Source organism: Colias philodice, chromosome 6, assembly GCF_061535455.1.
Source record: "Colias philodice isolate Cphi_HAF_F1 chromosome 6, ilColPhil1 Martin Lab GWU primary, whole genome shotgun sequence".
NCBI classification, from domain to species: Eukaryota; Metazoa; Arthropoda; class Insecta; order Lepidoptera; family Pieridae; genus Colias; species Colias philodice.
Genome location: NC_143091.1, coordinates 3109935 through 3366848, shown reverse-complemented (window position 1 = coordinate 3366848; position 256914 = coordinate 3109935). Strand labels below are relative to the sequence as shown.

Genomic DNA, 256914 nt, shown 5'->3' with positions numbered 1-256914 from the left:
CATTGATAAAAAAACCAGATTCCACCATGGAGGCGTTTAGGAGGTATTGAATTTTATTAGGGTAGTTACGATACTTGAACTTTTTAACTAACTGTCCTAATAAAATTCAATTCCCCGTAAACGCCTCCATGGTGGAATCTGGTATTTTTATCAATGATAGACCTAATTATGAGCAATCTATCGGTACCGGTCACAAGTTGCACTTTTGAGTTTTTTGGAAGAAAAAAAATAAAAAGTTCAAGTATCATAACTACCCTAATAAAATTCAATTCCCCGTAAACGCCTCCGTGGTGGAATCTAGTATTTATATCAATGATAGACCTAATTATGAGCAATCTATTTGTACCGGTCACAAGTTGCACTTTTGAGTTTTTTGGAAGAAAAAAAATAAAAAGTTGAAGTTCAGTAACTCAAACTACCCTAATATAATATTTGACAATCGATTCCTCCTAAAGGCTTCCATGGAGCAATGTGTTTATTTTACCAATTATAGACCTAATTAAGAGCAATCTATCAGTACCGGTCACAAGTTGCACTTTTGAGTTTTTTGGAAGAAAAAAATAAAAAGATCAAGTTCAGTAACTCAAACTACCCTTATATAATATTTTGACAATCGATTCCTCCTAAAGGCTTCCATGGAGGAATGTGTTTATTTTACCAATTATAGACCTAATTAAGAGCAATCTAATAGTACCGGACACAAGTTGCACTTTTGAGTTTTTCGGAAGAAAAAAAATAAAAAGTTCAAGTATCGTAACTACCCTAATAAAATTCAATTACCCGTAAACGCCTCCGCGGTGGAATCTGGTATTTTTATCAATGATAGACCTAATTATGAGCAATCTATCTGTACCGATCACAAGTTGCACTTTTGAGTTTTTTTGGAAGAAAAAAATAAAAAGATCAAGTTCAGTAACTCAAACTGCCCTAATATAACATTTTGACAATCGATTCCTCCTAAAGGCTTCCATGGAGGAATGTGTTTATTTTACCAATTATAGACCTAATTAACAGCAATCTATCAGTACCGGTCACAATTTGCACATTTGAGTTTTTTGGAAGAAATAAATATTTTTTGATCGATTGATGTGTAGTATGGGGAAATTGTTTGAGCCAAAATCATTTTTTACTGCGTATAACTCAGAAACAGTAGGATATAGGAAAAAATGATTTAGGTACAACTTGTAGATAATTTTATGGCCTTTCAACTTTTCCTTGAAAATTTTTCTCTAACATGTACCGTTTTTGAGATTTAAGCGAAAAATGAAAAAATGGACCCATTTCCCCCCTCCCCCCACTCCGGAGCTCCTCCTAGTGTCCCGGGGTTTTAGTATGTTTATTACCTAGGGACTCTTGACATGTTTCTGAAGAAACATCTTACGTTACTAACTCACGCACTCTAGAACTTTTTATTCAATGGACTAATGGTCCTATAATAATTAATAACGTGGCCTGGGTCAACCATGGGTCAAACTTTTTAATCTTTTTATGCATATTTCTTTGTGCAATTTTAATCTATCTAGATTCTAGACACCTTTTACAGTCGAGAATAGAAAAGCAGAAAGCAGTGTAAAATTAAAAGGCAATGTTCATAGATCGTGGTTACGACGTTTTTAAAAATATTTTTTCTTTGTCATACTCTTAATATGTAATTAATTTAAGCAATAGGCATGACGACAGTATCCATAAATGATCGTATTAGTGTTTTTAAGGGAAAATGTATAATAAGTAAATTAAATATAGTGACTTAGAAATCTTAAAAACATTAAGATTAATGAGATAATCAATAAAATAAAACATTGAAATTCTGCAGTTGGCCATTTTGACTAAAACACGCGTGACGTCACGCTTAAGTAAACAACTCACGTCAGATGTGTTTTGTTGTTATGAATATGTTGAGAATACGCATTTTATTTATGGACAAAGCTAGTCGTCCGCTAAACGGATGACTAAAATAAATTAGTCGTCCGATTACCGGATGAATAAAATAATTTAATCGTCCGATAACATCTATTTATCTATAACTATAGTTAGGTTATCGGGGTTTCTTTAGAGAACTGCCGCACGTATTATAGGTTTTTTGTGGGGGGAGGAGGGCACACGTTGGTATTTGATTTTTTTTTTGCGCGTCGACGGAGCCCCGCTTCGCGGGGCTCCTATTTCTGTGTGATTTTTTTTTAAGAAACCTAACCTAACCTAACCTAACGGCTAACCTAACCTAAACTTGATTTTTTTTTGCGCGTCGACGGAGCCCCGCTTCGCGGGGCTCCTATTTCTGTATAGTTTTTTTTTAAGAAACCTAACCTAACCTAACCTAAACTTGATTTTTTTTTGCGCGTCGACGGAGCCACGCTTCGCGGGGCTCCTATTTCTGTTTAGTTTTTTTTTTAAGAAACCTAACCTAACGTAACCTAACGGCTAACCTAACCTAAACTTGATTATTTTTTTGCGCGTCGACGGAGCCACGCTTCGCGGGTCTCCTATTTCTGTGTAGTTTTTTTTTTAAGAAACCTAACCTAACGGCTAACCTAACCTAAACTTGATTTTTTTTGCGCGTCGACGGATTTCTGTATAGTTTTTTTTTAAGAAACCTAACCTAACCTAACCTAAAGGCTAACCTAACCTAAACCTAACCTAACGAATTAAGGGCGAATGTCTCGGCCATTTTTGATTTTAGAGAAAAGTTGTTCCTATAAAACATGCTTATATTAGCGTAATCTTTACGATAAAACAATAATAAATAGGTGTTATAATGACACCAACTCCATCAAAAATTTTCTAAGTCCTGCGCCCCCTTTGCTTTAGACCAACCCAACTAGCTTTAGTGTTAAAAGGTTATCTATTAATCCGAATAATCGGACGATTAAATTATTTTATTTATCCGGTAATCGGACGATTAAATTATTTTATTCATCCGGTAATCGGACGACTAATTTATTTTATTCATCCGTTTAGCGGACGACTAGACACTTCGTTTATTTATTTTCTATTGTTTCACGTATGCTTTATCGACTCAGAACAGAAATATAATTGCGAATTCACGAATACATGGTTCGGGGTTCTCCGCGCCAACTTTATACAATCATTTCTTATTATTTTCTCGCATGAAATAATTACTAACACATTTTTGGGCATTATTTTGCACAGTTAATAAATATTTTTTGAAAAATGGCTTTTATCTTCGTTAAATTTAAGTATACCTATTACCGAAATATAGTGTTTTTCTTGTACCTATAGTAAACGTATACACACATTATGGAAGAGGATTTCAAAATCTTTCGTCATGCCTATTGTAGCTGCTCAGCATGGTCGTCGATGTCTCATACGTTACATAATAATATGATAAAAAAAATCCGTCCATCCAGTCGAAAGTTCTAAGGTAACAAATTCCCAAATAATAATTAAGCTTTCTTATGACCTATTATTATTTTATCGCGTATCGCTTCCCGCTGCAACTGTGAACGTAGCCTTACAAACATTCGACAAAGCTCAACAGTTTCAGAGGGTTTGTTGACAAGGGCATATTGCACACATGAACCGGGTCTCAAAGAGTCAAAGCGTCTCCTTTGGGACAACGCTCAAATGCTAGTTTTAAAGTTCTTTGCAAATACGAAACGATCTTATACGCTTAAGTTATTTGATGTGAGAAACTAGAGAGAAATACTTAGTTTATGGTTTATAGTAAAGTTTATAAAATAAATAAAATAAAATTTTTTGATTATTTGATAATGATTTGGAGTATTTTAACAATACCTACACGTTTTTAAATAATTTTCCCTAGTATGTTTTATTTTAATTTATTAATTTAACACATAAAGTTCGGCATAGATAGGTACCGAAAACAGCTAATATAAACCTCTCACAACATAATAAATATTTACTTTCTAAGTAAAACCACTTTTACGAAAATCTAATATATGGTACCTAATCTCAATTCGTAATATGCATCAAGATGTATTTTATTCTATCAAAGTGGCTAATCACTTTGCTGCAACAAAACTTTACCTTAGCAATAGAAAAAAGCCATCTGCCATAATACCTATTATAATACCTAAATCGGGTAATTTAGTTCGCTCATTATCTTCATTGTTCTAGTACACCGCACGAACATCACTTTTTACAAAGATTGTATGGTGCCTTCTGAAGCCATATTGCTCAGGTAAGGACAGTCGAGCAGATATTATATTTGTTCGAATTTTCGTAAGATATAAGTAAAATTTTATTGAAAAATGATAATAGTCCGGGATACATCGCCCATTTTTGCAAGTGATTACTATCAAGCTAATTTTTCGTGAGTAGCTTTATTTTGATGAGATGCCCAATAATTTCATGTACGAAACTCTCGATTGTGGTAGCTTACAGAGGTAACAAGGATAAAAATTTTTGATTTGACGGTTCTCAAATATTTATTACGCAATTTGTAGGACAATATGTCTGTTGAATTATATACGTATTAAATAAGTGAAAATAAAAAAATCAGCTGGTTAGTAATCATTTATGATGACTTCGTTATCGATACACATTGGAAAGGGGGACTCTTTGATCAAACCATAGATTTTGTAGGACAAATATTTTTTCGAATAATTTAGATAATTATCTTGAGATTGAATAAAAAAAAACATTCAGTTAGTAATTAATATTTGAGAACCATCAAATCAAAATATTTTATCCTTGTTTCCTCTGGTAGCTACCACAATCGAGAGTTTTGTACATGAAATTATTGGGCATCTCATCAAAATAAAGCTACTCACGAAAAATTAGCTTGATAGTAATCACTTGCAAAAATGGGCGATGTATCCCGGACTATAATGCTTTAAGCTGGTGAGTCCTGTGATCTTCAAGTTTGAATTGGATCTGGGTCAGATACCTAATGTAGGCACATTTTATTTTATGTGATTCAGATTACTTCAACTATCTATGGAAGAAATTAAACTGAAGTAAAAAATAAACCGGCATAAGCTTATATTGTTATAGCATAAGAACATTGCTAGATTCACCTACAAAAATTATATTAACATTTTTAAATAGCAACCAAATAAATAACCTAAGTCATTTTTTATTAAGAAAAGTGTCAGCGGTTTTCATCGTAACCTAAAGTTTTCTCTACGCGAGTGTACAAGTGATAGTAAATGCAAATGGCACACGGCGCAATCAGCGAAGTGCGCCCTACTGGAAAACGGACGGAGAGAACAGTACACTCGCATAGAGAATCATGAGTATATTTTTCTTGTACCATACAATGCCGCAATCATTTACTAAAGGAAGATGTAGTTATTGCAGACCAATTTCATGGAATTGATCAGAATTTTATTTAAGTATGAAAATTAATTTCTATGGTCTGTTATTTCAAAGAAAGCTTATTTGAAACATGTCCACATTTTATTTTATGTTCAGACACCATTGAATTTAATTTAATAACGTGAGCAAATGTCAACCATTTCCTATTTCTTGGTGAGTGAGCGCGTCGTATCGCCAACTTTCACATCAATTGCTTTGAAAGAAATAAATAAACTTTTCTTTACCAAAATAATATAAGAAAATGTTTAGTGGAACCGAAATTTATAGAAAAATAAACCTACTAAAAATTAAGGACTTTCGTCGCGGTCGGTAGTACGAATTTAACAACGAAATGAAATTACATAGCTATACATAACATTTGTCAGATTCTAATACTCATACCATCCTAATGCACATTCGATATTTTAATGATTTTATTTACTTCGAAAATATAAAAAAAATTATTCTATGTCTTTACCAAAACTATTTTTGTAAGGGCTCTGATGGAAAGTTGTTTGAACTCCAATTTATTAGAACTAGAATAAGAGTTCGCTATCCGTTTGGAGTCAAACTTAAGGCTTCTTATCATTTCAAAACTTTTTTGTGGACCAGTATGATCTACTAAATAAAATATGATGAAAAGGGAAGTTAACGTGACGCTATTTTTTATAACGGAAGAATTACAGTAAGATAAATAATTTGGTATATTTAAAAATATGGTTATATAATATATATACATATAACTAAAATGAACTAAATAAATTAAAATGAACAGCCAAAAGTTTAGTTCAGAACCATGAGAGTAATCGGTGACCTTGTTTATAAAAATGTCTAAAAATTTATTTTATACATAGTACATAGTACATACCATCTACTATTTTGATTTTGACAGAAAGTCAGTATTTAAAACATAATACGTTTACAACAGAAAAGCCTGTAATAATATACTTCAATCTTGTTATGGCGAAGCTTATTGCTATAATTAAATATTTCATTGCTCTATAATTTAAATCTAATAAACTGTTTTTCGCAATTAATGCTATGAATTGTGAGTTCCCTCATAGTAAATAAACATTGATTAAAAATAAGTGCTTTGGCGTCCGTCAACCGTCATTTTGAATGATGTAAGTTGAATCGTATAAGTGGTTGGCGAGCTTTTGATTGAAATGACCATCATTTTAAAATTTGAAGTCATTTTTTCTACGAAAATCTTTTGATTTAAAATTGACTTTAAACTATATTTCTCACCAGCAATTTCTGTTACTAGTACTAAAATTATTAGAAATTTTTCAGTGCTGCTATACTGCTATTTGTTAAATAGCATTCCTCGATATAGATAGACTATCCAACGAGTAACAAGAAAGCAAACAAACAAACAAAAATTAATCTGCTTTTTATTATAACCATAATTAGGTACTTATATATTAATTAAAACTAGATTAACATCGTATAGATCTTATAAATATTGAGTTCACTGGAAAAATGTAGCATAGAAATTTAATAGCATTAAGTACATGATCTAAAAACCTAGATTTTAACGAATACCAGACTGTCAATTGGATTAAGTACCTATTGTGATATTATAGTTCCGCCACTTTTCTGTGTTGATTTGTGCAGCTTGTTTTATTTACCTTTATTAACATTAAAATTATTCATAAAGGTTTTCGAATGACAAATAATATATTAAACAATTTTTGACAATTATTTTTCTTCAATGTTCAAACATTCGCATTTAATTCCATAAAAACAATCCCACATAGGAAATTGGATTCATTTTTAAAAGCATAGTATATAGAAGTGATGAGTTTCAATATTATATACTTAGATTTACATAATATACTTCGCTGTAATCCATACTAATATTATAAATGCGAAAGTAACTCTGTCTGTCTGTCTGTTACTCAATCACGCCTTAACTACTGAACCAATTTGCATGAAATTTGGTATAGAGATATTTTGATATCCGAGAAAGGACATAGGATAGGTTTTATCCCGGAAATCCTACGGGAACGGGTTTTTCTTTGAAAACGCGGGCGAAGCCGCGGGCGGAAAGCTAGTAGAAAATAAGTCCCAACAAGATAATATTCTTGGTCACAACATTCATTATTCATCTGACATGAGGTGATTACGTACGTTGTTTATTTTGTTATTATTATATTTTATCTAAACACAATCGTGATTATCGTTTCGGACGAGATGTCGGCGTCTTGTGAACGATGTGGGTTTTTTGTTTTGTTTTTATAGCACCGAATGATAGACAATTTCGATATTGATTTTGTAAGCGCTAAATTAATTATTGTTGTGATTTATTTATTTATTAAATAATTCTAGACAGGTTGTCTGTGAGGTGTGGATATGTAGGAAAGATTGTTTGAATTGTTTTTCAAAAGCTCGACAATATTATTATGTATTATAAAGATTTTAACTGAATTAATTTTTAAACCACATAAAACATAATAATTTAAATTTTAAACGTTTGCAGATAATACAAACAATACTTATATCAATTTTGTATCATAATCATTTTAATCTACACATAAAAGCTCATTGCATATAAGATTCCTACGGTTTCTATTGAAGTTGATAAAAATTAACTAATGTTATGCTAAATTGAACGTTTTCCTTTTTGTTTTGTAAGTATACAGTGTGCAATGAATGAAAAATGCCACTCATCTAAGTAAAACTGTAAATAATTAACTTGCCTCGAGTGAACTTTCTATTTAAGGGTGAAACCATCTGCGACAAATACACTCCAAACAAATGATCGAGTACCCTCGGTTTCTATTTATAAAAGCAGCATGAACCTTATTTCAAGGGTATAAAGTCAAAAGTTGGAAGTTAAGGATGTGTTAAGGTGAACTTTTAAAATTGCCGGCTTAAAATATGATACAGTTTGTGCTAGGGATGTAACGATACATGATTTTGCCGATACGATACCGATACCGATATTTGTAGTAATGTATCGGCGATACCGATACCGATACCGATATCGATGGCTTGGTAGAAAAATAAATAGTGAATTATGCATAAAAAGTTACCAACATTTAACAGAGACAACTGTTAATCGTATTCTTTTAAATAAAAATGCCAAATCAAAAAACAACAAAACCATTTATTTTAGTAGGTATTATTATTTTACGAAGTCAGTTAAACTTTAAGTAATACACATACAATTAGTACCTAATAAAAGTTTACTATAATTGGTAGAGTTTTTTCAGAAAACAAAGTGCGCACGCGCGGGCAGCCTCCCGCATCGTTCATTGGGCGCGGATTTTTGAATTATTTGATATCAAAAAAATTGGTTGTTTGTAAAGTAGGTTTACGATCGAGATGTTAACGTGATAACATAATGCAGTGGCAGCGCTAGAGATGAAACGGAAGATCGGTCCGTCTCTCTCTCGTTATACCTGCGATCGCGCTCGTGAGGTTTTGGTGTGACACAAGTTTATGAACATGTCACCCGACTAAAACGATTTTTTAAAAACGTTATCACGTTATAAATTAAAAAAATTCAAAATTATTTATTTCTTTCCTTTACATAAACAAATTTGTGATTGGAACACTCCTAGTAAGCAAATAAAATGCTTGTGTCAGGAGGTTCCGCTCTTCCTTAACACTATTACAGAAACAGAAATAAAACAATATGAATGAATACAATGCAAAAACATAAAAGAAAAGAAAGAATTTAATAAAAAAAATATCGGTATCGGTTGATTTATTATCGGCGATACCGATATATCGGCTTGCCGATATATCGGCCGATATATCGGTATCGGTATCGGTATCGTTACATCCCTAGTTTGTGCAAGTCGAAGTGTCATGCTTTAGTTTTGACATTAATCCTCGGGTCTATTAAGGCACCTGATGCAGGAGGTGTTTTTGTTTTACATTTCCATTGTTACATACTAGTTCCACAGCTTTTACGAGTTTGTGATGTAGTTTTAAAGCTATTGCATTTTCGAATATCTTTAATACAAATAAGTACCTATTTGTTTTATTGTACCATTCATTTGATAAATGCGACGTAAGTTTAGCAAAAATACGGTCGTATAAAATGTTTATAAAAGTACGAAAGTATTTATAGGTAACTCCTTACTTCATAAAAATGAAATCTGAGATGATAATATCCGCTTTTTATTAGAATATCAAATCATGGCTAAATAATATGCATATTATGCGTAGATATTAATATACTTCTTATACTTACATATAAAAGGTGTGGCAAAAAGTAACGCAGCATAACGAGCGGCATCTTATCTATTTTTATATGAATGAATTATTCATACAATAGTCAAGAGTAGTGTCAATCATACTATCGCGAATGGACATGCTGAGAGTTGCAAAAAATAACCGCTTTGAGGATCTAATTATTATACAATAGCTTTATTGAATAATTAATGTGTTTGCTGAAAAAATATATTGAAGTTGTTTCTCGTTGTGGTGACGATTGACAGGTTTATAATCTTAATTGTTAAATATCTATTTCTATCGATAAACTATACTCTTATAACTTATACGAACCCAGAATCATAAATTCAGGTTTAGAAATAAAAATAAATAAATGATAACACGTAATGGTTAAAGAGTGATATTGATTAATTACTTGTTTAATGTTTTATGCCTCGGCTCTTATATGAATGGACTTCTCTTACTGTGACTGCATCCGATCCTCGTGAATCTATTTCACCTGTAAGTTGTGTTTTTACGACAATAGATTAGTGGGGTATGTCCTTTTCCATCTATATTGTATATTTAAAAAGTTACTATCGTATTTATAAAGTAGAATAAGGCATCAACATTCATGCATGAAAATGATATGCTCACAAATACTTCTATAACATCGGGACTTTTTGGAACTATATTGCTCTAATGATACTGTATATTTATTATAATATGATACCACCAAGCTATTAAAAAGAGTCTTCAAAAGCCCTAATTTCCATTATGCGATCCATAACAGTAAAGTTAATGTTATTAACACGAGTTTTCCTTTAAACCAGAATCTTCCCCATCAAAGCATCTCAGCCTACTTTACAGTAATCGTAAATTTTAATCACGCTTACGAAGGGAAGGAAAAAGTATGACATAATAAGAATATATTAGGCGTGCAGGCGGTGAAGAAAACATGTTTTTGATTTACTTAGACGAAGTTCAAATTAGTTTTTGGTTGCTTTTGTATCATTTTAATGTAAATTCTGCCTTACACTTTATATAAATCTTTTAAGGAATATGTTAATATTTTTATTACTTACCTAGTTATCATAAGATTTTTTTTATTTTCAACTCTTTCAAAAACATGATTGAAGTTTATAGTTCAAACAAAACATCACAAAATCGAGGTTTTATGAATATTGGTACGTACGCGCCGTACGGTATTGCTGCAAATTGCAATGCGTTTCACATAACAGCTAATAAGAGCCACATTTTCCGATAATTTCGAGCAGACGTTAATTTCGACTTCAATTGTGTTTGTTTTATACGTACCCATACATGTGTTTAAGGTATTAACATTTCTACCCAGCTTATTGATTACGCGAGCAATTCTGTTCCGAGTACTGTACAATTATGTTAACAAACCAATTTTCCTGTATTGTAAATTATACGCTTCAGCAATTACAAGATACTGGTACGATAATTTAAACTGGATATTTTGGTAATCATTATTGGAAACTCGATCGAACAAAAATTGGCGGTAATATCTAAAAATTAAAAATTAAAAAAAAAATGTGACAGTGTTACCCTTAAACATAATTTCAAATTAAAAAAAAATACGTATTTTTTTACCTTTATTTTAAATAAACTTCACATCTATTATTTTTATTTAAATAAATACACACCGGGAAATACATTTTTTTTCTCTAGACTCGACCGTGTCAAAAAGTTTGTGACAGATAATATAATATAACAACAATCATTCACCACATTTTTCGTCTATACAGAAAAAAAATAGAATTCCATATTTAAAATAAAACGTAACAATATGGGAGGCGCCACACTGAGACAGCATGACAGTTAGGGACGTGTTTGTTTGTATAATATTTTTTGTTTGTGATTGTTGCATTTGAGACGCTGGCTGCCCTTCAATCTATCCCTTACATTCGTTGGAATAAAATGGGAATAAACAATGGACAGAACAATTGCAGGAATGTCAAAGGGTTTAAAAATAATAATTTGTTGGTACTTTATCAGTAGATAAAGATGTTTGTTTGCATACAAATATAATTTTGTTTCTCTATAGTTTGTTATAAATACCGACCAACTTTCACTTTGGTGAAAATTTAAATTTTCATAAACGCTTAAAACAAATTCCCAAAAATGGTTTTTCGAATTCCTGGAAATGGAATTAAGAAATCAGACCGATAATAAATTAAAGTCGAATTTTTATTCTCCCTTAAATACATAGTACATATTTGTCTAAATATTTCTTTTAAATTAATCATTTAATTAAATAAATACATTATTTTAATCTTCTTTGTATGTTATAAAACCGTTACTTATGATTTTCATTAGATAGTCTGTTCCAATACAGACTTATTTACTCTGTGGTGTGAATACCTACATACGCTATGTTATGTCAGACGTTTGATAATTTAAGGGTTTTGTGTCGGAACATTGTTAATTACAGGCTTGTATCGCTAAATCTATTAATTTATAATTACAGTGCTATTGCGACAGCCTATTCATCATCATGTTGTTATATCAGCCCAATTAAATATCACGTAGGTAAGTTTTCAAAATACTATTGAAATAAAATAAAAATAATTTGGAAAATCCAAAAGTGCACGCCTCATAATTTTTTTTTAATAAATATTTATTAATTATTATTTTTGTTTATTTAATAACAATTAAACCACATCGAATCAGACCCTGAAAAATGAAAGGGTTCTATTCCTGAGCATACTCAAGCGTAAGAGAAAAAAAAAGACTCGATTAGTAAAGTATTTCGGTCGCTATCGTGTTAACAAGAAAAAGGATCCGCACATACAGACACACGGACGTCCAAGACAGAACTTTTTTAAACTGTTTTTTAACTAGTTTAAATAACAAAAATGACATCAAAAATATCATGAACGTTAAAAATAGTGTTTTTTCTTAATATGTGTGTGTATGTATTATCTTACAAGTGCAATGTATGATACATAAAGACATTTTAAGTTTGAAAAATCAGATGTTTTGCGCGAAGTGACAGTAGTACCCACGTCAACGCTTCGCTTATGAGGCGTGCAATACGTGCAATAGTATTCTGTGGTTATGCTTAATTACGTAGTTCTTAGTAAATTTTATGTAAAATAAAAAAAAATGTGTGTTTTTATGTTAAACCATTAAACTGAAAAAAACAAAATTTAATGTCAAGTTTGTTGCTTGGCGGTACATTAGGTCACGTATTCTAAAAATACATAAAGCAAGACATTTATTATAATAAAACAAAAGCTACAGCAATAAAAGGTGTTGTTTAGTCTTCAAATGTCTTTAATAAGGTTCGTCAATTACAATAAGTGAGTATAATCACCATTTCACTCATTAACACAACACTTGTAACAACCAAACAAGAATTATGATACACGCTCCGACAATTGATTCTATCTTACAAACACATTTTATTCATTCCCAACGCATCCGAGAAATGTTAAGTTTTCAAGAAAAACAACTGATCGATTGATACCTCTATCTAGCGAGCAATAAAATTGAATGACCGTCGGTTTCCAAGATTTATTGGCTTCCTTAGCGCCAAGCTTTTTGTACAGCATCGCAGTCTTTAAATATTTTTATTATTATTTAAGCTGTTATTTATTTGCACTAAACAGCATGAAACCGCAGACGGACATATTTTAAACACGCAATGTATGGATAATCGTTTACACTTTTAGATTTACTGCGTCCAAATGCGGTCGGTTTGACTTAAAAGTTATTGAACGTTTAAAATAAATGACGCGAAAAAGTGTACAAACTGAAATGTATTGAAATATGATTCCTTGATATGTATTAGGGAAAATTGTTTTGTTCTTGGTTGCTTTTGAATTGTTGAAGATATAGTCATAAGATATAATGTTACTTAATTCAATTGGTCACTTTATTTAGGTTGGTAGGTAATAGAAATAGGTACATATATTTTATTATGAAGATTTTTACCGTAACAGTTGACGAAGCTTTTGCTATGCGAAATACAATTCTAGAGGGCGTTTGCCGTTATGCCTAGCTCTGATAAATATAATATGTAATTCGATACTTAGGGGACGCTAATCCAAACATCTAGGAAGTGTTGTAAACCGCAAGCTTGTGTGTAACTTATATTAAAATGAACAGCAATTTGTGTCGCGTCGATAGCGGAACGATCAATCTTCCGAATTGAAACACGCGGTATTTATACAGGAATATAGGAAACTTGGGAATCGCGTTTTGGAAAATTAAAAAAAAAAATCTGATATATTTTTTTGTCAAATGAATTACGCATTGAATTAGGCTCCCAAAATAATAGAATGACATGAATACGAAGTTTTATTAATTTAATTAATAATATTCAAAAAAATATTTTTAAGATAAAAGTAACATAAAGGTAGGTAAGCAGTTTCGTAAGTTCGTTCTTGTAAGTAATTGTACTTTTCGTAAATCATTTTATTATGTTACCGAATCTCACTATTTTTAATAGAGTTTATTTCTTAATCCAATTTTCGAAGTGGTCTGAAAAATTAATAAACGTTTACGTTGAAAATTCAATTCAAGAAGTCTCCACAGATTTAAATAGGGTCTTATTCAAATAAGACTAGGGCTCCGTATCGGCGACGTCGACGATCGCTTGATTGATCACCTCAGACAATTTTTAATCATCCAGACACCACGTGAATAAAAACAAAAATCTGAACTGAACTGTAAAGCTGTTTTAATAGGGTTGTTATTTCGTGAATACATTACATCTGCTGTGTTGACAAATGGTGTCCGCAGCCGATATAATATTGTACAATCTATTATTTGCTTTTGATAAACATAACGGAAGAAGGCTTCCATTTGTCCGGTTGAATAATGATAATCATTAATTACGTCTTTGCAACATGGTCGATTATCGTTTGATACTGTCAAGTACATGCCACGTGCTTTGTTGCGAATTCTATAAGTGGAAAGATAACGTATAAGAGGTTCAACCTAACCCGCCATTACGCGCATTGTCCCGGCACTCAATGCATGATTAATGGCTGCAGACTGCCAAACGTACCAAAACATATTCATTCGTGGGAACCGCTACGTCTCGACAATGCTTACCCTATCGATATTTCAATAATGGCGAAAAACGCTATGTTTACCCGCGCTCGATTAACCATGGAGGATGGGTTTTTAAAAAATCTACCAGCGTCTGGCGCGTGCTTAAAATAAACGCATCAAAGCATTTTGAACTTTAATCCAGAGAGATAGAACTGACAATTCAATAGTAATGTCTATATCAACGTTTTGTTCTCCCTAAAGTGAAGAGAATGCTGTTTTATTGGAAACAGATAATTTATTTCGTGTATTTATTTGTTGCGGCTCGTCGGATTCAATATCGTGGGAGTTAGTCGATTTTCTCCCAATAATGTCCGCCTATATTAACGTATTTATCTTGCCAACGTATATTGATGTTTTATCCTTAGGGCGAAACAATAGGCAATCTATCTAGTGCTAAGTACCTACCGCTGTCAGTATTGTGAATCTGGGAGATGGGTTAGCACAGACATGTATATTTAGCCTATAATCGTCGGATTTCTTAATAATGAAGGATTATAGTTTACTAGCGGTCCGCCCCGGCTTCGCCCGTGGTACATATTTACGTTTTCTCTCCATAAGAACCATCCTCGTAATTCAAGGAATATAATAAAGAAAGAATTATCGAAATCGGAAAGGAAAACGGGTTTCATTTTTAAGCTATTGCATAGCTTCTATCGCGGGCCTTGAGCGCGGGGACCGAATCGAGAAATTCCGTAACGAAAAAACCTCACGCTCCCCACTCCGACGGGCTCGGAGGTGTGGCTTGAAGGCATGCTATGCAATAGCTTTACCGCGGCAGTCCCCGAGTGCCACACGTCTTTTTTTATATAATATATATATAGATTATTAAACTATATGGGGGGGCAAGTATCTCGCCTCGCGGCGGTGTTGCGAAGAACTCCGGCTGAGTGGCCAGACGGCCGGAGTCTAGGGCGACTGAGTGAGGAACCTACGGACTATCCGAGCGTTGTCCAGCAGGACTGCCCGCTGTATCCCCACTGTCATGGGCTTCACCGGTAAATCCAACCTCCTTAAATATTGTTTTAAGGAGGTAGGAACCAGCCCATTGGTGGACACAACTATGGGGATTATCTCGGCAGAGACACCGCCCCACATCTCGACAACCTCATGCGCCAGATCCAGATATTTGAGCCGTTTATCTGAATCGGCCTTAACAAGATTGTCGTCATGTGGGATAGTGATGTCTACCAAGAAAATCCTGGAAGTTGCTAGGTCCATCACCACAATATCAGGTCTATTCGCTAGAATAGTCCTGTCTGTGATGATGGGCCGATCCCAGTACAATTTGGCACGGTTATTTTCCAGGACCGGCTCCGGCGCGTACTTATAATAAGGCACTTTTCCGTCAAGAAGGCCATACTTCAGAGCGAGCTCTTGGTGGATAATCCTAGCTGCTAGGTTGTGCCTGTGCAAGTACTCAGTGTTGGCAAGCATGGAACAACCGGAAGTAACATGTCGGAGAGTTTCTCCAGGACGGTGACACATACGACATAAGTCCTGGGTCCCGTCCTTTATGATGTACTTCCGATAATTGTTCGTCTTAACCACCTGATCCTGTATCGCACAGACAAAACCCTCGGTTTCCCCAAAGAGGTCACCGAAACGCAGCCAGTGCACGGAGGACAAGAAATCTACATGAGGTTCATGCAGAATCTTGTGAAACCTACCGTGTAGCTCTTTCTCTTTCCATATGGCCTCCCTGTCGGAAATGTTGAGCACCGCCGGCTTTTGCCAGTCCTGTTTGGCCAGGGATAGGGGAGTGAGTCCTTTGTCACATTCTATGACTTCAGCATGGATTGCATGACCAACCATAAAACTATATTATTATTAACATTATCCAACTTTACTTTAGTTTATTTACTAGTTTCTGAATTAACATTGCATAAATTAAGTTGAGTTGTAAAGTTCTTCTAATTTAGACAACCCAATTTCAAGGAAAATTCTCAACAAAATTTTCTACGAAGCCACTTCGAAATTAAGATACGATTATTTGGAAGTTGTGTATTTATGGATGAAATTTGTAAACTCCATTAGCAATGGGAGCGAAGTGACTGAAATTAACTTAGACCCGTGTCAACCGCGAACATTCTTAGACGAAGTTTGTTTATATCGAGTTATATCTTATCCGAGCTTTATGACTTAAGATTTTGAGAGAAAGCATTTTATACACTTTTATCTATTATATGTAGAGTATCTTAAGCGGCATCAAAGCTAGTTTATAGTAACATCTTGTTCGTATATAAAAATAGTATTTTTATATACGAACAAGATGTTATTAAAATGCGCTAATTGGTTCCTCTACAAACAACATAATATAGCAGAGTAGATTATACGTTAACATTGTGAAAGTTTTAAGTATGTATAACAATGGATATCTACGCAAGATTTCAAATATCCTAATTCCTATTTCGCTTTATATATTGTACATATTTGACCAAAAATAAATATAGAACTAATATAATCCTGTAATCATGTTTTCAGTGCAGCCTTTTATGATCATCTAGTTGAGGCCTTTATGAATAAACATTCAGAACACTCTTCAGAAAACTAATAACGTAGATTGATTTTCCCGCCTTTCGCACTTTCGATTGGTGACAATGTTTAAGTTAAATTAATTAAACCTTTATTTAAGTGCTCAGAAAATAATCCTAGTATAAAACTTTCCTCGTTAAACCTAATTCAACCGAATTGCTTTGCTCAGATTTAATATAACTAGTTTTTAAGGCGACGCTTAGATTAAGTGGGTTGGATTAGGATGGTCGGCAAACAAGATTAGGTGGGTAATAAGAAAATAAAATAAAAGTTTATTTATTAATTACACTAACGAGTGTTGAATGTTTATATAATATGGTTAATCAATTGTTAAATTTAATTCGTTTATAAATACTTTCACTTAGACAATACTTGCTACTAATAGTTTAGTTTCTATGACATAGGTTACGAATATGCTTTCTTTAGTAGGGTCAGCGCCAATACTTATTGCAGTAACAAATTTCCATGGTCTCTTGTTATTATCTAAAACACTACAACCATATCATAAACTTCAAAACCATAATCCTCAGCATACAAAACCATTCGATTAACCAAATCCGTAGCAGTGAAACCTACAAGTTTCGAACTGAAACACAATCTATTCACAAATCCAGCACAACTTGGCAGACCGGCTAATCTCGGATCGCTTATACAAATGCTATTCGATCCCTTCACGCCTCAATCGCTCCGTCCTAAATAACGACAAAGGGTGAATGGGGTAAGTAGTCGGTCACCTCGGTGATAGTGATTGGGGCCACAATGCTCATGCTTTCAATCTCCACCCGTTTGATGAGTTCGCGCTCCCAATTGTGTTTTTCTGTTCACGAATGAAAGTAGCACAATCACTATTCTTTGCCACAGATGAAGCCAAGTCAAAGGACTGCTATGAATCCTTTTTAGTTGTCGCCAACTGTTTTTGGGTCACTGAAATATGCACTATCCTACAAATTACATTTTAGAATGTCACCAGATAACATGAAATATTTGAAACAGGCATACATATGTTAGCGCGTTTAATTTAAAGATAAAATTATATTTTAAAAGTAAATCAATTGATGAACTTAATTAATTATTTTAAGAATAATCAAATAGATAAAAGTATTAATAATCATTTAATTATCAAATAATAATAATATTACATGTCATATTCAAAATAACGATCAAAACAACACAAATAACACCTGCGCTGACTCACACAGTCACGCCACTCGAATAATCGTTCTATAAATAACGGTCGTCTGCAGTTGCGAGTCATTCTTGTACCGACTTTGGTCGAGTCAAGATGTCTAAAAAGTATTATATCAGTATTTCATTACGTAATACAACCACGCGTTAACATCAGAAGTAGAAGATGAACCAGCCCTTACTCGGAATCCTGGCAGGCTGGCACAAATTCTTCCATCATACTACGTGACAGTGTGCAACTGTCACTGTCACTATCATGACAGTATACGACTGTGGACTTAAACCTTCGAAAAAATTGAATTGAATTGACTTCAAGTAAACAATCCCTGATGAACGAACTCGCACAATGTGTTTTCTTGTGCGTTGTGTGAAGTAAATGTTTGTGGTGTGGAATATTGTGACGGTAATGTAGTTCATCAATATTATAATGTGATGTGCAATCCGGGCGGTAGTCCAGGATATTTGAGCCTTTAATTGTGGTAAGCGAACGACGTGCTTATGTCACAAATAAGTTTTTGATCCCAGGGCATTTGAATCCAATGTGGTGCCTTCGATGGCGCCCAGTGTAAGCTATTGTGGTGGTAAATTATTATTTTTCTGTATTTTGACGATTGAAAAGCGCTTCTAAGCGAAGTCCAGTTGAATAAATCAATATTTGAGTTTGAGTTCATCATGTGGATGTGATGGTGTTCTATAAGGTCAGTTTGGCCGAGCGGTTATATTGTGTTATAATACATTGTGTTTTGACATCACGAGATAAATTACCGTACTCATTTCAAATGAACGTACGAGCACGTTATTGTGTTATTGTTTTACTATGGCCAAGCCAGATATAATTTGTGTTTTAACTTTTAATTATGTTCCAGGACTTATGGTTTTCACTTGAGAGTTGAGATACAGAAGCCACTGTTCGCAGGCTCTGGAAAAACTCTTGAGCTATCGAATCCTATGTAAATCACAATAATACTCGACAATGATTGCTATGAAGCGAAAAGTACAAGCAATTGCTAGACTACTATTGTGTCCTATGTACGTGTAAGAATAGTACCAAAGCCAAATTTAGATGACCGTGTTAGCGGTAATGGAAACTAATTATGATAATCGACTGCCACTTGTCTGTACGGGTCTTCTGTGACTTAGTCTGACAACTGGGCAGATAATAATACAATCGAATGCCACTTGTCTGTACGGGTCTTCTGTGACTTAGTCTTACAACTGGGCAAATAATATAATCGGATGCCACTTGTCTGTTCGGGTCTTCTGTGACTTAGGCTGGCAACTGGGCAGATAATAATAGAATTGAATGCCACTTGTCTGTACGGGTTTTCTGTAACTTAGTCTTACAACTGGGCGGAAAATAATAATAACCTGATTGTCACTTGTCAGTATGGATCCAGACAGTGGTTTAGCCTGACAACTGGACAAAGAAACAAATAATTTGAATATAATGTAGTACTTAAAACAAGTCGGAATGTCACCAGCTGAAGTGAATTTTATCGTTGATATTTTGAGTTTTGAATTACCGCTCAGAGCACGAGCTTTATTCAGAATGGCCGTGTTAGCGCGTTTAATTTAAAGATAAAATTATATTTTAAAAGTAAATCAATTGATGAACTTAATTAATTATTTTAAGAATAATCAAATAGATAAAAGTATTAATAATCATTTAATTATCAAATAATAATAATATTACATGTCATATTCAAAATAACGATCAAAACAACACAAATAACACCTGCGCTGACTCACACAGTCACGCCACTCGAATAATCGTTCTATAAATAACGGTCGTCTGCAGTTGCGAGTCATTCTTGTACCGACTTTGGTCGAGTCAAGATGTCTAAAAAGTATTATATCAGTATTTCATTACGTAATACAACCACGCGTTAACACATATTTGAATCGTGTTTCAGTAGTCGAGCGTAATGTATTAAAAATTAAAATATGAGGAAGTGGTACTGAATATGTTACTACTATGACCTACATACAAGTAGGATAGTACGCTAGAGCATGATATTCAATTTTTCAGGATGAAACGCACTCAACGAATTCTATCTATCTTATAGATATGTATTTTATGTACTTACTTTCAACTTACAGTACCTATAAAATTCAAAATTTCACTATATTGAGTATTGACCCAGATCTAGCTAAAATACCCACTGTATTACACAAAAGTAACTGTTAACGGCCCACATTCGTATTCTTAATTTGTACCCAAACAGAGTAGTAATTTATATGGAACCACCATTATCCCAATTGCCCAGTGCACTATGAACTCATAATTCAGAAAGTTCAACATTCGCCCGTATCCTTTCGATATAAGATTTATTTTCCTACTGAAAATTCGAAGCGGTATTTCCTTAACTATTCCAAGCAACTGTCCCCTTACGGTCTGCTGAACATTGGGAGTAGGTCCTTAATTACGTGATAGTAGTGGACCGCTTTTGTAGCAGCCCTCTTTGTGTGGACGGCGTGAAGCGTCCGCTTTAATCACAGAATATCAAATTTTCCTACGTTCACTGTGAGTACATTGCTAATTTTGGACGGATGCTGAAGGTAGCGAACTTACTCTGTGCGATTTCGGACAGCAATTAGATTTCACAACTACTAACTATAATGCGACTTGGAAATTCTATTTATCTAACGACCATGTGTCGGGTTGACAATACAATTTGGGGTAGCGAGGGATTATCTTAGAGTCGGTGGGGCCATGCGTACTTATGGTAGTCCTAATTATTAGTGGAATTTGTAATTTAGTAACGGCGAAGGATATACTTGTAAACTAATGGCTTTGTAACTACCCTAATGATCTATCAAGATAAGCTGTGCTTAAATTTAGTGAGTTGAATGGTTATAATACTGTAATTATATCATACTCAGACATTAATGTCTTATTTATGTCGATTAACCACACCAAAAATTTGACTGAAAAAATAGTATTTATGATAATTGCAATTTGTTATCGAACCAACACTTGCAAATCAGAATATTCTGCATACTTGCTTTAAGCAATATTTTCAATGATAAATTCATACTACATTTTTAATCAAACCAAAAGCATTTTAGACGAAAAGTTATTATAATTCTCGTCATGCATTTGTACAAGTTTCATAGGTCTGTACGTGCAACCGATAGAAGAAGCTATTGTTTTTGTGGACATCCATTAAGCATTTAGTACCTTCAATACGTTGTTAATCTTGTTTTATGGCCGCAATAAAATAATAATGTCCCCTACCTGGAAGGCAAAAGTTTATGATATAAGTTGGACAATAAGTCTATTTTTTAGCTCGATATTTATGACTGCTACGTTCATCTCAAGGTTGGTTTGGAATATTAATATATTCTTATTATAGGCTTCAGTAAGAATACTTTTTATACTAATATAAAAGCCATCTCCATAACTGTTTTTATTATTTGCTATGTTTGCATTACTTTAATATATACTAATGAATTATTTATCGATATCGACTTCTGTTTGATTTAAACTCAACGGTATGTAAAAAAGGAAATGAAGTATGCAAGCACTTTGGGTTACGGAATTTTCTTTCGTATTCAGGTATTCATTTTTACTGTAAATGTTTATCATATGCTTAAAAGTTATATTTATTATAGTTAAGCCTCTGCCTTCATCAAACTGTCTCCAAACTGCATTATCTTTTATGCATTCATGTTCTTCCCAAAGTAGGTACTATTACTTCCAACAATTCATGATCTTGTTAGTCTGATTCTCCAGGTATATCAGATATAAGCGTTCACAATGGCTTATTTGACTAACAAACAGTATCGAACCCGATTATCTCATGCCCCTTGCATAATGCATGAGGCACATCCGTCCCACGATGACAAACATATGGAATACGTCAAAATAAAGAAATATTTTCAAATGTACTTTTTGTAGTGCATAGCAAATGCAACGTCATGGTGATGTAAAAAAGCCATGTGGGTTGTAAGGTTTGGTTAAGGGTGCTTGAATACTTTTTTAAGATTATGGTATTTTAGTTATTCATAAATATAACATACATGAATAATTTGTTTTATACCGAGTCTGAGCTGAGATATTTTATTGTTATATAAGAAATCAAGTGAAGAACATAAAAATATTTAAACAGGGACTCAAGTTCACTCACTTTTAATCGTAATCGTAAATAGACAACTTTTAGAAACTCTTTTGAATTCCCATATTTAATAGTAAATATGGTTGACTCAAAACAGTAAAACTCCGGGGAACGTAATCATATATTAAAAATTCAAAAAGGATGATTCCATTCAGATTGCGAAGTCGCGATCACAAAAGAGCTTTTAGGGCGCAATGATAAGAGCTCGGCCTAGATTTAAAATGAATTACTACTTATATTAAGTTATTAAAAAATAACCGATATTTATATCATAAGAGAATTTATAGAAATAAGTTTGTTAGTAACTAGTAGCAACATATTTTATTTTTTTGAACTGTACGTTACATATTGTTAGGTATATTATTTGCTACTTAGGTATCCCATACTACTAGAAACAGGTGTACTTATTTTACATATATAAGAACCAAATAATAGTAAAACAACTCACATTAAATTCCATTATTACTAAATGTATTATTCAAGAGCTATCAACGTTTACTATAAAAATACGTCTGACGTTAAGGCCGTGTACGCGGTCCGTGCGCTGTTTGGCTCAAATATGTGATTTTTCAAACCAGATTGTCCATCAACCACTTATCTTACAAACATATGAATTACTAATAATTTTAGGAAATTTTATTGTCTATGTAGTTAGTTAAGAGTTTTTTTCAATTAATACAGTATTTCTGAATACCATCAAGATAACTGAGCCGATGATTACTTGATTTCACTTTTAGTGTCAATTTCGAAGCTAAAAATATCTGAAATTGCTGACAGATCTAACACACAATTATTTTTAACTAACTGCAAAAATCCTTATTAAAATAGTTAGTTAAAAGATTTTTTTATTTTGGACTCCTAACTTACGAAATTAAAATCCGAACAATGTGAATTTTTTTAGAAATTATAGTCGACAAAATGATTATTTTCACCAAGATATTTGACTTTATTGAATATAATTTATACATATTGCAATAAAAGAATGTCTTACTTATAAGATAAAATTTAAAAAATCAACTAAGGTACCTCTATTATTTTTCTACAATTTTTTTTAAAGTACTATAAAACACTGCGCGCGACCCGATTAAAATCAGACGGCAGCGAGCCTTTCCAGAGAGAGGACATGTTGCTCGGCGCTCTCCTGTGGAGTGTGGACCTATGCTGTTCATAGTAAAAGGATAGCGCAAGCCGCGATCTATCGTAATAGATCGCGGAGTTTTTGACTTGCGTTAAATAGAATATGCGCCATAATTGATAATGCTACAAACTTCAGATGCATAACAATATGTTTGCGTTGCGTAGTATTTGCGAAGGCCCACTATAAAAATATCAACACGATGCAAAACTCAATAACCTACTTTCGTCTTTCAGTAGTTGCATTCAATATGTTATCCTTACGGTGCATTTAGACCAAACGAGCGAATGCTCATTCTAAACCCACTACATATATCAAATTATTTTAGTGTAAACAGGCGTAGAATATTATTTCGTTGTTGTGCGTTCAAAAATATTGTATGCAAGGTTCTAATATTGGACAATACTGAATACGAGTTTTCTTTTTCACTAAAAGATCACGAAATAATGCTCTTGCTCCAGCTCTAGAGCTGGAAACCAAACCAAACGAACATAGAGCTAGCTCTATGTTCGTTTGGTACAAATGCACCGTTACATGTATGTATATTGTATAATAATAATATTATATTATCTGTGCCTTACAGCCAGGCGGTAATCCACTTAACTATTGATAAGTTTTAACGAGCTGGCTTCAATGCTATTTCGTTTTATTTCCAATCTTTTTCGTGTGTGGTCACATGCGTCATTAAAATGTGGTGATTGAGATTACGATTTAATTAAATTACTGATCTAATTAGATGAGTTCTTTAATGTTTTATTAAATAGCACACATTAAATAACATACACACGCAATATTTTATTTAATAAATGTGTTATCATTCTGATTATTGAGTTGTTTGAAAAGGTTTCAAAATTAGAAATTAGTCGGCACTTTTAAAGGTCAATTGTACATTTTTTTACACTTCAATAAAAATAAAAATATTGACTGATCAAATTACAAATATAACTAATCAAATAGTCTACTCGTACACGGAAAGGTACACAGAAAACATATGAACATTCCTCGCTAGTCGCTGTGCAGTGTAGTGTGTTCAGTTTTCCACTCGATTATTATAATTGACAGAGGGACCAATGTTTATTTACTGTCAACGTTTTATTTGAATGTCTTGTTCACGCATAATGGCGTCCCGCCCACGCTCCGACACCCTTGAGGCGCGTTTACGGAATAAAGCAAAACGACTCTTAATTTTACAACTATCACGAACTAAAATGATGTTAATATTGAATAGTAATTTTTATGAACACCCACATCTAGGTATATTGCACGCCTCATAAGCGAAGCGTTGAGGTGGGTACTACTGTCACTTCGCGCAAAACATCTGATTTTTCAAACTTAAAATGTCTTTATGTATCATACATTGCACTTGTAAGATAATACATACACACACATATTAAGAAAAAACACTATTTTTAACGTTCATGATATTTTTGATGTCATTTTCGTTATTTAAACTAGTTAAAAAACAGTTTAAAAAAGTTCTGTCTTGGACGTCCGTGTGTCTGTATGTGCGGATCCTTTTTCTTGTTAACACGATAGCAACCGAAATACTTTACTAATCGAGTCTTTTTTTTCTCTTACGCTTGAGTATGCTCAGGAATAGAACCCTTTCATTTTTCAGGGTCTGATTCGATGTGGTTTAATTGTTATTAAATAAACAAAAATAATAATTAATAAATATTTATTAAAAAAAAATTATGAGGCGTGCACTTTTGGATTTTCCAAATTATTTAAATTATATTGGGAGTACTTAATCATAATGTTAGCTTTATACTCACACTGCTAAAATTTCACTCAATATCTGTTTAATACTGTTCTTAAAGATGTTAACTTAAGATTTTAATGAATTAATGAAAAACTTCTCTTTCTCAAAATATTCGTAAAAGTGCAGAAAAATGTGCTCAATATATTTTATACCTACTCCACACTACTTCTATACTAAGTAGGATATTTATTCAAAATCAATATTATACAACACAAAAAACTGTTTTTAATTTATGAATATATGTTAATACAAATTGAAAATAAATATAAGCGAGTCACTATCGATCAAACTCAAGTTACGATTCCAGTGTCCGATAAAATATAGTTTATGATAGGGTCGTTTGTTCAGTGGTATACGAGCTTTATTTATGCTTATCGATACATCGAGCGGGAGTGATGATGAACGAGCCTTCACCGGTGGTTATGGTGATGAGAGTCGCGGTTTATATTGCGACTTGTGTATTCACAATGTGTCCATACATCATATTTACCTGTAATTTGTATAGAAGCATTATGAACTTCAATACTACAAAATGTAAAATATTATGTTAATTAAGAATTTTTATATTGTTATTTTTTATTTACTATTATCGCAAAATTATGCTTTTTATCGTAGGATAAGATAGTTCAAAAATATGATTAATTAATCAAAAATAATTAAAGCATTATTTTTGATCTCGTCATTGAAAAATTGAAATAATTAAAAATAAAGCTTTTTCAATAATAACTGCACATCGTCATACAAATAAATCGCATCTCGCTACCGCTCCTAATTTATCGCTATACGCGATTTGAAACCCGATACAGAAAAATGCACTTAGAAATGTGTTGTTGGTTAACTCATCTTACGAATAACATTGACGACTTACAGACGGAGCTTTCGAGTTATGAAGCTCAGGTAACTTGATACAATCATTAAGTTCAACAAATTGTTAACGGAGTATTTTTAAAACGTACTTCTTCGATGGTTAAAATTATCTTAGATACAGGGTGGCCCGTTTATAGTGGTCCAAAAATTTTTTTCAGCTTGAGAGCATCATGAGTAATCATTTAAAACAAACTTTAGTTAAGCGAAAACTTATGGTTTAGAAATTATGATTTTTTTTATAAATAATCCGGAGTTTCAATATTTTTGTCACAAAACCACTCTGTTATGAAAACTACTGGACCGAATTGAATGAAATTTGGTATAGGTATAGCGCAATAACCTACCTATCGCACTATAGGCTCATCTTGTGTAAATAATTAGACTGCATTTTTTTATTTTAACTTTTTCCGTAGTTTTTTGAATTTCTCAGCAAAATATGGATTTTTCGAAAAAATCCTGTGAAAAAAAAATGTACCACCAAGATTTTGCTGGTACTGCTAAAAACTACCTTAACATAGGGTTATTCTTGACACAAAAAATCATAGTTGTCCTTCGATTGTAACATCTTCAAAAACAACATCATGTACATTAGCACATGGAAATCGAAAAATTACGAAATTTACCATAATTTAATTTTAATCATTTGGAACGGCCAATTTATGTTTAAAGAACCATATATTGCCGTAAAAGTCATTACAAATCAGTATTCACATGGCTATAAAACTTAAAATGAATGAAATAAAATTTTAACCTGCCAGGCAAGATAACTTAACTTTATTCTAATGTCAATTTATTGAGTTTTTTTTTGTTGTTTAGTTTTTATGATTAAATCTTAATAAAAGGTTTGGAGAATTAATAAAACAACATAAATATTAATTAACATATTGTTTATTTTTTACAAAAGGTTTTTGAAATGCCGTCCGCCTTAACTAAACATAATCTGCATTTGCGTAAGAAATTTCTTCGCAGCCTTTTAAATGCCGGCTTTCATTAATGACTGTTATAGCCACTTGAATTTATGCCTATAAATAACCATACATTCATTATACATAAGTACATTTGTATACCAATTTATGGTATTATACCATTTATTACCATAGGTTCATACCTAAAAATTCAAGTGGATATAACAGTCATTAATGAAAGCCGGCAGCCATTTAATAGGCTGCGAAGAAATTTCTTACGCAAATGCAGATTATGTTTAGTTAAGGCGGACGGCATTTCAAAAACCTTTTGTAAAAAATAAACAATATGTTAATTAATATTTATGTTGTTTTATTAATTCTCCAAACCTTTTATTAAGATTTAATCATAAAAACTAAACAACAAAAAAAAACTCAATAAATTGACATTAGAATAAAGTTAAGTTATCTTGCCTGGCAGGTTAAAATTTTATTTCATTCATTTTAAGTTTTATAGCCATGTGAATACTGATTTGTAATGACTTTTACGGCAATATATGGTTCTTTAAACATAAATTGGCCGTTCCAAATGATTAAAATTAAATTATGGTAAATTTCGTAATTTTTCGATTTCCATGTGTTAATGTACATGATGTTGTTTTTGAAGATGTTACAATCGAAGGACAACTATGATTTTTTGTGTCAAGAATAACCCTATGTTAAGGTAGTTTTTAGCAGTACCAGCAAAATCTTGGTGGTACATTTTTTTTTCACAGGATTTTTTCGAAAAATCCATATTTTGCTGAGAAATTCAAAAAACTACGGAAAAAGTTAAAATAAAAAAATGCAGTCTAATTATTTACACAAGATGAGCCTATAGTGCGATAGGTAGGTTATTGCGCTATACCTATACCAAATTTCATTCAATTCGGTCCAGTAGTTTTCATAACAGAGTGGTTTTGTGACAAAAATATTGAAACTCCGGATTATTTATAAAAAAAATCATAATTTCTAAACCATAAGTTTTCGCTTAACTAAAGTTTGTTTTAAATGATTACTCATGATGCTCTCAAGCTGAAAAAAATTTTTGGACCACTATAAACGGGGCACCCTGTATATTAAACAGATTTTATAGCTGATATTGTATAAAATATCAAATTATCTATGCTGTAATGTAAATCGACCTACACAAACAGTTGAGCATTAGAAATATTAACATTAATTTTCAACGTTAAGTTTGTGAGTTTCAGTGCATATTGCTTGTTACATTTACAACTAAAATATTAGGGTTTAAAAAAGACTAACAGAAAATAGCATACAAGAAAATTCAACAACATGAGGTAGAAAATTTACTATCTACCTACATGTACCAATATTTCTGTCACTTTGATAACTGTGAAATATCTTAAGACCATAGTTATACAAAAACTATTATAAGGTATAATTATATTTCACAATATATGTATCCCTCTGGTCTCTTGTTGGGCCGTACATGTCTTCTAATCTATAATTAAATCAGTGTGAAAGCGTGGTGTCAAGTTTGAGTTGTGATCTCAGACAGAACTCGGACATATTATTTTTAATTATTAGATAATATATATCTTATATATAAAAATGAATCGCAAAATGTGTTGGTAAGCGCATAACTCGAGAACGGCTGAACCGATTTCGATAACTCTTTTTTTATTATATTCCTTGAAGTACGAGGATGGTTTTTATGTAGAGATAACGTAAATATGTACCACGGGCGAAGCCGGGGCGGACCGCTAGTCTTATATATAAAAATGAATCGCAAAATGTGTTGGTAAGCGCATAACTCGAGAACGGCTGAACCGATTTTGATAATTCTTTTTTTATTATATTCCTTGAAGTACGAGGGTGGTTTTTATGTAGAGAAAACGTAAATATGTACCACGGGCGAAGCCGGGGCGGACCGCTAGTAAGAGATATTATCAACATACAAATTACAGTATACAAACAAACACAGAGCCTCATTAAAATCAGTTCATTGTTTTAGTAGTGAAAACTTAACAGACATGCGGATGTAAAATACAGCTTTTCATTTGTTTTATAATTAAACTAGCGGCCCGCCCCGGCTTCGCCCGTGGTACATATGAAAAATAGATGTTGGCCGATTCTCAGACTTACCCGATATGCACAGAAAATTTCATGAGAATCGGTCCACCCGTTTCGGAGGAGTATGCAGACTAACATTGTGACACGAGAATCACTATCACTACATAGTATAAAACAAAGTCGCATTCCCTGTCCCTATGTCCCTATGTCCCTTTGTACGCTTAAATCTTTGAAACTACGCAACGGATTTTGATGCGGTTTTTTTTAATAGATAGAGTGTTTCAAGAGGAAGGTTTATATGTATAATAACATCCATTAAATAGTGGAGAAGTACTGTTATTTTTGAGGTTTCTAATGTGATGTCGTAAAAAATTACATTTTTTCCGCTTACATTGCAAACGCAGGCTGAACCCTACGAGTTTTATCAAAATAATGTACTAAGTATTATACACATTGAAAAGGTCTATAGAAAAGTCCGCGATGGTATATGTCTATCTCTTATGGATAACCCACAATAACTTTTTTTTGTCATTTACTTTTTACGACAAATAATGGCTAATTTTCGATGCGATTTTAACCAATACAGCATTAATCCTTAACCAATTAAATACCTTCAATACATTGTTCATTTAATATAGATCTATATGGGCCTTTACACCGTATGATTTAAGTGAATATATTCGAAGATATTACAGATTTAAAAATTGCGGGACGTAGCATTTGCGGCGGTACCGGCCGGCCGCCCAGCTATATACCTATTTTATACCCGTGTGCGAAGACGGAGCGGGCCGCTATTTTTTTATATACAACGTTCACAGTTTTCCTGTAGTTTATTTAGTATCAGCATTGCACCCGTGCGAAGCCGGGGCGGGTCGCTAGTTTTATATATAAGATGTATCATTATCATAATCAACCTCATCCCATTATATCCCATTGCAGGGACACGGACATCCTAAGAAGATGTGGACCATGATTCTCCTGCGCTGGCCAAGGGCGGGTTGGCGTCATATGTCATCAAACTTCGAACATGCTGGTTTCCTCACGATATTATCCTTCACCGTTTCGAGCAGTGGTGGTGTTATCAACATGCGCAGATAAATTGAAAAATCTTATTTAATCAAATGTACCAATCATTGAAGTAAGTTAAAATAATAAGTGATTACTTAAATTCAAAGAAACATAATATGTATAAAGTCTTTATCTGCAAAACATACATGCTACCTCAGAATAAGTACCGAGCACAAATCAATTCACACCACGCCGATTTCCAAGAATACTCATAAGTAATAAGATCATTAATTTATCACGCCATAAAACAGTGTGTGCCTGCTCGTTTCCAACGTCAAGTTCATTTTGATATATGTGGACTTCATTTAAATGTTGGTAAACGAGTCGCAATTAAAATGTTCAGCGGGCCAGATTGTAAATTGCCTTCTAACTGTCGCCTGCCTCTGGAATACATACGAGTACAATTTTGTAGTCCTTGAGGAACTTTAATGGTCATAATTAGATGGATGTACGTATTCTGGAAATCTTACAAAATTATGAAAAGATGATTAATGGTTAGGGAGCCAGCAGCAGATTTTATGACCAAGTTCCTCTCAAGCGGTAATTTGTAAAATGCATCAAAGTATAGTATTATGAAGCCTCGTGAACGTCAGCTGGAGCTCGGTTGGGGGGATGAGCGGCTGTAGCCTCCCACGCACGTAGGAAAAAAAAATACATTCATTCATTTCCTCTCAGCTAAAAATTTGTCAAATTGTAGCTAACCCAATATCTCAACGAAAAAAAATAATCAGCTGGTTACAACGTGGTGTATTGTACGTCAGCTGGTGTCTCGAACATGAAAAAAGAACAATTATTTTCCGTGATTTCCTCTCAAACAAAAATTTACCTGATGATAGCTTATATGTAACTGTGGATAAATATATAAGTCAGCTGGCTGTATCTTGGTGGAAAAACCGTCAGCTGATACTTTGAAAGTTATTACATAGGAGTTAGACAGAAGCATCTATTGCCAATTTATATGCATCAGCTGACTAGGTTTTCCTCAACTTATTGCTAGCTGATTTTTTTTATTTATCGCATCAGTATATTAACAATCAGCTCACAAATTTTCATCTGAGAGGAAATGACGTATCTTTAATTATTCGACATTGCGCTTCAATATAAGAGTTAAGTTGAAATAAACATTCAGTATCAATATTTTTGAAACGAATAAGTATGTAATCAAATAATTTTATATATTTAAATAATTAAATAATCAATTAGCAATAAATGAACTAGTTACTCGATAAATAATATTTATTATATAAACTTGATAAAAAATGATAATGAGAACAATATGATTTATTCGTTTTCGCTCTGGCTTGAGTCACTTTCCTCTCTTTCCGATTCATTATCAGAGTCGTTATATACCAACGATGTAAGTTTTGCAGGACGTCAACATAAAGTCAGATTGAAATAATTTCTCGTAAATGTTAATAAATGTTAAATGAAGAGTTTGTTTGCCATATGTACGGATTTAATCGTCTAAAAAAGATCAATGATTAACGTAGTTATTTTTATTTAATACTTTTTAGTGTATTTTTCAACACGAGTCCAACGAGCCCAAACTCGATACCTAAAGTTGAGTCAATATATTACCGAGTTCCTATGGCCACCTTCCGATTCCATCATCAAATCAGCTCTATAATATCATGATAATGTTTCATCGCTATCCAATTTACATACGTATACAAAATTTCTGCTCAATCGGTTACCAGGAAGTGAATCAACTTTACTTGCTTCATTTCAATTAAGTCATCGAGATTAGACAAAAATGCTCATAAAATAAAAACTACTGGGCCTATCCGAATAAATCCGAATCCGAATTTTTATGGGACCAATTCGACACCATTCCGCATCAAACAAAAAAAAAAGAATCACGTCAATCGTTTCAGAAACCTCGGAGTAATCGGTGAACATACATAAAAAAAAACATACCGGCCGAAATGATAACCTCCTCCTTTTTTTTGAAGTCGGTTAAAAAATCAGCTAGCAATAAGTTGAGGAAAACCTAGTCAGCTGATGCATATAAATTGGCAATAGATGCTTCTGTCTAACTCCTATGTAATAACTTTCACAGTACCTATCAGCTGACGGTTTTTCCACCAAGATACAGCCAGCTGATTTATATATTTATCCACAGTTACATATAAGCTATCATCAGGTAAATTTTTGTTTGAGAGGAAATCACGGAAAATAATTGTTCTTTTTTCATGTTCGAGACACCAGCTGACGTATAATACACCACGTTGTAACCAGCTGATTATTTTTTTTCGTTGAGATATTGGGTTAGCTACAATTTGACAAATTTTTAGCTGAGAGGAAATGAATGAATGTATTTTTTTTTCCTACGTGCGTGGGAGGCTACAACCGCTCACCCCCCCAGCCGAGCGCCAGCTGACGTTCACGAGGCTTTATAATACTATACTCTGATGCTTCTGACGAATTATCTCTTGAGAGGAAATAATGAACCCAATTTGCACCTGGCTCCCTAACTATAACTAAAATAGTATATTCAACAGACAACAGTTGTTGCAGTCTATATTAACCTAAGTTATAAAATAAACATCTACATAATTGGTAGAATAGATAAATATTCATGTAAATGAAATAATAGATTTTTTTTCATCTGAAAGATCTATTATATTATTTTCTCAGTGGAGAGGAAAATATAGTTTTCTAGCTTATAGATGCACTGACCTTTAAGTTCTTACAGTTCAGAGACGGGGGAGCTGAAATAAAAATATGATAGCTTTCTAAGCTTAGTGAACTAAATAAAAAAATACTAAAAAGTAATATTTATACGTTAGTTCATGAGTTCATCGTTTATAGTTCACTAGTGGTCCGCCCCGGCTTCGCCCGTGGTACATATTTCGCAATAAAAGATAGCCTATGTCCTTTCTCGGGTATCAAAATATCTCCATACCAAATTTCATGCAAATTGGTTCAGTAGTTTAGGCGTGATTGAGTAACAGACAGACAGAGTTACTTTCGCATTTATAATATTAGTAGGTATGGATGTACATATTTACTAGTATACATATTTTAGTGGTTTCTTGCATCATACAAATTAAATCCATTGCTTTTCTCTCTCCCATTTATTATTGTTGGTTGATTTCAGTAGCGAAAATGTAACTGACCTCCTTTTTCTACCGACTTCAAAGGAGTTCTCAATTCGACGGTATTTTCATTTTATTTTATTAAAACCCTTAAATGCCTATGGATACGTTTTATTCGATAGGCACGTGACACCAGTTCAAAAGCTTCTATAAAAAAGCAAATGAAACGCAAATACTGTAGCTAGAAACGTGTACATAATATATTCAATCGCAATCAATAAGCACTTAATGGGCTGCTCACTGTTTCAAGTGTCGATAATTCTTTAAGTTGCGAATATAAATAAGGAATACATTTGTCTGAGCCGGCGCCTGTCGCTAACGAGATGAGACTCACGCGCAGTACTGCACGAAACGTTATACAGAGTGCGCCTTTATTATACAATTAAAAAAAAAATATTTGGTTTGAAGCTGGCTTATTTATTTTTACAGCTTTGAACTAAAAAATGGTGTGTGTATTTTGTATTTCAGGATCGTGCTACAGATAATGTAAGTAGGTACTTAATTAATGCATTTTCTGTATAATACATATTATCATATAAAGGGCGACGTTTTCTTCAATCTAATTATTATTAGAGACAAATAATAAGGTTTGTTTTTATTGAAATAAAAATTATTTCAAATTATTCAAGTGTACTCTTTATGTACATGAAGCATCAAACACATAAAAGCGCACGCTGTATAACAAGCCCTTACCCTGCGCAGACGCAGTATGCAAATAGTTGATTTACAAGCAACAACGTCTTAACTGCGCAAGAGTTTTACACCCGTCATTGTCGCTCGGATAAATAATAATGTCTTACAAGAGACACATGGGTCTGCGAATGTACTGTGAAGTGCTATCAAATGAATTATTACGAAGTGAATAATGTACAGAATACGGCTCCTGAAGGATATCAGTTTTAAACGTTCTGAAATCGGCTTTAACTTTTAATTAATCTGGCCTAGATTGCCAGTGAACGGTGGTAAATATATGAGCAAACTAGAAATTCATTCAGGATAAAGTTTGCGTACACTGAGTTTTATTTGGGTCGATGTTTTTACTAGAGTAGGTACAGGATGTCAAACTATTTTGTTTGTAATAGACTACAAGCCCGCATAGGACAAAAATATGGGTCAAATGAACCACCATGGGACATATCTAGAACGATAGCAGAGCAAAAAATAATAAGATTCATCACTATGCCGTCACTTGTAAGCTGTCCAACTGAGTGCAGATGAGAATTGAAAAGTACAGGTAGACTCGGTAAATTTTGGTCATATATTTTTGTACGGCATTCTTAACCATCGATAGATCCATTAAAAATAATAAGAAACCGGTCAGTGCCGTACAAAAATGGTGGTCCACCAAGTCGGAATTTTTATTTAATTTCCGAGAGTTACCGGGGGTAAATTTGGTCATTTGACCATGTACGGCATCTGTGTCATACTATTGCTATACTGCTCTTAATCCATTATTCCGCAACGCCGTACAAAAATCATGGGGACAAGGGGAAAAAATCGAGAGTTGCAATCCCCTCTCTTTCCCCACTCCAGGGGGTCATTTGACTAAGTACGGCTTCGGTTCCAAAACATTATCTAGCACTCAAAAGTACTATTAAAAGCAATGCCGTCAAAAAATAATTGTTCTTTTAAATGTATACCAATAATCATCTTAATTTCATCGAATTCTTGATATAAAGAGCTGTAAGGTCATTTGACCCTGTACGGGAACTTTTTTTTTAACATGATATTGTAAAATTCAATTGTTGTATAGTATTGCCGTTCAAAAGAAACCGTTCTAAAAAAAGTTATAGAGAAATGCAAAACCAGAAATTTTGTTAAAGTTTAAACATCGTAGATTAATGAAATATAATAGTTTTCTACACTTTATCCGTTGTTTTAAATAGTATTAACATAGATAAATTAGGAAAAAACGATGCCGTACATTTTTGTGCGGACCACATCTTTTAGGCTGATGAAAGCGCCGAAAGCTACAATTTTAAGGGTGCTTTATGGCCATTTGATACAGTACGGCATTAACATATTCTTACCCAACTACGGCAAAGCAAAAGGAGGGTTATGGTTGTTTACAGGTCATGTATGTATGTTCATCTATTCCCTCGTAACTTCTAAACTACTTATCAGAATTCGACAAATGACATATCATTAGAAGCGTCTGAATTGTTCACTGGATAACCAGCGACCAGCTAGCTAAAGGCTATATGGGGTTTCACAAAATCTAATGTGGCGCCCTCTAGCGGACAAAACATACAGAGTAAAAAAATAAAGTTAAGATAAATATGCAGTGTTTGGTATCATTTGAAAGCGCTTTACTTGTACATTTTGAATATGTATATATTACTAGCATTTGCTTGTGACTTTACCTGTATTCATGGACTGATTGCATATAATTCACATCTTTTCGTTCATAGCTTTTTTATTAGTTCATCAATTTAACGGAGTCCATTCCACCTGACTCCGACTTTCCAAGGTGATAATTAACCACCTCGAGCTTCTTAATATTAATGTATATTTATATTTTATTATAAAAATATAAAGCAAACATTTCGTTATATGGATTTTTTTCTTTTTCAGATTTTTCCCCTTTGAACCAACGAAAATGTACGGCACATGAAAAAATATTATCTATGCATAAAATACTTTAAAAATAAATTTATTTCGTGTTGTGTCAAATGACCCCCTGGAGTGGGGAAAGAGAGGGGATTACAACTCTCGATTTTTTCCCCTTGTCCCCATGATTTTTGTACGGCGTTGCGGAATAATGGATTAAAAGCAGTATAGCAATAGTATGACACAGATGCCGTACATGGTCAAATGACCAAATTTACCCCCGGTAACTCTCGGAAATTAAATAAAAATTCCGACTTGGTGGACCACCATTTTTGTACGGCACTGAGCGGTTTCTTATTATTTTTAATGGATCTATCGATGGTTAAGAATGCCGTACAAAAATATATGACCAAAATTTACCGAGTCTACCTGTACTTTTCAATTCTCATCTGCACTCAGTTGGACAGCTTACAAGTGACGGCATAGTGATGAATCTTATTGTTTTTTGCTCTGCTATCGTTCTAGATATGTCCCCTGGTGGTTCATTTGACCCATATTTTTGTCCTATGCGGGCTTGTAGTCTATAACAGAAGTACAATGACGATTGTTTCCATTTAGAAAATTTTTAAAGCTAATGTTTGGATTTTTTAATATTATAAAACAATTGCATTTTTTAAGGACTATTGGATTAAAATAACATTTAACCAACCATTGTACATGATTATTATATGGCATCCTCAATCCAATTAATAAATTGTTCTAGATTAGAGAAGAGCATTAAAAACACATTCACATAAATGATTTACATACAAAATTAATAACATAAATGGAGCATAACATTAAAGCACCAATTAATATTATAAAAGAGAGTTTCCTTTGAGCACCTCGTTTAAACAGATCACTATTAGTAACGCCATTTTTGTGGTTGAAGCGACTCATTAAGTAAATAAGTAACTGCGACAGAGAAAAGCTTTTATAACTTCTGAACTTATCAAAACTGTTTTATAACGGTACATTTAATTTAGAATTTCTTTCGAGATTTGAAACGCATTTTAATAACTTTATAAGTACATTGAGAAGCTGCGAAGTGGTTGTGGAAGTTATTGTGTACCTAACTTTTGGAAAAGCGAGCGAGACCGAAATTTTGAAGAGCAGATACATATTGCTTTTTAATTTGTTTATTACTGCAAATTCTTATTTTTATAATAGGAAGAAATTATATAAAATGTAATTAATATAGAAAACGTCGCAAACTTTAAAACAATATCAGTTCTAAAAAATCTAACAGTACAACTTATTTCTCTATTTTTCAAAATCTACTCTAATAATAATTCGTTACAAATAGGTAACTACATGCCGTGTGGTTTCGATTCATACATTCTACCAAAAAATCTTAATCTCACACACGTGTCCTTAGCAAAATATGCATAACCGAATTCGATTTCCACTTTATATAACTACACATTATGACAATAGGAACGTTATGACAAGGGCAAGGGACAACTTTATCGCTCCTTCGGAAACCAATCAGGCATGCGGCGTCACGTGCGACTAATGTACCATTATTGAGGGTCCACATTGTCTCACATTACTAGGGTCAGTAGCAATACTGTACAGATTGCCTTTATGAAGGTACAAATGTAATCTACCTGTAATAAATTTGTGTGAATTAGGATTGGTTTGGTTTGATTTGTAGATGTAATCGAATTTATTAACGTTTCATATCTTACAACTTTATACCATCAATTATTATTGTTGATAGAATACATACTGGCTTTCCGCCGGCGCGGCGTCTAAAACTTACCAAAAACCTTCCTTGTAGTTACTCTTCTACTTCCTATCTTAAAAAAAACCGCGTCAAAATCTGTTGCTTAGTTTTAAAGACAGCATACATAGGGACAGATATAGCTAAGCTTTTTTGTTTTAGGTATACGTACTATGCAATGACTCCTTTTTTTTAATTTCTATGTTTAAGAAACATGTAATAAATGGCAAGTAACGAATTGAGAAATATAATATGTATTTATAAAATAATTCTGTATATACCAACGTATTTTTACGTCATAAAATTTTCCCCATAACACACAAACTCGTATCGGCAATAAACGTGCTATAAATTGGGATTGTTAGGTGCTCGATGGCAACCCCAAGGAATAATTAAAAATGACAGTTATCGTCTATGGGCCAGGCACGAGGTGTCTGATTGAGACGCAGTGAGTCACCGGGTCACGGAACCCCTTTGTTAGTGTTCCGTAAATTGAGGTTTGTTTTTTTTTATGTACAAGTTATAAGGTTTTATGTACAAGTTAAGAATAAGTTTATATAATTGGATGTGAAATAAAATAACTGTTGAAGAGATTTGTTTAGATGTGAAATTGACAAAATAACTAGACACACGTGATTTGTAGAAATTTATTGAAAACTTAGAATTTAATTTAAATACTAATTAACTGTTAACGTAGTAATTACCCCACTAATTTTATTAATTCACTTTCTGCAAAGTTAGAATGTCACATAAGACAAACGCCACAAACGATCGTTTCGCTTAAATTTCGCCAATTGAAAGCTTTCAATTGGCAGTCGGATGACCAATCAAAATGAAGTGAAATGATCGTTCGTGCCGTATTCTAGTCTACACACTTAGTCTACACATTTGTTATGCATAAAACTATTATTTCCTAATGCAATTATTACTTTTGTATAAAACATGCTTGTCATATAAATCCATATAGATTTCCTATGGGATATTTACAGCCTTAAAAAAACAATAGACGCTACCGTCCCTGGTACGTGACCCTGCATCCCTTGTGCATCGAAGGGTGTATAACAAGGTTACACTTTGGCCCCTCATAATCCTGCAATCGTGAATATTGACATGGGATCACATGATACAGTAACTATGGTAATTTGCTTCTTATATAAGCTCTTGTGCGCAATTATTATTGCTTTTCGATTTGCTGGGGATCGTCTCGTTGGAGAATATTATGTAAGTATGTAAGATAAATTATATGTAAGTACATGCCGGACGAACTGTGGGCCAAGATAACCACTTTGTGGAGCCCAGGAACAGATAGAAGACGTCGGGGCAGGCCGAAGAAGAGATGGCGAGATGAACTTCACCAATTTAAAAATGATTGGTTTTCATTAGGACAAGACCGCGATTCGTGGAAGCTACTTGGAGAGGCCTTTGCTCAGCATTGGGACACGACAGGCTGATACAATACAATACATTCCTTTCATTTTTTTTAAGAATAGCGTCGCAAAAAACATTGCACGAATAGTTTACTTTATAACTATTTAGTTATCTGTAAAATCGTTAAAACATTCGTAAACTTGTTTTTGGTTCTATAGTATAACAATTCAATTCATTATTAAACTTTGAGAAACAATGACAATATTTTCCGCTTAAGTTTAAAAAAAAAGTCAAGTTGTAATGAATAATGAATATATACTTACTATTTAGGTATCTAATATTAAATTCATTACCACTCATTTTTTTATTCATAAAGAATTTATACAAACAATTTGTTGTACTACTAACAATAAAAGGATTTATCCGTGTTCTACCTTGTACCTAGTAACTTCTCGTAATTTCAGTTTAGAAAATATAGCGTTCTCGTTTGTAAATGTCAGGGAATGTAATTCAAGTTGAGGCTTGCTATCATTTCCCACGACGACATTCATTTTATTTTATGGACTTTTATAAGTGAATCGGCCAACTTTTAGCTTTAGAATTGGTTTTAGCTAAAAGTATAAGAATTTTTATTAGGTTTTTTGGTAAATCTAATGTGAATTTTTGTAATTATATTTATAGAAGGTTGATGTACATACACTCTACAGGGCACGGAAGTAGCAGCCACATTAATTATATATTTTTTTTATACTAATAATGATGTCTCTGTTATTGTATTTCTACAGCTTTACCTACCGAAAAGTTAATTGTAATATCTAAATTTATTATGGAGCTCTATTTAGTGCAGTGAAAAAAAAAACAATTTTTAAAACTTCGTGCCAAAATGGAGTTGTGAGTTTGCAGTACAACCGATGTACGGATCTACGACGTGAAGCTCGGTCGTGCTACAAACTAAAAAATTCAACTTTCTAGAATTGGAGCAAAAGCAAAATATTTCCAAACGGTTATTTCCCTAACAATCACAAGAAACAAAACCGTAGCACTCGAAAGAAAACACTGTGTTCTTTTGTTTTAAAAACTTTAGCGAATCCGAACTGGTACAACGGTTGTGTTGAAGTTGTTCCACTTGGAAGCAAATAACAAAAGAATGAACAAACTATGAGTCCCGTTCCCTTGAATAAACTGGTCAAGAACAGCAATATCGCATCACACAAGGAAATCGTGCATTTTCATATAAAAGATAATATTTTTATATTTCTATCAAGCAGTATCTATCAGACTGTCTCGAAGTCTGCCACAATCCAATAAAGACTTGCAATCCGGATTGTATGTGCATATGGGTTAAGTAAAAAGCGTAGATCCAAAAATCATCCTAATCTTAAGTTAAAAAAACAATTAGTATGTACTTATAATAATTCATATTATAAGGTAAAAAGGATGTGAAACGCGGCTTGGTAATAGATTTGTTAAATTTCAGTATATTTTCGGTGCAATATCTATTTGTGTGTAAATATACTCTGTGTAAAGGAAATCTACCTAAGCATCAAAGGCATAAATTATAGTTAAAATAGAAAGTGGAAGGACTACCGATATTTAGACATAAATAATTCAACGTGCTGTAATTTCCTACAGGTTTCTATTTCTACAGATATACTTTCACATATTTTGTATACAGTTTCTTTCGCTTTTATCTTGCGTCCATTTTCCGAAGAACATCAGCCAGCTCAATTATTCCCTTTGTGTGAAAAGCTATTGGTTCAGAACTTCATTGATTAAAACCGAGTGTAAATGGCCGGGCGCAACGATTCTTTGTCGATCTTTTACTTGTTTGCTAAGTGCATGCTGGATTTCATAGTTATTCACGGGATTTATATGGAGGTTACATGAGATATAAATTATAATGAGGCAAGTTTGATGTTAATTATAACATGGAACTGCACATTACTAGAGTGTATATAGTATAGTAATATATAATGTGTATAGTATGTAAACTATGAACTTTTGCAGATAAATTCTTCAAATTCAGCAGTTTTAGTCGTGGGTTATCAGTTACCCAACTCTTTATAATTTATAATAAATACTACTTTTTAGAAAGGTAGCTAAGTATCTAAACAAATTATTTTGCCTATTATATTAATGTCAACTATAAGCAAATAGCAATATTTTATAGGATATTTGACAAAATATTGCTAAAAAGAAAGACATTGTGAAGAAAAAAGCCTTTCTAAAATCTAAATCATAATACCCAATCCATTTACAATGAATCAAGCAAACACTGAAGTGACTCCAAAGCGAGACAATAAAACCCTTAACTGCTACCGACGAGCATTCATCAACGATTGCTCAATAGAGGGTTTAAACTTTTAACACTATGAATAAGACAGTTATTTATTATTCACTATTCGCATAGGCTGAGAGCGCGTTGCAAATATTCTAATAATATTGATAGCGTACCATCAAAAAATAATATCCTGAAATGTAATGCAGGGAAAAAGATACAAAGCTATACTCAAATATATAATAATGTAAGAACTTTTTGTTTTAATTGCGTTCAGCAAGAAAGTTATGTTATAAAGAGACTAACTTAATCAACATTATGTATCGACTAATGAACAAAATAATTTTGGCAAAAGAATTTTGTAGGTACATACAGCTGCATCATTAAAACACATGTATAAGCACAATCATACATACTCTATATTCCTCGTTCACATATCCTAAAAGCACCGTTACTCTCACGTATCATACTCCGCCCGTAATCTAACAAATTTCCCATCCAGATCCCAGACTACGAGCTCCCCTAACAAACGCAGAGCAATTGTGTGACGTGTTAGCTTTTTTGTGCCCCCTGCTGCGAATAGTGCCCCTAAATTTCTTGATAACTTCATTGCGAACTGCGAGGATGGTTTTGCACGGAACGTGACTTGCAGATCTGAATTTGTAGAGTCTGCTAATGGAATGTACGCGCGTATGTATTTTAATTTATGGAAGAACAATCTCTATGTATTACATAAGTATATTGAAGCAAAAATATAACATAACAACATGGGAAGTCGGTTTAAATACATCAGCTGTTTAAATTGTCCTATCATTACGAGAAATTTATATCAATTTTTCCTTGATAAAATTTCTTATAATTGAGATAAAATAATACTACTGTAATATTAGAATAGTAATTTACTTACTGTACCTACCAATAACATACTATGACATTGAATCTGAGATATCTAATGTTAACTTACATTTTAAAAGAAAAGAGTGAATAGGCTATACTTACCTCTCTGATCAGGCATGCTAACCAAGTGGACCGCATCTGCGCTTAACATCAGGCGAGATCGCGGTCAAATGCCTGAACAATTTTTGAATAAAAAAAAATATATACCGTTTATAAAAGCATCTACGTTTCATGATTCATCATGTTGCATAAAGCCATCCACGGCTATGCACATATGCAGGTCGGATGCACTCAACTCTCGGGGGTCTAATTTTCGTGACCCGGCCCTCCGAGAGGTTAAATTGACCCTTCACTTTTCCTCCAGTTGTTATGAGCGTGACAAGAATTGCATTAGAAAAACTGTTTTGAAACTCATGAAAATTTAAAATATATAAATTACGTTTTTTAGGGTTCCGTAGCCAAAATGGCAAAAACGGAACCCTTATAGTTTCGTCATGTCCGTCTGTCCGTCTGTCCGTCTGTCCGTCTGTCACAGCCGATTTACTCGGAAACTATAAGTACTACAGTGATGAAATTTGATGGGAATATGTGTTGTATGAACCGCTACAAAAATATGACACTAAATAGTAAAAAAAAGAATTGGGGGTGGGGCCCCCCATACATGTAACTGAGGGATGAAATTTTTTTTTTCGATGTACATACCCGTGTGGGGTATCAATGGAAAGGTCTTTTAAAATGATATAAAGTTTTCTAAAAAACATTTTTCTTAAAGTGAACGGTTTTTGAGATATCAGCTCTCAAAGTCGTAAAAAGTATGTCCCCCCCCCTCTATTTTTATAACTACGGGGTATAAAATTCTAAAAAAAATAGAGGTGATGCATGCTAATTAACTCTTTCAACGATTTTTGGTTTGATCAAAGTATCTCTTATAGTTTTTGAGATAGGTTGATTTAACTGTAATTTATTATATTTGCTGCTACGGAACCCTTTGTGCGCGAGCCCGACTCGCACTTGGCCGGTTTTATTTTTTAAAATATTTTTAAAGCTGTTTAAACTGGTTATAAGTTAAATTAGTACAACAATGAAATATAGTGTTGGAAATAATGAGATAAAAAATAGTTTTGAATATTGTATTCACTCTTTAGACTTTAGAGCTTATAATTTTAAAAATTTCTTGCAATTTTAGTTATTGCCTGAGTCAGATAAGTTTTATTATTTCTTAAAAATAGCAACAACTAAATTTACAACTTAACGAAAAAAAAAACTCGCAGATCGTTATAATCCTAAATACGTGAACATTGCATACAGCCGCAGCTTGGACCCTTCGATCCCTAACGATAAAAATTAAGACGCCCTAGGGCACCAAACATATTTCAAGTGCAGGATTAGTTTGTACGACAAAGTGCGAATGCGTAGCGTTTAATTGCTTCTGACAGCTGATTTTAATCTATAGCTTTAAATTTAGAGCAGTCTTTATGGCCACTGAAATCCTTTTTAATGTGCACCTACCTATTCGAACCCCACATTTGTTGCACATGTTTCGCAATAATGGACCACCAGTTTCTTTTTGTTGAATTTAATACAAAGAAAGTTTACGACCTTTGCAAAGTCCTAAGATTTGTTGTAGTTGATATACTTAATCTAACATAATATTATCTAATAATATTTCATTTATACGTTTTCATTAATTATTATCCTGCTTAGAACTATATCGTGTTAAAACTATTTTACTCTAAACTAAACTATTTAACCAGTGTTCCGCATTTGATGGATAATACATACGACAAAACTGTAAGAAAGTTATTAATTACTAGTGGTCCGCCCCGGCTTCGCCCGTGGTACATATTTCGCAATAAAAGGTAGCCTATGTCCTTTCTCGTTTATCAAAATATCTCCATACCAAATTTCATGCAAATTGGTTCATTAGTTTAGGCGTGATTGAGTAACAGACAGACAGACAGACAGAGTTACTTTCGCATTTATAATATTAGTATGGATTATTTACGTTGCTTTTCTTTGCTACATTTTAAGTTTTCCTAAAACTATAGACTGAAATTTGATATATCAATACAAGCTTTTTAAGCAATTAATAAGGGGGTCTACAAGCGTAGAGTGAACAGGTACCTTCTAGGGAAGCGCGTACCATCTCAGATTAAGGCGAAATGAGACCCAAAACAGACGTTTCGAGCGCACGGAGAATTAATTTTTTTCTTCAAAAACTTTGAATTTGATTTTTTTTATTTATCGATTTATTTAATTGAAGAGTTTGTTTAGTGGCGTTTGGGAACCGAAACACGATTGACAAAATTTGCCTCGATAGAAAAACGTTGTGAAGTTGCCCAAAAATTAAACGGAGAATCAATTTCATTTGGACAATAGTAAAGTAATATCAATGAAACTTTATCCACATCCACTTCCATTCAATTCTTGAGGGACGTGCGGGATTAGATTTTTCAATTAATACATCAGCAATTTAAAAAAAATATATTTATAAACTATGAGCAAAAAATTGCGCGCAGGCCGGTCACTTCCGCCGTTCCGCCTCCTGTTAGTCGACGCCAACGCGTCTTAGAGAGCAGTCCTGTACAACTTTTTCGCGCGGTGCCGTTGTCTACTCGCATACGTGATTTAGTGTTAGTGTTACTAAAGTTTTTCATAAACATGGTGAATTTTGGTGGCCAAAACATTGATGGTGAGAACATTAGGAAGAAAATGTTGCGAAGGCAGATGAAGAAACTACAGTTATTGAACCTAAATAGGTAAGTTTAATGTTTATCATGCTTATTTATATATATAATGTCTTTCGGTCGCTACAAGTCCAAAGATTTCAACTTCCAATATTTTGATTACTAGGTATATGTTTACAAGTCTAAATTGAGAAACGCATAAATGAAAATTTGATAGTTATCTTATTTGTAATAACAATAAGTAATATTATTTTAGTCATATTTTGAGATTTCATCTTCCTATAATTTGATTACTAGGTACCTATTTATGATTTTTGTACTAGTACATATATGTTTACAAAGTTTGAATTTAGCAACGCACAAATCAAGATTTTATAATTTTATGCACTCTGTCTTTATTTTTATTTATAATTTTATTATTGGTATAAATAAATAGGTAATGTTTGAGTTGTTTTTTGAGATTTCATTTTCCAATAAATATACTACTGATTTGTGTATGTATGTTTATTTCTAATAGCGAAGCGCGACCACGAAAAATCCGATGTACAGCTTGCAAGCCAGGACGCACACGTTGGTCTTTTAGACCAACCATGATTACCAGAAACTGATGTGGATCTTCAGACAGTTTCACATAGTACTTTTTTTGTGTAAGTTTATTCTTATGTCATTTATTCATAAGTCATAAGATTGAAGATAGTGGAATATTTCAGACTAGTGACGGGTAGGTAATTACCAGTGAGATCAAAAACAATTTTTATTTCAACCCTATTGCGTATAACTTTTTTGTTTTTTTTTTATTGTATTATAACTATTGTCTGAGGTCTTTCACTGCACCGGTAATTGTAATTTTTTTACTTATTAGATATCATGCTATTTTAGGCTTATTGCTGATCTACTAACAATTCTATACACATGTGAGCAATCCCAAGACAAGGATTAGATCTAGACAGGACTAGATAAAGGATATTTATTTATACATATATCAATTCGAATGAATGTATGTATGAGTAGTTTTTTAATTTGTTTTTATGAATACTATTTGCATATTATGCATAAGCATAATCTTATATATAAAAATGAATCGCAAAATGTGTTGGTAAGCGCATAACTCGAGAACGGCTGAACCGATTTCGATAATTCTTTTTTTATTATATTCCTTGAAGTACGAGGATGGTTCTTATGTAGAGAAAACGTAAATACGTACCACGGGCGAAGCCGGGGCGGACCGCTAGTTACTTATAAATTTTATATAAAAAATATTTGAAAAATTTGTAGTTATGTAACTATGATGCCGACAATCGACTTTTTTACGAGCTAGGACAATAGAGCGATAAACGAACGGACACAGCTGCGAAATTTTTTACTAATTTTTATGAAAGCACTTGTTATAATAATTATAAAATTTTGCAAACAAAAGAACGATTTTCTCAGAAAGTTTGCTATGTATGACGCCGACAATCGAGTTTATTGCGGGCTAGGATAATAAAGCGACAAAGGAACGTACACAGCTGTGCAATTTTTTCTAGTTTTGATGACAGTATCTTTTTAATAAGAGGTATTATCAATTAATTTTTCTCCTATTATAACTTATTATGGTTGTTTCAGCACCTCAATGTACAAGGATAGCTCAAAGTAACGGGCAAGAGACATATTTATTTACGGAACAAGGAGAAGAAGTCGTATCAAGAAGATAAACATTAAAACAATAAAATGGTAACAAAACCAGCATTCGAAAATATCTGACGTATATCAAAATGTCGGATATATTTATTCAAAAATAATCAAAATTGTACTTAAATAATATTTTTTTGTCTACTATTGTTTTTTTTTTCAATAAATATGATATAAAAACAAAAACCCGTTTTTTTTAAATCTTTTAAAACCGATAATAATGTAAAAAAACAAACGTAAATAGCATTATTCTATTATGTATTTTTATTATCATACTAGCTTCCGCCCGCGACTCCGTCCGCGCGGATGTCGGTCTTCGCGTGGATGGTTTATTTCTCCATTTTGAGTAACTCTGACAATGACATCTTATAAATATCTATTGGACCCAAATACGGCTAGGCCTATAATAATACGCAACGTGTGTTCGCGGTTCTACAGAACAACGTCTATGGATAAAACTGAAAAATTAAGATTAATTTTTTTACGTATTTTTCCAGGATAAAAAGTATCCTATTTTACGCCCAGGATAATAAGGTATAATTATACCAAGTTTCATCGAAATCGAACCGTTAGTTTTTACGTGATGCCTGAACATACAGACAGACAGACAGACAGACAGACAGACAGACAGACAGACAGACAAAAATTTTTTTAATCACATATTTGGGTTTGGTATCGATCCAGTAACACCCCCTGCTATTTACTTTTTCAATATTTTCAATGTACAGAATTGACCCTTCTACAGATTTATTATATGTATAGATTGTACGTAAAGTCCCCATGTCGAAAAACTATAAAATTTGTTTACAAAGATTGGCAAATAAGCTAGTAACGTAGGTAGCGACAATTCTAACAATAAAAAATAATTACATCATAAAATAATTTAGTCACAAGCTCACTTTTTGTAACCAGATTTGTACCAATTAAAAATCGACCTTCGTGCAAAGGAACAAAGGTCGATTTTTCTAGTTCGATGGGCCCGGCAACGAAAAGACGTTGCCGGATCGCTTTACTCAGCTTTAACCGCGCGAATATAAGAATATAAGTAAAGTTCATTGAACCTCCGTTAGTTCCGTATGTTTCCGTCATCTATTCAGTTGTGTGGCGTGGCGAGGGGATTTTTGTGAAGCGTCCCGCGCGCTCTTATGCTCCACCCAGGGGGCGTAGCCCAAAAGGTGCACAAGCATGATTGTATTTCGCCTTAACATCAGGCGAGATTGTGGTCAAGTGCTTGCCTATCGACAATAAAAAAAAAGAATTGATCATTATCATACATATTAACATTTGATATATTAGCATTTGTCCAAGTATACAGGAATATAGGTACACAGAGTTTGACTAGCTTTTATCTCACATTATTCTTTCAATTTGTAGAGTTCAATATTTTTTCCAATTTACTAAGAGCACTACAGGGAAATCGGCAGATATCAAACAGACTTCCAGGTACACAATAAATCAAAACTAGGGCGCGTCAATTTCCGACAATTAATTACAGAATAAGGTACTTATGTATGTATTTTTAATCTGTGCTATTGTCAAGCTTTTCGTCACATAATTTTAAACGCATATTTCTCAATCCATCCCCACAGGTTCCATTCAATTACAACTCGTTATTGGCTTAATAGCGTGTAATTGGTGTGAAGTATTTATTGATACGTCATAACACTACGACCGTTTATTTGTTTAATTGCTGTCAATAATCTATTTAGCTTTGACAGCCATGGAATTGGTAGGAGTTTGTTTTTATAACAATTTATTCGCTTGATGTGGTATTGATTGTTGTTAATTATAAAAATATAGAGCACATAAAACCAATCATTTTCCTTATCGTATAGTATTTAGTGAAAAAGAACCAGTATGTCTATGAAAGAGTGAGAGTGAGAGATGTCTCTAACTATTTCTTTTTCTTATTCTTAAATTAAAACTTAGCAAAAATATGAAAGCAAACTAAACTATGCAGTATGTTTATCCATACCTTATATATACATTATCACAATCAAATGGAAATTGGCAAAAAAAAACTCTAATAACAATGTATGCAACGACATGTTATTTGTGTAACATGTCATTGCATACAGCATATATTTGAAATTCATCAGTTACATGAGACAAACCAATATATAAAAAAATATAATATCCAGCCCAACGGAATATATAAAAAAAACTGAACTTTCATTCAGTTCAAACTTCTTTTATCGTCTCACATACATATCTTAGTAGTTTGTAATAAACATGTCCATAAAACAACGCGTGACCATCAATAACAAGATTATCAACGGTCTATTGTGCATCCATTATAATAGCTCAGAGCTACTCAAAAGCGTTAATTTATTGTTCATCATTTTATTTTACAAGGATCAGAAGCGTGGATGTGGCATCTGTTTTTTTTGTACTAGTAGTACCTTATTGGAAGTATAGCACTTGATATAGACGTAGTACAGACGTAGCGGTCACATCCTTGTCTTTATTATGTGCAGAATCATTACACAACAATTTATATAAAGTGTGATTCATAAAAAAAGTAAAAGTCAATCAAAACTAAAATATTTAGGTCATTGGTAGAGAGTAATTAACTTTGCATGAGATATCCTTGGATATTGACAATCATAATTCTTATTTGACAAAATATTTCATAATTCTTGTATCAATAAATAAAACATGAATAAAAAATAATAGTTACAAAATAAAATGCACCTCATCCATTTATCCTCCTCCTCGTCGATTAATCGTATTGCTACTCGTTTCTATAAAACTTTACAAACTGTGTTTAAAACCAATTCGTGCGTCCCTTTTCTACACACTTAGTTTTCCACTAGCACGAAAGAGACACACGACGAATGTATCATACAAATTTAGAACTATAAAATATAGATGTCTCACGACAATTACAATAGTGTGAAAGCGGATATGGACGCTGTTCCTGTGGGGAAAGGGAAATGAAGCTCCCATTATTATGACAATTTATGTGTTTGTAAACAATGGTGAACCATATCATGGTACAATATTATTTATAGAAATTAAAGGGTGGCGTTTATAAATAACTTAAATATTCCTGGGTATTTCACAAAACTGTATAACACAAAACAATATGGAAATTAGAATACTGAAACTAATAAGCTCACATAGTTACTCATATTAATTTCTGTTGTATATAACTAAGACAGTTTTAAATAGTCTTTAAATTAGTTTCAATTTGTGTCTATAAAAAAGAAATATACGTAAATGAGACAGTTCCTTATTCTTAACAGGGTATCCAAGTATTCAATATAAATTAAATTAAAGCAAGGAAAGGTTCAGCTCTATACAACAGGGGGATTAGCATAATCTGTCGATTTGTCGAATCTCAAGCGAGTCAGACATCCCGTGTGGGGTTCAGTTTTATCACTGTACTTGGCGAGATAACACTTATCTGCAATCACGTTGTTCAAATAGAGGGGGTTTTAATTGAAAAAAAAATTGATGAACTTACTCCCTTATCGACCACTATTACCACAAAAAAGATAAAGTGATATTGCGATTAACATGATAATTTTCTAGAAGTACCTGGGTATCTATAAAAGTTCCCTTTATTTATTTATTTAACACTTTACTATGCTAGTTAATAATACAACTAAAACTTATACCTAGACTAGCACAAAGGACGACCTTATCACTAAAGAGTGATCTCTTCCAGGCCATTTTTCTTTTTTTTTTTCAATTCCCTTTATATTGAATGAATGGATAGAAGGAATGGGATAGTAAGTTGAAAATATACTTCAAAGACATGTACATCATCACACACATTCTTGTTTTTTCAATTAAATAAACTTCAAATTATTTTAAACTTTTCGTTAAATCTTCATAAAAATGAAAACAATGCAAAAAGACGTAGTTAAACCTCGACCACAAATCAAGATAAAGCAAAGGTCGTTAATAAAAATTAATTTGTCCATAAATTTTGACGTTAGCATGAAATTTCCCAAAAAAAGCCTTTATTGTAAATCTCGTCGCACAATGGACGGATTTAGTCGCGATAAGACGAAGAAAATAATTATGTTTATGTTGGCTTTAAACGTGATGACATAAAAGAGCAAGCGAGGTGCGTACATTCTTGTATTTTTTGTACATTTTTATGACGCTATTATATTGCAGTCGTAACTTGCACCTTCTGAATTGTCAAATAATCATGTGTTGTAGAATGGAGATTTACATCATCGCCAATAACCAGAAACAAACCATTCAATTGCGTGTAAAATGAGTTGTTGAATGTTTTTCAGGCAAATAGAAATACTGGAGGAAACGGTAACGTCGGTGCAGACACATTTACTATGCTGCTTCGGGCAACCAGCATTGCTTCGCTGACAGACACATTGCCTGACGACAACCGCCTGCCCGTGCTATATATTGGATATTAGTAATGTATTTATGGGCTATTTACATCGATAAACTATATGTACAGCCACTTTCTTGCGTCGATACTTCATTTACTCTGAGTTTTCTTTGTAGCGAATGTTTGGAATTTATTGGCTTGTAAATTTCTGCTATTATATTTAATAATTTACCAACTGCTAATGTCCTAAAGTATTAAATAAATTATAAATTCTACCTATATAATATGTACGAATAAAAAATTCAGCACACAAAATACCGGAAATCATCATAATGTTTTCAATCCTACTGACATATGAATAACATCTGTGCTATAACAAAACAGAAACACAGATAAAAAATAACCATATCTTTCACCTGTCATAACCTCAGGCGACAGAACTAAGCCACTAATTTGCTCATTTGAACCCGCATCCCTCGTCGCCCGGCTCAACCACAAATGACATGAAAAACATCTTTAGACAGACCTACCACATACCTCTTGATGATCGACTGCAGACCTTGAAAGACGAAAATCATACAATGGGAGTTTAGAAAATATACTTTATGAATGGACATAAATATCCTTATTTTGTTGTATCTACTGTAATTTGTAAATAACCGTAGAGACCAGTATAATTTTTAGTTTCTACTTGAATTCAGTGCAATTTTCTTAAAAAATTAGCATTTTTAATAATAATTTTTTTATAAATAAAGTTACATAAAGTAAACATTCACTTAAATTCAACAGAGGCCTTGTCTCCAGAATAGTTTAGGTACCTATACATATATTATATATATTATTATTCTATGTATTTTACCTGAATGTTTAATATTAAAATATACGCTAAAGACAACCAGTCTTTCTTCCTTGACAAAGCTTTTTCTTGAATAGCATACTCCAGAACGTTTCAAATATAATGAGGTCACATTTGTTTCACGTATTTTATTACTCTTGTTTTCCATGAGCAACGCATTATTTTGAAAAATAAAAACATGACATACTTTGCGTTTTCCATACAAATATATAATGAAACGTTAGTTCTTTTATTTTTATTCTTTTTCATTTAACGTGCAGGCTTTATGCAGACACTAGGTTGTCCTGAGGCGGGTCTTGTCCCAGATTACTGCAAACACAGAAAATAAGATTAAATAATGCGAAATGGAAACTATTATTTCTGCTTTTGAAGTGGAAAGAAAAGGATACCTATAAAAAAATATTTTAACAGTTTTTCGAGTAAGAAATAAGAAGATAACAGTAATCATTATATAGTAGCGATCTTTAATTAAAACATGCGATCAAACTAAATCCATGACATGTATTTTATAAACATTAATATCTGAGATCAAATAACATTCAATGTTTAAATTACTTTTAAAAACTTCATGTTTATTCATTGTGTTAATATGTAATGTAAATTAAAGTGGGATCCCATGTTTTAAAAGGGGTGTGGGTCGGAAACATTTTTACATCTGTTTCAGTATTAAAAATTAAAACATAGGACTACGTATTTAACTCTGAAATATTATACGCTATAAATATTTATTATTTTACTTCAAACGTAATTTACGAAAATTATTTGGTGTATTTAATCAAGCCTAGTTGTTTATAAGGACAGTCGGACAGAGAAACATGATTATAATTATTGTCTATTGCATTTTAATAAATTTGCCTAAATGTAAGTGGAGCTCGGTCGGTTCTGTTAGTTAATTGTTTATTAACAACAGGTAACTATCGATTAAATAAATCAATTACTGAATTTTTACCAATCCTTGATAAGTGTACAAAGTTTGAATTAAATCTGTCCGTTAAAAGGGTCAAAATCGAGTCTAAAGGAGTCGGTTACATACAAACATAGAGGAGAAGCTAATATACCTAAGCGTGTTAAAAACTGCAAAACCAGCTTATTCCATCAAAATATAGTTATTAGTTACATTACAAAATGTTCTTTAGAGATGATAAATTAATAACGTCGAGACGGTATTATAGAAAGGATGGGACGTGACAAACATGAAAATTAAGATAATATAAAAGGAACGAAGATGGATAGATGAAACGCAAGAAATTTAGATCAGTAAACTGAAAACTTTTTTTTTTTATATCCATTCACTATGTAAAATTATTTCTTATATATGAAAATAAGCTGTTGCTAAACTACCGCCCTTGCAGAATCGCCCTCTGTTTAGAAACTTTTTCACAAGAGATTTCCTTCTAGAGACATCTAAACTTCAAAGCTCATTAGCTTTTAAACTTAGAGATAAACAGTACCTACACACACACGTACACACACACTACAGTACTAATAATCTCCTACTGCGTTAGAACCCAGTCAGACTCTTTAGGTACTTATTCTAATAACTCAGATCTATGTCTATAAAAAATGAAAATAAAGGCGCCCTATTATAAAAACAAAAGAACATAAATAATTACGCGTCATCACTTATTAATAAAGAAAAATTGACTAGCGTTTCTCTTCATTAAATTCATTAAAAATTCCCTTCACAAATGAATTTTCAGTCGTTAAAGAGGCACTGGCGAAAAATATTATTTTTTACAATTAAAGAAATCCCACGGATAATTTACCGCCGTCTTTGCCCCGGACATTTTTGTCGCTTCACAAGCAATAAATAATGAAATTAGGGGAAGGAAGACTGATGTAGGTATTCTGGGACGTTTTATGGCAATAAGTTTAAAATAAATATAAAATTCATAGGCAGTAACTGTCTATTTTATTTAATAATACTGTTATCGTGAATTTTTGTCTTTAAAAAATGTGTATCTTTAAAAAAAACCTTTCTTTATTTGCAATTGCGGACTTTTTAATAGGTACTATAAGCTTTCAAAATATTTGAAATGAACATTGACTATTTCGAATTTTGACTCATCTACTACAAGACAAGTAAGTAGGTCGTGCAAATGAACATAAACATAGATATCGCATAAAAACAGTCTAATTTGATTCATTTGACACAAAAACGCACATTAGCTTTTAAAAATATATAAAGCAATTTCGGACAGAACTTTTTTTAGTTTTAATCCAACATTAAAGTCATAATATTTTATCTCTGCTCTATTTAAAGCCAAGAAATATCGTGTCGCGGCTCACGAATGTCCACTAAATCATAAAAAGTAATGGACCGAGTTTATACGAATTGTGGAATGAATGAGGAAAATATATCTACGACGCCTTTTTTCTGTAGCGCTAATTTTTGGATTATCCTACTTGTGTTATTTATTAGGAGAAAGTTATAAGGATTATGAGTTCAGAGTTGATATTTTAAACAAAAACTTCTGATCCATTTTTAAATGTAAAAACGAAGCATTTATTCGGGAACGACAATTCCCCAAACCTCATACCTATACCAAGGAGACCCATAAACCGCTACGATTCTATTTTCAACAGTTATTCTCTATTTTAACAGTTATTTTAAAACTTATTATTAATTTATTAGTCCCTAATTACGATTAAAATGGTTCGTCGTCAATCAACACATTTGTTCTACAATGGTTCTACACTATGAAATATTACTATCGCATGTATTAAAACAGTTTATAGGTTCTTTTTTAAGTCCAATACCCAAAAACTGCTCATTCAGTAATGGTATCATATAGATAGGAGCGACACGGGTGCGACATAGAGTAATGTAATACGTATGCTAAGCAGATCGCAAGGGTCCGATGAGATGGATGGATAATGTTCGAAATTGCCGCACCCGAACCCGCGGATCACACTTATATCCTATTATTAGTTTGTTCCACTTGGAACTCATAAAAGCTTGATATAATTTTTATAATTACGTGGCATTTAAAGACGCAAAGCTTAATAAGCTTAATCTATTTTAATAATACTGAAAGCCAAATAATTGAAATACGTAACAAGCTGGTTGATGGTGCGCGATGGTTTATTTATGAATTTAAGAGCATACACGTTTTTCAAGCTGGTAAAATGGCTCATATTGTGTTTTCTCGTAGTCATTTTTGTTATTCATTATAAATAATACGTCACAACTCGTTTTCAGTTTTATACATTTCTAAAAAAACTATCATCTTTATAATAGCTACTCTTACAATTAAGCCATTGCAACTTGTTGTGTTATAAAAATCTATAAGCTGATTATGACAACGATTTATATGTCTTGCAGCCACAAAACATAGGGCCTGAAGGAAATCTGGAGATACAGTGTAAGGGTCTACCAAAGTGTGCAAAATGGAGTGTACCATTTATAGGCGGTTATGGGCTTCGCAGGAAAATTGCTGACATATCACCAGCAATATACAAGACATAGTGCGCCGTCACTCATATTCACTCCTCTAATTTGAAGCAAACGAGAGCTTTCTAGTTTTATTGAATACACAGCTTTTTTCCATTTATTTGCTCGCTGAATGGTATTCAAATGTTCTCCGATGAATCGAATCTCCATTTCAGCATAAACGAAAATATTTTGATCGTAGATTTTATTATAAGCTTGGGTATATGTTAAATTGGCTGTAAAACAATTGGATAAAGTTTATATTTATTTAGCTGCAAGCTGTTAATTATATAATATTATCTATGGGAATATATATATCCGAACAACTCATTAATATTTATAAATTGAGCTAACTAATATATTTTCTTTACAGGAACCACGCGAGCATAACCAAAAGCAGTATCTACGAGAAAAAGGCGTAAATGTAGTTATAGGTACATACCTATTTGTACCTTGCCTTTGAGTAATTTTTTATAATACTGATTTTACCTCATCATGCCAAAAGATAATCTCCTAAATAACTTTAGATATATTTTCATGTAAAACCACTCGTTTTGCTATCATCCCTAGATAGATTAGACCTTAATATAATTTATAAGGTTCAAGGGTCTCCCATCCTGGCTCAGATAAATTTCAAATTAGGAAAGGGGGTCTGGAAGTGAAAGATAGGTTTCCCTTCGGAAAATTAATTTGAATCTGAACTTTATAGATGTGTGGGTTACTGAAAATAATGTTAAGGATTTACTTTTAAATGTAGAAATTTCAGAAATAATGGAAAGGTAACGTATGTTTGACTCTACGTTTTTCAGTAGGATATTTTTGTGGAATTCTTTTGTTCTTCTCTTGGGGTTTGGATTATTGATGGAAGACAAATTTATAATGTAGGTTGAAGTAAGTATAATAAGAAAAGAACAGGTAAAATTTATTGTTTACACACTACACTACATCAATTAAATATTTTACATTATATCTACCTATGTGTATTGTTCTACATTAATATTACGAATGACAAGACAATAGTTTTATTTTTACTTTACCTAAAATCACTTTTCATTTCTACACAAACCCTCAATAGAAGCAGATGACATTCAAAATCAGTTTCCGATTTCACAGCACACAAGGTGTTATGTTATTTAACGACGGCTAAAGCTCAGCACTATTAATATAAACGTTTATTTTTTTACGATTTCACACCATTTATACCGTCTCTATTCAATGTCCCCTGTGAAATCAAATACGTCATCACAAAACTAACTGGTATTGTGTACTAATCTTTGACGAATGAATTCGTCGGTACGCTTTAAGACGCCATATGGCAACAAAGCCTAGCTTAGGGGATTAACGACCAATCGAATTCGACACGAATCTCAAAGCAATTCGAATACAATTAAAAGTTTAGCTATTATTATGAGAATTTATTATTTTGATGTATTTAACAGTAACATACATGGAAAAAGGGTGGGCATTTATAGTTATAAATTATCTACATTCTACATACAATAAATTGTTAAAAATAGCACTGAATGTTAGAATTCCAAAAATCATTAAAGTATCTGTCTGTGTCAATCACTTGCTTCTGGTTTAACTTCAAAACGACCAATTGATCACAAAAATATTCATCAAACACCAACGCAGCTATGTTGTAGCCACATGTAATATAATACTGTTCTAAGCAAAAATATTGGAATAAATTATTTAATAACTAAAAAATTAACGAAAGCAGTGGCACATTTATTTTAATGCATTGTTGAAATAATAATAGCATTCACAGTCCACTTCCCTGGTATGCCTAAACATAGAACCACTGACGTTATCGAGAAGTCGATAAGAGAAATGCAACAACAGTGAACAGTTATTATTACATTTGCACCGGTTCAACACTGTGACACATTTACAAGCGACATTTGGATTTCAAATCTCCTGCCGAGTGCCAATAAATTCGTTTCAAATTACCAACAAAGGCCATACAATATAGAGTAAGCCCCCTCCCCACGCATTACTTGTACATTAAAATTATTACAAATTGCAATCCAATGGGTGCTACAACGGACAAAGCTGCCACATTATTTACGGCAAATCGAGTTAGCGACTTTATCGAGTTAAAAGCGAATTATGAATCTCTTGTCTGCTTAAATAAATTTTAGGTTTACGCAGCGTGGGCTTGAGAATTCAATTTTCGAACATCCCAAAGAGTAATTAAGTTTAACTATTATGTAGGCCGACTTGATTTAACCGGAGAAATAAAATTGCACGCGGTATAAATTGTATTTAAGCGGTAAATAAATTTTGTTGTACGTTTTGAGTTTTGTATAAAAGCTTTTTACGGTTGCATAAAAACGAAATGTTATTTTAAGAGCCATTCGGTTGTTTTTATTTTGGTAACATTGCGAAAATTTTAATAAGTGTGGTTTTTGTTTATAAAATATTGGCAAAAGTATCTTATTATTATTATAGTATTAGTAGGGCAAGAAAGTTTTCATATCTATCACTTAATTATAAACTTGCTCAATGATACAATCAATGCTTTCTCACGCAATTTATGTGAGATAACTTCACACTAGAGCGACAAAACAGTTCACAGATTATATAATTTATTAGCAAAGCTATTTACCAATAAAACGAAACAAGAGTTGGCAAGTTGTAATAACATTGGTGCGTGAAATATAGCCGCCGTATGGACGTGGGACGAACGACGATATCAATAAAGGGATACGCGTTTCTCTTATCCTTTACTGAGACGCGCACGCGAAGTTTAGCACGTTTTCACTGCTCTATTGCTTAATAATACCTTTCATATCTTATTAGTTTTATAGTATCGAAAAGATTGGAAATTACGTTGGATCTTAATTTTCCTCTCACAACATTAAGGCCATTCTCCCATTGCGATACGCACAGGCGATGCAAGTCTCGGAGACTAGTCGCCGCGGAATATCTCACATACATTGTACCGGTAGCGTAGTGCGTAGCGTAGCCTACATACAAATGTATGTGAGATAAGATCTCCGAGACTTGCATCGCCTGTGCGTATCGCAATGGGAGGATGGCCTAACCCTTCCGCCATCTACTTCAAAAAGGCATTTTAAACCGTTCCGTATAAAGCTGTGGGCACACAAGCAACATCTCACAATAGGGGTTCGTCACACCTCACTAGATTTATGGTGACCATATCGCAACAGAACAATGCGAGTTTTTTCGCAATATATACTTCAAAACTGGAAAAATCATAGGTAAATAAATGAGCATACAAATATACAAAATTCTTTTTTCAAACACGAAATAGCAATTTACTATTGTAACCCTTCCGTCAAACGTCATTCTAAAGCTAAACCGTTCCGTATAAAGCCGTGGGCACACAAGAGACCTCACAATAGGGGTTCGTTACACCTCACTAGATTTACGGTGACCAAATCGCCAGAACAATACGAGTTGTTATCGCAATATGTGTGTTTATTATTTTGCTCACTGCACGTAAATCGCGCCAGGTGTGGGTGGACAAGCTTGTATTAAATATAATTTTTTACAGTCGACACGTCTGATTGTTTGGTATTACGTTATCTGCTAACTTTGATACAGATGTTGCTTTTGTTATTTGGTTGAGGTATTTAATGTTATTGTAGAAGAGACATAATCCGCGAATGTAGTTTCGTCGATTATAATAATTGTGATTTTAATTAAAAGGGCTTATTATGTAGGTAAGAGCGTATTAGCTAATTGTTAATTGTTGACACGTTATCAGTTATCACTCATGTTAGAAATGGTTTAAAATAAATATGTACATATTGTATAACATACAACAAGACTTTCTATACTTGTAGCAAGTTACACTTTTTCGTAGCACATATTATTCATTAAGGTATTTTGTAAATTGAGAATGATATAAATTATAAAGAATACGTTTATCATATAAAAAGTGATCATCTGAAACTTTCATAATAGTTACGATTGTGTGAAACTAATATTTTATTCGATTTATCGATTATTCAATTTTTTTTTTATTTCATCATTGTCTATTACGTACTGTCGTATTTTCTTTGTAGTCCTCTTACCTGCCCACATATTCGAATTCCATTGCCTACTCTGTACTAATTACAATTAAAGCAAACTTACAGAATGCAGTATTGTATATTAAATCAAATTGCGTTCGATCGCTCTTCAATTTGAATATAGATGAGAAGTCGATCGCTGCATATATTAATTAAGATCCGACGCAAATGCTGTAGACATACCCTTACCGATAGTTAATGTAGTTAGACGGAATTGTGTTAATATTAATAAGATATTCCATAATTACGGTCTGCACCTGCATTTTCTTCTACGTTAAATAAAACTAGTAAATGGATTAGAAAATTTATAACCTCTTAGCTAGACCACAGTCAGAACCAAGTTTTACGCAAAGATTTATTATGCGTAGTGAAGAGTTCAAAATCAGGAAAATGAATCAAGCATCAAGCACTTGTTATAATTAGGCAAACGGAAAGACAAACTATTTCTGAAATTTATGAGCTGAAGACTTGGATGATATTATCTCGTTTAGCAACTGAATACTTCTATAGCAATTTTTTTTTTAATTTTATATCAAAGTACCTAGTTTGATCTATTTTATTAATTTTAATATTATAGCAATTCCCATTTCTCTCCAAACTCAACTTGAATATGACGCGTCCAAAAAGTTTATCTTTATTTATTTTAACGTAGCAATTTCTTTCCAAATACAACTTGAAAATAAGCGTCCATAAAGTTCATCTTCTTTTATTAAACAAAACATAAAGCTCACACGATCTTCTCTTAAATGAGTTTTATATTTAAATTAATTCCACCACCACATTAACAAATACGGGCGTTGTAAAGGATTATGGATGCGGTAATTATTTAACCGGCCACAAACATAAAACTCACTATGTAATAAATAGATGTCAAAAACTCAAGTGAGTTAACCTCCTCAGTGGCTTAGAAAAGAGGCAATTAGTGTAATCACCGCCTGGTGTTATCCAGATAGGAGACAACGACTTATTCTGAATTGTAATGGTCACACACGCTTGTTTAGATAAGGATATTAACATTTAAAGTTGTTGGGAACAATCTATTCTATAATTATTATTGCATTAACTTGCATTTATAGTTAGTAACTGTAATGAGCTTGCATGGGTGCAAAATGTTTGCAGATAAGCAGTTTATTTATACGTATATATGTATATTGTGTAGGTATAATGTGATATTTAAATGCAAAATTCATTTCATGTTGAAGCTGAATATATGAAAAAGAAAATATTAATTTAGGTACATATTGAAAATCTGCACCAAATATATACACTATACAGCCAAGTACAGCGTATTAAAACCCAAATTACCAGTCCAATTTGTGGTTTTATCAAAAAAATCATTAACTATTCAATTCAAAACGTGACGGCTTTTTAACATGTAAGTATTTTTAAAATAAACATTGATGTAATTTTTAAACAATTTTTAATTAATAGTCAAGCTCCAGAATAGTTCTCCCGTGATCTTATTGTTGGATTAAAGACCTCATTTGTCCTGCACTAAGTCTTTTATAAATCTAAACTGAACCGCGTCTAAGATTCTTTAGAATATCTTGATGGAATGGGACAATTTGTTTTTGACATAGCGTAGGCTGTAAGCTATTATTTCGCCTATTCATATCATATTCAAATGCTCTTTATACGTACAATTAAAGAAAAATAATAAAAGTTTATCCCTACTAATATTATAAATGCGAAAGTAACTCTGTCTGTCTGTTACGCTTTCCCGCCGAACCTCTCAACCGATTTTGATGAAATTTGGCACAGACAATCTTTAGACCCTGAGAAAGAACATAGGCTACCTTTTATCAAAACACCACGCGGGCGAAGCCTCGGGCGGAAGCTAGTAGTTCATAAAAGCAAAAAATAATTATCAATTTAATGTATAAGCATGCACTGTAATTTATTGCGATTTGCTTTGCCAGCATCGAAAATTTTATTCTATTACTTAAGAGCGACTATATTTATTAGTTACTGTAATGTGAGCGAAAAAACCATAAATTGAATTACAATTTTCATTCAATAAGAATATAGGGCAGCAAAAACAAAGGCAATATTATATCTCATAATATTCCTATCACGTATCCAGTATCGAGCGGCCTACAGACGAAATAAACCGCTAAACTTGCCAGCCCTGCCTTTCGTATCTGGTTAATATTAGATCTTTACAATTATTACATACTTATCACTTATCAGCTTATTGTTTTGGATTCAGTTATACGTAACCGTGAGTAATATTATAAACATCAAAACATTTTAATTAAACTAGTAAAAGAAAAAAGTTAAAGGCGGTTTTAAAGCTACGACAGCGATAGAACGATAATTATTAAAAAATGTTTTACTCCGTAATACTACTCATAAATACTACCTAAATACTATATATGAAACCCTACCTATTTTACTTCAATAAGGGATTGAGGAAGCAAAGTAAGACAAAAGATGAATTATCAGCAAACACTTTTAAAATTGGATCAAATCCTACATTCCACGCCCTTAAACAAAACAAAGAACTAACATTAACAAATTCTATGAAATTAAACCACTGAAATTCGGTCAAACATTCAGTGACTGAATATTTGCTTTATAACTTCCCTGCGTACACACTTTTCACTTTCCCCGATCAACAATTCCCGCAACAATTAAAACTCGGCAAATTATAATAACATTATTCGTAACAATTTCTAAGCAAAGGGCGGAGTCGAGACCGCAAATTACATTTAATTCTCATCGCCGATAAGAGCCCCTCGTGTTGAATTTTCGCTTAATTTTAAACCTACGCTTTCAGATTACTGGGACTACGTACATTTCGACGTACGAACAGAAATTAAAACAGTAAGTATAATAAATTATATAAAATAATATATTTTGTCATTGAATGTAAGTATAAATAAATTAAATATGTATAAACATTTATCTCATTTCACAATCAAACTACATTACATAACAATCTGTTTTCTACATGTTGAATGTTGATACCAGCTTATGTAGAATTATTATTCTATACCTACTTACATCTTAATCTTTAAATCTATCGAAAACTCAACCCACATAACATGCATCTATAGGAAAATTATGTTTCGGTAAGGCACCGCTAAGTGTATATCGACCCCTCGTAATCCGTATCTACCCCAAAACTGTTTACCTTAAAAAATCTAATTGAGTATGATTAACGACGAAAACAATGCCGCAGTCAGCTCCTGATTAATTAATATACTCTGCTTATATTACGAGCTTATATTTTGCGGTCCATAATAAGTGTTTTAGGCATTGGTTTTAGGACTCTTCCTTGTATCATTAATTAAGCTTACGGTAAATATCTGGGAAATGTTACGTGAAAACCCTTTAGTTTCTGTGATCTGTGGTGAAAACATAAATGTGATAATATAATACTTCTAGCGTAATTGACAAAAAGCTTGTATGGGTTTTTATGTTGTATTGGTGCTTTGTAGTTTGATGTCAGCTGACCTAATTCTAATGTTTCCGAGGCTCTACAGATGCTACAGTTCCGTTAGAAATAATTTTTATTTTTATGCCTCTTATCCTTAGAGTATGTAATAAATACATACTCTAAGCTGTTATCACTTCTAATAGACAATTGAAACGCAGATATAACATACATTTCTATGAAATATTTTGTCCCCTCTCTACCTCTATCATGACTATTCTTAAATCCAATTTAAACCGAAAATGTTCATTTAAAATAATTAAACGACGAACTTAAATAACCACCCAACCTCAATTTTAAACAGAATTTAGTTTTCAAAGTGCACGAAATCAATATCTCGCAAATCGAATTTATTGCGATTGATGGTCCAATAGAAGTGATTACAAAGAAGCATTTAGGCTAACGAGGAGCTGAGCGGCCAAAACAAAATGAAGGCGCGAAGCGTCTGTTCCACTTTGCAGTATTACAAAAGTTAAGAGCAAAAAACTTCCTATAGATATTGGAGTTCTTTGTCTTATACCTATCCACTAAAGGAGAGTTTCTTTTGACTATTTTCAGCATTTCATTACTCGATGCAGCGAGAATACTTACGTTGCACATTTGTTACTTTTCATATTTTTAAAAGATTGGAAATTTTTGAATGGAAACAGACTCGGTTCAATCTTGCTGTTTCTATAGATGAACTCGATTGGAAATACATTCTTTCTAATGTTAGTAAAAAATACAATACAAATCTCTACATCAACAATACAAAATTAAATCCTAAATTTTATGTTTTAATACAACATTTTTCAGGTTTCCTTTACAACATTGTAAACATATAACCAAGCAAAATATTAACAAAATGGGCCGCCCTTATTGTGTAAAGGGTTTCCTCAGAAAGGATCGGATGAATGAAAATGAAGTGTCACTCCTTAAGTGGAATAAACACGGTGGGAAAATGGATCGCCTCTTTTTGTACTAGATGCATGCTTAGGTTGGGATTTTGTATAAAGGAATAGGAAATTTGGTTAAATTATCTACCGTCATAGAGCAGAAAAATTATGGGTTACCTAAATCTACCTATTTTGTTTTCCACTTAGAACAGATATTCTTGTCTGATTATAGGCAACATGTAAAAAAAAATATTATTGGAAAAGCACAAAGAAATTTTATCCTTTTTTTATTATTATGCAATTCCAATGCTGAGGGTGCTTTTATTAGAAATTAATCAGAAATTCATATTTGCGACCGATCATTTTCCCTTCAACCCTTGAATTGCATATTTTAGCATTATTATGGAGAGGCTTTTATCAACACAGATTTTAAGCTTAGTTATTGTCCTTTACTTTACTTAGTTGCTTCAACATAATACAATATAACGGAGATTGACCTGTATTCAAAGTCGTCACGGTAAAAGAGAACCGAAATCAAATTATATTCTATGCCAAATCGTGAATAAATTATAGATAAACCTCTGGAATTTTATCAACCCAAATGATTTCACCTGAGATTGGAATTGCTTAAGGCCTAACGTTACCAATTCAACTACTACAACTACTAACAAATCTATGCTTTTTTCTTCATTAAGAATTTTGTTTAGACATGAATGGCATTTAGATGCAAATAATGTTTGTGTTATTTTTAAATGTTGCTTTACTTATGTTCTATCTACATACTTTTATATAAGATAATGCGTACCTTCTGTCTTCAATATCTAAGAATGTGCTAAGAATATTCAAATCGAACCTCCACTTATTTTACGTTTACAAAAATAATTCCAAAAGATGATATCTTCCTTAATTGAAAATGCATCAGCACCTGCGTAGGTAAATCTGGAAAAATGGAAGCAAATTGTGTCCGTATAAATTGATTCAAGTGGGTGTGATTGATTACGCGCCGCACCTGATATACCTGCGAACTGCGATCAATCATAGCTTCGTATCATTACAAATCGGCCACATCCTGGAGGCTGAAGTAATAATGATATTTTCGCATACTAGTGCTATCGCTCGAGCTTTATCTAACTGTGATTACTGGCTTTATTATCTCGTGCTGTGGTATTTAGGGAATTGAACAGTTGTAGTTTCTGCTTGTACCGCAAATTGGGAGATGATTATGTAGCTGAAAATTCTTAATCTTAATCTTAATCTTAATACTATTATAAAGGCGAAAGTTTGTATGGATGTATGGATGTATGGATGTTTGTTACTCTTTCACGTAAAAACTACTGAACCGATTACAATGAAATTTAGCACACATATAGAGGGTAACTTGGATTAACACATAGGATAGGTTTTATCCCGGAAATCCCACGGGAACGGGAACTATGCGGGTTTTCCTTTGAAAACGCGGGCGAAGCCGCGGGCAGAAATCTAGTTATAAATATAATTGAACTTAGGTAAAAGGTACTTATTTACATATGAATTGATTACAAAAAAAAACTACTTTACATACCTAGTAAATCTAATGTAATGATTGCGTTTTTTTTTTATTATTTAATACTATAATAATTCTAAATCATAATTTAAAATGCTTCATAGCTTCGCAAATTAAGTGGCGTGCCTCAAATATATAAATGGACAAGAAACACAATTTTATCAAATACTTTGAGCAAACAGAACGTGAAAATATTTCGCTGAAAATAACAAAAAGTAAAAGCATTAGTCCGATATGAGTGAGGTTCACGTGATTCCATTTTCCTCTGTCCTTATTGTTTTTCTTCGGACTTCATAACTCATCGCTAGAAACTTCCACTGTATAAATTCTTTCGTATTCCAATTCACTTTGAGTTTATTATGTAACAATAAATTTTGGCAGAAATTTTCATGTCTATTTCGAAGTAGGAACTTGTTAAATTTATCGCTGATGTGAATATAGAATTGTTCTTACGTATTTCTCTTTAAAACTTGAATATTATTAAGAAGCCTTGATACGAAAACTTTAAATTGTACGGCCTTTTCGTGGGTTTTAACAATTTTACATAACATTTCCTAAATAAATCGTTAGCTAGTTAAGTTAATAAACATACTTATAGTTTACCAATGTCACTTAGGTGGATTTATTTATATTATATCGAATCAGAGTAAGTAGTCATATTAAATCCTGCATAAAATATATTGAAAGCTGTTTAAATCGAAATCAACCCGAACAGTTATATTAAGAATCATGTGGAGATAGATTAAAACTCCAATTGTCCTCGGTTTTACGTGGTTTTACTGAGCTCAAGGGGTATTAGGAAGGAGGTTTAATTCCAAAACATTTGTTTTATTCGGCGTCGTTGGATCAATCCCCCGGGGTTTGGACCGGGAGATCCGTATTTCAGATAAATTTTATTTCTATTTAACATTTCTTGTGTTGTGTGTACGTCGGTTGGAAAATCAGGAATAAGATATGGTTTATGTTTTAACGAAATACGTATTGCTTTAAATATGGTATTTAGTGCAAAAAAGATAGGGATGGTATACACTATACATGCCCTATTTATTAATAAGCATAGAAAGCACTAACCATTCTATGCAGAATACAGTTACCTACTTATATCTAAGGAATAGTAATTTTACATCGACAAAATGACGATCGATGTTAATATCTTATCTATTTAGCTTTTGTCAAATAACCTGCAGTAACCACATAGTCTAGCAAACTAGTAACCAGATAGCTACCGCTTCATATAGTTATTTTATAATCAACTCCAAACCACGGCCAGCTCGAATAAAACCTAACAATGCATTTTCCCCACAATATCCCATTAAATGGTGGATTACCGCATGCTCTATCTCCCCACAAAGAAACCGATCAGTAATTACTTTCCCCTGAATGGCACACATAACTAAAACTTCATTACTACGATACACATTTTCCCCATTTCTTGATTATGCTTGAAGGGCATCGATATGATGAAATGTGCAAAGTCATTTAATGGACATTCGATGGACAAATATTGAAGAGGATAAGTGCTGTAAAAGTTGGTATTTACCAGGTAGTTGGTTCTACTCAACCCTTTGATTCATTAAAAGTCTAGCTGTAATTAAAGTATTAAACGTGAATATAATCCTAAAATTATGGATAAGTATTTTTTAACAGTTTTCCACATTTATATCAATCTTCAATAATATGTGCCTTATTACTCTACAAGTTATTTCGACATACTAAAATACATCTAACTTAAAATACCCTAAGAGGTCCATGAACCAGGATCCATAAAACACGTATAACGTCCCGGTAGCGCTCGCTAATTGTAATTTACCCCGTTAATTAATCGTATACAAACAGGGGAGGGTTTTTATGTCATTAGGCCCACGTCCGACCCATATTTCTATACGAGAGGACTTTAGGAATTACTGTAAGTGCTACGGTGTTTAAAAGAGATTTAATGTTGTAATAATTGATCTTGTTTTAGTAATAATATAATTGTGTATGTCTATATACTATTCGGATGATAAAAGTCTATTTAGGAATAATCCATACTTAATATTATAAAATATGCGAAAGTAACTCTGTCTGTCTGTCTGTTACTCAATCACGCCTTAACTACTGAACCAATTTGCATGAAATTTGGTATGGAGATATTTTGATACCCGAGAAAGGACATAGGATAGGTTTTATCCCGGAAATCCTACGGGAACGGGTTTTTCTTTGAAAAAGCGGGCGAAGCCGGGGCGGACATCTAGTATAACATAAAATAACAATTCATTTTGTGTCTTCATATAAAAATATGTTTACCTACTCTAATAAAAATCCAAAAAGTCCGCAGTCGGTAGGATTCGAACCTACGCTCCCAGAGGGAATCTGATTTCTAGTCAGACGCCTTAACCGCTCGGCCACGACTGCTGTGAACAACTCTATGAAAATCTTCATTCAATTCGAAAGTTTTTTTTTAAATCAGATACTATTAAATATTAATGTTTGCTTTTTTGTTATTGAATAATTGTAATGTTATCTAATTACTATTGTCTCTACAGTCTACACAATGGCAAGTTTATTCTCAGTGCTTAGAAAGTATCTACAATGTAGGTACCTTACTTCTTCATTCTTATCATAAACACACTTGTACCAACGAAAACAGTTAAATAATATAATAGTATGTATTTATAGGTTAAGTATTAAGTATAGTACCTATCCTATTTTTGTAAATGTAATAAATTAATAATTAATTATCTTCTATCAAGATTCAAGACTGACAACGAAGTTCTGCAGAAAATTTAACCATTGAGCTACCTCAACCTCTTATATGTAAGTTGGTAAAAAATAAAAATGTGACAACAATTTGCATTTTTGTCGTTATATTATCAATTATTATCATATCGAAATAAGATAAACTTTTTTAATTGAAACTCAAAATAGACACAGGTATATAACTCCGATATCTTTTAATAGATACCTAATACATACGTCTACTCAATTTGCTTGCTTGAATTGTTATACAACGATAAATAAATAAATAAATTATAACTTTATGTTCACTTCCTTAAGACGATACACAAAAAAAAATCCACTGCTTGGCGGGCGGAGTCTAATAGCTCGCTATCGCGAACGCGGGTGTGCGCGAAGTCATTCTTGCAAACTCGCCGCGCTGCCGCTGGCCGACTCGGGACAAACATGTATGGAGTCGTCATACAGTTATAATATTGTTATACATTTATTCAATTATTGTTGATTTATTGGTTTTATTTTCTTGCTTATAAACAAATAATGTTCTTTCCAACAACTACTTAGACATTATTAATAATTATTATTATTTCGTAATGTTTACTTTATTACAAAATAATACAGGTTATAAATAATCTTTAAAATAACAAAAAATATTGTTACTCTGAAAAAATGAAATGGTACTCAATAACGCGGACTACTGAATTGATTTAGATAGAATTTGATGCTGACGTAGATATTACATCATGCCCAGAAATGAAAGGTACTATTTCTGAAAGAAGTTATAAACCCTAATTCTTCTCAGTCAAAGTCAAGAGTGGAAGATATCACTAATACAGTAAAACTGATGCGAAACTTTGGATGTTAATTTGTATATTTTTTTGTTAGTTGTTACTTAATCACGTCAAGACTACATTACCAATTTTGATAAAATATAGCTAATTGCCTGGATTTACACATAGGATACTTTTTATCCGAACTGAACACTTCTGTGGGATAAAACAGGATTCACGATATAACCTAATTCCACGCGGGCAAAGCCGCAGTCGGAATGATATTTTTTTAAATAAAAAAATTGTTTAAAAAAAAACACAAAATATATTGACGCATGTATTTATTTTTTGCACTCTATTATAATTGTAATTATTCATTACAAATAATCAAAATAAAATAGCCAGAACAAAGTTAGGCCCTGGTAGGGTAGGTAGGCAGGTACAGCAATGTGAGACGAACACTGGCTTATTTATACCAAAAATAATGTATTATAAACATTAAATTAAGTTTACAACAAAAATACATAATATAAGCTAATACATATTATTTTTCGAAATGAAAACTCACATTACTATGTAAATATGAATATAAACCTGTTTTAGTACTAAGCAATTTCCCGCACAGGTGTAGTAAGTATAAATGAAATAAATATCAACATCAAATTCTTTATACAACATACTTATCTACCACCTACTAAGAAATGTAATTCTTGAAACTTTTTCGTATTTTTTTTAAATATAATACTACTCCAATGAGCTCCTGTTCCATATTATGTCCACCATACTTCCACTAAGTTCACCATGATTTTTTATTTCTTTGCACTTTGTTGCTTTTTGCTAAAAATGGAATCATGCGATAAAACCAGTAGAACGTTGATAACATACATTTTTGACTGAATAAAGGTACTTACGAAGGAGTGGGTTCACATTGTGAACAATCAGTGGGTTTATTTTCCTTCTGGATTCCGGATTTCTGAAAAGATTATCTATGCTATAAATGAAAAAATCTTACACATTCGTTATGTACTTAAAACAGGGGTACATATCAAACATCGTCTATAATACAATTATCATCAAATTTAAAATAAAACCAACTTACTTCATTAATTTGTTCCAATTGTAAGCATTCTTTTTCCTCCAACCTTTATGTTTCTTGTTCTTATTTTCTTTATTGTCCCCATTTGTCTCATTTCGTCTTATCGTGTTGTCACCCTTTTTTACGATTGCGCGAGCGACAAGTTCCCCGTGTGACGGCCGTAGCGGGAATGTCTCGTGCAGCGATCGGGGTAGGAAGGTACAGGGCGGCTCTCGCTATATTGGCTGGTCGCGCGCTAATTTCAAGTATTTCTTGTTTATTTCAAAACCATCGCATATTTCAAAATTCTAAATCGGTAGACGTATAGGTTGTATATTTTATAGTTAATATCCAAAAAGTCGTAACTTTACGTTTGTTATTTTGAAGATGCCAGAGATTATAAAAAAATAACAATGAGAACTTTGTATTTTTTTTCTATCGAGAAAATATCATGGAATCATGTTTCTAAAACGGTAGACGTATTGTGTTACTATTGAACTTTCTTGTCAAGAATTTTCATCACGACAACTTTAATAATATAAAAATTACGAAGGTTTAAAAAGGGCCGTAAATGTTAGAAAAATTAATTCATCACCTTAAGTATCTAGTTAAATATCGTAAAATATATTTTGAATTTATATCAGTCCTTCAACTTTATTTTAAACTAGCTTTCCCATGGCTTCGCTCGCATTGTCTATGTAATTTGTACTAAATCATTTCTCTTAGACCACTCTATTTAGGTATATAAAAGAACCGCTTATTTAATCCGATGTATATAAGCGCACAGCGGGAAGCGACTTGGTTTTAAACTGTATTATTTACCTAAATATTTATTTGATACAAACAAATATTGAAATGTGATTACATTTATCTATTAATTTATTGCTGAAAATTGAAATATATAATACTCCAGTGACGTCACAACTCACGAAAGGTCCCTCACACATAACATAATCAGATCGGTAATTTCGACACACGTCGTCAAGGCACCGTGGCTTAGTTGGTTAAAGCGCCTGTCTAGTAAACAGGAGATCGTGAGTTCGAATCTCGCCGGCGCCTATAGTTTTTTATTTTTTAAAGTATCATAAATATAAAGTTAATTTTAAATACTGTACGATGACTCATTTTCAAGTATTGGCACTATTGTTCTAAAATTACTCTTATGTATATATTATGTAGTAAGTATTTTAGTAATATCTATGTATTATGTAATGTTTTTCAGAATTTTTCATAAATTATAATACAAATAAAAAATAATATGTAGGTATGTATTAATTTTATTTATTACGACTACTCGTGTCGATTTTGTAGTGAATGAAGTCTGAACATTGTGTGGCGAATAAAAATGGTGGAAAAATATTTTTCAAATATGTAAGGTTTCATTCTTATGTCAGTTATTAATCATGTATTTTAAAATAGGCAATTATAGACTTACTTAAAGGATAATCCTTTTTCACACAAGAAACTGGTCCCATTAATTATATTTTGCTTCAAATTTGTCCCCAAAACCCAATCAAGGTAAATAAAAAACAAGTTTCATTTAATGACTCATATATTGACATTCACTTCGTCATAATATTTACAAATATACATCTTATACGACATGTACATTATTATTTGTCTATTTGTCTCTTATAAAATTAAAAAATACACAATAATAAATAATTCCAGTAGCTTTAATATTATAAACGGATCCTACTTGTAATTCTAACCATCGTTTTATGAAGACAGCTTATATCAGAAAATATCAAAAATACTTAAGTATTTGTGAACTGAAACTCTTTTTTGGAAATAGATATTAGAACTGCTTCATAAAATAATAGCGTACTAAATTCGGTTAAATATTATGATAATATAGTTCTGATTTGTCAAAGATCAGTCAATAATTTTAATACTTAAATCTCTTTAAAACCGTACAACTAAAATGTCTTTTATTTTTCTACAAAACAAAAAAAAAACTCTTAATCAATGCTCTAGAATACTGAAATAAAACAAAATATTTATTGGAAAACACTATTTTTGTGAAAGTGGTAATAAAATACACAAAATTGTAAACTTTATTTATTGGCACATGATAAAATAAGAATTTGGCACTATAGTTGCCTCTAAATCAACGAAATAATCTACAATCTATTTACATATTCGTTCATACTATAATATTCATTCTATCAAGCATTTCTTTCTATACATCAATCATAATTTGTATTTAACAGAGGCACATCGATATACGTATTACAATACACTATATTTACAATAATAGTTACTCTAATATGGCAGTATGAGGTTTCATAATAGACCGATGTCGTCTCAAATTTTTGCTTTCTTCTCAAAACTAATTTTACTAAAACACTGTGGCTAGCTGCCAACATTGTAAAAATATGTTCAACGTAGTTCCATTTTATCTCTGAATTATCATTATTTTTGTTATTTTCAACTGCTATTTTGGGTCTATAGGATGTTTTAAAATAGAACATTTGCATATTCTTCAAGGGTATCAAATAAATGACACATTTCATAAATTAAGAAATAATCTTATAATCTCTAACTTTAACAAACGAAAACGACGTACTTAATTTACGAAATATGTCATTTTCTTGTTTTTATAGAAATAACAGCGGTATGTGATAAGTTAACAATTATAGACACTTAACCGTTGAGGCAGGAATACAATATTTAAATTACTTTTATATGGGATAATAGTCATTATGTAATAGAGGTCAATACTTTTAAAACTACGAGATACCTACGGAAAAATACTCAAGTAAATATAATAAGACGAGCAATATCCCTGTCAACGTTAAAGTATCTACAATCAATTTATAATTTGATACAATAACTCAAAGAAAACGAACAATTTTCAACATAATTTCCCGAAACAAGAACAAAAGCAAACATAAGAAACGACAATACTATAACTACATCAGTCTCTTAGGGCCGAAGATAGGCACATTTCACAGTTGGTAACCGTACAAAAAGTACGTGAATGTTGGTAACACAACACAACACTAAGTCCGTCAATGTTGGTAGCACAACACTTAGTCTTTGGTTTAGACGAATCTCGTCAACTGCGCGTGGAAATCTCTGAGGAAGATCTGTAGCTGCGGTAACGTGGGCCGGTCGTCGGGGGACATCGCCCAGCAGTACGCCATTACCGCGAACCTGAGGAGATATATTCATTAAATATGACTGAAAGAGAAGTAATTTTTGTGTTGAGATATTGCAATTCAAACGATTTTATGATGTCAATTTATATTTTTTTTGTGCAAGCATTTTTTTTTATTCAAGGTCCAAACTAAAAATAAAATTTGGCAAAAAGACTGTCATGTTAATGAAATGAGTGAATTTGTTTATTGCAATCCAACAGTTTACATACGAACATAATATTAAATAGTAAATATGTGGACATCAAAAATATCTCCACAACTCTATAGAAAAGTCTACTCACAGCTCATCCGGACAATTGGCAGGCTGCTGCAACCGGTAGCCTTCCCTTAAATACGCGGCAACTTCAAACGGGTCCACCTCCGCGTAGGGCTGGTGCGCTAGCGTCGTCAGTTCCCATAGCAACACGCCCAGCGCCCACACATCGGATGCTGGGCTGAACTGCTTCTTGGACAACGCCTCTAGGGCTAACCACTTGATGGGCCGGTTCTCGTTATCGCCAAGGCAGTGGTAGTCCGCGGGGAACAGGTCCCGGGATAGCGCGTTATCTGCTATCATTACTCGTAGGTTCTCGTCGACTCTGATGGTGGAAATTGGCTTTAAGCATACTTGTCGAGAAGTAAATAATGTTAGTAATAAGAATGATGGTAAGGAATTTTGCAGACGCTTTTCTCATAAAAAGATGGTAAATCCATAATACAAAATGTAATAATGAACTTTTATTTAAAAGCTTTCAAATAATGAAGGTGTAATGATTGCTCTATTCAATCTACTTAATTGAAATTAAATACACTCTACAAAACGTAACTTGATTAAAGATACAGAGCGGAATGTATCTTGAAATTTTTTGCATCTAAACGAATAAGGAAGCCCGTTTTTCCTATTACTAAATTCCATGAATAGATTGAACTAACAGGCAAAGCATGTATTTTTTACTTACACGCAATTCCTCGCAGCGATATCCTTATGCAGGACGTGTTGCGAATGAAGATAGGAGAGTCCATCCAACGCGTGGAGCGCCATTCTGACCACGTGCTGTGTGGTGAGCGCGGGGGGCGGAGCGCCACTGGCCGCGCCTCCTATCGCGACCCCGCGGCATGACAGAAGGAACTGCTTCAGGTTCTTCCAGCCGGAACCCCAGGGGTACAGTAGGAAAGGAGCCGTCTGATCTTCGATGCTCACACCAAGTACGGATAGCACCCGGTCGTGCTGAAGCCCGTACAGCATGCAGCCTTCTTGTAAGAGTAGCGACACCTAAGAGATATTCATTATTAGTACAGAAGAAAAATAATTGATTGATTAACTATATTAAATTATTCCATGCATTAAATTATTAGAAATGATACTGTTATTAATTACCTGCACTTGTGATGCATGTTCCGCTACAGTTTTGACTAATACTTCTTGTTCTCTACCATCTTCATCAGCATACGTTCCTCTGTAGACGCGGCCGAACGTGCCTTCCATGGCAACAGATCGTAACCTGACGCGACATCTCTGTATTGTTAATTCCGCAATCCTTTGCTGAAGATCTCTCGCTCTTTCTTCCGCAGCTACTGCCGGTAACGACGCAGGACGGCGGTAGCTGGTATAACTGGCGGCAGACTTGCAAGATGAGTCTGGTAAAAAGGCATGAGCGTCTTGTTCATCGCTCCTAGCTCTTCGGAGCTTCCTCGCTCGAGCTCTGCAAGCGGCCGCGGCCACTGCTGCTATCAATAGGGCCCCGCCAGCACAACCAGCTCCCGCGTAGAATATATCAGCTGACGTTGGCGCGTGGGGCGCGTTATCGACTCTTACAGCTGGTCGAGGGACATCTTTTAGGCATATTTTCCGTCTTCTGAAGTGCAGCGCGGTGGATGAAGAACCAGTGGAGATATTCATAGATATAGTGACATCAACTTCCGCGGCGACGGTGTGAGTGCAAGGCAGGTCGACCTGCCAAGTCTGAGGCTCTGTTGGTACAAAGCCTATAGTAGGAATGTTGAAAGTGGGCGGATGCAACGCCTCAGGATGTGAAACCACATCGACGCGTAGAGTGTATGGCAACTGAAACAAAGGAAATATTATTTTTATTATGTAAAATTATCGTTGACCCGTTCAAGCATTTTTTTTTTCAATAATATTAACAAACAAGAGATATTTTGAGCCTATCAAATAACCATCATTTCAAATGTAAGTACATATAGCATGGCAAGAAAAAACAAATCGTATAACGGGTAAATGCACCTCTCGATGTCACTATAACGGTGTTACCAAACGGTCTATGCCCATGTCAGGCAAATCAAACGTCAATTGCATCACGACCATACCCCATACGGCTTCAGACATTCAAATTAAAAAAAACGACCATTTATACGATCTAAAAATGAGCTTTGTAAACAGTAACCTCACCTCAATTATAGGGGACCGAAAAGTGTATTATTAAATCAAAACCCGAACAAACAGAACACGTTACTCAGCCATATAACAAGGTAGTTTGTGTTCCAAGCACTCATTATAATCTGACTAATCAGTGGTCGGTAACATGAATGGTAAAACAAACATGATTTGCCGCGGGCCCTTTGGCCGCCTCATCAGACATGCGGCCGGAGGTGCGACACCGTGGCCTCTAATTAAATATTAGTTAGTCGGTTACGGACAATACGGGGATCGCTCTACGTAACTTAACCGTTTAACAAATATTTACTTCCCATCAAAAGCGCCGCCAGCAAATACCATTCCAAAACATTAAAGTCTATCGTAATTATGGAACTCTACCGACTTCTGACGATTGAAACTACAATAATACATGTTTACATTTCGTTTTATACACCAATGAAAGCACTTTACTATTAACATGCAACGAGCATAAACTTTTATAGGGCAATATCGAATTTATCGTTAATTTATGATGAACTCTGTATGGAACATGAGAGATTTCATATACAGAAAGATCTTTAACTTGCAAATGCTGTCCTAAATAAACAGATGGTTATTGATAAGTTCAGTGAACTGTATTCGCGTTCGTCTACGGAAATTTCATTTAACTTTAACAATAGAGGCATTCATTTATTTTATATATTAAAAAAATCCTAAAAACTCTATTTTAACTAAACTTAAAAAAAAATAGCAAGGAAATTTTTAAAGAATAAATGACATTTAAAAAATAAAATCTATATAATGAAATACATTCTAAATTCTAATGTAATTTTAAATATAAAACAGGAAAATACGAAGTAACCTTTACCACCGAAACGCCCACAAAATACGAGTCTGATGTTAAATAAGAATTTGTAACTAATATCACATAATATGTATCTGTATAAAATATAACTTCGGCATATACTGTATGTAGGCTTGCCATATCTCAACGTCATATTTACTTCGGATTCTGGAGAATTCTGACTGTAATATTTACAAAGTTATTCGCATTAAAATGCACATATTTACTTAACCATTCGGACAAAATATACAACTGTCTGTTGAGATCAACTAACTCTGTATTTGCATAGGAAGCGTTCGATTTTTACATAAAAACTACATTTTGTTGTTATGCTGTACGTGTCTCCCATCAATAATAAAATCATGTGTATAGTTAGTGGTGGGTAAACAGTAAAAACTCGTGAGTCGTGGGAAGCGCCTCGTATGTAACAAATAATGCGTGTAAATGTCCTCATACTTAATCGTTACACTATAGTTATTATTAGTGCCATGTAGTGCATTACAAATCGTATGCATTTATAAAGAACTAGCTTTCCGCCCGCGGCTTCGCCCGCGTTTTCAGAGAAAAACCCGTTCCCGTAGGATTTCCGGGATAAAACCTATCCTATGTCCTTTCTCGGGTATCAACATATATCTATACCAAATTTCATGCAAATTGGTTCAGTAATTCAGGCGTGATTGAGTAACAGACAGACAGACAGAGTTACTTTCGCATTTATAATATTAGTATGGATAGTAAATTATGAAACGACTAAATAGGTTCTGAAGGAATATAATAATAGTCGTCCTTACTGATCATCAGTTGAAACATGTCTTTGTGGATATTCATGATAATAAGGGACAATAAACAAGTAGGATTATTCCTAAAATCAAATTATATAGCGAAATATCAGACTTATTTGCTTCAACTTTAAATTGTGATACTAAACTGAAATGCATTCTGTTCTTTGAACTTAGGGATTTACTTTTAGGTCGACACCTTAAGCAATCCACGTGTTGGTTACCCCAAGTTATCCAAAAGTACACAAAACTCTTACCTGCCGACAGAAAGGTTAGGTTAAGCCGAGCAAACATTTAGTGCTGATAAAACATGACAAACTAAATCCCGAAATCCCAGTAAAAGTCAGGAAAATTAATCATACAGATTATTGGCTATGCGTTCCGCCGGTAGCATCTCCGAACTTAACAAGCTATCTAAATTCAGATAAGACTTGGCATTTCCATAAGAATAGCTCGTTTGCCAGACAAATAAACATCGACCGCCCAACCAACTTGGCAGAACTTCCCACCCCACGTTAATTACATTCGAGCTTGTCTCCACTTGTAAAAAACACGATAAAAAGTTTTAGAACGGCCGGAAAAAATCTAGACGTACAGCGTTTCATTTCATTACACCCACTTTCGTACGGTAGTGCAATCAATTTTGATACTTAAGCCTGTGTAGCTAATTGTATGATTGCATACGACTGTTTTTCATACATGTAATGATTACTTTTGCACACACGTATTAAGATTACCATAACAACCTACTGTTAACCGATCTATTGTTCGATTAATCGCCAGTTATCAAACTACGTGATTGTTATATAAATACGTATCGAATTATACGCTGAATTCTTTAAGCCTTACATCATTGTCGCCTCTATAAATTCTATATAGCTTTTTAATAGCGTGTCGTATAGCGAATCAAATATCAATGAGGTAGGTGATTTATTTAATGTCTTTTAGTTTGGGTTAAGCTCTAAGTTCGTGACGGAGATGCTATTAATTTACATGGAACTTCACGTATTTATTCGTGTCTATATTTAGACGTCCACGACTAATCACTGCCTTAAAAGCGTTTAGTAACAAAACAACAAGTCAATGACACTCATTAATCCTTTTCAGTGAACTCGATAGATTTACAAAGAAACTATTTAACTGCGATCTTACGTGCTATCTGGTTGTATATATTCACGCGTCTATGTTTACCTTACTTGTCTCCTGTTTTAAATAAACACACGAACATTTGATCGAATGTACTTAGATTAGTAGTTCAAATAATAAAGTGTAAAACAGTATCAACCACAAATGGTCAATTGAGAACTATTATATGAATTCTCACATCTGTTCGTTCAAACGCTAATTAATCATATATAAATGCCATCACCTAGATATCGAGTACACAAAACATTACAGTGATTAAGTTTGTTGTGTTAAACGAAATATTTGACGTCCAGCCGTTCACACGTGGAGCCAAATATTAAACACTCTGTTGTTGCAACATGTGTATATTTATCTGTTTTGTTGTAAGTCATCTTCTTTGCTTGGCTATTTCCTATATTCAAATACAGTTACACCAAAATATATAATATTGTCTACTACTTATCTACTACGATGACGAAACGAACCATCTCCTATAGAAATAGAGGAGGTCGATTTTAGAGATATCCTAGAGAGATAAGGGTATATTACAAAAAATATTTGTATACTATCTTCTAGACTATTCTATAGTACTTTATAGTGATCAAAATGTACTCACCGGTCTTCTCGTAAGACTTTGCCATGTGAAATGCAACTCTCCAATCGTAGCGGGAACAGGCACGTTGAAATTTAGTGCGTAGGAGTTGATCTGACCTTCTCGAACGTAATACAGCTCTGCTGTTAGACCTGGGGACAATAAAAATTATATATTAGCAACTAAATATCTTCTCCTTATTTCTTTATCTATTTTATACTTTATATTATCTCAATAATTACAATACGCCATTTTTACGTACAATAAAATGCTTTATTCTACACAACTGAAGCTCTCACCATACATACAGATTCGGTAACGCATTAAACTATGACGACAAAAGGCTTGTAGTAAGACGAGACCGCGTATTGAATAACATTACAATCGGCACACAAATCAATACGCATCAATAACAAAGAATAACGGACAAAAACTAAGATCAGAGCACGCGTGGCGGCATCTACAAAGGCTGGAGACGCCGACGGTGCCGCCACCTGTCCACAAATCATGGGAACCAGTCCCAAAAAGCGACCGTTTTAATTCATTATGAAAAAAAGTTTAGCCGGCTTACTTTTGTTTATGCTGTTCCTTCCTAAGAAAACTCCCGACTTCCAAGTAACATGGTAATTTTTAGGAATTTTATCAAATTGGCTCGTGCTTACGAACTGATGGCTATAAATTGTGATAAATTCTAGTAGAGATAAGATGTCGACAAACTATTTGATACGTGGTAAATTTAGTTAGATATTTGGATTTTCTAGAACGATGTTCTGGGCCGTATGCATACATTTTAACGAAAGTAGATAATTAATCAGTTGATAATAAGGAACCCATAATCATTTGTATATGTACAAACAAAACCAACATACGAATGCATGATTCGTGTTACGAAGCCTCATTTAAAGCCAAATTCTGTGAACATATCGAGTTGAGATCAAATCACGGACGACGGACGTGTCTCGTTACCAACGTATTATTTTACATAATTAAAATATAGCTTCGTGTTGATATATATCTCGAGTTATAAAAGATAATGTAACAATGATAAGGTATAAAACTAAGAATAGTAAGTACATCATAATGGAATTTCTACCTCTTGATTTGAAAATAAAAATAGAGTGTAGTTCTTTAAAAAAACCCCATGTATTCTACTCGAATAATTTCTATTAAAAACTCATTTGAAGAGCAGACGATTAAATTAAAAAAAAACACTGAATACAAACATTTTCCAATAAGACATTATTAATATAACGACCGCTTTAAAAGCACCATATGGAACGAATACAGGATTTTATTATAATAAACACACAGCGGTAATGTGTGTTCATAATCGTAAATTATGTATCCTATCCAAACAAGTTTGTGGATTTTGTATATATATGCAAATGAAGCAACCGTATGTAGAAATGATTAAAATGATAATTTTAACGCCATTAGTGTTATGTTTGTTTATTCGTTCCGCGATAGGGCCAATTAGGTGTTAACGAGAAACATAAATTACTTGCAATAAGATCGTTTGTATGCAAAATGGTGGTCAGGCGCGGATGTCACACTGCATCGACAAATTGACCCGACGCCTGCGCTCGCGCATGCATTGAAATGTTGAACCCCGTCAACTTTTTATTTAATTTCGGAATGTATAGTTAAAATATGCGTATTTCGATCCATATGAATTCTAATAAGAAAATTCCAGAAAATTAAACGCAACAACTAATGTGATAAGATCTAGAAACTTGTTGACACAAACCAGTTGATAAATTGTTTCCTCGAATCAAAATCAGATTAAGATTTTAATGAGCGCCTAGAAAGCGTATTCTAGCTAAAACTAAGAATTCTGATTAGGCAATCAAGATGTGACAAAAATAGTTTTCAAGCATTCCCATAATCAGTGGCTGTTTCGAGTCTGCTACCGTGCGGCTCCTTTGATGCGGCGGCAACAAGAAACAACGTAGGTACTTGATTTGACAAATAACTTAAGATAAACGCTGCCGTCTCGCGGCGCCCACTTTTTGCTTAAATAAACTAATTTTTAAGTGTTCTTATCTCATTGCTACCTGTGCTCGAAAACCCTTGTCAAACACACGCTATAGCCTATAACGAATCCAATACCGGGAATAAATCTATACCCGTAACTAACGTCGATGATGATATAGATCTCGGAGTATATAACCCGCTCTTTATTCATATTCCTGCTAAAGCTTTAAGAATCGATTTTATTGTATAGGTAGCACAAAGAAATATTCAATAATCCATCTCATTGTACTTAGGATATCGCGCGAAAAATCACGCCCGCGCGAAATCTGGTCCATTCAACGTCGCACCTACGAATAAAGCATTCATTACACACAAATAAAAAAATTGTATGGAACAAATGGAAAGCGAACAATAGACGGCGATATTCAGTTAAACCTTCCCCTTCGTGGTAGCGGAGAATTTTAGGGCAAGCCGAAGGCATTATTGTAGAATTATGCGGTCGAGGCGTGCAAGAAAATAAAACAAAGTGCAGAGGTGACGGAAAATAAAGGTGTGCAGAGTTATGCACTTCACTTCGTCGAGGGTTGAGGGACAAAAAATGTCGTTTATTATTTCTACCTTAGCGCATTATGCGCGAGATATTCTGCACTAACGCTGAATTTGCAATAAGTAAACGAAGCGTCGTCGCCTTTATCCGGTATCCTCTAGTTGAATGCGAAATGGTCAGGTGCATGTTGAAACTGAAGTTGAATACTTGGTCTTAAAATACTTCTTTATGATCAAAATTCTACATAAACAGTTTATAATGCCGATCTTGGCCATTTTAGACGCTTCTGTTAAATAAATATTTATTCGCATATCTCGCATAAATTTGCTCATTATTCCGGAGAAAATGTTTATTGATGAATAATTCATGTACCTATATTTGCATGAAAACATCGCAAAGTTAATTAAGGAAACGGGAAACCGACACGTAAACAAAATGCGTTTTACAACTCCGCATCCCATAAGCACATGTGATAATCATAATCATAAACTGTACGACGCGCTAAGAATAGCGTCGAATGTCCCGTAAAAATCATTGGGAATACATAAAAATGCGTATTTAGAAGCATCATGTCGCAATGGCGACAGCTTTATTGGCCGATACCGGAAAACATCGCCTTAATGTCTTTGGGCATCTGACGGACTGTTGTCGTATTGCTCGCCGGTCAATGCCTTTCCGGATACTTTATTTTTACAAAGATCCCTTGTATTGGGGAGGAGGTCCTTAATGACTTAAGTCAGGATATACCTCATGTTGCAAAGATGTGCACCGGTTCACTGTGCAAATGTTTTACTTGATAAATCGTTATTTTGATCATTTTTCCCTTTATCTATATTTATTCCACAATTCCACACGATTTGGCTTTGACAGTGTGTATATCAAATATTTTTATAAGTCAATCATGCACCACGTCCGTGGTTAGATTCTACAATGCTAATACTTTCTAAGAATTCACCTTTATCAAGCAATATCTGTACAAACACATGTAAAAACTAAAATCCCTTTGATAACAATATCAGTACCAGTCACACTCAACGGCGCCTGGCGTTACAAAAAATTTAACCCTTATCTATTTCCCAGGAATCGACACTAGAGCTCTCGCAGAAACCTTACAAAAACTGGCCAAGTATAAGACAGATCACACACGAGGTTCCATAGGCCAACATATAGTACCATCGCAGTAAGATTTATAATAAAAATTTTGCTAACCGAAGATCGAAAAGCAATTTTTTTTATTACGAATATGAAAGGCTTGCTAATAAAGAATCGTTAAACTAACTGACCCAGACAACTTCCTCTGCTCTCATCCACCTAATTCTCTTATATATAAAAATGAATCGCAAAATGTGTTGGTAAGCGCATAACTCGAGAATAGCTGAACCGATTTCGATAATTCTTTTTTTATTATATTCCTTGAAGTACGAGGATGGTTTTTATGTTGAGAAAACGTAAATATGTACCACGGGCGAAGCCGGGGCGGACCGCTAGTATGTAATATGTAATATAAATGCGAAAGTTTGTGAGGACGGATGGATAGATGGATGTTTGTTGCTCTTTCCCGATTACAATAAAATTTGGTATGTAGATTTGGCTGTAGACCCAGAATAAGACATAGGCTAAGTCTCGATAAATGGACTACCTATCCAACACGATAAGAATTTTCAATTAGAACCAGTAGTTCCAGAGATTAGCGTGCTCATCCAAACAAACAGACTTCATGCATTATAATATTAGTATAGTCAGAACTCAGATATAATTGGTTATCGATTATAGACTCGAATCGATATCGAATAAAGGCTCGTTATAATCTGCGACAGAAGTGAATGTGCTTTTGTCGCAACATGTAAACAGTGTGAGGCCATCGCTGTCGCAACAATCAAGATGAAAGATTGTTTACAATTATTATTAGAGATTAATACCTAAAAGTTTATTACACAAAGTTTACTTGATCATCTATTATAAAACATATTTAGAAAAGGGTCATATTCATAAATCTTTCAGGCACGCAAGCGATATTAAAAAGGGAATTCGCTCCTTATTTTAAAGCATAGTTGAAATATATTCAAAATTACGTCAGGACGATACTTTCAAACAATATTTGTAACTACAAAATCATTCACTAATGTATTGCTTTAATTCTCCACTCAATAATCTCATCTCTAAGTACCGCAAAATAGTGTTTTTTAATTATACCTGCACACAATAATTATATACATAATTGATTATCCGCATATTACGGTACAAAGAAATTGGATGTACCAATGGATGTACCTAACTAATTCGCTAAAGGGATTAAGTTAAGGATTTCGCGGACTTTAAATTTACGGATTTGTATAAAAAGTGATCCTTGTATTGTTCTGTCAATTTGTGGTGATTTGTGACAATCGAACCGTCGTAAACTACTTTGAGCAGACGTTGTAAACCTGCGGTACCATAAACAGTTTTAAATAAAGCTAAAGTATGATTGGCATAATTTAGTATTTTTAATTTTAATCTCATTAATAACATACTCCCAATGATGATTGAGTTTGAGGATAATTATCATTTAAACAAGATGTTATCAAAATTACATGCATGGTAAAAATGTATATAATTTTGGTAAATATACCTAACCAAATATTAGACCTACTACAGCTTTTTTTCCGAGGAAAATGTGGGTATTTTTATTTCAAAATTCAAATTTTCACAATCAATTTTTAGGTTCACACTTCGGAAAGCAAAACTTTTTGTTAACTTTTAAATTTACTAAAAGGTTTACCACACTTGCCCCTAATACACTTTAATACGGGCAAATGCAGTCAGGTGTAAAACTTTCCGAGTTTTTACCAAAGTTACCACGCCGGAAACGAGGTAACAGGATCCCTTATTGTTATTTTGGTTTTATCCTAACAAGATTTGGTCCTCACAAAAGCTCGTAAATTAAAACTTGTAATACGAAACGCTGTAAGAAACCTTTTTAAAACATTATCGCGGCGAACCAAAATTGTTTACACATGTTGTCGTATATTTATTTTTGATAATAAAGATATTCTGAGCAATTTTATTCTTTTCTATTTAAATCTATCATCAGCATAATTATGTAATTGACTAGGACATTTATTATAGTCGTCAAACTTAACTAATAAATCAACCTAATTATCAAATTACACAGACGAAATGAGAACATTCTGGCTATTCATTCAAATATATACTTACGAATTCATTCTCTTGCACATACCAACGCATAAATACTTGTAAAAAGACAATCATTCTCAACACCTACTTTAAACGGGTTAACATTTTCTCTAATTTGTGCTCAAACGAACATCTCGAGAATCTTCAACAGGAAAATTAAGGTGCAGAAAATTTATAGAGGGTGTGAAGAGGGTTCTATCTTGTAGGTGTTGCGTGTAATCGTGCGCCATACTTCATTGCCGCGCCGCTTCACACACTTTATAACCTCCCTCCCATATATTAATTACAGTAATGAAAATACAATAGAATTACGACATGCTTGACAAATGAGGTAATCTTTTTGAGCTATGAGTTTTATTTAATTTTAAATTGTATGAATATGATACTTACCAAATACCAACTAGATAAATAATTTTTAATATGTAGGTAATATTGACTGTTAAAAATATATTTCAACGAATTGAATATTGTTAATAATAGAACAGTTTGCGTATCATGAAATTATTAACTGCTATAATCACCTCGACTCTGTAGGTACCACGCGAGCGACCCTGCGCAAATTAGTCAAAGATTTCATAAACGATAATTGACAACATACATTGCTTCATTACGTTACACGGGCAGCCCTATTAATTGGGAAGGCGTGAAAATCTTCAGCGATGTAACGTGTCGGCGTCTTAATGATCGAACTCGGAGGGCGTTTAAAAATATCTATTTGATGAATGTCCCTTTTTGCTCGCGTGCCCGAGGCCAGAAATCCCGTCGAATTAGTTTGACAGACGGAATCTTTTCCGAACTTTTTGCGCTCATCAAGAACCAGATGTTATTGAATTCCATACCTTTAATTACGTGCGGCGACACGGAAACCGTCACTTCGAGTGGCTTCTGATTTACGGCCCAATGGGTCGTGCTAGTAAATCGGATTATAGATAAGTCTTAAACAAATGACGTTAATTCATAGACAAGTCTAAACAGCCAGTCTTAAAGCTGATTATGTTTAAGAAAATCAAGTGCATTTCTTAACTAACGGTCTTAGAATATTAATTACTTGAACGATAATTTAAAAATAAATCACGCAGTTTAAAATATTTTTGAACTATCAAAACAAACGTGAGCTACTACATAGAACATACATAGAAATAAATTACCATTTAATTTTGAAAGTACAAATAGCTTATGAAAAAATAATACAATTGATAATCTAAATCTTGATACATACTTCCTAAACTCTTTTACGAACTGAGTTAAACATTTTTAAACATATTAACAGCGCAATCCAGTAACAGTAACTATGTTACTACACTGATTAAACACCGTAATGAACTTCGAACGCTAGTCTATACGCGTATTATTACAGGCACGAATTCAACCGTTTACCAAAATATTTGTCGACTCCAGTACCAGTGTATCTAGTGCTGGTAAATATTTGTTTTACCTCACAGAAATGGCCCGATTTGTTTAGTACAAATAAATATGGCGCCGGATAATCAAGATCGTTAATTGTGAGTATTGCGTAACGCGAGTGTAATATACATTAACAAAATGTTATTGTTACAATAAACATGCCCTATTTGTAGCGCTATTATATAGACGCTGGCTGCTGGTTTATGGGGAAATAAGAAATATTTCATCGGAGATTTAACACCGACAAAGCGAACATGATTGAATTATAATATATGTTACTTATTGATTTTTCTTGTTTCTATAATTTAACAATATAGTAATGTTTGTGAAACAGATATAGGACTTAATTAATTAATTATCTCGTTATGATGATCATTTAATTCACACAACTAATTTAAATTTAAATATGCTTACATGAATAAAAATGTATCAAAATAATTCCCAGAATATCCCATAAAGCTGCATTACCACGAAATTCGCATTAAGTTTCATCAGAAACGTTTATCAACACATAGTTAGCTATTAAAAATGCAATGAACACTTTCAAAAGCGCGAATAAGCGAAGTAAAATACACTAGTCGGCACTTTATAATTATCACTTTTTCGCAACTTTCAGACAACTTCGTACAAACTTACACTTTTTGTTTATTTTTAATCGTGACTGCGTCTCTATGCAAACGGAAACTACCATTTTCTCTTTATTGTTTTGTTTTGAATAAGAATCAGGTTAAAGCTCCTTGAAATAAAAAGTAGAGCGCATTTGTTACGTATTTTATGATGTCTCACTCATTTGGATCGTTTATATTAATAAACGTCTTGCACTATTGTCGTGACCACTTAATGAACCTTTTAGTCTTTAGACATAAATAATTTGATAATAGCTCGACGAAAAATACGTAAGTACATGACATCTGTAAGATCTAATACATATATTTGATCAGGTTAATTTGAATTTCTCATTTCTCAAACATGAAATAATATTTTACTTGTATGTCCATGTCGTTCAATAGGCATCTTGATAGTGCATCAATAATCAATAAAATACTAATCAAATTATGAAGTCTCAAATTCCAATAACATTACCATAGAGATAGTCGAGGAAACAATCTCTCCAACTGGTTATATTTACATAACCGTCAGGTTAAACGAATCGTGAGTCCGACAGGCGTATAAACACAAATGATTACCGACAACAAGCCGTGATTGTCTAACACCATCACAAACATTGAATGTGGTTACAGGCTAGTTAGCTTTGACTCTCTATTTACTGCCCTATGGGTATATATATACTCCGAGTAAATTGCTGTACATTGTTGAGACACAAGTTCAAAGCTAAAACACATTTTAGTTGTTTTCCGTTTCTTATCAGCGATTACGACCTTTAGTCCTTTACAGACACTTGAAAGTAGAGATACAACTTTGATTGCTTACGATGAATCCTTATTTGTAATGTTACGTGTAACCAGATAAGCAACCGAACTAAAGAAACATTTTAAAACACCCAAACAATTTCTCATCACCCCAGCGCACAGAGCTGACGAAAGTAATTTGAAACTAAACAAAAACCCCACCCATGCCTTCAACAACTCAAGCAGCCAATTAAACCCCGTCATATGTATCGCAATGTAACCGGATAAGGCTGTAACAAATTTGTCTTGTATTATAGCAATTATCAACTCGACCCACGTGCACTCAGTATGCAGGCATTTCCTTATCAAGGGATTAGCTCGTACCCGGGGTTATCGCACGGTAGCCCTCGTTGTAAAATCGATTCCTTATCACGAGCCGTGTTATTACGATATGAGATTTATTTTCAAACTTATCTTATTGATAAGAAAACGGCTTCTTATCGACTCCGCTACTGAATTTTAGTTTATGTTAGGATAGTTTTGAGAATACCAGGTGTTCAAATAGTGGTTGGGTCGATTCCTGAAAATGCTTGAGTCAAACATGTGCATAGAATAGAGGTGTCCAATAACAGAACAAACCAACACGTATGTCAAATAGCGCTCAGCAAATATTGTCAAACCATACGGCATTACAGGGAGGATTTGTACCAACAATGTATGGTACAGAAGCAACCAATATTTACTTTGGAACTTAGAAAGGTTATAAGGCTCGGTGAAAGGGAAATATTGAAAAAGACACATAATTCTTTTCTGACATTATGACACCAGCATGTTTGGTTACCTGTTCTTTGAAGATGTTTGCGTAAAGCTTTCATGGAAATATATTTGCTAAGAAATTCATATTTGCTTTAAATAACGCCTGAATCTTTGTAGTTATTGAATTCTTCTCAATTCAAATATATTCTTAAAAATTCAGTTTGTGGAACACAACACAAGCGCTTACAAGCGTTCGCCATTTAAAATGATAATTTACTGTTTCAAGAACTTATAAATAAGCCAAGGAACTCGTTCTCGCAAAGACCAATATTTAGTGTCTGTCTAAATTTTACTCGCCTCTTTTCATCTGTTACGAAATGATTTTTATCCAAGATATAAAAGCATTAAAAGGTCTATAGAAGAATTTGTACAGGATAATTACGAACAGATCTAGCTATACCCACATCAAAATAGTACTTTTTGGAATTAAAGAAAAAACCACCGTACCGGGAATTTAAATCGTTTATTTCGAGAGAGCGATCCCGGAGAGGCGTGGAGGGCCCTCGACGTCGCCGGCAACCGTGCTCAACTTACTGTTTACACCCTACCATCTAGCTTTACCTTCCTATCATGTAAGCACCGGTCTTTAGTGTCATACACTCCATGGATCTTTCCTGACGCCTTAAAATACTAAGTTATGCAAAGCCTAAAAATATGAGCAAAATTTTATTTTCCAAATACAATATAATAATCATTTATGAACATATAATAGAATAGTAATAATTTGGGATACAAAACTACCTACAATAAAAATGAAAAAGAATGAATGAATGAATATTTTGATGTTGTGAAATATTCGGCTTTGTTTAGGACTAAATGAACGCTGCTTTAAAGCATTAGTTTCAACTTTCAAGTACTGAAATAAGTCACGAATATAGCTCCACTCCAGGCGTTATGAATCTAAATTAATCATGCAATCGAACACGTACCCGTCTTGTCCCATAAATAAAACGATAATCGAGAATCGTACGCAACTGAGAATTATCGAGTTGGCAGCCGCTCAGAAAATATACCGTCAGTCAGGAATCATAAAAATTTAACACTGCCGTGTAAAGTAAACAATGGGCAAAAAGAACATGGCCTGAGGCCGGGATCCGGCGGCACCGCCCGCTGTGCCGGCCGTGCACGGTCATCAGCTATATATAGAGAAACATATAGTATGTAGGAATTTACTTCATAACTATTATTTACACACTGCTTTTTATTAACTAATGTTATTTAATGGACTATTTTTTGTATGACCTTATTTTTGCAGCAATCAATACGCTAACGTAATTAACTATACCTACTAAAAATAAGTGCATAAAAAAACTAAAAAGACATCCGATTAAATTTGTCCCAGTCCACTTGATGAGATTCAATTACACGCCTCTCTGAATTTCCGTGACGGAATGGTATCGAAGGGCATCTGTAGCTATGATACACGTAATGACGTCTACCTGTCTTCGACACCAACTGCAGGATGGACAATTCGTTCCATCTCAGTAACGAGCCGTGAAAATCCCCAAAAAAATATCCAATTATGTAGTTACATTCAGTTTTGATTTCGTAGTACGTATCTATAATTAAACTAGAATTTAGAAAGTATTTCACACACCTAAACTCAGCTACTGAATGCATTCATAAATGGCTTTTATAAAAAACACTATATCAAAATTCAGGTAGAAACCTGAATCCACCGACGTGACTGTCACGTACCACGCACCTGACACTGACAAGGACCAAAATATTATAATATGGGAATGTTTATACATGCACATAATTCAACGCGACCGTATAATAAATAAAACATATTCAATTAATTTCCCAGCAATCAACGCAGGTTAGACATCTGTTTTGAATATGAAATACAAACACGTCCCCTACTCGAAACTCCAATAAAAGACCCGAACAACTGACGTTTACAAAAAACAAAACAAACTCGCATAAAAAACTGACTACACGTTGTGGATCTTAAATTTTGATCTAACGACCCTGAAGGATCCATTATTATTAATAACCGATATCTAAATAAAACATACGGTGGGCATAAAAAAGGACGATAAGACTTTTTTCCAATACAAGACATTTATTAACACGCTCGAGCGTTGGATCGAGATAAAACAAACATGGCGGTCGGCGCGCGCGCACATAAACATGGACGTTATCGTGGGAGGCTGTCACAACAGCGGTCATTGGGCACTCTCTGACACGCCAGTGAAAGCTGGAGAAGCACCCCGCACCACGATCCTTATCACCAACATTTGAAGCCTACGCACGCCATACCTCGTTATATTCCAACCTCGAATGCCAATAGACAACATTCATAACGTTATCACGCGTCGATAAACATCAACTCAGGCGAACACGTACCTCAACTCGTAATAAATAACCTCGCTATTTTGTTTCTACGTGATTTTCTGTGAAATGAGAAGCACCCAGAGCCTCGACGTTTATTAAAGTAAAAAACAGTTAAATGGGAACGTGATTATGCGTTCTTGGAATTTAAATTTTCAACGTTGTAGTTAACTGTTAGGGACAGCACGCTTAAAATTAAAGTACGCACTAGAGACAGTACATAAATGTATAAATAAAAAAGATAGAAGATAACGTTTTCAATCATCATCACAACATCGGCCGGTAACAACCTTGTAAAAAGCTATTCAAACATAACAAGGCACTAATACAGTAAGAAGGCGTCTCAAAGCGTTTATCAATAAAGCAAAACAACAAAACGAGTCGTGAGCCCATCACAGATCCATCATGCGGTGCCGACTACTGCGAGATAGATTGCTCGTATTATCCCAACAAGCACCTTCGGATAACCGACTCGAATTGCCGTCAATCAGCCCCAGTCACATTCAATATGTTCTCAATATTTCTACAACACCGAAACATTCATTTCTCCGTTGAAATATGATGTTTATCATATATCTTACACGGTATTTTACATATCCTTATTAGACAGGTCAAAAAACGAAAAAGCTGAAACCTTCCCGAGTCTTTTATTCTATAAATCATTCATAATTATTTATTAAACTCACAAGTTTGCTTAATTGGTTATGTTAATGAAATAAAGCGAAGTATCAATTACTGTTAATTATAAGCTTCGGAGTCAGTAAGAAGTTTACTCGTATTTCATTTAATTATGTGTTATGTTTAATTCATGTTCATAAAAACGACAAACAATAAATCAAAATTAAGAACACGCTAACAAGAGAGTTCTGTTTTTCGGATGTGATTAATTTTAAATAATACTACAGGCAATAAAATTTTAACCAGTTCATATTAAAATCGGAGCTACTGTTCAAAAAATAACGCACGAGTAACACGACCTTAACTTATTCCCTTTATACTAAGTCACGACACAGCGGCAAATGAACGCAAATAAAAACCCAGATTTCCATCACACAATATAAAACTATAGGTACTAAAAAACAACGGTATAGTCACAGTGTAGGCCACCGAAAACAAACAAAAGTATCGAGCACGCTCCCAATGAATTTAAAAATCGAAAAAGTTGCTCGCCAAACAAAACACGCACTAAATACGGAGGATTTAATGAAGTAGAAAATACAGAAACTGATGATTGAAATATAATTTAGCAAAGAATAACATTGACTATAATAACCTCATAGTCACTGGATTCTGTTGAGATAGACATTTATTTCCACTTTTGCAAAACAATAAAACAGTTATGATACTCCACACCACCCACGATAGAAACAGACAGTTAAAAATAAATTAAAAAAGACTAAAGTAAACATTTCCAATCGCTGTATCCTCAGAGATTTCCGAGACGGAATTGAATTTGCATGAGCGAATGAAAAAGAACATTGCAAATCGCGCACCCACACCTCACTGGCATTCTCCGTTCCTTTATTACATGCACATTTTACGAAGAACCCGCATAACGTGACTCTTTTTTCATTTCGTGGATCTATATCGGAGAGGGACGGAATTGTCAATCCATTTTGAACTTCGGTTTATTGAACAATATTTGCATAAACTTGTTTAGGTCCTTTTGTCCAGGTAAAATCGTGACTTTTGCTCACAGCCACGCATGTCCCAAACTCACGACTTAACTGAGATGTAATCTGAGAACTGCGACACACGCTCCTTTCTATTTCTTTTTTATGGCGAGCAGCGACCATATTTAGACTCAAAAGAGATATTTTATCGTTGTAATTAATTATAATTCATCATTTAAGAATCATTTTAGTCAATGTTACATTCTTTAGGTATGTTAAAAAAAACTTTTTTAAATACACTGTCAAAGAGTGATTAGCACAGTTGAGTTATAGTCCAAATATCCAAATGCAGCCGTAACAAATCGAGTTTAGATCGGTTAAATAAACGCCGCAGCCCATTAATGCTATTGGTGCCCGGAACGCTGGTATGTTAACTGAGCCAGAAATAAAGCTTAACCCGATTGCGGGAACACAACGCAGCGACATTACATCGAGGAAATAGTTAAATATCGTATTTCAATAGTTCCAGGAAATAAAATTTCAAATGTACAAACTGACCACCGTCGGATAGTAATAATGACCTCTGTAGGGTATCCTAATATTTGTTCACGAGCACCTCAGAACGGATTCTAGCAATATTTGTTTTGTACGACTGCTTCCCAAAAGTGTATTTTCTCACTCAACAACTCCCAGTGTTCGACGCCCGTGAGGGTGATTCGGTATTTACTCGAGCAAGACTTTTGAAGCAAATATCGAAATATCGAGTGCCGTATTGGTTCACAACACACACGATAAAATAAATGCCAATTCATCGAAGTATTCGTGTTGTAATAAATGAAAATATATATTTGATGTTTATAATTCTATATTTTATTCTCTTTAAACAAGACTATTATATATGCTAACTATACACATACATAAACAAAAACGAATTCGGATTTAAAATTTAAATTTTACAACATGCGGGTCCTGAATCGGATCGCCGCAGGAGGCATAGAACCCGCGGAGCCATGAGTCGCTACAACATCCTTACTTCACGCTGAGATACATACGAATTCACTTCCAAGCTTGTTCGACTTAAAATCCTCGATCAATTCACGTCAAGATGTTTTGTCAGTTACTGGAAAAACGATTCATAAACCACTAAAGGCCAAACAGCAAACAGAAATAAATAACACACATCCTCAGCATAAAGATATCACTTCAGCATTGTTTAAACGTGCCAAATCCCCGCTGGGTTGAAACGCTCATGGTGGTCCAAACAGATAAGGTACGAACGACCTGATGGTTATCTTAAAAATATGTATGCTAAAAATATTATTGCTAAAAGAAATGTTTAAAATATTAATCGAGTTGACATTTCCAAGGGATAAACAACGTTTAACGAGTTCTTATATTCAAAAAAAAACAATACAAAACATGTCTTTCCAGAGATTTTAACGTATATTACAATCGAAGCCCAGCGCATTACATTAGCAGTAAACTTCAGGGATAGACATAAATCTTAGGACACTATATGCCGCGATCGACCATAAAGCGTAAAATAGGCATTCGTCAATCCCAGTGACGGAGGCCAATAAAATGTTATTATTTAGAAGCTCATAACAGCAAGATTTACTGATCATAAAATAAGTGAGGTCGACCACATCCTTTCTAGCGAATAATAATTCTTTGTCCGCAGCGATGGCACTGGATTTTCAAGTGGCAAGAGTAGAGTTGGATAGGCATTTAAGTCTTCATTTAAAGGCACATGATGGATACGTTCGAGTGGGAGCCATATCCGGTGCAAGCAAATTTAACTTCGAATAGGCTTGTTTATTCAGGGGTGCACTGAACCATTAAACACCAGCCGTAACAACGTCGACCGCGTTAAATTCTTCAATACTATCATAATGCTCAAGTTTAATTGCTTTCTTACGAACCTATAAAAATTAAAAGTGGCCGTGGAGTTCAATATTTTAGAGCGGCTCCTACTTTACTTAGACCGAAACGCCGATAAATAAGAATTATTACCAGTCGTAATAGTTAACGTTGTTAATAGATTACGGTTATCAACAACAAATGTTAGGACATAAGCTCGCAAAAGGTTTCTTATTATCATCAATTTTACCATTGCCTTTTCAATGAGTTTAATCAAAATTAAAGAATAAGAATGCAATGATTTACTAGAAAATATAACATAAGTTTTACTTTGTATTGTCACTAAATATTTTAAGATATTAATTTTATTGAAGATTACTTATTCATAGCCTTAACAATTACTCTTTATTTTTTGTCTATATGGCAACAAAAAATCAATTTTATTGCAACCTCATTGATTAATTTGTTCTGCCACTAAAATCCACTCTGCGGGACCAAAAAGTGTCCCAACGGAGCGTCGTATTCGATTTCGGATCCTTTATTTATGGTGTGCCATTCTTTTCGAGCTGTATGATTTACAGCCGGCGTAACAATAGCAACTGCCTTATTATGACGTGCTGGCTGCTCTAAACATTGTGCCAGAGTATTTTTATACGTTTGATTGTGTGCTGTTTGTTTGTTTTGGGTCCTTTTCCCTAAACGCTGTATTGTCGCGAAGCTGTGACACAATTGACTGGTGCCATATTTCACGCTCCTTAATTATAACAATGCTGAATGTAAAATATTTTGGACTCGTACATAGAAGTATTTTTTTTCCTAAGATACGTTAGCTTTCTAATTTCATGGTTAGACATCGTACTAATTGTATTTACCTAGATTTCCATGAAACGAGTTACGCCTTAACTTAAAACAAACAAAAAGCTTCGATCTATGCAAGTAGGTGCTTAAGGTTATCGCGCTGTTAACGAGGGAGAGAATGGTATTGATAATGGTAGATCGTGTTTAGACCTGATTAGAGCTGAAGATGTTAATAAAAAAGTACACAACTGTAGGTAGTAAGTAGGAGGGACCCGTGAGTATAGTAAACGGTTACGCCTTAGTTATTTGCGTGGGGGGAGATGGTGGGGCACGTGTGTGGTCCTACCTACGCGCTAGTATATCTTTTGCTTTTTAGTTCAAAAATATCGTGCTAAGATAAGACGTAAAATACAAATATAATTCAAATCGTGCAACGTTACTTTATGCGTCATACAACTGAGAAACTGACAGCTGAAAGAGATACGAGGCGAAAACGTATGAGGTTCATTTCTTAGTTCTCGTAAGTGCATTCAACAATTTAGATAAAGCTCAGGTAACACAGAACATTGCGAATACGAGAGCAAAACCTGCTATTACTGTGATGTCCCTCATAAATAACAGTATTCACTCTCGTAATAATGCGCGTGAAACCAACACAATAGTTTATTACACATTTTATTTACACATTCTGCTTTAGCACCGAGGGTCACGTGGCTCTTCCCAGCCGCCTATTCAATTATGGCGCATACAAAACTAAATTGTCATAGCGTTATCCCTAATGGGACATTTCTGAGCTTTGAATAAACACGGCCGGTAAATGAAATACTAGTCGTGTGGCATCACAACAGGAGTCCTAATATTTTTATGTGGCGTGTGGTGACACACCGAGACAATAGCTCTCCATGATTAAATAAAACGAACGCTAGTTTAAGCGTGGGATAATGTTATGTCGTAAATAAGCGATGTATTTACTAAAATAATGGTATAATATTCGACGTTAACGATTCTCGAATGCTATTTCTGTAGCATTCTTCCTCAGATCATCGATCATGGTTGGGGGCTGTCAGATTTTAAACTGAGCTCGAACTGACTCGTCAACGGTGGCATGTGATGGACATCGGGACGGGCCGTCGGCTTGCCTGTTAGAGAAGGGTATCCGTTAACTGACCGGTTACCCCTCCTTATCTACGGGTCAAAGTTTAGGCAATCCTTCAAGATTGACTCTCTATTTTTTATATTAAAAAAGCGATGCTAAAGGTGAAGCAAAGTTATTAAAATAAGAAATTACGTTTGGAATATAATTTTCAATGTCTGATTAATGTTTTTTACCACTTAGAACTTACTATTTATTCATAAGAAAATACTAAACTTTTAAACATAATCTGTCAATAAGCAATTATTTGGAATCCACATCCCATTTCCAAATTAAGGGAGCGAGAAGCATTCCTGTAATGTTTTCGTCCAAGTTAAAGCTACATTAACGATACCAGAGTGCTAGCGTGGGCCGTGTTCATCTTGGAGGTGTTTTATCAACCATTGTCTCACCCCACGTCTCGTGAGACTCTGAGCTCTCACAAGTGATTATTTCTGACACTATATTGAAATTGGAAAGAGTATTGTCTACCCTGGGCTCACGTAACAAATTGTAAGGCATCTATGCACTGCTGAAACATTTTTGTAATCTATGTTTTGCTCTCGTAATGTTTAGTCTCGCGAAAGATACACTTTATTATGTTAATGTCCATGGGAATTGCAAGTGACGCGACAATATTGGAGTATTTCATATCTACATTCTACTCTTCAAAGATTTGAAAATATCGCAAAGCAGAGTTATTCAAATTAGTAGGCTTGTTAAGAGACCAATAACATTGCAGTCTAGACTCTAGACTGATTCTCGGAAAGTTAGTACGTTATCGCAATTACACACCAAGCAATACTAAACACTTACTACGTGCAATACGTTGAACAATGTTAAATACTCGACACTGGCAACTATCGCAGAAAGGACACGAGCTCAACACCACATACCCGCAGAGGAGCGCGCGCGCACGCTCGTTGATCGATCGAAGCTTTTTGTCGTGTTGACGTCTCCATCCATTCTGGAGCAAATTGCCGCACAAGGGCTAACACAAAAGCCGTGCCGTGATTGAACGAAGACCTAACTATTATTCCGAATAAAACCAACTATCGATCACTCGGAAACTAATTTTAAAGTGTCTCTCTAGCATGTATTGTTAGCGCTGATGTATTGGTAACGTGACTTCTCACTTTATACGTTTTATTATAATGCAGTAAGCAGTTTCAAGAAATCTTAACTCGATGGGTACCGCTATGACCAGATTTTAAAAGCATACCCGTCAAGTCTTATGTTTTTATCTCCATTTATTATAATTTTCCGTACAACAGTTACAGTTACAAAAACGCAAATAAATAATTCAAAACGTCCAAGAAAATTCGAATTATTTATTCAAACTAATTCTCTTTAAATGACTCGCATGCTTTGCAAGCAAATTAGCCTGTACCGCGTACACGGAGCTTTCGCGTTATTTATAAAGATCTATTTATTCAGCTGTAGACTGACCTGGATACGCGTGTCGTTCTGTTTGTTTTCTAATGGCCAGGTCTAATCATGTTTGGAAATCTATAAGACGTACCCAATTAGGAACTGTGCTTTTGTTTAAGCGGTTAATCTGGTTCAGCTCCTGAAACGCTTATACGGAGAACCAGGTGGTTATCTAAAATCTTGCTCAAACACAAAGCTAATAATAATAGATGCATCTTAACCATAATTATACGCTTACGACATCGATAGACTGTTTGCTTTATGAGCTCTCCCACACGCCCTAGCCGTTGAAAGAGCAGTAACGGTATATTAATTGCCTAGTCACTTAAAAATTAAAATGGCAATCAATCATTTTACACAAGTGAAAAATAATTAATCTTTGCAAGCATTTCCTACTTTCACGAGAGTCGGTGATTGCTTCAGCACGACACGAGAGGATTACATGTTAAAAGTATAAAATGCTCCTACAAGAAATGAACTGAGAATCGTGTAGAAGTGAATTAATAAATAGGTGAACTAATATCGGCGGCTCGCAAAGACTGAGAAACAATTACATGAAAGATAGGCATATTATAATGACCTAAAGGAATGTTAAAAAGGGTCTCTGCAAAGACACCACAAATGATAAATGTATTAAATATCAATTATCGATAAAAAAAAGTTATCTTACAACTCGCGAACACAGACACTTTTAATGTAAGGGCAATTTAAAATACTCATACGATGTAATATTTCAAAGTAAACGGTTAGTAAACATGGCAAATGCAATTAGAGTTAATACTTACGTACTAGGACGATTTATATTAGTATAGAGTATAGACCACTAGTATTGAATAAAATATACGAGAGATATTGTATGTACAAAGACTATTTTCCAAATTTGTAAAAGAAAGTCCTAACATCTAACCTACCAGAAATTCCAACAGCCGTACAAATAAAAACTTGCTTATTCAAACCTTATGCAATGCATAGATATGATAAGAATAAATAAAGAATAAGGATGTCATAATTTCTTACAAATAAATTTGGAATAACGTCGATGTATCTATGCTCACGCTATGCAATAGGCGCGAAGCGGCAACGTCGCAATTCATTCACAAAATTATGAAAAACATTGAAATTGTCTACGGTTAAGCCTTGGTGCTGTCATTTTGCTGACGTTTGACTTCGTCGAATTTGTTGTGAAGTTTCATCATACGATGTTCTGTTTATTTATTTTTTAAATATTTATTGGAAATAATTTAAATATACCATTAAATATGCAAGCAAATGATAGATAACGCGATCCGCTATACGAAGATAAACCCACCTTGAGATAGAAAGTTGCCAAATAACTGGTACTCAAAACATACAACTCCAGGCTTAGAAGATTTATATTTTCAACGAAAGTGTATATATTATTGTGATAAGTTTAGAAATAAGTTTTATGTATTATATGGTTTGGCGCATGTTGTAAATAAATAAATCATTATAAATATCAAAAGGGTTTTTCATAATTTCGTATATTTTGACATTTCATACAAAATTTTTGCATTTCAATAGGTACGTAATGAAATTATTAATTTGCTCAACTTTTTCTACTTCTCGTATTACTCTCATTGATATTATCTCAAATTTAGATTGAAAATTGCTTCTAAAACTTGTAAAACACAGCACAATGTACTAAAAGATATGTTATAATTCGGTTATGTCAGACTTATACTAGGGTGGTAGCCGTAATAAGGACGGAATAGCATTAGTATGAATACTTATTACGAAGTTATACTAGGTTACATTTATTTCGTGTTTATTTGTATGATTTTTCCTTGTTCTTAGTTTATTCTTTGCATAAAATGTTATAACTCGTTTATTTGTACGGCTGTAAATCTTTTAAATTGAACATACGAGTAACTATGTTTTTCCAATTATAATAGGACTACATGTCAATTGAATTGAAAATTGAAAAATAAACCGTATTTTCTAGTGGAATAAAAACGTGGAAAGTGACATCGTTAGTTCATCCAGACCATTGCATGGAATTATCCCTATTAAGTTCATTCGAGTTCATTGCAACTTATTACGATACCATAAAAGAAATAATCTATGCTATTACTATTCAAAAAGGGAGTAGCAAACAATTTAATTATTCTGATAGAGAGCTACATAAGACTTTAAAAACAACGATATGTAGACTTATTGTATGTTGTATGATACACATTTTGCAAATCAAATTTGTACACTATAACTGTAATAAAAAGGATATACATAAAATGAATTTATTTCAATTTAAGACATAAGAAAAGATATAGAAAAACAAATAATCACATCCGGTTATTGTTAACACAATATACAATATGGAAATGACTAAATCATTTAAGAATTTAAAACTTTAAATCCCAACCAAAAAGTGAAAAGTGAATAAGAGATTAAATAATAAATATCAATAAAAAAATATTATAGATGATAAATTGTAATTAAGGTAGTTAATAAGTAAACAAACATTTAAATGAAAGAAAAACTAGAAAATGCCCAATATCCACTACATCATATCATCGTATTATCGCAGACGAGTCATATTAAGCGTGCTTCATGTCTAATTCGCACAAATCCAAAAGCGATCTATAGACACTCGTTTGATCGAATAACGAAGCATCAGGGATCGCATTAATTAATAACAAACAAACGTCAAGTCACTTACTCCCGCTACGACTGTGACGAATACACGCATGGAGTATCACAATATTCACAATGGTTTACAAAGCGAAGCCTCGGCTAAGCCGCTATACCTAATTGAAAACGAGTTGCATATTCATGTTACAGGCATAATCCCGCTATAACCCGCAGCTCCCATGCACCTAATTCTATTTCTGCCGTCTGCATGCGCCCGTAAGTGCCTTTAACTTAAGTAGATTTAGTGCTGTACGATATAACATCCTTTGCAATTTAATACTATCCGGAGATACGGTTTGATTTTGGTAATGCAATTTTCAAACATCTCTGTACCTAGACTTTATATCTATCTATATGTCGTGGTCATATCGTAGATTTGCTCATTTCATGATATGATCGATCATTTCGTGAAATGGTCGCATTTCATGAAATGCTCGAATGTCTATTGGCCACATCATGATGTGGTTTGGGCAGATCAATGATAAGAAATCGTTTCTCGATATGGCCCACTAAACGCGCGGTTTTTTCATGAAATGATCAATATTATTTGATCATATCGTAAAATAGTTACATTAATTATTGGTAGAGGCGCTGCAAGCGCTGTGTTTATGTGATAAGATGGCGGCCGCCGCGCTGGCGAAAATTTAATTATTCGCAGTTTAAAACTTCATAGTTCATTTTATTACAATATGAAGAAAGTCATAGCAAATAATTTACGACGAAGAGGTTCGAGTACTATGGAAAATGCGGATATTGAGGAAAAAATGCGTCTAAAATCGTTTACATAAATATATTTATATATCCTATGTTATTATAATTGTTCCTTTTTTAAAAAGCGATTCGCTTCTGGCACTCGCCGGCCGCTACCGCGGCACGCTCGCTTTGCTCGCTCGGCTCGTGCGTTCTTTATTAAAGTCTAACCTAACCTAACCTAAATGTTTTCTATTGCAAAAACCATTCGCTTCTGGCATTCGCCGGCCACTGCCGTGGCACTAACTTATATGACAATAAACAAGTTCTAAACATATTCAGAATTTTTTAATGTTTTATGGACTTTATATATTTTATACGATCTGGCCAAATGTGGATGACCATATCGTGAAACGTTGACGATTTAACGATCTGACCAAACCATGTTGGCCATTTCATGAAATGCGACCATTTCGTGAAATGGCCACTCATATCATGAAATGATCAAATCTACGATATGACCACGACATATACATATAATAAATCTGTAGAAGGGTCAATTCTGTACATTGAAAATATTGAAAAAATAAATAGCAGGGGGTGTTACTGGATCGATACTGGACCCAAATATGTGATTAAAAAATTTGTTGTCTGTTTGTCTGTCTGTCTGTCTGTCTGTATGTGAAGACATCACGTGAAAACTAACGGTTCGATTTCGATGAAACTTGGTATAATTATACCTTATTATCCTGGGCGTAAAATAGGATACTTTTTATCCTGGAAAAATACGTAGAAAAAAAATAATCTTAATTTTTCAGTTTTATCCATAGACGTTGTTCTGTAGAACCGCGAACACACGTTGGGTATTATTATAGGCCTAGCCGTATTTGGGTCCAATAGATATTTAAAAGATGTTATTGTCAGAGTTACTCAAAATGGAGAAATAAACCATCCACGTGAAGACCCACATCCGCGCGGACGGAGTCGCGGGCGGAAGCTAGTTGTTTAAATATATTGTGATTCAGGTAGTTGGATTTAAATAAGAGTATCTACATTACTAAGCTATCTCTAAAGGACTCTGCTTGATAATTTATATTCATAGAAAATCAAACATTAAAACTGTGGACGGAATGGGATTTTAATTAAGCCTCTTTATTCCTAACACGCGAGATCATGTCCTCTGTAAGCCGCACCCGACGGGGATGACACATAACATGCGGATGGATTAAAAACTCCCATCGCCCGTGAAATTAAATTTATTTAGGACCCACTCCACATCACCCCGGACGTCAACATTATTTACATAAAAAAATAGTTTAGGACGTACGCCCGTATTTATACAGAACCGACGCGAGATGATGTTATTGAAATATTTCATTGTTAGTGCCTTTAACAAGTTCGCTCTGAGGGGACGAGATCCGTATGGAGCGCTCCTCGTTAATAGTATTTATTAAAATAACAATACACTATTCCGGTCGCGTTTTATTATTCGTTCTCTAAAATAAACTGTTGAAGGATAAGGCACGAAGGATGCTCACAGGTAATCACACAGAGTGATATTGGCATAGGTCGGAAAAAAATCAAGATCGACCATTCAGATAACATTCCAAGATAACGCCGTGACGATTTTGTTGTTAGTGGGCTTTCTTTACATTTCAATAGCAAAAATAGAGTGATAAGTTTTTCCGTTTTAAACCCATAAAAGTGTTTTTACTTAAGTAAATCTTAAAAGGTCTAAAATGCACATTAATGGCAATTAACCTATTTTTATGTTATCACTTTTTAAGAGAAAGACAACGGATGCAAGATACCGTGTGAAGGAGGTTACCGTGTCTAGACGAAACCTTATACAAGCATGATATAGTGTTACAGCCTTCAATTTTTCATTTTTTACCCACGAAGAAACCCAAAACTGTGAAAAAATATCACCTTACCGCCAGATGCGTGAGGTAATTATTTTTCGTTAACAAATTAGGAATAAAACCAGTTCAATTACCGACTACCGTTCGATTCTGTATGAAACAATTTTGCGGTTTCATTTGATTCTGCGGTAGTAGCTATTCTATTGTTTTTTTTTTTTTAACTTATATTACAGATCTCAGTGCAGCCATACAATTATTACTCTCAGAATAATTTCAAGGAACATTACGTTGCACCTACGCGCTTGTTAGACTTGAAACTATTCTCTCTATTGTATCATTGTATGGTTCTAATAACATCTAATTTTCAATCTTTGAATTAATATATTTTTCATCCAGACCAAGTAGATATGTATTATATAACAACTAATATTATGGCATCTAACAATTCTTATCTAGTGAACAATATTTAGGAATTGTTTAATTTAGATACCGTGCATTTCGACCACTGAAATACATTTTCACGAAATAAATTAACGAACACATACTATAGAATTAAGAGTGAAATTCATAATAATATCTCTTGGAAATATTAGCGAGAACTTGTTACCCTACACTTGGCGAGACGTAGAGAATTTAGATGAGCGATAGTGCTCCGCCATAAACTATGCGGTTCTGATACCGAGTCAGCAGCCGAGCCGACTCCCGACGCCCTTATCAGCACTGCTTTATGTTCATAGCGCAAAATATCTAGGAAATAGGCTGGTATGTTCTGCTTTAGTCATTATTTGAGACAGAAAGCAATTTCGAGCAATATGAATCTGGTCAAAAATGTTATTATGATCCTTGTAGGCAATGCATGATAAAATTATGTAATTTAAGTATTAGACTTGTAATCATTTAAACCTCTAAGCATAAAGTACTCTTTTGTCTAGGCAATTTGCTACGAATAGCGGCTTTTCACCCTGTGCCTTTTTTCACATTAAAAAAATGTGCACAATATAATGTTGTATATGCCTTATTCATGTATTATTATTTATCGAATAGTCGTAAACCACACCGGTCATAAAAGCCAAAAACGAATTCTCAGTAGCATTCAATAGACATCGAATGCAATCGCAGCTTAGTCCCCTAGTAAAATAAGAATAATATCGGTAGATTTATTCGATTGGCCCGTAGAATCACCATAAACGTCATCTTGTTACAAACGACTCCCGGAGTGCGATGGAGCCCCGAGATATGGCTTCGTGGAGACCAACTTAGATTATGATTTTAAGTTCTGATATAAAATATGCCCACTTGTTATGAGAACTCCTTGTTCACTCGAGAACATGGAGCAACAATATATTAATTTATAATAGTTTACCTGCCTCTACTTTATTCATATTATGGTCAAAAGAAGAAGCTAAAATAATCTGAACTGCTTTTATATCTAGTACAACACCTATTACTCTAATAATACTTAATTCAAAAAGATTTATTGGTACAATTTCTACAGGCGCGGACGCAGAAGGTCCTTTGTTATCAACACAAGAGAAGTGAGTCGTTAAGTACCTACGTAGTTTTGTAGAATTCTAATTCAAATTTTGACCAAGAACAATAGGCAGCTGGCATGGTCGTTGTGACAAAGATGGATAACTGGGCCGGCAGGTTGTCACAAAAGAATTTAGACAAAAAATATACACTTATTGTAGCATTTTACCTGCGTTTCAGATGCGTAAGGGCATCTTTGATTTACGCAAGCTTTTGATATGTTTGGTCCCAAACTAATTAACAATTACGTAAACAGTACTTAGGTATATGGAGTGTGCTGAAGAACATTAGGAATAGTTAAACCTAAAACAAGGTAAAGTACCTATTGTTTTAGGTAGTATTAGTACGGTCTACCTAATAGATATTATATTTTGTGTCAAGTTTCATACAAAAGTTTGATAGGTGCATAAGTATTAGAATTGTTTTATATCGTAAAATTAATTTGAAAATTTTGTAACCAGTTATTTTGCAATTCAAAATAAAATGTGTTGTCCACGTCTTTAATCTTATATTGTTAAGCCATTGTAACCCTTTGCAAGCAGGTGTTAAGATCGAAAATAAGATAACAAATACCAAATAATGGCTATTGTAGTTCGCCACACGCCATATTTCAAGAAGGCCTGTTTTGTCGCCATTTTCAATAATAACGAAAATCTTAAGCCGGATTAAATTTGGATCAGGGTGCTAATATCTATTGAATTTAAAATTGGCGTGAAATAACAAAAGAGTTTAAATTCCACTTTTGCAGGTTCGCTGAAGATAACACGATAAAATAATCTATAGGTAATTTCTCGTGTACCATCCAGCTCATCATCTATACTAATAGGTATTATAAAGAGGAAAGGTTTGTAATTATGTATGTATGTATGGTTTTCACGCATAAACTACTGGACCGATTTTGATGAAATTTGGCACAGACAATCTTTAGACCCTGAGAAAGAACATAGGCTACCTTTTATTGCGAAATATGTACCACGGGCGAAGCCGGGGCGGACCGCTAGTCTTTAATATTTTTGCTATTAGTTATACCTACCTATTAGATATTACGATTACTTACTTACCTACCTACCTCATTAAATTATTGTGATTCAGTGAATTTGTGTCGGAATAAGTAGCGTACCTAGATAGGTAACTAAGTACTTACATAGGTACATTTAGTATTACTTAAATATTTTATACCTTAAGCTTCGTACCTACTAATATAAATGTGTAAATGCTTAGATCATTTAGTTAATGATCTAAGTGTAAATGTGCGATATTCTAGTACCGATTTTTTTTTTAAATTTATGATAACTATTCAAGAATACATTGGGATAAGGCACTAGTGAGCTATCTGTTGATCATAAATTCAGTACCTATAACTAAAAATAGGTAAGATACGTTGCTGTCACATGCTCCTATCACAGTGATATCGATTTATCATAATCCTGATAACGAGTGCATACAGATTATATTACATCTACAGAAATGCGTCAAAAAGTTAGCAAACTTATAATAATTTACGATTATAACCTGCGTGCATGTAAAATTTACTGGCAATTAACTTTATTTATATATTAATTAATTAGGTATGACGTCTTGTTATTTAGATTTCTATGGGTATGACTGTTCATACGTAATTTGGAGATGGAAGTTTTATGATAACGTTTTACGAAATTGTAAATTTAATAAAATAAATTATGAATTGTAGGTATTGTCACAATAATTACAATATTAATTATCTTTAAAATCAGATAGGTAAGTTTTTTATCAGTTTGGTCCATTATTTACAAATATATCGTAGGTAGTTACCTACGTTACATCTAGGTATGTATTTTTTTTTTCATATAAATACGAGATACTTATGTCCAGAACAGAGAGAGAGGTTTTTTTGTAACTTACCCAGTAATCTCCATACTTCTTCACTGCTGAGATAAACGTTCAAATGCGCGAAGCACGCTGGCAACAACAGAAGATACACAAACCACCTCATTGTCTTAATTTAATTTCTAGCTTTAGTAATATTGGTCCCCGATATATTCAAACAATCACCGGCACATTTTGTTTCACATTTTCATCCACCGTCCAACATCGAGTCCTCTCTGATAAAAGATACACTCGTTAAAACGAACAAATTCGAATGAAAACTAACACAAACGACCTTACTGCGCTATTTGAGTTCACAAGTCTTTGACTATATTCACGAAAATTCTCTTTTGTAATGTTATTACCACAAATTACGATTGTAAACAATCATAATCAAATTGTTATGCACAGAAAAAGATCGACACTACCTACACGTCAAGTGATCAAAACTAAACTGGTTCCTCTGTCCTCAAACCACCTCAAACACGACACGGGGACGGGGTTGGCTTTCGTAAATGACGCTCGCTGTCAGCAGTCAGACGTCAGCTTGCTTATTTTTGTTAGTTTGGCCGGCATGCAAGTAATACATAGTCATACTAGATGGCGCTTTTTCAGAAATTTATAGCGCCATCTTTGTATCTTTTATATAATCTCTAATAATGTAGTGATGAGCAGTTGAATGAGCAAGTTGCTACGTCATGCGTTATTCATTCTCATAGCTTCCAGTAGATGTCACATGTGAGCGTTTTCAAAAAAAAGTGTACCATGGCTGAATTTATGGATAAATTTTAAATGTTGCATTTTTAATAAAATTTTGATTTAGAAATTTTAAATATACACCATAGTAAGTGAAATTATATTTAATTGCTTGCAGATTAATTTGTTTTACGAGAAATCATCAAAATAAATTGGGACTGTGAAAAAAAGTGTCAGTTTTGCGACAGTCATCAATGCTCATATAACTATTAACTACGAAGAAAGACGCAAAATATTTTGATTGTGTTACGAAGATTATAACATACATTATTTAAAAAATAGAAAATTGAAGTCGACAAATAATTAAAATTCCTATTAAACTAGCTTTAAGTTCTGTTTTGCCACAGCTGATGCCAAAGTAGCCGTTACTTTTACGATACTTAATATATTTCGATTAAAATCGGCAAAGTGATTATTTTATTTCGGAACAGTTAAACCATTTTCAATATTGAAATCAAATTATTTGTGTCCCTTATAATAAAAAAATGTAAAAACTAAAATTTTTCTTGTCGCAAAACGGGGGACTGTCGCAAAACCGATAGACCATTTTTTATAAGGCTAGGTTTATATTGAATCCAATTAACATGGTTAAAATAAAACCGAGAATACGTTTACAAAAATTTTATTTTAGTCTCATAAAAAATATACACCAACACATAGTTTGACACAGTATCAATTTTAGGGTAAAACTCAGTTACACTACCTACACCTTTTAACTTTCCATACATGTATCACATATTATGTATTCAGGGTATACCTGCTGACCAACGCATTCATTGCAATACCATTTTTTGCAAATTATACATGTCCTTTTTGGTCCCGAGATTAGTGAAACCTAAAAATATGAAAAAATTATAAAAATTATGAAGAATATTACAATGACAATCTAGACTTGGCTTTATGCTGCAGTTTTGCGACTTTTCTTGTCAGCCTATAGGTCACGAAGCAAAATGTTGCAAAACTGACGTGACGTTTTCTTTTCAGTTTTTAGTCAAAATTATATTCTGACCAAAAAATGTGCCTACACTGATTATCAAATGTAAATAACGGTTAATGAATATATTGCTCATCTTCTGAAAGTATTTAAATGATGTTTACTTACCTGTATCAAGTAATAATATGTCTCAAACCAGACAGTAGAAATTGCAACGGCCGTTGCACTCACAAAACACGTCTGTTTTACTCGAACTGTATTTGAAAATAAGCTTTTTTAAATTGGCGGACGGTGAAAGTAAACGATAATTTTGCCATTTATAAAATTCAAATAGTAATCTAAAATTTGTAAGTGGCATTATTAGCCGTGATAAACCCGACATGTCCGATCGGTACCACTTTTTAAGATATTTTTGGAAATCAAATTGCTTTTAAACGATTATAAGGCCTTAATTATGAACTACATGCGACGATTCGCAAATAAATGTACTTTTAGACGACACTAAAACTTATGGTACCTTGGTATAAAACTTTTTAGAATCGCTTCTCTAACATCGAAGAACTTGGATGGGGACACGCCAAAAACTGACACTTTAGTTTTAAAAATGATTATTTAAAAAATAGTACGCAATGTTTCCGTGAATTAATTATTTGCATTTATCAAATTATGATGTATTTAATACTTTTCAAGCATTAAAATAATTAGCCATCATATAAATTTTACTTGTTATTCGACTTGAAACACAGGGGACAGGCCGAAAGTGAGGGGTACACTTTTTTTTGAAAACGCTCATGTCAATAAAGTAAACAATTAAACAGGATAATAAATAAATAAATTCAACGTATTTTAGACTTGTATCTATAGCATGGACTAATAATGTATAGCATTATAATATTATCTGTAGTTTTATGCACTAGAATTAATTATTACAATGCTATGTAAAAATATTTTCGAAAAATTGTGTTTCCCTAGTGTGGTGTTTCCATTGTAACTATACCGACGTTAATTATTTAAAATCGGTATGTACCACGTACCTTTATACCAGGTTAATCACAGAAAGAAAATACATTTATTAATAATTGTCAGTGCATAATAATTATCAAATTGCAAATATTATTTTTAATTAGGTATGTAAGTACCTGGGTAGTTACTTATTAAAATAGTCGAGTTAATTGAAATTTATTTTGACGTATTTATTATATACTAGCTATATGTACTAGCGCCCCATATAAATAACTAGCGTTCCGCCCCGGCTTCGCCCGTGGTACATATTTCGCAATAAAGGGTAGCCTATGTTCTTTCTCAGGGTCTAAAGATTATCTGTGCCAAATTTCATCAAAATCGGTCCAGTAGTTTATTGTAATGAATAGGTCATTACAATCAAACGAACAAAGTTTTCCTCTTTATAATATTAGTGTAGACTAGATAAATTAAACCCTATATTAGTACTCGGGGATCAATATTATCTGTAGTTGTGTAGTGTACCGTAACTACCTATCTCACCAAACGGGGATAAATTCGAACATGATTCGAACCATTGTCACCCATGTCCAATAGTTCAATCAAATAATCAAATAATTAATTCAATCATGTTCAATAGTTTCCCTTTCAGCATTTACTCACCAGACAATCTATTTATTTTGAACTATTTTTATCTGCTTATCTGTTAGATAGGTTTTTATAAGGGTTTTTAGTTATCTTTCCACGTGAATCTCATATATACACGCTGAATAGGGAGGTATGTCGCTTTCTTGCAAATTGCGATCTACCTACCTATATCTTATCTCAGAAACGAAAAGATTATTATTTGCAATTTCAATAGAATATTATAATTTTATTTCTGCCTACGTCTCCAATAATTAAACACATCGTTGACATGGACCTAAAAAAATCTTTTTTTTTGGTCCATGATCGTTGATAAACAAAGGATTTTCTATAAAAAACAAAAAATAACTCTGAAATGATACTCAGTGTAGATTATTTAATTTGTTCACACTGGTGAATTAATAGTTAACTGTAAACCTTTGAAATAAATTTAGGTTTCGATTTAAATACTGTAATATCTGAAAATAGCTTATGAAAAAATAAATAATAAGCACTCAAATTGAAAATAGATTTTAATATAAAAATTTCATATATTTTTAATTCAATAAATACGTCTCATATATTTTGATTGTTAAACACTTCATAAAAACATATCAATCACGGTTAAATCGTTTTCATATTAAAATAGAATATTACATCTTATTAAAAAACGACAAAATGGACGTGTAGTTGCGAGTGATAAAATTAATCTAACATAATATAAGTGTTACGATACACAAATTAAATACACGATAATCAGTAACATAAAGGTAAGGGTAGATACAATATGGCACAGAGGAACTTTAAGCGTGGCGCAAGCGTTCATTTATCCTTAGGCTTCTTTTCTTTCTTACGCGGAGGAGGCACGGGCGCTTCGCCACTAGACGCGGCGTCTTTCTTCACCACCTTCTTGACAACCTTTTTCTTAGGTGCTTCTGTCTCCGGTTTTTCGGACACTGAGGATTCGATTTGCGAGGCAGTGGTCGGTTTCGCTTTAGGCTTGACGCCGATTTGGGAGAGTGACACGGCGCCAACCGGTGGCGTGGGGACGTCGGGTTTGCGGACGTCGAGTCGCTCCGGCTGGGCTTGCAGCTGCGGGGAGGCGAGGGGGGTCGGCGAGGGGCACGTGACCGTGGGCGTGCGCAGCTCGCTGGCGATGATGGACTGCGCGAGCGACGCGGCGTCCTCCAGCTCGCTGTCCGGAGTGGGCAAGGGGTCGGCCACGCTGGGCGGGCTCAGCTGCAACTTCCCCGCCGGCTTACGACGCTCCTCCACTACACAACCAATTTATTCCCGCCTTTATTTCTCTCTTTCGGTTAGACTTGGCGTTAGTATGGCGGTCACATTAGAGAGCAAGCTCGGTTAGGGCCTGGAACAAGTCGAGGGAAAACATAGCCACGTGTTAATACGATTGCAAGCGGATTAGTCAGATTTGAGTTCAGCGGATAGATAGCTCACGTACAAGGAAATTATTATCTTATAATAAATAGTAAATTTACAGTAAGTTAATATGCAGTAATTAAAAAGCTTCTCATTTTTTATAAAAGTTTTGAATTCTATCAATAATCTCCTTGTACCTCATGATAAATGGGAAGCGAAAAATCAAAATCAAAACGAAGAAAAGTGTTATTAAGAAAGATAGAACATAGAAATTTGATTTAGCACAACGTCATCTCATTTTTGTTTTGATAAATTACAAATACCTTACGACTATTTTGATGTAAAAATAAGTCTTATCCCGAAATTAGAATCGTTGGATGATGACATTGACCGCACCTACATATTGCATTCACTTGGACGCTACCCAACATCTGCCAATTCAACAATTGTACGTAGATATTTAAAGTTATTTCAGGGACGCATGAATTTATATTTAATGACGTTTTAATGAAATCAGTGGTGCAAATATTTAAAGCTACAGATGTTTCAATGATTAAATGAAAATGTAATGGAATCGCAATGTTGCGTTGTGTCCAAGTGCCATTGTTATCATTACCTGTATCAAAGCCGCGTCTCTTGGGCTGCCTCCTCGAGAGCTGGGTGAAATACAACGAAATTTTGAAACGTATGCTCAGTAAAGTAACATAAAAACCAAAGAAAAAAACACAAAACGGCACAAAAGAAAACTTGACATCGTTCCACGGAACAATTCTATACAATATCCGTGAAACGAAAACAAAAAAAATATTAGTTAAGAATATGAAAACTGCAAAATTAACTCGGTGAGATTTGAATGCAAAGCCGTTCGACAAGCCGATGACGGCACGATGTAAGCGCTTTTACTCACATTTGGCAGCAGTGACACTAGGTATTTCTTCTTGAGATGGAGTGTTGGCTAAAGGAGGACTGTCGGAAGCAGGAGCATCCGTTTTGTCGGTAGTTTTATCCTGCTGTGGTTCAGAAGGCGCGGAAATAGATTCCGGCTTCGGTGTTTCGGAAGGAGTGGCTACTGGTTTTTGGATATCAGCTTCTGGAACTGAAGGTTCTTGCACCTCGAGACTCGGAGTTTCAGTTGGAACGGGTGCAATAGGATTTATGGCTTCAATTTTCGGGACATCTGCTTCTTGTGTTGGTATGGATTCATGCACAACAGTAGGAATTGATTCAGATTCTGGAGCAGGCTTTGACTCGGGAGCTTTTTCTAAACATTCCACTTTAGATGAATCGCTGGGTTCTTGCGCTGGTTTGGGTTCATGCACAACACTAGGAATTGATTCGGATTCTGGCGTAGGTTTTGCTTCGGTAGCTTCTGCTGCACATGCCACTTTAGATGCATCGCTAGGTTCTTGCGCAGGTTTGGATTCATGCACAACAGTAGGAATTGATTCGGATTCTGGTGCAGGCTTTGATTCGGGGGCGTCTACTCCACATTCCACTTTAGATGATTCGCTAGCTTCTTGTGATGGTTTGGATTCATGCACATCGCTGATTACAGTTGGAATAATATCTTCTTGGGGTACAGCAACTGGTGGTTCTAATGCCAATTCTGGAGATTTTACAGAAACGGCTTCAATTAACTGCGGCGGAGATGATTCAGTGGGATTTTCTGCTACAGGCTGAGCAGCATGCACATCGACTGGTTTTTCTGAAACTGAATCGGTTTTGGGTATGTCATTCTCATGCATTTTTTCAACTTCATGCGCGTCCTTGGTTTCAGAAGATGCGGGTTCTAGAGGTTGTGTTTCATGCAATACAGGGGACGAAACCGGAATGGCACTTGTTTGGGCTACATCTTCCTTAGGTGCTACCGATTCAAGGGTAGTTTCTCCTTTAGAAGTTTCGGACGGAACTGCATCGAGGGACTGACAAATTTCAGCGGCTACCACTGTCTCATTAGGCGCCGTAGAAGTTTCAGTCTTTATGTCGGCTTCTGCAATAGAAGCATCGGGCGCTATCTGAGGAATAGTTATTGAACTAGATGTGTCACTCATTTTACCTGCGGCGTTAATTGCTTCTCTCGCTGGAACTGGTATATCAGGGATGTCGGAAAGTGTTGCTTCAGCTACTTTTTCTGCTAATTCTTCAGCAACTTCTTTAGCGGGTTCCTCTGATACTGGAGGAGAATCCTTAGGGGGTGATGGCTGCTTAGGTGGCGAGGAGGGTCCTTCGTTTAATGTTTGGGATATTTTAGCCCAAATATTAGCGAAGGAGTCGGCGCCCATATAATCAATGTTGCCTGACTCCCAACCCTGGCGTCTGGCGAGCTCATCTATTGCTTCCCTTTGTAGAGGTGTGCCAGGTTGGACTCGTGCTAAATTTCCAGCTACGCCAGTCTGAAAGTATGGAAAAGAGAATTAATTTAAACCAATAACAGTATATAATCGTCACGCTGAAAAATAATACAAATGAAATTAATATTTTGTTAATAGAAGTAACTAACTACTTGATTCGTGAGCATGCAAATTAATATTGAAAGCAGGCAGTGGCATTATCTAGGAGCAGTTTTATGTATTTCATACATGGAAAATTAAGAAGATATCTTTATCTTTTGATGCTAGAAAACAATACTTAAAAAAAAACAAAATTACATACCATTAAAGTTTCAACAAATTTTGAAAAATCTCACTTACTTCATCCTCCTCTTCTGATAAAAACCCATTTTCCAGAGATTCCACTGCGTTGTTTTCTTCAAAGCTTTCAGGTGGGGGAGAAGGTGACCTTAAAGTTATTTGATGAGTACAAATTTTTCTTCCACGTGAATCGATGGTTGCTCTGTGTCTCAAGTAAAATCCATCGTAGGGATGCCTGGGTATGACATCATCATATATTTCGTCTACGTATATTACATCCCCATTTATTCCCTCATTGTATTTATGTTTGCCACGTTTCATACAAGGCTTTTCATAGTCCATGTGAATACAATAAGCATGTTTGGATTTATTTTGATTAATAGGATACGCTGGGGACTTTTGAATTTCAACTTTATTATAACTGTATGTATTGTATTCATTTTTAAAGTGATCATTTTGAGGCTCTTCAATACTAAAAATGTTATGGTCTTTATGATTTTCTTCATAATGATGGTCATGATGCTCATGGTGGTCATTGTGATCATGATGGTCGAATGATGTTTGGTTATCAATCCATGGTGCATGATCTGAAAAATGTTCCCGACTATCGTTGTGTTCATAATAATTATGTTCATTTGTATCTGAATTATTTTGTGTGTGTGAAATGAAATTATTGTTTGAGTGCGCAACTACCGGAATGGGTTCATAAGCAACATGTGATGATATATTATCCCAAATATGTTTGTTTTGATTATGGTTGTGTTCATAGTGATTGTATTGATTTGTATCTGGATTACTTTGTGTGTATGAAGTGAATTGATTATGTGAATATGCATCTGCTGAAATGTTTTCTTGAGGTAAATGTGATGGTATGCTATCCCAAATGTGTTTGTTCTGATAATGGTTGTGTTCATAGTGATTTGTATCCGGATTATTTTGTGCGTATGTAATGAATTGATTACGTGAATACGCATCTGCTGAAACTTGTTGTTGAGGTACATGTTGTATGTCATTCCAAATTTGTTTGTTTATTATTTCTCCCCTTTCTTGGGAGTCATCCTTACTGGGCAAAATGAATCCACTGTACAAATCCCAAGGATCATAAAATTCATTTTTGTCTAGTGGTTGTTCGCTTTGCTCTTGTTCCACGAATTGTTTATCAGGATGATGCCAAGGAAATTCGGACGTGGGATCCAGTGTAGGCTGATACGTTGATTGATCTAGTCTTTGTTCAAAATAGTCATGGGGTTGCTCACCGACAGTTTCACTATCAAAATGACCCTCTGGCGATGGTTCTTCAAAGTGGGCCTATTAATTAAAGGTACAAAACACATCGGTAGCATGCATATTCTTGAAAGAAGCTTCACGCACAAGTAGCAGTGCAAAAAGCTTAAGTCAAGCTAAGATTAGTAAATTTGCAAAAACTTACCGTTACATAAACATACAAGTAAAATTATTGATAATTAATTATTTAAAAACTACACATTCGACATATTGTAAATAGTTACAGTAGCAATGATTAAATATGTTTACTTGTATGTTTATAAAACGGTGATTTTTCGCCAAAATACCAACACCATCTAATACAAGCCAAATCTAAATCGTTAAACCGTGCAAAAGCAAACAAATATGTACGTATACAAAACGTTAGAAAATGTTAGTATTTTGGAGAAACATCTCAAATGCGCAAAGAAAAAACTCAAAGAAGTGCTTTTGGGGTATACAAGCATAAGGAGAAAGTTCAAAAAAATCTAATTGCAAAATAGGCCAGAAGTATAGGTAGATAGAAAATAATCGAATGGTATTCTATAACTATGTTTAAACCTCACCTCTTCACAAATTTCCAATTGAGTATGCTTGGGAAACATATTGACTATTCAGTTTAACGGATCAAACGTAAATGAATCATAAAGAGATGTTATGGATCACGACCGACGGATTGCGGTAAGTGATCAAGAAATTGCGGTATTGACATCGGATTATATTACACTGTGGTAACTGATACTAAATCTGTAACTCTATCTATGTATCGTTTTATTGGAAATTGTGTCATGATATCGTATACATCATCTCGTGTAGGAAAAAAGAACGAATCTATTTTTAGCCTGCATCAATCATTCTAATGTTTCTTAGAATATCTAATTGATACCTAATTCTCGAGTAGTATATCAATTTAATTTTTCTCCACACACAGTCACCATATTGTACGTTTAACTACCCGCAAAATGTCGAAATAAAAAATACCTTAATAAATTTGTTCCTAACTCCTACACATTTTGAAACCAAAAGTTATCTAGGTAAAACATAGAAAAAAAATCTCACTTACCATAGACACATCAAGTTGCGTATGAACTTGGGAAGTGAACAAGTCCCACCATAGTTGCAGGAATCCTTTCAAATGCTCTGGCGCGTCTACGCTTTGAGATTCAAAGTTATAGTTTTGCAGCCAAGGCTTGGCTGGACCGATGAAGTGGATAATTTTCAAGTTTTGCCCGTAACTGGAAATTAATTGTACCTTTTAATATTTTTGCTCAATTTACTCGATGGCGTTATATTTAAACTAGGAAAAGTTAGGATGATGTATTCACCGACTTTCGGAAAAGTATCACGGAGATGTTCGTGATACATAAGCATTTGATTTATTTCCTCTTTTCTTTCTCATCAAGAAAAATTTAAAAGGTATGGAACAAGCAATAAAAATTCATAATGCGAGCTCGAGAAAAATCAATTGCCCGTAAATTTGTTTTTATTTGTATTAATAGTTTAATGACCATATTCGAATAAATTAGAAATTATTGTCCAACAAAAACGATTCAAACTAATTTTCATTTTAAAGAATTCTAGAAAACTGTCAACCATTTCACGAAACCATTGACGATATTAAAAAACCAGTTGCTTATCTCCAATGGAAATCACATTTATGAGGTTAATGTGAAAAGGTGCAACCACCGTGATAGACGGACCGAGTTTTATGTAGTTCAAACAATATGCATGTGCATTTTTACACAATTCAAGTGATGAAAGAAGTTGACACAATATAAAGATTATCAGCTGATGCTATTTATGTGTCGGTAATGTGGAAATCGGATCAGTAGGTCTGGAGATGAAATTACCTCTGAAGTCGAAAATTGACGTATAAAGATTTTTATTTTTTTATTTTAGTATTTACCCAATAGGTACTTTTAAACATTGATAAATAGGCATCTTATTTTTAAATGTACGGCAAGAGACTTTGCAAGTATCGCAATAATATGGTAAACCTATTTTATATTAAATAGAAAAAATATAACTGTAAATGATAATCTGCAAGTACGCTAATATTCCATATGCTAGATAGAGCAAGTTATCCCACATAATATGCCCTAGAATGCACGGGTACTTACTGTTTTAAAGCGGGCAAGTACGAGTAGAAAGCGGCTGAGGTCACATTGTAGAGGAAAGGCAGGCGTTTGTTATTATCCGTAGACCAGCTAGAGAAAAACGAGTTGAGCAGTCCTTGGTCACCTCCTGGAATGGACAATTTGGGATTGCTACAATGCTAGAAACCTTTTAGAGAAATATAAGACAATTTATATTGAGACAGATGAATCAATTAATAAGTACATACTGTAATGCACTTTTGTTAAATCGAGTCAATCCATCCCAAAACTCCATAAATCATATTAAGTACTAATAAAGTATAGTAATCTCCCCAAAATCTATGTCGATAAGTGCTAAAAATATTGAACAAAACACCAATTACATTCACAAAAAAGTCAATAATATGTTCCGTACCATCAAAGCTACCGCGCTCCTGCGCGAATGTGATCAGTCTACTGAATGTGTCTGCGGAGGGCTGGAAGACAAACACTCCGGAGTTGAAGCAGTCTGGCCAGCCGACATCTGGGGCGGCAGACAGTTCCTCCCTTTCGAAGAGTTCATCACAGTTTTGGACCACCTGTCGAGTGATAGCAAGACTATGTAAAGAACGTGTCATACCCAGGAGACTATGAAAAAATATATAGGCGTTTTCCTATTCTAAAATGATCGAAATTGTACAGGCACATATACTCCTAGGTTTCCTAATCTAAAAATGGATCAATGATTGATATGATTTATTTAATTTCTGAAATTGATAGTTCAGAAATTTAAAGGCTTTCAGTGTTTAATACTGAAAACCGTTCCGAAAATAACAAAGTAAGTACCTAAATATTTTCTTTAAAATGAAAAGAAATAATTAATTTTAGCCAAAATGTGTTAATCATTAAGATCTTAAACAGGTGCATGTCTTTCACATGGGACAGTTCTTAAAATTAGGCCGACATCTTCTTTGTAGGTGACAAATATCAAATAGTGGAGGTGGAAATTAATCACATATTTTATTACGATTGATTTAGTCTCTTTGATATTTATAATAGACTAAAAGTCCGGTCATATTTACTGCTGAAGAAAGAAAACTAATTTCCTACAAGAAAAGGCGCCTCAATTTATCAATTAAAAATTTCAAGTGTTTTCGTAAATAGCGATGTTTCAAGAAAATTTTCCTTCGCTTTAGATGTTGTTTTGTTCGCTGTTATGTTTAACAAATCTAAATTAAAAACATACAAAAATAACTATAGGGTCATAGTTCTAATAAAGTTCTAATTTCCCTACCAACATCCAAAATGATGTAAAGATATCGTATCAAATCTAATAAACATGCAAAATTAATTATTTTGCACGTACAAATCATCGCAAATATTCATGGCAGAGCTCGATACACGTGATACCTCCTCAAAATATTTATCGATTATACTTTTATCGTAACTTCAGTTGACATAATAACCCGCGATAAAAACTGAGTACCTTGCTCAATGGATCACCAGACGCTATCACCAATATTTAATATTCAACAGTACATTATTCAATCATTGTTTAATCATAATATTATAGCGGTTATGAAACATCAATAAAAACGTTTAAAAAGGCGACGATGTGTAGTGTAAGGCACTTTTATTAGTAGCTAGGGAAAATAGTGGGAAAAGTATATTATGACTTTGGCACGCGTCCAAAATAGTTAGAAAAAAATATTTGGGCCGGGGCTGTTCGTCGCATCTCGTGTTACTGCTGCCATCCACATCCGTTAACATTGACTTTCTTATCGTGTAAACAATTACAATGGAAATAGATTTTACGACTTCAGTACTGCTGTCGATCCAGTATTAATTGCCACTGCTAATGCGCGTACTTATGTTCGGTAAATCAAACAAAATCAATATTTGTTAAACATATTCTTGCACTTTTGGTAAATACTACAATATTAATTAATATCATCTAAACATCGATTGACTAAGCTTACGTTATCATACAAGATAAAAAATAATTAGGCTCGCCATAAACCGCTAAATATGATCAAATTTTTACTCGATGAATAAGAATGATGACAGGTGAGACAAGGGTGAGAAACATAAAAAAAAACACTATGTTAAATAGGAATTGTTTACAGGTAATTATTTCTATATCTCTATACTTAAATAATAGATAGTCTTGTGAATCGCTAACCACGCACAAGTTAATCTTAATTGCACTTTGATACTCGTCTTTAGAAATGTTGTGCATAATACACACAAACAAACTTTAAGTATAAACAATTTCAGTTTGTTATTTTAAGAATAACTCGAAACACATAACAATATAACTTCCATCGCTCGTAATTTTTATTACAATATTCCCACTCTTTTTTCCCTAATCATGAAAATTCAAAGATTAAAGCAATTTTAGCAATAAATTAATTAGTGTGAAATCTAGTTTTAATTTAACCAAATAACAAATCCCTCTCACACTAGCCACGTAGCCCGCCACCGCTGGGTTAATCGTCCTACAATTTAAACCTTGGTTAAGACGATACACAAAAAAAAATCCACTGCTTGGCGGGCGGAGTCTAATAGCTCGCTATCGCGAACGCGGGTGTGCGCGAAGTCATTCTTGCAAACTCGCCGCGCTGCCGCTGGCCGACTCGGGACAAACATGTATGGAGTCGTCATACAGTTATAATATTGTTATACATTTATTCAATTGTTGATTTATTGGTTTTATTTTCTTGCTTATAAACAAATAATCTTCTTTCCAACAACTACTTAGACATTATTAATAATTATTATTATTTCGTAATGTTTACTTTATTACAAAATAATACAGGTTATAAATAATCTTTAAAATAACAAAAAATATTGTTACTCTGAAAAAATGAAATGGTAATCAATAACGCGGACTACTGAATTGATTTAGATAGAATTTGATGCTGACGTAGATATTACATCATGCCCAGAAATGAAAGGTACTATTTCTGAAAGAAGTTATAAACCCTAATTCTTTTCAGTCAAAGTCAAGAGTGGAAGATATCACTAATACAGTAAAACTGATGCGAAACTTTGGATGTTAATTTGTATATTTTTTTGTTAGTTGTTACTTAATCACGTCAAGACTACATTACCAATTTTGATAAAATATAGCTAATTGCCTGGATTTACACATAGGATACTTTTTATCCGAACTGAACACTTCTGTGGGATAAAACAGGATTCACGATATAACCTAATTCCAAGCGGGCAAAGCCGCGGTCGGAATGATATTTTTTTAAATAGAAAAATTGTTTTAAAAAAAACACAAAATATATTGACGCATGTATTTATTTTTTGCACTCTATTATAATTGTAATTATTCATTACAAATAATCAAAATAAAATAGCCAGAACAAAGTTAGGCCCTGGTAGGGTAGGTAGGCAGGTACAGCAATGTGAGACGAACACTGGCTTATTTATACCAATAATAATGTATTATAAACATTAAATTAAGTTTACAACAAAAATACATTATATTAGCTAATGTGAAAACGAATCAACCAATCATCCCACAACAATGAAATGTGCACACAAATATTCATCCAAATCGGTTCATGTGATTAGGAGGAGTGACTGCAGCGCCATCTTCTGGGCCCAATTGTGTTTCCAGATCACCCAGGAACTCAATTTAATATACTTACACAAAATTTTTCGAAATTAAAACTCACATTACTATGTAAATATGAATATAAACCTGTTTTAGTACTAAGCAATTTCCCGCACAGGTGTAGTAAGTATAAATGAAATAAATATCAACATCAAATTCTTTATACAACATAAGTACTTATCTACCACCTACTAAGAAATGTAATTCTTGAAATTTTTTCGTATTTTTTTTAAATATAATACTACTCCAATGAGCTCCTGTTCCATATCACGTCCGCCATACTTCCACTAAGTTCACCATGATTTTTTATTTCTTTGCACTTTGTTGCTTTTTGCTAAAAATGGAATCATGCGATAAAACCAGTAGAACGTTGATAACATACATTTTTGACTGAATAAAGGTACTTACGAAGGAGTGGGTTCACATTGTGAACAATCAGTGGGTTTATTTTCCTTCTGGATTCCGGATTTCTGAAAAGATTATCTATGCTATAAATGAAAAAAATCTTACACATTCGTTATGTACTTAAAACAGGGGTACATATCAAACATCGTCTATAATACAATTATCATCAAATTTAAAATAAAACCAACTTCTTCATTAATTTGTTCCAATTGTAAGCATTCTTTTTTCTCCAACCTTTATGTTTCTTCTTCTTATTTTCTTTATTGTCCCCATTTGTCTCATTTTGTCTTATCGTGTTGTCACCCTTTTTTACGATTGCGCGAGCGACACAAGTTCCCCGTGTGACGGCCGTAGCGGGAATGACTCGTGCAGCGATCGGGGTAGGAAGGTACAGGGCGGCTCTCGCTATATTGGCTGGTCGCGCGCTAATTTCAAGTATTTCTTGTTTATTTCAAAACCATCGCATATTTCAAAATTCTAAATCGGTAGACGTATAGGTTGTATATTTTATAGTTAATATCCAAAAAGTCGTAACTTTACGTTTGTTATTTTGAAGATGCCAGAGATTATAAAAAAATAACAATGAGAACTTTGTATTTTTTTTCTATCGAGAAAATATCATGGAATCATGTTTCTAAAACGGTAGACGTATTGTGTTACTATTGAACTTTCTTGTCAAGAATTTTCATCACGACAACTTTAATAATATAAAAATTACGAAGGTTTGAAAAGGGCCGTAAATGTTAGAAAAATTAATTCATCACCTTAATAATAAGTGGAACAAATTATGGTACACATATTGCTAAAAGTAAAAAACCTTTTTCTTCTGGATTAGTAACCTAGAATAACTTTTATAATGGGTGATATGAGAAATCGGGTCCGAGCTCTCAACATTAAACAATATTTCTACCTTACAATTTACATAACAACTTACCAAAATATCAGCGTCGAGGAACACACATCTATCGTACTGCGTTAAGTTCCAGCAATGGATCTTTGTAAAGGTTATTCCTAGTTCTGGCCGCTGCAAGAGTGCCAAATGTGTTGCATCTTGCGAGTCCAACACGTCAACTGTAATGACATCAGCAAATACTGCGCGAAGACGGTCCCTGCGGGTAGTTGTGAAAAACGTTTCCTGACATATTTGGTTGTAGAAAATTTTATTTTAAATGATCCCAGTGATTTTATAGATATGTGTCCTAGTCATTTTAGAATTGTTTGTAATGAGAATTTAAATATTACGAATTGTAAACAGCTGGTATGGGTCAAGGTCACACTCGTTGATTATAAAATGCATAACAAGTATATAATATATGTATATGTATGTATATCAAATATTTATCTAAATTCTAAAACATTACGTCTTGTTTACTATTTGGGATCAGCAACAGCTTCCCAGTGATGTAATATTACTTTATGGCACCTCGAAGACGTAATACCTACTCTTGAGATATTTTTGATATATCGTATGTATGATTGAATGGAATAATTTATGGTAAAATATATTTAATTTATTTCAAATACAAGTTCATAAAGTATATTTTATAATAATTGTCATAGATTAATTTTCGTATCTCTCGATAAAGAAGAGCCTATGTACCTATAGTAACAGATGAAGAGCCTATGTACCTATAGTAACAGATCAAACACATCTATGTCCTTTCGCATAAGTCAGTTGCATTGAGTAACAAACAATAAATTTTTGTATTAATTAATCCGGAATGTTATTTTTTTACTTGTGAGATATTCTTCCTCAATATTTTGCTTCAGATCATCTTAAAATATATTGAAAGCAAGTTGATTTTATCTAAATATTCAAAAACGCTCCGTTATATGTATCCTTAATTCCTTAACGACATCAATACATAGATAATTTAATACGGTCTAATGATCCGCTTGTATAAATAGAAAAACACACACATCGCAGGGAGTATATATCTATCTACTAATTAATTTTGTATTGCAATATGTACCTACCTCATAGCATCAGTCACGGACGGTGTGATGAGAATCACGGCCGGATAAGTGGAGCCGACGCGTCGCAAAGAATGCGCCAGAACCAAGGCTCCCAGACCATAGGAGTCGTTTGTGGCCAGTGTTACCCATGCTCGGTCTGAAACAAATCCTCAATAAGATCCCACTCTTAAAACTTAACGCTCTTATATAGGGCAATAATCCTATTTGTAGTCTCCTTCAGTGTATTATCCTTCGAATTATGCAGGAGTAATCCAATAAAGTATACAAGCTGCGTATAGGAATACGTACAAGGGAAGAATTTATTGAGTCTGCTCGACCTAAACGGGTTTAAGGATAAAAGCAATAAAATGGGAATATTGAATTACAATTTACGATATCTTCAGACCTGACTGTGGTATATGTATACCTATATTTTCACATTATTGTTTCACTAGATTTCCGCCCGCGGCTTCGCCCGCGTTTGCAAAGGAAAACCCGCATAGTTCCCGTTCCCGTGGGATTTCCGGGATAAAAACTATCCTATGTGTTAATCCAAGTTACCCTCTATATGTGTGCTAAATTTCATTGTAATCGGTTCAGTAGTTTTTACGTGAAAGAGTAACAAACATCCATACATCCATACAAACTTTCGCCTTTATAATATATATCAGATAGACGAATGGAGCGAAAACCACTCAAGTACCTATCACATGCATTCGAGATGCAAATGTTACACTAAAAGTACCAAATGCCATTAGTCACGGAAAATAAACATCATTATTATATCCGAACACGCATGTATATAAGCTAATTCTAACTGCCAACGACGTAAATATCGAAAATATAGTATCACTGCCTGGAATAAACATAAATTTGGATTTTAATGTAGCGCCTGTTGTTGGTTCCTCATTAGATGCTTAAGGAAGTGCGCAGTTTGCTCCTCCTGGTGACGTGGTCATAGATCCCACTGGTACTAAATATATTGGCACGTGTGTAACTAATTTACAATCTTGGCGCTTCTTGCGCGTGCGGCGTATTTTCTTTTAACATTTTACTGTATGAAACATTTTTTGCAACTGGGTCATGTATTAATATAGTAGTTAGGATGGTTTTAATTTTTTTGTTATTGTTATTTTTTCTAAGAACAAGGAATGATAAGTTAATTTAAAGAAAATTTACTTATTTCGCTTAGTGGTTGTAAACCGTATCTTTAAATGTTATTTTGGTTCGACATTTTTATATGGTATCCAGGATTTTAGAAATATTATTCTTATAGCAACATTATCATTATAGCAACGATGAACATTTTACTTTTTTATTGTTCTTTTATACCTAAATCATTATTTAAGTTAATATTATGCTATAGTTTTGTTATTATTGTGTCATTAAGGAAGGTGGACCCCAAAATACAGGCTGTCCTAGTTTGGGGTCCAAATGTTACATGTTTGTACCTAACCCACAAATTGATCAATAAATGATTTTTATTTTTATTTTTTTTTATTTTTTTTATTAATTTGAAAAATTTGATGGTTTTTATCTGACTTGGAAGGAGGGTACCTACATAACGTAACGAGGGTTAAAGTTGATATTAATCAAAAATCTATTCAGGCATTTAGAAGTTACTGTAGTAAACGCTTTATAGAAGCAAAACAAATTTTCTATGCAGTGGAAACAGTACATATAGTGCAAAAAGTAATTTTCTTTTGTAAGTTTCTATCACATATTTGCGAGAAATATCAACTCGAGACCAGTTACTGAAAAAGATTCTGTCAAAGACCAGCTGTTATGTGTGGGTGTGTAAAAATGATAAGCATCCAATTCACCGAAGCGTCTCTAGTGAAAAATAAAGAACTTTGCACATTGCATATCTTCTGAGTTATTCACGTGAATGTCTCGGTGCGGTGTGCGTGGGCCTTTACATGGCTGCTCCTTGTAGACAAGAGCACATTCTGTCCGCGTTCTATTCCAAAATAGCGCGACAGAAATAAAATCCAAAATAAAAATACTGGATGGCGTCAGTTATTCCGTGGCCATGTTATGCGCATTCGTGTGCATCATACAAGATACATAATAGGCAATTAACGTCATTGTACGTAATCTCGAATTTCCTTCCGCTCATGATAAAAGTTTCAGTACTTAAAAACTTTCTATGTTGTTTTTGTAGATACTTCTAAATCAACCAGTATCCATATAAATTTTAACATTTCTTTCATTAACTCGACTGCTTCTATTTAAAAAATTTATAGCTACATATATGAAATATTTTAGCTATTTTATTTGGCTTTTAGTGTTTTTTTTCTTCGCAATATTTTCTTAATGCATTAGAATTTAGATCGTCCATATTAATTAACCAGATTTATATTTAATTCAAAACAATCGGAGATAAAATCTTTGATAATATTAACATTTAAATAGTAGATATTAAAAGATTATCTACTGATAACAAAATTAAATTCGTGAGGCTTCCCAAACAAAATAGGTTCTGTGAACAGAATGCCATTTATAAAATTGTGAACTTGAACCCATAAACACGACATCGGTCAATAATTCGAAACCATTTCTCTTCTTGGAAAAGATTTCATCGCCGTACAGAATAATCAATACTATGTTATTTGAGTATGTTTGCTGGAATGGACTGCATATTTTTATCATACTGATTCAAGGATATAGCAACATTATAGCATTCATAAAATATTTATACCAGGATGTTGTTTCAATTACAGCAGCGATGTCTGGTGATCTTTAAATAGATGTAGGTATGGTATAACGAAACCCCAATAAGGCACTTAAGAGTAAAGACGAAGGATCAGATGCTCGGGACATGGGAGCAATGTCCCTGTGGTTTCTATTTAGGTGCGGCTGCCGGCCGGTCCGACAGGACTTAAACAAGCAAAACGCCGATCTCAATAAATTAATATCATCATACAGTTGCTATTATGCACTATATTGCTCCTAGATATACCTACTTATATATTTAAACTCTAACAATATAATATTCTAATTAGAAGAATTAACCGATCTCTAATAATAAGCAGTCTTATTAGACAATCATTTTTTAGGGTTCCGTAGCCAAAATGGCAAAAACGGAACCCTTATAGTTTCGTCATGTCCGTCTGTCCGTCTGTCCGTCTGTCCGTCTGTCACAGCCGATTTACTCGGAAACTATAAGTACTACAGTGATGAAATTTGATGGGAATATGTGTTGTATGAACCGCTACAAAAATATGACACTAAATAGTAAAAAAAAGAATTGGGGGTGGGGCCCCCCATACATGTAACTGAGGGATGAAATTTTTTTTTTCGATGTACATACCCGTGTGGGGTATCAATGGAAAGGTCTTTTAAAATGATATAAAGTTTTCTAAAAAACATTTTTCTTAAAGTGAACGGTTTTTGAGATATCAGCTCTCAAAGTCGTAAAAAGTATGTCCCCCCCCCTCTATTTTTATAACTACGGGGTATAAAATTCTAAAAAAAATAGAGGTGATGCATGCTAATTAACTCTTTCAACGATTTTTGGTTTGATCAAAGTATCTCTTATAGTTTTTGAGATAGGTTGATTTAACTGTAATTTATTATATTTGCTGCTACGGAACCCTTTGTGCGCGAGCCCGACTCGCACTTGGCCGGTTTTATTTACCCAATATCTTCAGTTCATTTAGATATGCATTTCAATTTTTACAAAGTAGCTAAATTGATTTTAATTTGCAAAATAACATTAAATTTGGGATCCTACAAAATACATATATATTATTATGTACAACTGACTTATATATTGATCAAAATTCAATATTGAACCCGAGTCTTAATAAATCAATCTGGGGTCAATTCATAGCATAGCAAATTCGACATTGAACATGAGTGGAACAGAGAAAATCGTGGTCAAGATCATTGCAATTGAAATGATTGATAAGAAAATTAGAGTTGTATTTATACACATTATAGGCATTTACAAGTTGATAGCAATAGTGTTTACAATCGTAAAGAATAATCTGATAACACATACGTATTTAGCTCGGGAGTGCGCGACTTGAGTAATGAGTTATTCATAATTTTTAGTACGTTTATAGATAATATGGGATTCAGATAAGCTTCTTACCTATATTATTTCTACAAAACAAGTACGTAGCTGTTGTTTATTTTGTTAAACAACACATCGCATAGAATATGTATGAAATAATAAAGTAAGTTTTTAGAAAAAAAACAAAAACCGACTTCAAGACTATACCTATATGTACAAATTTAAATAATTTCTGATAAACAGTGTATATGCCTACAAAATTTGAGGGTTTCCCTCGATTTTCCCGGGATCCCATCATCAGATCCTGACCTGGTGACAATGGGACCACCTCTGACGTATGACCTACCAAATAAAAAAAGAATTATTCAAATCGGTTTAGAATTGCCGGAGTAATCGCGTAACAAATATACAAAAAAAAAAAAAAAATACCGTCGAATTAAAAACCTTTTTTGAAGTCGGTTAATAAAATCAAGAATCATGTTAGACATAGGTCTATCATATCAGAAAATATATTATTTTAAATTTACTCTATCAAAATACTTAATCATTAGACATATTTATTACAACAGAAGCATATTCACAATACAGTGTTCTGGCAATTTAATACAAAGTGACTGTGATACGTGTTGAGTGAAGAGTCTAATAGAGATCATTTTATAAACTAAATAAAACGCAAGGTTGAGATGGTCGATGATTAATGACATACATTTTTAAAGTAAACAATTTTGGCATTTATGATTAACTAGCGGTCCGCCCCGGCTTCGCCCGTGGTACATATTTACGTTTTCTCTACATAAGAACCATCGTCGTACTTCAAGGAATATAATAAAAAAAGAATTATCGAAATCGGTTCAGCCGTTCTCAAGTTATGCGCTTACCAACACATTTTGGGATTCATTTTTATATATAAGATTAAAATTTTTGATTTCAATCTACTATTTACTTGTTATATAGCACAATTTATAGAATTTATTTGTACCTAACTACCTACATCGTAAATTTTAAGAATCCTTTTAAAAATAGCCCACTAAAAATACTTATGATTGTTAGGAACCCCAAGAGTAATTTTGCCGGGTATAACAATTGCATAACAAAGAAGATAGACTTGACCTTTAGAAGATACCCAGAATAACAAGTTAAATTCATTTATATTCATATAGATCTTTCTCTGTCTAAGGATCTAACTATCGAATTCCGTATATTTATATAAAAAACGATTCCTATTTTAAATACCTCGAATAACGTCTTGAAAAAAAAAAGTAAGCAAGCAAGTAAGTAAGCATTTCAATAAAATAAATCAGATTCTAATTTGAATAACATTTTACTGTCGAGTTAATACCTAATTACAATTAATTTTTGTCTACCCTTGTATTCATGAAATTTTTACAATCAAATATTAATTGGATGAAAGTATTTACAATTCAAATAATTCGATGCCGAATCCAGATTATAGAAGCAATACTATAATTTAATATTCGTTATTTGATTATGCATATATAAAAAAAAAAACATTTCACTGCAAACTTACTTGACATTTTGTGGCCGGGTGTAGTCTCGTATGTGACAGTTCTAGTCACCTCTGGATAATAACGAACTACACGCGCTCTTCGCGCAGCAAATGCAAGCAATGTGCTCAACTAACCAACCGCGACCTCTCCAAGTCCCTGTGATACCGCACGCATACTCGTACCACAGTACATACACATACATAATACGTATATAAGTTTTAACAGTCGTTTAATAATAAATCAATACATAAAAATATTTAATTGAAAAGCGAATCAGAAGCAATATAATTTGAGAAGCAGGAGCGAAAATAAAATATAGTTTATATTTTCATAGTATTTTTTACACAAGCAATTTTGTTTAGTGTATGGCAGCATCGTTACCAGCTGTTCATTGCGATCGATAGATGTCGGTGGGTGTCGCTTTATTTTCGATGTAGCATAACGGTATCCGTAGTAAAATAAGTCGCTGTCTTATGTGGTAGGTCTTCGTTCTTCAAGCTTAAATTAAAATACGTAATGATAAAAATATAAATTAATAGCAGTTACAATGACTGTTAATAACATGTGTTATTTACCAGAAAATACAGTTTGTCGGTATCGTCATTTTTATTTTGGTATTTCGAAAATTATCAATATTTAATCCAAAATGTCATAGTCCGAAAACAGTGTTGTGTTTGTTTGCGGTGTTTCGGTGGTAACGATGGCTAACTCCCCGACAAGTATTGAGACGCAAATAGACAGTTTCTTAGAACAATTCAAAAGAAGTGCTTCCAAAGCCATGGAAGAACGTATGGAATGGCCTGATGGTCCATCGCCTGGCGCAGTCGTCAAATCACGCAGTAGCTGTTTTGCTTTAGATTCTGCTTCTGGTGAGTTAAAATAGCCATCCTTGCATGTGTTAAACGTAGATACAATAACTTTAGCAGAAATAAAAAAAATTTAATCAAAACTGTAAGCAACACATAATGCATTAGGTGTCTAACTGACGTAATAATATTTTCTACCGGTAATCTACAAGCGATGAATTGTAAAGTACTGTAGTACTGTACTAGTACATAATTTTATTACGAACTTACTTACTTTCAAAAGTATCGTCAATAACATTTCCTGCTATTTTATAAGATGTTGCAAACAATTATACGAATAAAGAAATACGAACAACAAAATATGTACCTTAAATTTGATGTAGGCACCGTTTCTAACGTTTGCACTGTAAATTGTAATGCTTGTCTTGAAGGCTTGAACGTAAATAGTAAATACGCGCCAAAATGTAGGTAATTGAATTTGACAGATTCTCACAAGATGATATTGACATATTATTCTTTCTATAAAAAATATTTATAATTATTAACATCCGTATCCGAATTCAAAAAGATTTTATTATTTCCTTTAATATTGACTCGGATTTGAGATACATTTTTTCGAATCAATGTGGTTCCAAGGCATTTAAAAACGTACCTAGTTTTGTATATACTTAATCGGTATTACATATTAATTGCGAATATTAGTTGGTAGGTAAATCTTCTGATGGAAGTTGAATGTTCGCTTTGGTTCCACGTCGGTGCGGACCCCTCATACGGCGCAACGCTTTTTAATTAATTATACTTATTTAAAAAAAACGACATAAAAATCGTCTCCACTCTGCAAAATAAACCTACCTCGTACCTACTCGCACTTAGGTACCTAAATATTATCAACTTTATGAAATGCGGACGGGATATCCTGTCATAATTTTTGTTCATTTAGTTTAAGTTTTAAATATTTGCTACTTCATGCAAAAAAGAATTACTCGTCTTTTTTACCTATTTATAGGCGATAGGACACTGAACATTAAATACCTAGTTTCTCGGTAATTGCTCCGAGCCTAGTTTACATATTTTGTACATACAGCTAATATTCCTACCTAAAAAAATAATGTTGTTTTAAAGTTTTTTTTTTCATTAATTTTATTATGGCCCTGGCCCTTGGTCATGCCGATTTCTTTATCTGTTAAATTTATAGTAATATTTAATACACTTAAGTTAATAGGTAGGTATGTATTTTATTTTATCCGCTTTATTTTGATGTCAGTATAAAGTGCGATCCTGTAAAATATATTAATTTTTTTTTAAATAGGTATGTACACTATTATTATCATGCAACTTTATGATTGAAATCATTAAATCGGTTTTTGCATTTATAATGCATGAATATTAATTCACTATTTGTATTTTATACATCTAATTCAGTATTTAATCGAAATTATATTTCATTGCTCGCAAGCCAAATTTAAATTGCCGCACGTGCAGTTCGTAGGACGGCGCGGCGTCGATACGGAAATGCTTAGATCATTAAGTAATGGATGGAGCACGCTGGCAAATGTTCTAACTAAACTTTCTGCCGGTTTTGGTGCGGGGAGGGTAACTCACACTTTGAAACACTATCACACATTCACAAAAATAATTTGTGTCTTTACAAACTCAAACTATTACAAAATGGACAGACTAGCATATTTTTGCACACATACATAGATTACACAGAAAAAATCTCTATACATATACGTAATAATACAATCGCTCTAAAGGGATGTAACCATATCGATATTACAAAAATAATAATTTTGTTGAAATTAGAAATAACATTAATATTATATTCATAAAAAATACTACACAGGTCATTTGTAACGTTTTCATCATTATTATATGCATACGAAAAAACAATAAAACGCCATTTTATTTGTATTTGAATATGTATTTATTCAACACATCACATATTATATTCAATAAAATAAATATCGGTCCAGAAATTTTTATTATTTCTGTACCGAGGTGTCCATTCTGATTTTCTCCCACAGCATTCAATCCACCTTAGCCTTAAAGCAGGATTTTTTGTAAATCTGAAATATACGCAATATTCGTACATACATATAAATAAAGTAGCTGCTCCGCGCGGTTTCACCACCGTGGCTCCACTCCTGTTGGTCGTAGCGTGATGATATATACCTTCCTCGATAAATGGGCTATCTAACACCGAAAGAATTTTTCAAATCGGACCAGTAGTTCCCGAGAATAGCGCGTTCAAACAAACAAACAAACTCTTCAGCTTTATAATATTAGTATAGATTACATAATAGAATAATTACAAGATTAACATTACAAAAAAAACGGATAAATGCGAGTCGGACTCGCGCACGAAGGGTTCCGTACCATTAAAATGTTCTGCCAGTTAAAAGTAACCGAGCGTAAATTTTAATAAATAAACAAGACTTACAAAATAAACATTATACTCCTTTTTATGCAGTTGTGTAAAATTTTAATATAATAAAGATTAATTCTCATCTCATTTCAAATTATACTTAGAAAAATATTTTTTTATCGACGTTCAAGTTAAAAGCAGTCCGTCACTAAGAAAGTCGTAAAAATTAACGACCTTTTAAGCGACGAGTTTTTAAATTCAACTCTATCACTAAGTTCATAAAGATTAAATTTGAATTTCTCTTCAAGATAGTCTCGCTACATCAGTTTATAGTCTCGTGGGGAGTGCGGTTCAATATCGCGTTCTAAATTCAACTTTATCGCTTAGTTCATAAAGATTAAATTTGTATATTTTCTCTTCAAGATAGTCTCGCTACATCACTTTATAGTCTCGTGGGGAGTGCGGTTCAATATCGCGTTCTAAATTCAACTTTATCGCTTAGTTCATAAAGATTAAATTTGTATATTTTCTTTCCATGATAGTCTCGTGAGGCCGCATCAATGATCGAGTACACACATGACTCGATTATTTGTCTTGATCATATCGCTAAACGATACATCGACGATTATTAGAAATTGCATTTAATTAGAAATGTACGTTAAAAAAATAAAAAAATATACACAGATGAAAGGTTATTCCATCTTTTTTAATATTCGACATGTTTGAATTGCTTCTGCAAGACTTGACAGTGCAAAACGGCATTTTTAGCGGAGCACTCGCAGACGTCCTTTCGATGTTTTACGAATACGCAGAGTGTTCGTAATCGATTACGCAAGTAGTTTTTATGAAAGCATAAGATTTTTCGATTCGAATAATCTTATACCTCGGCAAAAGGGGAAACGCCTGCGTGTGTTATCCATTACTTAATGATCTAAGCGGAAATGTGATGCCTAGCTCCGCCTAGCGGCCGCGCACTGTACTAATGACGTGTTCTACGGCGTCCTCCGATTTTATTCACGGAAAGTGTATCGCCATATTGCTTCCGTGAATTCAGTGAAATATTTGTACATTTCTCTCCAATTATGACTGTAATATCAAAATGAAGTGATAAAAAACAATCCACAGTCGATTGTTAATAAGTGGGATACGGTTTTACGTTTCTCACGCGTTGATTTGAAGTGAAATAGGTAAGTTTTGTTCTTCCTTTGCTATGACTATATGGCCCAATATTCCACGGGAGTTCGATCCGCTATGCGATAATGAAACTTAAAAAACGCGATTAAGGTTAATAATTGCACGGTTTTTGTTATGTTTATTTACATGAATTTGAAAAGTTATCGCGGTTTTCTTGAAAGAATCTTGGGTTTATTAAAACATGGAGCCTCGAAGCGGTCGGGGCGGGTTAAGCCGTGTCGCTCGATGGCCATTGTGCATACACGTATGTAAGTAGATACATGTGAAATGACATGAACGTTGGTTGTAGAGTAGCGTCGGCGTTACGATGTCTTTTGAGAAGATGGAAGTTGTAAATCCGGCTGAAAAAGAAGCGAGTGAAGTCTTGCATTCTCTTTTATCTGTGGAACGTCGGAGTGTGGACAGCAAAGAGGCCATAATTGTATCTATACCGTCGGACCAAAACGGCGGAGGCGAATACGGCGAGAGCGCCCAATGGCACACACCAGTCATGGGACAGCATTCTGTGTTTGAGCTTGGTGGCTCACAGAATATGCAACAGCATAATTACAATGGTCACCAGGAACAGGTATGGCATTGTAACAAATAAATTATTAATTATTATTGACTGCTATTTATTGATACAAAATAACTTAATTTCGGCTTGATGTGAAGAACGCATTGATTTACTTTAATACATACAATATTATATTGTAAACAAATATCAGTATGTTGTTTATGTTATAGGTTTTATGGCAAGGGCATACAATACAAGTTGAGAATGGCGATGCCAATATGCAAGGGATGCAAACTCAGTACAGCTTGGAATTTGAAACAAATGTCGAAGGCCAAGAAATGGATGTCGACACAAAACCCAAAATGGAAAAGAAAGCTATTGTAAAGAGAAAGAAAAAAGTAGCAGAGTCGGACAGTGATGAAGAAGTTCTGGGCAACACATTGGAAGACAACCCAGAACAGGTATATTTTATTTATTTATGAATATGATATTTACTGATTTTTCTAACAATACTGGCGAAGACAATTTCAATTTAAGAAATATATAAATGTATCAGGCATTATAAAAAACTTCATGATATTGAATTCTTCATAAACGCTTTACAGTAATACAAGAGTACCTAGCTATAGATTTCTGCGATGAAAAACAATTCTTTCTAAGATTCTAGATATCAATCTAAATCTATCTAGTGTCTACCAAAAGGCAGTTGATATAGATTAAAATACTTTTGTCATTTGATAATGTTGTTTATTTTTATTTATGTTTATTGAATTACTTACTCTCTTACAAACACTTATTATTAAGAGTATTAACAGCATCAAGTGTGTTGTAATCTACTTTAGTGGCTTCTTAGTCAAGATCAAATGCATTTGTATAGATTTGTTGTGTAAAAGTTGTGTTGTTGTTTATGAGACGCTAGTTCAACCACAGAAATAGATTTTTGAATATAAATTTTGTAAAAATGATGTCATCTATAAAGTACTTATTTTAAATTTCAGGTAAAAGAGAGGCTAAGAAGGGGCTGTGATTGTAAGGATAATTGCTACCGAGGTTTGAATCCTGAAGCAGTCTACCGTCACCGTTTGAATATTGCTGAATTAACCAAGAGTGAACATGACATGTACTTGATGGGAATCACTATGGCCAGCTTGGCGAATCCAGCAGAAACCTCACGCCATAAAGTAAGAAGGAGATTAAGGGCATGCTATGTCTACCAGGGGAGGAAAGTTTGTTTAGAAGCTTTCTTGTACTTGGAAAATGTTACTCATTACCAATTGAAACGCATCAGACAGCATGTTATGACACATGGCGTCGCCCCTCGCATACACGGTAATGTTGGCAAGAAACCCTACAATACATTCACACTGGATATTTATAAACATGCAACTAACTTCCTAAAAGAATATCTAAAACAACATGCCAGTTCACCCAAAGATGTACAACCGTCAGGTGAGAGTGGCAAGAAAGGTAGTAAGACTGTTATAATACAAGGTGACTCGAGAAAGCATTTGTTTGAAGCATATAAGGAATATGGGGAAATATTAGAACCTGGAGTGAAGCTTATGGGTTATTCAACATTTAGAGCGTTCATGAAAGACCAGTTCCCACATGTTAAGTTTGCAACTAAAAAGCAGGAATTATCCAAGGATGCATTGGTACCTTTCCGTAGTGGTAAATGTATGTCATATGACAAAAATAAGGATCCTGTGAGAATACAACAGGAGAAAGAGAAGGCCGAGGCCAAGAAGGCAGCTATTGAACAGAAGAAGAAAGAAGAACACGAAAGGGAACAACACCAAGCTCAACAACAGGCCCAGCAACAGCAACAACAACAACAACAGCAACAGGTGCAACAACAGCAACAACAACAACAAGTGCAGCAGGTGCAAGTACAACACCAACAGATGCAGAACCAGCCGCATGTGGTTATACACCAGCAACAGCCGCAACAGCAGACGATGCAACAGCAGATGTTGGTGCCCCAAGTGAGCCAGCACCAGCAAGTGCTTACGCAGCAAGTTGGTGGGGTCCAACAAGTTGCCCAGCAACATTGTGTCCAACCTCTTGGTGTATCAGAAGACAACGGGCAGCCAGTAGAAATGGCCCAACAAGTGATACCTCTGGCTGTAGTACAACAACCTCAACAAGCATACATAGTGACTCCAGTGTCCCATTTCCAAACGCGAGTGCAAGGCGCATGGTACAGACATTGACAAAACCCTTTACTATGTTTGGAGTCAACTAACGGGGAACACAAAAGCACATACTTATAACAAACGAAAACTAACGTGCTTGCTCTGTTCCAAATACGTTTACTTACTCGTAACTTTGGCAATAAGTTAGCAAAGATATTTAGACACCTTTTCAGTATTGATTGAAAACGGATTATACAATTATATATAAGGATAATATTAATCATATTTACACTATCAAATTAGCAGTAGCTATGAATGTAGTTTATTTTATTATGATTTTGTGTGATTGTGAAGAGTGGGCAGGTGAGGTCTGTAAATTATTTTATGATACATTTTATTAATTTTTATTGTATTAGCACATATTATAATAATGCAGCTAGATGAAAGGGGTTCATGTAAAGGCTACATGAACCCCTTTCATTATAATTTAAACAGTATAATTTGCGTAAATTTTATTCTTCATGTATGTTGTCTAGACATTTAAAATACTGGTATATTTTTGTTGGTGTTGGTTTAAAAATGAAAAATGCATTTTAAAGAAATTGTATATGGACACCTTTTTATAATAATTATGGAATCACTCGTAATTAAGACTCAAGTTATAAATTATGATGAAAATACTGATTTTTTTGTTTATATTTTAAAAGTAATAATTTATAGAAAGTACAGCAATGTGCAATTTCATGATAAGAATATATTACTTGCCCATTCTTCTCAATTTTCAATATGGAGTGCTCATTGCGTTTTTAAGTCTTTTATGGACTAATATGTATCTAATCAAGTTTTAATTGAATATTGTTTTATAATTACGTCGCTCATCACAACATGTTAAGTTCAGGTACAAATGAAAGCAGTGCCTTCATAGAACTCGAAAGTAATTCATAGATATGGTTCGACTTATAGTTTAAAGTGTCTAGGATTATTACAACTAGTGATGTGGTGGTTTTGAAACTATTCTTTGCCATAACAAATATTTAAATACATATCACGTAAAAAATTACAAAGGTTTGCATCTATTCAGGAAAAATAAACCTTAAAACTTTTGTATAAGTTCTACACTTATACAACACTATTGCCAATTACATAAATACCACCAGAAATTAAAAAAATTGGTGGATATGAAATACTTAAGTACAAAATATTGCAGTTTCTTATTTCATCTCTATAAGTTAATTCACAAGGACTGATTAATTTGTAACCGCTTATTGTAACATATAAAAATTAAAAATTTCGTCGGAAAGTTTTATTTCATTTATGATGATGTATATTTTGTGTAAAAAAAAATCATAAATACAGTAGCACTGAACTTGTTATAATAAAATTAATTTTATGCTTTGATAAAATGTAGATTGATTCATCGAAAGTTTCTTACGACTGCTTTAGTATGTTATTATTAAAATGAATTCAGTAGCACTTTTCCCTTAATATTTTGTCTGAAAAGGTTTTATTATTATAGCATATATTCCTTTTTTATATTAAAACAAGTTCAGATACTGTCAATGTACCTATATTTTTTAAATAATGAATCAAATTGAAATGGAAAAACAGTTTTATTTGTAATCTCTTGTATTTCGATCTAAGGTAATTTGTAACTAAGTATAAGGATATAACCGTTCAGTAATAACTTGTAGAAAGTACAGAAATGTGCCTAGAAAATATGCTTATTCGTATATTTTTATAGTGCGGGGATTTGTAAGATTCGGAGCCGTCGTTATTGTATACGTTTTGTTTTTTAGACAATAACTAATGTGCTGCCAGATTGGAAGTATATGGGTACAGTGAAATGTTTTACCTACTAAATATACATTACTATACAAGGTGAAAGGTAAGACATTTGACAAATTTAGACAGGAGCTTCTACTCATGAAACTGAAAAAAATTTGGACTTTGTATGGAAATCTGTCAGCTGATTAGCGAAGTTTCCTTACAAAGTCCAATTTTTTACGAATTCAGCAAAGTTGTAGAACAAAAGTTGTTCAGTTTCATGAGTAGAAGCTCCTGTCTAAATTTGTCAAATGTCTTACCTTTCACCTTGTATAATATGTTTAGTAGGTAAAACATTTTACTGTATTGCAACTTTTATAATACAAAGATTGTAATCGTGGGTCATAATGTGGTCTGAACCCAAAGTCAGTTAAACAAGCAATTAACGCGACGTGCTTCGAATCGTAGTATACACCTAGAATATTCGGCGTAATGTTCCAAATTTTTTAAACGTAGGAAGACATGATGTGATAGAAAATAAACTTTTTTACGCTACTACAATATCTTTCATTTGAGCTTTTACGGTGGCGATCGGATTAAATTGACGTTTATTGAATCAATCACAACGTCGTGAAACGAAATAATTTGCAAGCGTTGGTGATTGTTGTAAATTGGGGTTCAGGACGACGAAGGTCTGAGCTGGATCGCACCCACGCCTTCCTGACGCGGTGCCGAGTTACCGGATCGTCGGGGGTGTGCGTTTGTTGCACTCGCACTTGCCTCATTGCTCGGACCGCAGTACTTCATTAAATCTCCGCGGCAATTTGTAAACAAAACTCATTGTTTCGTCCTCAATCGGACAGTGTGACGATGGCTACTTGAGTCGGCGCGCGCGTTGTCAACTTTCCGCTCGGTGACCTCTGACGAATATGAAGTTTTGGAAGTGCTGTTCTAAGCGCAAACTCCGCAAACATGGTATGTTAGTATAATCAAATAGATACCACTATATAATTTTTGTTTTCCTAAAAACGAAAACACTCTTAATAAGAGCCTGTTTCAATTCCATATGCTTATTAGTATTCGATTCAAGTAATCCAGGATGCGAAATCTATAATATAGAATAACATAAGGTATGATTATACCTGATACTAACCTACTACAAACTTTTGTTTTATACTTTCTTCCGTACTACAATAGGAATCATTTATTTTTCATTCAATATGTTATTCGGTAAGAGAGCTTATTCTTTGGTTACCGCTCCCATCTCATGTAATTCTACACTGCCTACGCTTGCAATCTCTTGCCTACGCAAAATAAAATTCCTAGACAAAATTAAATGTTTATAATAGCTAAACAGGATTATATTCTTGAAATTGATCTATAATGCTATACTATATGTGATAAAAATAATTACTGTGAGTCTATTCTCAAGTTTTTGTAGAGATTCAATTCATGCATTCATCCTCAAATGAAACAAGATGCTGACCTTGTCGATAAAAAATAAAATGACGGAATGATTCGTTACACATAAGATACGTTGTATCGATTATAGTTATAGTTTTAATGAAAAAATTTCGTTCTGTGCTACTTTCTTAGATGAATTTACCTAATATAATTATTTTGTCACTTTGTTCCACATAAATAATAACGATAGCTGCAAGCGCTAAATTACTTTGTTTTCGTGATAAACTTTCAACTGTAGTTAAGCCCATTTAAGTCACTTATGAAGCTGGGGAGAAAGAACAATGAAGCGTCAATTGGCGAAGTTTAATATTAATATATCCTTTGTTATTTAACTTTCTGGATCAGCTCGTTTTAACGTAAACACCTATAATAACAGCTGAACACTGAACAACGTTAGTTTAGGATAGAATGCTCTTCTTTCACAATTACTGATTGGCGACGTCGATTAATATCAATTATTGTCCTATTTGAAATAGCAAACTAAATTTGCTTATGATTTAGCCGAAGAGCGCCGTTTTATAATCTGAATTGAAAATCATTAATATGCTTTGATTTTATGTATAACTCAATAAACTAAATAAGAAGATATTTTTAAAATTTTAGCGGTGGTTTAATTAAATTTATTACTTAGCTATACAAGGTATTGTAATGTTGCCAATAGAATTGCTCACTGGTCAATTGTTATGCCAATAGCAGCCTGACCACCGGCTTTTGTTTGCTAAATAATTTTCCTGTATGTTCCCCATTGTCTACTTTCCATAATAATCATTGAAATCATAGATTAAGGATTGGTCTCCGCGCGCGCGCTACGACTAGATACCGCCTCACCTGAAAACAATAACTCCGTGAGTGCGGCAACTCAGTTCTGTAGTGTGTGTAAGGCAATTTGTAAGGACGCTAGTGTGTGTGAAGAATTGTACTGCCAGCTACATAAATTTTACCACATAAATGGGTAATGGGCTGAAGTTTGAAAAATATTTTTTTTTCATCTTGGCCTTGCCGGGAATCGAACCCATGAACATGCGACTCAAATCCACTTGCGATGCCACAAAGGTTGTTTAAAACTTAAACGTAAAAAGCGGTAATAAAAAAAATAACATATGAGTCAGTTAAACATGGTTAAACAGAAATGAATTATTGTTATAATTATCCTTTTTTATATATGCGTTAGTAATAGTATTGAAAAAACATTATGAATAAGTTCAAATTATTGCTAAAAGATTTCCTTAACCATGTGTATTTTTTGGGATATGCAGTACGGCAACACTGAATGGCGTCGTATTTTCGTAAACAACATTTTTAAAGTACAGGTGAAATTTCGAATAATACGATTATTCCTGATCGTACGTGATCTGTCTCACTTATTTTTTGTTATATTTTTTTTACACAGTTTTATGGCACAAACAGGCATTTTACTTCGGGTTTTGTCCAAAATCTTCAAAAACTATCGGTATGCCCTCTCCACACAATGCTTGTGACACGACTGGCTCGGGTACGCCGAATTCGGCGTACTAAAAGTTGCCGCATTTTTCAAGTACGCAAGCGGCATCTAGTCGTAGCGCGCGCGCGGAGACCAATCCATAATCTAAGCATTGAAATATTAAGTACCTACGTGAATAGCGGGCTTTCAGTGAAAATTACAAACTAGTATTATTAGTAACTACATAGGTATATCAATCGACTAATTTAAAAATGTAAAAACATGAACTTTAATATTGTTATCCATTAATGTTAAACAGCCTATTCTCAAAAAAAAATGTTAATTAATCCATAAATTGCTTAACAAATCATAATGTCATATAAATTAAGTAGATATTATCTACAGTTGACCCTTACCATTACTATGGTTACGCTAGCTCAGTATTATAACATTTTCTTTAACGACCAACTTATTTGGCCTCAAGGTAACTGCGGCTATTATCCCCAAAGGATCGGCTATCGAACGCCACTGAATTTTATAGACTATCTAACAATCGCTTTGGATTCGCACAGGAAAAGACACGACGACATTTCCAAGTATATAAAACAATAGATGAGTTATGGAAGAGGTATGGTACCTATATAGGTTTTATAATTTGTTTTATATAGATTTACAGTTTAGGTATTGTGTTAACTGTAGGTATTGTTGCCATCTTGATTATGAAAAGTCTATAAAATGTACTATAAAATTCCATAATGTAATGTAATGTATCTTTTGTGTATCAAACAACACAATCATCAATTATTTATACTACATATTTAATTAATAATATTCTCGGAATAATTAGATTGTGAATGTATTGGCTACCAAACAGCTAACATGAGATTCAAATGGATACATTTTAACAGTATTTTTTTTTACTTTTCTACCTGGGATCTGAAATTACGCCCACCCACTGAGTTCTAATTACAATTGCACATAAAATCACTACATAGTATAAAACAAAGTCGCTTTCCCTGTCCCTATGTCCCTATGTCCCTTTGTACGCTTAAATCTTTGAAACTACGCAACGGATTTTGATGCGGTTTTTTTTAATAGATAGAGTGATTCAAGAGGAAGGTTTATATGTATAATAATATCCATTAAATAGTGGAGAAGTACTGTTACTTTCGAGGTTTCTAATGTGATTTCGTAAAAAATTACATTTTTTCCGCTTACATTGCAAACGCAGGCTGAACCCTACGAGTTTTATCAAAATAATGTACTAAGTATTTTACACATTGAAAAGGTCTACAGAAAAGTCCGCGATGGTATATGTCTATCTCTTATGGATAACCCACAATAACTTTTTTTTGTCATTTACTTTTTACGACAAATAATAGCTAATTTTCGAAGCGATTTTAACTAGGGATGTAACGATACATGATTTTGCCGATACGATACCGATACCGATATTTGTAGTAATGTATCGGCGATACCGATACCGATACCGATATCGATGGCTTGGTAGAAAAAAAAATAGTGAATTATGCATAAAAAGTTACCAACATTTAACAGAGACAACTGTTAATCGTATTCTTTTAAATAAAAATGGGAACTATATTTTCTATCACCAAAATTTATATTTGTCATCAAGTTGTATCACCTAACAAATAGATCTATCACCACGAAATGTTTTCGTTCTCAGATAAACAAAAATTGTTCTCAGGTATGAATTATTATCAAATTAATGTTAATATATGTGTCAAATAAGAGATCGATAACCAATAAAATTATATTGCATTACATGAATATAAACTTCGTTTTGTAACAGTTTTGTTACTCAAATAATAGCTCTGTGCTCAGAATGGTAGATCTGTCACCAAATAAATCGATTATCGATCCCTGACTGCGACTCCTTTTTATTTGATATTTTGTCACCAATACAGTAGTAATATTTTATTTCGTTCAGATATTAAATTAATAGTATTCGTTACCAATTTAATACATCAATTTATAATTTTAATGAAAAAATGATCAAAGGGGCGGAGACAAATTGGCGCGCTTTAAAAATTGATTATTTTAACTTTAATTAAGTGTTTTATCTACAATTATGCTAGCCATAAGCCAGCTATTAAACCAGAGCTGATTATTCAGTGGTTATTATTTTTAAGAATAAATATTGATTATTTTATCTTTAATTAAGTATTTTATCTACTATTCTGCTAGCCATAAGCCAGCTATTTTAAACCAGCGCTGATTGTTCAGTGGTAATTATTTTAAACAATAAATATTGATTATTTTGACTTTAATAATTGTTTTATTTACTACTCTGCAAAAAAATTTTTTTTTATAAAATTTATACTACCAGTGGCAATTTAGAACCTTGGAGCAGAATCTTTTGGTTGAAACGATGATACAACCCTAATTTTTTATTTGAACTTAATGCAATTTTCTAGTAACATAATACGATTTATTGGTGATCTCTTTAAATTAGTTTGCTTAAATAATTATTAGGACACACCCATTATAATACATACAAAAACATTTATTTGGTACTAGACCTTATATCTCAGGATTTTAGGTGATTTATTGTGGAACTGATTTTGCATTGTTTGGTGACTACATTTTGGTGACAGATCTACTATTTTGAGGACAAACCCTATTATTTAAGAAACACAAAACTAATTAAATTGGTGATAGCTTAAATGATACCCAATAAAAATGCCAAATCAAAAAACAACAAAACCATTTATTTTAGTATTATTATTTTACGAAGTCAGTTAAACTTTAAGTAATACACATACAATCAGTACCTAATAAAAGTTTACTATTGGTAGAGTTTTTTCAGAAAACAAAGTGCGCACGCGCGGGTGGCCTTCCGCATCGTTCATTGGGCGCGGGTTTTTGAATTATTTGATATTAAAAAAATTGGTTGTTTGTAAAGTAGGTTTACGATCGAGATGTTTACGTGATAACATAATGCAGTGGCAGCGCTCGAGATGAAACGGGAGATCGGTCCGTCTCTCTCTCGTTATACCTGCGATCGCGCTCGTGAGGTTTTGGTGTGACACAAGTTTATGAACATGTCACCCGACTAAAACGATTTTAAAAACGTTATCACGTTAAAAATTAAAAAAAATCAAAATTATTTATTTCTTTCCTTTACATAAACAAATTTGTGATTGGAACACTCCTAGTAAGCAAATAAAATGCTTGTGTCAGGAGGTTCCGCTCTTCCTTAACACTATTACAGAAACAGAAATAAAACAATATGATTGAATACAATGCAAAAACATAAAAGAAAAGAAAGAATTTAATAAAAAAAATGTTGTGTGGTTTTATGAAATCACGGTAAAAGTGAAACTGTTCGAACGGTTCCGAACACTGCTTTGTGTAGCGCATGTCGCGTGACGGTCGGCTGCCGAGTAGGTTTACCTACTCGGCAGCCGCGATACACGCGACATGGGCTACACAGACCAAAAAGTTTGAGACGATGTAATAAAAGTTTCACTTTAAAAATATCGGTATCGGTTGATTTATTATCGGCGATACCGATATATCGGCTTGCCGATATATCGGCCGATATATCGGTATCGGTATCGGTATCGTTACATCCCTAATTTTAACCAATACAGCATTAATCCTTAACCAATTAAATACCTTGAATACATTGTTCATTTAATATAGATCTATATGGCCCTTTACACCGTATGATTAAGTGAATATTTTCGAAGTTATTACAGATTAAAAAATTGCGGGACGTAGCGTTTGCGGCGGTATATATTTTATACCCGTGCGAAGCCGGAGCGGGCCGCTATGTTTTTATATACAACGTTCACAGTTTTTCTGTAGTGTATTTAGTATCAGCATTCAGCATTGCACCCGTGCGAAGCCGGGGCGAGTCGCTAGTGTAATATAAAACGGAGCGGATAGAACGCATCCTAATGGAAACTAAATAGAATAGGTATTAGGTACAGAGGTGTTTGCGTTTATGGTTATAAATAGTGCAGTGAAGCCAAACAAAACATTACAAAAACTCACGAGAACTCTAACTCTAGAGAATATGGCCAGATTTTACATTGCCTTCATGAAGTAAGAAGTTGCTTTTTATTCAAGTACAAAATTTGTACATACTTTTTAGGGTACATTGTACAAGGCTACTTTCTTAAATTTTAAGATGCAAAAAAATTGAACTAGGCAAATTGTTAGACCAGTTTCCCGGATACCTCGTTCTAATTGTTGATAAAATAAACAGGTAGGTACGATGAGTACAAAATATAAATACAGTGCACCTAAATGTTAGAAATTTATTTATTTATCTTACATTATACAACCCGAAGCCCAAAACGTTACAGTGAGGCTTTTTTTATTTAAGAATAGAATTGTTGAAATATTTTATTTCTAAATGTTCCTATTAGATACATGTACCGTTCTCTTATTATTATTAATTTAACAAAAAAAAACGTACCTACTGTCTTTACGTACCTATATTCTTGATTACCGAACATTTAAGATCCAATTTTAAGCTTCAGGGATTTCAATCTTGCAGTAAAGGTTAAGAGAGATTGAATTATTAGTACTCAATCGTCTTTTTTTATCCTGACTTTTAATGTTTTCCAAATAAAAAACAAACGTAGAGTAGAGTACATATACGTTCTATCTTATTTACTACATATACCTACGTTTCACTTTGCCAGGTCTAATTTAAAGAATTTTAGTGACATGGAGTTGGTCTTTTTCTATCGCTCACAGACAAATATAATCAGGCAATACCAAATATACAGGCATTTATTTCAGAGAATTTTTTTGGTGCATACCATCATTATGCGATATAGGTACTTAGTTAATTTTTTTTTGCACTGCGAGATCTGGATATTTTTTGTTATGTGTCTTATAATAACTAAATCCACTAATATTAAAAAGAATAGGTAGGTACCTATGTGCAATAGGAGTGATTGCACTCAATCTATAAGTTAATTAAAGATCTAATTCTTTACTCGTATGTACCTAGTTGCTTTATCGTTTAAGCACAGGCTTTTCAGTCACACGATATGTCACCCCGATTACCGATCCTATTACGAGTTCAATATAACACGCGATCGCTTTGTAGACTTGTAGTCCATTGAATGAGTCCCTCCAAGGGGGGTCTAGAGTGCGTGAGTTAGTAACGTAAGATGTTTCTTCGGAAACATGTCAAGACTCAAGAGTCCCTAGGTAATAAACATACTAAAACCCCGGGACACTAGGAGGAGCCCCGGAGTGGGGGGAGGGGGGGAATGGGTCCATTTTTTTCATTTTTCGCTTAAATCTCAAAAACGGTACATGTTAGAGAAAAACTTTCAAGGAAAAGTTGAAAGGCAATAAAATTATCTACAAGTTGCACCTAAATCATTTCTTTCTATTCGCAGCCGTTTTCGAGCTACATCCCATGAAAGGTGAAAGATTCAATTATCGTAACTACCCTAATAAAATTCAATTCCTCCTAAACGCCTCCATGGTGGAATTTGGTTTTTTTTATCAATGATAGACCTAATTATGAGCAATCTATCTGTACCGGTCACAAGTTGCACTTTTGAGTTTTTTGGAAGAAAAAAAATAAAAAGTTCAAGTATCGTAACTACCCTAATAAAATTAAATTCCCCGTAAACACCTCCGTGGTGGAATCTGGTATTTTTATCAATGATAGACCTAATTATGAGCAATCTATCTGTACCGGTCACAAGTTGCACTTTTGAGTTTTTTGGAAGAAAAAAAATAAAAAGTTCAAGTATCGTAACTACCCTAATAAAATTCAATTCCCCGTAAACGCCTCCGTGGTGGAATCTGGTATTTTTATCAATGATAGACCTAATTATGAGCAATTTATCTGTACCGGTCACAAGTTGCACTTTTGAGTTTTTTGGAAGAAAAAAATAAAAAGATCAAGTTCAGTAACTCAAACTACCCTAATATAATATTTTGACAATCGATTCCTCCTAAAGGCTTCCATGGAGGAATGTGTTTATTTTACCAATTATAGACCTTATTAAGAGCAATCTATCAGTACCGGTCATAAGTTGCACATTTGAGTTTTTTGGAAGAAAAAAAATAAAAAGATCAAGTTCAGTAACTCAAACTACCCTAATATAATATTTTGACAATCGATTCCTCCTAAAGGCTTCCATGGAGGAATGTGTTTATTTTACCAATTATAGACCTAATTAAGAGCAATCTATCAATACCGGTCACAAGTTGCACATTTGAGTTTTTTGGAAGAAAGAAATATTTTTTGATCGATTGATGTGATAAACATGGGTAATGGGTATGTAGTAGTATCATTTTTTACTGCGTGTAACTCAGAAACGGTAGGATATAGGTAAAAATGATGTAGGTACAACTTGTAGATAATTTTATTGCCTTTCAACTTTTTCTTAAAAGTTTTTCTCTAACATGTACCGTTTTTGAGATTTAAGCGAAAAATGAAAAAATGGACCCATTCCCCCCCTCCCCCCACTCCGGGGCTCCTCCTAGTGTCCCGGGGTTTTAGTATGTTTATTACCTAGGGACTCTTGACATGTTTCCGAAGAAACATCTTACGTTACTAACTCACGCACTCTAGAACTTTTTATTCAATGGACTATTGATAAATACATATTTTGAAAATTTTATCAGTACCTATTGGTATATTTTTTTGGAAAATTATTTTGCACTGTAAATCAGAAATTAAGTAATGTAAAGGTACAAAAATAAAATTAACGCCCAAGAAAGAATCTGCATCGCTTCGAAGTTTTCGTTAAACATCTGCCAAAAACATTGACGCAGCTGATGTGACGTTTATCAATTGTAATCGGTGTTTTCGTCACATGCAGATTGAGATTACATCACAATAGCTGCAAAGTATAGTAGATGTAGGCCGGCGAGGCGGGACCGCGGGAGGCACGGGCATCCCATTGCGGAAGGACGTCGGCCCGCCAACGCCAGTCCGCACTCCGCGTTCTGTCATCGTAGTAACCGATGTGCGCCATTGAGTCGTTCGCGCGCGAATGTATTTGAATTTCGTTTAAATTTGGAAACGGTTGTTCGTTAACGGTTGTGAATGTACCAGCCAGTGATATGAAAATACGTTTTGAAGTGCCTAACAAATTGGAAATCATCTTCGGACGAGGTAGCACGTATTTATATTGCCTATATTGTTTGTGTACCTGCATAATGAGTGTTTACTTACCGGCTTTTCTAGTGACTAGCGATTTACCTTATTGCATGAAATATCTGTAAAGGGGGTTTTAATCATGTTTTTGAAATGCTTATTTATCATGAACACAACTTCTTATATTATGATGGCGTAAAAGATTAAAGAGTACATTCATACTTGTTAAATAATAAATACAATAATTTTAAGTTAGGTAAACGGTTACACAGAGTCAAAATTCAAGAACGTAGGTAGATGGTTGGAAAGTATTTGGTCATAAAAATGATAAGTATAAGTACTTACTTATTTAATATAATATACTTAGCTGACTATGAAGGTTAAACACGAACTCTCTACATAATATCAAGTTACATAACATATGTGTATGACATAGGTAAATTCTAATTAATATGAACATATAGGTACGTATAACTAAACATAGATACTATTTGCAGGCCTGGCTTATTATTAGGTTACTCTGTGGGAGACCAAACTCAAATGGGATGCGGTGCAAATTATAGAGCTAAATTGAAAATGAATTTGTGCGCATTTTAATAAATTTTAATTGTTTACAGACTTTTGTATTTATGTTAATACATATATTTGTTGTAAGAAGAATAGGTACGTTCTAAAGAAACTCTTTTAATTCCCAAATAAAAAATATTATAAATTGTGCATTAAAGAGGTGTTATTTCAAAGTTAACGAGAGATACCTACCTAGAAAGACTTATATAGATAATGAAAACCATGCAAATTATGTGCCATTAGCGTAAACTTAGCGTAAATATTCCAATCGTCAAGCAAATTCTATTTACTTTCCAATTGAATAATCACATTTGATGATATGATTGCCTATTAATTTATTTGTGATCGTAAAACATTTTTTATGATCATATAATTAAGTAATCATTAAAATAATTGATGCAACAGCCATTTACAATTTACATAATAATAATTTAAGAAAAAAAAATTTTGTGAAAAATATTAATAATCAAATTAATTCACCTATTTATTTTATTTATGTGTTATCTTATGATTAAAGTGGTTTATCAAAAATACAACTAAATATTCTATTGTTTTAAATCTTATTTTAATAGAAATATCAAATAATGTTTTTCCGACCAACTCATGGTGCGGAGGCCGGAGCAAAGATCATTCTCAACAGGTTTAACGGACGAAATACCTACTTTTTAATAATATGACGGCGTGTGTTTTTTAATTTTTACAAGCTTTTGCCTGTGGCTTTGCTTGCATGCAGTTTATCGTATGACATACCTACCTATGATAAAAAAATCAATAGTACCTACGTCTTTGAGGTCAAATTTTTTGGCATTGTTAAAGAACATCAAAATATGTTGAGCTGTTTTGACGTGAAAACAGGACAAACATACTGAGGCATTAAACACATTGAAAGGGCGAATAATATGATTTCCGCTTCCACAAAATAAAAAATGTAACGGCTGTTACACACCTGCCGTTTGTGGCCAAAGCTTCTGACATGCGCCAAGATGCAAACAATGCATTATCTGCTAGACACTTATCAATATATTTAGTTAATTCAAAAATCATAATCTTGTTTGGATTGCTACCTATATTTCATGCGTACAAAAATATAACCATCGCATCATTAAAATTGACTCTTGAATTAATATTTTAAGCTTTTTTCGGTCTATAGGTACCTACACAGTACATAGGATCTATAGGTTTAGACAAAATAAATTGCAGGGACCTTATAAATAATAGAAGAAGCTGTCGAGATTTTCAGCTTTATAAAAGAAAAAGAAGATTAGACACCATTAGCATCCATTAGTGCTTCATAAGTGTTTACTTGTTATAACGGACAAAATATACTAATGATATGATGCTCTCCATTGATTTTCACAAATTTATCAGGCCCTAAATTAAACAAAAAAATATTGTGGCTGATAAGGGAATACGTATCATACCTTGTTCAAGAGCTTCTATGTTTATTTAGGTGCATTATCGTTGTAATATCATATATTAAAAAAAGTATATTGGGTCATTATTTAACGCTCGCATTTTGCTGATACGTATACAAAACATGGACGATTAATATAAATTTTCATTAAACGTGTTTTATCTCGCTAAGCTCACAGTTCACACGAGGAAGCCTACGCTATTAATATATTTTATCAAACATTATGTTCTAGTAAAAGAAGCTGATAGTGCGTGTTATGAATATAGCATGATAACGTTGTTAGCTACACAACACGGTGTAAATAGAGTATGCACCTACTATACTATAAATACTAATACATAAGTTTACTCAATACTCATGTTTCAAAACTTTAAAAACACTTAAAAGTAAAAGAACAACAAGTTAGGTACCTACGCTTTTTTTCTGAATTTTGCTTCTTAATAAATAAAATAATAATAAATTATAAAATATAATAAATGTCAGTGTCAATATTAAAATTCACATTTCACGAAACTTATCTTCTCCTCAATTAAAAACCACGGTTTCAAAGTTTTTTCCATCCTGAGGATAAGCTAGTAATTTTTCATATAATTAGTCGGCTGAGCGGCACTGGACTTTGGCTAATAATTATGGGCGACAGCTATCAGATCCAGAGTGCTCTTATATGCCAGATTCATTTTTTTTTTTTTTTATGTTAGCTCCAACAAAAGAGCAGGCGACTCACTTTCTAGAGGTTCGTCGCCGCCCATGAGCGTTCGCACTGTCGGAGACTTTGCGAACGTTTTGCTGGCCTTTCAGATATGTGTAGGCTTTCTTCTTGAAGGTGCCCATGTCAAAGTTTTTAGGAAACACAGAAGCAGGTAACTTGTTCCACAACAGCGTGGTTCTCGGTAAGAAGTGTCGCGAGAATCGCACTGTAGACGAACGCCACGCATCCAGGTGGTGTGGATGGTATTTAAGCTTGTGTCGTGCAGTGCGGTTGTGGAATTGCGCAGCTGGTATCAATCCAAAAAGTTCATCAGAACACTCTCCATTGTATATCCGGTAAAATATGCACAGTGATGCGACATCACGCCGCAGTGCTAGCGGATCCAGCCGATCGGTGAGCTCGGGTCGGTCGACGATTCGAGAGGCTCGACGTTGCAGGCGGTCGAAAGGAAGCAGCTGGTATTGGGGTGCTCCAGCCCAGAGGTGAGAGCAGTATTCCATATGTGGCCTAACTTGGGCCTTATAAAGTTGTAGGCGATGAGCTGGCATGAAATACTGTCTCGCTCTTGCGAGCACCCCTAGTTTCTTTGAAGCTAGTTTAGCTTTGTCTTCCAGATGACCCCTGAACTGAACGTCGCTCGCAATGTCGACCCCGAGGATTCCGATGCAAGGCGTGGCCTTAAGGAGAGTGTTTTGAAATTGGGGCGCAACGTCAAAGGGCTTCTTTTTCGCGGTGAAAGCGCAGACTTGTGTTTTGGAGGGGTTGAACACAACTAAGTTATTCTGCCCCCATATCGAGATTTCATCTAGCGATTTCTCAATTTTCGACACAAGTTCTTTCCTGTGCTGGTCCACTTGCTCCTGAGAGATATTTGGAAAGCCGGCATAAGCGGCATCACCCGTACTATCATCCGCATAACAATGTATATCACGTATTCGCAACATATCATTGATGTGCAATAGGAATAGCGTAGGCGATAACACGCAACCCTGTGGGACACCAGCATTCACAGGCATGGATTTTGAAATATACTCGTATTATAGAGCTTAATTGCATGAATTAAACGTCGAATTATATTATCTGTGCATCACAATGACAGGTCGACATCAGCCCGTGACATCAACAGTTCGAATCGTAAACTCGTTATTGACAGGCGCCAGATTCTATTACAAAAAGCAAAATATCAAACGGTTGAAATATAGAATAGACCTTGGATAGACGTTATAGTAGTTTAATTATAAAATTATAGTCCAAGTAGAGCATTTCATACGATTCTAAAGATCTTCCAGGAATCTGTCAACAATTATAATATGTAGTTGTTGAATAGGTTCTTATCGCCAGACGTGTCAGTTGGCGCCAAATTTGTTCTGTAGTTACTAGAACTACATCGTGATATCTATATACCTTATTAAAGGAGACAACACACAGTGAACTATGTGAAAGCTAGCTATAACTAACTAACTTTGGCTCAAACTTCTTCATTGTCAGAAGTGCACAGTTCCATTATAGTGTCCCTCATGAGCAGCGCTGGCGACTACTGGGAATAATTAGGTACTGTCTATACTGTTCTTACCTTAATCCACAGATTTTAGGTTAATAACTCTTGTGACATCTTTATGTCTATGGTAGAGTACTGAGTAAAAGAACGTGTGGATCATATTTGTTTGATGAACTAAAAGATTTTATAAATCTCCCTATCCAATGAGTTTGTCTTATTTCATCAATGTTTCGATATGGATAATTTGAACTAATTCATGACAATCATCTGTTTCTAGCAAAAATATTATTATTAGGTTGAAAGTTTGTGAATTGAGCATAATAGATACCTACAGTTATAATTTTGGATTGAAATCATTATCAAAAAAAAAAAATATCCATTTGCAGATCATTTTAATGAATGCGGAAACAATAGATGTAATACACATTTCCTTCAAGCTTAACATTGCCCTTAACCTCAATGCCGTGGAGTGACAGCAAAATGTATAGCTACAGCATACCTACAAAGGAAAGTTAATCACGACTCAGTACATAAACTTTTGTCTTCTTTCTTCATATTCTCTTTATGTGGAGATGCGAGAGCGTCGTTTGTGACACGTTATTGTAAACAACTGAAGTTATAATACCGTATGTTAGTAATTTAACGATGTTTTATAACAAATTTATTTCGAGCAATATTGTCTTTTGACCGGGATAAGTTAAAACTACCAGATGTGTCTTTTTCAGAAATGTACCACACCTATAGATACTTTATCAAGTATGTACATATTAAGTACCATTTGACCTTTTTACTATTCTGATCATCTGGAATTTACTCGGGATTGAGACTCAATCATCGAATGAGGAACTGGAAAATAACGGGACTCGAGTCAGCTAATACTCGTGTATAAGTTAGTTCTTTAAAGAAACGAATCTTCAATGGCGGCGCTTATCATTCCCTCTCGCTCACACACGGCCGTACGGTATGCAAAAAAAAAATGGAAAAATAAAATCACTAAAATGTATTTGATTTTCCCTATAATAGTTTTTATCATAAATTTACAATGACAATTATGCATTTGCGAAAGTAAATAATGTTTTATTGGAATTTGACAAAATATGTTCTTTGGGAAAAGTTGTTCAGTTTTATGGGCTTATTACAAGTATTATGGGGATTTTATTACATTCTGTATACGTAAATATGATAATTCATATAAATACACAAATACAATAACAAAAAAGTTTGTCAACAAACAATTTGAAATAATTAATAAAATAATTATCAATTTACGTTATTTTTATTTTCTTTTTTGATGATCCTACCATCTGTCAAAGTCAGCTTTGGCCGCCATTGAAGATTCGTTTCTTTATTGAACTGACTAATACCTATGTAAATTCATTAATCGTCTTGTTTTTATAAATGGTGAACGTTTCTGTGGAAATAAGAGTTTAGGTAGCTAGCTACTATTCTGTGGTTAAGGTTAAACTGAAATTGCGTCAATCTCACAACTCACAAGCATTAAATTCATTAAAAAAAATATTAATGCGAAGAGTGATAAAGTCCCTTTTGGGGAAAAGTTGGAAGTTTTCCTTAATTGCGTAATTTTATGAACCATTTAGTTAAATTAATTGATAAACAAAAATAAGTAACGATATTTACCTTTCCGCGAAAATAAATAATTTACGCCGCTCTACGTAGAAGCAATAATTATGGAGATAAATCTCAAAAATATTTTTAAAAATGGTCGATAATAATATAATCTTCGCACATTTTCACTGTGACCTAATTGAATATTAAATATTGAAGTGTCTTCAAACGCTAGTTCAGAAACTAGGAATTTTGTAAACTTCTATTTTTCACTCGATTAAAAAAAATCTAAAACTGTGAAAAATTGTAACATCTTATTTTAAATACTTATCACATTACATAGTTAAGTGACTTGTCAAGGTTGAAGAACAATGGATGTTTGCGTCACGTCAACTCATTGAAAATGATTTCGCTTTCAGAAAAGGGATGAGCGTCCATGGAATTAGGATACAGTTTACATGCATAGCTAGTATAGGCTTGTACCTTGTCGGTTCCATGATTTAACTTTGATGTAATAACCATTGAATGACGATAGAGTATCTTGCCGCTCCATTAATTTTGATAAAATGTGAAATCCTTATGGACAATGCCAAGGAAACCAGATTTATTCGTTTCTTTTTCATTTGAATTTTGAAATACATTCTGCGTAGGCATTCAAGAATGTTATGCGTTATTCATGAAATTCAAGTTTTTGGCGTGCGTTTTACATAGGTACATTCGTTTCGGAGGCGAATCTTGAAATGTTCATTTATTGTAGGTACATTCATTGTTCACTTTCCCTTGAAGGTTTTAGAGTGCCTAAATAAGCGATGTATTGAATAAATATAAGGACAAGATCAAACTCACAATTATTTAGAAACATTTTTCAAGGATATATCTCAAGCAATCATAAAATAATGTAAAATCAATGACGATTACTGAAATATTTTGAGTGTCGAACGTGCGAAGGTGGAAAATATTTCCTTAAAGTGTTCTCCGAGAAAGTGAAGCACTTTCGCATGCACTAATGACACTTGTCATTAAAGAAACTGCCTTGCGATCACATATGACACTTGTGAATGTAAATGAATGTAAAGTATTTATGAACGTACCTTTATTTCCTTTTCTTTGATAAAAAATTAAACTTAGATTGATACTAATAGTAGATTGTTTCTCACAGTAGTTTTGGTGACTTTTTGTTTAAGTAAATTATACCACTTGAACTGACATGAAATCTAGAAAATGGTCTTGAATCTATACACTTAAACGTTTAGTACAAATAACTTCTTTAGAAACAGTGAAATGTTGGATAAGCAAGTCCAGAGTGGTTGATCGTAGGTAATACTTATTAATAGAGCAGGCTCCAAGGAGATGTTCGTTTGCAAAAATAGCGGACCTAAATCTGACTTCTGATATATATTGTATAGATCCCAGACATCCTATAGACAGATGTTGCCAACCAGTTTTGTGGTCCCCCTCTCCCCACCCCGGTAATTAAATATGGCATACAAAGAAGAATTAGCTATTTTAGCAAACGAAACTCCACTGAGAGTCCGGTCTATAAAGGCAATTAAAATAACAACTAGACTGTTAATCTATTAGCATGTGCTATGACGAAATGTAGCTTACTAAAAGTTAAAATACCCAGTAATCAATCACACATCAGTGACGCAAATATTTAATTTCATCGGAACACACTGAAATTTGCAGTTAATTGTATATTAAGTAGTGAAACGTGCTGAACTAAATGAACTACATATCCCTCGAGATGAATAAGTGGCTGATGCAGCTAAAACGTACTAGAAAATGGAGTTCTCATTTCACGATGAATACTTCAGTGTACAATGCTATTGCGTATATACCAGTTGAGTGCAGGAAGAAGAATCATAAAACTTTATTCGAGTAAACAAAATACAACTTTGAGCTCTCTCTGAAGGATTTTCTGTGGCGTATGTGGACAGGATTCTTTTCATGTTCAGATACGTTTTATATCGTTAGTCATATTTTCAAACTTATCTTCAACAATCTTTTTGAGATATTTTATCTCAGTGGTACTTGATAATTTATCTGCATATGTTATTTAGATAAGAATTTCAATACCTTAACAAGTGCTATACAGCACGAGACAAACATGGTTAAATATCATGTTAACACTTTTAATTAAATTGGTCAGAGAAATTGATATTGACATGAGAAGAAATTCAGGAAACATCATTAGACAGTTTACTCCCATAGTTCCTTTGTTAATTGTATAATCTTCTTATATATAAAAATGAATCGCAAAATGTGTTGGTAAGCGCATAACTCGAGAACGGCTGAACCGATTTCGATAATTCTTTTTTTATTATATTCCTTGAAGTACGAGGATGGTTTTTATGTAGAGAAAACGTAAATATGTACCACGGGCGAAGCCGGGGCGGACCGCTAGTGAAAAATAAATCCATGAGAAACCAAGAAAATGCTCAGCTTTACCATGTAGGACACCATAAGCAAAGGCCATTCACGTGTTTATAATTAATAGATTGAAATAGATACGACTTAAAGTAAAAATAGAGGGAATGTGAACTAGTAGTAGTAATTTAAACATTCTATTATGACATATTTTTGCTTCGGATTGTTATTTGTGTGTATTTACGGGAACAGCAAATACTTTATAATTTATAATTAAAGGTAATAAACTAAAATACTATGTACTTTTAAACGAGGATTTGTATCGTCTACTTAACATAATACATAATGATATCTACTGTATCTATAACAACATCCCCAAAATTTATCTCAATTCTTTTTTCGGCAAGTCGACGGTTGAACTTGGCTCCAATTTTTACATTTATGTTTTTGTTGGGATATCATTACTTTTTGTACAGAAAATTACTTTGTAAATTTGATTTAATTTATGTATTTAATGCTTTTTATAAACGATTTTTTTTTATTTTTTCTTGCGTTTTCGCTGTATGGTTTTTTTAACATTATTTTCTATATTTTCCTGTACGTTAGAAATGTCAGCGCGCATTGCCCATTCATTATGCAGCTGCCATCGGGAGGCATTTGAATTATTTGGTGTAACACTTGTGTGTCACCCACCAATAATTCGATTGTACGACTCATTTTTCAATTTTATTTTATGAATTTAGAATCACGTGTACCTGAACTGCGAAGATGTATAGAAACTAGTTGGCTGCTCCCCTGCGTTACCGGGTAGGCTACTTCCAAATAGTTATACGTAAACCACAAAATAACATAAGCCCGAAGGCATCTATCTATTATAAGTTATAAGAAAAACGGGAGTTTTAGCCATTATTGAACTGTTACCGCCTTCACCGCGTGGAGGTACTCCCAGCTTATGTTATTATTATGGTATTTTTTAAAACAGACAAATAATCGCTACAAAACGAAGCTAAGTATTGGTAATGTTGTTCTTACATGTTTCTACATACAAGATGTAATAGAGGTGAAATATGATTTTTCATTTCTCCTACTCGGAAAGTAGTGTTGTTTTGATCTGATTAATGAGTAGAAAATGCTGCTTTCAGCTGTAAAGAGTTTTATGTAATAAAACTAATTTAAGAAATGACATGATTTTCTAAACAGCCAGTGTGAATTTAACGCCTTTGATTAATATAATCAAAGTTTAACGCATACTTCTTTAAGCCGCGAGTGCCGCGAACTAGGTACGCGGCGAGCGGCGAGTTCCATATTTAAAATTTAAAATGTGTGTAAATCAAAGCGCGTCAAAATCTATCCCAGGAGTTAAGAGAAACAAAGATGTTTTTTTGTGAATTATTTATTAAAAATCCACAAACATAAGCAATCAATAAACATTTATTAATTAGTAATATATTAATAATAATACACTAATTGTTAATAATTATATTGCATTAATTAATCTTACACACGTCAAGATGAAGAATAGGTATTAATTAACAATAAAAATATATTATTTAAAAACTTTTGTATAACTGTTCAGGCTATTGCCTAAGTTTAGTATCTAGATTCTTACTTGGTTACATCTACTATCTTTCAGTGCAAGTCCTATCAAAATCGGTCCAGCCGTTCCAGATAAAAAGGGCAAAGTTTGAAAAAAGCGTGTGTGCCGAGCACACGTGTCAGAAGTAAAACTTCTTTGGCAAGATGCAAAGATCGTCGTAGAAGAATCGTCGCCTTACTCCATGACGTGACGGAAGAAATCATGCAATCGAAGTAATCTGCCCTAGCGATACTAGCGCGAGTGAGTGTGATGTCAGAGGCGCATCGAATCCACAGATGTTTCGCGCTAAAATATGTAAACTTCAATAATCTATATCTCAGTCATTTATTGATGGATTTCAATTTTTTTTTCTGCCACTGATTAGTTTTGATCTATATTTTAACACTATTATGGGGAATATAATATTTTCTATTTTTATAAACTTTTCCATTTTTCCATACAAACAAAATTAATGTCATTGAAAAAAAAATTAAATACAGATAAATTCAGTATTTTCTGATTTTTTCCTTTGTACACTCACTATAACCTAGTTGATTACAAAATTTGAACTTTCTAGGTCATCTGGAAGTGGGTTAGGTTTTGTATATGTCTATAAGTCAGTCAGTCTTAAAAATTGCGATTTTTGGACATTAATATCTACGCAACTATTTAATCTATATTTATGAAATTTAAGGTTCTTGTTTATCTCGAGGTCCTCTTGATATGTACCAAATTTGGTTTATTTAACTTAAATAGTTTTCGAGTTATAAGGGGGTGAAAAGTGGCTCGAAATGGTTCGTGTAAATATACACACGGCCGCTGCTCGCCAGTTCTCTTCGCTTGAACTTGGCTTGACACGCTGCCGCGTGTCTAGATCGATGGAACATGGAGTCGGGATGCGGGTATTTTGTGATGAGATTGATGCAATTATTGACCATGTATATCTTTATCTTCCCAAGTCCCAAGTTTTCTATAAGCTTCATGAATGGCGCCAGACAATAAATTGACTTATCTTGTTATCTGAAGCACAGCAACATTCATTACGTGCTATAAGCGGCACTCACGATTACAATAAAAATTATTATAGTCCATGATTTTTATAGGCTCATAATTAGAAGGTGGTGCATGAGCATGTTAATAAAATTAAATATATTATGTACTTTTAGAGTTGTCAAAGTTATGACTAATTATTACTTTTCAATTATCCTTCTGCGGTGCGCCACGAGGAGTGCATAAAATAATAAACGTGTGCGAAGTTTCCCACGAATTCGTTAGAAACTTCTAGATTATTCAGCGTAAAATTTGAACCGAACATTTTGCATTCTTCCCAAAGTTATTTGCAATGATTCCTGTTGCTGATCATTAAATTATTTGCTCATTAAAATTCTCCGTTGTTTTCCTATCATGGTAGTTAGTTAATCATTATTTTCCGTTAAAAGCTATGCTATAATCCAGTAAGTAATTCTTATAAGTAAATGGAAGTTCCAGTCTGTTTGTCGTCATTCCGGTGTTTGGCCCGGTTTGAGATCGACTTAAATACTTCGGACGTTCCGAATTCCGATACCTGATTTGATCGCTTTGTCCCAAACAATGTTGCAGAACCCGTCCCAAATTCCTAATTCCTTTGTTATCGTGACCTTGTTATTCACAAGTGAGACATTATTAAACATTGCTCCAGCAACGACTAATTATTTTTTTAAATAAGGACCGTTAATCATGTTAAGGTTAAATTTAAACAAACTGTAAATATTTGCCTTCTCCTTCAATTAATAATTTAAATTGAATTCAAATAATTCATTTATTTCCAATCAAACACCGAAAATGGACATTAATGAGATTAGACGATGGAGAAACAAAGTTATAAATAGAGATCGAACTGTTATTTACCCTACTTTTGTAGAGCCGTTCGGATATCGAAATCTTAAATCCACATTTATCTCGTCAATGGAAGGCTATCTGCCAATATCTGGCGATAACTCTTTACATTTTCGGCACTTACTAAAGTTTAGAGCACCAGATGCGGTCGAGCGCGACTAACGTGTTTTCAATTAGTATTATCACCTTTATGCACTAGGTAAAAAGAGTTATGCGCTACACAAGTATAATAAACGTTGTAGGTATTCTAAGGTCAAGGGTGTGTGTGTGATGTCGGATCGTGACAATGTTAGTGTTAGTGTGGCGAATGGCCCTTGCTGTCGCGTGCGCCGAAGCATGCAGTGTTTTGGATTCCACGGTAATGCCTATAATATTTTAAGCCGTTATGCATGACTGTAGTTGTAAACCTTCACGAGAAATGCGTCGTGATTTTTTTTTACAATTTTCAAATATCAACTTATTGTCTTTAAATAAATTATATTTATTGTCGTCGCGTCGTTTTGGGGACATGGCGTCGGTATTTATCTGTGTAAACGTAGGTTAATGTTTAGAGATTACCGCGTTTGAATGTTTAACTTGAATTACCTACTTGCAAACAATAGACGTAATGTAAACGTTTGACAGTGCCATAAACAAAACGCAAATTTTCGAATTCCTAAAATATATCATCATAAAATTATTTCCATTGTTAGATATATATGATCTATTATGTTCGTTTTTTTTTCTTTTTAACCCGTTATTCATATTAAATGAAAATACACATAATACAGTAAAGTACAGGACATCGATGGTATCGGCTCAAGAAATCTCTGCCAAACAATCTATGGGTTACTTCTTAATATTATATGTCGCGACAAACCCTGTCCAATTAATTAAAATTCATAAAATACAATTTACAAGGATCTTTAAAGTTTGAAGTTTAGTATGCTTTAATTAGATTTTAATTCGGTGCTCGACTTACTTTTTATGCAATGTGGTTTAAAAATCAAAAACAATTATGAGAATAATGGAATAAGTCATAATTTATAATACATTTCATAACAAAGAATAACAATAGGTACAAATTTTTTCCCACCTCTAAGTGAGAGAATGGGGCTGCATGCAAGTTTAGCATAATGCTGTTTGCTAGGGTTGTCTTTTCCAATTTCTTGAATTTTTTGAAGTGAATTTTGTTTAGGCGTGTTGATAGTAAAATTTCAAGGTCGCGTCAGAGCAATACCGTCACGTCATGGATTAAGGTGAAATACAATCAAATCGCGACGATTTTGGTATCTTTAAATCTCGCCAAAATAGTTTCACTTCTATTACGTGTGCTCGGCACACGCTCTTTTTTAATTATACATAATGCAATTAAGTATTGACTTAAATAATAAATAGTTTGGAAAATCCAAAAGTGCACGCCTCATAATTTTTTTTAATAATTATTTATTAATTATTATTTTTGTTTATTTAATAACAATTAAACCACATCGAATCAGACCCTGAAAAATGAAAGGGTTCTATTCCTGAGCATACTCAATCGTAAGAGAAAAAAAAAGACTCGATTAGTAAAGTATTTCGGTCGCTATCGTGTTAACAAGAAAATCCTCCGCACATACAGACACACGGACGTCCAAGACAGAACTTTTTTAAACTGTTTTTTAACTAGTTTAAATAACAAAAATGACATCAAAAATATCATGAATGTTAAAAATAGTGTTTTTTCTTAATATGTGTGTGTATGTATTATCTTACAAGTGCAATGTATGATACATAAAGACATTTTAAGTTTGAAAAATCAGATGTTTTGCGCGAAGTGACAGTAGTACCAACCTCAACGCTTCGCTTATGAGGCGTGCAATATACATTTAATAAAATATGAATTCGATTTTGTATTTTAGCTTATAGTAGTATATAATACAGTTCTTTTCCTCGATTGAAGTTTAATTTAGCTCTGATAAATGGATGACGTAAGCAAGTACATAATACATATCTCCATATAAGGAGGGCACTGTTAACAATTAACATAATTGTAAACCTACAAAAAACTATTGAAAAAAAAAGTCAAAATGTCATAAAAAACATTTTTAACTAGGTATTTTAATTGAAGCGAGCATTGATGAATTATGAGAAAAAGTAAGCTTTGGTATTGAAGTGTGTCTTGAAATAATACAATTATCTTGATTTTTTTCTTGTCGGCATCTAAAAGTGGCAACCCTATTAACGCAATCTGCGACACGGTAGTGTTATTAAGAATTATGATCATCTTTAGATTTATTCGCGACGACTGTTGTGACCGCCGCGTGCGCACCTGGACGCAGTTCTATATTATTATTATTTTCTTTTCATACAAACCTATGGATAATGTATTTTTGAATTAGTAGTGCGCTGTGCGTATGAGGTAGCCTTTGAGTGACGACGTGTGTAGTTACTACGTTAAACGTTTATAAATATAGTTTTTTTTATAATAAACATAAGTGTTATTAACGGTTTTATAGTTGTGCAAAAATATATGTATATCGGAAAAACACCTGGAATTTAACGATTTGTTTTAAATATCAGTGTTTAAACTATTAAATACTTTATAGTTTATTCTAGTTTTTGAAGTGATTCAATAAATCAACCAAAAAGAAAAAAAAAGGTATATCAGTGTTTGTGAGACTTGCGATAAACGAAATCTGGATGTTTCGATTCAAAAGAATTTTCGCACTCATGAGGTTTACCTTCTTCAGGATTCAAAAACTAGGCGAGTATTATAATTTATCATAATTTTTCTCAATGTCTAATAATACATTTTGTGATCGCAATTTATACTCAGTTATTCGTAGGTATAAAATGTTATTATCTTTCTCGTTCGGCATCAGTAGTTTTGCGACATCGTTGAACAAGAAGTTTGTTTTGCATTTTAAATACCGGTTGAATTTATGTATCTATGTACATATTGTATTTGATAATTTGCGCGCGAAAACATATCTGAAGAAAAACATTCTGAATAATATCAATAATAAGGAGGATGATAGAAGCAGCGATTTCTTCGTTCTATTATTACATATTATTTTTTCATACACCTTCCTATTGAAGATGTCTTCGATGTGACATATATTTTTTCACAAAATATAACAAATATTATACTTTTTCTATAAAGTGAAAGACAAGTTTTAATTCCAAACCATATTTTTGTATTCTTTCACATTTTTATGCGACTGCGTTCTTACGCATTCTTATAATTTCAAACTTTTATGGACGACAGAAACTCGTTATTCATGTTAAATTACCGCTTATTGTTAATTAAAATGTCTAGCAATGAATAGACAGACAAAAACGTTATATAAATCGACAGATGACTGCGGAAATAACAAGTGCTATCCCATTATAATTCGTCTCACATAACTGCACAATGCACATTCTGTACGTTCGTCATATTATTATAGGTTTAGATATATCTAAGACTATAGATATCTACGTTTATATCCAATGGATACATTATTTACCTAATTCAAATTCCAATTACCCAAATTGTTAGTGTAAAATAAGGTTAAGGAAATATTTCTTCAAGTAGTATTAAATAGTTTAATACAAATTATTCAGGTAATATTTACTTACAATTAAGTTGGTAAGTATATACTAATAATGTGAATATCCTAAATATAATTTATTACTCTAACGGTTAAATAATGTTGTATTTTTAGGTAATGCTTAATACATAGAGAAAATTAATAACAGGATATTTTAATCAGCTTCATCTTGTTTATTACATAATATTATGCAATTGCCTTAGAGAAAGTAAAATAATGATTAATTTTATTGAATTCATTGATTTTCTGTATTTAGAAGCTTAACGAACCAAATCGGTAATATTTTAAATTTAATTTAATCTTACGTAACTTTTGCAGCCTTATATCCTTGTTATAATTTATTTCTATGTCTTTAATTTGTCAAACTAACGGGAAAGAATCTGTTCAACTGCAATCAATCTTACAAATTACTTTGTCAAGTAAAAGCGAGGTAAATTAAGCGACTTTCTAAAAAAATGGTTTATTTCTCCGCTTCTTGTTGGAAATTGACATAACTTTATGGACGTATTATTGATGTTACCTAAGTAAGAAAAAATACATTCTGAAATATCTGTATGAATAAGATTTTGATTGGGATTTTATGATAAAAATATATACTAGGTACTAATCCTGGCTATTGATAATATTTATTATCCACATGATACACTTCAATAATTTATGTAAGCGACCTATTTAGAAAGCGATGCTCCACTTACATTAATTATTTATTTATTATCAACGCAACACCACAAATTTAAATTATCAAACAATTTATTTATAAATTATTTTCATCAAATGTTCTCTGTATCGTTCATTCGAAAAGCCTAGGTAGGTATTTTATTACACGTGTTTAATTTAATCTACATAAAAGGAAAATTGTTATGAAGCCAAATTTCCTATTCAATCCAGATTCGTTGGCAAAAAGCCAATTTGGCCTACAAGCATAAAAATAATCAGTCAAAAGATATTACTTATAAAGGAGAAAAAATGAAATCAGAAATACAATAGAAGTATTTCTTCACTATTATTTTTTTGTAATATTTCAAATATTTTAATGTGCTAAAATCCCACGGACGAATTGTTTGAAAAAGCCATAAAATGATTACAAGTCTACTAATCTTGCCAAACTAGTTGAGTGCCTATTACATTAATCTGAATTCTTGACCTTAACATGCTTAATTAGGTTCGTTGAACTCTAGTTATATTATGCATAGATAATTTGTGTACCAATTGCTCTTTGTTATTTTAGAATAAAATTATGTGAATTTTTTTAAGATTATTGCCCAATAGGAATAATATATTGAGTAGGTAGACTGAGAGCTATTAAAAGAGCTTTAAACAATTAATATTTTTTTTTATTTATTTTTTTTATTCAAAACAGAGCAGGCATTTGACCGCGATCCCGCCTGGTGGTAAGCGTGGATGCGGTCGATCGCAAATGATGCCTGTCCTGAAAAAGCCTATTCACTCTGGTTTTAAACAATTCCAAATTATAGTTCTCAGGGAACACAGAAGGCGGGAGGGAGTTCCACTCCTTCGCAGTTTGAATTAAGAAAGATCTTTCAAAGCGTTTAGTGCGTAATCGAGGTATATCTACTACGAACGGGTGAAAGCCGGCCGCTCTTCGCGAGGTTCTATATTAATTATAATTAATAATTTAATAGTACAAAGTTAATTGCGTATATGTATTTGTATGTTTTCATTTTTCATTAGAAGTTCGTTGTTATATTTTATGTATAAAAGCATAAAGCTCATTATGTTTCCATTCAGAAAACCATGCCTCAAAACTCAGGATTTTTATATTCCGTGTGTACATTTCCAATACATATACATATATTTATTTTGACACTGTGTGCGCGATAACAATTGATTGTTCTTTATATGAAGGTATATAAATGTATGGAAGGCATTGAAAATGTTCAAAGCTTACACTAGTATACTGTGGGGTCTGTGGGGCATGGCTATTGGCTATTCAATTCTGTCAATACACGTCGGAACCTAGATATCCGTTGAAATTGATCGGAAATGGAATAGGTACCTTTGTTGCCAGTCCGCCGGAGTTGCATAGTGCGGTCCATTCTCAATATAAATTACATTGGAAATAAATTGATTCCCAAGGAACTCTGTTATAATAATTGAAGGTTAATTATTACAAGATTTTAGAAGCAAGTACTAGCACGTGTCAAGAACATTTATGATATCTATATCTAATGAATTTCATCAAAATGTATCCAAGCGTAGTAATCTCATACACACGCACACAATAGAGGCGATGGAGGTACAAAAAACTTTCGCATTAATAATATTAATTTGTAATCATAACTAATCTCTAATTCATAACTGTTGGTATAACACGATATTAAATTTATTAGTAATGTAATAATATGTATTTTAATATCTTTTGTATAATGTTTAGGTAATGGATGAAGTTTTTGTTTGTTTCGTCTTATTAAAAATTTAAGAAACAAACTATTTGTCTAGTTACACTTAAATGTTTTTAATACTTATCGCAGATACCTACTCTAATCGGAAATAGACATCATCCTTCATCATCAAGGATGATGTCTATCGACATCCCGCAACAGTAAAACGTGTGTCCAAACAATTCAGTGATATGTGGTAAACCTGAATCCTATAATCCTTCGTACAATACACAGTCATAAATTCTATCCTTAATTCTATCACCTACCACTTCCAGAAGCGGAATGCGACGGTTGCAGCAGCGACAATGACGAAGGTCGCATCGTGGGGGAGCTGCTGTTGCCCCAGTACGCGCTGGCCACGGGCGGGCTGGCGCGGGACCATCGACCGCTGATCACCTTCCCTGATAATAACAACTTCCACGTCCTCACCGCTACGGAGTACAGGCGACTGCTGCTTTACCTCACTTCTGTGCCCTCGTGAGTTGTTTCATACATTATAATTAAACGAATATTTAGACAAAATAAAGTGGAATTGAATATGCAAGTTAAAAGTTATTAATTTTGCGCGTCACTCTGATTAATTATCATTACAGGTGGACAAAAGTATGATAAAAAAAATGCTTTATAGGATGTTAGATCACAGAATCAAAATAAACAGATTAAATTCCAAAAACATATTTGAGCCGTGGTGTTCGAACATACCGTTTCGGATCACTAGGTATAGTCCAGGAGGAATCGGCGCATGAGTACCGAAAACTATTCCACCTCAATTTTTTTACGTGATCCTCTTCAAATTGCCCTACTGATGATATAAATGCATGTTGCCATGGGGCAACCCGGTGCCATATTGTTTAAACCGAAATTGTTTAAACAATTGCAAGGAATTGTTATTTTTCAACCGGACAAATTTTTTTTATATTTTTTATCGAAATACCAATAAAAAAGGTCCAATTACTTTTCACGATAAAGTTAATATTTTCAAAGATATGAATTTTTTAAGGTTTGAAAAATCTCAAATTTGGGTACTTTCGACCCATGAAAAATATATTTAAAAAAAAAATAATATATAAGTAATATTTTTTTTTCAATTCTCTATACAATAGTTAATAATATTGTTAATAGAGATTTAAGAAAATTTCATTGTTTATATCTGTTTTTTAATTGTTAACTTCGCGCGCTCACAAATAATATAAGTTGCATACTTCTATGTGGTTGTGATTCAGAAGACTGTAAGAATATAATATATAAAAATAATATTGATAATAAATAAATACTTATTTTTAAATCTTGTTTTATTATTTCATACTTCTCCATCTATAACTTTCGTTTGAAGAAGTTATTCAATGTAATTAATAAGGTAAAAGACCTAGTTATTGACACTTTAAATTTTATTTTAGTTAAAAAAAAAACAAATCAATTCTAATAAATTAATAAATATAATTTTTGAATTAAAAATTTTAAGATCTTTGGTTTTTTGAGAACATTTCATTCTTTTAATTAAAATCAAATTGCGAGTGTCAAACAACTAGGCCAGTGTCAATAACTGGGTCTTTTACCTTACTTGCTGTTTCAATAACAAAAAAGTAATATAAACTGACAAAAAAGTAATTTTAATTACATGTTTCAATTTATGCTTAAATAACTTTAAAAAAATTGATTTCAGAAAAAAATATATAAGAAACAAATTGTAGACAATTTAATTATTAATAAGATTGCTCTCTTTAGAAATCTTGATAAAGTTGATAGTTTTTAAGATAAATGATAAATAATGATTCAAGACACAGAGAGGCCGATGCAGCGCATGAGTAAGAGAGAGACGGCGATACTTAAAGGTAAGCGGCGCGTACTTGTGAGCGCGCGAAGTTAACAATTAAAAAACAGATATAAACAATGAAATTTTCTTAAATCTCTATTAACAATATTATTAACTATTGTATAGAGAATTGAAAAAAAAATATTACTTATATATTATTTTTTTTTTAAATATATTTTTCATGGGTCGAAAGTACCCAAATTTGAGATTTTTCAAACCTTAAAAAATTCATATCTTTGAAAATATTAACTTTATCGTGAAAAGTAATTGGACCTTTTTTATTGGTATTTCGATAAAAAATATAAAAAAAATTTGTCCGGTTGAAAAATAACAATTCCTTGCAATTGTTTAAACAATTTCGGTTTAAACAATATGGCACCGGGTTGCCCCATGGCAACATGCATTTATATCATCAGTAGGGCAATTTGAAGAGGATCACGTAAAAAAATTGAGGTGGAATAGTTTTCGGTACTCATGCGCCGATTCCTCCTGGACTAGTACTACTTATGTGAAGTTGTGGAACACTAAAGAGATATAAATAATTATGTATAAGGAAAGCTAATTATTTTTTTTATTTTTATCATAAATATCACTACATAGTATAAAACAAAGTCGCTTTCCCTGTCCCTATGTCCTTATGTCCCTATGTCCCTATGTCCCTTTGTACGCTCAAATCTTTGAAACTACGCAACGGATTTTGATGCGGTTTTTTTTAATAGATAGAGTGATTCAAGAGGAAGGTTTATATGTATAATAACATCCATTAAATAGTGGAGAAGTACTGTTATTTTTGAGATTTCTAATGTGATGTCGTAAAAAATTTCATTTTTTCCGCTTACATTGCAAACGCAGGCTGAACCCTACGAGTTTTATCAAAATAATGTACTAAGTATTATACACATTGAAAAGGTCTACAGAAAAGTCCGCGATGGTATATGTCTATCTCTTATGGATAACCCACAATAACTATTTTTTGTCATTTACTTTTTACGACAAATAATGGCTAATTTTCGATGCGATTTTAACCAAAACAGCATTAATCCTTAACCAATTAAATACCTTGAATACATTGTTCATTTAATATAGATCTATATGGCTCTTTACACCGTATGATTTAAGTGAATATTTTCGAAGATATTACAGATTTAAAAATTGCGTAGCGTTTGCGGCGGTACCGGCCGGCCGCCCGGCTATCTATTTTATACCCTTGTCCCTTGCGAAGCCGGAGCGGGCCGCTATATTTTTATATACAACGTTCACAGTTTTTCAGTAGTGTATTTAGTATCAGCATTGCACCCGTGCGAAGCCGGGGCGGGTCGCTAGTTATCTATAATCAAAGGAAGTGGAACGTGGAAAAAAGTAATTAAATTAAACGCGGCAAGAGAACCCAATTCTACATGGAAAGGGCTCAAGGAGTCGCAGGAAGTAATTCAATAAAGAACCTAGAAAATAACTTCGCTTCGTACGTGTATCATATAAAATATATGAACAAATTTATCTCCGTCTAAGTTTATTACGAAGTCGCGTGCTATAGCGCGATTAAAGGAATAAAATGGCCAAATTTTATAAAAGTAAAGTCAGATTTGTACAAACCGTTGCGACTGATGACATAGCGTGACTAGCGTGATACGAAACGTAACAAAATAACTATAAACTGATATTGATGATCCAAAAGTATCATCATAAAACTTTTGGTACTTTCTAAGTCAAACTGAGAGTCGATTCATGCGTAGGAAAGATCTCGTATAACAACACAACAATTTTCTAAAATATTCTTTTATGTGTTTATTTATCTATCAACATGTTTATCTATTCAGTAATAAGATCTGGATCCTACAAAGATTACTTTATACCAATAAATAACATTTTTTATGATTTCAATCACACGAGCGAATACAATTGGTATCAAGGCGACTTCACCTTTTAGATTCATAACTGTAGTTATTTAATTGATAGATACTACGATGCTCCTCAGTGATGTTATAAAATGCGTTAGAACTTAGAACAATATAAAAGCATAATAAAAGTACCTTCTCAAAACGAACAAGAGAAGTTGAATAAAAATCTTAGGTAATCTTAAAACTCAATAGGTTTAGCTTGCATTGTACATATTAAAATTTCTGCTAAAAGTTAGCGAAAAACATTTTCATAAAGTACCGTATACAAATATTTCGTTGCCTCAAGGACTCGTTTATGAAAAGTTCCTTACTTAATTTCTCTTAAATATAGACGAACGCCATTAATATGCAACGCTTGCCGCAAAAGCGTTCCTTTTAATGTTGTGCGTCTTGAAATATTTCTGGTATACATTTTTATTGCAACTTTTTCATACTTTAAGTATATTATGCCATTAATGTTTTAACTTTAATTGAAGCATCACTCTTTTATGTCTACAAATCTAATTTTTATCAATAAACAAATTGGAATGTTATTGTAAAAATAACAAAAACATTATCTTAAACACGGTCAAATATCTAAGCTTTACCAGAGCGCAACCAGCAGAAATGGTCGATAATATGAGATAATCTACAGATGAAACTCCCAAGGCATCTGATAATACGCTCAGTTAAGTTTCATGAAAACAATTGTATATAAAACGTTTTCTTTTTTCATATTTATTCTGTGGAATGTTTCGATTTTGAAGACTTGAAGAAAAGAAAATTTCGTTTAAGAATTTATTTCTATTAATATTGTTAATAATTTAATGGAGAATTGAATACAATTACTATTATCCGATTTATCTATTTAGGTAATTCAAACAATAACTATGGGCGTATTCAGAAAGAAAGCTTGAAACTTATAAGCGCTTATAAGCGCTTATCGGCGCTTATAAGCGCTGGTAACCCGCGCAGGAAAATATATGAACATGCGCTTATAAGCGCTGATCGGCGCCGACAAGTTTGTTGAAACTTGTTGGAATAAATGAATGAATATGCTCGTATTGTATGAATTCTGAATTGTTTATGACACATGTACAGTATAAACAATAGACTTTATTCGAGAGATATGTTTTAGCGATTCTTTCGTAATTAAAACGATGTTTTTATCTTGTAATTTATATTAATTCTACATTTGATTCCGACAAATACTTCGAATATTATTACCAGGGTAGTGCGTTATTCGTATAAAGTAAACGCGCGTACGGCATACAGTACTGAACTATTACCACTTTATTACGGTAATATTTTAATAATAAGTATTACGGTAATTGTAGGGTTGAAAGCGTAATAGCCAATAATGCATCATAATACAGGTAATAGATACTAATAAGACGACATAATCCACGCTTTGGAGTATAATACCCTTGGGAACTTATTAGAATCTGCGCTATAGATGTTAATATTACTTGAGAGAAGCCTGTTTCTGTTTTAGTTCAATCTAGTTTTTCGTTCTCAAACTCAAAACTTTTTTAATCAAACTTATAAGTGCTTATTTTTATTTGCCTTGCCAAGTGGAGAAGAATGAAAATTATATGTGTAATTATGTGGATGTGGAGACTCATTTTAATCGCAAGCACGAATTCAAGTGGAAATTTAAAATGACTGTTTTTATTTGTTTCAGATTGTTAGAAGCGGAAATGGGTTTCCATATAATAATAGATCGACGGAAAGACAGATGGAATTCAGTTAAAGCAACACTATTAAGGATATCCGTGAGTATTTTTTTGCGTAATATAAGTTATAGCTTTAGTTATATTAAATAATTATTATATTTATATATATTATATATTATATGTATATTAAATAATTATATTAAATAATTTACCGTTCACATATTGTATATGTGAACGGTAAATTATTTCAATATTTATTCAGCCCTGATTATTCATCCCAAAAGGTTCCATATAATTTTACTATACAAACTTGTCACATCTGATTTAAACACCCTTCAAAATCAATTTGATTATATATAATAGTATATAATATACATGTATTGAATTCGCAATTAGGGTTGACTTTAGAAACGTGCGGCACGAATTTCGGCGCGATTTTAATTTTTATCGATCGATAATGATGCCCCGAAACATACATTAGCGGCTTTTCGTGCGGAAACGTGTAATTACAGAGAAATCTTTTTTTTAATTTTTGAGATTATGTTCAAAATTGTTTGAGTTACATTGACAAAACTACAAGAATTGTGTTTGAAAGAGATAACAAATGTCTTAATGTACATATTAAAAACCATAGTTCATTCAAAAGCATGTTGCTGAGGGGACAACAATTCATACGGGTTATTGGCGAGCATAGCATATGATTGTTTGGGGCAATATGGGTATGTTCATAAAAAAGTTAATCACTCAGACCCAGACAACCCATTTGTTGCCTCTGACCCATTTGAGTCCCAGTGGCATGTTGTAAAAAGATTTTTTTAAAAAGATAACTATAACCACCCAGCAAACTTCGGTGATAATATTATAGAATATGTGGAGACGATGGGTGGAAATAAATAAAATGGATCCATTCATTGCCATTGTAAATTGTATCAAACATGTATACAAGATTTGAAAAATAATTATTAAAAAAAAATGTTTTTATTGTATGTAAGTATATTGCACACAAATTGTTAATCACAGAACCGAATCTGTCCACCCCGATTCCACGTGGTACTTGTCTGTCATACACTAGAGTGTATTTAAAAAGTCGGAGGCGCGGAGGAGCGTGGCGCCCGCGTGTGCTGAGGAGCAGGCAGAGTCAAGCGAGCCGGAGTGGCTGAGGCTGGTCGCCAAAGGCGACCAAAAAGCCGAAGCTACGAAGGCGAGTGAAGACTCCTGCCTGCAACGAGGTACACGGGGGCAAGCGCCACGTTCTGCAGCGCCGGAGCAGTCAAGAAAGCCCATAATCTTCGTTATATTTATAACTACATCACTACATAGTATAAAACAAAGTCACTTTCTCTATCCCTATGTCCCTTTGTATGCTTAAATCTTTCAAACTACGCAACGGATTTTGATGCGGTTTTTTTTAATAAATAGAGTGATTCAAGAGGAAGGTTTTAGTATATAATTTATTAGGTTTAAGTCAAAGCGGGCGAAGCCGCGGGCGGTAAGCTAGTATAAATATAATCTCAAAAAAAATTAAAAAAAAATAGAAGGGGGGGTTTCCTCACCCCCCCACTTTATAGGGGGTCTCCTCTTACCTCCCCCCTCCCTTTCCCTCCCCTCCCCCCCCTTAATTCGTGCCGCAAATTTCTAAAGAAATACCCGCAATTATTTTAACCAATCCCAATTTATTTCCAGGAATTTTTCCCGGGCGTAATCCACGCGGTATACGTGCTCCGACCGGCCAGTTTCCTACAAAAGGCCCTCTCTGAAGTTAGCAGCAAGTTGTTCAAGGAAGAGTTCAGGTTCAGGGTGCTTGTGTGTTCAACTGTGGATGAGTTGTATGAACATTTTGACAAGTCACAGCTCACACCAGACTTGGGGGGCGAGTTACAGTACTCACACTCGGAATGGATACAGCAACGGATAGTGAGTATGAGTTGAATAAATATAAGTAGAGAAGGATGAATAGCTTTGCGACGTTTTTGATATAGTTAAGATTGGAATTTTAATACATATTTAAAGATTAAAGGCAATTTACTCATGAGGTGTCTATATTCTGATATAGCTATATAGTAATTTGTACAATATGATGATACCCTTGCGCTCTGAATCAATGTAGATAACTGGGAACTTTCATACTGAGCTGATCGCCGTATGGAAAACTGATTTAAGAAATTGCCAAATAAAAATAGAACTTATTTATACAGATAATAAAGTTGAATTTAATTCTTACAGGCGCTAGAGAAATTTTCGACTCTAATGAAGGAAATCTCGACGAAACTGGACGACTTCATGCACGAGATCGTTGATTGCGACATGGGCAATGATCCCACTCAAACCAAAGAATTGTTAGATTGTCAGGAATCTAGGTTAGTCTATTTTTGCTTTATGGCCGCCACTCAATTAACGAACATGATACCCTTGTTGTTAAATGCGCTGAAGTTTTCCAGCATTTGATTTGTTTTGTTAAATAACGTGTTCACAAAATTTTTACAGTATTGGATTTAACGATTATTAATTTGACATTATAGTCCGTTCGCGTTAAGAAAATAGTGAGTCATCGTTGTCCGCCGGCCTGGCCACGCCCCAAATTAGAAAGTCGAGTTCACAGTGACCAGTTGAAATCTGACCTTTGAACAAAACGGTTGTGTATTTTGCGTGACTCGTTCAACAATAAATTTTGAAAATGAATACTTCACCAATTCGAAAGAATAAAAGTGGATCAATAATCCATAGCGGAGAGAGACGCATAATTTACAATGTTTATAAGTACTTTAAATTGTGTGATTTTAATGCAACTAAAAAACGAAAAAGAACAAAATTATTTCATAATAAATGTAACTGAAGAATCTAGCGATACTGAATAGTGATTTAAGTAATTTTAAGACATTTTTTTTTCCATTAATAATAATTTAATGTTTAAAAAAATGTTTGTACTTTTTCTCCACTGTGAATAGACCCTCATCCTGTAGTTGCACTGATGACTCACTATTTTCTTAACGCGAACGGACTATAGGAATAAGTATTAAGAATATGGCTAGATGGCCAATGCTCTTTTATATTTATTTTATTTTTCAACAATTTATTATGTTCCTTTTATTTGACCTAAACAAACTTTTCATAGTAAATTTATAAGTAAAACGCTTATAATCAACAGGCTCAATGTTATTATTTCTTTTTTTCAGTTATAAAGCTTTAAAAACTGAACTGGCGTCGGCGACATCGCAAGGCGAGGAGTTGCTGACGCAAGTGCGAAAACCAAATCTTACATATAATATTATAAGTCATGTAGCTGCTGTGGAGAGGTAATAAAACTTATTTACAATAATAAATAAAATTTATTTAAACTGAGTATGAACATTTAGATATAGGCTCGTAAGTTTAGGTATCTTTATCTCACTCAAACAGATTAAAATTAAAATCATATAAAGAATGAAAAACATCACTCTACTTATGACATTCGATATATCTATTTTTTTAACACTACATAATATATAAAATCTACGGCAACATAGATTGATTATAAAATGATTTTAAACAGTTGTCTATAATTAACTGCGTAAACAAATAAACAAAAATGTATAATTCTATTCTATATTGTTTTATGGATTTAATTATTATCACAATTATTACCGTAGCACTAACGCCATATATCGAAAATCACACAAAAAAGACGTATAAATGTTTTGCTTTTTATATTGTAGTAGTTTCGTAATGACAGCATTATCCGAAAATTGATCGTAACAAATTACGCTGTTGCAGGCTACTTGTGCAACTTGAAGAGACTGAAAAACAATTTGATAATTTCTGGAAGAAACATTCAATGAAATTAAACCATTGGCTGAAATTTAGAACATTTTTATTAAATTTTAAACAAATGCAGGTAACTTTATTTTATCCTTAATTATACATTTCATATATTATTATAATTAACTACATGCACTCATCATGGCTTTAAGATCGTATCGGTCTGAATTGAAAATGAGCTGGTTGTTTATTTTTATGTCGAAAATCAAACATTGGTGTTTTTGGAGAACACATTATTCTACGCGAATCTTCTACTTCTTTCATGGGTCTAAAGACAAAAGGTTCAGATGGTACTCTGTTCACAACTAATTCCGATATATCCATGCACTTTTCTTGATTATTAACACTTATTTCTTCAAAATTATTCGTTCTAATATCTCTCCGTTTATGTGAATCCAATTCAAATGTTAGTTTTTGCAGTTTTCTCGTTTTATCTTCTAATTTTGCGGTCAATTCTTCTGCTTGTTTCTTTTTCTTGTTAAAATCTGTTTGCAGTGACGCTATTTTTCGTTTACAAGTTTCTAGCTCGGCTTTGAGTTTCTGTGTATTTATATTATTGATTTCTTCTAAGCATTGTAGCTTTTCTTTTGAATGCTTAGCTAAACTTTCTTGATACAAAGCTTCTTGTTCTACTTGATAGGACCAAAACGACATTGCTCGCATTGCAACATCCATAATAGTGTCTGGTTTTAAACCCGCCAATACAATTGACTTGAATGTTTCGCTTGGTTTAAGATCAGCTTGAATTACGTCGAACTTATCACGTAATTCGTTTCCACACGCGGGACATGTTAATGAATTCTCAGCGTTACGCTTAAATTCGCTTTTTCCGTGTTCAACGCAAAAAGCATGTGAACATGTTGTTACCCACGCTTGGCTAGATAGTGATCTTCTGCACTTACGAAAATTACATATAATGTCTAACGTCATCTTTTCACAGTTTTTTAATTTATATTTATTGTATCAATAAATAAAAATTAATACATACACAACCATTTTAAAGTTAATTTGACAAGCCACTATTTGCAGCATACTTTTGACACATTACTTTTTTTTAATAGCTGAAACTGTAGCAATGGAAATGTCAAGACAGGCACGGTGCCTCTTCAAAAAAGTTTTTATATATATTAATTACAAAAATTTGTATTTTCTCAGGCGACTTTAGATACACATTTAAAGACAGCATGCGATATGACTGAAGTGGGAGAAACTGCAAATAGGGTCGACGGTCTTCTGGAAGAGGCTAGTGAATTTGAAAAATTATGTAACTGTGATCTCGATGCCGCATCATTAGTAATTGATGAGGGTATGTATGACTTTATTAGCATTAAAGCAATACTATTTTTAAACTGTTTATGAATAACTTAACCCATAAATATATTTTCAGGTGAAAAATTAATGCAAGATCCTTTAAGTTCATTGGACCATATAGAATCGAAATGTGAAGAATTAAGACGAACTAGCGCTTTACTAATCGATAAAATACAAAAACGAAATTTACTTTTAACAAAAGCAAGAGAGCTTATGGATAGAATAGATAAGGTACAATAAATTAATATATAACTTAAAAATTATGATTAATTCATGTTTGTTAGATTCAGTGATAAAATAAAAACAGATTGATTATCCTTTTATTTTTGAAAAATCTAATTGGATTTGAAATTTATTATCTGCAAGATACCCAAAAAAGTAAGCTAAAATCTAGACAATGTTTCACTGGCAACTAGAAAGAAAAAAAAAGTCGCAATGTTCTAATTTCAAAATTTTTCATTTCGAACATTCTAATTCGTTCTCATTTTAGGCAAACGAGTGGTGCACAACAGGAGTAGAAATATTAGCAGGAGAAGGAGGTCTTATAGCTGTAGATAAGTTATTAGAAGACGCAAAAAGCTTTGGCCTTACGTCACCCGATGAATTCAGGGACATGCTTATGCAGACTGCAACGCAAGAAACTAGAGCGCTTGTTACACAGGTAAAATATTAATCAATGAATTAGAGTCATTTCTGATCGTAGCTCAATTTCATTTTCACAACTCTCAAAGATAATGAGGTAATGAAGTAGCGATAACCAACACCACCTAATAAATTAGTATTAATATTAATTTATTTAGTATTAAAATTAAGTCACTTTCTTTTACAAAAAAGTTTATTAGATTTGAATTTTAATTATTGTAGAAATCGATATTATCAATTTAAAGATTCGATATTTATTTTTACAATTTAAAACAAAAACGAATTTATCAAATTTTAAAAATTACTAGTATTAAGTATGCCTATAATTTACTATTATCTTTACCGAGTAACAGACAATATGATAATGATAATACTTATATTTTTTACCCCGGCTACCTAGGAGTCTCCGGGCTAGTCTATCATTTGAAATGAATATAGAAATTATAGCATGCATATCATACTAATCTAAATCTTATTATCAGGTGTCACAAAGGGTGGAAGACGTTTGGCTGATGGTAACTGTGAAGCGTGCGACGTTACAGCGGGCGGCGGCAAAACCCGCGCGCCCCGTGCAGTCTGTGCCGCCGCAGACCGCCGCGCTGCAGCTGCCCGTCGAACAGGTCAGTGAACTTTCCCGAACGTTCTAGAATGTTCTAGAACATTTCCAAAGGTGGAGGATGCTGCGCTATTGGTGACTTGCAGCGGGCGGCGGCAAAACCCGCGCGCCCCGTGCAGTTTGTGCCGCCGCTGAGCGCCGCGCTCTGCTCGTGCTGCAGCCACCCATCGAACAGGTCAGAGAACTTCCCTGGCCGTTCTAGAATGTTCTAGATTTTAGAACATTGGCTATGAAAATTTTTAGTACACGCGTCATCTGTTTGACTTTGATTGCAAAGAAGAACGGTTGTAGAATGTAGAAGCGGGAAGTGCAAAATATTTTATTTAAAAAAAACATTATTTTTTTATTAATTAGTTTTTTTTTAATAATTTTCTATTTTAAAAACGAATGTTTCCGTAGAATAAAATGCTATATGCTTTACTATGGAACAATATAATATTAATTTTAATCCAAAAATACCAGTATCATAAAATCCTACCTCGAACCACGAAAAATTGCTGATGAAATAGACAAAGGTAAAAGGATCATTCAACCCTCCCAAGTACATAGTTTCAATGATGGGCTCTGTCATCAGAATGCGCTCATAAATTTTATGAAATACTGACCTCAATTGCATCATTAATGTCTTTTACTTAATCATTTTTTGCAATTCAATCGTAAAAATGGAATTATTATTTATGTCTAATTTAGTTTTGAAATATTTCTTAATTCTTAATATTTTAATTAGTGTTACTATTTTGAAAACATCATTCTGTTATCACCTCAAAATGTTAATCTCTCATCGTTATAAAATAAAGTTCGATCATGTGTTTTAATAATAAATTAAATCGAACGTTTACAAAAAAGAAATAAGTGAGTATGTGTGAAAAAAACTTGTATATGTAACAACTTAACGAGCATTAACGACGCAAAAAATAACCAACACTAGTTTGTATATTGTGTTGTTTTTGTTATTGTTTACTTGTTTTACATAAGACATGTTAACACATAGGATACTAAATATCAAGAATTGTATCATCGTGCGAATATATGCTAATTATTGCGTCATTAACGAAACCAAAAACATAAAATCAAGTATAGTAGATCGTGTTGCAAAAACCAGTGTCGAATGTGGAAAGTATGCGAAAGTGGAGGTCACGAATAGATATGCTTTCACGGTTCATGAGCATTTTATATATGTATTTTTGGAGTTTGCGTCTTGTAAAATTTAATTCGATCATTAATTACATCGAAACAATAGAATAGGATTAGGAGAGAAGCATTTTTTTAACTATCGAGTAACTGTTTAAGCGCTACCTAATTGAAAGCGTTTTGAAGATGTTAAAAAAATAGTGAAAATAAAAAATAATATATTGCAGAATAATTTAAAGTATTAAAATAAATTTTACGGTTATTTCTGTTTGTGCTAAAGTTAGACTTACTATCAAATAGCTCAATTGCATTCTCATTTCTCGTATAAAATTTGCTTCACTTGTGATTCCGTAAAATTTGATAGGAATAGGATATTATAAATTATTCTAATAAACATTATCATCATGCGTCATGCTCTTCCGTTCCCATAATATTACGACTAAATTCGCAATAAATCGCTTTTTTCCCATGTTATATATCTTTTTTTGAATATTTTGAAGTACAATTGATATTTAATTGGTGTTTGACGGTTTTATTTTATCAATATTTATTATTTACTAGCTTTCCGCCCGCGACTTCGCTCGCGTTTTCAAAGAAAAACCCGCATAGTTCCCGTTCCCGTGGGATTTCCGGGATGAAACCTATCCTATGTGTTAATCTAAGTTACCCTCTATATGTGTGTTAAATTTCATAGTCATTGGTTCAGTAGTATTTGCGTGAAAGAGTAACAAACATACAACACATCCATCCTCACAAACTTTCGTATTTATAATATTAGTAGGATTTTTGTGAACATTATCATGCATGATGATTGAAAGAATTCAATTCGACCATTTATTGACCACCTAGGACTTCTCCTCTCCTAGAAACATCGCACGTAGACCACCAAGGCAATCAGATACACAACAATATTTATTATTTATACATACTTTAAATATATACAGTGGTGGACGTTTAATTAGAAACACGTAACACGATGAAGTATTCATCAAATTTATTTAACATTTGTGTATTAACGTATTAGAGATTAAGGATTATTTCATATGTAATAGAACACCCGTTTATCTAGTTTTATAAGAAATTGCTTAATTTGAATCAAACATAAGCTTAAATTAATAAAATTAAACAACTTTAAGTGAAGTCTGATTTCCGACTATTTTCAGTCTGGACAACAAATTAGAAACAGCATGGTTTGAGTGTTCCAAAGTTAAAACCTGTTAAAATGCCGCCTATATTTTTTTCTTCTACAAATATTTGCACCGTTTTTTAAACATTCTGTCTAAAAGTTTCTGAAAATTCATTAACTTTGCAGTAAAAATGGGTAAAAGTAAGATTGGTGACCCATTAACAAGAAAAATAATTTTAAGTTTACATTTTGACAAAAACTAGAGTTACAGGAAAATTGCAAATCATTTAGAGTATTCGATAAAAATATATTCAATGCTATAGTTTATTTTAAAGTTCTGATCAAGTGCCTAGAAAAGCTCGACCATGAAAAACCACTGCTCGCGAGGATAGGCAAATGATTCTTTTGGCAAAGATGGTTCCATTTAAAAGTTGAAATTCTATTATAAAATTAGTTTTTTCCAAAGATGAACCTCGCAATGTGTCGATGAAATCAATTTGCAGGCGGTAAGTCGAGGCAAAAATTTTTGGGAGAGACGCCAGGAAAGTGCAGGTTCTTACTAGGCAGTACAGCGACAACAACGATTTTCATTTACTAAGAAATATTGCTCGTGGACAGTCCGCCGGTGAAAAAGTTTTATTTTTGGACGAAACTAAAATTAATTTAATCAATTCTGATGGCAATTGCCATCTTTAAAGGCTCGTCGTTCAGTTAACCAGGCCTTAGATAATAAATATACAGTTCAGGCTTCAGCATGGCGGAGGAAACATTATAGTATGGGCACTAATGGGGTTGTTTTTAGATTGTTATAAACTTTATAGACAACAACGGCTTTACAACGTCGTGGCTTAGATTGTATGAGATTTTAACACGTTTGCAAAAACATATTTCCTAATACAATTGGAACCTTTAAATAGATCCATCTTTGCGAAAAGAATTATTTGCCTATGCTCGCGAGCAGTGGTTTTTCATGGTCGAGCTTTTTTAGGCACTTGATCAGAAGTACCATGCTGTTTTAAATAAACTGTAGCATTGAATATCTTTTTATCGAACACTCTAAATGATTTGCAATTTTACTGTAACTCCAATTTTTGTCAAAATGTAAACTTTAAATTATTTTTCTTGTTAATGGGTCACAAATCTTACTTTTACCCATTTATACTGCAAAGTAAATTAATTTTCAGAAAATTTTAGATGGAATGTTTAAAAAACGGTGCAAATATTTGTAGAAGATAAAAATATTGGCGGCATTTCAACAGGTTTTGACTTTGGAACACTCGAACCAAGCTGTTTCTAATTTGTTGTCCAGACTGAAAATAGTCGGAAATCAGACTTCACTTAAAGTTGTTTAATTTTATTAATTTAAGCTAACGTTTGATTAAAATTAAGCAATTTCTTATAAAACTAGATAAACGGGTGTTCTATTACATATGAAATAATGCTTAATCTCTAATACGTTAATACACAAATGTAAATAAATTTGATGACTACTTCATCTGTTACGTGTTTCTAATTAAACGTCCACCACTGTATATGCATAACTTTCATAACACGCATGAGTTATGACGTGATTGCATGCTCCACCACGTGCGTATCGTGGAAGGTGTACTATGTACTAGTTTATAGCCCTTATCACGTCTTTTGAATATTTAATACTCATTTTTTTCTGGCATTTGATTGACTCGACGGTTTCTATTTTCGATGTTCTAAAACTTTCATATACTTAGGTCTGATTACATTTTATTTTCACGCATCTGTGGTGTATTAAATTATTTCAATGCGTATTTATAAGTACGATTAAAAATACATATGAGAAAATACGAACATACGCTTTGATGTGAGAATTTTCCGGAGATCGATTAAAAAAAAATATTTATAGCAAATAATTTGGACGGAACTTCTAAAAAGAAAACGAATTTAAGCATTAAACGATAAAAATTGTCGTTGGTATTTTGTCTATTGCTGCTAATTTCCTAGTTAGAAAGTAAAAAGTAACCAGTTTATATAAGCAATAGTTGAGTAGCAGTAGCAGTAGCACTTTTTAGGGCTACATTGCAGGAAGGTGGTTAATAACGTTCAGGTCACAGACATAGATAGACTACGCAAGTACCGCGATCTGTATGAAAACCAAGCGTGTCATATTTTTTGTACTGACCTTGACGCGTTATGACGTCACGAGCACTTTTTAGTGATGGTAATTTCATTTTACGCTAAATCGATTAGGACGCCACTCGCGCGGCGATTCTAGTATCGTCCTATCCCATCGAAGTAAATCGAAAGAAATCAGATCAAACTAGATCTATGTCTAAGGGGTAATTAAATAAATGAATCGTAATCGATTACTAAATCGATTCAAGACAGAAAAATGATAATTACCATAGACAGAGGAATGATAAAATAAATTTATAAACCTTTTAATATTCTAACAAGTAAACTAATGTGTTTTAGCTTTTTCTTACATATGCCCATTGAGTTACCGTGTACTACGTACTAGAGAGGCCATCGAAAGAAAGTAATGAAACTGTCAATCAATCAATCTTTATGTCCCGTTGCATCAATCCATTTTTCTTTTATGTTCGGGTTACTTGGAAAACTGAAAAAACAAACATAGTCTAAGCAATAAGGAGTTTTCTTAAAAAACTCCCAAGATGACACTTTAACTAATGGCGTCCATGTCATAATATTTATTTTTAGTACCTTTGTATTAAAATACATAAAAGTTCTAGGTCAAGTCGTATTAAATGACAAAAAAAATCTATGCCTTTTTTTCTGAAAAATTGCTCCTTCAAATTATCATTTTTCTGTTCGATTATAAAATCGATTAGAATCGAGAACTGTTGCATCAAATGAACATCACTAACCACAAAATTGGACAGAAAAATGAGAACAGAAAAATGAGAAGACGCTATTCATTGCTTGTTATCATACGACTCGATCTTTACCGTGCCAAGTAAAAGCCGCAATGTATTCCGAATCATTTCGTATGATTTGGTATCCGTGTTTGTCACGATCGTTTTCCACAGATATTCTTTATTTGATTTTAAAATAAATAGTGCATAGTCTGATTAGAAAATTACTTACCGGTGGAAGGAAACATCTCTGCTAACTCGGCCACTCACAGCTGTGGAGTTTCTACAGTTTATAACGGCGTAATTCGGCATTTTACTTTATTCAGCTTCACGTCTTTCCTTGGCGAACTGCAAGCGCGGACTGAGTGTAGGCCAGCGTCAAGTAAGTTTCATAATCTTAGTTTGGACACGGGAAGTACATACACTCGCTTAGTCTATCTTGATACATGTCTGTGGTTCAGGTTTATTAGTAAGTCGGTCCTTTAGGGCCAGTCTATGACCAGTTAACTTCCTAGGAGATTGGCATTTGGTGGGTGCTGATCTGTTATGTGTGTAGGAACTAGGAAGTATCTATTGATTTAAATGATTTGGCGATGTTTGGTCTTTATAACGGAAGTCTAGATGTAGGAAGCATCTAGAATCTAGATGTATGTGGCACATAAGTATTAAGCTACTTTCAATCTTTAAAAGTTATTTATTATTATTATTATTTTATTATTCAGCCATGGCTGTCCCACTGCTGGGCAAAGGCCTCTCTTCCCTTCGTCCATGTCTTCCTATTGTGAACAATTTTAGCCCATTCCTTACAATGAGAGTCCAGTTCGTCGCGCCATCTGATTTTGGGCCTTCCACGCAGCCTTTTTCCATTGTCGGGGATCCACATAGTGGTGATTTTTGCCCACAACTCTTCGGACATCCGGCAAACATGTCCAGCCCAGTTCCATTTGAGCTCGGCAGCTTTATGGGCTACGTCGACAATCTGTGTTTTTGAGCGCAGCGTTCTATTTTGAATGCGATCAGAAAGCTTTACGCCCAAAATGCTGCGCTCCATTGATCTTTGGCAAACCCCAAGTGCGGACTTTTGGCGATCAGTCAATGACCAGGTCTGTGCACCGTAGGTGAGGATGGGCAAGATGCACATGTCCATGAGCCTTCGCTTTAGTGAAAGAGGCAAGTCTCCTTTCATCAGCTCTTTCATCGACCAAAAGCTTCTCCAAGCGTTTTCAATGCGTTTGGCAACTTCTTGATCCTGCCTGGCTTGAAAAGAAACTATTTGGCCGAGGTAAGTATACTCATCGACATATGCAACCGACCCACCCTCGACAACGATGGTGGTTTTGGTGCTGTTAGTCATAAGCTTTGTTTTGGTCATGTTCATCTGAAGTCCGACCCTGAGGCTTGCATCGCTCAGGTCTTCGAGCATCGTTTGTAGCTCAGAGGCTGTGGAGGAAAAGAGAACAATATCATCAGCAAAGCGAAGATTTGTTAATCGATGCTCACCGATTTTAAAACCTTTGTTCTGCCATCGAGCTGCCAAGCTTCTAAATACTTCTTCCAAGGTAGCATTGAAGAGTTTTGGAGACAATGGGTCACCTTGTTTGACTCCTTTTGTTATTCGGAAGGATGGGCCATTGCTATTAATTTTTCTTACCACCCCTTGGACCGGGGCGTGCCTGCCTACTGTCATCAACAGTACGCCCACGAGTACCGCCAGGGACTTGGGGCGTTTTTTTAGGTTTACTTTTCATAATTTTGTATTCTAATATGTATTTTATGAGGGAAGAGGTTTGGACAAATAATAACCCATCGCGCTGGTCCAGTGCGTGTTGATGGGTGCGCAATAAGCCTGCTAACTCGGCCTGTGAACGCCACCGTTGGTGCCCTAAAGACACTCCTCCGCTGCCGCTCTAAGTAGACATCTTGCGCTGATGTGACTTTACCCACTAGACCTTAACGAGATAATATCACCCTGCAGCCCTAGTGAGCTTTTACCCTTGAATAATTCAAGTGTACGACAGTTTTTTGTCTTATCGAGGACAAGCCTTAAAAGCTTTAAAAGTTACAAAATATAAATTTAATTAATTTTATATTTTGTTATTTAAGTTTATTAACATAAATTAAAAAACTTCCCAAAAGGTCAATGGATGGCTTTACCGTGAACCATTATGTAACTATATAACAAAAATAAATAAAATATAACGGGGCCAAAATTCTCGGCGGATTCCACGATGCTATTAGTAGATATTATTCAATATTACTTCACATCAGAACCACGAATGAAAACATAGCTGACATAGCGGAACTAAGTTCGGGCGACACCAGTATGGATCACATTATATGGTGCTAGTGAAAGTGATCACACATAATCGTAGGGCGCGGTGTAATATCCGTGACGACACATCGGATGTTAGCTCTATAACTCTAATTGTTACCTATTTGAGTTTCGCTTCAGTAGTCTGTGTTTTGTTCTAGCGTTCGATTACCTTCCGGACCCTTTCTTTTCTATAACAAATACTATTATCGTCTAATCCCTGATGAAACGCATTTATCGCTAAAAACTTGTTTGAGCATATAAAACGATTTCTATTTTTTACAGTGTAAGTATAAAAAATAATCCGGTTTATTTACTTAATGAGTTTATACATAAAATACAATTTACAAAGATTAATAATATGGCTTGTAAATGTATTATTAATTAATACAATACCTAGTCGTAAAACGATTTGCTATGTGAATCCAGAAGGTAAAGTTAAAATTAAATGTTCGTCATCTATTCAAAATATCAAAGAGAGGTTGAAAGGCTTTTATGTCAGTTAAACATTGTTATAAATTCGAAAAGGAAACATTCGCGATGAAGATAGTACTATGAAATAAACGAGGCAGCTGCGAGTTGCGAATGATATCTAGGCCAAAGGGACAGTCAATTACAATTGAATGAAGCGCCGAGAAAATTCAATTGGAATCACGGACGGTGACACCAGAGCTTGTTAGATATTCTTATGAAATATAAAATCAGCTGGCGGCAATTTTAAATATTCCTTTCCGGAAAATGGTGTGACATACTTCCTAATTATTATCTACTACCGTTGACCTGGCATGATAGGTGCTCAACTAATAATTAATGTAACTATGTTATTTAAATAGATTACGCGATGTTACATACCATAAAGCATCATAGTTTAAATAATGTTAATAACTAGGCGCAACCTATTGGGGCTTACTTCCCGTTCTGAGGAATGCATGATCAAGGTTATATGAACGGACCTCTTTAACTGCACAACTGTTTTGAATAATAATTTAATATTTTTCCTTTGTAAAACGCTGCTTGCTTTAGGGCAATTCCACGTTGTTTATCTGTAGGCGTTTTGTAGGCAGTATAATAACAGTAAAACGGTTTTTAATCTGAACAATCAATGGACGTTTCATAAATGGAGATAGCAAGTTGTTCGTCTTGTTGCTCTCTAATTGTAAGTTCGTTAAACAAAGACGTTAAAATCCAAATGATAAAAAACAACAATAAAACAGTGATCCTAATACTTCATAGTATTGTCTCTACATTAAGTTATTTCTTAGATATTTTATTAAGATCTATTGATATGCGCAACATCTCTTTACCGTCTGCGTGAAGACAAACTTAATTGTATCAACAAATATCATGCCTTCAACATTCCGCTCTAAAGGTGTCCAAGGTGAACGCAATTCGCTATCTATTATCCACAGCACAGATAAACACACATTATGTCATAGCCGACAATAGCATGGAACTAACTCGTTAAATGCCGTCACACCTGCATCATGTTTCGTATCAACTAAATATTTGTTTTGTGACTAAATATTTGTTTTGTGTTTGGTTCAGATTATAAGAAGTTTTCACTATGAGCAGCACTATTCGTACCCACTTAATTTTTGGAAATAAATATATACTGCTTGTTTTTAATCGAAGACTATAGAAACAGATGTATTATTTTGTTGGTCGTTACATTTATTGTGTATAATTATTATGATTAGCATCTCCTCTATATTTTTTCAGTGTCATGTTTCTTGGGAACTCGATTTATTGATTACCAATACGCTCGCTAGCTGGCTAGAAATTAACCATCAAAACAACTTATTTCTTCAGACGACATACAGAGAATTGAAAATGCTTATGTCTTCAAACAAGACAACGTTAATTAATATTTTTTATCCGTTAACGACTACACTGTATGCAAATTCAGATAGACACATGAACTGATGAGTGTCCCTTAACCAAAGGAAGTGTCCGCTTTACCATAGAGACAATGGTGTAGGCTCTGAACAATGGCAGCAAGATAGGCCTATCTCACACATTTTACGGACCACTTCATGTGAAACCACCCGCTGTGGAAGCCATCAATGGCCTAAGTACTCTAGCTGTTTATTTTTTCCCGTCACATCACACGTGGCTAGTTCAAAGACTTTGTAAGTATGTAGCACGTTTTACTGCTCCATTGGTGGCTCATTAGATTCTCCATAAGAACCACACAAAAATTTAACTCGTCCCAAATTATAAATCCATAACCGTAGAAGAAGCAAAATATTTCTTACTAATAAAGTAATGCTAATGATGCTGACATTGTCTCAAATAGGCAATTCTATGCTCAACTAACCTTAACAATCCGGTAATTAGCTACGGTTATGTCTTCGTGACTTGAACGGGATTCTACGGTGAAGTACATAATATATAACCATGGTTCATTAGCCACGGAGAACATACGTATACCTACTCTAACTCACCAACATTCCGCACTAACCATGACGTTTATTAGGCAACTATTTGAAATCCCAGTTGTGAAATACATACATATGCGTATAACTTAACACTTTGTTATGCCGGGTCCAGACTGGTGAAACGTAACATGCAATGTAACATTCTGCCTTTCATTGCATGTTCGCTGCTGGTGTGGACGCATAGCGCGCTCATAACGCGCATTCACTACGAACCTCCCGTAGTCGTGTTCCTTGCCCCTTTGTGTTCGTCGAAAAACCGACAAATTTCGGATCGCTCCGCGCGCGGCTTGTAATGCTCGTAGCATGCGCGTGTAATGCACAATTCGCGCGCGCAAGACGTCCAAACTATGAGAAATTGTTACAAAGTGTGTTACCTTTCATGATACATTGCAGCAATGTGGACGGTGAATTCTTTCATTGCATGTTACATTGCATGTTACGTTTCACCAGTCTGGACCCGGCATTAGACGTGATATACAAGTTTGTATTGTTTGGAAACTAATAATATATAAATGAATAGCCAATAAAGGTATCATACCTATATGCGGGTATTCACAAAAACCCTAAGGCGCGGGTCAAACACAAGCGGCGCGGGCGCGGGCGTGCCATAAGCGCACCTCTTGAATCTGTTTTGCACCACGTCCTTCTTATACATTTTGTATGAAAGAATTTTGGAAAGGCGACGAGGCGGCACGCCACGGTTGCGCCGCGGGCGTACCGCAGGCGTACCGCAGGCGCGCTTCCCCCATCGCATCCAAATAGAGGTCAATTCACGGTCATACACAATCAAAAACAAATCGGGTGGTAGTAGACCGGGAGATACTGACACAAAATTTCGAGTCATTTGTCTGTTACAATTTTTACAAAAAAAAAATTTGCAGATTTTCGGCGGTATGGCGACCATTTGGAATCGTCCGAAAAGTATGGCATGGCGATTTTCGTAAATGGCTGCACGACGATGGTTACCTGTGCAAAAGTTAGCCTGGTACAAATGGTTGAATTGTTTTTTTTAAATCAACACATTCGCGTCGGTATGGCGGGCTGTAAGTCACACCGGAAAAGTATGGCATGACACTACCGCCTACTTCTTTTTTATGGGCTATCGGTAAATTCTAAATTTTTTGTGTTACAAATCGTTTGACTTCGCTATTTTTCCGACGAGTTCGACTAACGCCCACGCGACTAAGCCGACGGTACCAGCGTTCACACCATCGTTTTTCTTTTTGTCATTGCGTACTAAGACCCCTGTAGAACCGCCATCCTGTTACAAATGACTCGAAATTTTGTGTCAGTATCTCCCGGTCTATAGGAGACGGTAGCCTGTCAGTCAAAAATGTGTTCTCTCTGTGTGGAATTATATAGAGCTGCTATTACATACCCTTCTTCGTTTTGTTTTTAAAGGTGAATTGAATTAATCGATGAAATGATTTACACAGGTGATGGCAGTAGGGAAAGTGAAAATGAAGAAGAGCATAATGAAAGTTCCCATGTATTTACAATGTCAGAAATAAAGATAATCCTGATTTTGATTGTGTTTTTTATTTATTTGTAATTGTAATAATATTGTGGAATGATCAGTACTGTAAATACTTTTGAACTGAGATTTTAATGATAAGATTTATATGGTTTAAATGTAAACCTGTGTTTGAAAACCATATTTTATCTATACTAATATTATAAAGAGGAAAGGTTTGTATGTATGTATGTATGTATGTATGGTTTTCACGCATAAACTAGGTACTGGACCGATTTTGATGAAATTTGGCACAGATAATCTTTAGACCCTGAGAAAGAACATAGGCTACCTTTTATTGCGAAATATGTACCACGGGCGAAGCCGGGGCGGACCGCTAGTACAATATAAATTTTGTGTTATTTTAACCTTCTTTTCTTCCATCATTACACCAGTACTACTTTAAAATTACTTTAAAAGTACTATAAAATTTTCCAAGTAAATTCCAACATTTCCAACAAAGATATATTTGCAATCGTGGGGTTATCCTCGCTATTTACTTACAAGGAATTATCAAAACAAAATCGTTACTTTCAAATTAACGTTACTTTCAAATCTCTTTTAGCACAAAAAACATAATTTTACTAAATTATGCATGAAGAAAATGCATTTAACCACTCTATATAAATATCATTTTCGGACGCCAACAGCGCGCCCGATGCGCGCCGGCAGCGCGCCCGAGGCGCGCCGGCAGCGCGCCCGAGGCGCGCCGGCTGGCGCGCCCGCGGTGCGCCCGATGCGCGCCGCGCCGCTTGTATATGTCCCGCGCCTAATAAAATCTTATAATTTATAGCAGAATATAAATTAAAGGGAACTGTCCAGATTTTTATTACAATTTAAGTAAGGACTTGTATTCGACACAAACTATAAAATTTATTTTTTTTTAATTTAAACCCTGGTAATATAACTATAAAGTGATATATTACGTCTCCTTCATAAATATTAATTTTAGTCAAAATTAAACGGAATCCTTGACATAGACACAAAAAACGTTATTAGTCGTAATACTAGGTTATGTATACTTATTTTTGAAAGTCTCAACGTTTGGTATTGAAACAATAATTACATAAGGCATCATATGCTTATCATGATAATATCATCTGCATACCTACCTTACGTCCGGTGGCTGCTTTAAGGTCCATTCGAAGGTTAAATGAAAGCAAAAATTGTTGCCCCACCGGTGATTATCATACGTGATGCCATAAACTCGTAATTCACTTTCATCTGATATGCTAATTTTTAACTTTGCTTGTCTATGAAACGAGTTTTATTTTTATACTTCGCCACTCTGTTACATCTTTTTATAAAACAACAAAAATAACATTATACACGATGATTTTAATATTGTGTACCTCAGTATCATAAGTCGGTCTTTTTGGTTGACTTTAAAGTTAAATATTGGTCGGTTCCTGTTTATAACACAGCAACTTCTATTTCTTTTAGGAATCAATTTCCAAAAATGTTGGTGGAATGGTAAAGGGGACTTAAAATGGGACTTTTATGAAAAAATGGGACTCATAATTTTTTTCTTTTTATTAACATTTTTTATATAGAGCTCAAGCTCTATGTTAAATGTTAAAGTTTATTTGTAACTCATTATATTAAGTGGCTTTCTTCTTCATTCACAAGTAAAGCAAGGGTCTACTAATATAGAAGTAGTTTTGAAACTGGACGTTGCGAAGCCAGCCGGTCTACCTTCGGTTAGTTGACTTGTACTTCAATTAATATTATAACAATATCACCTTCAATATTATGTAGTCTTGGTATGCTGCTTTTACAAGAAATCCTTGTATTATTACCTGCTCATTACGATGCTTGTAATTAAACGCTATACGTAAATAAAAATAAATAATTTGTATTTTTTTATAGATTGAGAAAATACGTGATACGCCTTTTAAGGGTGCTATAACAGATTTTTAACAAAAACCGCTATTTTACGGTACAATTTTAACTCAAAGCACTTACACGTGAGAACAAAGTAATATCTTAATTTAAAGATAATATATTCAGTTCTACGATCATCTTATAAAAATTGTACGACGTCATACAAAATTGTCACTGAAATACGATTTTCCCAGCACAATGATCGCATAAAATGCAAAAAAATGGGGTCTAAAACGGTTGAATGAATTGAATTGAATGAGAACTTTATTGTACACACCAAATTACAGATATTACATAAAATAGAATACACATAAATTGCACAATGGGCGACCTTATGGCTACAGAGCCATCTCTTCCAGGTAACCCAACCAAGGAAAGCAATGACAAAAACAACGAATACAGGTAGGTGGTGTATACTGAAGCACTGAAGCAATAAAAAGATAAAAAATAAATAAATATGTATAATATATATATATAATATATATATAAATATGTATAATGTATAATATATATATGAGAGAAAATACATAAATATATAAGGTCATCACTTGATTAAAGATATGTAGTAATTAAAAAGCAAGTTTTTGAAAGCATCAATGGAACTCGCTTTGCGTATAGCTATTGGTAAGTCATTCCATAGTCTAATAGCCTTCACTGTAAATGAGGAATTGAAAAATTTAGTTTTATGTATGGGTACATTAAGGAGATAAGTATCACTGGATCTAAGATTTAATCCGTGGTTACTTGCGTACTCAAAGTTGTTTTTTAAGTAGGGTGGGGTTCTGGGATCGAATAATATTCCATACAACAGATGCAGCACATGAGCATCCCGGCGATATCTGATAGGCAGCCATTTCAGCCTGCGACGATAAGCAGAGACATGGTCATACTTACGCAACCCGAAGATAAAACGGATGCACAAGTTCTGAAATCGCTCAAGCTTATCGAGCTGTATCTCAGTAAGGTCACAGAAACTGACATCGGCGTAGTCGAGGATAGGGAGAAGGAGTGATTGTGCTAACAAAATTTTGGTCGGAATCGGAAGAAAATTTCGTAATCGCTTAAGGGAGTGGTATGCCGCAAATAACTTTTTACTGACAATTTTCATGTGTTCATGCCAGGAAAGTGTAAGGTCTATATGGACACCGAGATTTTTGACAGACGGACTGTAAGGGATCTTAGTGTTGTCAACGTAAATGGAAGGTAAATTATCCCACACGATTTTAGACATGAACTGCGGACTACCGATAATAATGGTTTGCGTTTTGTGGGGATTAATTTTAAGGCCGTACAGCTTGCTCCACCTAACGATAAAATCGAGATCAGTATTAGTTGAGTTTATGGCTGTAGGCAAATCAGACAGAGGAAAATGCGTATAAATCTGAAGATCATCAGCATACATGTGGAACCGGGATGAGATGTTGTTCGTAATGGAGTTAATGAAGAGTGAAAAAAGAAGAGGAGAGAGGACGCCGCCTTGTGGTACACCTGCAGTCAGATGACTCGGTACACTTTTAAGAAAATTAAAAGCCTAATCTATCTTCTTACCTATAAATTATTGAGGGATATATAGTCCTTTATAGATTGTGATAATTTTTTTGTATCTAAATCAAAATTTTATTTCAATTATAAGCTAAATTAAAAATACTTGTCGATTTCTTCATACATTTTGCTCTCGCGGGTCGTCAGACCGCGCTCAGAAGCGCTCTTGGAAGGACGGGTGTATCGCTCCTCGTCCCAAAAATAAAAACGAATTAGAAAAAGATTATTGTGCGTATACTGTCGTTTTCGTGATTTGAAATATTTGATACTTTATATGAGTAAACTGTATAAGTTTCATATTCCAGTTATTTGTAATTTAAAATTATGTTTTAAAAATTATGTTGACTGAGATCCTCTTTTTTATGGGTTGTTGAACGGATTGGTGGGGTAAAGCAATTTGACAAAACTTAAATCCAAAATGGCGCCGACGAAAATTTGCCATCTTTTCGTCATGGGTGTCATTTTCATGGTTTTTGGGGTAGCTATTAACCAATATGAGGTCAAAAATAAAATCCAAGATGGCGCCGACGAAAATTTTACATCTTTTCATCATGGGTGTCATTTTCATGGTTTTTGGGGTAGCTATTAACTAATATGAGGTCAAAACTAAAATCCAAGATGGCGCCGACGAAAATTTTACATCTTTTCGTCATGGGTGTCATTTTCATGGTTTTTGGGGTAGCTATTAACCAATATGAGGTCAAAAATAAAATCCAAGAGGGCGCCGACGAAAATTTTACATCTTTCCGTGATGGGTGTCATTTTCATGGTTTTTGGGGTGGATATTACGCAATATGAGGTCAGAACTAAAATCAAAGATGGCGCCGCTGAAAATTTGACATCTTTTCGTCATGGGTGTCATTTTCATGGTTTTTGGGGTAGCTATTAACTAATATGAGGTCAAAACTAAAATCCAAGATGGCGCCGGTGAAAATTTTACATCTTTTCGTCATGGGTGTCATTTTCATGGTTTTTGGGGTAGCTATTAACCAATATGAGGTCAAAAATAAAATCCAAGATGGCGCCGACGAAAATTTTACATCTTTTCGTCATGGGTGTCATTTTCATGGTTTTTGGGGTAGCTATTAACCAATATGAGGTCAAAAATAAAATCCAAGATGGCACCGACGAAAATCTTTGTTATTTTATTTTAGTTTACTTCTTTATTATTAAGAAAATTACACCTATGACGAAAAGATGTCAGATTTTCGTCGGCGCCATCTTGGATTTTGGTTTTAACCTCATATTCGTTAATAGCTACCCCAAAAACCATGAAAATGACACCCATCACGAAAAAAGTCAAATTTTCGTCGGCGCCATCTTGGATTTTGGTTTTAACCTCATATTCGTTAATAGCTACCCCAAAAAACCATGAAAATGACACCCATCACGAAAAAAGTCAAATTTTCGTCGGCGCCATCTTGGATTTTATTTTTGACCTCATATTGGTTAATAGCTACCCCAAAAACCATGAAAATGACACCCATGACGAAAAGATGTAAAATTTTCGTCGGCGCCATCTTGGATTTTAGTTTTGACCTCATATTGGTTAATAGGCAATAGCTACCCCAAAAACCACCCACACTTGCAAATGTGTTTGCTACGTAGGAAAAGTTCAGATTTAAGAGTATCCTAGGTAATGTGTTATGTGACGAATACCTATAATTTATTTCATTCCGACTATTTTTCGGAATAACATACATTTACTAAGAATTGTATACAATGCCGGATTTAATACAGTGCCGGTAACATCATATGTATGATAATAATTCTACATTTCTTAAAAAGCTTTGATATTGTATACAATTCATAGATTATTATTCAATGAAATAATGTTGTAAAATAGTCACACTTTTTTAAGTTGTTTGAATATACTAACATACTTATTAGGATCGTACCTACTAATAAAAGTAACAAAATGAATTTTTAAAGTTCCTAGTAATCTTCTGGAATCAATTTCAATAAAAATACATAATATCAAAAATTAAAAATAATATCAAGTATGAAGATGGTCTATAAAATGGAATGCGCTATGTTTACGTGAGCGTGATATTGCCGCGAACAAAGTTACGTCGTTAGATACCTAAATTTGAGTAACGCAGATTTGTGACAGCGTCCTTAAAAGCGACATATAATTTTTTCCAATACTTAGCTATATTTCATGACCATTTATTCCATCTTTTAATTAATATTATTTCAACCTATAATTCCCAAAAAAAGACTCGTTCGTTTGGTTTCTAATTTCTATTAGTAAAAAAATGATGTATGTAATTTAAATACAAAAAGCTCTATAACCTACGTTAGTTCGTAACTACATGAAATATACTACTCCATTTTATACCATTCAAAAGAAAGACGAGAGACGAATCAACTACATATTTAGTTATTACAATCTAATTGAGAACAGGTTTGATTTTCTTCTCACATTTACACATTTCAAAATCAAATTCAAACTTGACTTTTAATATCTCACGGTCGCAAACTGAATTAGGAAGGGTGTGGGCGAACCACATTTCGTTATATTAGTTGTTGGCCGAGTATGTCCATTACAGCTGTGTCCATTATATTTGCCAAACTTGGAAGAAGACATAAACGCACCTCGATAAAAGCCATTTGATTTACTCCTACGCTTTATGATACTAGTTGGAATATAGCATAAGCTGCGCGCCTATGATTTGAATGTCTTGAATGTGCAACTTGCTGACTTAGTTATTAATGTATGTACTAACTAATTACTATTTTAATGTATTTTATTGAACTATTCTAATGTACTGTATCGGGAAGGCACAGACTCCTGAAACACAGCGAAAGCTATATTGGGAGTCTGGGGTCTATATTTTGATGTAAGGAACCTTGTTCAATAAATGATTTTTATTTTATTTTATTTTTTTAATGTGATATAGTACTACATACGTAACTAGTGTATGTATATTTCAAGATATAATTATCTGTAAGTAGTGAAGTCTTAATTCCTTGATACGAAGTGTTTGTTATATCTTTAGACGCATAAAACACACACAACTAAAGTAACACTAATTATTACGATGTCAAGTATTTTCATTTATATAATTTTATCACAAATCTTTCAGATTAAGTCGTACCCCAAAAGCTACCGATCAGATCAAGTTGAAATTTAACAGGAAGAGATAGTAACCATTGCAAAATAGAATATGTTATATTGTAATAGCCTTACAAAAATGCTAAACCTTCGTAAATGACAAAATAAAACCTATTATTTAGTATGTACTTAAAAACATACTTGAATGGGTCATAATACAGTTGTTGAGAATGTAGGAGTATTATATTATTGTTAATGTCGTATAAAATTTACAATAAACACCAATGTTAATTAATTAACGACCATGTTCAACTTAAAATTTACGTAGGTATGTATTTTAATTTAGAAAACGGTTACCTTTTATAAAGATTAACAACCGTTACTAACTGTATAAATTGTACGCTATGTTCTTAAAAGTTATATAAAATGAAAGTACAGTATAATGTTTTTAAATTAAATTATTATATTTAAATCGTATGATAAAATTTCTTCTTTTATCACTGCAGCGCAAATAGTGATGTTAGTGGATTCAATAATGATTCATTCGAGTTATTGTGAAACGATTTCATTGTTTAAAATTTCCTGCAAGGGAAATAAATTTAGCGCATACGTTACATTATTTTCAATCACACACACAATATTTTGTATGTAAGGATTCATTGACCTACTGTGAAACTATTAGTACACTATATAATTAATATCTTTGAAATTGTATGTCATACATTACAATAAACTATAAAGTCATATCTGTTTATTTTTAATCGAAAGTTCAATGGCGATTGCAACTCGGACCCAGTACTCAGATTCGATATTGCTGCGTAACCGTGATGTGTGAAATCCACTTGAGACGTCTACCGTCAATCAACGCCCGTGGCCTAAAATTAAAGTTAAAATTATTACGATTTGATCGGATGATTTCAATTATGCTCGGATATCGAAATTGCCTATCATTCCAAATGTAAAAATTTATGTCTACGATCTCTATATATGGTTGGTTTCGTGTCAAAACAGTTTATCATGCTCTAAAATTGTAATAAATACGTATGGGTGGCTAATAAAACTGTCGTGTTTCTACAGTTCATTCTCTTCTTTTGACACAATAAAATATGAAATTATGTTTTATTTCTACCATGGTAACTACATTTTCCTTAATTTTTTTTATCGTTATGATTTTTAGTCTGTAATTATATTAAATGATTACTCATAAGATCCATATTCGGAACAGTACAGATTCAATAATTAGTTGATTGTGTTATTACGCGAAGTTTACGTCAACCTATTAAAATATTGTAGAGTCGACAGTCGTGTTCAATGGGTTTCATTCTATTACATTTCCTATACGACAATCGTGTTGTATTTACAATTTAATATTACGTCAATAAAGTAACTTAAAATAGGAAAGTGGTTACACTTAATATGGCATGCGAATATGGCGTAATGTCGCAATTACACTAGGTACGCAAACACTCCTAGTATAGCTAGAATATTTCTCAGATCGGTGAATGTGTAAAAGCAACTTTATTATGTGAAACACGCTTCTTTGCCGTTCCACTATAATGTGCATTTCCTTGTCTTGATAAATGTCCCTAGTTATCCATTGATATATTTTATACTACTCTCTACTTAAACTGTTGACTTACTACTCTTCTCTACTGCATATTATCTACTTATTTGAATTTGAAGAAACGTACGAAAAATATTGTTATAACTACGAATGTTACCAGTTATTTTGCATGATTACATTATGTTATTGTTGTTTAAACCGAAACCGTGTTTAGCAACTCTACACCCAAGTTAGCAGGAACAAGCTTTCATAGCCGCATTCTTCTTAGAAACTTGCGTAACAAAACCTACCCTGAGATTCTATACCGGTAATATAATCAGTAAAACAATGTTTTCAACTTGTACAGAATGCAAACATTTCGTTGTAATAAAATCTCAAAACTTCGAAAATTTTGGTATTTGATTCGAATCGAATTTGTTCAAAACATTCAAGCGTTGGACATTCGGTCGGCTAACGTTGAATCACGGAATTGTCCTACTCTGTGTTGATTTCTCTGTTTTATTTAGAAACGAAAGTGTTACCAGTTCCGAAGCTACGTTTGTAACTAAATGCGAAGAAACATTAGAAGTATTTAATTTATGTAACAGAATATGTTAGATTAAAACTGATGTGATGACGTTATATTTTTATTGTACATGTATTTGGTTACTATGCATTCATGTTTGACTCTGTTCATACTTAGTTTTTTCTACCCAATTAAAATTATTGCGTGAAAATACTAGCTACAATTTGATTTATTTACCAAAAAGTTGACGTCTTGGTAATTAACATAATATATGGTTTGAGGAGAAACTGCTTAATTGAAGTATACTTTGCAATAAAGTAATTATTTACAAAACTCTTCGCTTCACTACTATATTTACATATCAACTGTAAGTATGTGAAAACATTGACGTGTCCTGAATTATGCATTCGTTTAAAAATCAATCAGTGTTTTATTTGTTTGCGAATTGCGGAAGAAAACTCTATCACTGGTTTTCCCTATGTAATCTTAATTTAAATATACATCTATACTCACTCTGTAAATATATTCAATATGTATTCACATTGCTACATTGCTATTAAACCGAATACGGAAATCTTATTTTTAATATGAAATGAATATCTATCTATTTTCATTCGTTAAATATTTATTCACTTGGTTCTATATTTACACAATTTTATACAAGGAGTTATAAATTCAACATTTTTTCTTCAGTTTCAGATATTTCTCTGCCAAGAAATTATTTTGGTTGCATTTTTGGTTTGAATGAATGTGGTTCGACTTTTATTGCTGTCCTAAAATAAATCTGAAAGTGCATCTTTATTGACATACTTAGGTACTTTGTTTGTATAATAAAAATTTTCAAATAAGAATATGTTGTTAGATATCATACGCATCTTTTGAGTACAAATTTTATTTTAAGACTTGTACTCAAATTTTAAGATTTTTTTTAAATATACATTGAACATTGCCTATAGTTACTATTTTTAGGCTTAGTACATTTTATCAATCTGTGCCTATGGGAAGCTGCGTATAACATCATTATTATTATCGGTGGCCGTTCGCATCTCGTCCACACGTTCGTAGTACGAGAAGAATGCGGGTTTGTCACGGATATTTGTCAACAAAGCATTATATCGCATTCATTGCTCCTCTGCGTCAGTGCTTGAGACTCGGTTCGAGTATGCGTATCACTAACATTTGAACTGTGATGTGATCGACAGTGATAAATTAAGAGTGCCATGGAAATTAATCTTAATTCAACACGTAATTACAGTGAAATATATAATTTTAACCATTGTAAAAGAATTGGTATCGTACAGTTTACGAGGTCTAATTAATCCGCGCTGTTTTATTTTTATAAACTACCATTTTAATATTTTCACTTAATTATTGCGGTACTGTATACATTTTGAGCTTACTAGGCCGGCGAGGATTTCCTACTTGACTAAAGGCGTGTGCGGGTCCGCATACGTGCGTCTCGACTCTTGCCTCTCGGGCTATAGAGCAAGCAGTCTGTCCGATGAGCCGTAGAGTGGCGGTCCTGCCGCCACGCTCGCTCGACCTACACGCAACTCCTGCGAGCCTAGTACTTTTTCAAAGCGCGCATCGCCTCGAGCTTTTGCTGAGCTTTTGAATTTATTGCGTAAAAATTTTGTGTTTGTGGAACAGAGTGTTATGTTTTTGGATTGATTGTGTTATTGAAAGTTAGTGGGTCAGATTGTCCTGATGAAGCGTTCGACGTGGGTAGAGGTGGAAACCGGCGGCCGGTTAGGCTGCAACGGGGAAATATTTTGGAGCGAATGTCCCGAGTGTGATTGCGCCTACTGCAACCCCAACTACGTTTGCGTTTGCAGTGATAAGGTACTGACGATTCTCGAATTAAGCTCGTTTATGAAATTCTTATAGGATTATATCGATGTGTGTCAATTTATTTTCCTGATTATTTTGATGTCGGGGACTAAAAACTTCCTTTGCGTCGTTTTCAGCTGATAAGAAACTGTGCGTTTTATCACCCAGTACGTACAAATATTTGCTTTCACAAAATTCAAGGTCCAACGACCTTTCAGACACTGATAACGTTAAATAGAATTTTAAAGTTATACCAGACTATGTAAATGGTGCACCAATTTAAAGGTGCGTATACAATTTTGCTTTAAATTAATTTGTTGTTATAAGCTACGCTACTAATAGTAATTTATCGTAACGATATAATTCAAAGTGTTTGTTCTATGTCGTCGGTAAGACAATAGATTAGTGTCGAGCTTTCTATTAGGTACAAGCTTAGAATAAATTTACTTCATCAAGGTTTTGATAAATATTTTGACAAAGCATTTCCCTGTCTTACTGCTCGCCCCAAAAACCCCAATTCTATAATACCACTCGCGAATAATAATCTACTTTCGTTCGTACTATTCAATAAAATTACCTTTGAATGGAGTGATGCGATTCTGATGACTTAAACTTATATTTAAAACGTGTTAGTCGTAGAAAGTAGAGTTTTTACAATATATGGTTTCAGTTTTAAATGCCATGTTACAAACTGTAATATAATTTTGATATGCACAGTAAAAAATGTAGAGCATAAACAAACTTACGGTTCTTGTGTTGTCTATTCGTATTAAACATTTTGTTTTTATTGGGGCAGCCGTTACATTGTACATGCAAGCTCAGCCTACAATCTGTGCTTAAAATGAAACGTATAACCGTCTCAAATTTAACTAAAATGCGAAACAAAACACCCGAATAATTTGTAGAGATAATTGTATTCAATCAACTGTCTACTTTTTCCAAAACAGCTTTTAACACTAAAATCTTGCATAAAAGTGCATAATGCCTTATGTTTATAACTTTCTAGAAAAAGAAAAAACGAAATGTATGTATTCGTTCGATTTATTATTTTTGCAATTCTGAGTTATTTAAATTAAATTTCATATATTATTCAAAAATATAAAAGGCGGTTAACAGTACAATTTAAAAATTTCGAGTTCAAAGATTCTCCTTGGAAATCATTTATGGAACTCAATATAACCTTACGTAGTAAGCCGTCTTTCCAAATCTGGCTTCTTGAGTAGTGTTACTAAAATATTTACCTACGTCTTGTTTAAATATTTAATTGTAGGCATTAAACTCGACATCGGTAGCCGGTAGTAACAGGATAGTTACACTATTTATTTAAATAATAAAATACATAACTGTTTTTTGCACCATTGTCGGATTTCATCGTAAAATTTAAAAGCGCAGGGCTTAATAATTCTGAAGACCTACTCCAAAATTTTCTCGCAAACTTGACGCTTGGAAAATCCAAAATGGCGAAGGTTTTTGTACTCTTTGTACTGAGCACAATGGTACTTTGACAATACTTGTAGAAAGTGAAACTTCAGGCTTTTTTTACCCACACCTTTGTTCTAGAATTTAAAAAGAATTTCTACCCGCATACCCATTCATATTGTTTATTTTAACTCTAGTGAGCTTAATGAGGTCTGTGCCAACTTTTCTCTCACTACCCTCACGTTTTCTTTCAATGTAATTAAGTCCATTAATTAGAGGAAGCTAATGTTGTTACTTCATTTCCTCTTTCTTACATTACCTTTGCCTCGGAAGCAGTTTTAAAAGTAACAACCGAATAATGTTTTTGTAATATACGAATATTAGTTTCAAGGCAAAAGATAAATAATTACTTATCTTCTAATACATTATAAAATAATGCAACGAGAATTAATTTATTAAGAATGCTATTATCTTACTCGCTCTTTTCTTAAATAAAGTTAAAGCGTGCATTGAATATTTTATGACGTCACATATTGTATAAATAGCATTAATATACAATCAAGCCTTGAAGTATCGCCAAAAAACAACTGATTTCTACTACATTATCATACGAAAGACCTTTCACGTTTCTCGGACTACATAACTACGCGTAACTTTGATGTTGTGTATTAAATTATGTACTTATAAATCATCATCTATTTGTTTCCGGATAGTGCATGGGCTCTTTAAGATTTTATCTCTCTAAATGATAGAGTTGGCGAATGGTTCTGTAACTTACTTAACTGTACATTACACTTAATAAAAGTCTCTTAATAAAAATATATTTAGGCCCAAGACTGTATGGAAATTCGTTATTTTCCACAAAGGTTTGTTACAATATTTTCGAAAATTGAAGTGAATTTGCATCAATAATAAGCTAGTTCACGGCCGTGTAAATGTAAAATGACATAACAAAGGCGAATTATTAACATGCAAACAAAACATTGGTGAACAATGCTGTATCGGCCGAAGGTGCTAACCGCATATTTGCCGAACAATTGCCTCATTAGCACTGCGATAATGTTTTTAGATCTTGCTCACTACCGGTATTATGTGATATGTACTGACTATGAAATATTTGGGTTGACGTTTAGTTTCAAGATCACTGCATCCGGTTGAAAAGCAAATAAAAAAATCACTATATTACGATATTATTTACATGCATTTTAGATAAGTTAATAACGTTTTAGCGACGTCTATTATCTTGTGTTTCAACATGATCGTTATATTATGTTAATATATGACCGCAGAGCTATATTGAAATATCCCATCAATGGCCATTATTAGGACACATTTCTATATAAACATTGCTCAGACTAATGACATTTATGAAACATTATTGAGCAAACTAAGTTCAAGAACATATTTCAAATATCTTTTATTTGCTGTGATAATTGTAGTTCACTTAGCACACGCGACAGTAACCGCGTGCTAAACAAAAGTTATATAACCCGTGATTAGAGCTCTCTCTCGAGGTTTTTGGGTTAAACTGTTTTAACCTTTTCCATTTAACAAACAAATTAATCATTATTCATATAAGTTACATAATTTTGATGAATATTTGTCGTTTGAAGCAACGTTTCGATGTTCAAATGGATGATCTGTACTAATTATTTTTTGGTTGTAATAAATTTTTCTTCAATGTGCTATATAAGGTTCTATAATAGTAACAGAAACTCAAAGCTTGAATATTAAATTTCGATCGAATTTTGAAGACTTTTAATTTTATGAAATTTTATTTAGTCAGAATTAAATACACTACCTACTACAATACTGCAACCGAGAGACAAATAAACGATCAATAAGAACTTTTTCATTTTTTTTTTTCTAGTTACAATATACAGACGAGTTGTTAAAGGTTCGTAATACGTTTCTAATGCAGGTTCTAGGGTTTCACATGAATGGTACATCATTAACTTCTTGCCCGAGACTCGCAGGTCGTTGTCCCTTAGGCAGTTAACGAGATTAGATACCCTTCCTATCCACTGTTTTATAGGATAAAACCTGCACAAAGAAAAAACCTAGTTCGTTTATTTCGAGATTCACTCGATAATGTTTGTTTTCATTATCGTCCCTATGACGCATGGGGTAATAATAATTGATATTTAATTTGAAAATGCATTTCGTTTATAAAAAGTAAAATGGTTTTGGATAAAGAATAATATTTCTATTGTAGTGTTTTAAACTATTAACACTGTTCCCCTAGTTTCCAATTAAAAACGAAATCTCAGGCTTTCACAAATCACAATATGTTTTATGTATTTTCATTAAACATTAAATTTAAAATATGTAATGTAATTTTTAAAAATAATACAATAAAGATGTTATGCTATTTATAATTGTTTCATAATATAGAGGTAAAAGTGAAATATTTATAATTAATTTTAGAAATTTTAGATGCTACATATTTTTTTGTCTTCAAATACAGTAACTGAATGAATAAGTGCTCATATATGATATAAGGAAATTGGAAACTATTTTAATGAAACTTGAATGATCACTATGTCGGGATGTTCTAAATTAATATCTAATTATGTTTAATCTGTTGTAGGTAATTAAGCGTGTTACAAACATGTACATAATTATTAATTATAATTCTTATTTAATAGGATAATTTACATAAATAATTTAGTTGATTATTTACAGAAGTAGTAGTTACTTTCATCATTGTAAATACATATTATGTTTTATTAAATAACAGTCGTACCTAACTAATATTACCTACTCTTGTAAATCCTGTTCCAAATAAAAATAGTAATTTTAAAATTTTACAAACCATTCACGGTCATGAATTTTAAATTCGTTGTAGTAGTATTTGTTGAAAATGTGTGCATGCATGTATTTTTTTGCAATTCGTTACTATACCTACCATCTTAATTAAACACTTTTCTTTTGGTTAAATTTAGCATTTGCGACCTAACATTTACCTTTACAAATTTCTAGATGAAATATTTATTAAAGTCCGTGCCTCTTGATCCAAACGACCCCTTTTCGAGAAGAGTGATTGAGCCTGTCAAAGCTTACCCATTCACTCTCAATCCAATAGCACTAGTATTGAGGTGTGCTGCAGATTCTCTAGTAATGTACAGAATGCTGCTCCACTCCTTTTTTAGTGATATGCAGACCTCATTGGTAAAATCGCCTTGTATAGCACTAGTTATCGTGTTCGATTAAGTTATGTGTAATGGGTTAATTTGATTTAAAACGCTTCTAAAGTTTCGAAATATACCGACGCAGTAACACTATCCTGGTGGTCAGTGGTCCGGTATGAGAAAATATATATATGTAGGTAGAGCAATGGTGACTGATTGATTCAATATATGATTATTTTTCTTAAATATTTCTTCTTATTAAGTCGACCATATGTTGAAGTTACCGTGGCATTGCATAATAATTAGACATTCCTTTTAATTGAAACACCTGTTTAATCCCTAACGAGAAAAAATTCTGATTCAACTGTCAACCGAATTATAACAAAAATGTGATTTACTCGATTTGTTTATTTAATGATTAAATGACACCTTACTATTAGTTTAACAACTTCACACGCACATCATAATAAAATGTAACAATATTTATATGGTTTTTCTTGAATTGATATCTAACCCCTCTTCCTGAATCGTTTTTATACAAGGTCAATATCATAACTGTCGTCGGTTAAATATGATTCACTATGTTTTTATGATGACTCACGCTTGTCTGCTTCAACTGCAATTGCTTTATTTGTATACCGTAGTAAACTGATCGTAAATTAGATTTCTCCTTACTATTTACAGGCTTCATAAAGTTCTATACGAAGCACTTAAAGAAAACGAGAGAGATATTTGTAATGATTCCTAATTGTGTTGTATCCCCAGTTACCAATAAAAACGGGAGTTAATGCCTCCCGTTTTTGGTTAGAAAAATAAGACTAATGTTTATATATCTATATGGCATTACTCATCTGTGTCTGATATGATATATTCCGTATATAATTCATGCTGTTATTTATGGATTATTTTCGAAACGCTTGTACCTTTCGATTATTATTTCCTATTTACAATAATTCGCAATGAAAAATAAATATTCTTCAATAGAGAGTGGGTGCGAAATATTATAAACAGAATCTAATGAATGACTACACTTCTAACAATGCACATGCGTAATTAAGAAATCAATGATTAAAGAGCAATTTCTCTGAGCAATAACAATAGCTAACGGTGTCTTGCTGTTTACATCTCCCACGTGGTTTATCGCAGGCTTTTAGTCCCATTATATATGCTCTATGTGCCTGTGTGCCGTGAAAACAGTAGCGTATGTGCCATCACGCCTATTTAAGGCAAGTATACACTGCAATAAAGTACATATTATGTAATGTTTATGACAAAAAATGAATGGAAAAAGTTGTCTGGTGCATGAGAATGGATACGGTCGTGTAGTATGCAAATAAAGTTATATTGCGATTGTTCTTGTTTGCATTTGTGTAGATTTTCACACTCAATATTATCATATGCAAATATGTAGCTGTAGAGCCTGTAATGGCTATACCAGCAGGAATACGATATAACTCAATTCATTTGTTTTGGGTTGAATCTTCTAGATTGGATTGATAACAAGTAACTTTCTTCTTTGATTCTTTGTTATATTGAATCACTACATAGTATAAAACAAAGTCGCTTTCTGTGTCCCTATGTCCCTTTGTATGCTTAAATCTTTAAAACTACGCAACAGATTTTGATGCGGTTTTTTTTTAATAGATTGAGTGCTTCAAGAGGAAGGTTTTAATTAACAACGTCATAGGTTTGGTATGTAATTTATTAGGTTTTAGACAAAGCGGGCGAAACCGCGGGCGGTAAGCTAGTAAGCAATAAAATGAAGAAAGGATAGAAAATCCTTTATTCCGTTAGGGTACAATTACAATGCTTCGTCATGATTTTCTATGCTTATTGTATTACTTTGCTTGACTGCACTTTATTAATAATAATTCTAATCTCCTTAATCGATTATACCGGTTAATCAAAACTTAAACGCAACACCGTTTTAACGGTTTATAATGAAAAATTCTCTTAACACATGTAACTCTGCATTAACCACGGTCTCTCAGGATGACACTGCATTAGCTTCAGCAAAATCTAGACCATTATATACATGTTATTAAGCTCAGTTACATTCTCGGCTTGGTGTTAATTGCCTTTGAATTATATGCCCAAGTTAATTTGGTTTTTATATGGCGTTAATCTGTGATTGTAGTGTTTGTAAACAGAGATGTGTGTTACTTTTTGCGTATATCTATTGTACGGTGTTCCTCCTATGTTTAATAATTTGACACATATTTTAACATTTATTTAACTAATATTAGTTTTCTTTATTCTTATGTTATTTTCGTTCAGTTATAAGTAATTGATTCATTATAATAATACAATTACGCAAAAAGCAACGAAGCTAGGTATATAGTGCAAAAAGATACATACAATTAATTACAATCGCATTCAATACATAACGCCATAGAGCAAGCCTAAGCTCCATTGTCACCGTCAATGAACAAAGCCGGTTCATATTTCGTTGCAATAAATGGCGGAAAGTACTGAACACTGGCTAGTGACGTCACTTCGTGGACACAATATTTTGTGTTGCTATTTCCGAGAGATCAGAGAAAGCGACCATTTTACAAAGTAATGGCTGTCACCAGTGTTTTATTTTTTACGTAAAGCCTAATTGATTTATATCGTGATTTGTCTCTAGCAGTGCAAGAGTTGACAAATTACCTACTCCGTTAATTTTGTACAAGCGCTCTTACGTTGATGGATTTTGTAATTTTGTAGTTTACAAATAGACTTTTAAAGATAGCCATGTAACGCACATGTGCGTGACTTCTTGATATAGATATGTATATCCAATATTTTTTCACTGTATATTAAGAAATTCAGTCAGTTATACGAATATTTACACACCAGAAACAGATATTAGGTATATGCTTTATAGGAAATTGATTCTCGAATCAGTGTGTCCGTCCGTATTCTATAATTTTTTTTCTATCTATTAATAATTTTAGGAATGAACTGTTGCCTAACATAAACTATTATACCTAGTACATCGTTTTAGTACAAGAAAGTTTTCATACAAGGAACGCGAGAAATAAAAGAACTTTCCCCAATACCATGTTTGTATTCATAGTAATGCCGCGATTGTTAATTGTTAAGGCGGATTGGATTACAAAACACTCATTATGGTGACTCCAAATTATTGTTGCGTATTATAGGTACTTCCTGTTTATTTTTTTTACGTTTCATTATTTTTTTATACCACTTTATTGTACAAAAAAGAAAGGACATTATAAAAAGGCAACATTCATTAATTTAATTAGCTCTCATAACTTTAATAAACTTTATATATGTATTTCCATTTACACTTAAAATATTACATAATCTTATTTATTGTAAGTTTTATTAAAAATTTCAGTTACAAATTAGAGAAAAATACAAATTTTTTGGGTTATAAACTCATAATATTATTTTTTAATTCATTCGTTTTATTGCATGTGCTATAAAACAAAACAATAAGTGAAATAAATCAGGAAATTAAAAGCACTAAATTAAGATAACGGAGTCGGTCATAACTGACCCACATCGACATGGGGTAGTGGAGTGGGTCGACTGTTCACAAGTTTTTGTGGTGACAGCTTTCCATTATCGGTCACTATCTTTTAATGACGCTCGGTAATTCGTCAATCTACAATAATTGAACCAACTTAAATTATAATTTTCTTGTGACATTATCGATTAAAGTTACCGTTGCATTATTTGTAATTATGCATGTATAAATGTTGTAAAAATGGTTTCAGAGTTCAATAAGTTAATAACTTATCTTACTTTGCAAGTTATCCTTGAAAAGGATATTAAAGTGTACATCGCATCGTACAGGTATGGATAAAAAATATCCTCAATAAGTATGTAATAAACACGAAAAGTTGCATTTCAGCATAAATTGTATCAGTTATATAAGGAAGAAATAGAACAACAACAATGCTATCATAATTGAAGAATAACGATCAGTAATCATCACAAATTGCAACGCATTATGTAATGTACTTTCTTCCTTAATTTCTTATCGCATATAACACCAGAAGTAACTATCTTTTCGGAAAAGATGTGTATCAGCCAGAGGTCACAGTTCAAAATAAATTGACATGGCGCATTGTTCCTGCGGTGTGATATAATTTTGTTATCGTCGTAATTAGATCTTGAGTGTGAACGAGTAATTCGAATCATGTGAATAATTGTTATTGCAGTTATGTCATAGGCACGACTATGTTTTATAGTTTCTCAGTTATATCAAAAATTATAGGGGTTGGGTTCTTTGTGAGCATGTTGATGTTGTCTATGGTCACGTTTGATTAATTTGGAGATAAATGCATGTCTCTTTATTTTCTTTTATATATGTTAGTATTATACAATTCTCAACAAGTTCTCACATTGACGAATTGCACATGTAAATAATCGCATCTATTAGTTATTATGTAACTATTAATTTTTAATTGATAACTGAACGATGTGGTTTCTCAATTCTTTGTAAAGACTAGCTTGGTTATTCGGAAATATCGCTAGTTCTACCGTCTGCCGAGGCTCTTGAAGCATCTTCACAAGAGCTCTACTTCTCTATCGTTTTGTAGAGCTCTCAGCATAATCTTACTGATAACTATAGGAATGAATATAATACTCCGCTTGATGTCTTTACTATATTTTCTATACCGTGCATAATATATGCATTTGGCAAATTCAATATTATTTTGCTTTGAGAAATAGTAATTTCGAAATTTTGTATTTTTAATTGATGAATTCCTTTTACATTAACACAATATTTCAATTAAGTAAAAATGCTCTTTTACGTAATAAATGAATAAAACTGGCTAAAACATAGAATATTCGTGAGAGTGCAAAACGATGAGTGGCTGTAGAGTGAAGAGACATTCGGGTCAAAGCAATTAGTTTGTCGTCACATTCATCCGCTCTTTTCGCTGAATTAAGATTGAATGTGCATTATATCCAGCGGTTGATTACAGATCATGTCTTTTGATACATTATAGCTAATGTGGGCTAAGCAAGATGATTTTGTTAAGCTGTTGGAAGACATAATTATAATTCTATTATAATTGCCTTGCCTCAATGATATCACTTTCTTTTAAATGTTTTCTCTTTTAAATTTGTAGGTATATTGTAAACTGCAATTGACGATACATGCCACTAATGATGATTTACATCATTGCATTTACATGTTTAGTGCAAAAAAATCAATTCGCATCTCGTAATTACACGGAGTGACCGCAACTAATTTACTATGTACGAAACGTATACCAATTCTTGTTACAACACTGTTTATTCTATCCCATCCGTTTCCACATAACACTTGCTCCTTACATAATCCTAGCATAAACAAATTCCCCGATTTGTAAATTATCACCCGAATGTTGCCGGAAGAACGCATCGACCCCGTTTGATGACCGCGTTTTATTTCTTCTAACGATTGTCACTATCTATATTGAATGTATATTGTATACAAATATAATTATGTAATCGACAACAATAATGCGTTAGTTAATAAACTGGCGATTGATGAACGAACGCTTTTATTCTAAATTAAAAAATGGTGGAAAAAGGCGCGAAAAGTAAGGAACTAAAATGTAGTGCATATGGGACGTGGACGCAATATGACAGTGATAGTGGTATTAGAAGTGATACGAAAAAGAAAGAGAAGCATTTATGGCGTAGGTCGTTCACAGACGGGGAAAGGAAACAGACAAAGGAAAAAACATATCACGTGCAATGGGCTCAGGTGTTGGAAGAAATGTCATGGAAGTTGAATTCTGTGAGTTAATTTGTAGCATTGTTCACTTATGACTAAAACTTAATGTTCTTACCTTCTTTGTGTTAAAGAAGCTAACCTACTATACATAATGCTCGAGTTATAAATCTTTCAACGTACTAGCTATAAAGTGTTGTGGGTTTACGACGTTTCAATAAAAAGATGCCTCATGCAAGTAGATCTATGTTTACTTCAATAAACTTACGACATTTGTAACAGAAACAGTAATAAAGTAGAGCAAATCTGTTCAAATGCTTTACGAATTTAAAATATTCTACATTTTAAATGTCAGTATTCTAAATATACACTAACAGTAGTCATTAGGTAGATTCTAGTGCACGCGTACTGTTTACACACCACTACACTGCATGTATCAGACACTAGAATCTTTCCATCGCCCCAACTAGTGTCGGTACTTCACAATATGATAAAAGCCACTTGTAGTCTTATTTGTCGATTGTCAATATGCACTATAACAATCAATTCAATGTTTTACTGTTGTGTATAATAAATAAAATTTTACTTATATTGTTTTAATTACGTAGCTCTACATAAAAGGTGCGATTTGCTTAAGACCGACTACTCACGTACCTGCAGCAAGGGCAATATTGTAATTGAACCCTTCATTGGCTCATTAATTCTGATGTGTATCTAGGCAAGCAGGCGCAAAGAGAACAATTGAAATTGCTCCGACCGCCGACCAACCGAGATTGTACTAATATCGCCCCTGCGGCAGGTACTTGAGTAGCCGGCATTAGCAAATTTATCTGTAAGAAATTATGTTTGAAAGTAGCATAGAAGTTTTGCATACCGTAGAAACTTGTCAACATACGCTGATAATTGAAACCACCAACTCGTAATATAAACCGTTCTTCAGCAATAAAACGACCACTAACCGAAGTAGCACCGCATATTCTATTAATATTAACTCTGTTTACTATTCTACATAAATATAATATAATGAGATGACTATTAACTTTTTACTGAGACCACGTTTGAGGCTGAGCGCTGACGTATAAAAAATAAATTGATTTGTAGATGAAATAGATGATAAAATAATTGATAAATATTTCAGATCTCATTCGTTTCTCCGGTACAAAAAATAAAGTTCTAGAAAATTCTAATATAATCCTTCGAGATGCAACAAGAATTCTATTTCAAGCGCTCAAGAGCTGTACTCGGTCTTTACCGTTCTCATATTGATTTAAGCTTATAATTTCCTAGCCTATCGGTTTGTAGGATATGAGTTCCATATAACAAATTACAGTAACGGACTCCCTAACGGGAGGCTGTCCCGGTTCGGTACTCAGTTACGCAACTGTTCTTGTTTTTGCTTTACTGTAACACCGATCGGTTCATAGTTCGCGGTATTGATACACTCAATCAACACAGTTACAATTGATGTAATGCTACCCATTATGGCAAAGCTATGTGAATTGTCATTCAGCGTGTAAACAATCTCGAGGGAAGTTCAATTTAATAACGGGGTAAGGATTATCCAACCGCAGACTAATTTGTATGTTACGGTTCGTCGAATGTTTTGAAGCTACTGTTTGGTACTGAAATAAATGGTTGGTCCAAAAAATTGTTGTTACAATATTAAATCTAAACAAATTCATTTATGAATTTACTAGTAAGTCGTCAAATGTTCAGGTTCAGGGTTCTTTAGAACAGATGTTTGATAATCTGCTTATTGTAATTACTACATACATATTTGTAACAAGAGATATAATTTTTGTGTTCCACTGACCGCAGCCGTTTCACGGAGTAGGTACGTGGACTGAACAGTAAACTAACAGTAAGATGAAAAACAGTCATTATGACCGTTTCAGAGATAATTACGCCCCTGATATAAAACAAATCTTAAAAAAAGCTTATAATAAATGCTGTATTTGTTCATTCTGTAATTGATTTTTAAATTCATTACAATCATGTTATAAAACAATTTAATACTTACCCACGATTATTATACTTCCCCTAATTTATGTAATAAACTATTCTTATTAAATCACGGAAGTCACCACAAAAAACTATGGGTAATTTTTAATAACACTTAGCCCATGTGCACCAATTTAAGTGGGAAGTGCGGTGATTTGTATAGTGAAGTTCCCGGACGCACACTTGGCCCTCGAATTTGACTTTCACAATTTTTTATAACTTTAACACATCCGTGGTTAATTAAAAGTAAAAAGTATGGTAAAGCAAGTTTAATTCTTTATTATACATCCGTCTCTCTATCTATATACTGTACTTTTTGGGTATTTACATATTGTGTTATCGATTGATCTATTCTAAATCAAAAGCTTGCTAGAGTTTAGACTAACGTTCCAGCGACTGAGTGACGGTTTGCTTTGGTGTCCTAGTTAACGTTTACTTGAGTATCGAAATCCTGAATCAAAACAATTCATGAATTGTTAAAGGGTACAGAAGCAAAAGTGCGTGTGTTGCGTGCCGATGCCTTCATTTATATTTATGAGACCGGCAAACAGGTTAACTACAAAATTAAGAAAAAGTTTCACTCATTTAAACTTCTTTTCACAAGTTTTTTAGTATATTATAATGGTAATAGACTACTCGATTATATTATTAAGCTTCGTATTGTCATTTTTTGAAAATATAATGATGTCGATTTACAATACTAATGGAGTTTCTTTTGTAAAAAATATTGACAAAAAAAATAACTATACTGCTCTACATATTAACTCACAAATTGACTCTGTTAGTATAGTTATAATTAGATTACTTTCTTCCTTTTGTTACTGTGTTAAGAATTATGATTAGCTACTGTAAATCATATAAGTTTGAATCGAGATCGATTTATTTGCCATCATACAAATCGTGAATTCAGACGTACGTAATTCAATTATTCTTCATACAGCTACAAATGAAATGTAACTGACACCTAACCGTGTTAAAGCTTCTTAACTTAAGCGCTAAGTAAACTGTAATGTCTCAGATTAACACTAAAGCCTTCATCAATTAAGAATTAACACATTATGGAAATATAGTCTCTATAACAAACTTATTACAGCCTTAAGTGGTATGATAAAATAATGAATCACAGTTGTAGTGTGCAATTGACTACGTAATAATATGGTCAATCAGTTCAAGTGCACTTTGGGGTCATGGAACTAATACTTTATCGGTAATGTAAATATCTTCTATCAGAGATAAAATCGTGACATCTGTTTAAGACACCTGATACAGGACAATCGAGGTGCTTGTTCTATTCCGACCTCTGCTTTGAAGTACAGGCAGGATCTTCACTGAAAATATAAAATGTCGCCAGATAAATAAAGACATAGTTTATAACTGTTCTACGTTCCTATTTTCTGGCACGTTAAATCGTTCAAATGATATAATTACTTGTTGGTTATTCCTTTATCCGATCTGCAAAGGGAAAATATTGTGCTTCAAGTAACTTTAAACAAGTACCATGTACTTAGGTGGCTATAGCATCGTCAAACATAGCCATTATAAGCGTTTTCTTATTATATCTCAAAACGTTGTTTGTTTTTTATTGTTTGCCTGTAATAAACTTATATATTTTTAGAAGGTCTCTTTATTTTGATTTTTTCTATTATTGTTTATAAACAAAGTCAATGAAAGGTAAATAGATTATACAAGTATGCCGATAATCTCAATACAAGCGATCACTAATGACTCGTAACCATGGCGTTCATGCGTAAATACCGTTTAGATATACCAATTAATATGTATCAAAAAACTATAATGATATATCATTTTCTCCACTGTCCACTAATAATCTACATTTTCCAGTTAATTTATCATCTCACTTATGTATGAGTAATTAATTGATAACTGATAACGTCCATACATCAACTCCACGCTTTATTTCTATTTATAAAATGTATCGTAAAATAATACTTGTTTAGTATCATTATTTATTGCTAACAAATAACAATTAACATTGTATTGTTATCATGCCTTTCCGTCAATAAAACTTTAGTACAAAACTAACAAGTAGGTATAAATTAAAAAATATAACAAAAAAATATACACAATTTTGAAGAAAAATTTTCTTTAGCGGTTAAAGGTAAAATAGCCAAAAAGGACGATCTTAATTCTGCATAAAACTATGTACCTAATTTAAAGGAACGATGAAATGATAAGCGATTTGATAGATTACTGAAAGTAAAGAGCATAATTATTAATTATATATGTATAAAATTATGTACATCCAATACATAATTATTGAAGCTTATATCGTGCTAGAAATCTATGTAACAAAAACTTCAACACATTTTAACATTTGTCTTTTTTTAAGTAGTTCAGTAAGTATATAGGTACATAGTATTCAAATATTTCTCACCGGATGATAAAAGCACGTGCTCTATTGTAATAGTATGGTCCAAACAAAACCGACTACAGCTGTTCAAAGGATAAAAAATAACAATAAACTTTGGACAGCCGAGATCAATGCTTTTGAAAAGCTCCAGTGTCTAACATGTACATAATACATCTGTACTGTTATTTACATTATTTTTTTGTATACAACGAATTTATTGTAAATTTTTAAGGATAGGTAGGTAACCATAAAGACCTAGGAATACCAATAAGCTTTTAAGTTTTATATAACTTTTTTCATGTAATCAAAATTTCCAATTTAATAAATATAAAAGCGTAATTACCAATTATTTTATACTCGTCTCGAAACTAAGTCTATAATGTCAATTTACCCCCAACCGCGTGAGGATGGAGTCGCCTCAAGGATAGCTCTACAATTGAAGCTCGGCAGGTGTGCACTAACACTAGTTAACGCACGCACACAAAGACGTTCGGTAATGCATCGTACATAGCACGTTCGCCCTTTGTAATGAATGCGGCTGGGAGGATGCTCTACTTTAGCCTTTTAAATGATGCATAGAAAGTAGGTGTAGCTTTTAAGAACTATTTTTAATCGACTTCAAAAAAAAGGAGGAGGTTATCAATTCGGCCGGTATGTTTTTTTTTTAGTTACTTCTTTTGTATTTCCATAAATCTTTTTTGTATAGTTAAATATCTAAAAATTAATTCTTGCCACGCTTCTTCGTGAAATTAAAATGAATAATGTACTCTTTGTTCTGCTATTAAAGTACAATTTTCGTGTAATTATCGACTGTGTGACTTATTATTATCGGCAACAACGTAATATTTTAATACCTTGATGCACATAAAATACAATTATTGATATTCAGATAAACGTAGATAATGTTAAAATTAAAGTCTTACCAAACTTTTTATAAAAACGAAAGACCAAAAAATTCAAAGTAGAGCAACATTCACGTTTATTTACAGCGGCCAAGTGTAGGCAACCACTTTTTTTACGATCCCAACGTATTCCCGCGCCCCTTCGCATCCCGGCTTCAGTTCCTTATTCTTACTCCAAACACACACCATGTGCTTCACTAACATCCTGTATACACTGATTTCACATCACACTCTGTATTGACGCCTTTTTGGAAGTTGTTGTGTTTCATACATTGTGTCGTGTTGAGTGCAGTTGTGTCTTGATGTGTTGTAAATAATGGATACAATAAACGTGGTTCTAAAAACTGGATACAAAATTGTAAAGGATTTTTCTGAACAGCACATTCATGTGAGTTTAGTTAATATAAAATTCATTCATATTAGGTAGTAGTATAAACATAAACTTAAATGTTTTTATTAAAGTAAGTATACAAATAACTAACAATGCTGTTATGCCATTGTGACTATGAAATGAAAACTATTTGCTACGGCCTATGAAAATGTTAAAAAGGCCATTCATTAAAAGTAGGCTACTTTATATTTCACTTAAATCATTCAACTTTTTATAAAACGTGCATTGAATCATTAAAAGGTTTATTTATGAATAAGAAAATAAACACTACAATCATTAATGTATGAATTTCCTACGCAAATAAATGTACACAATGTAGAGCGTAGCCTACATTCATAAATCTATTCATAAATATTAAATATCGCATGTCTTTAACTTATAAAAGCTTAACGGAATAGTAACGGAAATTATAAGCAAACGTATTAAAAAAAACCGATCTGATATACACTTGACCGTATGCAATTGCATTCGGCGATTTGTTCCGACGGAATTTAGGTGAAATTTCTATAAACTTTCACATCAACACTACACATACCTACACCTGCCTAAAGTATATTTAACATAGTGTCGTAGACTAATCTATATTACCGATAGCGAAGTATTATACGATAATATATGCCGCCTACTATTGTATACTAAATTGGTCGTTAAAAGGAATCACTTTGAAGTCCTTTGTTTCCTTTATTTTCTCAATCCCTTATCCCAAAACTTTCCCTACACCTATTATAATATTTTGATTAAGAAGATTCAATTTATTCAATACACTTTTTATACGATTCTCACTTTGAAGGTCTATAATTGAAGGTTTCATTTCATTCATAATATAATACAACACGTAACAAATTAGCTGAAAATATCTGACTGAAACAACTGTGTCTATTCTCAAAAGAAATATTTATTCACGATTTTGCGACAATTAAAAACCTTAAAGAATTTAAAGAACGAGTAGTCTTGGAGATTTTGGTGTTGAACTAAACAAACTCTTCAGCTTAATAATATTAAGTTTCATGATTTCTTAATAACATAAAAATATAGGTACCAAGCTATACCGCCGACATGTGTTCAAAAGATTTTTTACGTTAGGCGTTTCTAATATGAAATAACTAATAAATAAAATAAAATTTTGATTTCGCTTTGTCTGATAACTATTTTTGATGAAGATTAATTATTTTCTTTAGATGGAGACGTCAGGTGGGTCAGAGAGCTCTGGGGGCGAAGACGCAGAGGCTCGGCGGTCCAGGCGCGGCCACGTGTTGGCTGAACTCCTACAAACGGAAAGAATTTACGTACAAGAACTAGGCTCCATACTGGCTGTAAGTACGACCTTCATACATTTTAAGTAGCTCCTCATTAGATATTTCGAAATGCTAATGCTCATGACACAGTCCATTGAACATCCCGATATCTCTTGTGCGTTACGCGCTCTGAAAACTAAATATGCCATTGTATTAAAACTAGTGCACATCGTTTATATGTGTGCTCAATGGCTTGTCATGGACCATCTGACATCTCACCAGGCACATTTATCTGATGTACTGAATGCGACGCACGCAACCACCGGCCCGGGCGCACTCATCGGAACGCGGTGCATTTAACACATTCACCAACTGCACTCGGGTGCAAGCTCTCGGTCGCGTGATACAATCCGTTCTGTGTAATATGAAATATGGAAAATATGACCTTCATAAATCTTCCGCAAACCTCAGTGTCGGCACTTCCTACTCGTGGTACTACAGAAAAAATGACAGCTCCACCACGCGGAAGAAAAAGACGCGACTATCGAGGACCGCGTCGGACTCAACGCTTTTTAGTGACTATGCTAATCAGATTGCAATTTTCGACAAGACAAAAAACAGAAGAAATAAAAAGGCGTCTAATGAAGTCGGAAAAACAAATAGAATCAAATGTCCACGTAAGAATTTGAAACCTGTCCGTATGGAACCGTTCACTGGAAATTTCTATTACGGAAATTTACTGCCGGGATATAAAGACACGCCTATCACAGAAGAGGATAAAATAAGTTATTTACCGGATTCAGACATTGTTACTCTTTCAGAAGATAATACTGCAGAGTCTTTAACTACTGCTGCTACTGTTGTTGACCTTCCGGAAATCGTGAAGAATCCCATATACGGATGCAAAGAGACAGATGTTCGCATATCGACGCCCGAATATTTAACGGATACGACAGATTCTAAGGATTCTCAACTTCAAACCAATAGTTGCACTGAATTACAACACACAATTGGTAGCAGTAAAGATTCTGACGACGTATTGACAAATATTATGAAGGATTACAAAAGAATAATGAAAGAATGGAATAACACTATTATTGACCATTATTCCACAGTTTCTCATTCCAAAAGTTCTACGCTATGTACAAAAAGTAATACAGATAGCTACGTTCGCAGCTTGAACTCGACCTTATCCTGTCGACGAAAGAGACGAGGACAAACTTTAAATAGTAGTTTTAAGTACTCGTACAATCTTACTCAATGTAAAAAATATCAGAACAACTTTAATAAGAAGTCTCGAAGTTTAAGCCATAATCAGAAATTCAGTAATTGGACATCCAACTTCAAAAATATATTTCAAAAGACCGATGGAAATCCAGTTTCAGAGCAAGATTGTTTAGAAACAATTTATGAAGACTATGAAAGGCGTTTACAGCAGTGGTGTGATACTATCAGTGAATACACCTCCTCTCTTGGCTCGGTACTGTTAAATACCTGCTGTAGAATAGTTTTTCTTTATTTGGTAGTTGCGTTATAATAGTAACCTTAAATTTGATTTCCAGGGCTATAAAGAAGAAATGGAAAAACCAGAAAACCAACACATACTACCGGCAGGTCTAGTTGGACAGGCGGATGTACTATTTGGAAATCTACACGAACTATTCACATTCCATCAAGAAGTATTTTTAAAGGATTTGGAAAAATCGATCTCAGCGACAGAACTTGTTGCACTCTGCTTTGTTGAAAAGGTAAGTCTTTTATATTTATAGAATTATACATAAGTATTGTTTTTCCTAAATAATATCATTGTTTTCCATCAATGTCATTTTCCCAGTTTATAATCATAGCTTTAAAAGAACTCTATAATCTTTATGTGAATAAAACGAATTTGGAAACTTTTCGTGCCAGTTTTGTTTCTATCCATAGAGTGTTATTATTAACTCAGGCCCCGGAACCATAGACACAATAGAAAATCTATTGTGTCTGGGACCGATCGGGCCGCTTGAGGCTCAATGGGTTAAAAAGTAATTTATACCCATATTGTTTGATTAATATAATTGATTTATACTATCTAGCTATAACTTTCATAAACTGTTTTAAACTGCGCTCCAAAGGCATATTCTCTTACTATTAATTTGCTTTTCAGAAAGAAACATTCTACCACCTATACAGTTACTATTGCCAAAACATACCCCGTTCGGAGCGGCTGCGAGAGACATTAGTCGACACACATTTATTCCTTCAAGCGTGCCAGCAGCGGCTCGGACACAAGCTGCCCTTGGCGGCATATCTGCTTAAACCGGTGCAGAGGATTACTAAATACCAGCTGTTGATAAAGGTTAGAACTCAGAATGTAACATACATAGTATAAATAAAAAAGTTATCAAATAGTTCTTATAATATTTTTGTAATGTGATCTATAAGTTTCAAGGGTACAGGAAGTTTGGAAATTTGTATTTGAGCTTTGCTGTAATGTTGTTTTATTTACGGAGTGAATTTATTTAAGTGACAAATATGATGTCAGTTTTAAATTTTAAATGAAATAATCATATTTTAATCCATCAGTATTTTGAGCCTAATCGCATTGTTTATATCCTTTACTTCTATTCTAAAATGTTCCCTATGTTATGTCAACATTAATGGCCAACATTATTTTTTAGCACAGCACTCACATAAAAGCTAGAATACTATTATCATTTGATTAATACCTTCAGTTAAATAGCAGCACACCCATTAAAACTAGAAATAAATCTAATTTACAAAAAAAATTGAACTTTCAACTTTGCTACATACGCTATCTCATTCATTCACAAAAGCCTGTAATAGTAAATCTTCCCAGCTAGCCAACCAGCTACAATATACAAACCCCCACTTCCAGGACCTGCTCCGCTACAGCGAGTGCGGGTCGATGAGCGCGAGCCTGCAGCAGGCGCTCGACTGCATGCTCGTCGTGCTCAAGTGCGTCAACGATTCTATGCACCAGATAGCCATTACTGGGGTTCCTGTGAGTTCATTACAATACATAGTTTTTTTTGCTTTTTTTTTACAGATGAACGAGGAGGTTCTTACCTCTTTGAGTGTTTTATTTTTTTGGTTTCTTACCTCAGAACTTTCCACTGGGTGAATTGATTTTGACGATTCTTTCCTATTGGAAAACTAGTGCCTTCCGGTTGCTCTCATAAAAAAATTGTCCAGTTCTGTCATTTGAAGGCGGTTTAATCTTGGTTAAAAAAATAATTATACATAACTAATTACTGATTGAGATAAGGCATGCAAATAGTTTGAATGTGTATGGTTATGTTTGTCAAGTAATAATCAAAACACTTCAATATTAAAGTATTTGTACATAAAAAATATGTCGTAACGTTCAATTATATTTGTTTGACAAGTAGTCATGCAGTGTTGACATTTAAATATATATGCAAATTTTGCACAGTTCTTTTGTTTTTGTTAGTAGGAATATTAAATAGGTAGGCGCAGTTAGGATTTTAAACATTTAGATATTAGCTGCATGTAATATACCTATGAATTTAACAAATATTAGTATGGGCTATAGGTTAATTACATATCCCTCCCACCAGGTGAAGAACCTGCACTACTTATATTTGAATATTTGAAAGACGGGTAAAAAAAATTATTATATAAATATATAGGTAATATTCTTCCTTTTCAGGTGGATTTAAACCAGCAGGGCGAGTTGTTACTCCAAGGCTCGTTCCTGGTGGTGTCGGAGAACAAGCGCGACCTGCGGCTCCGCCTGCGCCCGCGCCGCAGACACATCTTCCTCTATGAGAAGGCGATGCTTTTCTGCAAGCCGGCCGCTAAGAACAGCCATAATAAGACGTACCATTTTAAACATGACTTGCAGGTTAGTTATTATGGTCTGTTTTAGTATTGTTTTGGCCACCATTCTTGGGTGGTTCGTCCGGGGCTTATGTTTGTTATTTATGTTCTGTATTACTGACTGTAATTTGTTTTCTTAAATTCTTTCACATTTGAAAATTTGTAAATTTCAATTTATCACTGTTATATGTGTCATAAATTTGCGTCTTTTAATGTCTTAAAGTGTTAGAGCGGCCGTACACGGGCGGCTCGAGTGGTCGATCATTGACTGCTTGAGCTATCGCTACAAAACGCGCAGTTGACGGCTTGAAGCGGTCGCGACGGCAGTGAATGAATGTCCATAGTTCATCGCTCGGTCACAGCTTCAAGCCGTCGGTCTCAACTGCTTGAAGCGGTCCGTGTACGTCCACCCTTATAGTGTTGCAATATTGCTTACTTTGATTGCTACATCAATCACTAACGTGCATGTTTCCCCCCAGATGTCGCAAATAGGTCTAACAGAATCCGTCAAAGGCGACCCGCGCAAGTTCGAAGTGTGGCGGCAAGGTCGCGCCGAGGTGCACACGATCACGGCGCCGTCCGCGGACGCCAAGCGCGCGTGGGTGGAGCGCATCAAGCGCGTGCTGCTCGACCAGCTGCACGAGCTCAAGGGCGAGCGCGGCCGCCAGTACGCGGCGCACCACAGGTACATTATATACAAAATAAAATAAAATAAAAAATATTTTTTATTGAAGAACTAACCGCACGTCCCAGTTTCTTTCAGTCTAATCCAGGATAAAAACAATATAAAATATTTTTGATACCTTCTTATAATGTAGCTTTTTATGAGTGAAAAAAATCATTACAATCTGTCCAATTTGGAGCCTATTCATTATAAACAAACAAAAAAAATATTTTCTTAATATAAGTGTAGATAGACAACAAAGTTGTAGACAAGCCGTTACAATCTTTAAGCCTGAAAAAAAAAATCAAATTGACAATATTATGCGCCCGCATGTTGACCACCTGCATACACAAGCGCTCAATAAAAAAACTATACACCATATTAACACTATTCTATCATATTACAGAACACTCATCCAAACGAGTTCCTGGGACATCGGTCCGCCAAAGGACCGTCCGCACCCCGCAGTGCACCCGCGCACCGCCTCGTGCGACGCGCACGACGAGCCGTGCTGGTCCACCGACCCGTCCGACGACGACGACGAGGAGCCCATACACGCGCCGGTGAGCACACGCCTTTATTAAAAAAGATAGTGCATTGAGGTATTATTACTACGTATAGAGAGGACATCACGAACAAAATCTGTGCGACAAGCGCGGCGGCGCGGGGCGGCTAGTGAGTCATACACTTTGTAGATATTCTGCCTCTTATTACTTCTAAATTAAAACCAATCAATGTAACAAAAAAAAAATGGTTTGAGACGATTGGATCTAACTCGTGTTACAAATAGTGTAGTAGCGATGTCCTCTCTAGTACGTTGTACATGGTACCTCGATGAGTGCTACAGACTGTAGGGAACTTTTGAAATTGGAACGTAGATTGTGACGTTTATAACAGGCTGGTCAGAGATAAATGTTAATGAAGAAAGTTGCTTTTGAATTTGGAACGTAGCTTATGCCGTTTTTGACGAGCTGGCCACTGATAAATGTTAATGTTGGAAATTGATTTTGCAACATAGATTAAACTCGATCATGTCAAGCGTCATACGCGCCACAGAGTATAGAGAAGTTTTTAATTTTGAACGTAGCTTATGCCGTTTTTGGTAGATTGGCCACAGATAACTGTTAATGATGGAAATTATTTTGGAAAATAATTTAAGCCATTGTTGACGGACCACAGATAAATTTAAAAGTTAAATTGTTTAATGTGTACATAATTAACTATTGTTGAAGTTATTGTAATTATTGTATAGATGTAAGTTAAAAATAAATTTTGGTAAATAAAATTAAAATAAATTTACTAACCAGAGAACTATTAGACGCTTAACACTTGGGATAGCTAAGTGGTGCAAAGAATTAATGGTAACTAATTTTGGGTTTACAGTGTGAGTGAAGTGAACCACTCTATATGTAAGTGTAAAGTGTACTTATACAGGAATGTGGGCTAATAGTCACCGGGTAGCGCATGAATAGGCTGCCATCCCAAACCGCACTACGCTTCCCGGAATAACTGATTATAATAACGATTAATGAAAAGAGAATTGGTAGTATCTCAAATAGTTAGATGTGTGTTGAGATACTACAAGTTCTCGTAACGTAACCTTAATAGATAAAATTGTTCACGTCCGCCGCCGCATTTTTGTTAGCATCCCACCAAATCATCGCTTATAGTTTCAATAGCAACACGAGCTAAGTTAAAGTTAAAATTATTTGTGCACCCGACACATAACAGAGTTATTAAATTGTCAATGAATTCGCATTTGGATGGTGGACGCCATGTTGCGGTTCGTTCCGCGCACAAGATGGCCGCCATGTTGCGGTTCGTTCCGCGCACAAGATGGCCGCCATGTGTATGTTGTGTTGTTCAACAGGTCCCGGAGGCCGTGGGTCTCAACGGCACTATCCACCGAATGGTGCAGTTCTTTTCTGTATCGGGCTCGGCACAAGCCAACTCCACGTTTTACGTGTCACAGTACTGATAGAGTGCCTTCGCGGGCTTTGTATATAAAAGACTGATTTAGATATCCAAAGTATGTTTAACCAAAGAAATCGAAGTTACGTTGGATATGTCGGTCGTATTCGCTGAACATTTATATTGTGTAAGTCATGTTTTTGTTTTGTTTGACACTCATTGTCGTGTGCTTTGATGATACTTTCGTGCGCTTCGCTTATCGATGTTGTATGTTTATTTATTGGAAAGCTATATTGTTAGATATTCATCTTTTAGAAACTGTCTTCTTTACATTCCTGAATATTATTCATATATTTTTCATACATGCAGTGCTATATGACTCGGGATATACAAAATTGAAAACGTTTGACATCACTCAATTATCCTGCCATAGCACATCGCGATTTCAAAAGCACATTTTTTGCTACCTTCATCTTCTACAACAACGAGCCTCTTACTAACATAATATTTACCTACAAAGTATACTATTTACATCAACAGACAGCTTCACTATTTAACTAAAACGTATTATTATTTATTACATAACATTATTATGACTAGTTGCTATTTTTACATTTAATTACGTCAGAGTACAATGAATGAAACATATAAGATAATGACGCTTTCAATATTAATTAATATGATACAAAAATAATTACAATATAATATAATATAATTTATGTTTATGTATAAAATATAATAATGTATTTAAAATATTATGTAAGTATTATTTAACTTCAAATTATTACATTATCTAATTCAACCATGCGTATGCGTGCATGGCTTAGCCAAAGAGCAGCTAAATACTTATATAATTATATTATATTAATTTATGAATTACGTGCTAACGATTTCAAACGTCAATATTTTAACTGTTTAATGCACTTAAATAATAAAAAAAATATTTACAAAAAAAATATATAAAATGTTACTACAGTTAAAATATTGTATGAAAGTTTTGAATACTAATAATACGGTGTTGCAAGTTGCATGATAAGATCGAGATGTTTGAAACACGCGAAGTGATAATGGTGTATAAACACGCATGTCATCTATGTGCTGAGATTAACATTAATTATTAAGGTGTTTATGGATTGAATGCGTGCATGATTGTGTCGTGTAGATAACGGTGTACTAACATAAACAAAACAATATTTTAAAACCCAATTAAATTAGTTGATTACAACAGTTTTATTTTCCGCTATAATTAGGTCAGGTTAGGAGCTACTTTGATTACATATCAAGGTGTTATTAGTAATGGATAAATAAATCATAGCTATCATTTTCCATTAGCGGTTATATCATAATGCTAGAATCATTAGATATGGTCTAAGATCCGAATATAAGTCGAAATGCAACGGCGTGATAATAGGATGAGACCAATTTTATAATAAATTTCGTGTATTAAAAAATGTATTAAAAATGGGTTGACTGGGAAAATCCTGGATAGGACATTTATAATGAATTAAAAAAAACATTTTTTTTTAATTAATTGCAGTATCAACATAATAAAAAAAATTATAATAGACTTAAAGTATGAAACCTACAGAATGTGCAGTCATAGTCGTTTTCAAATATTTACCGGGACAAACGGCTAGGTTGGCAGGTATAAACAGGTATGTCGGTACCAGTTACTTTCACTTGATAGGATGATAAAAAAAATATGTCAGCGCTGTTTTATTACAAAATTGTTTTATTAACTCGAAACTGCAATTAATAAAAAATTAAAATAAAAGATTTTTTAAAATTTAATAAAAAATATCCTGTCCAGGATTTTCCCAGTCAACCCATTTTTAATACATTTTTTAATACACTAAATTTATTACAAAATTGGTCTCATTCTATTATCACGCCGTTGCATTTCGACTTATATTCGGATCTTAGACCATTACGTAAGGAAATAAGAGACTTCTTCTCTACATCAACATTGGTGTAATACATTATTGTAGACGCCATTTTTAGACTACAAGTGTTGTTGTTAGAATTGTTTTTAGGTGTTTTCTGAAAAGAACAGTATGTCATTAGAATATACTGTTAATGTTGCCGTTTTTTCAAATGGCTCACATTGTTTCCCTCCAAAATTATACGATTTTGTTATGATAAAAATGTGTTGTAGTTTTAAATTTATAACTTTACATATTATATATGGAATAGAAGGACCTTACAATAATTAATATATTTTTTTTAATTTTTAATATTCTATTACATGACTCTCTGTTTATTTTTCAGTGCTAAAATCAAAATATGCAGTATATTCTACACAAAAGTAGAACTTTTAGTAAGACATATGTACTAAAGTTTGTTTACTTCAATAAACGTAGTTTAGATAGTACCAACTGTTTCAAATAAAAGACTTTACAACTCAGAAAAATAATTTGAACCCATCGATACCTAATTCTAAATTCATAAATAGGATATCATGATTATGTAATTTCGTCTATGGGCGACGCAACTGCTTACCGCCAGGCAGTGCGTCTGCTCGTTTGCCTCTCGATGTCATAAAAAAAAACAATCATCTCGGAAGTGTCGGAGACGTTAATTAGAACGGATAGCGAACGAAATGAAGCGCGAGTTCTGTGAGGTGGCAGCACCGTCACAACAGTGAAGTTGACGGTTAACCCGTGACGCGTCCTATGTACAGGCGGTTGCTCATAACTAAAACTGTACTGTAGCGTCCTGCGTAACAACGACTGTTCATAACGCGGCCAATGACTTTGAAGGTCACCTGTAGCTGCTTACAAGTGAATGTTTCCAGTATAAAAAATATTTGTCTATGCCTTATACATTTTTAATTCGAATCGGTACGACTCCGACGCTGGCAATAAAGACTAAAACCACAAAATAAAAAAAAAAGTGAATCATTGATTGAGTTGCGTCATCGGCCATAGTTTGTGACATTTGTCTTGTTCAACGAATATTTGGATTGTGAATTATGCCGAGAGGAATAATTAGATGAGTGATAATTGAGACGTATATTACTGGAAATTTTACGTAGAATACGTTTATGATATTGGTTTTAGGGATATTTGAAGAATACTCAGTGAAAAAGTGTCTCAACTTTTCAGTGCGGAAGACGCAAAATGGCGCTTTTTTTCTTGTTTGTGAATAATGGAGATTTGTTATTATTCATAGTGAAATACGTTGTGTTAAATGTGTGAAAATATAAGTGAATGTATTTGGCAATCGTGTAGTGATATGAAAACGTGAATATGATCATTTGATGACTCAGCATTATCATGTAAGTGTTAGTATGTAAGCAATTAAAATTAAAACAAAAGAAAATCAATTTTTTATAATTTTATAGAAAAAATATATCGTCATGATTACATTTTTATGCTATAACTAGTTTCTTCCTCTTTCCAAAAATATATCATACATGGCATATAATTATAGAACAATAGGGTAAATAAAATTTTCAAACTCGGTAGTCATAAAAAAGCTAGATTTCGTGAAGTCCCTTGACACTATCGGGATCGGTGCCGGCTGTGCGCCGGACGCGTCACGGGTTAACTCACGGATGACTAACGGTGCTGCCATTTCACGGAACTCTCTCATCTTTTCGTGGGATGTCCGTTGTAATGACCCACTCCGATGGATGGAGTTACTGGCCAGAGCCAGTGGTACCCCAGAGGGTAAATAGGCGTCATCCGTATCCTAGCGGGCCATTAATTTGCGAAATTCAAATTCAATGGCGCTAAAGTCTTTGTCAGGTCGATAGACTGACTACCTTATAGGATATCTCTTGTATCTGGCTACAAATACGTATTTCCTTGTAAAGTCTTCCATTTGAAAGTTGCGTACAATGTATTGCGGATAGGCAGTAACAGTGCGTGTGTGGGCAGGCGGTGGGCAGCTCGCTGGTGGCGCTGTCGGAGTACGCGGCGGTGGGCGCCAGCGAGGTGTCGCTGCGCGAGGGGCAGCACGCCGAGCTGCTCAAGGTGGGCTGCGCGGGCTGGTGGTACGTGCGCCTCGCAGGTACGTAGCGGGTGGTACAGTACGCGGCGGTGGGCGCCAGCGAGGTGTCGCTGCGCGAGGGGCAGCACGCCGAGCTGCTCAAGGTGGGCTGCGCGGGCTGGTGGTACGTGCGCCTCGCAGGTACGTAGCGGGTGGTACAGTACGCGGCGGTGGGCGCCAGCGAGGTGTCGCTGCGCGAGGGGCAGCACGCCGAGCTGCTCAAGGTGGGCTGCGCGGGCTGGTGGTACGTGCGCCTCGCAGGTACGTAGCGGGTGGTACAGTACGCGGCGGTGGGCGCCAGCGAGGTGTCGCTGCGCGAGGGGCAGCACGCCGAGCTGCTCAAGGTGGGCTGCGCGGGCTGGTGGTACGTGCGCCTCGCAGGTACGTAGCGGGTGGTACAGTACGCGGCGGTGGGCGCCAGCGAGGTGTCGCTGCGCGAGGGGCAGCACGCCGAGCTGCTCAAGGTGGGCTGCGCGGGCTGGTGGTACGTGCGCCTCGCAGGTACGTAGCGGGTGGTACAGTACGCGGCGGTGGGCGCCAGCGAGGTGTCGCTGCGCGAGGGGCAGCACGCCGAGCTGCTCAAGGTGGGCTGCGCGGGCTGGTGGTACGTGCGCCTCGCAGGTACGTAGCGGGTGGTACAGTACCAAACTCAGTGCCGGTGTAAGGGCCACTGACACCCCGGGCGAAAATATTGTGGCGCCCACTTGAGGTGTTCTGAAGGTTTGTACTAGGAGAAGCAAAAGACTCCAACTTCAGACCTTGGCGCCCCCCAGAATTTGTCGCCCTGGGCCATCGCTGCCTCTCGCCCCCCCCTAACGCCGGCACTGACCAAACTTACTGGCGGCTCGGAACATCGTACGATCCGATGCGCAGAAAACAATTATAGGTATTAGAGGGACGTTAAGGGACCTGTGCGCACCCGCACTCGCACCTGCACCTAATTTCCGAACCGCCATTAAGTTTGACTCGAACTGTATTCGATTTTAAAAAATACCAAAAAAAGGTGTCCTGAGCACGTGTCAAAAGTGAAACTTCTTTGGCAAGATTCAAAGATACCATACCGTCGCCTTACTCCATGACGTGACGGTATTGCCATGACGCGACCTTGTAATTTAATCTCAGAAGTTTCACTTCAAAAACAAAAAAAGTACATTTTTCAAAAAGCCCATTTTTTCTATAATAGCTCGTCACAATATAAAGTAATACAATATTGTCACATTGCAGGCGGCGCCGAGGGCTGGGCGCCGGCCGCGTACTTGGACACGCGCAAGACGTCGCGCTCCTCCAGCCGCTCGCACGAACACTAGCCACAAGCGTACACTACAGTATTGGCATTCACTTACATCTGTACCCCTAGTGTGAGTTTGATCGAGTACGAAGCGTTACTATCGCGTCTGCGTCACAGCGGAATTAGTATGGTAAATCGAACAGCGCCCCTAGCGGACGTATGGGGAAGCTTTGATTCCCCATACAAATTTCGCTGTGACGCAGACGCGATAGTAACGTTTCGTACTCGATCAAACTCACACTAGCCCCTCTGTATTCCAATACGGGAATACCAGATCTACCCATGGCTGTCGAAATTAATCGTTTCGTGAAACATTTGTTGTGTTCAAAATTGTTCAAAATTTATTCGATTTTGTTATTGAACGCTTTTGGTGTTATGTTTTGGCATAAAATGCATTCTTTCGAAACGGTGCCTGATCTTTTTCAAGTTTTACGTGTAAATAAATTGGTGTTATTTAGTTTCTTTATAATTTTACATTATCATGGAGTTATTTTTATACCTAAAGTGAGCCTTACATTATAACAAATTTAATGGTAGAATTTGGATTGTACACTAGTAATTTGTACCTTATATCGATGGATTTGTACGGAATTATCAGTTTAAAACAAGGCTTTTTCTAAATGGATATTTAAGGTATAACAGCTGAAAATATTTACCCCTTATTCAAAATATTAATGCAATCTTAATTGAGTTTAATAAGGGACTAAATATAATAAAATATCGAAGCTTTGTTCCCAAACTGATAATTCCGCGTCCCCTTGTAACGTGTCGCGTACCAATCGGCAAGCGCCTCCCACTTGTTACTGTTAATATACAATAACATTGTTATTATATGTAAATGTTGTTCTTAAAGCTTTATTGTAATTAGTGTTAAACGTGTGCACGAGTATCCAAAGCTATGTAGTGGCGTAGGAGTTGAGGCCGTTCGTTTCGTACTTTTGTAAATATTGTTTAGAATGTAGTAATTTATTTGAAAGCTAGACGAGTTTTATGTCTCAAATGTCCATGACAGAATCTGTAGATAGATTAATTCTTACATAGATGTACATTTCACGATGCGACAATACACCTCCGTAAATTTCTTCCTACAGATTATTAAGCATAATAGTAACTTTTAAATAATATTAATATACACTAAGAGACAATAATTTTTTAAATTGTGCGTCGTGAAATGTTAAGTTTATAGGATTCTAATATTCGTAGCTATCAGTGGAAAGTGTAAAATTTCATATCCATGTGTAATCATATCATTGTCGCTTTGCGTTGAATATATTTAAAATATATTTTGGAGTATTTGTGAGTGAAACGCTGGTGCATGTTTGCTTTTTGGTGTTCAGAATACGTACTAGTCGGTATACATTAGTGTCGGTGTTAAAATGTTAATTGTCATGTAAAATCAGTAGACGTTATTTTATTTTGTATCTCCTGAAATCATTGTGAAAATGCATTTTCTTTTGAATTATACATTGTAATTGAAAAACAAATGAACTTAATTACATGGATTTTTGCCCATTTCTTTAGTTGTTTCATTTTGATTTTATCATTCCATATTTATTTTTTTCATATTTTTATCTATCTTTCTACATCGTCAGAATAGAAATTAATCTTACCTACCTATTATATACCTCACAAAACACACAAGTAACTTAAGATTTCGTGTTGTTATACATTGAAGAAATATAAAAGATTATATATAAAAGATTATTTAAAAGGACAAAAATATTGTTTGGCTGTGAAAGGCTCAGGGATAAGTTAAATAAAAAATATAGGTATAATCATGGACGTATAAAAAAAGACGGACGGTATATCGCCTAAACATTGAGTGAAGCCTAGTAATGGCGGCGAAACATCCATGTGTGTGTGCCATGTTGCCATGGCAACAGCTGTCCTGATGACAATGGCGGCTGTATTTTTTTCTATAAATTTTGCCGTAATAATTTTGTCATTAAAACATAAAAGAAATAACTTGCTTCCCTGTGGAATGTAATCCCTTGTGTTTTGTTATTTAAAATTATACTGTTGCGACACCATTTAACCACGCAAGACGGCATTTTAAATATTTTTTGTGAAACAGTGACGCAGTTAATCAGTCGGTAGTTCACGACGTAATGGCGGCCGACTAGCTTACTATGGTGAGAGTGTGTGCGTGTTTATTGTCTTTACACGATCGCTAGCTTACTATGGTGGCTTCACGTTGTTTGTTCGTAATACGGCGTCCGTCTTTTTTTATACGTCCATGGGTATAATTCAGTATAATACTGTAAAGTGTAAGGTAAAGAATGGTATGATACTTACTGCGAATTACCTACCATAATATCTCCCTTTTTAAAATGTTATATAGGTAATACTTACTTCCCTAATTTACTATGCTACTTATTCTCATATACCTAGTTACTGATAAAAAAATAAAACTGCTTGCATATTATATTCATTGACTAACTTCAAATACCTGAAGGTAGATTTTGTTTTATGGGAATAATTGTATAATAGCGATGAATCTAACCCAGAGACAATAAACACATTTATTTCATTACATACCTATCCATTTATGTTCCAAGAGCCAGGTGCAAATTTCTTCAATCATTTCTTCCTTTTTAATTCATGGTAACTATGGTGCTAAAATGGTAACATGGACAAAATTTCAAAATTATTTTTTTTCGAGTTACATAAGCTCTTAAAAGTTTAAGATCACCGCAGCTCAACCCACAAAGGATATGCAGCTAACGCACATTGTGCATAATAATCCTATCTAGAACTTTAACTATTGTACACATTTTCAGCCCGAAAGAAATGATTGACCAAATTTTTTCCTGGCTTGAGGTCTTGAGGATCGTTAAATAATACGAAAGATTAAAGAACTATCTAACAAGTATTCACATTTTGCAAGTAGGTATAATAGTAGAAGTAGAGAATATTATATTTAGTAGTATAATAATATATTACAGAATATGAAATAATTATAATTACCTATAGAAAGTTTTGTCTTTAGGACCACCTTGCAGTTATTGCAATAAGTATATTACGTATTAATATTTAGGTAATACCTACTGTTTACAACTTTAGAAAAATATTTCTAAATACGGTGTGATTTTAATTCTTCTGATAAATATAACTATAGATATTCTCTAAACATTAGGTACAGGGATACCCGGTTCAAAATAGAGGCATGAGGAAGCGCTGCAATGGCGATCAGTAACGTATTACCTACGTACCTGAGTACATAGTAACTGAAATGATTACAGGAGCCGTATTATGAGTTATGACAGCTTATTCCATAGAGTAATATAATATATACGGGCTTATTCCCAATCAGTTTACATAACCATGGCTGGTTATTCGAATTATAATATTAATTTGCCAGTCAGTTCAATTCACGGCGTAATCTGTCTGGAAATAAGAAGTCATAATACCGCCCCAGGCTAGTTTTTTACTTCCTCAATAAAAACTTCAAGGGCACAAACAACGAGCGGGTTGATCAAGGGGTTGATCTACAGTCTACTTTCATATTGAGAAATGAGATTAAATATGAATTTAAAGCGTCTCTTTATTATGCTGAAATGAAGTGCATATTGTGCCACTCGGTAGTCGGTACTAGGCGCTGCACTTCCTAGAAAATGTATGAGAACTAATTGTTTGTGACTAGCACATTACAGTGCTTCCTATGCTTTTATTAGGCTGGTTGCAGAGCTTGACCGACCGTCAGTGCGTACCGTCGGTCCTGACGATACGCATCAACAATTGTATGACTATGACACTAATGCGCATGACAATACGCGTGCGTATGGTCGGTCTAGCTATGAACGGTTTTATGAATTTCCATACATATGACAAGCGCGACTGACGTACGCACTGATGGTCGGTCTAGCTCTGCAACCAGCCTTATTTGAAGGCGTCCTGATAGTTTATATCTGAATCTATGCTCTTAAAAACTTTATCGAGCTTAGATGTTGTATTATTTAGAAATATTTAACTTATTTGAATATCTATTTACTATTACATAAATTGTATGAATAAAATAAATGTTGTAAAATCAAGATCCTGTGTTTTATGAACAAGCAATTTTTACTATTCATCGACAAATTGAAAAAAATGTTTTCAAAACAATTTGGTTTATCCTACTACTATTATAAAGGCGAAAGTTTGTAAGTATGGATGTATGGATGTTTGTTACTCTTTCACGTAAAAACTACTGAATGGATTTGAATGAAACTTTACCACAATATAGCTTATACATCAGAATAACACACAGGATAGGTTTTATCCCGGAAATCCCACGGGAACGGGAACTATGCGGGTTTTCCTTTGAAAACGCGGGCGAAGCCGCGGGCGGAAATCTAGTCAATTATAATTGATATGTGTTTTATCAAACCTACCTAATTACCAATTTGCTGATTATAGAGAAAGTAGATTACAACTTTGTATGTATGTTAAGAGCATTTAATTTTATTTCTTTTTATTAATTAATTTTACTACACATAACCACAACCATGTAAATATAGGTATTCAATATGACTCTGTAATTTAAAAATGGGAAAAAATGAAACAAACATGTACGATTCCATTCCACTGTATTTGTACAAGAAAAAAATTGTCTCTAAAATAGATTTAACTATTATCCAGAAAACAGTAAATATTAAACAGTCACCAACTAATCACATTTATAAAAAGTAATATTTGTACAAAAACATTTCAGCTTAGAGATAAAATAAATGCTTATAAAGCAGATCTAGCTCTGTTGAAGATACGGGTTTTGAAAATATTATCAATTCTATTGAAGACATCATCAGCTGACTTTGCTGCATCAACTCTGTAGAGAAGGCCTTGTCTCATGTAGTAGTCTACCAGAGGCACCGTTTGTTTATGATATGTAGCTAACCGATTTTTAAGAGCATCAACATTATCGTCAGAGCGCCTTATTAGCGGCTCCCCGGTGACATCATCAGTCATTGGTTTCCGGGGAGGGTGGAACTCTTCATGGTAACTCCGCCCACTTGGAGTGTGGATCAATCTGCCCGTTATTCTCCTTACTAGTAAACTATCTTCAATACCAAACTCGATGACAGCATCCAAAGCTGTTTTCCGCTTGGCTAATAAATCATCAAGCTGAAAGAATTTTACTTTTATTTAATATACAGTCTCAACACTAAAAAAACACTAAATCATACCTAAATGTTTAAATAATTATTTTATTAACATTTATTTATTGAAAATCATTTGTATCTAGTTCGCATTCAGAAATATCTAACAATATTAATTATCCTAAGACATAAAAAGTCTGCAAGTACTAACTTCTGAACTAATGTAGATTTGAATTTGTAAATCCATTATATTTTACAATCTTGTTTATTGTAGTGTACCTTGACTCATACAAATAAGTCACAAATTGTATTACATAACTTGATCTATTCTTAGAAAAAGTTGATTGTTATCTAAATCTCACTAAAATGAAAAAACAGACTATTAAGTCTGGCCTGGCCAATTCAAATTTTCTGATCCATATCAAGTCTGAAAACAAATTAAGATAATAATATACATTTCCATGAACATACTTTTTGTGCCTGTGGCACACTTCTTGGGAATCCATCTAACAAGAACCCATTCTTACATTCAGGCTGGTCTAGATTCTTGTCAATCATGTCTACCACCATGTCATCAGAGACCAACTTTCCTTCATCCATAACTTTCTTCAAGCGGCGTCCTAGCTCCGAGCCGGAGCTCACCTCCGCTCGGAGCATGTCTCCAGTAGATAAATGGCATACACAATATTTTTCTTTGAGACGTGGCGCCTAAAATAACAAGAATATCAATCACATAACATAACACCTTTATCATTAATCTTATATAACACTGTAAATATTGTGGACTTTAGTAAAAACAAATGAAATGATAAGAGGTGTGAAGTTCAAGCGCGTATTTCGACGAGTGATATTGAGAATTATATGAACTCACTTGAGTGCCCTTGCCCGAACCTGGTGGTCCCAATAGCACCGCTCTAATGCCGATAGGGTCATTATCCGGCCTAGGCTTAACTTCAGCAGCGGTTGGTGCCATTATTCTGAAATAATAAATGGTTTTCAGGTAAAAACAGGACAAGAAAACATGCGAAATAAGTAAACGATTTGTGCTTGCTGGTAACAAGCAAGTTATTATCTTAATCAAAATGTATATTACCCAAATCAAAGTTGATTACAGAATCTCGTTGTTAAATTGACTAAATTGGTAGATCATGTGCTCAAAGCCGAAGCCCTAACTCGGTGCAGCGAATACGGAATAGCGAAAACTGACAGTTAGACATGGGTAGGTAATGCGTGTAATAGTACAAAAGTAATATCACTTTGACACGTAATGCAACATCACGCATTACGCATCAGTTACAAACATCACTCGCATCACTCACTTTTTTTTATTTTGTTTTACATTTGCTTGCGTTCATTACAATTATTAACAAACAACATAAAGTACGTGGCCAAGTATGAAGGAAAATCAACTACATTTTTTAAATATTTACTTAAATTGTAATTTTACGGTAGTAACTAATAAGTATTGCAGTTATTATTACTATTTTTCAATATGATCTGTAATACTTCAACTTCACATATCACCTTAAACATTACTCGGTCATCATTTCATTAAAAATCGATCGGGTAATGTGTGATGTTACGGAGTAATATCACTTCCGTGGAAGAGATGCGTGATGTTGCATTACTTTTTGACGTACTGTTTTGCGCATGTCTACTGACAGTGACAATATTATAGTGCATTGACAACGACAATGCGACGAGGCGACGAGCAACGTCGACTTTTATTTGTCAGTGTCAATAATTTATAAACACTGCGTTCAAACTTCAAAGAATGATCTAAAGAAAGATTGTAGAGTGATTGTAGGTATGTGAAACATTGACATCATCCTTAACATTGGGTTTTAAACTTTTAAACACTCATTTATGTAGATAGGTGCTTTAAAACATGTTTTACATGTAAAATGAGTAAGTATATGAGTTAATTTAGTTTTTAAATCGCTTTAAGGGATGGAATTTTTGTGCTTGTCATAGCAAAGTTCAAAATTTCAACAGACAATTATTAAAAAAAGCTTTTATTAAATGTTCGAAAATACTTAAAGTATAAAATTACAGTAGTTGAAAAGATTGATTTATTTTATTTTGAATGTAAGTCGTTACAGTAGTGTAACGCTTTCAGAAAAAGAAACTACTTCGAGAAGAAACATGGCTTCTATTTTCATAAAAATTAAGCTTAATTTAACTTTAAATTAAAAGTACTGAAATAGTGGATGAGTTTTATTGCAAGTTTTGTCCGCGGATGAAACCGCGTGACATAGCTAGTGCCCAGTACCAACTAAAATAAAACGATAAGCAACATGAAAAATGTTTATTGTATCAAAATTATAAATCAGTTTGGCAAATGTAAAGAAATACAACCGACATAAAATGGAAATAATCCTCATCATTATTTATTTGTACATCTGTTAAATTGGAGTATGCAGTTTCAATTTCCTGGAGTGAGGAGTCCAGTATTTCATCACTGTCCCTGGTCGTTTCAGCCCACGAGACGCGCTTCAGGCTTCGGGGACTTTCCTTCTTTTTATCAGGAGCTGGCGTAGAATGAGAAACAGGTGAAGGGGGTTCCTTAGTTGGAGTTTGTGCGCATTTGTCCAAGAAATGTTTGCGGAGAATAAATTCTCGCATGGAATCTTGTGAAGCTCGTTTCGGGGGTGGAGGAGGGGGTAAAGCTAAATCATCGTTCTCTTCCATTGATGGATTTTGTTCTTTTTTCACTTCCTCGAGTCTTTTAGTTTCCTCTTCATTAGCTGCTAAGGGCCAAGCGCCTAGTTTATTTCGCGCCAAGTGCGGACGATTGTGAGCAGCACATAGGATTCTTTTACGCACAAAATCGTGGTACACAGTTAACTCAGAAGCTAGTTCACGACGGACGAGCTGTTTGTGTCGAGTCGGTACACTTCGATCGCGAACTGCCAAGAGTGCCTGAAATAAGAACAATATTGATGTTATTTGTTGTAAATTTGTTTCTGTTATAAATATGTTGAAATTTATTAAGATCCAATTTAAAATCTGTATTTTATTATTTTTTACAATTTTGATACTGACTGACTGTGTACATATAGTCGGTGTTGGTGTATATTACTCGCCCGCCGCAAGTGGTGTGTGTGTGTGTACCTGCGAGGCGAGCAGCGTGAGCGCCGCCTGCAGCGCGCCGGCTAGCAGCTTCTCGCTGGCCGGCGGCAGCGCGCTGGCGGCGCTCGACACGCTGGCCACCGACTCGCTGCGAGTGGTGTGTGTGTGTGTACCTGCGAGGCGAGCAGCGTGAGCGCCGCCTGCAGCGCGCCGGCTAGCAGCTTCTCGCTGGCCGGCGGCAGCGCGCTGGCGGCGCTCGACACGCTGGCCACCGACTCGCTGCGAGTGGTGTGTGTGTGTGTACCTGCGAGGCGAGCAGCGTGAGCGCCGCCTGCAGCGCGCCGGCTAGCAGCTTCTCGCTGGCCGGCGGCAGCGCGCTGGCGGCGCTCGACACGCTGGCCACCGACTCGCTGCGAGTGGTGTGTGTGTGTGTACCTGCGAGGCGAGCAGCGTGAGCGCCGCCTGCAGCGCGCCGGCTAGCAGCTTCTCGCTGGCCGGCGGCAGCGCGCTGGCGGCGCTCGACACGCTGGCCACCGACTCGCTGCGCAGTGCCCGCCGCTCGCCCGGGCTGCCCGAGCACGAGCACGCGCGGCGCCGCCCCGCAGAGCCAGCTGTGCCGCCCGCGCCCGGGGACCGCGCGCCGCTCGTCTCTTCCGAATGATATGCCTGCACAATTACCAATAATAATAAAAAAATATTAATGCAAAAGTGCGCTTCGTTCGGAATTACTGGAAACACAAAACACTAAGGTTTAATTAAACTTCTAATAAAAAAAAATTAAACACATTAGTTAATAAAAAAGTCACAAGCACTTACATGATTCAAAGAGCGCGTCAACAAACAGATCACAGACAGAATGGTCCCAAAGGTGAGTTGTGGGAACTGTTCATATGTTATCTTCGGCGCTCCAAAATGTAACTCGACGAGCGGCTGCCAGCGCTCGAGATCCAGCGCCGGTTCCGCTAGCAGGCTCAATAATTCCGGACTGAACGAAAGGAGGCTCAGTGTCGCCATGTGGAGGATTTCTAGTACCCTAAAATGAATAATTACATAAATTTGAATCTTAATATAATTCACTTTACAATAAATAACGTAAAGTACGATTATGAGCACCATTTAAACCAGGATTCTATAAAGAAAATGTAAAATTTTACTTTAAGTTATATACACAAAAAAGTTGAACGAAACTTCTGTTGAAATCAAATCAATCAAAAATGTTTTTTTTTTTTTCATTATGCATAATATTATTTCTTGAAATACAATCACCTGTGTAGCGCGGCAGGTGCGGGCGGCGCGGGCTCGTCGTGCGGGTCAGACGCGCGCCGCGCACGCAGCATTAGCGTGCCGCACTGGTGCACGCATGCGCTAATACTGCGCTGCAATAACAAATCGTGTTTATCTATTGTGTAAAAAATTATTTTGTTTTTTTTTTATTTTTTTTTTACAATGCAATATTATGCTTTTAATATTTTTGAAAAAAAATTAATATGTGAATGTTAGACTGCGTAAATGGTTTTGTATTTGTTTCCAGAATCCAGATGGAGATTAAGAAATAAAGGCCTGCTTTTGAGATGTGATAGACAACAGGATAAACAAATCTAATAAAAAAACTTCACACTTACCATAATATAGACCAATGAGTTGATGTTCAAGATACGCCATCTCGCCTCAAATTTCACAAGTTGCACCACTAGATTGAGTGTGGACGCGCACAAATTCAATGCATCAATGCTATACATCTGACGGGGCAGTAGTATCGCTTCCACGAGATGTTCCAAATGAACGCCCACAAAAGTGATCGCGTCGCTAGCAAAGAACTCCCCATGTTTCATAACCATCATTGATATAAAGTCTAAACTGTACCCATAAACCCGCCACCACTCTTGAGGCTTCCAAACGCTTTTATTTCCATTGGGATTAGCTTCAATTTTCGGTGGCAACAATTGCATCCAAAGAAATTGGTCAACGTCACTCAATAATAAGTCTTTAGAAAACGGACCTCTAGCGTACGCGGTCAAACAACGCAACGCTGCCAGCGATGTATGGTAATGACGTCTATTTTGCAAACACGCTTGTAAGCAGCAAAGCAATTTGTTCACAAACTTTGTGGATTGAAACCATTGTGACAATCCTGTGAATACATCGTCATACAATTCCAGACACTGTTCAAGCATGGCCAATGACAGCACTATTGGAGGTATTTCCTCGCTCTGCCCATTTGATTCTTTATCAACTTCCATTGTTGTGTCATCTCTGACAAAATCGAAGAGTTTGCCCAATTCAAGACTGTTAATATTCGTCACTGAGCGAATTACACTTTGCGCTAGAAGGCTGTTTGCTTTGATTTCATAGTCCAAGCTACTTATAGCAACCGTAGCTATAGATAGTATTGCGCGAACTGCTCTGGGATGTAAACATTCATAAACAACAGCTACATTAGTTAGTAAATTATCTATTTGTTTTGCGCTAGCTTTTCTGTTATCGAAACAATCTTCCTTCCAATTTGCCAGCATTACGACATATAGTTCTGCGAGTATGACGACAAGGCGCCCATCTTTGAGATCATCTAATTCATTCAAAAGCGCACTCATACAAGGTGTAACCATTTTTGCTTTGTGCGCTATATTCAGACTAAATGGCAAACATTTGCAAAATATTGTTGTAAAGTCTTTCCATGAAGTTAAAAGTCCAAGCCATACAGGAACTTTATCAGTGACGATTTCCTCAATTTCACGTCCTTTGAAAGAGAAAATATAATCAATCCAAGTGTCAAGATGTTTTTTGTTTGTATCAAAGAATTGTTCTAAAACCTCTTTGAAGTTGGGTTCGAGCTTTTCTCGCGATACAAACAACTCAATTCCAAGAACGTTAAAGATCTGACTATATGTACGAAGTTCAGGTTGGATTTCGCTAAATAGAGGACTGGTCATGTGTTCCCAAAATTTTGGATGTTCGCGTAATTTTTTGACGAGAATTTGCATGTTGTTTTTCCAGAGTGCATGAAATAGGGCCATAATGCAACCCAACAATGGACTGTGAAGCAATTTGGCATCCTGCAAAAAGGAAACATTAATTATCAAAAGATATGAAGTGAATAAATAATGCAAGAACAATTATTTCAACTGAGAAGAAAATTACTCACAGATTTAACAGTCTCCAAATAATCAGCCATATATCCCAAAATGCCTTCAAAACTGTCATCCTGTTCAGTTTTCACTGTTGCATCTGTTTCTTTTTCTTTTTCAATTGCCTTTGCTCTCTCGTGATTCATCATAAAGAACGCTTCAGTCAAACCAGGCTGTTTGCCGACACAGGTCGCGACAAATTCCAATATGGCCACCTTAACACCAATAGTTTCGTATTCATCGCGCAATCTGTCCAAGAACATGACCCGAACCTTGTACGCGCTCATGTCTAGTAATGCGAACAGTGACATTTGGAAACCCTGAAATATCAATTTAAATTATAACTAAGTAAAAATGCAAATTATAATTGAGGCATATAAATATTGAATTTTGAAAAATTTCTAAACTTTTATTGTGTTAAACAGATAAAGATTCAGTTCCAAGAACAACTCACTTCAGCAAATCTCTTCAAAAGCCTACAACTCAACACCGACAGACTTTTGTTGAACGCATGATTGATATAGCTGACCACATTGGGCACAACTTTAAGCCGATCCACTTGTTTATTTTGTGCGAATATTAGGTGTTCCAGTGGAGTCACTTCGTTAGTGTCATTTATTAGATTCTTCTGTCGTAGCGCATACATGATTAGAGCTAAACAGCGTTGTAGAGTAAATGTGTATTGATATGCCGATCCCGAAATCCAGTTGGTATCTTCGTGGATAATTTTTTCGAGGGATTCGTTACCTGGAGGAAGGTGAAGTTTTAAGATTATTTGTAAAATGGTTTTGAATGTGTGTTTTTAAATAATGCAGCTTTGTTAAGAAAAAACAAATAGCAATAGAAAGTATTAATATATTGAAAATAATACAAAATTTGAATAAGGGAATACGGCTTTGATTCCCTGTGCTTTGAAAAATTATAAGTGTAATTTAAATTTTGTTTTATTTGGATGTACATTTCACATTTTAAGACTTACCAACAGAAACAATCTTTAGTAACTCCAGAGCATTCTCTGTATACAGAAGACCATGGATACAAGTCCGTTTCAACAACATCACTGTGGGTTTATTATCAGTCTGCTGTAGAACCATAGTGAGGTAGTTTGCACATTTCTGTATGAGCAGCTTTCGTTCTGTTGTCGAACTGTAGCGCCAGCCATATACGTTGGGAAATACTTCACGGAGGATAAGAATAAGCCCCGGCAGAAGGATTTCTGTTACGATACGATCGTCCGTTGTTATCTGAAATAATAATAAAGATTTAATAAAATAGGAAATAAAAACATGAAATTATTATTTTTTTAATTAATCTTATAAATTTATAACAAATAGAAAAAATTCGATCATGAGGCGGGACTCGAACCCTGGCTGAGTTGGTCAAGCATCCGCCCCGGATTGGCGTGAAAGGATGCGGGTTCGAGGCCCGCCTCGTGATCGATTTTTTTCTATTCTTTATAAATTTATATTTATAATGCATTTGAATGCCATAAAACCAAAAATATCAAATTCAACAAAGTGAATCTTTACTTATAAAAAAATACACTATTAAAAACATATTATGCATTCATATTTTGAAATAACGATTTCATACCTTGTGGAAGGCACATAGCATATCAATATAAGTAGTGAGAAACTTATAAGTTCCACTTGGTTGTTCAATAGATATGAGGTATGATCCCACAGCTGCTGAATCTAAAGACACACCATTTGCATATTCTACATGGGACAGCTGATGTTTTGTTATGCGCGGCAAGAGACCTGTGTTTATTAACCTGGAAAAAAATAAATATTTTTAATTGCTAACATACACAAAATTAAATGAAGTTAAATGTACAAAAATAGGTGTTCATTAAATTTTTTATTTATAGAAAATTTTACTCACCGTAAATGAATTTCCTTGGAAAACAATGGAATCAATACAATACAGACATTGAGGCATTCAACCAACAATTGCAATGGAGGTGTTTCTGCACGCATGAACCTCAATAACACATCAAAGACGCCTTCACTTGGCCCTACCAAGCTTTTTGGAATCTCTTTATCTTCTACAAGTGCTTTTAATATACCCTTCAGCACTTTAGTACCTTCATACACTCTTTCTAATGTCACATTTAAGTTATAATGTCCCTGTTTTCTATCTAGAACTTTCTCTATTTCACTATTGAACACTGTCCAGTAAGAGATGGGTGTACGAAAATGAATCATTGTGCCTTCCTTCCGTTCTAAGATTGTGGCTTTCGACCCAGCTTCTACATGGTAGGTATTATCGCCCAGAGGGTAGTAGTCTCTACCAATGACTGCATCTTCAGATTGTAATGACACTATTGGTACTGTATTTGGATTGTAAATTTCTGTGTATACAGGTAGGTTTTTCAGTTCGGCAATGAGCTAAAATGTAATATTTTTATATGTACATCAGATACCATACAAAAAGTATTAATAAAAAGATTTTATTACAAACTTGTACCAGATATACTTTTATATATGTCATACTACTAATGCATACATGCTAAGACAATTGACCATAAACACAATACATATCTAATTTTAGATTTTTATATCAACTTACATTTCTTACACTGTCCTTCCCAGCTTCAGATAAACCAGCAGCCAAAATGGAAATTGCATCGAAATTAAAAGGGAAATACTCCAACGCAGTATTCCATAAAGACACCACACCACAATTATCTTCTTTTTGTTGTAATAACCAAAATTGCTCAGCAATAGAAGGTGACTTAATCAATTCTGAACATAATTGCATGATGCCAGGTTGGCAGCTGATTGTACCATCTCCATCAAATTTATCGCAGACTTCATTCAATAGTTTGAATATCCTCTTTCTTACTATTTGGGCACACATGGAGTCATCCTGAAAACAAAGTCACTACATAGTATAAAACAAAGTCACTTTCTCTGTCCCTATGTCCCTTTGTATGCTTAAATCTACGCAACGGATTTTGATGCGTTTTTTTTAATAGATAGAGTAGTTCTCAAGGAAGGTGTTTGGTATATAATTTATTAGGTTTTAGACAAGGCAGGCGAAGCCGCGGGCAGAAAGCTAATTTTTAGTATAAATAAATGCCCATCATCAATCATATCAAATCTGATCATCATTATCTTCAGGTGGCCCCATTGTTTGCTCTGACATAAAAAAAAATGCTTGTAACAGTTTCAAGTTATTTTTGTACATATTCCTTCACTGATCTTTTTTTAAATACAAGTTTATTAAATCTAATAACTCAATATGCAATTGAATAACAATCATCTTGATAATGTGTTCCCAAGTTACATAAAAAATTTGTAATGCTTATTGAAACATGTATTGAATTGAAACTCATTTTACCCACTGAAATGTAATTACAATAATTACTTACATTAAACAAAGTGCTACTTAGCATTTGTTTCAAGAATTCAAAGACTTTCATCCTCAGTGAAATGGCTCCATAATGTTGATACTGTGTTTCAAATAATTTTACATGTTGGTCACTCTGCAAAGGAAGTATTAGCATCATATAAAAAATGCAATATAGATTATGCCATTAAAATTTACTTAAAATTATTGTATAATCTAGTAATGGATAAGTAGCTGATATCTACTATATAAAAATAAGTCGGGTTTTCCTTCCTGACGCTATAACTCCAGAACGCACGAACCGATTTCCACGGTTTTGCATTTGTTGGAAAGGTCTCGGGCTCCGTGAGGTATATAGCAAAGAAAAGGTGTCTCTGGTGGCGAAACAGAGTTCGCCCGGTAGTAATTTAAAACAACTTTTATAATTTGAATAAGGTTTTACTAACTTAAAATTGGTAAATGACTTTTACTTCAAAATGTCTCACTTAACACTTTTAAATGAAACTTTACCTGTAATGTAATCATCATCCAAGTCATCAACATTGGGCTTTGCTCCATATGTGGTTGAATCTTTGTAAACTCATTCTCTACAGACTCTTTAGTCCCTTCTATCCATGGTGACAGATTTTTGCTAAAAATTAATAGTGGTAGTTGAATGAAAACTAAGTTTTCAGTTTGACTTTATAAACTTAAAACGCAATATATTATGTCTATTGTGTTGTAACCATGTTTGATTGGAAATAAATGATTTTGATTTGATTTGATTTGATTAAAGTGTATAAAAACATGAATTATTAAAAGTACTTGTACTCACATTTTCTCATTATCTACAATAACCATGAAATATCCAATTTCCATATACATAACCCTCATACACACTTCTCTGTGCTTTTCTTCCAAGAGATCATTGAAAGCTTGATTTTTACCAAAATTATGTTTTCTAAACAATTTGAACAGTTTGACAAACTCATCTTGAGAGATTTGTTGTTCATTAGCTAATAACATTAAAATCTGGAGTATAGCAACTTGTTCCCTTAAGTTGGACTTTGCCCATTCTTGCCTCACTGTATCATTGTTAAAATCACTTTGTATCTTCCTTGATGGAGGTGCAGACGCTAACAGTTTCTCAAATTGTGATATAAGAGACGCTTTTAAATTGCTTACACCTATATCATTAAATATTTTATTGAATAGTTCATTATACTTATGATTTGTATCTGCCTTAAATTCTATGATATATTGTAACAGTTTTAATACAAATAATCTTTCAGCATGATAGAAATTCCAGACATTAGGCGATAGGAAAGTTGGCCTTGTATCCACAAATGCTACATTTTTCAATGCATTTGCTGGTGTTCCATATGAGATATCACATAAATAATGTTTTAAAATTTCCCATATTTGAAAACAGTCCACATCCTGGAAAGAAACGGATATAGTTAAGCACAAGCACAATGCATAGAGTTAAGTTTAATTTTCGACAAATGTGTGTTTATACATATAAAAGTAATAACTTACGATATAATGTTGTAGCGTTTGAACAACATTTAAGAGCTTAGTTTGGTCCGAATATTTAGATTGCAGCTGTGTAAAGGAGTTAGCTTTGGCAGGTTTATAACAAGCGAGTCCTTGCTGTAAACAGCTAATGGTATCCTTATTATCTAAAACCTTTTTAAGTTCCTCGTTCGTAAGGCTTTGTGAAAATGTCCAGCGCCATAATTGCTTCCAATATCTGTGAAAAGTTAGTGTAAATATAACAATGGATTTATATGCCGACTTACAGAGATTGAAATGGATATTAAATTAATACTTACGGAGTACAAGCACTTGTCATGGTGGTTTTTTTTTTTTAATAATGATACTATCCGTTAAACATAATTTATTGTAATAATAGTGTTGTTTATTTGCCGCGGAAATAAAAATTAAAGATATTATTTTTAAGGTTAGAGGAGAGCCGTTATGTTACATTGACAGGACAAGTGTCATATTTTAGGTCACAGATAAATAAAAATTGTTGTAAATTATTGCCAGTTATATGATAAAAGAAAACGTTTTTTCTAAATGTTTTGAGATTATGAATGAATTAAGAAACAAAAATACTGAATACTTTCAAATTGATCATATCCGGTATAAATTGGGCTAAATTCAACTAGAATAGACTGTATTGAATTTTGAAATGACGGGATTGTCATCATGACTATGATGATTGAGTCATAAGTGGTAACATTAACACTTTTTAACATGGCCGCATGTTGAACGAAACGATTTTCTTTACTGTTTGCCAAATAAACATAAATCGGTGTTATTTGAGGCGGATATATGTAGATCGGCGTGCTGAAGTTTAAAACAAACAGTTAAACATATAGTCGGTAAGGAATTTATCCACTAACTCAGTGAAAACAAATTGTAGGATAAATGTTTTTACGAAACAAAATTTGTTTGTGTCATAGGCAACGATCGTTAAGATGATGCATCACCCGAACATGCATCATCAGCCAATGTCTGGGCATCCGCCCCAACACCTCCCAGGTCACCAGGGCATGCCTGCACATCATCAAATGCCGCCGCATCAAATGCACAGAGAGAACAGGCACGTAACGTTGACTAGGTAACGTTCGGCTTTTTATTATTTTGTTTTGCTACTCACATAAACAGCTTATTTCTTTTTAATTTGCATTAAACTATTAATATAATTTCAAATTATGGGTCTATTAAATTAATGTGTGTGGTGTAGATGTCTATCTATCTAATCAAATATCTAATACCATACTTAGTTCAATACGTGACATGTCCACAAAACACAAATTCGGCGCTAAATAAAAACAGACAGTATAGTTGGTTCAAAGAAGAAATAATTTTTCCCGATATTACATTTTTTAAATATGTAACTTTCCATTAAATTTATTGAAATAATTTAAATTCCCCATTTATGCCATTTGAATTTTGAATTTTTTATTTTTTTTTGGGACATTTGTAGAAGATGTCTACTTTTGTCATTTATTTAATTTCAACCTACCTATATGAAATCCTAAAAAAAATATGGGCTCTGTTCTACTTATAAATATACTCTCTGAAACATTTTATCCAATTGAATATACCTAATTCAAAGATAAAAGTTAATATTCAAATATAAAAAGCCCTGTGTATCATAACAGTCCAGTATCTAATAAGATTTTATCAATTCCATGAATGATGAATTTAATAAAACCTTAGCTTTTATTCAATTCAAATATTTATTCTAATTTATTTTTAATTTAGAATAATCCTACATTCAATCTGCCTAAAATCCCCTTAAGTACACATTATGTCAAATAATACAAGGTGTATTCTGCTTTTTATATCTTACTTGAGATTTGAAGAATGGGTCACTCAAACATTGACACTGTTCAATGAAAATAAAATCCCTCTGTTTTATCCAGTCTATAGACCGGCGGCGGCATTCATATGCAAATTATGTGTAATTTGTTGATATGTGGAGGGTCCTTTGCGGCTCTCTTTGTTACTTAAACTGGTCATGAATGGAACATATGACTGCAGCTTTGATCCAAGCTGATCGAACACTGAGTTTTGTGTTCAGTCTGATATATAGCGTCTATTGAACGAACGGCCAGTTGGAATAACAGTACCACAGCAGGCTCCTCTCTAAACGGTCCCTTTGAAAGACTTTCGAATTTCTCATGGACATTTTATACAAGACTAGTGAAATTGTGCAAGGTTTCTATTTTATTTTTAGTATTGTTACTGAGTGAATTTCTAGTTGTGATTGTGAAAATGGAGTAGAATTTTGTATATTACTATGTGGTGTGACATGTGTTTGTTCAAATTAAATAACCTGATTATTGAAGAAAATTATCATTTAAATTATTGATAGTTTTATTGACAGGTAATGAAATTATTAGACAAATGCAAAATGAAAAATGTTTTAATTTGCGGTTTGAATTCTAAATTTGGAAATAGTTCCTTGATTTTCTTGAGATGTTTTTTTCACAGTTCTTAATAATAATATGTTCATTTTGATATAACCAGCAATGATATTTTATTACAGTTTCGATTAAGTCAAAATTTACTGCATGCTAGAATTGCTTTAATTCCACATCTCCACATGTTATAGAAATGCTCGGTGTATTTACGATTATTAACATATATGTATTGTTAGATTACTGAATGTAAAAGTGTCTGAATGTGTGAAAAGTAAAATCAGTCTCAGACCACAGTTGTATAGTGAAACCAGTAAGGTTTTTTGGACTTTTGACGTGATAACGTTTTTAAAATCGTTTTAGTCGGGTGACATGTTCAGAAACTTGTGTCACACCAAAACCTCACGAGCGCGATCGCAGGTATAACGAGAGAGAGACGGACCGATCTCCCGTCTCATCTCGAGCGCAACCAATAAGACGTTATCACGTAAAAATCTCGATCGTAAACCTACTTTACAAACAACCAATTTTTGCAAGTGAGTACCAAGTTTAAAGTGTAGTGTACACACAGAGTACCACTGGGTCCGTCAGCGGGCGGCAACATGGGCGCGCACGGGCAGATGAGCGGCATGGGCGCGATGCCGGTGCACCACCCGCCGGCGCAGCGCCCGCCGCACCCCATACGCGCCATGCACCACCCGCCAGCACAACACCACAATGTGCCACCGGTGATTGCTTTTTTATTACAATTATCATATAATTTACATGTCTTTTTTTTTTTTGGTCCGCTAACTGGACGTTCCAACATTTAGAAATAGTGAAAATACAATCACAATCATTGTGACTTTTAGTTGGACGGCCTTCTAGGAGCGAACACAACATGCAACAATTATAAACCTACACTTATAGCAATAATTAAAAATAACAATTAAAACAATTAAAATGTTAGAATGTTAGAAGGTTCTTAAAGTATATTCAATTTGATTGTACATGTTAAACTGTAAAATGACGTATAGTTATGGTATATATTGAAAAGGACAGTCAACTTGTGAAATACAATCAAATTGCAGACAAGTTGTAACATGAAAAATATATTCATTGGAGCTTTAAACAGACAGAATTTTGTACCTTGAACAAGTTGTGTGGTGTACTATTCACATGTTTTTCAAATTACTTACATATTTTCAAGTATTTGTTTTTTTATTTTGTTTGTTTGTATTTTTATTTATTTATTTAATGTAATGTTACATTTTTGTTTGTTTCGTATCATAATCTGTGTGTACATCTATAATTCTATAATAAGAATATAAAGCTGAAGAGTTTGTTTGTTTGAACGCGCTAATCTCGGGAACTACTGGTCCGATTTGAAAAATTCTTTCGATGTTAGATAGCCCATTTATCGAGGAAGGTTAGGCTATATATCATCACGCTACGACCAACAGGGGTGGAGACACGCGGGTGAAACGGCGAAGCGCAGCTAGTTATTAATAAATGTGTATATGTACGCAGCAAACGCGTCCACTCCGGCGGCCGTACCCGATGAACAGCGGCTACGGGCCCGCGGGCCCGCCCGTGCCGCCGTTCGCGCACGCGCCGCCCGCGCACGCGCACGCCGACGCCGCGCACACGCCGCACACACCGCACACCACACATCAGACCACTGGTATGTGGAGTTGATAGTTAATTATTATGTACCCATTTGTGGGACTCAGATTCTTTTTATGATAAATAATGCTATTCCTGTGAATTTTTTTGAATTAAATGATTGGTTCTAATTTATAAGCATTATCTGAAAAAAAGTGGATTTCAAAATAATGTTTATTATTGCAATATCTATATATTTACTTGCGAATAGTAAATTAAATATAAGCAATATCCGTGGGATGAATTGGCAGTGAAATCGTGAATCACCAAATATGAGTAACATCTTTTCTTAGCATTGTGTTTTCCATTTTGAAGATGCTAGAATAGTTAAATTCTTACTATCTCTAATTTTAAATTTCTAAATTCTTGATGTAGGTAAGATGACAAATAAAAAGTTTAGATATAAAATAATCGATTTTTCATATAAACTATTAACTTTAGGTCTGTGCCGACCGCCGTCGCCAATAAGATCTTTGCAGACAAAGCTAACCTCGGACTTTGGTCAGTCGTGTTTTGTACACAGTTAGTGTATGTAGTACTAGTATGTAATAAAGAATATGATTTTTGTTGTGATATTTTAGCTTATTTTTTTATTTCGTGTAGTTTATTTTACTATGTAGTGTAGCATTAGCGGTGTCAAATGTCAATATAGCTTTGATTTGATAGATTGTGTATTGTATTTTTGTAGTTTTTAAGTAATTGTTAGATGTCATATAATGTTCTGTTGTTTATAGTTCTGTAGATTATAGTTGTAAAGAAAAAGAGTGTAATATTTTAGATGAATGTACGCTTTTTAAATAAAGCAGTTTTCTGTAACCTAGTGCCTGGTTTATACAGAACTCAAAGCTATCCGTCATATTTTGTTCAATAAAGGATAACATATTTCAAACAAATAAATTTCTTTGGTAATACATTTTCCAACATTTGTCAGATACATAAAACATTCATTTCATTGACTAATCTCCATTATAGACACGGTATCTTGCTAAACCTTCTTTATGAGTATGAGTATGGAATTCAGGAAACCACAGTATCTTCATCATAACCAAGTAGAAACTTTCCTTTAACCAAATTAAACCTCCACAGCAGTGACCCCAGTAGCACAGAGCGCGTTGCCAAGCACCGAGCCCACTCAAGAAGAGAAGCCGGTCACATCAGGTGCGGAGGGTGACAAGGATGCGCAGGCGCAGGCGGCCGCGGGCGAGGGCGAGGCGGCCCGCCCGCAGGCCGCGGCCAACAGTAAAGAGAAGACTCCCATGTGCCTGGTCAACGAGCTGGCCAGGTACAATAAGGTAATCCGCCATCTTATGTGTTTGGTTTGAGCGATTAGAGGTTAGTTAGTTGACGGACGATGGACCAATAAGTGAGGTTATAGCAAGCTATATATTAATAGTCAGAGCAATCGATTCTGACCTGTGTGTGCAGTTTGTTGGTGGTACATTATAGAATGCTCATCATGACATATGTTTATTTCTATAATTAAACATCCGATAATAACGATAGTATGATTTGTTTTTCAGATTAAGCATCAATATCGCCTCACATCAGAGACAGGACCCGCTCACAAGAAAGTATTCACAGTAACACTCCGTTTGGGTGATACTGAGGAATATACAGCTGAGGTAAAACACTGATTATTATTACATAAACTTATAAAAATTTGAAATATGACGATTTATTCTTGTATCTGGGTGTTAATCTTATATATAAAAATGAATCGCAAAATGTGTTGGTAAGCGCATAACTCGAGAACGGCTGAACCGATTTCGATAATTCTTTTTTTATTATATTCCTTGAAGTACAAGGATAGTTTTTATGTAGAGAAAATGTAAATATGTACCACGAGCGAAGCCGGGGCGGACCGCTAGTTATCTATATAAGTATTTATTTAAAATTATATATGTATGTTTATCAGCCATTTGGTTCCCATAACACAAGCGAAAGCTTAGTATGGGATCAGATCGTGCCGTGTGTGAAAATTTTTCTAAAATATTTATTGAAGTGAAACTTCTTTATCGGGGTTGGAAAAAAATTTAGTGTAACATTTTTTCGTTACGCGTGACATTTTTCCGTTACGCGCCATCTTTTTCTTATCCCTACCACACGTGATTCGACGTATTTCTGTAAAGTTGCATATAGTAAATTATTTTTTGAAAAATAAGGTTATAAAGAAGTTTCACTTCTTACGTGTGTACTCTAGTACACGCTTACATTTATTTATCCAATACTCTTGTATGTGCAGGGGTCGTCAATAAAGCGAGCGCAGCACGCGGCGGCGAGCGCGGCGCTGGGCGGCACGCGCTACCCGCCGCCGCCGCCGCGCGCGCAGCCCTCGCACGCCGCGCACGCGCACCACCACCGACACGCTGGTACGTCTTTAATTAATATTTTATTTGTACAGAAAAAAAAAATATTTTACATTTAGTATTAACATAATTTTGCGATTTGAAACCTTATGAGGCTTGTAATAGTACTCACGGTCGCATAAATATGTAGTGTAGGGCAATAAATTGAGCACGGCTTTATATGCGTATCTATATCTATACTTAATATTTTAAAACTGAAGAGTTTGTTTGTTTGAACGCGTTAATCTCAGAAACTACTGGTCCGATTTGAAAAATTCTTTCGGTGCCATAGCCCATTTATCAAAGAAGGTTATATAAGGCTATGTGCATCATCACTCTAAAACAAACAGGAGCGGAGCAATGCGGGTAAAACCGCGGGGCACAGCTAGTCATACATAATCACTGTGAATAGTATTGACCGCATGTGTGTTGTGCAGGCGCGGTGATGCCGACGGTGGAGCTGAACGCGCTGGCGATGAAGCTGTGCCAGCCGGCGGTGTACTCGTCGGTGCCGCCGGTGCCGGCCCGCGCGCGCGCCCGCCTGCCGCCGTACCGCCTGCCGTTCCTGCCGCCCTACGCGCCGCACGCGCCGCACCCGCCGCGCCTCATGGAGCCCGGCCCGCCGCTGCTCTATAGGTATTACTCGATCATACAGCACAATTAACAGAAAAAGCTGCAGAAAATTTTCATACTTATTGATTTAATTTTAGTGTCAACTAACTTTGTAAAGGGATTGAATTTCAATCCAAAACTGAGATAATGTATTTCGGCCTGATATACTATCTGGAAAGAAAAAAAAATGTGGCTTAAAAATATAATAATTTTTTTTTCCTATGCTACAGGTACCGCGTGTGTGTGGGCGGGCGCGCGTGGCTCGGCGAGGGCAGCACGCCGCAGGCGGCGCGGCACGACGCGGCGGCGCGCGCGCTGCTCGACCTGCGCCCGCACCACGACCAGCCCGCGCACGCGCACACTGACAGCGCCGGTATGTACGCACATGTACACATGCATATGTACCATGTACACGTGCAACCACGTTCACACGCATACGCACGTACATGTACACGCATATATATACACGCAGAAGCACATGTACACGCACACGCACATATAACGCGCACGAACACGCACATATACATGCTCATGCACGCTCAAATGTACACAGAACACCTGCCACGTGCACACGTACAAGTCAACTTTAATGTTATGGGCATGGTAATTTTGCAACAAAAATGCATAAACTTACCTTTAACTAAATTTTGTCAACAGGGGAAACAGATGCAGACTTATTGAACTCGGAGGTGAAATCTCCTGTGTCGCTGGTACACGAGTTGGCTCTCAAACGGAATCTCAACGTCATATTCTCTGTTAAATCTGAAAGAGGCCCGCCACATATGCGGGTGAGTAATTTTTTAAATTTCTTACATTTTATTAATTGGTCTAACAAAACAGTGTACAATTCAAGTTTAGAGTAACAGTATTAATATTAAAAAATAGGGAATTTTGTAATTTTATTTTTTGTATGATAAATACCGTATGAAATAGACCATTTCAACTTCAAGAAAAGTCACCAGTTGTAAAATTTATTTTCTGTAGTGCATGTTAAAACAAACTTTTTATTTGAATAACTTATTTCCCAATCCATATTCTATTGATGCACTTTGCAGGTGTTCATAACGGTATGTAAAGTGGGCGAGATGGAGACGGAGGGCGAGGGCAACGGCAAGAAGGTGTCGAAGCGGCGCGCGGCGGAGCGCATGCTGGACGAGATGCGGCGCCGCTGGCCCGCCGCCGCGCTGCGCCCGCGCGCGCTGCCCGACAAGCGCAAGCACCCGCCCGCCAAGAAGAAACCCAGGAACTTGATTAAGGTGACGCGTGCGGAGAGTCTTAAAGCATACATGTTAAATAAAATTGATTGTTTCGGCTGCATTTGCAAAATAACAATTCGCGAGGCTGTTTTAATTATATTTGTAGTTAAGTGCAATAAGTATAGCCACCTAATCTATAAATATCTAATTCCTTTATATTAAGAAAATGCTCATATTTTTTACCTGTTGGTTTACCATTATTTCTTAAAGCAGCATTAATTCAAGTCTGGATAAATGACACAAATATATAGGTCGCCTAGCGTCATCACTTTTCCACACTGGAATAAATACTTTTGAATTTTGTTTTCAGTATTACAATATTATATGTGCAATTTCGATCATAATCTTTTTCTATTCTTTGAAATTTTTCGTTTATAAAGCATTAAAATGCCATTAATCTAAATATCAAATGTAGCATGTCAATAATGTACTATGTAATGTGCAGGAGGGCATGTCAGGCGGCGCGCTGCCGGAAGGCGGCACCGCAGTCCCAGCGGGCGGCGCAACAGACAACCCGATCTCCCGCCTGGCGGTCGCGCGGCACGCAGCACGGGCCCGCTCGCCGCAGTACCGCGTGCTGGAGGAGCGCGGCGCGGCCCGCCGGCGCGAGTTCCTCGTGCAGTGCGACGCGCCGCCGCACTCCGCGACCGGCCTCGGGCCCAACAAGAAGACGGCCAAGCGACGCGCCGCGCACAGTGCGTATACACGTAGATTTATTGCGGCCTAACATGTTTTTTTTTTTTTTTTTTGTAATAGGGAAGCGCTTGACCACGATCTCGCCTGATGGTAAGCTGAGATGTGGCCTATGATAGAGCACGCTTCCCTAGAAGGTACCCGTTCACTCTTCGGAGAAGAGAGTGAAGTAGGTATGAAGACGGCATTGAGTCGAGGCGCTTAACATCAGGACCGAGACACACACTTAGTAGCGGCACTATAGGGGACTAGTCTGGAGACTGCGGGGACGCCCGAGCAAAAAATATGTGCATGCAGAAAAGAAATGCAAGTTTAAAAATTACTGATATTAAGCAATAGACCGGTTGGACAGTGTGAACTATCAACACTATTGTACGGTGGTATATCCAGGGATGGGCTGCATGGCCGTACCAATACCGAACAACAATACGTCTGCTTTTAAAACTAAAGTAATTACCAGTAATATATACCAGTAATACAATATCTACATTACAGAAATTTTAATAATGTGCTAGACTTATTTACACATAAAAAACTAACCATAAGAAGTGCTTTTGCGAATGCGTTGTTATTATTAACAAATCTACTAACTGGCGACGAAAAAGTGGATATTTTCCACCCGTAAAATGTTCGATTAGCTCAAGGATAGGATAATTTTTACAGACGTACTTTTAGCGATGGAGATGGCGAGCGGTGAGCCCGGCGCCGTGACCAGTGCGGACGGTGCTAACGGGGACGTTAAACCTAGCGGGGAAGTTAAACGGAAGGTGTGTATAGAGAGAGGAAGATATTTATTCTAAATAATGCCAGTTTACAAATTACTGCAACAACAAAGAATACAATCTAGCCAAAAATTTAGAGATATTTACTCCAAATAATGCCAGTTTACAAATTACTACAACAACAAAGAATACAATCTAGCCAAACATTTAGAGATATTTACTCCAAATAATGCCAGTTTATAAATTACTACAACAACAAAGAATACAATCTAGCCAAACATTTAGAGATATTTACTCCAAATAATGCCAGTTTACAAGTTACTGCAACAACAAAGAATACAATCTAGCCAAACATTTAGAAATATTTACTCCAAATAATGCCAGTTCACAAATTACTACAACAACAAAGAATACAATCTAGCCAAAAATTTAGAAATATTTACTCCAAATAATGCCAGTTCACAAATTACTACAACAACAAAGAATACAATCTAGCCAAAAATTTAGAGATATTTACTCCAAATAATGCCAGTTTACAAATTACTGCAACAACAAAGAATACAATCTAGTCAAACATTTAGGATTTCTGCCACCATTTTTGAACAAATCTGAATATTTTACAGATAGATTTCGATAAAAAATATATATGAAAAGTGTTTAATCAAACAGATGTTTAATTTTGTACGTTATTATTATAGGAAAATGAGGGTAGTGACATGCGACAGCCCGTGCCAGGAGTGTTGATGGTGGACTATCACGCGAGAACCGGACAACCGGCACAGACTAACGGTAAATTATTGTACTACTTCTCAACTTAATAGATTTTTTTTTCCTATTTTGCTATGTTATTCGCGTGCTGTTAGTCATCCTCAATAAATGGACTGTCCCACAAACAAAATATTTTTTCAAATATATAAATATATTTTATTTTTATGATTTTACAACAGCAAAAATGTAAAACCTATAATAATTTTTTAGGCGTGAACGTGAGCGAGTCGAGCGCGACCGGCGGCGGCGGCAGCTCGCCCGGCGCTAAGGATCAGCTGATGTACCTCGCGCAGCTGCTCGGCTTCACCGTGCAGTTCTCGGACTTCCCTAAGGTATGTGTTTTATCTTATTTATTTAGTTTATTATACCTTGCACGTGGTTTTAAATTGAGATAGTAAAAATAATAAAGATTTTGTGTTCATATAGCGATCTAATCAAATACAACATTAATTAATTAACAATGTGTGTGTGCGCAGCGCAACCACGGCGAGTACCTGTCGCTGGTGTCGCTGTCGACGGAGCCGCCGGTGATGTGCCACGGGGGCGGAGCCTCCACCGCGCTCTCGCACGAGCAGTGCGCGCGCGCCGCACTCCGCGCGCTCGCGCTCATGGGGCTCGACGCGCCCGCCACGTACGTGCTCACATACATATGTCGTAGCCATATCGTAGATTTGCTCATTTCATGAAATGGCCAATTTAGTTTGGCCAGATCGTTAAATCGTCAACGTTTCACGATTTGGTCACCCACATTTGGCCAGATCGTCGATCTGGCCAAACGTGGATGGCCATTTTATTTCATTTCACGAATTGCGACCATTTTTGTTTCTTTTTTAAAAAGCGATTCGCTTCTGACACTCGCCGGCCGCTGCCGCGGCACGCTCGCTTTGCTCGCTCGGCTCGTGCGTTGTTTATGAAAGTCTAACCTAACCTAACCTTTCTATTGAAAAAACCATTCGCTTCTGGTATTCGCCAGCGCTACCGCGGCACTAACTTAAATGACAATAAACAAGTTCTTAAAATATTCTGAATTTTTTAATGTTTTATGGACTCTCTAAGATATTTTATACGATCTGGCCAAATGTCGATGACCAAATCGTGAAACGTTGACGATTTAACGATCTGATCAAACTATGTTGGCTATTTCATGAAATGAGCAAATGTACGATATGGCCACGACACATACACACATAGCAGCCGCCGGTGATGTGCCTGCCTGTGATCGCCGTAAAAATCCATTGGCTTAGATACATTTTCTGTCTAGCAAATTAAAGTTTTTTTTATGCATCGGTAAATTACCTTTAACTATAAAATTAATTAAATCGTTCTTAATTATGTATGTTTAGCAAAATATTTTAAATTGTAATCCACCCTAGATATAATATTGTATATTTAAATAAATATAATATGTTCCAGGATGCAGAACCTGCCGGGCTCGGGCGCCAAGGCGAGCGTGATCAGCAACGGCATCTCCGAGTGAGCCGCGCCGCGAATATTGACATTGTTTCTGATTCTGCAATATTTAGCTAAGTGTGAATATTTCACAGCGCGAAACGCTAACGTTCGGGACGACAACACCACATTATGTATTGACAGCATTTAACATTTAACGATTTCCAGCTATGACATATTCACAATCATATTTATTTGATCTCGGGCCTTGCAACAACTATTAGACTTTTATTCGAGCGTTTCCTATTATGTTAGTGCCTAATGTATATATTTTTTTGTTATTATACGATCTGTTTTAGTCAAACACGAACAGTTTACTCACAAATTATGTATTTATATTTCGAATTTTGAGCGCGAATAAGTCGAACGATCTTCGTTTATTAACAACGTATGTAACTAATTAGGTTATGTTTATTATAGTTTATCTCTAGTGATAATCGCACGTCGTGCAGCTATATCGATAAGGTGTGGCATTTAAATGAAATTATATAGGAATTAATAGACGAAAAAAATGAAGCTGCGTAGCCAAAGTATTACGGGAATCGGACTACGTAACGGCAAAATATAAATTGATGTAGCGGGGACTTTAGCGATTAGTGGTTTATGGAAATATCAGAGTGGTCACTTTGTATTAAAATGCGTATAACTAGGAATCATATCAAAATCAGAGGCATATGGAAGTGGCCACTCTGGAGTGTGACGGTGTGACGTCACGCGTCGTTGCGCAGTCCGCCCGGTGTTGCATCATGCGGCCATGGTGACACGTTAAGCCTTGTCTCCACTTGAGCATGCTCAGGCGTCTCCACTTGAACGGCTCGGCCAAATGAGCCGCTCATTCGCCTGAGCATGCTCAAGTGGATACAAGGCTTTAGGTTAGACTTTAGCTCAAGCTGGCAGTCGCCGCAGTCCGTGTCGGCGCAAGGAGTGCGGCGACTAGCCGTGTGGCCTCGATTTTTAACTGCGACCCTACGCTATGAAATGTGTAATTTATAATTAGGATACGATCCGTAATAAACACTTAATTTACGCCCCTAATCGTCTTAGGTAGGTTCGAGGTTGGCTCGGGAAATCGCTGGCGCAAAACGCTGTTTTATTTGTTGAAAATGTTACAGAGGTAACATTAAATTGTAATAAAATAGCCGGGACTATGAGAATGGAATCCAAATTGCCAAATAGTTCGCGTTGTTTATGAACTTGTATTTTTAAATATAAATTATCTTTACCAGTAGAATCATATGCGTGAACTCATATTGTCTGAATATATTAAATAAAATAAATTTATTTCGAGGGTTCATTTCTATATCACATGATATACAGATCCCATAAAAGCACGCTTTTGGGAATATATTTCCGATTTATATGAGTAAAGGTGATTTCTTGAGCTATCCTTCGACATAAGGTAATGTTGCTTGTTAACTTTGACTAATCTATTGTATGTGTACTATTTCTGTTTAGTATAAATGGACTATTGCGCGTAAATATGTGCTTTATCAGTACACTTGATCGGTAATGTTATAGTTTTTATTTATTTAGATTTACTGTTGTTATAATTAGCCCGAAGGGACCCGATCATTTGTAGGATACCGATTGTACATTTCATTGTAATGGGTCCGAATCATGTTTAAACATTAAGATGTTATACATAAGTGTTTCACTGTGAATACGCTCCATGAAATCAAATTTTGTGCATACGATTTTAAATCGAGGCCATTGGTACAATTTCTTCATGTTGAATGTTGCACAAGTAACAAAGCATAAAGAAATTCACAATCGTTATAATTAACTGAGAAAACGCCACTAGGGCATTGAAAAGTTTTTCTTTATTTATTTTGTTCTAAGTAACTAATATTTTTTATTATATACATATATGTGTGGAGCAAGTCCCAACTGAACTTCGTGCTGTTAGCAATTGTGTAAACGTTAAAAAACAATAAAGCGAAATATTAAAAATATTTTTGTTTCATTTATATTCCTCAAACCCTATTTTTAATTGATGATATACCTTCTACTCCTGTACCACCAGACCAAAAATAAGAGGTGTAATTTTTAGCTGTTCATCTTACAATACATAAAGATGATGTAAGAAATGTATTTCCAATGCAATTCCTTACCATAGAGATACCATATAAATATAGAAATCCAATCTGAGGCCGATTTTACTTAGACCTGTTTGGTAATGTATACCTGGAGATGCATTTAAATCGAAAATAAACAATAAACATTTTGCCTTATTATTATCAACCCATTCAATGAATTCAGTAAATTCGCGTGCTAAATAATAATATAAAACTCGGTAATGGAACAGAAGAAAATTTAAAATTTCACTGCATCGGTCAATAATTATTATGAATCTCTAACAAACTTGATAATTCGAATTAAACTTCATCCATGAAGCATGTCCCCATGACTAAAAGTTAGGGACAACTAAAATAAAGCATTTTTACTCAACGGATAAATTTTCAGATAAAAAGTGGTTCACATTTATATGGTGCCTTTAGATCAAACGAACATAGAGCAAGAGCATTCTTTCGTGATCTTTTAGTGTAAACAAAAACTCGTATTCAGTGTTCTTTAGTATTTAAACGTTGCATAGAATCTTTTCGAACGCACTTAGAACGGAAGAATGCTCTCTCTCTGTTTACACTAAAATAATTTGACATAGTGAGGTTAGAAGAGCTCGTTTGATGTACCTGAATGCACCGTTACAGAATTAATGTTCA

At 34.1% G+C, this 256914-nt stretch overlaps 10 protein-coding genes, 1 long non-coding RNA gene and 2 other non-coding genes across 30 annotated transcripts; 5 read left to right on the top strand and 8 right to left on the bottom strand.

Annotated features, from left to right (window-relative positions):
• Positions 1-15372: 15372 nt before the first annotated feature.
• Positions 15373-29777, bottom strand: LOC149487565 (uncharacterized). Its single transcript, XM_089696055.1, has 2 exons — positions 29265-29777; positions 15373-16348 (listed from the first exon to the last, which is right to left on the bottom strand). The coding sequence occupies exon 2, from the start codon at positions 16342-16344 to the stop codon at positions 15439-15441; it is 906 nt and encodes a 301-aa protein (XP_089552181.1). The 5' UTR covers positions 16345-16348; positions 29265-29777; the 3' UTR covers positions 15373-15438.
• A 14885-nt stretch (positions 29778-44662) lies between these two features.
• Positions 44663-46667, top strand: LOC149487564 (uncharacterized). Its single transcript, XR_016315686.1, has 3 exons — positions 44663-44892; positions 45338-45467; positions 46426-46667. It is a non-coding gene; the product is annotated as an uncharacterized LOC149487564 (long non-coding RNA).
• Positions 46668-67301: 20634 nt separating this feature from the next.
• Positions 67302-67383, bottom strand: TRNAS-AGA (transfer RNA serine (anticodon AGA)). The gene has a single exon. It is a non-coding gene; the product is annotated as a tRNA-Ser (tRNA).
• A 1649-nt stretch (positions 67384-69032) lies between these two features.
• Positions 69033-70496, bottom strand: LOC149487562 (uncharacterized). The gene is made up of 4 exons (XM_089695811.1): positions 70479-70496; positions 69574-69779; positions 69386-69447; positions 69033-69311 (listed from the first exon to the last, which is right to left on the bottom strand). The coding sequence occupies exons 1-4, from the start codon at positions 70494-70496 to the stop codon at positions 69271-69273; spliced, it is 327 nt and encodes a 108-aa protein (XP_089551937.1). The 3' UTR covers positions 69033-69270.
• Positions 70497-70534: 38 nt separating this feature from the next.
• TRNAT-AGU (transfer RNA threonine (anticodon AGU)) lies at positions 70535-70608 on the top strand. Its single transcript has one exon. It is a non-coding gene; the product is annotated as a tRNA-Thr (tRNA).
• A 482-nt stretch (positions 70609-71090) lies between these two features.
• Positions 71091-105878, bottom strand: dnt (tyrosine-protein kinase Dnt). Its single transcript, XM_089696132.1, has 6 exons — positions 105457-105878; positions 78434-78561; positions 74071-74757; positions 73652-73965; positions 72995-73291; positions 71091-72708 (listed from the first exon to the last, which is right to left on the bottom strand). The coding sequence occupies exons 1-6, from the start codon at positions 105545-105547 to the stop codon at positions 72597-72599; spliced, it is 1629 nt and encodes a 542-aa protein (XP_089552258.1). The 5' UTR covers positions 105548-105878; the 3' UTR covers positions 71091-72596.
• A 3336-nt stretch (positions 105879-109214) lies between these two features.
• Gyg (glycogenin 1) lies at positions 109215-127732 on the bottom strand. Of its 8 annotated transcripts, none has more exons than XM_089696076.1 (10): positions 127581-127732; positions 122053-122188; positions 121010-121184; positions 116479-116641; positions 116088-116211; positions 115031-115202; positions 112765-114012; positions 112131-112467; positions 110982-111785; positions 109215-109968 (listed from the first exon to the last, which is right to left on the bottom strand). In XM_089696076.1, the coding sequence occupies exons 1-10, from the start codon at positions 127585-127587 to the stop codon at positions 109517-109519; spliced, it is 3618 nt and encodes a 1205-aa protein (XP_089552202.1). In that variant the 5' UTR covers positions 127588-127732; the 3' UTR covers positions 109215-109516. The 8 variants fall into 8 exon arrangements, with proteins under 8 accessions (XP_089552202.1, XP_089552206.1, XP_089552208.1 ...); XM_089696080.1 differs by having other exon boundaries at positions 110982-112467; positions 112765-113291; positions 113769-114012; XM_089696082.1 differs by having other exon boundaries at positions 110982-112467; positions 112765-113291; positions 113961-114012.
• A 259-nt stretch (positions 127733-127991) lies between these two features.
• LOC149487556 (guanine nucleotide exchange factor DBS-like) lies at positions 127992-227675 on the top strand. 7 transcript variants are annotated; one of them, XR_016315719.1, is made up of 20 exons: positions 127992-128429; positions 164122-164323; positions 169221-169311; positions 170896-171126; positions 171436-171569; positions 172386-172505; positions 172963-173083; positions 174163-174313; positions 174395-174549; positions 174809-174979; positions 175443-175580; positions 214404-214538; positions 216023-216208; positions 216607-216798; positions 217339-217464; positions 218134-218328; positions 218783-218988; positions 219374-219530; positions 220838-221065; positions 224760-224891. XR_016315719.1 is itself a non-coding variant. In XM_089696103.1 (20 exons), exons 1-20 carry the CDS (start codon positions 128261-128263, stop codon positions 226176-226178), a joined length of 3096 nt encoding a protein of 1031 aa, XP_089552229.1. In that variant the 5' UTR covers positions 128218-128260; the 3' UTR covers positions 226179-227675. The 7 variants fall into 7 exon arrangements, 6 of the variants coding, with proteins under 6 accessions (XP_089552229.1, XP_089552228.1, XP_089552227.1 ...); XM_089696103.1 differs by lacking the exon at positions 220838-221065 and adding an exon at positions 226096-227675 and having other exon boundaries at positions 128218-128429; positions 224760-224892; XM_089696102.1 differs by lacking the exons at positions 127992-128429; positions 220838-221065 and adding an exon at positions 137177-137298 and having other exon boundaries at positions 224760-225043.
• On the top strand, positions 131723-135874 carry LOC149487558 (uncharacterized). 2 transcript variants are annotated; one of them, XM_089696130.1, is made up of 4 exons: positions 131723-131921; positions 132223-132496; positions 132655-132885; positions 133423-135874. In XM_089696130.1, exons 2-4 carry the CDS (start codon positions 132236-132238, stop codon positions 134635-134637), a joined length of 1707 nt encoding a protein of 568 aa, XP_089552256.1. In that variant the 5' UTR covers positions 131723-131921; positions 132223-132235; the 3' UTR covers positions 134638-135874. The 2 variants fall into 2 exon arrangements, with proteins under 2 accessions (XP_089552256.1, XP_089552255.1); XM_089696129.1 differs by having other exon boundaries at positions 131724-131921; positions 132218-132496.
• On the bottom strand, positions 173094-173937 carry LOC149487557 (E3 ubiquitin-protein ligase CCNB1IP1-like). Its single transcript, XM_089696155.1, has one exon. It carries the CDS (start codon positions 173935-173937, stop codon positions 173155-173157), a length of 783 nt encoding a protein of 260 aa, XP_089552281.1. The 3' UTR covers positions 173094-173154.
• Positions 227676-230710: 3035 nt separating the features above from the next.
• On the bottom strand, positions 230711-232445 carry Ak2 (Adenylate kinase 2). The gene is made up of 4 exons (XM_089696157.1): positions 232331-232445; positions 232109-232214; positions 231709-231945; positions 230711-231262 (listed from the first exon to the last, which is right to left on the bottom strand). The coding sequence occupies exons 2-4, from the start codon at positions 232208-232210 to the stop codon at positions 230873-230875; spliced, it is 729 nt and encodes a 242-aa protein (XP_089552283.1). The 5' UTR covers positions 232211-232214; positions 232331-232445; the 3' UTR covers positions 230711-230872.
• Positions 232446-233531: 1086 nt separating this feature from the next.
• On the bottom strand, positions 233532-242768 carry Nup188 (nuclear pore complex protein Nup188). The gene is made up of 16 exons (XM_089696054.1): positions 242603-242768; positions 242307-242520; positions 241603-242207; positions 241299-241419; positions 240811-240924; positions 240006-240305; positions 239319-239824; positions 239028-239208; positions 238414-238678; positions 237889-238181; positions 237452-237754; positions 235932-237362; positions 235576-235685; positions 235126-235342; positions 234745-234975; positions 233532-234159 (listed from the first exon to the last, which is right to left on the bottom strand). Exons 1-16 carry the CDS (start codon positions 242620-242622, stop codon positions 233560-233562), a joined length of 5511 nt encoding a protein of 1836 aa, XP_089552180.1. The 5' UTR covers positions 242623-242768; the 3' UTR covers positions 233532-233559.
• A 249-nt stretch (positions 242769-243017) lies between these two features.
• stau (double-stranded RNA-binding protein Staufen) lies at positions 243018-256144 on the top strand. 4 transcript variants are annotated; one of them, XM_089696107.1, is made up of 18 exons: positions 243018-243157; positions 243239-243378; positions 245277-245433; positions 246215-246368; positions 246791-246850; positions 247436-247641; positions 247870-247971; positions 248592-248718; positions 249132-249330; positions 249537-249679; positions 249964-250094; positions 250362-250562; positions 251008-251257; positions 251919-252022; positions 252676-252766; positions 252956-253077; positions 253222-253376; positions 254159-256144. In XM_089696107.1, exons 2-18 carry the CDS (start codon positions 243254-243256, stop codon positions 254220-254222), a joined length of 2391 nt encoding a protein of 796 aa, XP_089552233.1. In that variant the 5' UTR covers positions 243018-243157; positions 243239-243253; the 3' UTR covers positions 254223-256144. The 4 variants fall into 4 exon arrangements, with proteins under 4 accessions (XP_089552233.1, XP_089552232.1, XP_089552230.1 ...); XM_089696106.1 differs by having other exon boundaries at positions 243239-243396; positions 251931-252022; XM_089696104.1 differs by having other exon boundaries at positions 243239-243396.
• Positions 256145-256914: the final 770 nt, after the last annotated feature.

Bases quoted from the DNA above. Each gene is read 5' to 3' on its own strand.
- LOC149487565 (XM_089696055.1), bottom strand. From the start codon at position 16,344: ATGGTTGGTCATGCAATCCATGCTGAAGTCATAGAATGTGACAAAGGA.
- LOC149487562 (XM_089695811.1), bottom strand. The intron at 69,448-69,573 runs GTAAGTTGGTTT...TAATCTTTTCAG, and splicing joins AATTGGAACAAATTAATGAA to AAATCCGGAATCCAGAAGGA. The intron at 69,312-69,385 runs GTAAGTACCTTT...TTCCATTTTTAG, and splicing joins CAATGTGAACCCACTCCTTC to CAAAAAGCAACAAAGTGCAA.
- dnt (XM_089696132.1), bottom strand. From the start codon at position 105,547: ATGAGGTGGTTTGTGTATCTTCTGTTGTTGCCAGCGTGCTTCGCGCAT. The intron at 74,758-78,433 runs GTGAGTACATTT...CCTTTGTTTCAG, and splicing joins AAAGTCTTACGAGAAGACCG to TTGCCATACACTCTACGCGT. The intron at 73,966-74,070 runs GTAATTAATAAC...AATATCTCTTAG, and splicing joins AACATGCATCACAAGTGCAG to GTGTCGCTACTCTTACAAGA.
- Gyg (XM_089696075.1), bottom strand. The intron at 114,013-115,030 runs GTAAGTGAGATT...TTTAATTAATAG, and splicing joins CGCAACTTGATGTGTCTATG to GCCCACTTTGAAGAACCATC. The intron at 112,468-112,764 runs GTAAGTGAGATT...CCATACTTTCAG, and splicing joins TATCAGAAGAGGAGGATGAA to ACTGGCGTAGCTGGAAATTT.
- LOC149487556 (XM_089696103.1), top strand. From the start codon at position 128,261: ATGGCTAACTCCCCGACAAGTATTGAGACGCAAATAGACAGTTTCTTA. The intron at 128,430-164,121 runs GTGAGTTAAAAT...TACCACTTCCAG, and splicing joins TGCTTTAGATTCTGCTTCTG to AAGCGGAATGCGACGGTTGC. The intron at 217,465-218,133 runs GTGAGTTCATTA...CTTCCTTTTCAG, and splicing joins TAGCCATTACTGGGGTTCCT to GTGGATTTAAACCAGCAGGG.
- LOC149487558 (XM_089696130.1), top strand. From the start codon at position 132,236: ATGTCTTTTGAGAAGATGGAAGTTGTAAATCCGGCTGAAAAAGAAGCG. The intron at 132,497-132,654 runs GTATGGCATTGT...TTTATGTTATAG, and splicing joins ACAATGGTCACCAGGAACAG to GTTTTATGGCAAGGGCATAC. The intron at 132,886-133,422 runs GTATATTTTATT...TTTAAATTTCAG, and splicing joins TGGAAGACAACCCAGAACAG to GTAAAAGAGAGGCTAAGAAG.
- LOC149487557 (XM_089696155.1), bottom strand. From the start codon at position 173,937: ATGACGTTAGACATTATATGTAATTTTCGTAAGTGCAGAAGATCACTA.
- Ak2 (XM_089696157.1), bottom strand. From the start codon at position 232,210: ATGGCACCAACCGCTGCTGAAGTTAAGCCTAGGCCGGATAATGACCCT. The intron at 231,946-232,108 runs GTGAGTTCATAT...TTGTTATTTTAG, and splicing joins GTTCGGGCAAGGGCACTCAA to GCGCCACGTCTCAAAGAAAA. The intron at 231,263-231,708 runs GTATGTTCATGG...AAATTCTTTCAG, and splicing joins GTGTGCCACAGGCACAAAAA to CTTGATGATTTATTAGCCAA.
- Nup188 (XM_089696054.1), bottom strand. From the start codon at position 242,622: ATGACAAGTGCTTGTACTCC. The intron at 239,825-240,005 runs GTAAGTTGATAT...ATTACATTTTAG, and splicing joins GGAAGGACAGTGTAAGAAAT to CTCATTGCCGAACTGAAAAA. The intron at 237,363-237,451 runs GTGAGTAATTTT...TCCTTTTTGCAG, and splicing joins ATTTGGAGACTGTTAAATCT to GATGCCAAATTGCTTCACAG.
- stau (XM_089696104.1), top strand. From the start codon at position 243,254: ATGATGCATCACCCGAACATGCATCATCAGCCAATGTCTGGGCATCCG. The intron at 246,851-247,435 runs GTCAGTCGTGTT...AAACCTCCACAG, and splicing joins AAAGCTAACCTCGGACTTTG to CAGTGACCCCAGTAGCACAG. The intron at 250,563-251,007 runs GTGACGCGTGCG...TGTAATGTGCAG, and splicing joins AACCCAGGAACTTGATTAAG to GAGGGCATGTCAGGCGGCGC.